This window comes from Pristis pectinata, chromosome 11, assembly GCF_009764475.1.
Source record: "Pristis pectinata isolate sPriPec2 chromosome 11, sPriPec2.1.pri, whole genome shotgun sequence".
Taxonomy (NCBI): Eukaryota; Metazoa; Chordata; class Chondrichthyes; order Rhinopristiformes; family Pristidae; genus Pristis; species Pristis pectinata.
The window spans coordinates 3,782,473-4,070,830 of NC_067415.1; the positions used below are offsets into that span (position 1 = coordinate 3,782,473).

Consider the following 288,358-nt stretch of genomic DNA (forward strand, 5'->3'; position numbering starts at 1 on the left):
TTTCCCATCACAGAGGATGCCTAACCGGATGGGATTTCCAGCATTTCCTTCTTCCTTCCATTAAAGTTCTCTCAAACCAGTCCTTAACTCAGATCTCCCTGCAGGGTAAATGTGATGGTCACCAAACCCGCCATAGAGTCATAGTCAGAGTTCTACAGCATGGATACAGGCCCTTCGGCCCACTGAGTCCATGCCGACCATCAGCAACCCACCAACCGTAACCCTGCACCAATCCCATTTTATTCTCCCCACATTCCCATCAACTCCGCCCAGATTCTACCCCTCACCCACACACTTGGGGGCAATTTACAGCGGCCAGTTAACCCACCGACCCGCACGTTTTGGGATGTGGGAGGAAACCGGAGCACCCGGGGGAGACGTGCAAACTCCACACAGACAGCGCCTGAGATTAGGATCGAACCCGGGTCTCTGGCGCTGTGAGGCAGCAGCTCTGCCCGCTGCACAATCATCCAGTCGGATCTCTAAGTAGGCATCAAATGAAGGATTAAACATGTACAGGGAGCACTGACTGAATCGGACCAAGATAAGTATATACAGGAAGCATTGACAACTGGTTATCACACTGCCAGACTTCTGGAGATGGAGACCTTGTGATTATAGCTCAGTTTTAACCTGCCCGGCTCAGTCATTCTTTCTATCTCTTCCCTCGATGATAATTTCACATCTCATTGGATAAACCAAACCAACTCTGAACAATACAGTTAGCCCAAAGAAAAAAAAACACAAGTTGATAGATCTCTTTGGATTCATTGTTAGGAGAGAAACATTGTCCTCTTGGCCTGCCTTCCGCTTCAAGGTCTGTACCGATGCAGTCCTTGGCAAAGCTGGAAGGTTTTGGGTGTTCTTCCGTACACCACAGGTCTCCCGGAAGGGAAGTTACACTGGCACTGTGTTGCCACGGGTATCTTAGTCCCAGAGGATGGACTGTTGGCCAAGGTGGCATGAAGGTAGGCAAAACGTTTGGTTCATGGTGAGCGGAACAAGCACACCATCCCTCTCTTTTCAGTCAAAAGTGTTGCTCTTGCAGCAAGGGCAGAATCTGCAATAAGGCTCTGTGTGTGTGTGTGTCTGTCTGTCTGTCTGTCTGTGTGTCTCTGTGTCTGTGTGTTTATATTTTTGTCTTTGTATCTGTGTACGCGTGTGTGTGTGTGTGTTTGTTCGTCTCTGGCTGTCTGTGTGTGTATGTGTGTGTGTGTGGCTGTCTGTGTGTGTCTGTGTCTCTGGCTGTCTGTGTGTGTGTCTGTGTGTGTTTGCCTGACTGCATGCAACTGTGTCTGTATCTGCATGTATGTGTGTGTCCGAGTCTGCGTGTGTTATTGTGTGACTGCATCTGTGTGCATCTGCCTGCAACTGTGTCTGTTTCTGCATGTGCTTGTCTGTGCAGGTGCGTGTCCACGTGTGCGTAGTGTCCCTTCTGGCCACTATAAGAGAAAGCTGTGCACTTCTACGGTGCCTATCACAACGCGAGTCCATACTGAAGAAGTGTGTTCACAGTTGATGTAGGAGTTCAGGGGAAATTCCAAGAAGACTTTGAACAGAAGATGAGTGAGCCACAGTCCTGGTTGAATTCTCTTTAAGGTTCTACAAGCAGATTGCCCTTGCAGCCTTCTCTCAGTATCCCAATGTCTCCAAACAAACCCACCACCGTTCCCCTCACATCCGCACACATCAACCTGGCCCGCGAGCGGGTTGACTCCACACACCGGTCGCTCACTCCAGCTTCTGCCTGCCTCTGAGGGCGCGAGCCAGAGAAGGGAGACCACAGGCGAGCAGCGTGATTAGCTTTCCGTGAACCAACAGCAGCGCCGTCTGGTGAAGAGAAGCCCACATGCGGTAGTAGGGTCCATGGAATGGGTCGGACACAGCTGGGCACAACATGTTGTTCAGGTTCACCATCGTCATCTACAGACAATCAGACTCAGGTTAGTTTACTGTCATATACACCAGGGTACAATGAAATTCCTCACCCGTGTGAAGCTCACAGAGCAAACAGTGTCCACGGTGATAATAAATACAACAAATACAGCGTCGAGCATAAAGGAGAAGGATGGTGCAAAGTTTGTAGTGCAAACTGAAGCAGTGCAAAAAGGAAATGCTAGATTGACAATAATGGAAGAGTTGGAATTAAGAGCCCGAGATCATGGCAGCGCCACCGGGAAGGGGATGGGAAAGGGGTGATTGATTCAGGAGTCTGGGAGTCGTGACAGCAATTAATCGAGCGACCCACTTGTGCACTTTAGAAGGAAGATTAGAGAGGGACAAGCCCACTGAAACCTTGGGGTGCAGGAGCTTGTTAACTAAGCACAGGGGATACTAGACGTAGGGTTCAAAAGCAAGGAGACCTTGATAGACCTCTTAATCTCAGTTGCAGTATTCTATCCAAATCTAGGCATCGGACAAGACTCGGGATGTCCAGACTAGAAAATGTGCAGAGGAGATAAAACCTAATACACCTGATAACATGTCAAAGCATGTCACAGTGTGGCGCTCCCTCAGTTCCGCACCTCCCACAGTGTGACCCTCCCTCCGTACTGCCCCTTTTTTTTAATAATAAATGTTTATTCACTAAAAGCACTACAAAAGACAACCAGTGTCAATACACTACAACTAATACAGAAAAGAAGAAACTACACAATGACATACTACGGTAGAGAATGCAAACTAATACTAACGAAACACACACGCAACGCTACACCCGTTAACGCAACACGCGACACTTCAAATAAGAATCGCGTTCGTACCGTCCACGACACACGCGATCACCTGAGGGGCCCACCGAGCGCGGAACTCGGCTAGGGTGCCCGCGGAAACCGTGTGCTCCCTCTCTAGACGCACCCGCGCGCGCACATGAGTGCGGAAGACAGGCAGGCAGGGCGACCTGCCGGTACCCTCGGCCGCCCGCCGCCGCGTCCCGTGGATGGCCAGCTTGGCCAGGCCCAGAAGGAGACCCACCAGGAGATCCGCCGCGCGCCCCTCCCCGCATCGGGTGCCCGTAAACCAACAGTGCCGGGCTGAAGTGCAACCAGAACTTCAGCGGCAGCCCCCGCAGATACTCAAAGAAGGGCTGCAACCTCTCGCACTCCGCGTACGCGTGGTACACCGTCTCCTCCCGGCCGCAGAAGTGACAGGCGGCTGGGGTGTCGGTGAACTGGCTCAAAAATCGGTTGCACGGCACGGCCCGGTGCAACACCCTCCACCCCAGGTCCCCAATGTACAGCGGGAGGACTCCCGCGTAGAGAGACCCCCACCGGGGACCGCCCTCGCCACCCACCGGCAAGACGGACTGCTATGGTGTGTCCGGCCGGCAGGCCAGGGTGAGGAAGTGAAAGGTGTGCAGGAGCAGCCCGTACAAGAACCGCCTCGGCGCCTCGCGGAACGGCACCGTCGGCGTGTCCTCCAGGCGGCTCAGGTTGTGCTGCGCTGCCTCCTGCGAGAGACGCCGGGCCCTGGGCCCGACCAGCAACTCCGGCAGGGCAGGCACCAGCGCGGCCGGAGGGGGAGCGGCCGCGCGCTCGCTGCACGACACCGCGCCCCACACTCGCATCAGATCCCGGTAGAAGCTGGGCAGCCCCCGCACGGCGGCACGGCCGATGCCCGCCGCCGGGAGACACGCCCCCTCCCGGAGGCAGTGTCCCCAGCAGAGGAAGTAGGTGGCCAGCGGGGGCCGCTCCGTGTACAGGTATCTCTGCAGCGCGCGGAGGCGGAGGGCCGCCAGCTGGGTGAGCACGCACACCAGCGACTGACCCCCCTCTGCCAACGGCAGACTCAGGACCGCCGCGGAGACCCAGTGCCTCTGGCCGCCCCAGAAGAAGTCCGTCAACCTCCTCTGGGTGGTGGCGATGAAGACGTTGGGCGGCATCAGCGTGGCCAGCCGGTACCACAGCATGGAGGCCACCAGCTGGTTGATGACCAACACCCTGCCCCAGTACGAGATTGCCTGGAGCAGCCCCGACCAGCGCCCCAGCCGGGCGGAGACTTTCGCCCCCAACCCCTGCCAGTTCGCCGGCCAGGAACCTTCGGCCGGGGACAGGTAGGCCCCCAGGTAGAGGAGGTGCGAGGTGCTCCACTCGAAGGGCTGCAGCTCCTCTGGCAGGGAGTCCGCCCGCCACAGCCCCACCAGCAGTCCCGAACACTTCGCCCAGTTGATCCAGGCGAAGGACGTGGCCGAGTAGACCCGCTGGCACTCGCGCATCCTCCGCAGGTCCGCCGGGTCGGTGACCGCGAGGAGGACGTCGTCGGCGTAAGCCGAGAGGACGACCTCCGTCGCCGGCTCACACAGCACCAGACCCGTCAGATGCTTCCGAAGGAGGCACAGGAACGGTTCCGTGCAGACTGAGTACAACTGCCCCAACATGGGCACCCCTGACGCACCCCCCTCCTGAAGCGAAAGGGCGCCGCCAAGCACCCATTGACCCTGACGAGGCTCTCTGCGGCGGTGTATAGCAGCCGGACGCAGGCCGTGAAGTGCGGCCCGAGCCCGAACGCGTGCAGAGTCCCGAACAGGTACCTGTGATCCACCCTGTCGAACGCCTTCTCCTGATCGAGGGAGAGGAAGGCGGCCGACACCCCGGCCTCCCGACACAGGTACAGCAGGTCCCGGACGAGGTGGATGTTGTCCTGGATGGACCGGCCCGGGACCGTGTACGACTGGTCGGGGTGGATCACCTGGGCTAGCACGGAGCCCAGACGATTGGCCATCGCCCGGGCGAACACCTTGTACTCGGCGCAGAGGAGGGACACCGGGCGCCAGTTCCGCAGACTGCGGAGATCCCCCTTCTTGGGCAGCAGGACCACGACCGCCCTGCGCCAAGAGAGGGGCATCTCGCCCGTCGCCAGGCTCTCCCCCAGCACCCTCGCGTAGTCCTCCCCCAGGACATCCCAGAAGGCGCGGAGGAACTCGACCGGCAGCCCGTCCAGTCCCGGGGCCTTGCCCCGCCACAGCTGGTCCAGGGCGCAGGTCAGCTCCTCCAGACTCAGGGGAGCCTCCAGCCGCTCAACAGCCTCGGGGCTGACTCGCGGCAGACCCTCCCAGAGAGTCACACACGCCTCCTCGCTGGACGGATCCGGCGAGAACAGAGCCACATAAAAAGTGCGGACTGCCCGGATGATTCCCGCCCGATCCGCGACCGAGGACCCGTCCTCCGCCAGCAGCTCCATGAGCCGCCTGCGGACACCACGCCAGCGCTCCAGAGAGTAGAAGAACGGTGAGGCGTGGTCCATATCCTGCAGCATCTGGACCCGCGATTGCACGTACGTGCCTCGGGTCCTTTCGAGTTGCAGGTCCCTCAGCGCTTCCTTCACTCCCTGGTACCTGTGCCAGAGGGGCGAGTCCTCGGCGGTCGGTCCCAGCCGAGACTCCAAGTCGAGCAGCTCCCTCTCGAGCCGCTCGATCTCGGACACCCGCCCCTTGGTCGCCCCCCGCACGTACTCCTGGCAGAAGAGACGGACGTGGGCCTTGCCCACGTCCCACCAGAGCTTCAGGGAGGAGAAGCCCTTCAGCTCCTCCCGCCAAGCCTCCCAAAACAGGCGGAACGAATCCCAGAATCACCGGTCGTCCAGCAGCCGGTTGTTGAAGTGCCAGTATGCGGACCCCGCCCTCGCGGGCTGCGGACTGAGCGCCACCCACACCAGGCGGTGTTCCGAGCACGCCACCGGCCGCATGGAGGCCACCAACACGCAGGAGACGTGCGCCTTGGACACAGATATCCGACCGATCCGGGAACCCCCTCCTCCCCCGGACTTCCGCGAGAAAGCGCAGGAGTCCGGATGAAGGTTCCTCCAGACGTCGACTAGGTCGAAGGAACCCACCAGGTCCCACAACAGCCGCACGGACGCGCGGCTGCATTGGGGCCCGGAGCGATCCCTCTCCCCGAGGGTGCAGTTGAAGTCACCCCCGAGGATGACACACTCGCCCCAATCGAAGGAGCCCACCAGGGCGGACACCTCCCGAAAAAGGCGCGCTTGCGCCGGGCCGAGCTCGGGGGCGTACACGTTGACGAAGTGCATAGGCACGCCGTCCGAGCGCACGGCCAGATGAAGCAGACGGCCCGGCACCAGTTCCCGAACCTGCAATATCTCCGGCTGGAAGGTCGGGGCCAACAAGATCGCCACCCAGCTCGAAGTGGAGCTGAGGTGACTCATGTAGACCCCCCCCACCGCGCCACTCCAGGAGCCAGGCGGACTCGTCTCCCGGAACGGTGCGGGTCTCCTGCAGGAAACTCACTGTGTACCTCCTGTCCCACAGGACCGAGAGGTGGTGGAACCTGCGGAGAGACCCCCTGCCGCCATTGATGTTCAGGCTGGCGACGGTGACCCTCATGACGGCTGCGGTGCGCTCCCCCCACCCACACTGCAGGTGGAAGGAGCGGGGCTCCCCGCCGAGCTCCCCGCACCCTACACCTAGCCGCCAGAACCTTCAGCAGGTTGTTGAACCTGCGCCTCTTTCCAGTCCAACGCTGACCGCCGCCTCCCCCCCCCCGCTCGAGGATGTTGTGGATAGAATGCACGACTCCCAGCAGATCCACCCAGCGGGAGGCAGCCAGCTCGTCCCTGTGCTGCCGGCCCCGGGTTTCCTCTAGGAACTCCCGGATCTCCTCCACGGTGACGGGCTGCGACGTGGCGCCGGGGACGAGGTAGTCCTCCAGCTTGGCATCGAAGGAATCCCCCTCGCTCTCACCGCCGCACCCCAAGCTCTCGTCATCCTCCGGGCAGTCGCCACCGCCGGGCAACATGCCCGCCCCGGGCCAGGCCAGAGCCCCCTCCGACGGTCCCACCCCGGGGGCGACCCCACCCCCAGGTCCGGCGCCCGGAGGAGACTCCACCGCCCCCAGGCCCGGGAGCCCAGCCGGACCTCAGCCCCGAGGCAGGGCGGGACCGGACCCCCGCACACCGTCACTGCCCTCCCGGACGGGCGGCTCACAGGCCTTCGTGGAGCTCGAACGGAGGACGCGGGTCGATGGGGCCTCTCCCGCTGCCACACCCCAGTCTCCCCCCCCCCACCGCCAGCAGTACTAGGAGGGTCCCCACCCTCCCCACTCACTGGGGCACCCTCGCTCCCCGCCACCGAGCGGGCTGGCGACCCGGGGGCAACCCGACCCCCCTCAGACTCAGGGGCGGAGCGCACCCTCTCAGGACTCTTGGCCTTGATGGAAGCCACGAGCCGGGAAACCACCGCCCCGGCCGGCACCCCTCCCTCAGGCGACTCCGGTTCCGCAGGGCCCTCGGCGGGGCCGTCCCTCTCCCCAGCAGGTGTGCACTCCGAGCGCACGGCCTCGACCAAGGGTGGGTCCTCTCCCTCCGACAGCCCCCGCACCACGGCACTGCCCTCCGACTCAGGGGACATGACCCCGACGGGAGCCGAGTCGTCCTCCTCGGCACCCTCCGAGCACACGGCCTTCACCGGGGGTAACTCCCCCCTCTCGGGCGACCCCGGTCCCTCCGACCCCTCGGACATGTTCCGGCGCCGCTTCAATCCGCTGGGGTGCAGAGGCACAGTGACCTCCATCGCAGAGGAAACCTCGGCCCCCGGCACCGCCTCCTCCCCCTCGACCTCCCCTGGCACCCGCTGAACCCCAGAGACCCCAGGGACCCCCGGGTCTGGACCAGAGGAGGCCGTCGGCTCCCGCCCCTCCAGGGGTGAGGCCCGAAGGTGCCCCTTCTTCCGCTGCACCCTCCTACCCACGACAGGAGTCCACCCCTCCCCACCATCCGCACCGCGCTCATCCCCACCCCCCACCCCCACCGACACAGGAGGGGCAGCGGGGTCAGGGACAGCGGAGGCAGGAATGGCGGGGGGAGGGGCCACGGCAGGAGCGTCAGCGGTAGCCCCCAGCGCCGTCGAAGCGGAACCGGCAGCCTGGCGGCCAGGGCAATGCCGACGGACGTGCCCCAACGCCTTGCACGCATGACACTGCGGACGGCCGGTGGCCCAGAACACTCTGTAGTTCTGCCCCTCGTACAGGACCTGGAACTGCCCCTCGGCATCCCCGCCCCGCGCCAACTGCATAAACAGCGAGCGCTTGAAGGAGTACACGTTCTCGAAGCCAGGTACGGCCGGCTTGAGCAACATCGGAGTGATGCTCGACCGCACCTCGCCCAGAGACCGCAGGTGAGGGAGGAGGACCTCGTCAGGGATATGGGGATAAACATCGGAAAGGACGACCTGCTGCACGGGGGCCCCCACCAGCTCCACCGGCATGAAGACCTCCCCCGACGTCAGCCCCGTGCCCAAGGCCAAGGACACCTCCTTCTCAGATCGCAGTACAAACACCAGTCTACCAAATATTCTGGTGACTGCGACGACACCAGCCCTGCCCCCCACTGTCACAGACGTGGCCCATAAGCCATCGCTCAGCCCGACCGAGGGAGGCACAGAGCAGCGAACTGCATTTTTCAAAGTCAACAGTCTGAAGGGCAACGTCTTCTCAGTAGCCACGCCTTCAGGACCAGCGATGGTTGCGTAGGACCGAGGCTGCGTCACTCCCGAAGCACAGGCGGCCATGTTTAGTCCCTACGCAGTTAGAATTTCAAAAACTCACTGCCTGTCCGATAAAGAGCTACACATTAATTAAATCCACAAAGAGCAGTCCAGAGAAAGTAAAGGTGGGAGATGTCTCCTGAGATGCAGTCTGTGAGCTGAAAACTCCAGCGCCGTCCCTCCCACACGCAGCGAAGCGACCACCGGCAGTCGAGTCCGCCGTTCCTTCTGCCGCACAAAAGTCCAGGAGTTGCTGAGAAACTCTTCACCCAGGCACCCTGGGCCAAGTTCTCCGGTGGGAGGAAGCCAATCGATAGCACGAACCAGATGAAATCAGTCCCAGCTCCCACTAAGTTCAAAACAAACCCTGGCAACTCGCCAGCCACTGCCGCTCCCACAGCGCTTGGAAATCAGCTCCCAACACTAGGGAAACACAGTCCTCTCTTGAAGAGAAGCTGTCCCAGCCACCGTTCCAGATGATAGCACACACTCCTCCACCTTGCAAAGTTCTCCGACACCGCTCTTATAGATTTTTACCATTAAATCAGCCGTCCAACGGAGAGCACACTCAGTACTGCCCCTCCCACAGTGTGACGCCCCCTCAGTACCACCCCTCCCACAGTACTGCTGACTCAACACTCTCTATTACATTCTCCAGACCCTTGAACCATCGATCTTTAGACTCAGTGAACCACAGCACTCAAGCTCATGGCTGCAGGAGGAGAGATTCAATTACACACCACACAGAAAGAGGCCATACAGCCCCTCAAGCCTGTTCTAACAATTAGCATGGCCCTTACCTACCAAAATAAATGTCATTCTAGTCATTTCCAACTAATCCACTGCCTGGAACCCTGTGTCTGGGAGTGAGAGAGCGAAGATCGGGGAACACCATTCCAGTGTCTCCTGGGGCTTCCTGATATCCAACCTCTTCGCCCTAACAGAAGAAAACAAGTTCCTCGATCCACATTATCTCCTGCCTTTGATCACTTCTCAACACTTAATCCATCCAATGTCTCCTTATCACCTTTTCAGCCCAGGGTTATATTTGCACCACACCTTCTCCAAAGTCATAGAGTCACAGCACAGAAACAGGCCCTTCGGCCCAACTCGTCCATGCTGACTGTGTTGCCCAGCGAGCTCGTCCCATCTGCCCACATTTGGCCCAGAGCCCTCTAAACATCTCCTATCCATGGACTTATCTAGACGGCTTTTAAACGTTGCTAACGTGCCCTCCTCAACCACTGTTTCTGGCAGCTCATTCCAAATACGCACCACCCTTTGTGTGAAGAAGCTGTGGAAGAGAGTATATTTTTGCAGAAGTACATCTAGGCTTAATGGGTTACACCAGTAGTGTAGAGGGCAGGCAGGGTAGTGTAGCGGTTAGCATAACACTATTACAGTGCCAGCGACCCAGGTTCAATTCCGGCCGCTGTCTGTAAGGAGTTTGTACGTTCTCCCCGTGTGATTGTGTGGGTTTCCTCCGGGTGCTCCAATTTCCTTCCACCTTCCAAAGACGTGCGGGTTAGGAAGTTGTGGGCGTGCTATGTTGGCACTCGTGGACTGCCCCCAGAACATTCGACACAAAGATGCATTTCACTGTGTGTTTCAATGTATGTGTGACTAATAAAGATATCTCTCTCTCAGAGGGGAGAGGGTGAAATTATATCTCCTGACGGTCGAAATCTGACCGGTTAATGCATTTCCTACTGTACGACTTTCTTACTTCTGTTCCGGATTATCATTGGTATTGGTGAATTAGTTTATTATTGTCGCATGTACCAAGGTACAGTGAAAAGCTTTATTTTGCATGCCATCCATACAGATCATTTCATCACATCAGTACATCAAGGTAGTACAAGGGAAAACAATAACAAAATGCAGAATAAAATGTTTCAGTTACAGAGAAAGTGCAGTGCAGGCAGACAATAAGGTGCAAGGGCCATGATGAGGTAGATTGTGAGGTCAAGAGTCCACCTTATCATACAAGAAGTCTGTTCAATAGTCTTATAACAGCGGGATAGAAGCTGTCCTTGAGCCTGGTGGTACGTGCTTTCAGGTTTTTGTATCTTCTGCCCGATGGGAGGGTGGAGAAGAGAGAATGACCGGGGTGGGTGGGGTCTTCGATTACGTTTGCTGCTTTACCGAGGCAGCAGGAAATGTAGACAGAGACCATGGAGGGGAGGCTGGTTTTGTTGATGGACTGAGCTGTGTCCACACCTATCTGCACTTTCTTGCGGTCCCTTGCAGATCACCTTTGTATCCCGGCTGGAAACTAATCCCTCAGCTTCCCAGAGGTGCTTAAATCGTAACAGCCCCTGTAATTAATATTCTATTTTAAGAAGCTTGTGCTAGATTATGGTTTGGCAGCGGTCCCTGGGATTTGGAAGTGATGGTACTCAGAGTGCAGGGGCAAACGTATTTTCTTTTAACTTCATTTAGTTGCTCTTAAAACCATACTCTTTGCAGCATTGAATATTTATATTCTGACTAACAAATAGTGACATTTTCAACCTGAACAATCAGACACTCAGCAAACCCCCACTGCTGAGACACAGACCATCATTGCACATAGAACATACAACACAGAACAGTACAGTACAAGAACAGGCCCTTTGCCCCACGATGTCTGTGCCGAACATGGTCAGATTAAACTAAATCTCTTCTGTCTGCACGTGATCCGTATCCCTCCATTTCCTGCGTATTGATGTGGCTATCTTAACAACCTCTTTAATGCCTCTATCACATTTGCATCCACCATCTCACCCTGGCAGTGTATTCCAGGCACCCACCACTCTTTGTGTAATAAAACTTGCCCCGCACATCTCCCTTAAACATTCCCCCCTCACCTTAATGCTACGTCCTCTAGTATTTGACATTTCTACCCTGGGGAAACAGAGTCTGACTGTCTACCCTATCTCTGCCTCTCATAATTTTATAAACTTCTATCAGGTCTCTCTCCAGCTTCTGCCGCTCCAGAGAAAACAACCAAAGAGAGCTAAAGGTCACTCTCGCCTTGATGATAAGACAAGATAAGATATCTTTATTAGTCATGTGTACATCAAAACATAGTGAAATGCATCTTTACGTAGAGTGTGTGCTAGACACTCTTTGATACAGTTTAAGGTGGTTCATAGGACCCATATGTCTAAGGATAAGTTAGTTCGTTTTTATAACCATATAAATCCTATCTGTGATCGATGTAATTCTGAGGTGGCTTCCCTGACACATATATTCTGGTCCTACCCTCTTTTGGAAAAATATTGGAAAGACACTTTTTATAATATTTCAGTGGTATTGAGTATTGATTTACAACCTCATCCTCTCACTGCAATTTTTGGGTTATCAATGATGGATTCTGGCCATTTATCTGCCTCAGCTTGTCGTATGATTGCATTTGTTACATTAATGGCCAGCAGATCCATTATATTTAAATGGAAAGATCCTAAACCCCCTACATTCCAATGGTTTTCCCAAACTATAACATGTTTAAACTTAGAAAAAATTAGGAGTGGTACTATTGAGCCTTCGGTTAAATTTGAAGAAATTTGGAGTCCGTTTATTCAGCATTTTCATATGATGTAAGCTGACCTTTTCCAAATCCTTTTCAATGATGTTCTATTCAAATATAGAGGAGCTGAGTTAATGACATGATAATGCTTTTCACCGATGAACTACGACAGCCCGGCTTTTGTTTAGTTTTTGCTTATTATTACTATTTGGTTTGTTATTGTTCCTTTTTTTAGTTTGTTTTTTTTCATATAGTCAAATTTCTTTTTAAATCTTTTTTATGCTCAGTTATCAAGAGATTGGGGGGTTCAGATTACACATTTTACTCTTCATGTCTGTATACGTTAACTGTTAGTATAGTAATCCCGATCTCTTTGTATAATGTGTATAATTACTACTGTTATATTTATTAATTTGAAAATTAATGAAAAGATTGGAAAAGAAAGAAATGCATCTTTACGTAGAGTGTTCTGGGGGCAGCCCGCAAACGTCGCCACGTTTCCGGCGCCAACATAGCATGCCCACAACTTCCTAACCCATATGTCTTTGGAATGTGGAGCACCCGGAGGAAACTCACGCAGACACGGGGAGAACATACAAACTCCTTACAGACAGCGGCGGGAATTGAACCTGGATCGCTGGTGCTGTAATAGCGTTATGCTAACCACTACACTACCATGCCTGCCCATGCTTCTGCCTCTGCACTGGAAGGGTTTGAGATTCCAGTGTTGGACCCACAAACTTCTGACCGAGGGGGTTGGAAAGTGGTGGGGGGGAGGAGGAAACCTTGTCTTTACCTCTCGCTGTCTTGGTGAAGCAGCCAGCATAATCAAAGACCCCACCCACCCGGGTCATTCTCTCTTCTCTCCTCTTCCATCGGGTAGAAGATACATGATCCTGAGGGCACGTACCACCAGACTTAAGGTATTGGTATTGGTATTAGTTTATTATTGTCACTTATACCAAGGGACAGTGAAAAGCTTGTCTTACAAACCGATCGTACAAGTCAATTCATCACACAGTGCAGTTACATTGAGTTAGTACAGGGTGCATTGAGGTAGTACAGATAAAAACAATAACAGTACAGAGTAAAGTGTCACAGCTACAGAGAAAGTGCAGTGCAATAAGGTGCAAGGCCGCAACAAGGTAGATTGTGAGGTCAGAGTCCATCTCATTGTATAAGGGAACAGTTCAATAGGCTTATCACAGTGGGGTAGAAGCTGTTCTTAAGTCTGGTGGTACGTGCTCTCAGGCTCCTGTATCTTCTACCCAATGGAAGAGGGGAGAAGAGAGAATGTCCTGGGTGGGTGGGGTCTTTGATTATGCTGGCTGCTTCACCAAGACAACGAGAGGTAAAGACAGAGTCCAGACAGAAGTAAAGGACAGCTTCTATCCCACTGTGATAAGACTATTGAACAGTTCCCTTATACAATGAGATGGACTCTGACCTCACAATCTACCTTGATGTGACCTTGCACCTTATTGCATTGCACTTTCTCTGTAGCTGTGACACTTTACTCTGTACTGTTATTGTTTTTACCTGTACTACATCAATGCACTCTGTACTGACTCAATGTAACTGCACTGTGTAATGAATTGACCTGTATGATCGGTATGCAAGACAAGTTTTTCACCGTACCTCGGTACAAGTGACAATAATAAACAAATACCAAAACCTGGGAAACTGGAGGAGGGATCAGAGGAAGATGAGTTTTAACAACTTAGAGAGTAACGAGAGTCTGGAACCCCCTAGCTGAAATCCTTAGGGGACCACTGGACAGGATGGGGACACTATGATGATTCCTGGTTGGGGTGTCTGGAACCTTGGGGTGAAAATAAGTAGTCAGCCAATCAGGACTGAGATGAGAAGAAATGTCTTCACTCAGAGGGAAGGTGAATCTCAGAGGGTCATGGGGATCAGTCACTGAGCTTATTCAAAACTATCGACAGATGTTAAGATACTAAGTGAATCAGGGAATGGAGATAGTGCAGGGAAGTGGTACTGAGGCAGAAAGGGAGAACAGAACAAGGGGCAAAATGGCCTCTTATTTATTAGAGTCATAGAATCCTACAACATGGAAACAGGCCCTTCGGCCCAACTCATCCATGCCGATCGTTTTGCCCAGTGAGCTAGCCCCATCTGCCTGTGTAACATAGAACAGTACAGCACAGAACAGGCCCTTCTGCCCACAACGTTGTGCCGACATAGCTAATCCCTCCTACCTACAGATTGCCCATATCCCTCCATTTTCCTCTCATTCATGTGCTCATCCAAGCCCCTCTTAAAAGCCCCCAATGAATTTGCCTCCACCACCCTATCAGGCAACACATTCCAGGCATCCACCACTCTCTCAGTAAAAAATGTACCCCTCACGTCTCTTCTGAACCTACCCCCTCTCACCTTAAATGCATGCCCTCTGGTATTGGATTGCTCAATAATGGGAAAAAGACATTGCTTGTCCACCCTATCTATGCCCCTCATCATTTTATACACTTCCAACAGATCACCCCTCAGCCTCCGCCACCCCAGAGAAAAGAGCCCAAGTTTGTCCAGCCTCTCCTGATAGCACATGCTCTCCAATCCAGGCAGCGTCCTGGTAAACCTCCTCTGCACCCTCTCTAAAGCCTCGACGTCCTTCCTATGGTGAGGTGACCAGAACTGCACGCAATACTCTAAATGCGGCCTAACTGAGATGTATCATAACTTCTTGACTCCTGTACTCAATACCTCGATTAATAAATACAAGCATTACATAAGCCTTATTAACCACCTTGTCTACCTGCATAGCCACTTTCAATGAGTCATGGACTTGCACCCCATAGCCCTCTATGTTTGGCCCATAGCCCTGTAAACCTCTCCTATCTAGACGGCTTTTAAACGTTGCTAATGTGCCCTCCTCAGCCACTATTTCTGGCAGCTCATTCCAAATACGTACCGCCCTTTGTGTGAAGAAGCTGCCCCTGATGTCCCTCTTAAATCTCTCGTCTCTGATCTTAAATCTACACCCCCTTGTTTTTAGCTCCCCCTCCCTGGGGAAAAGACTGTGTGCTTTCACCCTGTGTGTGCCCCTCATGGCCTTGAATACCTCTGCCAGACCTCAACTTCTGCTCTGTGCCAGATCCTTGTGACTCTCAATTCCACGCTCTTTCAAACATTTATCTGCTTGCCACATGAACGACTTCTAATGACCCAGCCTGCACAATCCTCTGGTGCAGGAAGTTACACAGATTCACCACCTTCCATGAGGAGAAATTTCAACGTTCCTCAGTCTTAAATGAAAAGGCCCTTAAAATAAAACAACGTCTCCTCGTCTGAGACACAAGAGACTGCAGATGCTGGAAATCTGGAACCACACACAAAGTGCTGGGGGAACTCAGCGGGTCGGGCAGCATCTGTGGAGGGAAATGGAGAGTCGACGTTTCGGGTCGAGACCCTTCATCAGGACTGGAAAGAAAGAGAAAGAGGAGAGATAGCCGGCATAAAAAGGGGGAGGAAGGAGGCGGAGCAAAAGATCCCCCCACCTGCCGACACCCTCTCTCACCTGGATCCACCTATCACCTGCCAGCCCTTGCTCCACCCCTTCTCCCCACCATTTTATACCGGCCATCTCCCCTCTTTCTGACCCGTTGAGTTCCTCCAGCTTTTTGTATGTTGCCTCCTCGTTTGAGACTCTCCCACTTGTCAAACATCTCAACATCTACCCTGCAAGCTCCCTCAGGACCTTATATGTTTCAATAAGATCACCCCCGTACTTCTAAACTCCAAAGAATACAGAACCCATGTGTTTAGCCTCCCTTGATAGGACAATCCTTCCATCCCAGGCATTAGCCTGGTAAACCTCCATAGATAAGATTTCTTTATTTGTCGCATGTACATCGAAACACACAGTGAAATGCATCTTTTGCGTAGAGTGTTCTGGGGGCAGCCCGCAAGTGTCGCCACGCTTCCGGCGCCAACGTAGCACGCCCACAACTTCCTAACCCGTACGTCTTTGGAATGTGGGAGGAAACCGGAGCACCTGGAGGAAACCCACGCAGACACGGGGAGAACGTACAAACTTCCTACAGACAGCGGCCGGAATTGAACCCGGGTCGCTGGTGCTGTTAATAGCGTTACGCTAACCGTTACACTACCGTGCCTGCCCTACACTACCGTGCTTTGGACCAACTCTCTTAGGTAAGGGGACCAAAACCGTGTGCCGTACTCCAGGTGTGGCCTCACCACCACCCTGTCCAACTGTAACAAGACTTCCCTATTTCCCCTTGATACCTCATATTCCTCCTTGGTTGTCCCCGACCTGACGGCATCAACAGCGATTTCTCTAACTTCCAGTAACCCCTCCCCTCTGTTTTCCTCCCCCCACTTTTCCCTCATTCCTGTGGCCCCTTCACCCCTTCTCTTTGCCGTCCCCCCAGCCTCACTACCTGCCCACCTCCTTCCCTTTATTCCATGATCCACCATCTCCTATCAGATTCCTTCTTCTTCAGCCCTTTGTCGCTTCCACCCATCACCTCCCGGCTTCTCACGTCGTTCCCACCCCCCTCCCTCACCCACCTACCTTCCCCCTCCCACTCGGACTCACCTATCACCCCCCCCGCCCCCGGCCCGTGCTCCTCCCCCTCCCCCCACCCTTTTATTCCGGCTTCTTCCAGTCTTGATAAAGGGTCTCGGCCCGAAACGTCGACTGTTCATTTCCCTCCGTGGATGACCCGCTGCATTCCTCCAGCATTCTGTGTTCGTTGCGTCCCTATTTCTAAACTCCAACCCTCTTGCAGGAAAGGCCAACCTGCTGTTTGCTTTCCTAACCACTTGTTGGACCCACCCGCTAATTCTAAGTGATTCATGCACTAGAACACCCAGATCCCTCTGTCCTTCACTCAGTTGTGGTCTCTCTCTCTCTCTCTCTCTTTCTCTCTCTCACTCTCTCTCTCTCACACACTCTTTCTCACTCAATCTCTCTCTCTCTCTCTCTTTCTCTCTCTCTTTCTCTAACTCTCTGTCACTCTCTCTCACACACTCTTTCTCACTCAATCTCTCTCTCTCTCTCTCTTTCTCTCTCTCTTTCTCTAACTCTCTCTCACACACTCTTTCTCACTCAATCTCTCTCTCTCTTTCTCTTTCTCTCTCTCTTTCTCTAACTCTCTCTCACTCTCACTCTCTCACACACTCTTTCTCACTCAATCTCTCTCTCTCTTTCTCTTTCTCCCTCTTTCTCTAACTCTCTCTCACTCTCTCTCTCTCACACACTCTTTCTCACTCAATCTCTCTCTCTCTCTTTCTCTTTCTCTCTCTCTTTCTCTAACTCTCTCTCACTCTCTCACACACTCTTTCTCACTCAATCTCTCTCTTTCTCTTTCTCTCTCTCTTTCTCTAACTTTCTCACTCTCTCTCTCTCACACACTCTTTCTCACTCAATCTCTCTCTCTTTCTCTTTCTCTCTCTCTTTCTCTAACTCTCTCTCACTCTCTCTCACACACTCTTTCTCACTCAATCTCTCTCTCTCTCTTTCTCTAACTCTCTCTCACTCTCTCTCACACACTCTTTCTCACTCAATCTCTCTCTCTCTTTCTCTAACTCTCTCTCACTCTCTCTCCCTCACACACTCTTTCTCACTCAATCTCTCTCTCTCTTTCTCTTTCTCTCTCTCTTTCTCTAACTTTCTCACTCTCTCTCTCTCACACACTCTTTCTCACTCAATCTCTCTCTCTCTTTCTCTTTCTCTCTCTCTTTCTCTAACTCTCTCACTCTCTCTCTCACACACTCTTTCTCACTCAATCTCTCTCTCTTTCTCTTTCTCTCTCTCTTTCTCTAACTCTCTCTCACTCTCTCACACACTCTTTCTCACTCAATCTCTCTCTCTCTCTTTCTCTAACTCTCTCTCACTCTCTCTCACACATTCTTTCTCACTCAATCTCTCTCTCTCTCTCTTTCTCTAACTCTCTCTCACTCTCTCTCACACACTCTTTCTCACTCAATCTCTCTCTCTCTTTCTCTAACTCTCTCTCACTCTCTCTCTCACACACTTTCTCACTCAATCTCTCTCTCTTTCTCTTTCTCTCTCTTTCTCTAACTCTCTCTCACTCTCTCTCACACACTCTTTCTCACTCAATCTCTCTCTCTCTTTCTCTAACTCTCTCTCACTCTCTCTCACACACTCTTTCTCACTCAATCTCTCTCTCTCTTTCTCTAACTCTCTCTCACTCTCACTCTCTCACACACTCTTTCTCACTCAATCTCTCTCTCTTTCTCTTTCTCCCTCTTTCTCTAACTCTCTCTCACTCTCTCTCTCTCACACACTCTTTCTCACTCAATCTCTCTCTCTCTCTTTCTCTTTCTCTCTCTCTTTCTCTAACTCTCTCTCACTCTCTCACACACTCTTTCTCACTCAATCTCTCTCTTTCTCTTTCTCTCTCTCTTTCTCTAACTTTCTCACTCTCTCTCTCTCACACACTCTTTCTCACTCAATCTCTCTCTCTTTCTCTTTCTCTCTCTCTTTCTCTAACTCTCTCTCACTCTCTCTCACACACTCTTTCTCACTCAATCTCTCTCTCTCTCTTTCTCTAACTCTCTCTCACTCTCTCTCACACACTCTTTCTCACTCAATCTCTCTCTCTCTTTCTCTAACTCTCTCTCACTCTCACTCTCTCACACACTCTTTCTCACTCAATCTCTCTCTCTTTCTCTTTCTCCCTCTTTCTCTAACTCTCTCTCACTCTCTCTCTCTCTCACACACTCTTTCTCACTCAATCTCTCTCTCTTTCTCTTTCTCTCTCTCTTTCTCTAACTCTCTCACTCTCTCACACACTCTTTCTCACTCAATCTCTCTCTCTCTCTTTCTCTCTCTCTTTCTCTAACTCTCTCTCACTCTCTCTCCCTCACACACTCTTTCTCACTCAATCTCTCTCTCTCTTTCTCTTTCTCTCTCTCTTTCTCTAACTTTCTCACTCTCTCTCTCTCACACACTCTTTCTCACTCAATCTCTCTCTCTCTTTCTCTTTCTCTCTCTCTTTCTCTAACTCTCTCACTCTCTCTCTCACACACTCTTTCTCACTCAATCTCTCTCTCTTTCTCTTTCTCTCTCTCTTTCTCTAACTCTCTCTCACTCTCTCACACACTCTTTCTCACTCAATCTCTCTCTCTCTCTTTCTCTAACTCTCTCTCACTCTCTCTCACACATTCTTTCTCACTCAATCTCTCTCTCTCTCTCTTTCTCTAACTCTCTCTCACTCTCTCTCACACACTCTTTCTCACTCAATCTCTCTCTCTCTTTCTCTAACTCTCTCTCACTCTCTCTCTCACACACTTTCTCACTCAATCTCTCTCTCTTTCTCTTTCTCTCTCTTTCTCTAACTCTCTCTCACTCTCTCTCACACACTCTTTCTCACTCAATCTCTCTCTCTCTTTCTCTAACTCTCTCTCACTCTCTCTCACACACTCTTTCTCACTCAATCTCTCTCTCTCTTTCTCTAACTCTCTCTCACTCTCACTCTCTCACACACTCTTTCTCACTCAATCTCTCTCTCTTTCTCTTTCTCCCTCTTTCTCTAACTCTCTCTCACTCTCTCTCTCTCACACACTCTTTCTCACTCAATCTCTCTCTCTCTTATTCTAACTCTCTCTCACTCTCTCTCTCACACATTCTTTCTCACTCAATCTCTCTCTCTCTTTCTCTCTCTTTATCTAACTCTCTCTCACTCTCTCTCACACACTCTTTCTCACTCAATCTCTCTCTTTCTCTCTCTTTCTCTAACTCTCTGTCACTCTCTCTCACACACTCTTTCTCACTCAATCTCTCTCTCTCTTTCTCTTTCTCCCTCTCTTTCTCTAACTCTCTCTCACTCTCTCTCACACACTCTTTCTCACTCAATCTCTCTCTCTCTTTCTCTCTCTCTTTCTCTAACTCTCTCTCACTCTCTCTCTCTCACACACTCTTTCTCACTCAATCTCTCTCTCTCTTTCTCTTTCTCTCTCTCTAACTCTCACTCTCTCTCTCACACACACTTTCTCACTCAATCTCTCTCTCTCTCTAACTCTCTCACTCTCTCACACATTCTTTCTCACTCAATCTCTCTCTCTCTTTCTCTTTCTCTAACTCTCTCTCACTCTCTCTCACACACTCTCTCACTCAATCTCTCTCTCTCTTTCTCTCTCTAACTCTCACTCTCTCTCTCTCACACACTCTTTCTCACTCAATCTCTCTCTCTCTTTCTCTAACTCTCTTTCACTCTCTCTCTCTCACACACTCTTTCTCACTCAATCTCTCTCTCTCTTTCTCTCTCTCTTTCTCTAACTCTCACTCTCTCTCTCACACACTCTTTCTCACTCAATCTCTCTCTCTCTCTCTTTCTCTTTCTCTCTCTCTTTCTCTAACTCTCTCTCACTCTCTCTCTCTCTCTCCCCATTTGGATAATAATCTACCCTTTAGATTCCTCTTACCGAAGTGCATGACCTCACACTTCCCCACATTAAACTCCATTGCCGAGCCTTTGCCCACTCACTCAGCTTGGACACCTTACACTCTTCCCCCTTCTCCATCGTAAATCATTCAGGACTGAGCAAACGAAGGTCAAAACAACATTTAGCTACCTGCTATACCTTGTCCTCTAAATTTTTGTGATTCATTCATATCAAAGGCAACCATCCAATTCAAACTTATCGTAACCCTTCCTATCTAAACCTTGGCAGAGAAATGGGGCTCCTCCAACATGAAGGTGTGTACTCACCAGTGCAAGGGCCTGAAGGATGGTGTAATGATAGAGGAAGAGTAGACCTGTAGCCAACACTGCCCACCTGAAATCTCCCAGAGGCTCTGGTTTGTATATACCTAGAAGATGGAGAGAGGAGGTGGAAGTGAGTTGTTTATTGGTATTGGTAAATTGGTTTATTATTGTCACTTGTACCGAGGTCCAGTGAAAAACTTGTCTTGCATACTGTTCATACAGATCAATTCATTACACAGTGCATTGAGGTAGTACAGGGTAAAAGCAATAACACAATACAGAGTAAAGTGTCACAGCTACAGGGAAGTGCATTGCAGGTAGACAATAAGGTGCAAGGTCACAACAAGGTCAAGAGTCCATCTCATCGTATTAGGGAACCGTTCAATAGTCTTATCACTGTGGGATAGAAGCTGTCCTTGAGCCTGATGGTATGTGCCCTTAGGCTCCTGTATCTTTTGCCTGATGGGAGAGGGGAGAAGAGAGAATGTCCAGGGTGGGTGGGGTCTTTGATTATGCTGGCTGCTTCACCAAGGTAGCAAGAAGTGTAGACAGAGTCCATGGAAGGCAGGCTGGTTTCCGTGATGTGCTGGGCTGTGTCCACAGCTCTCTGCAGTTTCCTATGGACAGAGCAGTTGCTGTACCAAGCCGTGATACATCCAGATAGGATGGTTTCTATGGTGCATCGATAAAAGTTGGTGAGTGTCAAATGGGACATGTCCCTCAACCTCACGCTCAGGACTCCCCATCATGTACCTTCCCCAATCCGTGACCTCTGCCGCTATAACCCCAGAGATCTTCGTACATTTCCATTAGTCAAGTCGAGCTTACTGTCATGTGCACAACTTGCTTGCAGCAGCGTCACAGGCACGTAGGTACAGACAACACACAGAACATAAATTATACATAAATTATACAAGACAGTGAAGAGAGAAAGTGTCCTACAAAAAGCCATAATCAGAGACAAGTTGGAGAGGTCAAGTAGGGAGAGGTTGGCCAGGCTGGGTCTTTATTCCTTGGAACGTAGGAGAATGAGGAGCGACCTTATGGAAGTGTTTAAAATTATGAGAGGCATAGATAAGGTGGACGGTGACAGTCTTTTCCCCAGGGTAGGGGAGTCCAAAACTAGGGGGCAGAGGTTTAGGGTGAGAGGGGAAAGATTTAAAAGGGACCTGAGGGACAAGTTTTTCATGCAGAGGGTGGTGAGTATATGGAACGAGCTGCCAGAGGAAGTGGGTGAGGCAGGTACAACAGTATCTTTTAAGAAGCACTTGGATAGGTACATGGAGGGGCGGGGCTTGGAGGGATATGGGCCGAACGCAGGAAATTGGGACTAGCTGGGTGGGCACCGTGGTCGGCATGGACTGGTTGGGCCGAAGGGCCTGAATCCATGCTGTATTGCTCTATGACTCTGTCCACAGCAGTGCAAGAGGTGGTGCGTAGTGTCCCATTGCTGAGGTAGGGTTGGAGTTGTGCAGATTGGTTCAAGGACCTGACGGTTGTCGGAAAGTAGCTGTTCCTGAACCTGGTGGAAATTAATTAAATCTGTCCATCTTCTCTTCCAGGATTCTAATAACCAATCGACTGCATCACTTGTCACTTTGTCCCTCCTTGGTTATATTATTGTGACTGCATTACATCTTTAACAGACAATGTGGCATGTTGTGACACCGGCCAATAGGTGAAGGGTTTTGGGACAAGTGACCAGAAGTCCAGATATGGATGGACAGGTGGAGAGGTTCAGGGAGGGGATTTCAGAGTTCGGGGCCCAGGTGACGGAAGATACAGTCACTTGTGGGAGAACAATAACTACATTAAAGGGTACTATGTAAGTGCAAGGTGTTGTCTCTTCTGTCCTTTGGACACAAATGCCACTGTACAGCTCACTGGAGTGTAGTCCATACTGGAGACTCAAGGCAAGTTTGTGCCCCAGTGAAGAGGTGGTTCAGAAGTGTAGTCGCTCCAGTGCAGGCAGTGGATGGGCGACGCCTCTCGTCCATGTTTACTGGGCACCTCCTCCGAGCCAGGAACATGTAGCTTCAAGCCACATTCTGGGCATTTACACATCATCCGGGCTGCAGTTCCAAGCACTGCTGATTCCAATCCAGGAGCTCTTCTCGCAACACTCATCCTTCAGCCAACATTATCTGGCAATGCTGTGTGTGTGTGTGTGTGTGTGTGTGTGTGTGTGTGTGTGTGTGTGTGTGTGTGTGTGTGTGTGTGTGTGTGTGTGTGTGTGTGTGCGCATTTGCATCTATGTGTTTGTGTCTGTGTGTGCACATGTCTGTCTGGGAGTCTCTTCGTCTGTCATTCTGTGTGTGTGTATGTGTGTGTGTGTGTGTGTGTGTGTGTGTGTGTGTGTGTGTGTGTGTGTGTGTGTGTGTGTGTGTGTGTGTGTGTCTGATCTTCTTGTGTTAATTGGCTGCTACATTTACCACAAGCCAAACAATGACTAATTTCAAAGAATTCTTGGCTCCAGGGCATCACGAAAATACAAGCCCATAAACAGACAACATCCAGAACAGGTCTCTAATCCTTACCCCCTTTATTGAGCAGGTAAAACGGGACGACATACATGAGGATGTGCTGTATGTAATACACCTCCGTCTCAAAGGGAAGCTGCAAGCAAGACACAGAAATTACAACTGTGACACGTAAAGGCCCTCAAGGGAGCACAAAAATATTGCCAAATAAAGAAAATTGCAGATGTAGGGAAGATTCAGTGGTGAGGATTGAAGAAGCTGTTGTTCTCTCAGGGCACAGGAAGTTAAAAAGCTCTCCCTCTCTCTATTAAAAACTCCTTCTTAAATCCTTCCTCTTTGACAGAGTTTTTGATGACCCACAGAACATAGAACCGTACAGCACAGGAACAGGCCCTTCGGCCCACTGTGTTGTACTGAGCTAATTAAGCCAGTGACACCTAATTAAACTAATCCCTTCTGCCTGCACGAGGTCCATATCCCTCCATTCTCTGCATATTCATGTGCCTGTCTAAGAGCCTCTTAAGTACCTTAAGACCCATCCTAACATCAATTATTTAATAATTGATATTGTGCTATGTCTCAGGATGTTCTGACACATTAAAGATGCCAAGTGATTGGAAAATTTTGTGTTGTTGTTGAACCTGCTCCCAGTTTCCTGGATGATCAGAGAGTTGTACAGCATAGAAAGAGGCCCTTCAGCCCACCGTGTCTATGCTAACCATCATGTCTATCTATACTAATCCCCCTTGCCTGCATTAACTCCATATCCTTCTATGCCCTGCTCATTCAAATACCCAAGTATTTCAAGTATTAGGGACATTTAAGAGAGATAGCCACATGAATGATAGAGAAATGGGGGGCTATGTGGGAGGGACGGGTTAGATAGATCTTAGAGCAGGATAAAATGTTGGCACAACATTGTGGGCCGAAGGGCCTGTACTGGGCTGTAGTGTTCTATGTTCTATGTTCTACCCATCCAGATGCCTCTTAAATACTGTTACCGCCTCCTCTGACAGCTCATTCCAGGTACCAACTACACTGTATGTGAAAAATCTACCCCTCAGATCCCCTTTAAACCTCCTCCCTCTCACCTTGAGTCTACACCCGCTAGTTTTAGACACCCCTACCTCGGGAAACAGACTCTGGCTACCTACTCTGTCTACACCTCTCATAATTGTGTCATCTCTCAGCCTCCTTCGCTGCAGGGAAAAGAGACCCAGCCTATCCAATCTCTCCTTTTGACTACAGCCCTCCAATCCAGGCAACATCCTTGTGTGTCTTTTACATAGAACATAGAACATTATAGCACAGTACAGGCCCTTCGGCCCACAATGTTGTGCCGACATTTTATCCTGCTCTAAGATCTATCTAACCAGTCCCTCTCACAGAGCCCTCCATTTCTCTATCATCCATGTGTCTATCTAAAAGTCTCTTAAATGTCCCTAAAATGTATCTGCCCCCACCACCTCTGCCGGCAGTGTGTTCCACGCACCCACCACTCTCTGTGTAAAAAACTTACCCCTGACATCCCCCTTATTCCTTCCTCTAATCATCTTAAAATTATGTCCCCTTGTGTTAGCCATTGTCGCCCAGGGAAGTCTCTGACTGTCCACTCGATCTATGCCTCTTATCATCTTGTACACCTCTATCAAGTCACCTCTCCTCCTCCTTCTCTCCAAAGAGAAAAGCCCTAGCTCACTCAACCTATCCTCATAAGACAACTCTGCACCCTCTCTAGCTTAGTCACGTCCTTCCTGTAGTGTGGTGACCAGAACTGTTCACAATATCTGAGGGCAAACTGACCAACGATTTTTACAACTGTAACATGACGTCCCAACTCTTGTGCTCAGTGCTCTGAATGATGAAGGCTAGCATGCCAAATGCCTTCTTCACTACCCTGTCTACCTGTGTTGCCACTTTCAGGGAAGCATGTACTTGTAGTCCTAGGGGTCTCTGTTCTACAACACTCCTCAGGGCCCTACCATTCACTGTGTACGTCCTGCCCTGGTTTAATTTCATCATAGAACTATAGAGTAATAGAGCACAGAAACAAGTCCTTTGGCCAACTCATCCATGCCGACCAAGATGCCCACCTAAGCTAGTCCCATTTGCCTGCATTTGGCCCACATCCCTCTAAAATGTCCCTGCCCATGTACCTGTCCAAGTGTCTTTTAAATGTCGTTATTGTACCTGCCTCAACCACTTCCTCTGGCAGCTCGTTCCATATACCCACCACCCTCTGCATGACAAAGTTGCCCCTCAGGTCCCTCTTAAATCTTTCCCCTCTCACCCTAAACCTGTGCCCTCTAGTTTTCAATTCCCTTTCCCTGGGAAAGACACTGAGTGCATTCACCCTCTCTATGCCCCTCATGATTATACACCCCTCAGTCTCCTGCACTCCAAGGAATGAAGTCCCAGCCTGGCCAACGTCTCCCTATAACTCAGGCCCTCGAGTCCTGGCAACATTCTTATAAATCCTTGCACTCTTTCCAGCTTAATGGTGTCTTTTCTCAGAGTAACCAAAACTGTGCACAGTACTCCAAATGCAGCCTCACCAACTTCTTGTACAACTGCAACACAACTTCCCAAAATGCAACACCTCACATGTGTCCCAATTAAATTCCATGATAGGTGATGACAACTTCAAGCTTCCTTGCCCTCTAAAATAGGGAGTTCCAAACTTCCCGCTACTCTTTGGCTGGAAAACAAAGGGTTTTTCTCAAATCCCCTGCAATCCATCTGCCGTAAACCCTTTATGCCTTGTTATGGATCTCTTTGCTGAAGTAAATAGACCTTGTTCACTTTATCCAAGCCTCTATTTTTGAATACATAACTCATCTCCCCCTTGCCCACACAAGCAACCACAGCTCAGGCAACCTTCCCTCCCTCCCCACCATTAGTAGTATCTACAGGAGGCAACATCCATTATCAAAGATCCCCACCGTCCGGGCCGTGCCATTTTCTTGCAGCTACCATCGGGCAGGAGGTACAAAAGCCTGAAGTCCCACACCACCAGGTTCAAGAACAGCTACTTCCCTTCAACCATACGGTTCTTGAACCAACCTGCACAACCCTAATCACTACAGTGTAGCAACATGATGACCACTTTGATCACTTTGCACTAAAATTGACCTTTTTTTCTGTAAAAATTGTGTGTAATTTATGTTTAATTGATGTTTTTCTTGTGAATGCTGCTTATCTGATGCTCTGTGCCTGTGATGCTGCTGCAAGTAAGGTTTCATCGCACCTGTGCACACATGGACTTGTGCATCTGACAATAAACTCGACTTTGGCTTTAACTCAGAACTGAAACTCTCCAGCCCCGACAATATCTCTGTAAATCCTCCCTCCTTCAAGTTATGGCGCTGCCTCATCCTTCCCCTGACGTTATCGTACTTGAGAGGAAAAGGTTTCGCTGAGTTCAAAATGATGAAGTGTTTTGAGAAAACACACAAGGATAAGCTGTTCCCAGTGATGGGAGGGCTGAGAACCAGGAAAGGCTAAAGCAACGTGATTGGCTAAAGAGGTGATGAGACATTTTACCCAGTGAGTTGAGATCCAATTCAAGTTCAAGTTTATTGTCGTAGGCATACATACACAGGGTATAAATGCTCTGAATGAAAATGAGCTTTTTTTGCAGCAGCAGCACAGTACATTACAGTGATGACAAACATAAGTTACAAAAACTTAAATTATACTTAACTTACATGACAAAATATACTAAAAATATTTCAGATGTTTGAACAACAGATCAGAACACACTGTCCAAAGGACAGTGGAAGTGATTCAACAGTTGGTTTCAATAGGGCATTGGAGAGATAGTGAGGGGGTCATAGGCTGTGGTGTTGTACAGCACAGAAACAGGCCCTTCAGCCCATCATGTCCATGCCGACCATTGTAAGATAAGATACCTTTATTAGTCGCGTGTACACCGAAACACACAGTGAAATGCATCTTTTTGCGTGGAGTGTTCTGGGGGCAGCCCGCAAGTGTCGCCACGCTTCCGGCGCCAACGTAGTATGCCCACAACTTCCTAACCCGTACGTCTTTAGAATGTGGGAGGAAACCAGAGCACCCTGAGGAAACCCACGCAGACACGGGGAGAACATACAAACTCTTTATCTACACCAGTCCCATTTACCCACATGGGTTCCGCAGCCTCCTCTGCTGTGGCGATTCAAGTACGTGTCTAGATGCTTCCTAAATGCGGTGGGAGTCTCTGCCTCCACCGCCCCTCAGACAGTGCGTTCAGATTCCAACCCTCCCCCTGGGGGAAAGATACCTCCTCAGATCCCTTCTAAACTTCCTGGTTCTCACCTTAAACCCAAGCCCTCTTATCTTAAGATGCCTTGGGAAAAAATTTATACTATCTATGCCTCTAATAAATGTTGCATACCTCCGTCAGGTCCCTCCCCTCCCCCAGCCTCCTCTGCTCAAAGGAAAACAAACTCAGCCTTTCCTCATGACTGAAACCCAAATCCCATACCAATACCAAACCCAAATCCCAGGCAACATCCTGGTGAATCAACTCTGCACTCTCTCCAGCGCAATCCCATCCTTGCTATAGTGTGGTGACTGGAATTGCACGCAGTGCTCCAGCTATGGTCTAACCAGTGCTTTATAAAGTTGCAACATAGTCATAGAACAATACAGCACAGAAACAGACCCTTTGACCCAACTCGTCCATACCAACCTAGTTTGCCTATCTAAGCTAGTCTCATTTGCCTGCATTTGGCCCAGATCCCTCTAAACCTTTCCTCTCCGTGTACCTGTCCGAATGGCTTTTAAATGTTGTAATTGTACCCGCCTCTCCCACTTCCTCTGGCAGCTCGTTCCATATACCCACCATCCCCTGCATGAAAAACTTGCCCCTCAGGTCCCTTTTAAAATCTTTTCCTTGTCACTTTAAAGCTATTCCCTCTAGTTTTGGACTCCCCTACCCTGGAGAAAAGATTGTGGCTCTTCAGCTCCTCTGTGCCCCTCATGATTTTATAAGGTCATGATGTACCAGCTCTTACATTCTGTGGCACAGCTAATGAAGGCCAGCATCCCGTATGCCTTCTTGACCAACCTCTCTATCTGAGCTGCCTCTTGCAGGGATCTATGGACTTATACCCCAAGGTCCCTTTGTTCATCAACACCCCTCGGGCCCTTCAAGGTGGCAGAAAAGGCATTTACCACACTGGCCTTCATCAGTCAGGGCACTGAGTGTAGGAGCTGGGACGTTATGTTGCAGTTGTCGGTGAGGCCGCACTTGGTGTACAGTGTAAGTTTTGGTCACCCTGTTATAGGAAAGACATGGTTAAACTGGAAAGAGCACAGAGAAGATTTACAAGGTTGTTGCCAGGACTCAAGGGCCTGAGTTATAGGGGGAGGTTGGCCAGGCTGGGTCTTTATTCGTGTGAATGTAGGAGAATGTGGGGCGACCTTGTAGAAGTGTTTAAAATTATGAGAGGCACAGATAAGGTGGACGGTAACAGTCTTTTCCCCAGGGTAGGCGAGTCCAAAACTAGGGGGCATAGGTTTAGGGTGGGAGGGGAAAAATTTAAAAGGGACCTGAGGGACAACTTTTTCACACAGAGGGTGGTGAGTATATGGAACGAGCTGCCAGAGGAAGTGGTTGAGGCAGGTACAATAAGCAGCACTTGGATAGGTACATGGAGGGGCGGGGCTTGGAGCAATATGGGCCGAACTCAGGAAATTGGGACTAGCTGGGTGGGCACCGTGGTCGGCGTGGACTGGTTGGGCCGAAGGGCCTGTATCCGAGCCGTATTGATCTATGACTCTACTTACAGAATTACAGGGAGGGAAAGTTGATCAAAAGAGCAGTTACAAGGACACGGAGAACAGTTACAAGCATGGACAAATCAGGGTGAATAAACACCTGCGCCAAAACAACACTCACCAGTCTGGTATTGAGCACAGGGAACAGTAAGGCCAGAAGAGGTCCATTCAACATGTGTACATGTAACCTGAGGAAGAAAGCAGATCAAGGGATTACAAACCAAAAACCAAGACTAACCCGAGGGCACGAACGCTGAATTCTCCGACGTCTGGTAACCGCTCCGCCTCTGCCCCTTTTCTCTCTTCTCCTGATCCCACTGGGCCCCATCACCCGGTCTCTTTCCCGTCCCCCGACCTCTCCATCACCCACTCACCCCTCCCACTGGTAAATTGGTAATTGGTTTATTATTGTCACGTACCAAGCTACAGTAAAAAAAACTTTGTTTTGCATACCGTTCATACAGATCATTTCATCACATCAGTGCATTGAGGCAGTACAAAGGAAAACAATAACAGAATGCAGAATAAAGTGTTACAGTTACAGAGAAAGTTCGGTGCAGGCAGACAGTAAGGTGCAAGGGCAAAATGAGGTTCCCCTCATTCCCCTCCCCACCTCCCTCCCTTTTATTCCAGGCTCTGCCTTCTTCTCCTATCAGATTCCATCTTCTTCAGCCCTTTGTAACTTCACCTCTCACCTTCCAGCTTTTTGCATCACTCCCGCTCTCCCCCCCCCACCCCACCTACCTATCACCCCCCCTCACCTGGATCCACCTATCACCCGCCAGCTCTTGCTCCACCCCTCCCCCTGCGTTTTTTACACTGGCGATCTCCCCTCTTTCTTTCGGGTCAGATGAAGGGTCTCCACCCAAAACACCGACTGTCCATTTCCCTCCACAGACACGCTGCCCGACCCGCTGAGTTCCTCCAGCATCTTGTGTATTGCTCCAGGTTCCAGCAGCTGCAGTCTCTGGTGTCTCGGTCTTCTATGGCAGGCCAGTAGTTTCACAGTGACTGCTACATAGATGGTCAGCATTGACACGATGGGCAGAAAGGCCTGTTTAGCACATAGAACACTACAGCACGGTACAGGCCCTTCAGCCCACAATGTTGTGCCGACATTTTATCCTGCTCTAAGATCTAACTAACCCTTCCCTCCCACATAGCCCCCTATTTCCCTATCATTCATGTGTCTATCTAAGAATCTATTAAATGTCCCTAATGTATCTGCCCCCACAACCTCTGCCGGCAGTGCGTTCCAGGCACCCACCACTCTCTGTGTAAAAAACTTACCCCTGACATCCCCCTTATACCTTCCTCCACCTTAAAATCGTGTCCCCTTGTGTTAGCCATTGTCGCCCTGGGAAAAAGTCTCTGACTGTCCACTCGATCAGTGCCTCTTATCATCTTGTGCACCTCTATCAAGTCTCCTCTCGTCCTCCTTCTCTCCAAAGAGAAAAGACCCAGCTCGCTCAACCTATCCTCATAAGACATGCTGTTTTGGATTGGGTGCTGTGTAATGAACCGGAGGTGATTAGGGAACTAAAGGTAAAGGAATCATTGGGAACCAGTGATCACAATATGATTGAGTTCAGTTTCAAGTTTGAGAAGGAGAAGCTGGTAACTGGTGTATCGATATTTCAGTGGGACAAAGGAAATTACAATGGTATGAGAGAGGAGTTGGCACAAATTGATTGGAAGAGTAAGCTGGCTGGAGGGACGGCAGAGGAGAAATGGAAGGAATTTCTACAGGAAATAAGGAAATTGCAGGATAGATATATTCCAAGAAAAAAGAAGGTTTTGAATGGAAAAAAGGCACAAATGTGGATAACGAGAGAGGTGAAGGCTAAAATAAAAGCAAAAGGGGCGGCGTACAAAGAAGCAAAAATTAGTGGGAAAATGGAAGACTGGGAAGCTTTTAAAAACCTGCAGAGAGAAACTAAGAAGGTCATTAGGAAAGAAAAGATGAATTATGAAAGGAAGTTGGCGGATAACATTCGAAAGGATACTAAGAGTTTTTTTAAATACATAAGGAGTGAAAGAGAGACACGGGTTGATATAGGACAAATTGATAACGGTGCAGGAGCTATTATAATGGACGATAGAGAGATGGCAGAGGAATTGAATGAATATTTTGCATCGGTCTTCACCATGGCGGACATCAGCAATGTGCCGGTTAGTCAGAAGTCTCATGAAATGGAACTGAGTTCAGTTAAGATTACTAGGGAGAAGGTGCTAGGAAAACTAAATGGGCTAAAGACTGATAAGTCTCCCGGACCGGATGAGGTGCATCCCTGGGTTCTGAAGGAGGTGGCTTTAGGGATAGCGGAGGCATTGGTGATAATTTTCCAGAAATCAATAGATTCTGGCATGGTTCCGGAGGACTGGAGGGTCGCAAATGTAGTTCCGTTGTATAAGAAAGGAGGGAGGCAGCATAAAGGAAATTACAGACCTATTAGTCTGACGTCAGTGGTGGGAAAGTTATTGGAATCTATCCTCAAGGATGGGGTTACGGAATACCTAGAGGCGCAAGGCAAGATAGGTCCTAGCCAACATGGTTTTGTGAAGGGAAGATCCTGCCTGACCAACCTATTGGAGTTTTTTGAAGAAATCACAGGTAGGGTGGATAAGGGAGAGGCGGTAGATGTTGTGTATTTAGACTTTCAAAAGGCCTTCGATAAGGTGCCTCACAAGAGACTGATTAATAAGATGAGAGGTCATGGAATTACGGGTAGGATAACAGAATGGGTGGAGCATTGGCTGGTTGGCAGGAAGTAAAGAGTGGAAATAAAAGGATCTAGTTCTGGTTGGTTACCGGTTACTAGTGGTGTGTCGCAGGGGTCGGTGTTGGGACCGCTCCTTTTTACCTTGTACATTAACGATTTGGATGATGGAATAAATGGTTTTGTGGCTAAGTCTGCAGATGACACCAAGATAGGTGGAGGAGTAGGGAGTATTGAGGAGACAGGAAGGTTGCAGAGAGACCTAGATAGTTTAGGAGAATGGGCAAGGAAATGGCAGATAAGATTCAATGTCGAGAAATGTGCAGTTGTACACTTTGGAAGCAGAAATAAGCGGGCAGATTATTATCTAGAAGGAGACAAAATTCAAAGTATGGAAGTACAAAGGGACTTGGGGGTACTCGTGCAGGATACCTTAAAGGTTAACCACCAGGTCGGATCAGTGGTAAAGAAAGCGAATGCTATGTTGGCATTCATTTCGAGAGGTATAGTGTATAAAAGTAAGGAAGTGTTGATGAGGCTCTACGGGGCACTAGTGAGGCCTCATTTGGAAAATTGTGCGCAGTTTTGGGCCCCACATCTTAGGAAGGATGTGCTGACGTTGGAGAGGGTTCAGAGGAGATTTACGAGGATGATTCCAGGAATGAAAGGGCTTACGTATGAGGAGCGTTTGTCGGCTCTTGGACTGTACTCACTGGAGTACAGAAGAATGAGAGGGGACCTCATAGCGACATTTAAAATGTTGATAGGAAAGGACAGAGTAGATGTGGCTAGGCTGTTTCCCTTGGTGGGTGAGTCCAGGACCAGAGGGCACAATCTTAGAATTAGAGGGTACAGTTTCAAAACAGAGATGAGGAGAAATTTCTTTAGCCAGAGGGTGGTGAATTTGTGGAACTCCTTGCCACGTACAGCAGTGAAGGCCAGATCAGTGGGGGCGTTCAAGGAGGAGATAGATAGATATCTAAATAGTCAGGATATCAAGGGATATGGGGATAAGGCCGGAAATTGGGATCAGAATAGGTTTTTTTTTGTTTTTTTTCCACCACCACCACCCCCCCCCCCCAATTCCCCATTTCTCATTTCTTTTTTTCCCTTTTCCTTGGAGAAGACTCGATGGGCCGAATGGCCTGCTTCTGCTCCCTTGTCTTGTGATCTTGTGATGCTCTCCAATCCAGGCAACATCCCGGTAAATCTCCTCTGCACCCTTTCTAAAGCTTCCACATCCTTCCTATAATGAGGCGACCAGAACTGAACACAATACTCCAAGTGTGGTCTGACCAATGTTCAATAGAGCTGCAACATCTCCCCATGCCTCCTGAACTCAAAACCCTGACTAATAAAGGCCAACAGACCATACGACTTCTTAACAACCCTATCAACCTGCGCGGCAACCTTGAGGGATCTCTGTGCTCCACAACTCTATGACTAAACTTTTAGATTTATTTAATTAAATTTAAAGTATTCAACTGTGCTGGTGGGATCTGAACTCTGATCTCTGTATCATCCTTCCAGTATCAGAAGCCTAGTAACATAATTTCAATGCAACTGTAAACCAAAATTCAATCTAAAAAGAAAAACACTGCTGGAAATCCTCAGCAGATCAGGCAGCATCTATGGAGTGAGAAACCAAGTTAACGACGAGCCTTCATCAGAACTGATTCTGCTAAAAAAAAACTCATCGACCTAAGAGGTCTGTTCCTCTGTCCACAGATGGCTGACCTGAGGAGCATTGTTTTATTGGGAGGAATGGGGTGTCCTATTTTGGTCTGGCAACCTGTTACTGGTGGAGTGCTGCATTGATCGGTTATGTCACAATTCCCCAAGCCTCACAGATCGAAGCCTCCACACTCTGTGCCACCCGACACTGGGGAGAACGTGGTTTAATAAACACGACTTGGTTTGCACAGAACTTCATGCAGTTCCAAGGCACCCTGAGGGTTTCAATCCATGCTGCTCATTGTTTGTCACATGCTGACATTAGCTTCCAAATTCCTGTTTAACGCATGTCATTATGTCTCTGTTTTCCATTCAGTTTCATTTATAATATGAGTTTCTGTGGTTTATTGCTTAAATCACAGCACTCAGCAGTCAAAGTCCTGGATCACTTATAATTGGTAATTGGTTTATTATTGTCACATGTACCGAGGTCCAGTGAAAAGCTTTGTTTTGCATGCCATCCATACAGATCATTTCATCACAACAGTGCATCGAGGTAGTACAAGGGAAAACAATAACAGAATGCAGAATAAAGTGTTACAGTTACAGGGAAAGTGCAATGAAGGCAGACAATAAGGTGCAAGGTCATAACAAGGTAGATTGTGAGGTCAAGAGTCCATCTTATCGTACTAGGGGACTATAAAATAGTCGCATAACAGCAGGATAGAAGCTGTCCTTAAGCCTGGTGGTACGTGCTTTCAGGCTTTTGAATCTTCTACCTGATGGGAGGGGGGAAGAAGAGAGAATGTCCGGGGTGGGTGGGGTCTTTGATTATGTTGGCTGCTTTACCGAGGCAGCGAGAAGTGTAGACAGAGTCCATGGAGGGGAGGCTGGTTTCCGTGATGCGCTGAGCTGTGTCCACAACTCTCTGCATTTTCTTGTGGTCTCGAGCAGAGCAGTTGCCAACCAAGCCGTGATGCATAAAAATTGGTGAAGGCCAAAGGAGACATGCCGGATTTCTTTAGGAAGTAGAGGCGCTGGTGAGCTTTCTTGGCCATTGCTTCTTCAAGCTCTCAACCCACTCGACCTCAGCCCTGTTGATGTAAACAGGAGCGTGTGCACTGCCCTACCATGGCAGCTGGAGAATTTCATTTCATTTCATGTAATTAAATAAACTTGGAATATTTTTCTTTTAACAAAGCCTGACTCAGTAATGGTAACCGTGAAAGCACGGATTGTTGTAACAAGCCATCTAGTTCACTGAAGTCATTCAAGGGAAAAAATCTGCCATCTATACCAATAGAACAGTATAACACAAGAACAGGCCCTTCAGCCCACAATATCTGTACTGAACTAATTGACACCTAATCCCTTCTGCCTGCACATGATCTCTATCCCTCCATTCCCCGCATATTCATGCGTCTGTCTGAGACCCTCTTAAACTATCATATCTGCCTCCACCCCCACGCCTGGCAGCGCAGTCCAGGCACCCACTACCCTCTATGTAAAACATTTGCCCTGCACATCTCCTTTGAACTTTCCCCCTCTCACCTTAAATGCATGTCCTCCAGCATTAGACATTTTGACCCTGGGAAAAGGCACCAGCTATGCCTCTCATAATCTTATAAACCTCTATCAGGTCTTCCTTCAGCCTCCACCGCTCCAGAGAAAACAACCCAAGTTTGTCCAACCTCTCCTTGTAGTTTATACCCTCTAATCCAGGCAGCATCCTGGTCAGGTCTACAGAGGAATCCGGACCCACATTCTTAACTGGCTACTCAGCTCAGGGGTAATCGGGAATGGACAAGAAATGCTACGATTGCCAACAACACCTGTACCCATGTGTGAGAACAACTAGTTAGTGTAGAATTTACCATAGAAACTCATCACAGCATCTGCCAGTCTTGACAAACTGGTAAAATCCAAACTGGGTGGAGAAGAATTTGGGGATTATCAAGGACGAGGTACAGGAGCCTGAAGACCCACACTCAATGATTCAGGAACAGCTTCTTCCCCTCCACCATCAGATTTCTGAACAGTCCACGAACCCATGAACACTACCTCGTTATTCCTCTTTTGCACTATTTAGTTTTGTAATTTATAGTCATTTTTAATGTCTTGCACTGTACTGCTGCCGCAAAACAACAAATTTCATGACATATGTCAGTGATAATAAACCTGATTCTGATATTTTCAGGAGTTACAGGTCCCGATAAAATGTTGGTACAACATTGTGGGCTGAAGGGCCTGTACTGTGTTGTAGTGTTCTATGTTCTATGATTACAGGTAAGTCAAATTGGGCCAGAACTAGTGAACCGACTCATCACTGTTATACTGAGGTGGTGCAGCTGAGGAGGGAGATATTGACTTTGCTTGCAGCCAGGACTCCCAAATGAGATCAGGGAGCAAGGCTAAATGAAGAGAAAGGTTTCTACCTGCCTGGGTGAGTGCAGCTTCAATGACACTCAAGAGGCTCGACACCCATTCTCTCTTCTCCCCCCTCCCATCGGGCAGAAGATACAAAAGCCTGAAAGCACGTACCACCAGGCTCAAGGGCAGCTTCTATCCCGCTGTTATAAGACTATTGAACGGTTCCCTAGTACGATAAGATGGACTCTTGACCTCACAATCTACCTTGTTATGACTTGCACCTTATTGTCTGCCTGCACTGCACTTTCTCTGTAACTGTAACACTTTATTCTGCATTCTGTTATTGTTTTACCCTGTACTACCTCAATGCACTGTGTAATGAATTGACCTGTACGATCGGTGTGCAAGACAAGTTTTTCACTGTACCTCAGTACAAGTGACAATAATAAACCAATTTACCATCCAGGACGCAGCAGCCTGCTCAACAGATACACCACCCACAGCCACTCACTCACTCCACCTCTGACACACAGTAGCAGCAGGTTGTCCCATCTACAGGAGGCACTGCAGCAACTCACCGAGGATCCTTAGACAACACCTTCCAAACCCACCACCTATACCAGCTAGAAGGACAAGGCAAACAAAAGCACGGGGAATACCACCCCCTGGAAGTTGCCTCCAAGCCACACTGACGTGGAAATATATTGCCGTTCCTTCATCATCGCTGGGTCAAAATCCTGGAACTTCCTAGACGGAGTACAGGAAGCAGATAGAGAGCCTAGGGGCATGGTGTCAAGGCAACAACCTTTCCTTCAACATCGGCAAAACAAAAGAGCTGATCATTGCCTTCAGGAAGGTGGGGGGGGGGGGGGCAGAGTACACGCCCCTGTCTGTATCAGTGGAGCTGAGGTGGAGATGGTTGAGAGCTTCAACATCATTGTGGGTACACCCACACCTCCAGGACTGCAGCGGTTCAAGAAGGTAGCTCACCACCACCTTCTCAAGGGCATCTAGGTATGGGCAATTAAATGCTGGCTCAGTCTGTGAAGCCCACATCCCCTTGAATGAATAAAAATACACACAGGTGGGGCTTGCATTCTCTCCAGTGATTAATTGAAGTAGTTCAGAGAAACAAAGGACTTGAGTTGGAGAAAAAACTCAGGGCTGGGGATAGAGATCCATTCAAAACAAGAGAGAAAAATAGGGACACAAGAGACTGCAGATGCTGGAACGTGGAGCAGGACACAATCTGTCGAAGGAACTCAGTGGGTCAGGCAGCATCTGTGGTGAGAAATGGACAGTTGACGTTTAGGGCTGAGACCCTTCATCTGGACTTCCTTAAAACTAGAGGCACTAATCTCTTCAGCAAAAATGGTGGAAATCTGTAATAATCTCTCCCCAAAAAAGATTTAGGAGATCAACTGAAAACTTCAAAACTGATTTATAGATTTTTGTTGTAAAGCATAATTAAGGCAGATTGAAGGAGTTCAGGGGTAGGTTAGTCACAATTTTAACTGGAACAGACTAGAGATGAACTCTTGTTCGTAGCTAGTACAGATCACAGCTTAGGTACAGAGTGGAAAAATAAGATAAGATTTCTTTATTAGTCACGTGTACATTGAAACACACAGTGAAATGCATCTTTTGTGTAGAGCGTTCTGGAACGTGGGAGGAAACCGGAGCACCCGGAGGAAACCCACGCAGACACGGGGAGAACGTACAAACTCCTTACAGACAGCGGCCAGAACTGAATCCGGGTCTCTGGCGCTGTAATAGCGTTATGCTAACTGCTAGGCTACCAATGCATTCCTTGCAAGGCGCTTGTTATATTGCAAGTTCCCTGCACTGCTCCTCACATTTGCAGATGATACCACCGCAGTGGACCGGATCTCAAACAACGACGAGATGGAGTACAGGAAGGAGATACAGAGCTTAGTGACATGGTGTCAAGACAACAACCTTTCCCTCAATGTCAGTAAACAAACGAGCTGGTCATTGACCTCAGGAAATGGCGTGGAGTACGACGATGCTGCATCAATGGTGCTGAGGAGGAGATGGTTGAGAGCTTCAAGTTGCTACGTGTAAATATCACCAACAATTTGTCCTGGTCCAGCCACGTGGACGCTATGGCCAAGAGAGCTCACCAGCACTTCTACTTCCTCAGAAGGCTAAGGAAATTCTATATGTCCCCGATGTAGCGGTTAGCATTATGCTATTACAGCACCAGTGACCCGGGTTCAATTCCGGCCACTGTCTGTAAAGAGTTTGTACGTTCTCCCTGTGTCTGCGTGGGTTTCCTCTGGGTGCTCCGGTTTCCTCCCACATTCGAAAGACGTACGGGTTAGGAAGTTGTGGGGGTGCTATGTTGGCGCCGGAAGTGTGGCAACACTTGCGGGCTGACCCCAGAACACTCCACAAAAGATGCATTTCACTGTGAGTTTCAATGTACATGTGAATAATTAATAACTACCTTATCTTATCATCCTCACCAATTTTTACAGATGCAGCATAGACAGCATCCTATCTGGATGTATCATGACAACTGCTCTGCCTGGGACCGCAAGAAATTGCAGAATGTTGTAAACTCAGCTCAGTCCATCAACACAAACCAGCCTCCCCTCCACTGACTCTGTCTACACTTCTCTCTGCCTTGGGAAAGCAGCCAATGTAATGAAAGACCACTCTCACCTTAGTCATTCTCTCTTCTCCCCCCTCCCATCGGGTAGAAGATACAAACACTTGAAAACATGTACCACCAGGCTCAAAAACAGCTTCTATCCCACTGTTATCAGACCCTTGAACGGACCTCTCATATGTTAAAGATGAACTCTTGATCTCCCAATCTACCTCATTATGACCTTGCACCTTATCGTCTCCCTGCACTGCACTTTCTCTGTAACTGTAACACTATATTCTGCATTCTGTTTCATTTTTACTACCTCGATGTACTTCTGTATGGAATGATCTTTCTGGATGGCGCGTAAACAAAAGCTTTTCACTGTATCTCGGTACATATGACAATAATAAAGCAATCCAATCCAAAGCAAGTTAAAATGCCTGGAACACAGGAAAGTAATACAGGGCAGGCACGGTAGTGAGTGGTTAGCATAATGCTATTACAGCGCCAGCGACCTGGATTCAATTCAGGCCATTATCTGTAAGGAGTTTGTACGTTCTTCCCATGTCTGCGTGAATTTCCTCTGGGTGCTCTGGTTTCCTCCCACATTCCAAAGACGTACGGGTTAGGAAGTTGTGGGGGTGCTATGTTGGCGCCGGAAGCGTGGCGACACTTGCGGGCTGCCCCCAGAACACTCTACGCAAAAGATGCATTTCACTGTGTGTTTCGATGTACATGTGACTAATAAAGATATTTTATCTTATCTTATAATGCTCACCTGAAGAGTACGAGGACAGCACGGCAAGGTGGGCAAGTTAGCAGGAATATCTGTAATAGAAGCAGACAGTTAGATCCATCCTTAACTCCCAGGATGTGAAGAGAAATGACCCAGACTTTGATTTTCACATCTGTAGCAGACAGCTACAAAGTCAAAGTCGCGTTTATTGTCATCTGCACAAGTCCATGTGTGCACAGGTGCAATGAAAAACTTACTTGCAGCAGCATCACAGGCACATAGCATCAGATAAGCAGCATTCACAAGAAAAACATAAATTAAACATTTTTTACAAGAAAGAACATAGAACAAAAAAGAACAGTTCATTTTAATGCAAAGTGATGAGGTCATAGTGTTGCTAAACTGTAATGATTAGGGTTGTGCCGGTTGGTTCAAGAACCGAATGGTTGAAGGGAAGTAGCTGTTCCTGAACCTGGTGGTGTGGGACTTCAGGCTTCTGTACCTCCTGCCCGATGGGAGCTGCGAGAAGATGGCATGGCCCGGACGGTGGGGTTCTTTGATGTTGCCTTCTTGAGGCAGCACCTTCTGTAGATACTCCCGATGGTGGGGAGGGATGTGCCCATGATGTATTGGGCAGAGTCCACTACTCTCTGCAGCTTCTTACGTTCCTGCGCATTCGAATTGCCGTACTACACCGTGATGCAACCAGTCAGGATACGTTCAACAGTGCATCTGTAGAAGTTTGTTAGATTGTTCGGTGACAAGCCGAACCTCCCTAACCTCCTAAGAAAGTGAAGGTGCTGGCATGCTTTCCCGATGATTGCATCACCAGGACACGCCATCCGATATGTTAACGCCCAGGAATTCAAAGCTGCTGATTCTTTCAAGGAATGTTAGGCAAGGTAGTTATGTTTAATGGAGTCTGCATGGAGAGAATGGAAAATGGACGTCGTTCTCATTAGAGCGGGCAGGTTGAAGGGAGACAACCGAGGGATCAAAATCAGGAAGGGCTTTGACGGAGCAAAAGGAAGTCCAGAGGTGAGCAGGGAGGCACAGGGTTAATGATGACGAGCAAAGCAAGCTGAGATGAGGAGATGTGTTTTGCAGACAGCCAGTTGTACAGATTCAATAGTAACAGTTGGATAGATTGTTGAAGAGGGAAGAGAAGACAGGTGGTGGGACTCTTAAGGCAACAGTATGACTGTTCTATCGGGCTGTTATTCTCTTCAACAACTCCACAAAACCCCTTCCTCTTTACAATATGGAACATAGAACATACAGCACTGTGAGATTTACCAGGACGTTGCCGGGACTCGAAGGACTGAGTATTGGAGAGAGGTTTGGCAGATTAGGACTTTATTCATTGGAGCGTAGGAGAATGAGCGGTAATCTTATCGAGGTGTATAAAATCATGAGGGATGTAGATCAGTTGAATGCGCACAGTCTTTTTCCCAGGGTTGAGGAATTAAGAACCAAAGGGCACAGGTTTAAGGTGAGAGGCAAGAGATTTAAAAGGGACCTGAGGGGCAACTTCTTCAAACAGAGGGTGGTGGGTGTATGGAATGCACTGCCTGGGGTGGTGGTGGAGGCAGATACATTGAACAGGTTCAAGAGCTTGTTGGATAGGCATATGGAGGAACGTGAGATAGAGGGATATGCGGGAGGAAGGGGTTAGGTAGTGTGAGGGTGGTCTGATGGACGGCACGACACGGTGGGCTGAAGGGCCTGTTTTGTGCTGTATGGTTCTATGGTTCTATGGTTTAAAGGGATATAGGCCAAATGTGGGCAAATGGGACTAGCCTAGATGGGAAACTTGGTCGGCATGGACCAGTTGGGCCGAAGGGCCTGTTTCCGTGCAGTATAACTCTGAGATTCTATGACAGCACAGCACAGGAACAGGCCCTTCAGCCCACCAGGTCTGTGCCGAACACGATGTCAAATTAAATCTCTTCTGCCTGCACATGATCCATATCCCTCCACTCACCGCACATTCATGTGTCTGTCTAACAAACACCACCATCGAATCCGCCTCCACCACCACCTCTGGCAGTCTGTTCCAGGCACCCGCCACTCTCTGTGTAAAAGCCTCTGTAAGTTTGGTAGTTTAACCAGCTACATAGATACAACGACTTGGAACAGGATAAAAAGTCCCTTCGACTTTTACAGATGCATTTTGGGCATGGCTAAGACATAGATAGCAAAATGAAAAATCAAAATTGGTCACTGCAGTTATAAAAGCAGAAACTGGTGGTCTTCATCTGAATTTTTTGCTGCCCTGGAGAACATCAGTGACTGCTCAGAAGAAAGTCCCCACAGTGAGAAGTATGTAGTAAGAGTCAATGGGCTCAAGTCCCACTCCAGATAGAGTTATAGAGACATAGAGCACAGAAACAGGCCCTTCGGCCCAATGGGTCCATGCCAACCAAGATGCCCATCTAAGCTAGTGCCATCTGCCTGTGTTTGGCCCATATCCCTCTAAACCTTTCCAATCCCATGCACCTTTTAAATGTTGCTATTGTACCTGCCTCAACCACTTTCTCTGGCAGCTCACTCCATGTACATATTCTGCGTGAAAAAGTTGTCCCTCAAGTTCCTATTAAATCTCTCCCCTCTCACCTTAAACCTATACCCTCTAGTTCTTGGTTCCCCAAGACTGAGTGCATTCACCCTATCTATACCCCTCATGATTTTATACACCTTTATAAGATCACCCCTCAGTCAACTATGCTCCAGTGAATAAAGTCCTAGCCTGCCCAACCTCTCCCTATAACTCAGGCCCTCGAGTCAAAACAGGATCAGTGTCCCAATCAGCTGGACATTGCTACCTGTCCTTTGTGGAAGAGCTCTTCCAAGTAAACACCTTTGACCACAAGTCCATCAGGCAGTGGTCAGCACGGAACATCCTGCAGATACTGCGGAACAGGAACTCTATGGATTCTGTGGGATGGTTCCTTGAGCAAACTGTCCAAATCATACGGCAGAATGCCCCATCTCCAGAACTCACCAACAAGCATCAAGACCTTGCTTGGCTGGCGGTGAGAGGGCCCCTGACAGTCAGATCCTCCCTGTATAAACGTCATATCATCCCCAATGCACACTTCCCTCGGGACGGCTGTGGGGGGGGGAGGAGACAGTCACCCACCTCTTTGCAGACTGTGGATTTGCTAAGAGGGTGTGCAGACGGATGCAAGAGTCCGTGTCCCAGTTCATCTCCAGCAGCTGCGTAACAGAGGTCCCTCTGATCTATGGGCTGTTCCCAGGGACACACACCGAGACCGACATCAAGGTCATCAACTCGGTTAAGAACGCCCTTTGGTCAGCCTGAAACTTGTTGGTCTCCCAGCACAGTGAGGTGTCCCTAAGGGAATTCCAGGCTGCAGGAGTAGGTGCTGAGGGATGCACTGAAGCTCGGTGCAGCCAATGCAAAGGTTCCGTGGAGAAGGACACAGTCTAGTGTCTCTCCACTACTGGACGTTGAGGGTCTGGGTCTGGTGTCTGGTGGGGAAGTCCCTCAAACAACAAAAGGGTGTATCACCCCAGGGGACCACATAAGAGGCAATGGTGTGATGTTAAAAAAATGTATTAACACTACTGAATGTATTGAAATTAAACAAAATCTGTGCCCTGCTACATTATTAAACAGGCACACCACATGACTGTCCTGTTCAAACAAGATCACAGTAAATCCACACACACACAAAGATAAATAGCGCACACAGATACACTGCAATCACCAAAATTAATCGGGTGCGTGCAAATTTTCTGCAGTGCTTCAACGACAAAGGACAAGTAATTATATTTAAGTGTCCCAAAGCTCTTCACGTTTTCTACATTACGACATTCTGAAGCCAGTAAAGTCTGTTTTGATGACACATTGTCATGAGAAGCATTGCATAAATGGAAGTCATTCTGCTGGGTCACTAGAGGGACATGCTAAATTCCTATTTTATCAACAAAGAGCTTTTCTGTAAAATCTGACTTCCCGCAACTTCCAGGATATTCACAACTGCAAGCTCAGCTTGATCTGAGCAACAGGCGCCAGATGTGGCTGTGCAGATAATGATGCTGGGGTTTCACCCATTAACCGTAGTTTTAGTATCATTGCTTTGTCTACACACCCAATCACCTTCCACAAGCAAATACCGAGTGTTGTTTTGAGCTTGGAGCCATGACATATCGCTGTCATGGCTAACACAGGATTGCATGAATGAGTTGACAGGTTATGGCATCGCAGAGCAGACTTGTTTATTTAATTTACAAAGGATTATCGTTGCTTCCTTTGTGACCTTCAACTCTTTTGTTTCAGGAAACCAAATTCACTGCTGCCTGGAGATCAGGTTGCAGGGAGTGGCTGGACTACTAAAATTAGAGCCATCCTGGGAGTGAAGATTACACAACTCAACTCAGCCTCCAGAATGTAGAACAGAACAGCACAGCACAGGAACAGGCCCTTCAGCCCACGTTGTCTGTGCCGACCATGAGGCCAAGTTAAACTAACCCCACCTACCTGCACACAGTCTGTATCCTTCCATTCCCTGCCTGTTCTTCAAAGTCAAAGTCAAGTTTATTGTCATCTGCTCAAGTCCGTGTGTGCACAGGTGCAATGAAAAACTTACTTGCAGCAGCGTCTCAGGCACATAGAGTCATGTAAGCAGCATTCACAAGAAAAACATAAATTAAACATAAACTATACACAATTTTTACAAGAAAGAACACAATTGGAACAAAAAGACAAAGTGCATTTTACTGCAAGGTGATCAAAGTGGTCCTAGCGTGGCTAAACTGTAGTGATTAGGGTTGTGCTGGTTGGTTGTGCCTGTCTAAATGCCTCTTAAATGTTGCTGTCATATCTGCTTGCACCACCTCCCCCGACAGCCCGTTCCAGGCACCCACCACTCTCTGTGTAAAAAAACTTGTCTCGTCAATCTCCTTTAAATTTTCCCCCTCTCACCTTAAATCTATGCCCTTAGTACTTGACACTTCTACTCTGGGAAAAAGATCTACCCTATCTATGCCTCTCATAATTTTATATACTACTGTTAGGTCACCCCTCAGCCTCCGACGCTCCAGAGAAAAAAATCCAACCCGTCCTTATAGCTAACACTTTCTAATAAGATTTCTTTATTAGTCACACATACATCAAAACACACAGTGAAATGCATCTTTTGCGTAGAGTGTTCTGGGGGCAGCCCACGTGTCGCCACACTTCCGGTGCCAACATAGCATGTCCACAGCTCCCAATCTGTACGTTTTTGGAATGTGGGAGGAAACCGGAGCACCCGGAGGAAACCCGGAGCAACATCCTGGCAAGCCTCTTTTACACCCTGTCTAAAGCCTCCACACCCTTTAATGCGGCAACATATCACTCCAAACGTTTCCTAACAAAGGTTTTATACATCTGCAGCATGGTCCATGCAAAGTCAGTCTCAGCAGGCAACTGGCTGTGGTGAGACACTGCTCTCTATATATTAAGCAGCTCCCCATTTGAGAAGAGGATAGGTTATAGGGAAATAAGCGGGGGTCAGGATTGCTCTGAGATAGACTCAAAGGCCTGAAGGATCTTGTCATAAGGAATTATGAAAATATATGAAATTTCTAAAGAATTTCACACAGTAGAGGGGGACATTCAGCCCATTGACAGCGCCAGCAATCTGGGTTCAAATCCGGCCGCTGTCTGTAAGGAGTTTGTACGTTCTCCCCGTGTCTGTGTGGGTTTCCTCCGGGTGCTCCGGTTTCCTCCCACACTCCAAAGACGTACGGGTTAGGAAGTTGTGGGCATGCTATGTTGACACCGGAAGCATGGCGACACTTGCAGGCTGCCCCCCAAATCACCACGCAAAAGGATGTATTTCACTATGTGTTTCGATGTACATGTGACTCGTAAGGATATCTTATGTCAGCTCACAGCATTCCCATTCAATTACTCATTTCCCCGTAACCTATCCTTTCTTACATGGAACCTACTTTTGAACCAACCAGCACAACCCGAATCACTTCCTCAGTACAGCAACACCATGACCACTTTGCACTAAAATGGATTTTGTTTTGTTCTAGTTGTGCTCTTTCTTATAAAGATTGTGTAGCATTTATGTTTAAGTTATGTTTTTCTTGGGAATGTTGTGTCTCTGATGCTGCTGCAAGTAAGTTTTTCATTGCACCTGTGCATACATGTACTTGTGCAGATGACAATAAACTCAACTTTGACCGCTATCAAATCCCCCCACTCACTTATAAATAGGGGTTATTTACAGCAACTAATTTACCCAGCAACCAGGGGGTGTGGGAGGAAACTGGAGCACCTGGAGGTCACAGGGGGAACGTGCAAACTCCACACAGACAGCATCGGAGGTCAGGATCAAACCCAGGACTCTGGTGCTGTGAGGCAGCAGTTGTATCTCTGTTCTGCCCAGCTTGAGAACAGGAGACACCAGCTCCTACAAACCTGGTGCTACAAAGCAAAACATCGTAACAGCAACACACACAAAACACTGGATGAACTCAGCAGGGCAGGAACAGTTGATGTTTCAGGCCGAGACCCTTCATCGGGAATGTCCCGATGAAGGGTCTCAGCCCGAAACATCGACTGTTCATTTCCCTCCATAGATGCTGCCTGACCTGTTGAGTTCCTCCAGTGTTTTGCCTGTGTTTTTCCAGATTTCCAACATCTGCTGTCTCTCGTGTCTCTGTAAACATCATAAGACAATTCCCGGGAGTACTGCAGCCACCAAATAGGGTTTTACACGGAGCCAAAATAAATATTAAACAGATGAACAAAAAAATTGATCAAAGGGGGTTTAAAGGACTGTCTAAAAGGAAAAAAAGGGGTAAAATGGCAGGGAGATTTTCGGGAGCGAATTTCAACTTTAAGACTTCATGAACTGAAGTCACAATGACCACAGAAGCTGCAGAGAGTTGTGGACACAATGCGTCACGGAAACCAGCCTCCCCTCCTTGGACTCTGTCTTTACCTCTCGCTGCCTTGGCGCAGCAGCTGGCATAATCAAAGACCCCACCCACCCGGGTCATTCTCTCTTCTCCCCTCTCCCATCAGGCAGAAGATACATATCACCAGACTTAAGGACAGCTTCTACCCCACTGTGATAAGACTATTGAACGGTTCCCTTATACGATGAGATGGACTCTTGACCTCACAATCTACCTTGTTGTGACCTCGCACCTTATTGCACTGCACTTTCTCTGTAGCTGTGACACTTTACTCTGTACTGTTATTATTTCTACCTGTACTACCTCAATGCGCTCTGTACTACCTCAATGTAACTGCATTGTTTAATGAATTGACCTGTACGATCGGTATGCAAGACAAGTTTTTCACTGTACCTCGGTACAAGTGACAATAATAAACCAATACCAATACCAATGTAAAAACAGAAAGTGCTGGAAATACTCAGCAAGTCAGGCCACATCTGTGGGATGAGAAACATGAGCCCATAGGTAGGGTGAAAGCGCTCAGTCTTTTCCCCAGGGTTGGCGAATCAAGAACTAGGGGGCACAGGCTTAAGGTGAGAGGGGAAAGATTTAATAGGAACGTGAGGGGTCACTATTTTACACAGGGGGTGTTCCGTATGTGCAATGAGCTACCAGAGGAAATGGTTGAGGCATGTAGAGTAACAACTTTCAAAAGACAGTTGGATAGGAAAGGTTTAGAGGGATATGGGCCAAATGTGGGCAAATGGGACTAGCTTGGATGGTCAGCATGGACCAGTTGGGCCGAAGGGCCTGTTTCCATGCTGTGTGGCTCTATGACCCTATGAATCTTTGGAATTCTCTACCCTGAAGGTCTGTGGTGTCCCAGTCACCAAGTGATCGATAGATTTCTGGATATGGAGAGTGCAGGAACATGGCACTGAGGTAAAAGATCAGCCATGGTCCTGATGAGCGGTGGAGCAGTATCGAAGGGCTTAATGGCCTACTCCTGCTTCTTATTCGTTCTATTACAAAGAGGGATCACAGCCACTGAGGGACTGCCTGCTGTTCCCCTGCAATACTGTTCCCCTGCTCTCCAGAACTCTGGTCAGACCACACTTGGGAGTGTTGTGTTCAGTACTGGTCGCCTCATTATGGGAAGGATGTGGAAGCTTTAGAGACGGTGCAGAGAAGATTTACCAGGATGCTGCCTGGATTGGAGAGCGTGTCTTATGAAGATAGGTTGAGTGAGCACGGGCTTTTCTCTTTGGAGAGAAGGAGGATGAGAGGCGACTTGATAGAGGTGTACAAGATGATAAGAGGCATAGATCGAGTGGACAGTCAGAGACTTTTTCCCAGGGTGACGCAAGGGGACATAATTTTAAGGTGATTGGAGGAAGGTATAAGGGGGATGTCGGGGTAAGTTTTTTTACACAGAGAGTGGTGGGTGCGTGGAACGCACTGCCGGCAGAGGTTGTGGGGGCAGATGCATTAGGGACATTTAAGAGACTCTTAGATAGACACATGAATGATAGAGAAATGGGGGGCTATGTGGGAGGGAAGGGTTAGATAGATCTTAGAGCAGGATAAAATGTCTGCACAACATTGTAGGCCAAAGGGCCTGTACTGTGCTGTAGTGTTCTATGTTCAATGTTTTAATACAAGGCCACCTTTTCAGAGAGTTCAATCCCCTGCAGGGCTCTAGTCCTGGGAACACTGCCAAGACAACCTTGGAAAGAAAAATCAGCAAAACCACCAGCCGAGCATGACTGCAGACCCACCAACCTTCCAAATCAATCATTCCAAACATCCCCTTCCCCACCAAGCACTCGATGGTTCACACAAGCAAGCGCACTGTTCAGGCAGTCATTATTTTCAGACTAAAACACTGTGGCTTCATCACACATAATAAATCCCAGAGTTTTTCCTGATAGAACATCCCTGGAGAGGACACATGCAGCAGACAAGTCTTTGGTCATGCTGCCCTCAAGCCAAGAACACTGGTTCGCTGAATAGTCAAAGCAGCCTCATCAGCTCGGAGCTGAGGTGAAGATTGTTGTACAGTTAATAATGAGCACTGTGAACCTGACGTCGGCAGCAGCTGGTAGTTTGCAGAAGATAGCACATGAAGAGACAGAGAGAAATGGGACACACACAGGCCCAGACAGAGAAGAAACAGAACAGGAGAACAAACAAAAAAAATGTGCCACAGAACATTGAACAGTACAGCACAGCAACTGGCCTTTCAGCCCACGATGTCTGTGCCAAACACGATGCAAAATTAAAATAATCCCATCTGCCTGCACATGATCCATATCCCGGCAATTCAAACGTGTAGGAACGTAAGAAGCTGCAGAGAGGAGTGGACTCTGCCCAATACATCACGGGCACATCCCTCCCCACCATCGGGAGTATCTACAGGAGGCGCTGCCTCAAGAAGGCAACATCCATCATCAGAGATCCCCACCATCTGGGCCGTGCCATCTTCTCACAGCTCCCATCGGGCAGGAGGTACAGAAGCCTGAAGTCCCACACCACCAGGTTCAAGAACAACTACTTCCCTTCAACCATTCGGTTCTTGAATCAACCAGCACAACCCTAATCACTAACTCAGTACAGCAACACTGGGACCACTTTGCACTGAAATTGACTTTTTTTTGTTCTAATTGGGTTATTTTTTGTAAAAATTGTGTATAATTGATGTTTATGTTTTTCTTGTGAATGCTGCTTATCTGATGCTCTGTGCCTGTGATGCTGCTGCAAGTAAGTTTTTCAGTTTTGTTATGGCTTATTTTGTAATTTATAGTAATTTTTAATATCCTTTACACTGTACTGCTGCCGCAAAACCACAGATTTCATGATATATGTCAGTGATAATAAACCTGATTCTGATTGTATTGACTTGGAACTTGTGTGGCCACTTTCAGTGAGCTATGGACTTGGTGAAGAGAAATAAAGGTTTATAAGATTATGAGGAGCAGAGATAGAACAGGCAATCAGACTCTTTTGCCCAGGGCAGGGGAGATTAGAACTAGAGGGCACAGGTTTAAGGTGAGAGGGGATAAATATAAAGAAGGTCTGAGGGGTAAGTTTTTCCACACAGAGGGTGTTGAATATCTGGAACAAGCTGCCAGAGGAAGTGGTGGAAGACACTATTATAATGTTTAAAATGTGCTTGGACAGCTACTTGGATAGGAAAGGTGTAAGCCTAATGTGGGCAAATGGGATTAGCATAGACAGGATGGGCATCACAGTCAGTATGGACAAGGTGGGCAGAAGGGCCTCTTTCTGAGCAGTATGATTCAATGAAACCCACTTGTACTGAAGAGGCAACAATTCGCTGTAAATGGAAGGATCACGGCAAGATCAGCAAGTCCAAGAATTCTGAAAGCGACCAGTGGAAGGTCATTGAAAGGCCTGGACAGAGTGGACGTGGAGAGGATGGTTCCAGTAGTGGGAGAGTCTAGGACCAGAGGGCACGGCCTCAGAATAGAAGGGCATCCCTTTAGAACAGAGATGAGGAGGAATTTCTTTAGCCTGAGGGGGGTGAATGTGTGGAATTCATTGCCGCAGACGGCTGTGGAGGCCAAGGCATTGGGTGTATTTAAAGCAGAGGTTGATAGGTTCTTGATTAGTAAGGGCATCAAAGGTTATGGGGAGAAGGCAGGAGAATGATCAGCCATGATCGAATAGCAGAGCAGATTCAATGGGCCGAATGGCCTAAATTGACTCTTATGTCTAGTGGTCTGATGGAATAAACATCTACCTCTGACTGGGCATAACCAGAGCAGAGGGCAGGACTACAAGACACTGAGATATCCAAACTTCACCAGCTAACCACAGTTATTATCACACATGGTTCTTAGGGAGCAGTATGAACTTTGGGGACAACCCACTGTAATGTCAAAACAGGGAGAGATAAACTTGCGTAGACATTTCCAGTTGTTTAGAGTTATAGGTACTACCTGGAAACAGGCCCTTCACCCCAACTCGTCCATGCCGTTCATGGTGCCCATAGAGCTAGTCCCATTTGCCCAAATTTGGTCCAATCCCTCTAAACCCATCCTATTCATATTCTTGTCTAAATGTTGTTATTGTACCTGCCTCAACCACTTCCTCTGGCAGCTTGCCCCATGTACGCACCCCCCTCTGCGTGAAGAAGTTGCCCCTCAGGTCCCTTTTAAATCTTTGCCCTCTCACTTTAAACCCTTGTTTTTAGTTCCTTCCACCCGGGACATTCTCTCTTCTCCCCTCTCCCATCAGGCAGAAGATACAGGAGACTGAGGGCACGTACCACCAGGCTCAAAGACGGCTTCTATCCCACAGTGATAAGACTATTGAACGGATCCCTCATACGTTGAGATGGACTTTTGACCTCACAATCTACCTTGTTGTGACCTTGCACCTTATTGTCTACCTGCAATGCACTTCCCTGTAGCTGTGACACTTTACTCTGTACTGTTATTGTTTTTACCTGTACTACCTCAATGCACTCTGTACTAACTCAATGTATCTGCACTGTGTAATGAATTGAGCTGTATGGACAGTATGCAAGACAAGTTTTTCACTGTACCTCGGTACAAGTGACAATAATAAACCAATACCAATACCTTTGGGGAAAAAAACCATGTGGGTTCACGCTACCTGTACCTTTCATAGTTTTATACACCTCCATAAGGTCACCTCTCAGTCTCCTACGCTCCAAGGAATAAAGTCGCAGCCTGGCCTACTTCTCCCTATAACTCAGGCCCTCAAGTCCTGGCAACATCCTTGTAAATCTCCTCTGCGCTCTCTCCAGTTTAATGACGTTTTTCTTATAACAGGTTAACCAAAACTGTGCACAATACTCCAGGTGTGGCCTTTACCTTCCAGTGTTTCATTGCATTACTGAATCTTGACTACTAGAGTCTGGGTGATGTTGGTTCTGGAGTGCAGTCACTGTGAGGAAGTAAAGGGTTAAGAAACTGTGACTGTACACATAACTGATGAAAAAAAATACCTCGCAGGCAAGAGCAAGCAAGCCCCTGACTCAGGAATAGGTGGTAATTACTATGACTGGAACTTGGTTGCAAGCCAATTATACTAGACAATAAAGGTTGCATTAAACAGCGAGTGGGAAGCTTGTCCTAAATAATGAGGGTGATACCTGTCTTTGAGTCTCTTGATTGTAAATCAATTATACTGAACAATAAGTGCGATGTCTGTCTTTGGATCTCCGTGGCTTGACCGAAACTTGCGAAGCCGCATTCATTAAGTGTGCATGACAATGTCTGTATAAATTACTGTCTGCTCTTTTGTACGGTGGTGACCTCGGATAGCGACTCTCAACGAGTGCTGATGAGACTTCTCCCTGGTGGTATACTGCTAATAAATGCGTTTCACTGAATCAATCTGTGGCACTGTGTAATTTTGCAGCAGGCAGGAGTGGGACCTTAAAATCGGGATAACAACTGTGGGTTAAATAATTTCCCATTAGTGATGACGATTAGTTCTGCTGCAGCAAAAGGGGCGAGTTGCAACATATGTCATAACGTCTTCTCAGGCATTCCCTCGGGAATGAAGTCGACTTGCTCCCACTCCAGTTCCGTGGCCTCATTCGGCACCTGGGAACCTGACATGGAAACCATAGACTTTTCACAGAATGGGGCAGGAGAGACCCGAGGGGGGAGAGGGGTGGGTTTGTGAGGTGCTGTGTTCTTTCACTGTATACACAGGGCTCCTGTATGTGACGGATTCCCATTGCTTAAGTCTTCAGAATCAGAATCAGGTTTATTGTCACTGACATATGTCGTGAAATTTGTTGTTTTGCAGCAGCAGTACAGTGCAAGACATAAAAATTACCATCGATTACAAAAATAAATAAATGGTGCAAAAGAGGAATAATAGAGTAGTGTTCTTGGGTTCAGGGACTGTTCAGAAATCTGATGGCGGAGGGGAAGAAGCTGTTCCTGAATCATTGCGTGTAGGTCTTCAGGCTCCTGTACCTCCTCCCCGCTGGTAGTAACAAGAAGAGGGCCTGTCCTGGGTGGTGAGGGTTTCTTCTATCTACCCAGTAATCACTTGCATGACAGAGTTCGAGTATCTGTTTCAAGAGCCTGCTATCAGGCACAATTTGACTATTAGCTTGTTACTGGTGTCAAACCAGGCTGCAACTTTGTCCCAACAGGTTTCTCCAATTGTTATCGCTGCATATGTTGCACTTCACCTCTTTTTGCTTCAGTTGAACTAATCCTCATCACGAATGGGAAATTATTTAACCCAAAGGACCTTTGAACATAAAACATTGAACAGTGCAACACGGAACAGGCCCTTCAGCCCACAACATTGTGCCGAACTAATTAAACTAATAATTAAATGCCTAACTAAACTAATCCCTTCTGCCTACATGATGTCCATATCCCTCCATCTCTGCACATTCATATGCCTATGTAAGAGCTTTTTAAATGCCTCTATTGTATCTGCCTCCACCACCACCCCTTCAGAACCAACATCACCCAAACCTCAGTAGTCAAGCTGCTGCATGCGTTGAAGCACTAGAAGATGAACTGGAGTTTGAGGAATTTGGTATGTCACCAAAGTCTCTTACAAATTACTATAGATATGTGGTGGAGAGCATTCTGTCTGGGTGCATCACTGCCTGGTATGGAAGCGCCAATGCACAGGATCGCAAGAGGCTGCAGAGGGTTGTAGACTCAGCCAGCTCCATCACGGGCACAACCCTCCCCACCATCGAGGACATCTTCAAGAGGCGGTGCCTCAAGAAGACGGCATCCATCACTAAGGACGCTCACAACCTGGGACATGCCCTCTTCTCGTTACTACCATCAGAGAGGAGGTACAGGAGCCTGAAGACCCACCCTCAGCGATTCAGGAACAGCTTCTTCCCCTCCGCCATCAGATTTCTGAACGGTCCATGAACCCATCCACCTCATTACTACTTTTTTTTTGCACTATTTATTTATCTTGGTAATTTATAGTCCTTTTTATGTCTTTGCACTGTACTGCTGCCACAAAACAACACATTTCACGACATATAAGTCCGTGATAATAAACCTGATTCTGATTCTGAATGTTGTGTCCCACTGAGAGTGTTCCCGAGCGGGGAGGAAATGTGGGGCGTGGTGGAGGCAGATACTTTTGGTGCCTTCAAGGAAGAGTTGGGTAAAATTGGGTAAATGGGAGGGTTTGGGGTGAACAGGCTGATAATATACCTGATCCTGGTTCTGAAGTGGTCTAGACAAGTTCATCTCTCCCTGTTGATCTTCCAATCTGAATATGAGAATCATTTTCAGCACCCACTAAATAATTCAGGTAACACGGGAGTGAAATGGCTGATATTGCTGACTTGCCATGGAAACTTATATTATTGTTTCGGAAAGCAGGTTCCTTCAGCTACATGGGCTTTGGAAGAAGTGTATCACAAACAGGACAATTTTTAATTTATCACTGGCAATTTTTATTCATCCCAAAGTGTCACCAAGCCATTGCTGAGAGTACATAGAACACTACAGCACAGTACAGGCCCTTCAGCCCACAATGTTGTGCCGACATTTTATCCTGCTCTAAGATCTATCTAACTCTTCCCTCCCACATAGCCCTCCATTTCTCTATCATTCATGTGCCTAAGAGTCCTTAAATGTCCCTAATGTATCTGACCCCACATCTTCTGCTGGCAGTGCGTTCCACGCACCCACCACTCTATGTAAAAACTTACCTCTGACATCCCCCTTATACCTTCCTCCAATCAAAATTATGTCCCCTCGTGTTAGCCATTGCCGCCCTGGGAAAAAGTCTCTGACTGTCCACTCGATCTATGCCTCTTATCATCTTGTACACCTCTATCAAGTCACCTCTCATCCTCCTTCTCTCCAAAGAGAAAAGCCCGAGCTCACTCAACCTATCCTCATAAGACATGCTCTCTAATCCAGGCAGCATCCTGGTAAATCTCCTCTGCACCCTCTCTAAATCTTCCACATTCTTCCTATAATGAGGTGACCAGAACTGAACACAATACTCCAAGTGTAGTCTAACCAGAGTTCTATAGAGCTGCAACATTACCTCGCGGCTCTTGAACTCAGTACCCCAACTAATGAAGGCCAGCATGCCATATGCCTTCTTAACAACCCCATCGACCTGCGTGGCAACCTTGAAGGACCTATGGACGTATGGAGTAGTTAAATATTAACCACATTGACGAGACTGGAGTTAGATACAGGCATGACTTGTTCAGAGTAGCAGGTCTTTCCTTTGTTAATGAGTTTAGTGAACAAGATGGGCTTTCAAAATCACAATTTGCTAGTTTCATGGTCACTATTACTAGTACTATATTTTATTTCTAGATTAAATTGCTTGAAATCAAATCTCCAGCTGCCATTGTGAAACTTGGAAGAATACTGAGCCCAGTAACTAAATGACTGTCATTCTCCAAGGAAACCAGAATTGGAACATCCATCAAGATAATTTTCATCAGTGCAACAAATATCCCTTTATCATTTAGGCCAGATTCACAATACAGAATCATGGATTCAGACAGCACAGAAATAGGCCCTTCAGCCCACCACGTCGATACTGACCATCAAGGACCCATTTACACTAATCCCCTCTCTTCTGCACCTGGTTCCACCTGCCCAGCAGCACCCACCTCGCCTGGTTCCACCCATCACCTACCAGCCCCTGTCTCACCCACCCCTCCCTCTCACCGACTCTCTCCCCTCCACACTCTCAGCCCTGATGCAGGGTCTTGACCAGAAACGTCGACCGTCCCTTTCCCTCCACAGATGCTGCCTGACCCGCTGAGTTCCTCCAGCACTTTTTTTTTACGCTAATCCCATTTTATTCTCCCCGCATTCATATCAATTCCCCACCCCCCAAGATTCTACCACTAATCCTATTTACCACCACTTGGTCTGTAGTCTTCAATACTTTGGTGATTCACGTTCATCAAGATACCTCTTGAATATTGCAAGAATACCCGTCCCCATCCCCTACTCAATCTCTGTGTGTTCTGGATTCCAATTGCCACCTAGATGAAAAATATCATCCCACAGTTCCCCTTAAAACCGTAGCCCCTTACCCTTACCCACGGTTTGGTGGTGTAGCAGTTAGCGTAATGTTATTACTGCGCCAGAGATCCGGGTTCAATTCCGGCCACTGTCTGTAAGGAGTTTGTACATTCTCCCTGTGTCTGCGTGGGTTTCCTCCAGGTGCTCAGGTTTCCTCCCACATTCCAAAGACGTACGGGTTAGGAAGTTGTGGGCACGCTATGTTGGCGCCGGAAGTGTGTTGACACTTGTGGGCTGCTCCCAGAACACCCTACGCAAAAGGTGCATTTCACTGTGTGTTTCGATCTACATGTGACTCATAAAGATCCTATCCTCTGGTTCTTTGATGCCTGTTATAGGGAAGGTGCTCCGCGTTATACTGGCTTAGTTGGTGAATCTCTCACTCAGGATATAGGTCCAAGGTCCCATTCCAAAAATCTCATCATCTGTGCAACTTGCCTCCTCTGAGCCTTGCTTTTGTATATCCTTGGGTCACTGAGTCATGAGAACAGGTTCTTTGACCCTTCTCAGCCAAGTTGTCTACCTGAGCTAGCCCCACTTGCAGTGGATGTTGTCTACATGGACTTTAAGGTGTTTGACAAGGTCCCTCATGGTAGGTTGATCAGGAAGATGGGATCCATGGTGAATTGGTAGCTTGGATTCAGAATTGGTTTGCCGATAGAAGGCAGGGTTTAGTGAAGGGAGGGTATTATTCTGGCTGGAGATCTGTGACCAGTGGTTTTCCACTGGGATCAGTGCTGGAACCTCAGTTGTTTGTATATATAAATGACTTGGATGAAAATGTAGATGGGTTGGTTAGTAGGTTTGCAGACGACACAAAAATTGGTGGGATTGTGGGCAGTGACGAAGGTCGTCACAGGATACAGCAGGATGTAGATCAGTTAGTTATGGGTGGAGAAATGGCAGATAGTTTAATCTGGCCTCGTATGAAGTGTTGCACTTTTGGAGGTCAAATGTAAGGGGAAAGTGTACAGTTAATGGCAGGATCCTTCACAGCACTGATGTACAGAAGGATCTTGGGGTCCTTTTTTACACAGAGGGTGGTGGGTGCCTGGAACGGGCTGCCAGGGGCGGTGGTGGAGGCAGATACAATCATGGTGTTCGAGAGACTTTTAGACAGACACATGAACATGCGGAGAATGGAGGGATCTGGATCACGTGCATGCAGAAGGGATCAGTTTAATTTGGCATCGTGTTCAGCTCAGACATCGTGGGCCGAAGGGCCTATTCCTGAGCTGTACTATGTAAAGTTCTATGTTCTTTTTGTCTGCGCTTGGTCCATATCCCTCCAAACATGTCCTATCCATAAATATGGATACATGGGAGGTTATTCCAGCCTATGCCAACTCAGAGAACAATCCATTCCTCCAATAATTTTCTCTGTAACCTATTCTCCCCACATTCCCATTACAGCATAGTTATATGCTTTACTTCAACGGAAGGACAGAGATTTCTTTCCCTAGAGAGCAATAGTGAACTGAATGTGATAATAGAAGGATCCCAGAATCACTTCTAGTTTTTTTGTTCCAGATTTTGAAGTCCATATTTCCATTATTCCAGAGTCTTGAATCCCCTACGGAACTTATTAGTGACTGTCTTGTTAAAATGGACAACCTGGTCTTTTCCAAAAAAGGGAAACACCTTCTCAAGGTAAATAACTGCAGAAAGACCATTGGAGACTCAAGAGACCACAGATGCTGGAATCTGGAGCAACACAAAATGAGCTGCTGGAGGAACTCAGTGGGTCAGGCAGCTCCTGTGGAGGGAAATGGACAGTCAAGGTTTCAGACCAGATGAAGGGTCTTGGCCCAAAACATTGACTGTTCATTTCCCTCCACGGGAGCTGCCTGACCCACTGAGTTCCTGCAGTAGGTCTTATAGAACATAGAACATCACAGCACAGTATAGGCCCTTTGGCCCACGAGGTTGTGCTGACTTTTCAGCCTACTCTATGATCAATCCAACCCTTCCCTCCCACATAGCCCTCCATTTTTCTATCATCCATGTGTCTATGTAAGAGTCTCTTAAATGTCCCTAATGTATCTGCCTCCACCAGCACCCCTGGCAGTGCGTTCCACACACCCTGTGTAAAAACTTACCTCTGACATCCCCCCGTACTTTGCTCCAATCATCTTAAAGTTATGCCGCCTCATGTTAAGCCATTTCCGCCCTGGGATAAAGTCTCTGACTGTCCACTCGATCTATGCCTCTTATCATCTTGTACACCTCTGTCAACTCACCTCTCATCCTCCTCCTCTCCAAAGAGAAAAGCCCAAGCTCACTCAACCTATCCTCATAAGATATGTTTTCCAATCCGGGCAGCATCCTGGTAAATCTCCTCTGCACCCTCTCTAAAGCTTCCACATCCTTCCGATAATGAGGCGACCAGAACTGAACACAGTACTCCAAGTGTGGTCTAACCAGGGTTTTATAGAGCTGCAACATTACCTCACGGCTCTTGAACTCAATACCCCAACTAATGAAGGCTAACATGCCATATGCATTCTTAACAACCATATCAACCTGTGTGGCAACCTTGAGGGATCTGTGGACATGGACCCCAAGATCCCTCTGTTCCTCCACACTAAGAATTCTGCCATTAACCCCGTATTCTGCCTTCAAATCTGATCTCCAAAGTGAATCACTTCACACTTATCCAGGTTGAACTCCATCTGCCGCTTCTCAGCCCAGCTCTACATCCTATCAATATCCTGTTGTAATCCTCGTCAACCTTCTACACTATCCACAACACCACCAACTTTTGTGTCATCTGCAAACTTACTAACCCACCCTTCCACATCCTCATTGAAGTCATTTATAAAAATCACAAAGAGCAGGGGTCCCAGAACAGATCCCTGCGGAACACCACTGGTCACCAACCTCCAGGCAGAATATGCTCCATCTACCACCACCCTCTGTCTTCTATGGGTGAGCCAGTTCTGAACCCACACAGCCAAGTTTCCCTGGATCCCATGCCTCCTGACCTTCTGAATGAGCCAATCATGGGGAACCTTATCAAATGCCTTACTAAACTCCATATACACCACATCCATTGCTCTACCTTCATCAATGTGCTTTGTCACATCCTCAAAGAATTCAATCAGGCTCCTGAGGAACGACCTGCCCCTCACAAAGCCATGCTGACTATCCCTAATATGACTATGCTTCTCCAAATGCTCATAAATCCTGAAACTTTTCCAATAATTTGCCCACCACTGAAGTAAGACTCACTGGTATATAATTCCCAGGATTATCCCTACTCCCTTTCTTGAACAAAGGAATAACATTTGCTCTCCAATCATCTGGTACTACTCCTGTGGCCAGTGAGGATGCAAAGATCATCACCAAGGGCTGAGAAATCTCTTCCCTCATTTCCCATAGTATCCTGGGATATATCCTGTCTGGCCCCGGGGACTTATTTATCCTAATGTTTTTCAAAAGTTCCAGCTCATCCTCCTTCTTAATATTGATATGTTCTGGCTTATCAGCCTGTTTTATGCTGTCTGCACAGACATCAAGTTCTCTCACAGGTGAATACCGAAACACAGTATTCACTAAGGACCTCCCCTACCTCCTCCAACTCCAGGCACATATTTCCTCCTCTATCCCTGATCACTCCTACCCTCACTCTAGTCATCCTCCTGTTCTTCACATACGTGTAGAATGCCTTGGGGTTTTCCTTAATCCTACTCGCCAAGGACTTCTCATGCCCCCTTCTAGCTCTACTAAGTCCATTCTTAAGCTCCCTCCTGGCTACTTTGTAATTCTCTAGAGCCATGTCTAATCCTTGCTTCCTGAACCTTACATCTCTTGTCAACCATGGTTCCTTCACTCTACCATCCTTTTCCTGCCTCAATGGAACATACCTATCCAGAACCCCCTGCAAGTGATCTCTAACCAACCTCCACATTTCCATTGTGCATTTCCTTGAGTACATCTGTTCCCAATTTACACTCCCAAATTCCTGCCTAATAGCATCATAATTCCCCCTCCCCAATTAAATACATTCCCATACCATCTGCTCCTACCCCTCTCCAAGACAAGGGTAAATGTCAGGGAGTTGTGGTCACTGTCTCTGAAATGCTCACCCACCGAGAGATCTGAACCAGACCAGGTTCATTGCCTAGTACCAGATCCAGAATGGCCTCTCCTCTAGTCGGCCTGTCTACCTACTGTGTCAGGAATCCTTCCTGGACACACCTAACAAATTCTGCCCCATCTAAACCTTTTGCACCAAGGACGTGCCAATCAATATTAGGGAAGTTGTCCCATGACAACGACCCTGTTGTATTTGCACCTTTCCAAAGTCTGCCTCCCAATCTGCTCCTCAGTGTCTCTGTTGCTATTGGGGGATTTATAGAATACTTTCAATAGAGTGATTGCTCTTTTCCTCTTTCTGACCTCCACTCACACTGACTCAACAGACAATCCCTCCAGGAAATTTTCCCTTTCTGCAGCTGTGACACTGTCCCTGATCAGCAAAGCCACTCCGCCACCTCTTACCTCCATCCCAGTCCCTTTTGAAACATCTAAACCCCGGAACATCCAACAGCCATTCCTGCCCTTGTGACAGCCAAGTCTCTGTAATGGCCACAACATCGTAGTTCCCATGAACTTAGAGCATATACTGACCCATGCTCTAAGTTCATCACCCTTGTTCCTGATACTTCTCGCATTAAAATAGACACACCTCAACCCATCCAACTGCAATTTTGCCCAATCAAATTTCTATCCTTCCTCAGTCTCTCCATACGCTGCATCAACCTGTACACCAACTGCCCCGTCCTCTGACCTATCACTTGGGTTCCCATCACCGGGCCAAATTAGTTTAAACCCTCCCCAACAGCTCGAGCAAACCTGCCCGCAAGGATATTGGTCCCACTCCAGTTCAGGTGTAACCCGTCCCTTTCGTACAGGTCGTACCTTCCCCAGAAGAGATCCCAGTGATCCACAAATCTGAAACACTGCCCCCTGCACCAACTCCTCAGCCACGCATTCACCTGCCAAATCATCCTACTCTTACCCTCACTGGCACATGGCACAGGCAGCAATCCAGAGATTACTACCCTTGAGGTCCTGCTTTTCAGCTTCCTACTGAGCTCCCTATATTCCCTCTTCAGGACCTCATCTCTTTTCCTACTTATGCCATTGGTACCAATATGTACCACAACCTCTGGCTGTTCGTCCTCCCCCTTCAGAATGCTGTGGACCTGATCAGAGACGTCCCTGACCCTGGCACCTGGGAGGCAACAAACCATCCGGGAGTCCCTTTCACGTCCGCAGAATCTCCTGTCTGCTCCCCTAACTATAGAGTCCCCTAACACTACCGCTCTCCTCTTCTCCCCCCTTCCCTTCTGAGCCACAGAGCCAGACAGTGCCAGAGACTTGACCACTGCAGCTTTCCCCTGGTGGGTCATTTTCCCCCCAACAGTATCCAAAGCAGCATACTTGTTATTGAGGGGAACAGCCACAGGGGAACTCTGCACTACCTGCCTATTCTCCATCCTTCTCCTCACAGTCACCCAGCTACCTGCCTCCTGCAACCTAGTTGTGGCTACCTCCCTGTAGCTTTTAGCTATCACCTCCTCATTATCCTGTAGGAGCCGAAGGTCATCCAGCAGCAGCTCCAGTTCCCTAACACGGTCTGTAAGGAGCTGCAGCTGGATGCACCTCCCACAGATGTAGCTATCAGGGAGACTTGAGATCTCCCAGATCTCCCACATCTGGCAGGAAGAACACACCACTGATCCATTATCACTACTTTAGCTGGGCACTAGAGACCGAGAGTCCTGCTTCTCGCTCCAAGTCACAGCCCTCGCTACCTGGAAAAAGAACTGGGTCCCGACACTCACCTCTTTATATGGCTCCCACTTCGCTTATTTTGCATAAAAATCATTCTCTTTTAGTATAAAAAGCTTTGATTTATTCAGCCTTTGAAAGGAAATTCTGCCTGATGATTTGAGTAGATGGTTACCCACTTGCTCTACTCTCTCTACACTCATGACTGTGTGGCTAAACACAGCTCAAGTGCCATCCATAAATTTGCCGATGACACCACTGTTGTTGGTAGAATCTCAGATGATGAGAAGGTGTACGGGAGTGAGATAGATCAGCTGGTTGTGTGGTGTCACCACAACAATCTCACAGTCAACATCAGCAAGGCCAAGGAAATGATTGTGGGCTTCAGAGAGGGGAAACTCACACTCAGAGATACAGGAACAGCTTCTTCCCCTCCGCCATCAGATTTCTGAACCTCATGAACACTACCTCGTTATTTCTTTTCTCTGTTAATAAATAAATAGGATTTTGTAATTAATATTAATTTTACATTTTGCACTGTACTGCTGCCGCAAAACAACAAATTTCATGACATATAAGTCAGTGATAATAAACCTGATTCTGACCCAGTGATTCAATATCACTGAAGCAGATTATCTGATTATTGCTGTCTGGGAGAGTTTGTATGCATACCACAATGCCACCTGCCCTTTAGATGGACTTCATTGGTTGCAAAATACTTTTGAACATCTTGCTGTTGTGAATAGTATTTTAGAATCATATTTTATTATTTGTGTAATAGTATTTTAGAAATTTTTTTTTACTCTAAGAGATTAAATGCTTCCTTTGCAGTCATGATGTAATATCTGACTGAGCTCTTCCATGCGAAAGTGCAACCGCTCTGGTTCAGAGATGGAGGCTCACAGGGTCAGTCAGTGGGTGTGGGAGCTGATGATGTTGTTACTGCAGTAACAACCCACAACCCACTGGCCTGAAGAAATGATCCAGAGACAAGGATTCCACTCCCACTGTGGGAGCTGGGGAACTGAAATTCAAGTAACAAATACATTCAGGATCAGAAACTCAGTGCAGTAATGGTAGCCGAGAAACTACCAGAGGGCATAGATCCTGACCTGGTCTGGGCTAAATTGGTGAATTGGTCTATTATTGTCACGTGTACCAAGGTACAGTGAAAAACTTTGTTTTGCATGCCGTCCATTCAGATCATTTCATCACATCAGTGCATTGAGGTAGTACAGGGGAAAACAATAACAGAATGCAGAATAAAGTGTTACAGTTACAGAAAAAGTGCAGTGCAGGCAGACAATAAGGTGCAAGGTCATAACGAGGTAGATTGTGAGGTCAAAAGTCCATTTTATCATACAAGAGGTCTGTTCAATAGTCTTATAACAGCAGGATAGAAGCTGTCCTTGAGTCCGGTGGTACACGCATTCAGGCTTTTGTACCTTCAGCTGATAGAAGAGAGGAGAATGTCCGGGGTGGGAGGGGTCTTTGATTACGTTGGCCACTTTCCTGAAGAAGTGGGAAGTGTAGACGGAGTCAATGGAGGGGAGGCTGGTTTGTGTGATGGGACTGGGCTGTGTCCACAACTCTCTGGAATCAGGCGGGACTTATGCCCTCTAGTAGTTACTTGCCTATCATTACTGTCACTTCTGATCCTGGATTTATTTGTTAGTTGAATTTCAATTCCCCAACTACCATGGTTGGATTGGAAACACTCATTCAGGCCTCCAGGGCGGCACAGTAGTGTAGCGGTTAGTGTAACGCTATTACAGCGCCAGTGACCCGGGTTCAATTCCCGCCGCTGTCTGTAAGGTGTCTGTACGTTCTCCCTGTGTCTGCGTGGGTTTCCTCCGGGTGCTCCGGTTTCCTCCCACATTCCAAAGACGTGCGGGTTAGGAAGTTGTGGGCATGCTATGTTGGCGCCGGAAGCGTGGCGACACTTGCGGGCTGCCCCCAGAACACTCTACGCAAAAGATGCATTTCACTGTGTGTTTCAATGTACATGTGACTAATAAAGAAATCTTATCAGTAACAACATCTGCTCCCTCACCCAGTGCTTGACTCTGTGAATTACCATTTCTGAAGCTCAGTGGCTACATTTTTATGCATGAATGTGCTCAGTTATTTAAGATAAGATATCTTTATTAGTCACATGTACATCGGAACACACAGTGAAATGCGTCTTTTGCGTAGAGTGTTCTGGGGGCAGCCCGCAAGTGTCACCACGCTTCCGGCGCCAACATAGCATGCCCACATAATTGCATTAACTACTCCAGAAACTTTGTCCCAACTCAAGACTTCTCCAGTTAACCACACATGCAGAAAGCACATCGATTAGCATAGTTACTGCAGCAAGTAGTGGTTTTATTTTTAGAAGTTATAATCTTTGCCCAGGAACTGGGTGGAATACAGCTTGGTACACCTTAGAACCAGGACCTAACTTCACCCCAAGACATTTTCCCCAAGTTAACATCCCTTCGTAGACATTACAAACAAATCAGACATTGATTAACCATCCTTAATCTTTCTAGTGGATTGAAAGGCAGAGACAAACTTATGTAGCACCCTTCAGATCTTCTTACAGGATACCTCAATTGCTTCATAACCAATAAAGTGCGGTTTTGGTTGCCCTGTTATTGGAAAGACATCATTAAACTGGAAAGAATGCAGAGAAGATTTAACAAGGATGTTGCCAGGACTCAAGGGCCTGAGTTATAGGGAGAGGTTGGGCAGGCTGGGACTTTATTCCTTGGAACGTAGGAGACTGAGGGGTGACTTTATGGATGTGTATAAAATTGTGATGGGCAGAGGCAGGGTGAATGCACACAGTCTTTCTTCCAGAGAAGGGGAACTAAAAATTAGAGGGCATGGGCTTAAGGTGAGAGGTGAAAGATTTAAAAGGGATCTGAGGGGCAACCTTCATGCAGAGGGTGGGGTTTATATGAAACGAGCTGCCAGAGAAAGTGGTTGAGGCAGGTACAACAATAACTAAAAGACATTTGGAACAGCAGAGGGATGTGGGCAAATATGGCCAAATGGAACTATTTTAAGTGGGCGCCATGGTCAGCATGGATAAGTTGGTCCAAAGGGCCTGCTTCCGTACTCTATGACTCTACTCTCTGACACTAAGTGCTGAACTATGGTCACCACTGGAATATGAGAAACTTCAGAAGGCACCCGAATCAAGAAAGATGTGGGATTAGAGTTACGGCTTACCTGAGAGCAGCAAATAACACTGAAAAATGACAATACCACAGCTTCAATAAGACTAGCGCTTTACTTCCAGATTTATCAAACAAACTGCTGTGGAGGGTCACTGTTTAAAGACACTTAAGACAGAGTGGGTAATTATTTGTATCCTGACTGGCTGCATCAAGGTCTGGTATGACAATTCCAGTGCACAGGAACTTAACAAGCTGCAGAGAGTAGTGGACCCAACCCAATACATCACGGGCACATCCCTCTCCACCATCAGGAGTATCTACAGGAGGCGCTGCCTCAAGAAGGCAACATCCATCATCAAAGATCCCCACCATCCGGGCCATGCCATCTTCTTGCAGCTACCATCGGGCAGGAGGTACAGAAGCCTGAAGTCCCACACCACCAGGTTCAGGAACAGCTACTTCCCTTCAGTCAAGGCTGGTCATGGCACATATTAACTCCAGCCTCCAGGAAAACCTTGACCCACTGCAATCTGCTGAAACAGGTCTACAGTGGACGCCATCTCCCTGGCCCTACACTCATCTCTGGAGCATCTGGACAGTAAAGACACCAACATTAGATGATTGTTTATTGACTACAGCTCTGCCTTCAATACTATAATTCCAAGCAAATTCATCATCAAACTCCGAGACCTAGGACTCAACACCTCCCTCTGTAACTGGATCCTTGACTTTCTGACCAACAGACTGCAATCAGTGAGGATAGGCAGCAATACCTCCGGCACGATTACCCTCAACACTGGTGCCCCACAAGGCTGCGTCGTCAGCCCTCTACTCCACTCCCTATACACTCATGTGGCCAGATTCTGCTCTAACTCCACCTACATTTGCAGATGATACCACCATAGTGGGCCATATCTCAAATAACGATGAGTCGGGGTACAGGAAGGAGATAGAGAGCTTAGTGACATGGTGTCATGACAACAACCTTTCCCTCAATGTCAACAAAACAGGAGAGTTGGTCATTGACTTCACGAAAGGGGGCAGTGCACATGCCCCTGTCTATATCAACGGTGCTGAGGTTGAGAGGGTTGAGAGCTTCAAGTCCCTAGGAGTGAACATCACCAATAGCCTGACCTGGTCCAACCACATAGATGCCACAGCCAAGAAAGCTCACCAGTGCCTCTACTTCCTCAGGAGGCCAAAGAAATTTGGCATGTCCCCTTTGACACTCACCAACTTTTATCAATGCACAGCAGAAAGCATCTTATCTGGATGCATCACAGCTTGGTGTAGCAACTGCTCTGCCCGTGACCGCAAGAAACTGCAGAGAGTTGTGGACACAGCCCAGCACATCACAGAAACCAGCCTCCCCTCCAATAGACTCTTGTCTATACTTCTCACTGCCTCAGTGAAGCAGCCAGCATAATCAAAGGCCCCACCCACCCGGGTCATTCTCTCTCCTCCTCTCTCCCATCAGGCAAAAGATACAAAAGCCTGAAAGCACGTACCACCAGGCTCAGGGACAGCTTCTATCCCACTGTTATAAGACTATTGAATGGTTCCCTTATATGATAAGATGGACTCTTGACCTCATAATCCACCTTGATATGACCTTGCACCTTATTGTCTACCTGCACTGCACTTCCTCTATAGCTGTGACACTTTACTCTGTATTCTGTTATTGTTTTTACCCTGTACTACCTCAATGCACTGTGTAATGAATTGATCTGTATAAACAGTATGTAAGACAAGGTTTTCACTGTACCTCGGTACAAGTGACAATAATAAACCAATACCAAATTCATTCAATTCTTGAACTTACCGGCACAACCCTAATTACTACAGTTTAGCAACACTATGACCGTTATGCACTACAATAAACTTCAGATTTTTTGTTCTAATTATGTTCTTTCTTGTAAAAATTGTGTATAACATGTTAAATTGATGTTTTTCTTGTGAATGCTGCTTATCTGATGCTCTGTGCCTGTGATGCTGCTGCAAAAGTAAGTTTATCATTGCACCTGTGCACACATGGACTTGTGTATATGACAATAAACTCAGCTTTACTTTGATTTGTCTTTCAGACGGTCGAGTGTCTCTGGAACTCTCTTCCTCACAGACAAGTGGAAACAGGGTGCTTGAAATATTTTTAACGCGGAGGTAGATGGATTCTCAATTAGGGGTTTACAGGGATAGGCGGGGATGGAGATTTAGATCAGGGTTAATTGTATTAAATGGCTGAGCGCACTTGAGGGGCTGAGTGTTTTGAAACATATGTACATTCATTGGTCTAGCCGCTAGTTCAGGCCTCTGGAAGGTTCATTTAGTTAGTTTAGAGCAACGTCATATACACTAGGGTGCAATGAGATTCCTTGTTTGCATGAAGCTCACAGAGTAAACAGTGTACATGGTAATAGCAAATACAGTGATGGGTGCAAAACAGCAGAATGGTGCAAAGACTGTAGTGCAAACTGAAGTAGCGCAAAAAGAAATGCTAAAGTGACAATGAACAGAATAACCAAGAGAGGTAGAATTTGGGCAGGCACTGCAGTGTTACGGTTAGCGTAACGCTATTACAGTGCTAGCGACCCGGGTTCAATTCCGGCCACTGCCTGTAGGGAGTTTGTACGTTCTCCCCGTGTCTGCATGGGTTTCCTCCGGGTGCTCCGGTTTCCTCCCACATTCCAAAGACGTACGGGTTAGGAAGTTGTGGGCATGCTATGTTGGCGCCGGAAGCGTGGCGACACTTGCGGGCTGCCCCCAGAACACTCTACGCAAAAGATGCATTTCACTGTGTGTTTTGATGTACATGTGACTAATAAAGATATCTTATCTTATACCTTAATTAAGAGTCCGAGAATGTGGCAGCGCCACCGGGGAGGGGATGTGAAAGAGGGGATTGGTTCAGGAGTCTGACAGCAGTGGGGAAGAAGCTGATCTTGAGTCTGGCCAGTCCAGTGCATTTAAGAAGCAGTGTAAAAGGCAGGAAGGGAACACAAGGATGGACAGGGTCAGAGGAACGGTGGAGAGGCTGGCGAGTTAAGTTGGCAGCCAGTGCAGCAAAACTTGCAACTGGAATGTTTGCAGAAGGGAGAATGTCAAATACTTGACACAGTGTGAAGATGCCGGTGGACACGAATTTACCAAACAGTCATTAAAAACTCACTCATTCACTAATGTCCACAGGGAAGGAAATCTGCCAGAATTTACCAGGTTTGCTCAATAGACGACTCCAGAGCTATCAATGTAGTCGACTCTTAATTGTCCCCTGGACAACAACTGTTACATGGAGAGTAACTGGGGGCAGACAAAATACATTGGCCCCTGCAGAGACTTCCGCAAGCCAGGAATGTATGTAAAAAAATGAATAGCTCTTTTGCTTCAAGCAAAATAGTGACTTGTTTGTGATATGACTTAAGGCGCCATTACAGAGAATGCAGTGATTTGGGGATTCAAATTTGGCTCAGTAGGAAATAGTTGGAAGAACAGAACCTACAATAGCTGATGCAACGGCCGATCGTACACAGAAATGTCTTTCCAAGTATACTTTATAGTTAAAGGCGTAAAACTTCCAAAAGAAACCCTTTGAACATAGAACAGTACAGCACGATACAGGCCCTTTGGCCCACAATGTTGTGCCGACCTTTAAACCTCGCCTAAGACTATCTAACCCCTTCCTCCCACATATCCCTCTATTTTAAATTCCTCCATATGCTTATCTAGTAATCTCTTGAATCTGACCAATGTACCTGCCTCCACCACCACCCCAGGCAGCGCATTCCATGCCCCAACCACTCTCTGGGTAAAAAACCTTCCTCTGATATCTCCCTTGAACTTCCCACCCATTACTTTAAAGCCACTTCACACTTCTCCAGATTGAACTCCATCTGCCACTTCTCAGCCCAGCTCTGCATCCTATCAATGTCCCCCTGCAACCTTCAACAATCCCCTTGTTACGGACTCAGTGAAAGTCCCTTTAAGATAGAGAGTGTGTGTGTTTGTGTGTGTGGGGCGTGCTTACGTCAATAGAAGATAAAGGACGTAATGACGTGGTTGAAGAAGGCAGAAGAAGGAGAGAGAGAGAGAAGGGAGAGAGACACCAGCCTGCTTGTTTTCTCTACCGATGGATGAGAAACAATAACTGTGTTTGCCACTGAAATCCATGTATGGAAGTTGGAAGTAATCCGGTGGAGTTCACTTTGTTGCTGACCTGTAGAAGGAAACAGGTATTTGTGTGTGGACGACCACGGTTCGGATGCTTTTCGGGGTGAGGAAGTCACTACCGAGTAAACACTGAAGTGTCGTTTGGGTTCCATCGTGGAACATTTGGATTTCGTATGTACTCTCTCTCTATGTTTCTCTACGTCTACGTCTTATCTTCAGACAACGGTGGTTGTTGAAGAAGCCCTTGCTCATGTTTCACCTTATGGTTTGCGGAACTGAACTTTAAGAACCATTCCGGAACTGGGAGTTTTGGACTTTGTCACACACACACACACACACACACACACACACAAAGAGTTTAGTTTTGGGGTTAACGTTCAAGGTTTAACATTTTTTGAATTCTAACATACTAACATTTTTACTTTTATTTTACGTATTATCATAAGTAGTAATTAATAAAATAGTTTTTAACACTAAATCATGCTCATTGTGTTTCTTTTGTTGCTGGTTCGTGACAAAATTGGGGGCTCGTCCGGGATAGTTCCCAAGGTTAACGAGATTCGTCCGGGATCCAATCCAAACATTAACGAGTGTCGTCTGGGATCGTTCCCCAGATTGACGAGATTCGTCCGGGATTCAATCCAAAGATTTTTGAGGGAGGTCTGATAGATTCTTTTTAATTGGCTTGTGTGTGTGGAAACCAGCAGCAATGGATATTAAGGCATTTTTGGAGTCACCAACCCAAAAGGGATTGGAGGTGGCGAAAAAGGATGATCTGATAAAGATTGCTACAAGGTTAAACCTTACAGAAGTAAAGCAGTCTATGAGAAAGGCAGATATTCAGAGACTGATAGCTGGCCATTATGTGGAAAAGAAGGTGTTTGAGAAGGAAGTGTTAAAACAGTTTCCTGGCAGTGAAATAGCAATTTCTGAGGCACAGGTGCAGCTGGCAAAGATAGAGGCTGAACGAGAGCAAACCCAGTTAAAGATAGAGGCTGAACGAGAACAAAGGAAATTAGAGGCCGAACAAAAGCTAACTCAGATGAAGTTAGAGGCTGAACGGGAACGGGAACTAATTCGGTTAAAGTTTGAGGCAGAGGAGAAGGAAAAACAGAGGCAGCATGAGTTACAAATGAAGTGTAGGAGTTCAGAATCTGATTCTGATGATGGTTTTTTCAGCCAGCAGGGAGGTTCGATTAGTCCCTCCTTTTGAAGAAGATCAGGTTGATCAGTATTTCCAACATTTTGAAAAGGTTGCTGTGAGTTCAAACTGGCCAAGGAAAGGATGGGCTCTTATGGTACAGAGTGTGATTAAAGATAAAGCTCAAAAAGCTTATTTGGCTTTGTCTGCTGAGGATGCAGCTGATTATACCAAGGTAAAACAAGCTATATTGAAGGCCTATGAATTGGTACCTGAAGCTTATAGACAAAAATTGAAAGACTTGAGGAAATCTGCAGATCAGACTTATATGGAATTTGCCAATGGAAAGAGAATATGTTTTGAACGATGGTACATGGCTAAAAATGTAGATGGGGATTTTGATAAATTGAAAGAATTGATATTGGTGGAAGACTTTAAAAGATGTGTTCCAGCTGAATTAACAACATATTTAAATGAAAAGGCAGTGGAAACTTTACAAGAAACTGCTAGGTTGGCAGATGATTATGCTTTAACCCATAAATCCAAATGGGGACAACCTAAAACCTTTCAAAAGAGTTACAAGGACAATCCAGGTAAACCGGAGATTAAATTGGGAGGTAATCAAAAAGGAAAGGATGAAAAGAAGCCCGTGCTGGAGAAACCTGTTGAGCGTACTTGTTATTACTGTAAGAAACCTGGCCATGTGATATCCAATTGTGCCCTTTTGAAGAAAAGGAAGGAAGGTGTGCCCAATGCTTGCTTTCAGGCAATTAAAAATCAAAAAAGGTTTAGGAGATGCTGTTAAAGATCAGTCCTTGCAAGAAGTAAAAGCGGAAAAGTTGGAGGAGGTGAGAAAGGAATTCCGTTCTTATGTGTCAGAGGGTTTTGTTTCACTGAATGATGAGTCACCCCAGGTGCCAGTGAAAATTCTTAGAAATACTGGGGCTAGTCAATCTCTCTTGCTGGACAGTGTTTTAAATTTTGGTGAAGAAAGTGACACTGGTGAGGTAAATCTAATACGAGGCGTTACAGGTGACACCATGTCTGTCCCTTTTCACAGGGTGATTTTAAAGTCAAAGTTCATAGAAGGACCAGTCGAGATAGGGATAAGACCTAGTTTGCCAGTGGAAGGAGTTTCTTTGTTATTGGGAAATGACCTTGCAGATGGAGAAAGTGATCCTGTGGTACGGTTAACGACCAAACCAAGGATTGATGAGTCTGAGGATGATCCAGATGTTTACCCATCATGTGCGGTGACTCGAGCTAGAGCTAGAGAATTAGCCAAGACAGACAGTCCGATGCAGTCTGATGTAGTTCCTTGTGACAGTCCTAAACAGGAAGAAAATTATGATGCCTTATCTGAGACTTTTCTACCTTCACTGGAGGATCAACATCCTTACAGTGAGCCTGAATTTAAAGATTTGTCTTTGTTGAGGAAGGATTTTATGGTGGAACAGACAAAGGACCCTGAGTTGACAGAATTGAAAGAAAAAGCTCTCTCATGTGAGGAGATTGAGAAAGTGCCAACTGGATACTATGTCAAAAATGGAGTGTTAATGAGGAAATGGAGACCTCCTCATGTTCCTGTTACTGAGGAATGGGAAGTTATTCATCAGGTTGTTGTTCCAAAAGTTTATAGGGATGAGATTTTAAACCTGGCCCATAGTATGCCTTTGGGTGGTCATTTTGGTGTGAATAAAACTGTAGGGAAGATCTTGAAACAATTCTATTGGCCTGGTTTGAGAAAAGATGTGGTGATGTTTTGTCGAACCTGCCACACATGTCAGATGGTAGGTAAACCAAATCAAAAACCCCCTGTGGCTCCGTTGAAACCAATTCCTGCTTTTGGGGAGCCCTTTTCGAAGGTGATTGTGGACTGTGTTGGCCCATTACCAAAGTCTAAGACTGGAAATCAGTATTTGTTAACCATCATGTGTGCCACTTCTAGATTTCCAGAGGCAATACCCCTTAGAAATATTAAGGCCAAGACGGTGTCAAAGGCTCTTTTAAAATTTTTTACCTTGTTTGGTTTGCCAAAAGAAATCCAATCTGATCAAGGTAGTAATTTTATGTCAAATTTTTTTCAAGAAATAGTCTATGAGCTGGGAGCAAAGCAAATTGTATCATCTGCATATCACCCAGAATCTCAAGGAGCTCTGGAGAGATTTCATTCTACTCTCAAAAATATGCTGAAGACTTATTGCTTTGAAAACACCAAGGATTGGGACGAAGGTATCCATTTACTTTTGTTTGCCGTTAGAGAATCGATCCAGGAGTCAATAGGATTTAGTCCGTTTGAGCTTGTATTTGGACATAGGGTGAGAGGACCTTTGGAATTGTTAAAAGAGCAATGGGTTAATGAGGAAGTGCACTTGAGTCTGTTGGACTATGTCCAAAAATTTAAAACTCGGTTGGAGAGAGTCTGCCAGCTAGCGAGAGAGAATTTGAAAACCAGCCAGATAAGAATGAAGACATATTTTGCTAGACGTGCTCGGCCCAGGACATTCGCAGTGGGGCAAAAGGTGTTGGTATTTTTCCCTAGCCAAAATAATCCCTTGCAATCTCGTTTTTCTGGACCCTATGTTATTGAATCTCGAGTGACTGATCTAACATATATAATCAAAACACCAGATAGATGCAAGAAAACACAACTCTGTCATGTAAACATGCTAAAACCTTATTATGAGAGGGATTCTGTTGTGGCCTTGGTGGATGATGTAAAGGTTGTTTCTAGAATGCCTGATGTTGATGTTGAGGAAGGCCAATTTAGACCAAATATTGTTCCATCGAAACTAAAAACCAAAATATCATGGAGAACCTTGAAACAAAGTTGGACCATTTACAAGTTTCACAAAAACAACAGATGAGAGAATTAATTTTAAAATTTAAAAATCTGTTCCCAGATGTTCCAAACAGAACATCGATAATTACCCATGATGTTGATGTTGGGGATGCAAAACCAATCAAACAACACCCATATCGAATGAATGTGGAAAAAAGTAAACTTGTTGATCAGGAAATAAAATACATGTTGGAAAATGATATTATTAGACATTCTACTTCAAATTGGAGTTCGCCCTGTGTTATTGTACCTAAACCTGATGGAACTGTTAGATTTTGCACAGATTACAGGAAAGTGAATGCTGTAACAAAGTCAGATGCTTACCCTATTCCTAGGGTGGATGATTGCATAGATAGAGTGGGAAAGGCAAAATTTCTTACAAAGATTGACCTATTAAAAGGGTACTGGTGTGTTCCATTAACAGATAGAGGAAGGGAGATTTCAGCCTTTGTAACCCCTTCTGGATTGTATGAATACAATGTTTTGCCATTTGGAATGAAAAATGCTCCGGCAACATTTCAAAGAATGATTAATTCAGTGATTCATGGGTTAAAACATACAGATGCCTACATTGACGACTTAGTGACTGGGAATGATACTTGGGAAGATCACATCTCTACGTTAGAAAGGTTGTTTGAAAGACTTTCCAAGGCTAACCTTACAGTTAACTTGGCTAAAAGTGAATTTGGCCATGCCACTGTGACGTATCTTGGTTATGTTGTAGGTCAAGGCAAGCAAGCTCCTGTTCAGGCAAAAGTTCAAGCAATGTCTGAGTTCCCTATTCCCACAGGTACGAGGACTGTTAGAAGATTTTTGGGAATGGTTGGATATTACCGAAAATTTTGTAAAAATTTTGCTGATATTGCTCTTCCCCTAACTAATCTTCTGAAGAAGGGAGTAAAGTTTGTTTGGACAGATTCTTGTCAAGAAGCATTTGAGAAACTGAAAGCCATTTTATGCTACCATCCTGTGCTCAAAACACCTGACTTTGAAAAGCCATTTTCATTAGCAGTAGATGCCAGCGATGAAGCTGCAGGAGCTGTGTTGTTGCAGAAGGGTGACCTTGATGATATTGACCATCCTGTAGCTTACTTTTCAAAGAAATTTAATGAGCATCAAAAGAATTATTCCACCATAGAGAAAGAATTACTGTTGCTTGTTTTAGCCTTGCAACATTTCAGTGTATATGTTTGCACCGCTCAGAAACCATTGACTGTATATACAGATCATAACCCATTGGTGTTTCTGAGCCGAGTCAAAAACAAGAACAGAAGGCTGTTAAACTGGAGTTTAATTTTGCAAGAGTTTGATCTCATGATAACTCACATTAAAGGCAAAGATAATGTGATTGCTGATTGTCTTTCCCGATGTTAAATGGGAAACATGTATCTGTACTAATCTGATAGTCTGTAGTTGTGTAGCATGATAATTATTAACATTACTAACTGTATGCGCGGTTAAATTTTTCTTGGGAAAAATTTATTTTTAGGTGGGAGGTGTTACGGACTCAGTGAAAGTCCCTTTAAGATAGAGAGTGTGTGTGTATGTGTGTGTGGGGCGTGCTTACGTCAATAGAAGATAAAGGACGTAATAATGTGTTTGAAGAAGGCAGAAGAAGGAGAGAGAGAGAGAGAAGGGAGAGAGACACCAGCCTGCTTGTTTTCTCTACCGATGGATGAGAAACAATAACTGTGTTTGCCACTGAAACCCATGTATGGAAGTTGGAAGTAATCCGGTGGAGTTCACTTTGTTGCTGACCTGTAGAGGGAAACAGGTATTTGTGTGTGGACGACCACGGTTCGGATGCTTTTCAGGGTGAGGAAGTCACTACCGAGTAAACACTGAAGTGTCGTTTGGGTTCCATCGTGGAACATTTGGATTTCGTATGTACTCTCTCTATGTTTCTCTACGTCTACGTCTTATCTTCAGACAACGGTGGTTGTTGAAGAAGCCCTTGCTCATGTTTCACCTTATGGCTTGCGGAACTGAACTTTAAGAACCATTCCGGAACTGGGAGTTTTGGACTTTGTCACACAGACACACGAAGAGTTTAGTTTTGGGGTTAACGTTCAAGGTTTAACATTTTTTGAATTCTAACATACTAACATTTTTACTTTTATTTTACATATTATCATAAGTAGTAATTAATAAAATAGTTTTTAACACTAAATCATGCTCAGTGTGTTTCTTTTGTTGCTGGTTCGTGACACCCTACACTATCCACAACACCACCAACCTTTCTGTCATCTGCAAACTTGCCAACCCACCCTTTTACCCCCTCATCCAAGTCATTAATAAAAATCACGAAAATGGTAGGTTGTAACAAAAACCTAGAAAGATGAGATTAAAATAAACTTTGGGAAGTTCTACGACTTCCTGAAAGGGAGTAACAGTCCTTAAGAGAAGTATTTAATGCACCATGAGATAGACTGTGTTAACGAGCTGGGAGAGGCAATCTTTATTTGGTGTCGTTCACATCCAAGACACTTAACAGAAGTGTCAACAAACAATGCTGAGCAATGCAAGATGTCAAGGTAGGTGATCAACAGCTTGGTCAGAGGTCAGGTTTTAATGAACACCTTAAAAAAAAGGTGGAAGGATTTCAGGAGGGAAATTCAGAGATGGTGCCTGCTGGTAACGGAGCCAAAAAAAAAAGCCAATGGGTTTTGTAAGGGGCCAGAAATGGAGGAGCAGGTATCTCAAAAGGTGGTAGATTGCTCACCAGCACCTCTACTTCCTCAGGAGGCTAAAGAAATTCGGTTTGTCTCCTTTGACTCTCACCAACTTTTACCGATGCACCATAGAAAGCATCCTATCTGGATGTATCATGGCTTGGTATGGCAACTGCTCTGCCCAGGACCACAAGAAACTGCAAGGAGTAGTGGACACAGCTCACCACGTCACAGAGACCAGCCTCCCCTCCTTCGACTCTGTCTTTACCTCCCACTGTCTTGGTGAAGCAGCCAGCATAATCAAAGACCCCTCCCACCCAGGACATTCTCTCTTCTCTCCTCTTCCATCGGGTAGAAGATACAGGAGCCTGAGGGCACGTACCACCAGACTTAAGGACAGCTCCTTCCCCACTGTGATAAGACTATTGAACGGTTCCCTTATACAATGAGATGGACTCTGACCTCACGATCTACCTTGTTGTGACCTTGCACCTTATTGCACTGCACTTTCTCCGTAACTGTGACACTTTACTCTGTACTATTATTGTTTTTACCCTGTACTACATCAATGCACTCTGTACTAACTCAATGTAACTGCACTGTGTAATGAATTGACCTGTACGATCGGTTTGTAAGACAAACTTTTCACTGTACCTCGGTACAAGTGACAATAATAAACCAATATGGAAAAGAATCGAGGCTATAGAAATGCATCAAGATGAAAATTCCAAATGGCCTCCTTCGCCAGTGGAAGCTTAAAATAAATTGGTCTCCTGGGCTACGGAGAAAATACCAGCTGGAGTTTCCACTCTACATTGTTAACTAGTCATCTTTGTTGTGAAGAGACTGTATAACCTAGAGAATGCCAATTCAAAAGCAGGCTCTGGATAAATTCAGATTCTTAAAATTTGGTAAATAAGGTGCTCAAAGTTTGGAAACAGTAAAATGGCAGGTTCTTAGAACAAATTAATTGATTCAGTCGTGTGATGGAAAACTTATATGTTTACCTAGTATGGTCTTTTATATATCTTCAGTTCCATACCACTAAGGAAAACCATTGGATGAGGGGTGATCTTACAGAGGTTTATAAAATCATGAGGGGCATAGATAGGGTGATTGCAGTCAGTATTTTGTGGAAATCAAGAACTAGAGGGCATAGGTTTAAGGTGAGAGGGGAGAGATTTAATAGGAAGCTGAGGGGCAATGTTTTCACCCAGAGGGTGGTGGGTATATGGAACGAGCTGCCAGAGGAAGTGATTGAGGCAGGTACAATAACGGTATTTAAAAGACAATTGGACAGGTACATGGAAAGGAAAGGTTTAGAGGGATATGGGCCAAATGCGGGCAAATGGGACTAGCTTAGATGGGTGTCTTGGTCGTAATGGACCAGCTGGGCCGAAGGGCCTGCTTCCATACTGTTAACCCAATGCTGTAATCCGGAGCAAAGATTGAACTGCTGGAGGAACTCAGCGGGTCAGGCAGCATCTGTGGAAGCAGAGGGATGGTCGATGTTTCGGGTCAATCATCCCTCTCAGATGCTGCCTGACCCGCTAAGGTAGAGCAGTAAGATTAGCCTAGCCAGTGACACTCACGTCACAGGTAGAGGCAGAGACTCTCACAACATCTAAGAAGCATCTAGACAAGCACTTGAATCTCAAGGACAGCTTCTACCTCACTGTGAAAAGACTATTGACCGGTTCCTTTATATGATGAGATGGACTCTTGACCTCATAATCTACCTTATGACTTTCCACCTTATTGTCTGCCTGCACTGCACTTTCTCTGTAGCTGTGACATTTTACTCTGTATTCTGTTATTGTTTTTACCCTGTACTACCTCAATGCACTGTGTAATGAATTGACCTGTACGATCGGTATGCAAGACAAGTTTTTCACCGTACCTCGGTACAAGTGACAATAATAAACAAATATCAATCTCCAAGGCATAGAAAGCTACAAACCAAAGGCTGGTAAATAGGATTAGTACAGATAAAAACAACTGTTGGCATGGACATTGTGGGCTAGAGGGCCTGTTGCCTGTTTCTGTGCTGTACAACACAATAAAAATCAATATAAAAAGTTTTATCAAATTTGTACACTGTGCTCAACTTTGGAATCCATTGTTAATCATTATTCCATCACATGAACAGGTAACGACACTGGATGCAAGCTGATAATTGTTTCCAATTTTAAATATTAATGTAAAATATTAACCAGCCAGCTGGTTTAAACTCTCCTCAAGGACATTATTGGAGAGCCAAGACATCATTGCAAAAGTTCCTTGGGGCAAAGTATCCTCAGCTGCTACAATGATCTTAAGTCCAACACAAGGTTTAAAGCACAAATGCTTGGGGATAATCGCGTAATGTTCGATTCCATTCATGATTTCTCAGGTAATGAAATCAAAAATACAAACTTGGTCTGATGGAGCCCCATCCCACCATGGTCAGGAACAGTTACTTCTCTTCAACTATACTGTTCTTGAACCAACCGGCACAGTGCCAGTGACCTGGGTTCAATTCCACCGCTGTCTGTAAGGAGTTTGTATTGTCTCCCCGTGTCTGCGTGGGTTTCCTCCGGGTGCTCCGGTTTCCTCCCACATTCCAAAGACATACGGGTTAGGAAGTTGTGGGCATGCTATGTTGGTGCCGGAAGCGTGGCGACACTTGCAACCTGCCCCCCAGCACATTCTCAGTAACGCAAAATGGCGCATTTCACTGTGTTTCGATGTACATGTGACTAATAAATAAATATCTTTAAAAATATATCTTAACCCTAGGCACTGCCCAAACCCTAACCACAGCCCAGATAACCTTCCCTCCCTCCCCACCATTGGGAGTATCTACAGGAGGCGCTGCCTCAAGAAGGTAGCTTCCATCAACAAAGATCCCCACCATCCGGGCCGTGCCATCTTCTCGCAGCTCCCATTGGGCAGGAGGTACAGAAGCCTGAAGTCCCACACCACCAGGTTCAGGGACAACTACTTCCCTTCAACCATTCGGATTTTGAACCAACCGGCACAACCCTAAACCCTACAGTTTAGCAACACTACATCCACTTTGATCACTTTGCACTGAAATGGACTTTGTTTTTTTGTCCTTTTGTGTTCTTTCCCATAAAAATTGTGTATAATTTATGTTTAATTGATGCTTTTCTTGTGAATGTTGTGTATCTGATGCTCTGTGCCTGTGATGCTGCTGCAAGTAAGTTTTTCATTGCACCTGTGCACACATGGACTTGTGCATCTGACAATAAGCTCAACTTTGACTTTGATGAAGGGCAAGTAACGTCCATCCTTCATAAATTCAGACGATAACTATCGCCAGCCAGAGAGTCTAACTCTCTCAACTTGACATCAACAGCATTACCATCACCAAATTCCTCACAAACTGGGTCACTTGAAACCTGAACAGGGTGACACGGTGGTGTAGCTGACAGAGCCGCTGCCTCACAGTGCCAGAGGCCCGGGTTCAATCTTGACCTCAGGTGCTGTCTGTGTGGAGTTTGTACGTCCTCCCCGTGACCGTGTAAGTTACCTCCCACATCCCAAAGGCGTGCAGGTTGGTAGGATATTTGGACGCAGTAAATTGCCCCAGGTGTGTAGTGAGGAGTAGTATCTGTGGGGTGGGGGGGGTGGGGGTAGTAGATGAGAATGTGAGGAGAATAAAAAAATGGGGATTAGTGTAAATGGTTGGTCGATGGTTGGCACAGAGGGGGTGTGTCAAAGGACCTGTTCCCATGCTGTATCACTCTATGAGACCATAAGATATAGGAGCAGAATTAGGCCATTCAGCCCATTGAGTCTGCTCCACTATTCAGTCATGGCTGATTTTTCTCAACCCCGTTCTCCTGCCTTCTCCCCGTAAACCTTAACCCCCTTACTGATCAAGAAGCTATCAATCTCTGCCTTAAATACACACAATGACTCACTTGCCTCATAATAGGAAGGATGTGGAAGCTTTAGAGAGGGTGCAGAGGAGATTTACCAGGATGCTGCCTGGATTGGAGAGCATGTCTTATGAGGATAGGTTGAGTGAGCTGGAGCTTTTCTCTTTGGAGAGAAGGAGGATGAGAGGTGACTTAATAGAGGTGTACAAGATGATAAGAGGCATAGATCGAGTGGACAGTCAGAGACTTTTCCCAGGGTGACAATGGCTAACATGAGGGGACATAATTTTAAGGTAATTGGAGGAAGGTATAAGGGGGATGTCAGGGGTAAGTTTTTTTATCCCCACATAGAGTGGTGGGTGCGTGGAACGCACTGCCGGCAGAGGTTGTGGGGGCAGATACATTAGGGACATTTAAGAGGCTCTTAGATATACACATGAATGATAGAGAAATGGGGGGCTATGTGGGAGGGAAGGGTTAGATAGATGTTAGAGCAGGATAAAATGTCGGCACAACATTGTGGGCCGAAGGGCCTGTACTGTGTTGTAGTGTTCTATGTTCTATGACTTGGCCTCCACAGCCCTCTGTGGCAACAAATTCCACATATTCACCACCCTCTGGCTGAAGAAATTCCTCCTCATCTCTGTTCTAAAGGGACGTCCTGTTATTCTGAGGCTGTGACGAATGGAAAAAAAGAAAAAAAGATGAAAACCAGAATTTCCCCACCTCCCTCCCTTGATACCAGGTCCCACCTTCCTCTCCTATCAGAATCCATCATCTTCAGCCCTTTGTCCCTTCCACCTGTCACCTCCCAGCTTCTATCACTCTTCCCCCTCCCTTATCTGCCTATCACCCCTCCTCACCTGGATCCATCAGTACCTGCCAGCTCCCGCTCCATCCCTTTATGCATAGTCCTGAGGAAGGGTCCTGACCCGAAACGTTGACTGCCTGCTTTTCTCCACAGATGCTGCCTGGCCTGCTGAGTTCCTCCAGCATCGTCATGTTTTTTCATCTAGATTCCAGCCTCTGCAGTCCTTTGTTTCTCTTTTATACCGGCCATCTTCCCTCTATCTTTTAGTCCAGATGAAGGGTCTCGACCCAGAACGTCGACTGTCCATTTCCCTCAACAGATGCTGCCCGACCCGCTGAGTTCATCCAGTATCTCTTGTGCTGACTTCCTTCAATTGTCATGAGAGCTTCTCTACCAAACAACACTGTGGGAGTATACCATAGCTTTCTCAAGAGCATTTAGGAATTGCCAATTTGTGCCCATCAATGATACCCACTCCACTAAATTACAAAGTCACTAACCCGTGCCAAAACCATCATAATTTGCTTCAAAGTGCATTTCCAATTTAATTGAAGATGTGATATGCAAAACAGTCAGTGAACCATTAAATAACAATCAATTCAGTCATGGTCCTCTACAATAACTCCAAAGTACAATTTGAAAACTGTTAATGATGGTTCTCCAGAACTGAAATTAGGTTCAAACAGTTCATACCTCTAATTCCACTTCACAAGAATGAAAACAGAATTATCTTCAGGATGTTAGGGTCTGGTTCAACAGAGGAACTAAAAACATGGGGAAGTAACACAAGCCAGGCCTGGAGGTAAATTGGTAAATTGGGCAGTATGGTAGCATAGTGGTTAGCGTAACGTATTACAGCGCCAGCGACCTGGGTTCAACTCCCGCTGCTGCCTGTAAGGAGTTTGTATGTTCTCCCTGTGTCTGTGAGAGTTTCCTCCAGGTGCTCCGGTTTCCTCCCACATCCCAAAGACGTATGGGTTAGGAAGTTGTGGGCATGCTACGTTGGCGCCAGAAGAGTGGCGACACTTGCGGGCTGCCCCCAGCACATTCTTAGCAATGCAAAAAGACATATTTCACTGTATGTTTTGATGTACATGTGACTAATAAATATCTTATCTTATATCTTATCTATAGCCACATGTACCGAGGTACAGTGAAAAACTTTGTTTTGCATGCCATCCATACAGATCATTTCATCACATCAGTACATCAAGGTAGTACAAGGGTAAAGCAATAACAGAATGCAGAATAAAGTGTTACAGTTACAGAGAAAGTGCAGTGCAGGCAGACAATAAGGTGCAAGGGCCATGATGAGGTAGATTGTGAGGTCAAGAGTCCATCTTATCGTACTAGGGAACTGTTCAATAGTCTTATAACAGTGGGATAGAAGCTGTCCTTGAGCCTGGTGGTACGTGCTTTCAGGCTTTTGCATCTTCTGCCCGATGGGAGGGGGGAGAAGAGAGAATGGCCAGGGTAGGTGGGGTCTTTGATTATGTTGACTGCTTTACCGAGGCAGCGAGAATTGTAGACAGAGTCCATGGAGGGGAGGCAAGTCATAGCATCAGACAACATGGAAACAGGTCCTTCACACCACTGTGTCCATGCATTTATCTACACCAATCCCATTTCCCTGCATAGAACACAGAACAGTAGGGCACAGGACCAGGCACAATGTTTGTGCCGAACACGATGCCAAATTAAACTCAACCTATCTGCCTGCACATAGTCCATATCCCTCCATTCCCTGCATGGTCAAGTGTTTCAAGTGCTCATCTAAATACTTCTCATGGGTATCCCCCTCCACCACTACCTCAGGTAGTGTGCTCCAGATTTCAAACACTCTGTGAAAAAAAAATCCTCTTCCAGTCCCTTCTAAACCTCCTCCCTTAAACCCATGCTCTCTAAGCAGGAAGTTTTCTGAATATCTGCCCTACCTACACCCTCCATAATTTTATGTACCTCTGTCAGGTCTTTCCTCTAGTCTGAAGCAAACAAATCCAACCTCTCCTCATAACTGGATCACTCCATCCCAGGCACCACCCAGGGAAATCCCTTCTGCTCCCTCTCCAATGCAACCACATCCTTCCTGTAGTGTGGTGATCAAAATTACACATGGCACTCCATCTGTGGCTGAACCAATGTCTTATAAAGTTGTACCACATCCTCATTGCTCTCAAGTTCCATGGTCCAGATAATGAAGTATCCCATATGCCTTCTGAACCACATTATCTATTTGTGTGGTTGCTTTTAGAGATCTGTGGACTTGTACACCAAGGCCGTTCTGTTCCCGAGTACTTTCTAAGCTCTTCCATTCATTCTATGTATCCTAGCATTATTGGTCTTCACAAAATCATCACCTCACATGTTTCAGGATTTAGTTCTATCTGCCACTTTGCTGCCCATTTTATCAACTCATCAATATCATAAACTACTCCCCTCACTATCAACTATACCAATCTGCAAACTTACTGATCCAATTTCCGACAATCACATCCATATTGTTGATGTATAAAACACTACCTGCAATGCACTTCCCTGTAGCTGTGACACTTTATTCTGCATTCTGTTATTGTTTTACCTTGTACTACCTCAATGCACTGTGTAATGAATTGATCTGTACGATCGGTATACAAGACAAATTTTTCCACTGTACCTCGGTACAAGTGACAATAATAAACCAATACCAATACCAATAAAACAAACAGCAAGGCTGCCAGCACTAATCTTGGTGGTACATCATTGGTGACAGGCTTCTAAATGCTAAAAGAACCCTCCACTATAAAAGAACCCTACACTTTGGAAGATCGAATTTGAAGGCAGAATACAAGGTTGATGGCAGGATTCTTAGCAGTGTGGAGGAACAGAGGGATCTTGGGGTCCAAGTCCATAGATCCCTCAAGGTTGCCGCGCAAGTTGATAGAGTTATTAAGAAGGCGTATGGAGTGTTGTCCTTCATTAGTCGGGGGATTAAATTCAAGAGCCATGAGGTAATGTTGCAGCTCTATAGAACTCTGGTTAGACCACACTTAGAATATCTGGTCACCTCACTATAGGAAGGATGTGGAAGCTTCAGAGAGGGTGCAGAGGAGATTTACCAGGATGCTACCTAGTATGGAGAACATGTCTTGTGAGGATAGGTTGAGTGAGCTAGGGCTTTTCTCTTTGGTGAGGAGGATGGGAGGTGACCTGACAGAGGTGTACAAGATGCTAAGAGGCATAGATCGAGTGGACAATCAGAGACTTTTTCCCAGGGCGGAAATGGCTAACACAAGGGGGCATAATTTTAAGGTGATTGGAGGAAAATATAAGGGGAATGTCAGAGGTAAGTTGTTGTTTTTTTTTTTTACACAGAGAGTGGTGGGTGTGTGGAACGCACTGCCGGCAGAGATGGTGGAGGCAGATACATTAGGGACATTTAAGAGACTCTCAGATAGGCAAATGAATGATAGAGAAATAGAGGGCTATGTGGGAGGGAAGTGTTTAGCTAGATCTTAGAGCAGGATCAAATGTTGGCACAACATCGTGGGCTGAAGAACCTGCACTGTGCTGTGATGTTCTATGTTCTATATTCTATCACCGTCTGTCTCCTAGTACCAAGCCAACTTTGGATCCAATTTGCTTTGGATGCCATTGGCTCAAAGTGGACCAGTATTCCCTATGGACCTTGCCAAACGCCTTACTGAATCCATGCACACTTCATCGACTGCACTAGACCCAATGACAGAAAAAATTCTGTCAAATTAACCAGACACGATCTTCCTTTACCAAAGCCGTAGTCAGTACCCGTCATTCCACACGCAGGTAAATCTGTCCGTCAGAACTTTTTCCTGTAACTTCAATACCATCAGACCCTTCTTCATGACATCGCAAGACACACCAAACTGCAGTCTTAATCCAACAACTGTGGGAGCTACATTGTACACAGTAAACCCTCACGGAACAGAACTAGGAGAACAACTAGATGTTGATCTGTCCCTTTTCTCTCTCCTCTCAATCTACCCAGTTCCTCCTACATCCACCCAGCACCGTTTCTTTCCCACACACCCCTCCCACTGGGTCCCCCACTCCCCCCATCTGCCCTCCCCACCCTCCCTCCCTTCACTCCAGGCTCCACCTTCTTCTCCTATCAGATTCCATCATCTTCAGCCCTTTGTTGCCTCCACCTGTCGCCTCCCAGCCTATCTCTTGCCTTGTAACTGGCCACATCGAACAAAGAACAGTATAGCACAGGAACAGGCCCTTCGGCCCACAATGTTGTGTTGAACTAATTATATGTAATTAAACACCTAACTAAAACTAATCACTTCTGCCTACACAATGTCCGTTATCCCTCCATTCTCCGCACATTCATGCGTCTATCTTAAAAGCTCTTAAATGCCTCTGTAATATTTGCCTCCACCACCATCCCAGGCACCCACCACTCTCTGTGTAAAATAAACTTGCCCCACACATCTCCTTTAAACTTTCACCCCCCCCCCCCACCTTAAATGCATGTCCTCTAGTATTAGACATTTTGACCTTGGGAAAACGACACTGGCTGTCTACCCTATCTACGCCTCTCAATCTTATAAACATCTATCAGGTCTCCCCTCAGCCTCCGACACTCTAGAGAAAACAACCCGAGTTTGTCCAACCTCTCCTTATAGCTCGTACCCTCTAATCCAGGCAGCATCCTGGTGAACCTCTCCTGCACCCTCTCCAAAGCCTCCACATCCTTCCTATAATGGGATGATCAGAATTGAATGCAATATTGGCTCCCCTTATATTCACTCCCCTTCACAAAGTGTGCTAAAGCTCTCCCCTTTACACTGCGACCCTGGCTGGGATTGGCTAAACGAGTTCAGATGCAGGCAACGTGGCACTTGGATGGGCCAATATGACACTCAATGGAAAATTCACCCATCCAGTCTCTGAAGAGGTTCTGTTCTGGTAGATTACAAAGCTGTTACCCAAGGTCAGGTAACAATGGGTGAATGAACTGAGGGAAGCCTCTGGGACTTTTATATTAGCCTAATAGAAAGCCAGCCCATAATATACAGGAGCTGGTTGTCAGGAGCAGCAAAATACTTTGGACCATTCTCCCCCGTGAGTTTCCCGCTGGGAGCTCTGGATTCCTCCCTCATCCCAAACACATGCAAGATGGTAGGTCAATTGGCCGCTGTAAATTGCCCCTACTGTGGACGGGAGTGGTAGAATCTGGGGGGATTAATGAGAATGTAGGGAGACATAAAAAAAAGGGATTAGTGTAGGATTGGTGTAAAGGAGTACTTGGTGGATAGCACTGACTGGGTGGACCGATGAGCCTGTTTCCACGCTGCATGGTCTGGGATGTTGGAATTAGTTGAAGCTGGTGGTAACAAAGGAAAGGACAAGGGGCAGCCAGTCCATCGTGTAAACCCAGCCTCCCCTCCATGGACTCTGTCTATACTTCCCGCCGCCTCAGGAAAGCAGCCAGCATAATCAAAGACCCCACCACCCTGGACATTCAACATGTAACACTATATTCTGCATCTGTTTTCCTTTTCACTACCTTGATGTTCTTGTGTATGGCATGATCTGTCTGGATGGCACGCACCCAAAACCTATGCCCTCTGGCTTTTGATTCACTTTCACTGGGAAAAAGACAATGTGCATTCACCCTATCTATGGGCCTCATGATTTTTATACACCTCATCACCCCCCAGTCTCCTACATTCCAAGGAATAACGTCTTAGCCTGGTCCAACCTCTCTCTATAACTCAGGCCCTCGAGTCCTGGCAACATCCTTGTAAATCTTCTTTGCGCTCCTTCCAGCTTAATGATGTCTTTCCTATAACAGGGTGACCAAAACTGTGCACAACACTCCAGGTGCAGCCTCACCAACATCATAGAGTCATACAGCATGGAAGAAGACCCTTCGGCCCAACTGGTCCATGCCAACCGAGATTCCCATCTAAATTGGTCCCATTTGCCCATATTCCTCTAAACCTTTCATATCCATGTACCTGTCCAAGAGTCTTTTAACATCTGTACAACTGCTACGTAATGTCCCAACTCCTGTACTCAGTGGCCTGGGTGATGAAGGCCAGCGTGCCAACACCTTCTTCACCACCCTGCCTACCTGTGATGCCACTTTCAGGGAACCATGTACTTGTACTCCTGAGTCCCTCTGTTCTACAACACTCCCCAGGGGCCCTACCGTTCACTGTGAAAGTCCTACCCTGGTTTAACTTTCCAAAATGCAACACCTCTCACTTATCTGAATGAAAGTCATTTGCCATTCCTGGGCCCCACTTACCCAGCTGATCAAGATCCCTCTGTAATTCTTGATAACCAGCTGGGGCCTTGACCAACATCTTCGTGTCCTCTCTTACCCACAGGCGAGGTCCCAGAGGACTGGTGAGTAGGGAAAGAAGGGAAACAGGGATATTCCTGGTATAGACCGGTGAGTCTCATGTCAGTGGTAGGGAAGTTACTGGAGAGGATTCTTAGGGATAGGATTTATGAGCATTTGGAAAACCATAGGCTAATTAGAGACAGTCAGCATGGCTTTGTGCAGGGCAAGTCGTGCCTTACCAACCTGATTGCGTTTTTTTTGGAGAGGTGACGAGGGTGATTGATGAAGGTGGAGCTGTGGATGTTGTCTACATGGATTTTAGTAAGGCATTTGACAAGGTCCCTCATGGGAGGCTCACCCAGATTAAGATGCATGGGATCCACGGTGATCTGGCCATTTGGATTCAGAACTGGCTTGCCCATAGAAGACAGAGGGTGGTGGTTGTTGGGACTCATTCTAGCTGGAGGTCTGTGACTAGTGGTGTTCCTCAGGGATCTGTACTGGGACCTCTGCTGTTTGTGATGTATAGAAATGACCTGGATGAAAATGTACATGGGTGAGTTAGTAGATTTGCAGATGATACAAAGATTGGTGTTGTGGATAGTGTAGAAGACTGGCAAAGAATACAGCAGGATATAGATCAGTTGTAGATCTGGGCAGAGAAATGGCAGATGGAGTTTAACCCGGCCAAATGTGAAGTGTTGCACCTTGGGAGATCAATATGTAAAGAGACAGCACACTGTCAATGGCAGGACCCTTAACTGTGTTGATGAGCAGAGGGATCTTGGATTCCAAGTTCATAACACCCTGAAAGTGGCTACACAGGTTAATAGGGCAGTAAAGGTGGCATATGGCATGGTTGCCTTCATTAGTCGAGGCACTGAGTTAAGAGTCAGTAAGTTATGTTGCAGCTTTATAAACTTTAGTTGGGCCACATCAGGAGTATTGCATTCAGTTCTGGTCGCCCCATTATAGGAAGAATGTGGAGGCTTTTGGAGAGGGTGTAGAAGATGTTCACCAGGATGCTGCCTGGATTAGAGGGCAGGAGCTATAAGGAGAGGTTTGAACAAACTTGGGTTGTTCTCTCTGGAGCGGCAGAGGCTGAGGGGAGATCTGATAGAGGTTTATAAGATTATGAGAGGCATACATAGAGTAGACAGCCGGTGTCTTTTCCCCCAGGGTTGAAATGTCTAATACCAGAGGGCATGCATTTAAGGTGAGAAGGTTTAAAGGAGATATGTGGGGCAAGTTTTGTTTTACACAGAGAGTGGTGGGTGCCTGGAATGTGCTGCCTGGGGGGGGGGGGGGGGGGGTGGAGGCAGATACGATAGAGGCATTTAAGAGGCTCTTAGATAGGCACATGGATGTGAGGGTAGGATCCGGACATTGTGCAGGCAGAAGGTATTAGTTTTAGTTGGGCATTTTATTACCAATGTAATTGGTTCAGCACAACGTTGTGGGCCAAAGGGCCCGTTCCTGTACTGCACTGTTCTATGTAATAATGTGATAGAACAGGCAGCACAGGAGCAGGCCCTTCGGTCCACAACGTCGTGCCGAACTAAATAAATTAGTAATTAAATAAACTAATCCCCTTCTGCCCTGCACAATGTCCATACCCCTCCATTCTCTGCACATCCATGTGCCTATCTAAGAGCCTCTCGAATGCCCACTGCCTTCACCACCACCCCTGGCGGCACATTCCAGGCACCCACCGCTCCCTGTGTTAAAAAACTTGCCCCGCACACCTCCTTTAAACTTACCCCCTCTCATCCTAAATGCATGCCCTCTGGGATTGGACATTCCTACCATGACACCTATTTTAGTGTCATCTGAAAATTTACTAACCATGCCCTGGACATTCTCATCCACTTTAAAAGGTACGCATGATAAACAGGAGGAATAAAGGGGACTTACCTGTTAGAACGGTGACTACATGGCAAGGGTTCAGTATAAAGATGAGGGTTTTCGAGGCACATTTGAACCCAATTTCTGAACCAAAGGTCAAACACAGAGCAGCCTGCAGAAGGTTCCTGCCCATAGTGTCCTGATGCTCCGCCGCTGAGCCGCCCGAGGTTCCAATGCTCCCGGAATCCATCTCCTATCTTCTCGCAGGCCACCACGATCTGAAGCAAGGACACGGCGATCACGATGACGGTCTCCAGTAGCCGCTGTCTGGTCGAGAGGAAAGCGACCGCACTCCGGACCGCCGTTGCCCGTGATGTTCGGGTCTACCCCGCCGTACAGAGCGTCCAACAAGTGAGCCATTTCCATTCTGGACATCTTCAGAAGGTGAGGCAGCTGGGGCTGTGGCTCAGGGAGACTTCCAACCCTTCACCACCAACTGCAGAGAAAAGAGAATTTTTTTTTAAATCTATTGTTTTAAATGTTGCTCTTCTGACAGTGGGCAACTTCCATCTACGGAAAGGATCTCTCCCGGAAATTAGACTGGGACTCAAACCGCAAAATAATCCCCTCGAAAATAAATAACTTGTATTAATATAAAACAACTTCCTTCAGAAAAAGATCTCTCCCAGAAATTAAACTGGGATTCAAACCATAAAATAAGCCTCTTCCCTTAAAAAAGATTAATAATTTGAATTAATATATCTTTCCCTGAATCCCATGATTAATCCCTCCGTCCCAAAAGTTGTAAATGCTTTTGCCTCCCTATTCCACAAAGTTTAGGTTACCCCTCTCAGTCCTCCAGTCAGAAATTAAGAGGCTTGACGCTTTTAAAAGTTACTGCTTGAAACAAAAAGGGAGCCTCCGGGCCATGTTAGAGCGAGCTTGCCTTCTGCAGTACAGGCGCTGGTAAAAGCAAACGCGCCGCCCTGTCCTGAGAGATAACCTGCTTCCTCCCACACCTGGACCGGCCCGAGTGATCCAGTCACAATCGCTGCCCCGCCAACGCGAGGTGAGGTGAGGTGAGGTGAGGGGCAGCGCACCCTTTGCCCAGACAACAGGTCCGCTCTCCGCTCAAGTTACCATCACCCACCCCTCCCTTCCTTAGAGCCTGTGGGGAGCTCCTCCTCTTAAACTGGCTCCGTCTCTTCGCAGCTGTTCAACGTGGTTCTTTGATTTGATTTCCTGCTACATACGAGCTGATTTCTCTCTCTCTTCTAGAGCAGGGCTTTGTCTTCATCGCCGGCGCTGCATTCAACGAGTTCCCAGGGGCTCAGAGCAACAGGCTAGGCTAGGCTGCTTTTTTTTCCTCTCTCTGTGACTTTTGCTGTAAATATACATTCCAAAAACTATTTGTTTAACGACGCTACCATTTCCTGTTTCCCTAATAGAAACCTGTCTCCCTCTGCCAAGGGAGCCGCGTTTATTTTGTTGTGTACTAAACCGCTTCCTTTCCACATACTGGGAGGAGATCTTATAATTTTTTTTCATATATTTCTTGTTAGCACAGATCTCCTGCCTATTCCTGACATTTCCATTATTTCCTAATAGATGTTTTTAAAATTACTAGAGGCACAGGCATGAATGAAAGAGAAATGGAGGGGCTATGTGGGAGGGAAGGGTTAGATGGATCTTAGAGCAGGATAAAATGTCAGCACAATATTGTGAGCCGAAGGGCCTGTATTGTGCTGTAATGTTCTATGGTAGACAGCCAGAATCTTTTCCCCAGGGTAGAAATGTGAAATACTAGAGGGCACAGCTTTAAGGTGAGAGGGGGAAAGTTTAAAGGAGATGTGTGGGGCAGGTTTTTTACCCAGAGGGTGGTGGGTGCCTGGAACAGGCTGCCAGAGGTGGTGGTGGAGGCAGATACCATAGTGGTGTCCAAGAGACTTTTAAATTGACAGGCAGGGAATGGAGGGATATGGATCATGTGCAGGCAGAAAGGATTAGTTTAATTTGGCTTCATGTTTGGCACAGACATGGTGGGCCGAAGGGCCTGTTCCTGTGCTGTACTGTGTTCTATTCTTTTCCCTGCCTTCCTACCTGTAACATCCTTTGATGATTTCTAAAATATTCCACCCATAAAAACTGTCAACATGATAAAACTCCAATCTAAATTAATCTTTAGAACATAGAACATTACAGCACAGTACAGGCCCTTCGGCCTACAATGTTGTGCCGACATTTTATCCTGCTCTAAAACCTATCTAATCCTTCCCTCCCACAAAGCTCTTCATTTCTCTGTCAATCATGTGTCTATCTAAGAGTCTCTTAAATGTCCCTAATGTAGCTGCCCCCACAACCTCTGCCAGCAACGCGTTCCACACACCCACCACTCTCTGTGTAAAAAAAAAACTTACCTCTGACATCCCCCTTATACCTTCCTCCAATCACCTTAAAATTATGTCCCCTCGTGTTAGTCATTGTCACCCTGGGAAAAAGTCTCTGACTGTCCACTCGATCTATGCCTCTTATCATCTTGTACACCTCTATCAAGTCATCTCTCATCCGCCTTCACTCCAAAGAGAAAAGCCCCAGCTCGCTCAACCTATCCTCATAAGACAATCTTTGGTTGCCAAGATTAATCTAAATTCCTTGTGTCCAAACTACCTTAGCCAAACCAGATGCAATTTTGGTGGCTCAGTGGCACAGTTGGTAGAGAACCAGAGACCCGGGTTCAATCCTGACCTCAGGTGCTGTCTGTGTGGAGCTTGCATGTTCTCCCTGTGGCAAGGTGGGTTTCCTCTTGGGTGCTCTGGTTTCGTCCCACTTCCCAAAGGTGTGCGGGTTGATAGGTTAATTGGCCACTGTAAATTACGCTGATGTGCAGACGAGTGGTAGAATCTGGGAGGAGTTGATGGGAATTGGGGGGAGGGGTGGGGTAAGGAATAAAATGGGATTAATGTAGGATTAGTGTAAATGGAGGGGGTGGTCAGCACAGATTCAATGGGTTGAAGGGCTTGTTTCCGTCCTGCATTGCTCTATGACTCAATTGTTTAAATTTAAAACCCTAGTTCCAGAAATTAGTGCATCACTCTCAAACTCAGTTAGAAATTCTACCATATTATGGTCATTCTTTGCTTGAGGATTCTCTACTAATTAATGCTGTCGTATTACATCATTGTAGATATAAAAGGGGCTGTTCCCTAGTTGGTTCCATGATGTAATCTTCCAGGAAGTTTTAAATTAAGAAAAAGAAGATTTTTGTGTGCTACCATCCTGGCATCATTTTTCCATAATAACTCCGTATTCTTGGATTCCCTTAATATCTATACATCTAGTGATCTCTGTCTTGAATGTACAATGTGCAAGGTTAAGAGGGTTTAGAGCTTCAAGTTCCTAGGAGTGAACATCACCAATAGCTTGACCTGGTCCAACCACGTAGATGCCACGGCCAAGAAAGCTCACCAGTGCCTCTACTTCCTCAGGAGGCCAAAGAAATTTGGCATGTCCCCTTTGACACTCACCAACTTTTATCAATACACCACAGAAAGCACCCTATCTGGATGCATCACAGCTTGGTACGGCAACTGCTCTGCCTGGGACCCCAAGAAACTGCAGAGAGTTATGGACACAGCCCAGCACATCACGGAAACCAGACTCCCCTCCGTGGACTCTGTCTATACTTCTCGCTGTCTCCGTAAAGCAGCCAGCATAATCAAAGACCCCACCCACACAGGACATTCTCTCTTCTCTGCCTTTCCATCAGGCAGAAGATACAAAAGCCTGAAAACATGTACCACCAGGCTCAGGGACAGTTTCTATCCCACTGTTATAAGACTATCCTAGTATGATAAAGTGGACTTTTGACCTCACAATCTACCTCATGAGAAGCTTGCACCGTATTGTCTGCCTGCACTGCACTTTCTCTGTAACTTGATTCTGCTTTCTGTATTGTTTTACCCTGTACTACTTCAATGCACTGAGTAATGAATTGACCCGTACGATCGGTTTGCAAGACAAGTTTTTCACTGGACCTCGGTACGTGACAATAATAAACCTATTTCAATTCAAATTCCAATTCCAACACAATGGTGTAATCATTGAATTTTCCAGTTTCGGGTAACCCCCCCCCCCCCCACCTCCAGTGATTCCCCCCTCCCTCTCCTTCTGATCCAACCTACTCCCCCTCCATCCCCTTCTCTCTCCTTCTGATCCATCCAGGCCCTCTCCCACACACTGATCTCTTCCCCAAACCGCCCCCCTCCCCACCCACTGTCACCCTGTTTCTTTCCCCTCCCCCACCCACTCCATCTAGCCGTCACCAACACCTCCCTCCCACCGGGTCCCCCCCCCCCCCCCACTGTTCCCATCTGCCCTCCCCACCTCCCTTATTTGGTTCCAGGCTCCACCTTCCTCTCCTATCAGATCCCACCATCTGCAGCCCTGTGTCACCTCCACCCCTCACCTCCCAGCCTCTGTCACTATCTCCAGTCCCCCCTCCCCCATCTGCCCATCGCCTCTCCTCACCTGGATCCACCTATCACCTGCCAGCTCTTGCTCCCCCTCTTCCCCTCGGCCATCTCCCCCTGCTCTTTCAGTCCTGATGAAGGGTCTCGGCCCAATACGTCGACTGTCCGTTTCCCTCCACAGATGCTGCCCGACCCTCTGAACTCCTCCAGCGTTTTGTGAGTTGCTCCAGATTCCTGCATCTGCCGTCTCTTGCATCTCCTCTCTTCAGAGACATACTTTGTTTGCCCAATTCCACAGCAGCAGCACAGGAAGAGGCCATTTGGCCCAACACACTCACTCCACAGGAGCCACCTTCTCCCCTCTGTCATTTCACCCCATCAGCATTTTGTTCTCTCTCGGGGAAGTATCAAGCTTCCCCATGGATGCAGTTTGAACGTAGAACAGTACAGCACAGGAACAGGCCCTTCGGCCCACCATGTCTGTGCTGAACACGTTGCCAAATTAAATTAAATCTCTTCTTCCCGTACATGATCCATACCCCTCCATTCCCTGCGTATTCATGTGTCTATCTAAAAGATTCTTAAATGCCTATATCATATCTGCCTCCACCACCACCCCTGGCAGCCCATTCCAGCTACCCACCACTCCCTGTGTTAAAAAACTTGCCCCGCACGTCTCCTTTAAACTTACCCCCTCTCACCTTAAATGCATGTCCTCTGGTATTGGACATTCCTACCATGACACCTATTTTAGTGTCATGTGCAAATTTACTAACCATGCCCTGGACATTCTCATCCACTTTAAAAGGTACGCATGATAAACAGGAGGAATAAAGTGGACTTACCTGTAGAGCTGTGACTAGATGGCAAGGGTTCAGTAGATAGATGAGGGTTTTCGAGGCACACTTGAACCCAATTTCTAAACCAAAGGTCAAACACAGGCCAGCTGTTGTTGAACATTGAGGTGTGGGTCTTCAGGCTCCTGTACCTCCTGCCTGATGGCAGCATCGAGAAGAGGGCAGGGCCTGGATGGTGGGGATCCCTGATGATGTATGTCGCCTTCCTGAGACATCGCCTCTTGTAGATGTTCCTCGATGGTGGGGAGAGCTGTACCTGTGATGTATCTGGTTGTATCCAGCGCAACCACATCCTTCCTATACTCCTTCCTATACACAATACTCCAAGTGCAGTCAAACCAGTGTTTTGTAAAGTTGTGACATATTCTATGTCCTGACCTATGAAGGAAAACATGCCATACACCTTCTTCACCGCCCTATTGATCTGTGCTGCCACTTTCAGGGAACAATGGACTTGAAACCCAAGGTATTGGTATTGGTTTATTATTGTCACTTATACCGAGGTACAGTGAAAAGCTTGTCTTGCATACCAATCGTACAGGTCAATTCATTACACAGTGCAGTTACATTGAGTTAGTACAGAGTGCATTGAGGTAGTACAGGTAAAAACAATAACAGTACAGAGTAAAGTGTCACAGCTACAGAGAAAGTGCAGTGCAATAAGGTGCAAGGTCACAACAAGGTAGATCGTGAGGTCAGAGTCCATCTCATTGTATAAGGGAACCGTTTAATAGTCTTATCACAGTGGGGTAGAAGCTGTCCTTAAGACTGGTGGTACGTGCCCTCAGGCTCCTGTATCTTCTACCTGATGGAACAGGACAGAAGGGTGAATGTCCCAGGTGGGTGGGGTCTTTGATTATGCTGGCTGCTTCACCAAGGCAGAGAGAGGTATATAACAGAGTCCAAGGAGGGGAGACTGGTTTCCGTGATGTGCTGGGCTGTGTCCTAACTCTCTGCAGTTTCTCGTGGTCCTGGGCAGAGCAGTTGCCGTACCGAGCCGTGATGCTTCCAATCAGAAAAGCATCCTTCTGCCAATACCCTATCACCGAGCCAATTTTGGATCCAATTAGCCAGCTCGCCCTGGATCCCATGTGCCTTAACTTTCTGGGGCAGCCTACTGTGCAGGACCTTGTCAACTACCTTGCTAAAGTCCATATACACAAGGTCTACCACCTTGCCTTCATTAATCTTATATCTTCAAAAAACTCAAGCAAATTAATGAGGCAGGATTTCCCCTCCACAAAGCCATGCTGACTATCCCTGATCAGCTCCTGCCTTTCCAAATCGACGTAAGTCGTATCCCTCGGGATATTCTCCAGTAATTTCCCTCTCACTGATGTAAGGCTCATTGGCCTGTGGGCAGCTGGTTTATTCCTGCCGCCATTCTTAAATAAAGGAACAACATCAGCATTAACTAATAAAGTGAACATAGTCTTCTGGCCCCTCACCTGTTGCTAATGGAGATGCAAATGTCTCCATCAGGGCACTGGCTCTCTCCTCCCTCGCTTTCCATAGCAACCTGGGATACATCTCATTTGATCCTGGGGATTTATCAACCTGAGGTTCCCATAACATCATAGCAAGACGGCGCCGGAGTGTGGCGACTCATTGCAAGCTGCTCTCTGCAGATCTGCTCATTACTTTTACTATAATCGTTCCACTCTTTTAAATTTAAATTCTATGTCACTAAATATTACTAATGATGTTCTTTCAAATCTTCTTACAGGGCTGGCGATCTCCTGACCTCCAGGAATGACTGTGAAACGGACCTGACTCCTGGTACCCAGGCGGAAACGACCAGTGAGGCCTAGGACGGGCCCGTCCACGTGGAAACCTTCGCAGGGTGAAGAGCCAACCCTACGGAGCCCCCCATCGCCAAGACCCGACTGGAGATCCCAATACTGAGACCCAAGGACCTGGAGTGAAGACCCAACTAATGGGAGCGTCCAATGCCGACTCCCGTGTCCCGACCTGTCTGGAGGCCCGAGCAGTGAAGGCCGAGTCCCGAGGCCCGACCTGACATGAGGCCCAATACCAATACCTTCACCTCTCTAATACTGATCTGCTTCAGATTATCCACACATCTCCACTCCCCCCCCCCCCCCCCCCCCCGAACTCACTCTCTCCATGTCCTTCTCCTTGGCAAATACAGATGAGAAATATTCTTTTAGGGCCTGGCCCATATGTAGATTACTCCACTGGTCCCTAAGGGGACTCACTTTCTCTCTGGCTTCCCTCTCGCTTTTAATATACTTCACATGAACTGAGGTAGAGTGAAAAACTTGTCTTGGGATTCTCCCCAATCTTACCTGCCAAGGAAATTGGATGGCCTCTTTTTGCCTTCTTATGTTCTCTCCTACACACTCTACACTCCTCAAGAGACTCTCTCGGTCCCAGTTGCCTATTCCTGCCATAGGTTTACGATATTTTCCTGATCAAATCTGCACTATCCTTTGTCATCCAAGGTTCCCCAATCCTGCCATCTTTGCCTTACAACCTTAGTGCAGTATACTTGCCTTGAACTTTTACTACCATTCCTTTAAAGACTCCGACTTATTAGTTGTTGTTTTACCCACTCCTGACCTGCTTTTGCCAGGTCCTCTCTTACTCTATTGAAATCAGCCTTCCCTAATTTAGAACCTTATCTTAAGGACCAACCTTATCCCTTCCCCTAACTGCCTTGAAACTTCCTGAATTATGGTCACTGTTCTCAAAGTGCTCCCCCACTGACTCTTCCCTCACCCGCCTAGTTTTAATCCCCAAGAGCACTAGCCCATTCTTAGTAGGGCTCTTTACATACTGTTTCAAAGAACTTTCTTGTACACACTTAACAAATACGGTCCCACATAAGCCCCTTTCTCTAAGGTAATTCCAGCTGATATTGGGAAGGTTAAAATCCCACATTACTATACCCTATTATTTTTTTAATTTGCTGCAATTTCCTTACTTTTGTGTTCCCTGCTGACTATTGGTAGGTCTACAGTATAATCCCAGTGAAGTGATCACACCTTAAATTCTATACATACATCCTCAAGAGAGTTGTGGACACGGCTCAACGCATCACGGAAACCAGCCTCCCCTCCATGGACTCTGTCTACACTTCTCGCTGCCTCGGCAAAGCAGCCAACATAATCAAAGACCACACCCACCCTGGACATTCTCTCATCTCCCCCCTCCCATCCGGCAGAAGGTGAAAAAGCCTGAAGGCACGTACCACCAGGCTCAAGGACAGCTTCTATCCCGCTGTTATAAGACTACTTTATAGCCCCCTAGTATGATAAGATGGACTATTGACCTTACAATCTACCTCATTATGGCCTCGCACCTTATTGTCTGCCTGCACTGCACTTTCTCTGTAACTGTAACACGTTATTCTGTGACACAAGAAATTCTGCGGATGCTGGAATCTGGAGCAATACACAAAAAGTGCTGGAGGAACTCTGCGGGTCGGGCAGCATCCGTGGAGGGAAATAAACAGTCGACGTTTCGGGCCGAGACCCTTCATCAGGACTGGAAAGGAAGAGGGCAGAAGCCAGAATAAGAAGGTGGGGGGAGGGGGGAGGAGCGCACGCAGGCAGGTGATAGACGAGTCCAGGGGAGAGGGGGATGGTAGGTTGGTGGGTGGGGGGGGGGGGGAAGAAGATTGTATTAAGCTGAGACGGTGATGGGTAGAAGAGGCAAAGGGCTGAAGGAGGAGGGAATCCAGTTAGGAGAGGGCAGTGGACCATGGAATAAAGGATGGGGGAGGGGAGGGGAGGGGAGGAGATGGGCAGGTCATCAAGATGGGGGAAGGGAAGCCCCAGGAATAAGGGAAGACAAAGGAGTTGGGAAGACAAGAAGGGGAGGGGTTACCAGATGTTAACGGCCAGGAATTTGAAGCTGCTTATTCTCTCCATGTCTGACCCACCAATGAGAACCGGCACATTTGTCTCTCCACTTCCCCTTAACCTCCTCGCCCTTTCGCTAAGACAATTCTTAGAAGCTATCTCATGGATGCTTATGTGGCCTGGAGTCAAATTTTGTCTAATGAACAGTCCTGTGAAGTGCCTTGAGAGGTTTCACCAGACTAATGATGCTTAGGCATGGAAGTTGTATTATTATCTCAAATCATGATGCTAATTGTGAAGGAGGCACTGATAATTGAGAGCACTGTGCCAGTACATCTCAGCGTAATTCTACATCATTGCTTTCAGAATCTTACACTACTTGAAAAAAAATTAGACTTTCCCAATGCCATTGTACTGAATTGACTTTGACACAGACAATTAATGAACATAGTCTCCTAGGCAAATCAATTTTTCATGCTGGTTTGCTGTTAGTTATAATTCCTGTGTTTTGGTACATCCATACAAAACACAAATAAAAGTTGGAAGTTCATGGTGCGGTTTCACAGGATGCTGGTGAGGCCGCACTTGGAGTACTGTGTTCAGTTTTGGTCGCCCTGCTAGAGGAAAGGTGTTATTAAACTGGAAAGAGTGCAGAAAAATTTACAAGCATGTTGCCAAGATTTGAGTTACTGAGTTATAGGGAGAGGTTGGACAGGCTAGGACTTTATTCCTTAGAGCGTAGGAGACCTTATAGGGGTGCATAAAATCATGAGGGACATAGATAGGGTGAATGCACACAGTCTTTTTTCTGGGGTTGGGGAATCAAGAACTAAAGGGCATCGGATTGAGGTGAGAGGGGAGAGATTTAATAGGAACTTGAGAGGAAACATTTTTTACACAAAGGGTGTATGTGGAACGAGCTGCCAGAGGAAGTGGTGGAGGCAGGTACAATAATAGCATTTAAGAGACAGGTGGACAGGTACATGGATAGGAAAGGTTCAGAGGGACATGGGCCAAATGCAGGCAAATGGGACTAACTTGGATGGGGCATCTTTTTCGGCATGCACCAGGTGGGCCGAAGAGCCTGTTTCCATGCTGTATGACTCTATATCTATTATATGTGAATGACATTCCATATCAGCAAGAGGGGCATTTCAATACCTCAGGATATTTCATGCATTAGTTACAAGAAACTGCTATGAAGATATGCTAATCATGCAATCTGTTTTACCAACTATTGATTCTTCAATGGAAGGCAAAAGAGCAAAGTAACGCAGAAATAAAAACTGAAGAGGTCAGGCAGCATCTGTGAAGAGGAACATAAAGCTAACACCTCTGGCTGATGATCCTGCCGAATTGTAAAAGTCCTAATGTAACTAAGAAACCGCTGGAGGAACTCAGCGGGTCGGGCAGCATCTGTGGACGGAAATGGACAGTCGACATTTTGGGTCGAGACCCTTCATCTGGACTGAAAGAGGGGAGGTAGCCGGTATAAAGAGGTGAGGGGAAGGGGTGGAGCAAGAGCTGGCAGGTGATGGGTGGATCCAGGTGAGGAGGGGTGACGGGCAGATGGAGGAGGGGGGAGTGGGAGTAGCGACAGAGGCCGGGAGGTGAGGGGTGGAGGTGACACAGGGCTGCAGATGGTGGGATCTGATAGGAGAGGAAGGTGGAGCATGGAACCAAATATTGGAGGTGGGGAGGGCAGATGGGAACAGTGGGGGGGGGAGGGGACCCAGTGGGAGGGGGGTGTGGGTGATGGGCAGATAGAGTGGGTGGAGGAGGGGAAAGAAACAGGGTGATGGGGGGGGGTGAGAGGAGAGGGGAGCTTGGGTGTCTGTGGAAGCCTACCCAGTTCCACCTACGCATACCCAACCTCCCTTATTTAGTTTGCTCCTCCAGCTGCCCATCACCCCTCACCTGGATCCACCTATCACCTGCCTGCTCTTTCTGCAACCCTTCCCCTCACCTCCTTATACTTGCCATCTCCCCTCTAGTTTTTCAGTCCAGATGAAGGGTCTCGACCCGAAACGCCGACTGTCCATTTCCCTCCACAGATGCTGCCCGACCCGCTGAGTTCCTCCAGCAGTTTGCTTTTCGCTCCAGATTCTGGCACTTGCAACCTCATGTGTCTCCAAGTCCCAGTATAATCTTCTACAAATTTGGAAGAGCCACTTTTGCAATAGGTTGTAAGAAAAATATTTCAGTCATTGTCTCTTCTGTTTGGAATTTCCCCCTTCTTTATGCAACTGCTCAAGCGGTGGTACAGTTTAATCAAGGCAACAGGCCTCCTTTGACCTAGAATGTAGAACATAGAACATAAAACATGGAACGGTACAGCTTTGCACGGGCCATTCGGCCCACAATGTTGTGCCAATCTTGATGCCAATTTATACATGTTCTCCTCCTGTGTACCATCCAGATCCCTCCATTCCCTTCATATTCTTGTGTCTATCTAAAAAACTCCACTTACTAGGTTACTAGTTAAGCATATGGAGGAATTTAAAATAGAGCGATATGTGGGAGAACGGGGTTAGATGGTCTTAGGCAAGGTTTAAAGGTCGGCACAACATTGTGGGCCGAAGGGCCTGTTTTGTGCTGTACTGTTCTATGTTCTATGTTCAAACTGCCTGCTTCCACTACTACCCCTGGTAACCCATTTCAGGAATCTACCCCTCTCTGCATCAAAACACTTGCCCCTCACGTTCGCCTTTAAGCTCCGACCCCGCCCCCCCCACCCCCCACCAACCTTAAAAGCATGTCCTCTGGTGTTTGACATCTCTATGCTGGGGAAAAGATTCTGACGGCCTACCCTATAATTTTAAAAACCTCTTTCAGATCTCCCTCAGCCTCCGACATTCTAGGGAGAACAACCCAAGTTTGGGTTGGTTTAACCTGTCCACCTATTGTCAATATCTGGGAGCTATTTAGGAATCATGGCTGCCAAGTCATAGACTGGTATGAGGTTCACAAAACAGGATGCCATTTGGTTCATTGTATCTGCACCAATCAGGAAAGGGCTTTGCAGCCTAATTCCACCTCCCAAAACCTCCTGCAGGACACAGGACTTCAAGTACACATCCAAATACTGCTTCAACTTTTTTTCTTTCAAAAATAAACATTCATAATAACGAATATATACAAAGGAAGAAACAGTGTAAAACTTTTACATTCATGGTCATTACATTCAATGATGTTAACTTATGGCCGCCGCTGTCCGTAAGGAGTTTGTACGTTCTCCCCGTGTCTGCGTGGGTTTCCTCCGGGTGCTCCGGTTTCCTCCCACATTCCAAAGACGTACGGGTTAGGAAGTTGTGGGCGTGCTATGTTGGCGCCGGAAGCGTGGCGACACTTGCGGGCTGCCCCCAGAACACTCTACGCAAAAGATGCATTTCACTGTGTGTTTCGATGTACATGTGACTAATAAAGATATCTTATCTTGTTTTTCTTAAACCCTGGAGATAGTTTCAGACAAATGCTGCGTCAAAAGCCCTGGTTTGCACAACGGCGTATAAGAACTTTGGCTGCTGAACATGTTTATACAACTAGTGCAACACACTGAGTTCTGTAGTTTCTTCCTCTAACTCGGTTTTACACTAACCCTGCACTAATTTTGTATTCTGTATACACCGTTTTTTGCACTATTTATACTTGCACAATTTTTTTGTCTGCGTTTATTGTAAGTCCTCTGTGCTATGTATGTCCTCTGTTGTGTAAGTCTGGGGGAGATGACATTTCATTCCTCCATGTGTTTTTATAGCACGTGGGTGAATGACAATAAAGTAACTTGAACTTGAACTTGAAAAAAACCATAGCACCATTGCCACTCCTGTGGCTTCCTGGGGTGAGACACCCTTTCAATGTTCCCCATCTGACTCAGCCCCTCCAGGTGTGGTAGTGGAAGGAGCCTGGACTGTGGTGCTCCCCTGCACAGCCTTGCCATGGGCTGCACCGAGCTTCTGTACTCCTGCAGCTTCGAATGTGCCAGCCGGCAGCATTCCCTTACGGACATTTTGCTGTGCCGGGAGACCAACAAGTTTCGGGCAGACCAAAGGGCATCTTTCACCAAGTTAATGACCTTCCAGCAGCACTTGATGTCTGTCTCGGTGTATGTCCCGGGGAACAGCCTGGAGATCAGAGAGTCCTATGTTAAGCAGCTGTTGGACACAGAGTCTTGCATCCATCCCCACACCCTCTTAGCAAATCCACAATCTGAAAAGAGGTGGGTGACTGTCTCTTCCCCACCGCAGTCATCCTGAGGGCAGCGTGCATGGGGGTGATATGTAGTTTGTACAGGAAGGACCTGTCAGATCTGGTTATTTTCGAATCCACAGGTTCTTTCAGGAGTCCAGGAATGAGTTGAAAACAACTTGGTGCTTCACAAAGTTTTATTGGAAAAGTTTAAAACAAAGAAACAGTCACAGAGCACATGGCACTAGCTTTGATGAGCGAGACAAAGGAACAAAAGATGAGCTCGGGCCAGAGGGGAGGAGACCAAGAGAGAGATTAACAAAAAACGACGCCTTTTATACCTGAGATAAGAAGTACTCCTTAGCTAACAATAGTCCAATCAGGAAACCTATTAGATACCTGTGGCCAAACCAACCAATGAAAAACCACATATTCATCTGATGGACAAACCAATGAACTAGTAAGCGGCCATTCCTTTGCAGCCACTTGAGGTGTATTAAACACTATACATGTTAAAAAAAACTAATTAAAACAGTCGAATCCAACAGACCTAATTGACTATTTCTGCCCCTACCACTCTTTCACACTCCTACAACCCTCTGGAAGAAGAAAAGCCTCTGCCCTCTAATCCTTTCAGTAATTACTTCAAATTGATGGCACTGTTTTTTAACCTCCCTGCCAAGGAAAATAACTCTTCCTATTTACTCTGACCAGCTCTGTCTTAATTTTATACACATCAATAAGTCCCTCCTCAGTTTCCTCTGTTCCAAAGAAAATAAGCTTAGTATATGCAGTCTTTCTTCCCAACACCGTCATTGCAAATCCGCTCTGCACCCTTTCCAGTGCAACGTGGCGACCAGAACTGTACGCAGTATTCAAGCTGCGCTTAACTGGTGGTGTGTACAATTGTAGCATAGCCTTCCTGCTTTTGTAATCTATGCCTGAGCTAATAAAGGAAAAGCATCCTGTATGCCTTTATAACCACAATCACATCCTCCATGGTGTTCCTACACATACAATTCTCAGCAGAGATCATTGGCCTCTCTTAATTGGATCAGGCAAACACTCTGCTTGATGGGCATGTCATTCAGTAACCCAAACATTCATTTCTTATACCACTGCACTACAGTTTCCATGGAGCATGCTGGTTAAGTTACTGGATTGGTAACCATTGCTCCAGATACTTAGAATTCATAGAAGATACAGCAGAAAAACAGGCCCTTCAGCCCATTGAGTCCATACAGACTATCAACCACCCATTTACACTAATCCTACATCAATCTCTTCTTTTTATTATTGGTAAATTGGTTTACTATTGTCACATGTCCTGAGGTTCAGTGAAAAACTTTGTTCTGCATGCCATCCATACAGATCATCTCATCACATCAGTGCATCGAGGTAGTACAAGGGAAAACAGTAACAGAATGTAGAATAAAGTGTTACAGTTACAGAGAAAGCACAGTGCAGGCAGGCAATAAGGTGCAAGGGCCATGACGAGGTACATCATGAGGTCAAGAGACCTCAGCACTGTTGATGTAGACAGGAGCATGTGCACCGCCTGCCTTCCTGAAGTCAATGACCTCATCTTTTGTTTTGCTGACATTGAGGGAAAAGTTGTTGTCATGACACCATGTCACTAAGCTCTCTATCTCCTTCCTGTACTCTGACTCATCATTATTTAAGATATGGCCCACTATGGTAGTATCATCTGCAAAACTTGCAGATGGAGTTAGAGCAGGATCTGGCCATGCAGTCGTGAGTGTATAGGGAGTAGAGTAGGGGGCTGAGGATTCAGCCTTGTGGGGCACCGGTGTTGAGAATAATTGTGCCAGAGGTGTTGCTGGCTATCCTCACTGATTGCGATCTGTTGGTCAGGAAGTCAAGGATCCAGTTGCAAAGGGAAATGTTGAGTCCCAGGTCTAGGAGTTTGGAGATGAGTTTGTTTATAGTATCCACACATTGTCATCAACTTACCCTGATTCTACCACTCACCTGCACACTAGGGGCCAATTAACCTACCGACTCACACGTCTCTGCAATATAGGAGGAAACCGGAACACCCAGAGGAAGCCCACACAGTCACAGGAAGAATGTGCAAACTCCACGCAGACAGCATCTGAGGTCGGGATTGAATCTGGCCCTCTGGATTGCTACATTGCAGGAAAAGTGTGATTGCGCTAACAAGGGTGCAGAGGAGATTTATAGTGATGTTGTTGGGACTGGAAAATTGTAGCAGAGAAGAGAGATTGGATAAACTGGTCACGTTCACTAATGTTCCTCAGATGAGATTATTTTATTGTCATATACACCGGGGATTCACCACCCTCTGGCTGAAGAAATTCCTCCTCATCTCAGTTCTAAAGGGACGTCCCTTTATTCTGAGGCTGTGCCCTTGGATCCTAGACTACCCTCTCCATGTCCACTCTATCCAGGCCTTTTGTTATTCGGGAGGGTTCGATGAGACTCCCCCCCATCCTTCTGAATTCCATTGAGTACAGGCCCAGAGCCATCAAATGCTCCTCATACGTTAAGCCTTTCATCTGGACTGCTTTGAGATCTTTCAGCAGTCCTGAAATGTCAACTGCCCATTTCCCTCCATAGATGCTGCCTGACTCAGAGTTTCTCCAACATTTTGTGTGTTGCTTCTGCTATTCTTTCATTGGTACTGGGTGAAAGAAGACGACCCCCACCATCCGGGCTATGCCCTCTTTTCAATGCTGCCATCAGGCAGGAGGTACAGGAGCCTGAAGACCCACACCTCAAGGTTCAACTACAGCTCCTTCCCCACTGCCATCAGGTTCTTGGACAGATCTGAAAAACCCAAACACTACCCCAGACTATATTTTTTCTCTCTCTCAACTTGCACTAGTGTTGTTCTGTTTATTTTGTCATGTTATGTATAATTTATTTTTAAATTAAGTTTATGTTAACATGTTTGTCATGTCAACACATTGATGCAATCATGAAGAAGGCACACCAGCGGTTCTACTTTGTTTGAGGAGATTCAGTCATCACAGACTCTTACAAATTTCTATAGATGTACGGTGGAGAGCATTCTGACTGGTTGCATCACTGCCTGGTATGGATCCTCCAATGCACAGGATCGCAAGGGCCTGCAGAGGGTTGTAGACTCAGCCAGCTCCATCACGGGCACAAACCTTTTCACCATCAAGAACATCTTCAAGAGGAGGTGCCTCAAGAAGGCGGCATCCATCACTAAGGACCCTCACCATCCGAGATATGCCCTCTTCTCGTTACTACCATCGGGGAGGAGGTACAGGAGCCTCAAGACTCAAATGTTTCAGGAACAGCTTCTTCCCCTCCACCATCAGATTTCAGAACAGTCCATGAACCCATGAACACTACCTCGTTATTTCTTTTTTTTGCACTATTTATTTTTGTAATTTATTGTAATTTTTATGTCTTTGCACTGTACAGCTGCCGCAAAACAACACATTTCATGTCACATAAGTCAGTGATAATACATCTGATTCGGATTTGTAATGTACTGCTGCTTTGAAAAGCTAATTTTCATGGCACTTATACCCTGGGTATTTATGCCTCTGACAATAAACTTGAAAATCTTGAAGCTCTTTGGACATGGAGGCACCTTGAGGTTGGATGGATTGTGGGAGAATGCTGGAGGTGTAGTTTGAGACAAGGGTGTGGTGCAATGGAACGTCCAGGGATACACCCAACTAGAAATCACAATCCACTGTCTCATAGCAATGGGAAAAGAGCCAAAGAGATTAAGGGAACATTGAAATGTGCAATAATTGCCTTTATTGCAGTTATATGACAACTTAAGTACATTTTCACTTCTTCTCAGCCACAAAGCATTGTTAACAATAGTTCCCATGTTCCTGTACACTCTACTTTTGATGATGTCTCTAAGAGATTGAACTGCTTCGTAATTGCAAATCAAAAACTATGAACTCTAAAATAAAAACAGAAAATGGTGGAAACACTGAACAGGTCAGGCAGCATTGTGGGAAGAGGAACAGAGCTCATACTTCAGACCAACTATTTAAAAAGATTGATTGCGCCTCATTAGGTGGGCAGTCTGTGCTCTTATTTCTGGTTTCTTGACCATACCAAAATTAAGTCACTGAACCACTGGAACTCTTTCCCCAATCTACCCTGCCTCTTCCTCCACTAAGGTGGCTCTTAAAAGCACTTCTTTGTCCTAAGTCTTTTATCCATTGAACCTTATTTAGCCTGGAGTCAAATTTTGTTTGGAGCACTTTGCAAGATTAAAGGTGCTGTATTAACGACCAGTTGTGTTGTAGTAAACACTCTCTTGTTATGGGGGATATTGGGAGCCCAAATTCAGATCTTTGTAAAATACCACAAGTCAAACCCTCCAACACGTCAATATCTTTATTCTCCTGCCACTCAGCCAATCTCCTAAGCATGTCAATACTTGTCTTCAGTTTCACCATCTCCAATTTTAGCTAATTGCCTCTTATTAAGGATATTGTCAAATGGTTTGGGGAGTCTATATAAATAACATTCATAGAAACATCCATTATTTTAGTTGTCTGAAGTTCAAACAAGTCCGCCAGGCACAAACCTATCCCTCTACAAGGATGTACTTACTCCCTCTCATCAAATGAATGGTTTCAGTGTGTTCAGTTAGTCTGTTGTTAATTACAGACTTTAGTAAATTCCCAACAGCAGATGTTAAGTAACTGGCATTCCGCATATTCAGAACAACAAAGTGCCATGCGTGGTTTTAACATAGAACAGTACAGCACGCACAGGCCATTTGGCCCACAATGTTGTGCCGATCTCGATTCCATTTTATACTAAATTATGTCCTCCTCCTGTGTATCATCCAGATCCCTCCATTCCCTTCATATTCATGCGTCTGTCTAAAAGCCTCTTAAACTCCACCGAAACTGCCTGCTTCCACCGCTACCCCTGGTAACTCATTCCAGGCACCTACCCATCTCTGCGTAAAAAACTTGCCCCTGATGTCACCTTTAAACATTCCCCCCGTACTTAAAAGCATGTCCTTTGGTGTTTGACATTTCTACCCAGAGGAAAAAACTCTGTCTACCCTATCTATGCCTCTTATAGTTTTAAAGACCTCCATCAGGTCTCCCCTTAGCCTCTGACTCTCTAGGGAGAACAACCCAAGTATGTCCAACTTCTCCTTATAATTAATAGTCTCTAATCCAAGCAGCATCCTGGTAAATCTCTTCTGCACCCTCTCTGCTGTCTCACATCCTTTTTTTTTTCCAGTCTAACAGAATTGTTCCTGAATCAAGAGAGCTTTGAAATATATACAGTAAACACAGTATTTTCAAATACTTCTCTTAAACATGGGATAGAAACCTTCTGAATCTCCTGTTATTTGTTTAATTACCGATAATCTGGTGAATTTTGGTACCTGATTCAAAAATAGCTTCCTTGGGACGTCCACCAGGTGATTACTTTGCCACCGCAGCTTTTCAAGATGGACCTCACATTATGATTCCTCACTTTCATGAAGATGAGTGAGACTGTCAGCAGTACAGACAGAGACAGAGGTTCCATGCACCAATGTAATCAAGGACCCCTCCCATTTGGTCATTCTCTCTTCTTCTCCCTCTCCCATTGGGCATTAGATACAAAAGCTTGAGAGCACGTACCAGCAGGCTCAAGGGCAGCTTCCACCCCCACTGTTATCAGACTCTTGAACGGACCTCTCATATGCTAAAAGTTGAACTCCTGATCTCCCAATCTACCTCGTCGTAGCCCCTGGCATTTTATTTGTTTACCTGTTCTGCACTTTCTCTGCAACTGTAACACTATATTCTGCATTCTGGTTTCTTTTTACTATCTTGATGTACTTACGTATGGAATGATCCATCTGGATGGCACGCAGACAAAAATTTTTCACTGTATCTCAGTACATGTGGCTATAATAAACCATTTCCAATTCCAGTTAAGAACACAAGTGAAGACAAAGACCCCATTGGTTTAGGAACAGCTGTGGAGATAGGGACACAGGAGCAGACAAAAAGGCCCATGAATTTATTGTCAGTGGGAGGGACAGAGGCCCTGTGGATTTAAAGGCAGCCTAGGGGATAGAGGACCCCAGAGTTTAGAGTCACCGTAAATGCTGAGTAATGAGAGATACTGCTGCTGTGAGGTCATTCCACCTCCATTGGCCCTGACCTACCAAGCCATCCACAGAGCACCAGGGGACCATAAACTGCTGGCGCTGGGCAGTGCAGGGCGGTGGCTGAAAATGCTCTCAGGGGATCTTCAGTGGTTCTGGGGTGGCCTGCAGCTTCAGGCAGTGCTTGGACAGGGTGGTGGGGATGACAATCAGCAGTCCGGCAGCAGCCTTGGGGAGGGGGAGAGGCCTCACTTGGGAGTGAGTGAGCAGCATCAGCTCAGAGTGGGGGCGCAGCGAGATGGAGGAGAACACCGTGGGAGGAAGAAAGGGGAAGGGGATACGTGATGGGGGAAGGAGCTTAGAGTGAGGAGAAGGAGAGGATTTGGAATGAGGGTGGGGCAAAGGCTGAGGAACACAGTGAGGGGTTTTGGGGAGTGCGGAGGAGCAGGGATGAGGGAGGGGTCCAAGAAGAGGCAGTGATTGTGCGGATGCATTGATGCAATCACGAAGAAGGCACACCAAAGGCTCTAGTTTGTTAGGAGTTTGAGGAGATTTGGTATGTCACCAAAGACTCTTGCAAATTTCTATAGATGAACGGTGGAGAGCATTCTGACTGTTGCATCACTGCCTGGTATTGAGCCTCCAATGCGCAGGATCGCAAGAGGTTGCAGAGCGTTGTAGGACTCAGCCAGCTCCATCACGGGCACAACCCTCCCCACCATTGAGGACATCTTCAAGAGGCGGTGCCTCAAGAAGGCAGCATCCATCACTGAGGACCCTCACTATCTGGGACATGCCCTCTTTACGTTACTGCCATTGGGGAGGAGGTACAGGTGCCTGAAGACCCACACTCAATGATTCAGGAACAGCTTCTTCCCCTCCGCCATTAGATTTCTGAACAGTCCATGAACCCATGAGCACTACCTCATTATTACGTTTTTTGCACTATTTATTTATTTTTTTGTAATTTATAGATTTTATGTCTTTGCACTGTATCGCTGCTGCAAAACAATGAATTTCACATCATATGTCAGTGATAATAAATCTGATTCTGACTGCGCACATGTTAGGTCTGTTTAGCAGGTTCTAGTCTCCACCTTAGATCCCTTGCCAATGCACTTAGACCTGCCTCTGAAAAATCTGTATGATAGCTGGTATATAACAGCCAGAATAAAAGAATTCACACAGTGGCATCTTCCAATCATCAGAGCTGAAGAGCACGCAAGTCATCCTCGACCTGAGGGACTGCCTGAGATGAGTAGACACTGACACGTGTAAAAACAAAGCCATGAGCCTGTGATAAAGCCATGAGCCTGTGATAAAGCCATGAGCCTGTGACAAGGTTCTGTCTTGAAAGAAGTAAAATAATGTTGAAACGATGGGGTGATTACTAGGAAAATCAAAAAAAAGTTTTGTGCAGCACCTTTCAAACCCTTAGGACCTTACTAGTCACTTCACGGCCCATTAAATTTGTTGTTGTAGAGAGTCAGCGCATTCGATCACATGGTCTCTTTGATCATTGTCAGAGGCAAGCCTCTGTTAACAGAACACCATCCCAAAGGTAAAAGGGAAACGGTTTCCTCACACTGTAATAGATGAACTCTTTATTCTCAGTTTTTTTATCAGTGTGAAAAGAGAAATGAGATTCCTCAGGAATTTTCACTGGCTTTAGAGTGATAAGCTTGAGCAAAGCTCACTCCTAAAGGTCAGCAAGTGAAAACTGAATGAATAAAAATATTAGTGACCAATGTTAAAACCAGATAACATGGTTTGAAATGACTGACATGATTGCCTGCATGTAATGTAATATGCCGGTAATTCAAATTGCGCATAATACCAACAGCATAATAGAAGCAAGGCTTTGCTTTGCATTTTGAAACCAAAGGAAGCAACTGAACTTAAAGTTGCTGCTGAATGTGTGGCTGCCTTAGCAAGTGGAATGGAAGACCCCTCCTACTCGGGCACCTCTGCTGGCCAACGAGTTATATTCTCGCACGGCTGCCTCTGTTTGAAGGGACTTTCACATCAACACCCTTTGTTCTTAACGTAAGCTATAGTTCTGGAGGGAACCTGTGAAAGAAGGAAAGTAAACAAAGAGAGAGTGTCAGCAGCAAGAATTACCCTTGGTGCAATTGATGTTGTTTAGCTCCTTATTTTATAAATAAAAGCGCATTGGCCATGTCTAACCAAGGGGCCTTCAGTGCTTTTGGAAACACAAGAGACTGCAGATGCACGGAACGTGCAGCAACAAGCAAGGTGCTGGAGGAACTCAGCGGGTCCATACATCCATAACCATATAGGAGCAGAATTAGGCCATTCGGCCCATCGAGTCTGCTCCACCATTCAATCACGGCTGATTTTCATCCCTGATTTTTTTTCAGCTCCATTCTCCCACTTTCTCCCCGTAACCCTTAACCCCTTTACCAATCAAGAGAACCTATCAATCTCCACCTTCAATTCACCCAATGACTTGGCCTCCACAGCCGTTTGTGGCAACAAATTCCACAGATTTCCCACCCTCTGCCTGAAGAAATTCCTTCTCATCTCAGTTCTAAAGGGGCATCCCTTTTTTCTGAGGCTGCACCCTCGGATCCTAGATCTTCCTGCTAATGGAAACATCCTCTCCACGTCCACTCTGTCTAGGCCTTTCAGTGCCCGGTAGGTTTCAATGCGATCCCCCCTCATAAGGAATGAACTCCATCAAGTACAGGCCCAGAGACTTCAAACGCTCCTCATATGTTAAGCCTTTCATTCCTGGGATCATCCTTGTCAGGCAGCATCTGTGGAGGGAACTGAACAGTCACTATTTTTGGGTCAAGACCCTTTAACTGGACGTTTTGAGTCCAGATGAAGGGTCTTGATTCAAAACATCGACTGTTCATTTCCCTCCATAGCTGCTGCCTGACCCGCTGAGTTCCTCCTGCCTCTTGTTTTGTTTCCTCAGTGCCTTAACTGATATCACTTGTAGAAAGAAAAACTTGCATCCATGTACTTCTACATTACTCCAGAGACCACGCAAAAATCTTGGTTGAAATCCTCATGTAGCCATGAAGGAATGCTGCACAATTAGTGTGCCATCTTTTGTGATGAAATGTTAACCCCAGGCACTCTCAAAGCAGAAAGTACCCAATCGATTTACTCTCTTGTTCCCTGCAAACAATATGCATCCCCCAATGACATCACCAAAAACACATTCATCAGGTCATTGTTACTCTGGTGTTTGTGGGAGTTTGCTGTGTGCAAATTGGTTGCTATGTTTCCTACAATAGTAACCACATTTCAAAAGTAGCCACATCTTTTCCTCAGGGTGGAAATGCCAAACACCAGAGGACATGCTTTTAAGGTTAGAGGGGGGAAGTTTAAAGGCGATGTGAGGGGCAAATTTTTTTTACACAGAGAGTGGTAGGTGCCTGGAATGGGTTGCTAGGGGTGGCAGTGGAAGCAGGCAGTTTGGTGGAGTTTAAGAAGCTTTTAGATAGACACATGAATATGAAAGGAATGGAGGGATCTGGATCATACACAGGAGGAGGATATTTAGTATAAACTGGCATGAAGATCAGCATAACATTGTGGGCTGAATGGCCTGTCCAGTGCTGTACTATTCTATGCTCTACTATAAAATGCTTTGAATATCCTGAAAGGTACTGTAGAAAGGAAAATCTTATTTCTGAGAAGATCTTTTGTGCAGATTACCCCATGGATCTGCTTTCCATTAGTGGAAGACGGAAATAAAGATAGACGACCTTCCAACAAGATCTAATTATGAAAGATATTTTGCAATCAACTGGATAAATGTCAATTTACTGCTGCTTCAATATCCAGACTGTTTGGAAGGACTGAGTCTTGCAGTAAAAGGGAACCAGCATCATTGTCAGCACTAGATCATTGTAAAGCAATGGTCATCTGTCCTGCTTAACTTAAAGCCATAGTTAAAACCAGGCTCAGAACAGGCCTCCAGATTCTTAAGGATGAATACTTGGGTCATCAGCAGTTAAGAGGAGAAAAGTCAAGCAGAACTCCTTTGTAACAAGATGTTGGGCAAGAACAGTGTGAGTTATAAGGAGAGGCTAGGTAGGCTAGGACTGTTTTCCTTGGAGCATAGGAGGCTTGGGGGGGGGGGGGGGGTGTGGTGTGACCTTATATAAGTATATAAAATCTTGGATGGTCACAGTATTTTCCCCAGGGTTGGGGAGGGCACAGGTTTATGGGGGAAGGGGAAAGATTTAAAAGGGACCTGAGGGGAAACTTTTTCACACAGAGGGTATTGAGTAGGTGGAACGAGCTGCAAGAGGAAGTGGTAGAGGTGGGTACAATTACAACATTTAAAAGACAGGTACACAGAGAGGAAAGGTTTAGAGGGATATGGGCCAAACGCAGGCAAATGGGACTGGCTCAGGTTAGGCTGGACGAGTTGGGCTGAAGGGCCTGTTTTCTGAGCTGTATGACTCTCTGACACTAACAGCTTCAGATCTGTCTGTGATGATATTCCATTTGCAATCACCACTTGAGTCCACGCTATGAGCACTTCGGCCAGAGCACTGGAGTGGAGCCAGTGCTTGACCTCTAACAGTACAAGTACACGTGGCCTCTTAAAGGGAAACAATTTAAGGATCCGAGACATCCCAAAACATTTCACAGCCAATGAAGTACCTCCTGCGATGTGTGACCAGATTCCCACAAACAGCAGTTGTTGGTTGAAGGATAAATATTGTCCAGGGCAACTCCAACAACATCCCTATTCTTTTCCAAAAACCAATGTGGGATCTTTTTCCTGCTTATCCAACAGATAGTGGCCCACCCCAACAGTGCAGTGCTCCCTCAAAGCTGCATTTCTAACAGTGCAGTGCTCTCTCCACTATAGCCCACCAACAGTGTTGTTACTTCCTCAGTACTGCCCCATGACATTGTAATGCTCAGTACCTCCCCCTCCCACAGTGTGATGCTCCCTCAGTACTGTCCCTCTGACAGTTGCAGCACTCCCTCAGTACCGCCCCTCTTGACAGTGGCAGCACTCCCTCAGTTACCGTCCCTCTGACAGTTGCAGCACTCCCTCAGTACCGCCCCTCTGACAGTGCAGCACTCCCTCAGTACCGCCCCTCTGACAGTGCAGCACTCCCTCAGTACCGTCCCTCTGACAGTGCAGCACTCCCTCAGTACCGTCCCTCTGACAGTGCAGCACTCCCTCAGTACCGTCCCTCTGACAGTGCAGCACTCCCTCAGTACCGTCCCTCTGACAGTGCAGCACTCCCTCAGTACCGTCCCTCTGACAGTGCAGGACTCCCTCAGTACCGTCCCTCTGACAGTGCAGCACTCCCTCAGTACCGTCCCTCTGACAGTGCAGCACTCCCTCAGTACCGCCCCTGACAGTGCAGCACTCCTTCAGTACCGTCCCTCTGACAGTGCAGGACTCCCTCAGTACCGCCCCTGACAGTGCAGCACTCCTTCAGTACCGTCCCTCTGACAGTGCAGGACTCCCTCAGTACCGTCCCTCTGACAGTGCAGCACTCCTTCAGTACTGCCCCTCTGACAGTGCAGCACTCCCTCAGTACTGCCCCTCTGACAGTGCAGCACTCCCTCAGTACTGCCTCTCTGACAGTGCAGCACTCCCTCAGTACTGCCTCTCTGACAGTACAGCATTCCCTCAGTACTGCCCTTCTGACAGTACAGTGCTTCCTCCGTACTGCCCCTTCAATTGTGCAGGAAGCCCATCAACTAGTTGAAGGATGTGTTTGTCCAGGTAAAGATTTGTTCTCACTGACCATCATAAAAAAGAAAATATGGAGAAAGGAAGGAAGATTCCTCATGTGAATAACCGAACCACAGGATGGAAAGAATCAGAGATATTTATGGAAAACTTTCTCAGTGAAGGAGTGATGCGGAATCTGCCTTCGGGTCCATGATGAAATATCACAGCATGTTAATTGTCAATGACGTGAGCCTTCCCCAAAAACTGCAAAGTGCTCCTAAGGATAAATGAATATCACACTTGAAGAAATCAATATATCTGTGACTCACTTCTCCCTTCCCCCAGTGCATATCCCTCCTCATCTGAGTTTCTCTGAAATATTTTCTCTTGCTGCTCTTCAAAGGGTGAGGGCTGTTAGTGTTTGCTCGATGTGTCAGCCAGATTGATGGAAGCCTACTTAACTGGAGGACGAAAGGCTCCTCCAGTGTTATGTGTCTGACGTGAAATCAGTAACCACAGACAGTGAGGGATATGAGAAAAATGGTCCTGTCTGTGGTCAGCATATAGGTGGAAGGTGACCCAGTGTTTCTCAACAGTGTTGTTGAGAAGCAGCTGGAGTGCGGAACTGTGCACAGAACCTTGGGGAATGGTGCAGGGACGTGAAAAGAAGCCATGGCTCCAGTTATGATGAGACAGGTCAAAGGAAGAATCATCACTAGCTGAGGTGAAAAATGGTTGGGCAGGTGGTACAGAAACCTTAAGTCCCACACAGCAGGTTCAGGAAGAGCTACTTTCCTACAACCATTAGGAGCCTAATCCTACCTCAACCCTAATTCTACCTCAGAAACAGAACACTATGGACAAGACGCCGGAGGAACTTAGCGGGTCAGGCAGCACCTATGGAGGGAAATGGACAGTTGACTCTTCGGGTCGAGACCCTTCATCTGGACTGGTCTCCACCCAAGAAGTTGAATGTCTATTTCCTTCCATAGATGCTGCCTGACCTGCTGAGTTCCTCCAGTGTTTTATGTGTTGCTCCAGATCCCAGCATCGGCCGTCTCTTGTGTCTCTGGAACATATGGACCACCTCTTGCGCTACCAATACGTGTCATTGATTGTGTTTTTTGGCAATATTGTCTTGTTTTGCAGAGTCTTCCTCTTCACTCTCTTGTATAATTAATGTATCATTTATGTTCTGTGTGTTGTCTGAATCTAAATGCCTGTGATGCTGCTGCAAGCAAGTTTTTCATTGTACCTGTACCTCAACGTACTTGTGCATGTGACAATAAACTCAACTTGACTTGGAATGGAGGCAGAGGATGTTGACATCAACCATGTTAAAGGCTGAAGTTGAGGAGGGTAAGGATGTATAGCACAAGGGTGGTCACAGTCACAAAGGATGCAACGTAATTAAGGTAATTTTAATGATTCAAACAATGTCAGGAAGAATGGTGGTTTTGGTTGATGACACTTGAAGCCTCCAAAGGAAAGGAAAGCTTATGATGGGCCCGTTGTTTGTAAGGACAGAGCAGTCGAGAGTTAGGGAGCAACAATCTGCTGGAGGAACTCAGTGGGTCAAGCAGCATCTGTGGGAGGGAAGGGAATTGTCTATGTTTAGACAACCCTGCATCAGGACAGGTTGTTCCAGAATCCGGCATCTGTAGTCTCCTGTGTCTCCAGTCGAGTGTTGGACGTTGTTTTGGCCATGTTGAAAGGAAGGGGAATTGTTCCAGAGGAGAGAGGGACATCTTGAACAACTGCCTGCAAAATGAAGGCATTCTGTGGCATCTTTCATAATCACAGCATGTCCTACAGCATCTACAGCCAATGAAATGTCACACAGTCACTGTTGTACTATAACAAATACAGCAGCCAATCGGCACACAGTAAGATCCCAGGTACCCTGTGTGCAAATGCTCAAGTAGTCAGGTTCTGAGTGAGTGAAGAATAAAAATTGGTTCCAAGTCACAGAGGAGAACACACATCCCTTGAAACTGTGACGTGGGCAGTTTTGTTGGGTATTAAAACTTGGTGAAGTCAGGGAAACATTGTTGGGTCATGAGATTATAAGGGGAAGGTTTGGGGTGAAGGGTGGGGGGGGAGGGTGCAAATGGAGAACTCTTTGCTCATGGGTTGGCCATTAAGATCTGTGCTTGATGACATGGTGTCAAGGTCTTCTTGATTAAATCACATCTTGTAGAGGGTTCACTTTTGGTTACCATGAGTCTGCCTTCTGCTTTCATTATGTAACAGATTAGGAATTTAACACAGGGTCAAAGAGATTTAATTTAAAATGTTAACACAGGAACAAGTGGGTCGATGAGAGGAAAACCCCAACACTTCAGCTCTGAAGCAGAACCAACACTGAACTGATGGTGGGTGGCTAATGCTGCCACCATGTGATGGAGCTGTGAACTTGCAATTCCCTTCACTGATGAGATGCCACATTTTCACTCAAACTTCACTCCCAGAGCTGGAACTTATTACAACTAAGGAAGTTCAGTTTGACTGATAACTATATTCCGGACTTCACTGTATCTTCTACTGTATAATCCCAACTTGACTAAACAATGCTTTATCTGGAGTATTGCATTCAATGCTGATTGCCCCCATTACAGGAAGGATGTGGAGGCTTTGGAGAGGGTGCAGAAGAGGTTCACCAGGATGCTGCCTGGTTTAGAGGGTATGAGCTATAAGGAGAGGTTGGACAAACTTGGGCTGTTTTCTCAGAGACTGGGGGAGACTGGATAGACTGGATAGAAGTTTATAAAATTATGAGAGGCATAGACAGAGTAGACAGCCGGTATCTTTTAACCAGGGTCAAAATGTCTAATACTAGAGGGCATGCATTTAAGGTGAAATGCAGAGTTCAAAGGAGATGTGCGGGGCAAGTTCTTTTACACAGAGAGTGATGGGTGCCTGGAATGCATTTCCAGGGGTGGGGTGGAGGCAGATATGGTAGAGGCACTTAAGAGACTCTTAGATAGGCATATGCAGAGGATACAGGTAGATGGACCATGTGCAGGCAGACAGGATTAGAGTAATTAGGCATCATTAGCTTAATTAGTTTGGAAAACATCGTGGTTGAAGGGCCTGTTCCTGTGCTATACTGTTCTATGTTCTAATGTTAAATGATGTAAACTGGCAAACCAAATTAGCAATAACAACTTTGAGACACCTCTTATAATGCACTATTATAACTAAGCGTTTGGTCATCTGACTTAATTTCCAAAACATGGTAGTGTAGCAATTAGCATAACACGATTACAGTGCCAGAGATCTGAGTTCAATTCCAGCCGCTGTCTGTAAGGAGTTTGTACATTCTCTCCGTGTCTGCGTGGGTTTCCTCCGGGTGCTCCGGTTTCCTCCCACATTCTAAGGACGTACAGGTTAGGAACTGTGGGTGTGCTATGTTGGCGCCGGAAGCGTGGCGACACTTGCGGGCTGCCCCCAGCACATTCTCAGTAACGCAAAAAAAATGCACTTCACTGTGTGTTTCGATGTACATGTGACTAATAAATAAATATCTTATCATTCACAGGATGTAGAGATTGGAAAACAACAGGGCATTTCCTTCCTTCCCTGAAAGAAATTCTTCAACCAGTACAGAGCCAAGCTTTTTATTTTAAAATCCCAGATTTAGTTAACTACTTAAATTTAAATTCCCCTGTTGCCAGGTTGAGATTTTAACAGGGTCTTTGGATCAATTGCCTAGACCTCTGGTAGCGAGTCCAATAACCACTAGAATCACTGTTGAGAAGATATATTTTTGACATCATTGATTTCTTAACGATCCATGAACCCATGAACATTATCTCATTATTCCTTTTTGTTTGCACTACTTATTTATTTTTGTAAGTTATAGATTTTTATGCTTTTGCACTGTACTGCTGCCGCAAAACACATTTCATGTCATATGTCAGTGATAATAAATGTGATTCTGATCATTGAAGGTGCTATATAAATGGTAGTTGTGTTGTTATATTCAAGTGCCTGCTGAAAGTTCATCTTCGTACACCACTCCAGGAACAGTTTGTTACCGCCCACCACCTTTTGGGTAAATACATTGCTGTGTATTAACATTGGTCAGCTGCTGTCCCTCTCTCCATATCTCTGCCCAGGTCACAGTGTACCTCATTCACCCACACCCCTCCCTTGTACCGACATCCAGGATCTTCTGCCACACCTTCCTGACTCCAGGACATCCTTATTTTCTACACCTAATTAAGCTGTTCCTCAGTGCCCTGAGCTGCAGTCATTACCATTGCTCTACAGAGCACCTCCAATGTCCTCATTTGATTGAACAGAAACAGTCTAAGTGCAGTCAACCTTTTCAACAAAACACTAACCTGCAAAGCCTCGCTCATTCCACAGCCAATAACTAGCGTCTGAATCCCTTTGTTAATGATTTCCTCCAGGTCAGCTGCCTGGACTCCAGGGTGGTGCTAAATGGGAGAGAGAACAGCCAATAAGGCACTTATCAAAACTTTTCTTTTTGCTTTCACTTGTCAGCTGTGGCTCATTGGAAAGCAATCCTGACAGAAGGTTCAGGACCTTTCTGGAGAACTGAACACAAAGACTGGGCCTACACTGCAGTTCAGTGAGAAAATGTTACATTGCTAAATTGAAGCTATATCTGCTCCCTCAGGTGAAAGTGAAAGGCCTCACTGAAGCATTTCAAGTCGTGGTTTTGAAACTGGGTGTTGCTAGTGTTATGTGCAGGATATATACTGGAAATGCCTAGCTGGTCAGGCAATAGCTGAGGAAGGAGAAACAGAGTTAATGTTTCAGGTTAATGGCCTTCCATCAGAAAATTGCAGAGAGTTGTAAATGCAGCCCAGATCATCACGAAAACCAGCCTCCCCTCCACTGACTCTGTCTACACTTCCTGCTGCCTTGGGAAAACAGCCAACAAATGAAGGAACCCTCCTACTACAGTTATTCTCTCTTCTCCCCTCTTCCATCGGGCAGAAGATGCAACAGCTTGAGAACACTTACCACCAGGTTCAAGGACAGTTTCTATCCCACTGTTATAAGACTATTGAATGGACCTCCTGTACGATAAAGATGAACTCTTGATCTATCATGGCCCTTGCACCTTATTTGTCTACCTGCTCTACACTATCTCTGTAACTGTAACACTATACGTTCTGTTATTGCTTTTCCTTTTGTACTACCTTGATGCATGTATTTTTGGAATGATCTGTTTGGACGGAATGCTAAACAAGGTTTTTCACTGTATCTCTTTAAATGTAACAGCAATAAACCAATTACCAACAAACCAATAGTGAATTTAGGACAAAACCCATTATCTGAGGGTGGTGAGAAGATGGAATTTGCAACCAATAGCATCAATTGCAGCAGTTTTTTTAAAATCCATTATTGCCTAGCCCGTGGTGATGAGCCACCTTCTCGATCTGCTGCTGTCCAAGTGGTCACAGCACTCCCTTGTTATAGAGTCATGCAGCACAGAAACAGACCCTTTGGCCCAACTGGACCATGCTGACCAAGATTCCCATCTAAGCTAGCCCTGTTTGCCCGTGTTTGGCCCACCTTTTCTATCCATGTACCTATCAAAATGGCTTTTAAACATTGTCGAGGAACCTGCCTCAACCACTTCCTTCGGCGGCTCATTCCATATAATGACCACCCTCTGGGTGAAAAAGTTGCCTCTCAGGTTACTATTAAATCTGTCCCCTCTCACCTTAAACCTATGCCCTCTAGTTCTTGGTTCCCCAACCATGGGAAAAAGACTGTGCACATTCACCTTATCTATGCCCCTCAAGATTTTATACACCTCTGTAAGATCACCTCTCATTCTACGCTCCAGTGAAAAAAGCCCTAACCTGTTCAGCATCTTGTACGATAGTTAGGACAGTGTGTGACTAGGAAAGGAACCTGCAGTTAATGGTGTTCCCAAGCACCTGCTTTTCATGTTTTTCTAGTGGTAAAGTTGTGTTGGTGCTGGTGATGTTGGTGGGAATGAAGGATTGGTTCAAGGACTGTTAGGGATGTGCAATGAATGCTGATGCCCATACCTCATGTAGCTCCAATGCTGGTGTCTATGTTCCACAGGAACCTACCAGATTCATCAATACAAATAGTCAAACACTTGTAGCCTGTGGTTTGTGTTCTTAAGCCTAAGTGGAGTTTGTTTTAATGTTCAAGACTTGAATAAAATTGACTGGAAATAATCGCTTCTCAAAAATAGATGAATAAAAAGTCTGTAACATACTTCAGCAGGGATGATGTGCGGCCAGGAAGGATAGATGATGTAGTTAAGGGGAAACTGGATATTTTCATGAAGAAGATGCTGACACTGTTAGATGAAGTAGAGTGGAAGGAGGCTTGTATATGGTGCATATACTCCAGCCTTGACCCTGTGGATAAATGGTTACGTCTGTGCTGTACATTCTAATCAATTTCATCTCATTTTCACTGCTGGATTATGGAATGAGCTGCCAGAGGAAGTGGTTGAGGCAGGTAAAAAACATTTAAAAGATACTTGGACAGGTATATGAATAGGAAAGGTTTAGAGGGATAGGGGTCAAACGTGGGCAACTGGTATTATTTTAGATGGGCATCTTTTTCGGCATGGACGAATTGGACAGAAGGGCCTGCTTCCATTCTGTATGACTCTCTCTCTCTATTGATTCACAGTACAAGAGGGTGACCCACTGTGCTTTTTTAATTCCTTCCTCTTTCAAGCTGCACCCGCTCTAACTCACATCAGTACCCGTCTCTCTCCAGTCCCAGGGCCGACTTCCTCCTGGCCAGACCTTGCAGTCCTTGTAAGTGGTGGGACAGTCCTGGACCTTCATCCGACCCCAAGACAGCGAAGCTATCTGTGGAGACTCCATAGTGGTAAGGGAGCAGAACCTGGAAGAGATTCTCAATCTGACATTAAAACGGCATACAGTGGAAAAAATGGCACGATTTTGCTTGGACAGTAAGTTGCGTGATCAGTTTATATGATGTGGTTGACTTTTAACTGCCCTTTGATACAATCTAGAAAACTGCTTTCAAGAAGCACTGAAGGATAAACCACAAAAGCCTAACTTGATGGTGACGTCTACATCCTGTGACCTAATAAATAATAAAATAAAATCCACAGCAAGACACAGGATAGGAGGTCGTGCATCCTCAAGCCTGTGCTGGCACTGATTGAGATCATGGCTGATCAGTGTCCTAATGTGCATCTATCCATCTTTTCCCCGTATAGGTTCTCCCCAGGTTACGACAGGGTACCCTTCCTGAGAACTGTTCATAACCCAGAACAGTTTGCAAGTTGGAAATGCAGCTGCCTGACAATATACTTAAACAAAAATGTGGGTCAACCACGGGCAATGTGTAGTTATACCAGGCTGTTTAACTCAACCATACAGATATTGCCGTGAACCAAGTTCCTACATGGCAGAAGATGCCTGCAGCCATGCAGCAGCCAGCAAATCCATCCCACTGGTCTCCCAAATGCTCGTTCGTATGTATGGGCTGTATCTAAGTCAAGGCATTCATAACCTGGGGAGGACCTGTATTCTTTAGTGCTTTTGTTTATCAAACTCAAATTTAAAATTAATGAACAATACACTATTGATTTTATAAAGATTTCCAAATCTTTATCACCGGTCTCTATCTATAAGTGCTTCCTAACTTTGCACTTGAAAGACCTGGCTCTAATTTTAAGGCTCATTATAAAAAATCTTACCTCATTCAGTAAATGTGGTTGTTCAGTCTACAGAATCATTCAAAGAATTCTACAACATTGCCTTTCAATGACTCCTACTTCTTGCGTTATTTTTTTCCCACCACACTTTCATCAATACTAAACCAAGATTTTGTGGATACAGGACATCTAAGACATCAGGGGCAGGCACGATAGTGTAGCGGTTAGCGTAACACTATCACAGTGCCAGCGACCCGGGTTCAATTCCGGCCACTGTCTGCAAGGAGCTTGTACGTTCTCCCCATCTATGCGTGGGTTTCTTCCGGATGCTCCGGTTTCTTCCCACATTCCAAAGACGTACGGGTTAGGAAGTTGTGGGCGTGCTATGATGGCGCCGGAAGCGTGGCGACACTTGCGAGCTGCCCCAGAACACTCTATGCAAAAAGGTGCATTTGTATTTCGATGTACATGTGACTAAAGAATTCTTATCTTATTTTATCTTATCTGAAATCAAAACAGAAAATGTTAGAAATAGAGAAAGAAGAGATTGCAGGATCTGGATCAACAAACAATCTGCTGGAGGAACTCAGCAGGTTGAGCAGCATCATTGGGGGGGGGGGTGGAAAGGATTTTTTGACATTTTGGGTCAAAACACTGCATCAGGATTTAGGATCAGGTTCCAATCCAAAACGATGTCAGCTCCTTTCCTCCCACTCATGCTGCTCAACCTTCTGAGTTCCTCCCTCAGATTAAATGTTTCTATGGAGACAGCAACAGAGATAACATTTCAAGTCTACGATCTTTTATCTGAAAAGTTGGTTCTGCTGTGGTTCTCCCTTCACAGATGCTTCTTCTCTTTTCAGATGTTTGCAGCCTTCAGTTTTCACCATTAGTTAAATCAGCCTCAATATTGAGCTACCTTCAGTAAAAGATAATAAGTAGAAACTTAGGAAGTTTCTTTATATAGAATCACATCATTCAGAACATTGTAAAGTGCTTCATTTCCACTGAAGAAACAACCATAATGACAATATTAATTCTGCAACTTGTCTGAAAATATCAACAAGAAGAATCTGGGTAAGGGAATGAAGTGGTTTTTATATTTGACCTCCACACAAATAAAGATACAGAATGGTGGTCAATAAATCTGGCCAGAATGTCTCAAACAAGTTGTCAAGTTCTAATAAAACCCATGTGGTTCATTGATCATAAAATCATAGAAAATCATGGAGTCTTACAGCACAGAAAGAGGCCATTTGACCCATCTCATCCATGCCAACCGTGATGCCCATCTACACGAATCTCATTTGACTGCATTAGGCCTGTATCCTTCTACTCCCTTCATATCCAAGTACCTGTCCAAATGTCTTATAAACATTGGAAGAATCTGTGGAAAGGTCCCTGAGGAAAACCCCGTCTCAAAACATTAACTGGTTTATCTTGCTGCTTGGGAAACAAAGGACTGCAGATGCTGGAATCTAGTTGGAAAACACGATGATGCTGGAGGAACTAATTTCACCACTAATTTTCACCCTGCTGTCCAATTCACTTGGACTATCTCTGACACCTCTCTCTCCTTCCTCGATCTTTCCATCTCCAGCTCAGGAGATTCCTTATCCACCGACATCTTCTACAAACCCACTGATGCCCACAGCTACCTCGTTTACAGCTCCTCCCACCCTGCCTCTTGCAAGGATCCTATCCCTTTTTCTCAATTTCTCCACCTTTGCCGCATCTGCTCCCTTGATGAGGCTTTCCACTCCAGGACATCCGAGATGTCCAACTTCTTTTCTAACTGGGGCTTCCCCCCGACTGTGGTTGAGCGAGCTCACAGCCGCATCTCTGCCACTTCCAACCCCTCCCAGACCCAACAGGGATAGGGTCCCCTTTTGTCCTCACATTTCATCCCACCAGCCTACGTTTCCAACACATCATTCTCCACCACTTCTGCCATCTCCAACGGGACCCCACCACCAAGTATATCTTCCCCTCCCTACCCCTTTCTACCTTTCGCAGGGACCACTCTCTCTGCGATTCCCTAGTTCACTCCCCCCTTCCGCATCCCCCCCCCCACCCATCCTGCTCCCACCCTGGGAACTTTCCACTGTCCCCGCCATGGGTGCAACACCTGCCCCTACACCACGTCTATCACCTTTATCCAGGGACCCAAACAATCCTTTTAGGTGAAACAGAGATTCACCAGCACGTCCCTTAATATCATCTACTGCATTCGGTGCTCCAAGTGTGGCCTCCTCTACATCGGTGAGACCAAACGCAGACTAGGTGTCCGTTTTGCGGATCACCTGCGCTCCGTCCGTAACCGCGATCTGCATCTCCCCGTTGCCGGTCACTTCAACTCCCCCTCCCACACTGTCACTGATATGTCAGTCCTCGGCCTCCTCCACTGCCAGGAGAATTCCAAGCGCAAACTGGAGGAACAGCCCCTCATTTTCCGTCTTGGAATCCTGCAGCCTAATGGCATGAATATTGAATTCTCCCACTTTAGGTTATTCCCACCCCCCTTCCCCACAAACCCCCCCCCCCCCCCCCAACCATGCTTCTTCTCTTCTTCCCTTTCCTAGCTTCATTTTCTCTGCCCTTTTTCTCTCTCTCTCCTTACCTGTGACCCATCCCCCGGTGGATCTGCTCTCCCCTCCTCCCCCACACCTGCCCATCACCCTATCTTTCCTGCATCTACCTATCACCACCCTGTGCCCACCACACCTCCCCTCTTTTATCCACCTACCACTGCTCTGCTTCTCCCCACCCCCCCCCCCCCCCCCCCATATATTGGGCTTCCCCTTTTCCTATCTTCAGTCCTGAAGAAGGGTCCTGAACCGAAACTTTGACTGCTTGCTTTTCTACAAGGATGCTGCCTGGCTTGCTGAGTTCCTCCAGCATCATCGTGTTTTTATCTTGCTGCTTAACTGGCTGAGATCTTCCCACATTTTCTGTTTACATTTCAGATTCCGGCATCCACGGTTTTATTAGTTTTCCTTCTAAATCCCATCTGGTCTTTATTGCAAAAGTGATTGGAGTTTAAGAATAGGGAGGTTTTGTTGGGTTAGTGACAGTTGTAGAGGGGTTGGTGAGGCTGCAACCTGGAGTACTGCGCACAGTTTGTTCTCTTACCTAAAAAAAGGGATATGGTAGCATGGGAGGCAGGCCAAAGGAACTTCATCAGGCTAATTCTTCGGATGAGAGGATTGTTCTGTCAAGAGAGACTAGATGCTTTTGGTTTGTGTTCCTTGGAGTCTAGAAGAATTAAGGGTGACCTTATCCAAGCATTCAAGACCCCTAAGGGCACTTGACTTAGGATGTTGAGATGTTCCACCAGTGGGAGGGTCACAAACCAGGGGACATAACTAAAAATAAGGGGCTAGTCATTTAAAATTGAAAATTTCTTCTCTCAGAGGGTAGTGAATCTCCAGAATTCTCTACGCCCCAGGGTTGGTGGAGGCAGGTCATAGAGATATACTTAAGGTGGAGCTAGGTAATATTTGAAGGATTGAGGAATTGAGGGTTATTTGGGAACTGGCACAGAAGAGATGGGAGGCCCGTCTAGATCAGCCATGATCATATTGAACGGCAGGGCAGGCTTGAGGGACAGAATGGCCTTGACTTTCTCTTATTTTCTTGCATTCTTGTCATCAATTTCCCAGCTTTATACTATATAGCTGACACTTGGTGGCTGCTAAACACTCCCAGCACATCATTTCAGTTGTAAAAACATGCAGCTGTGCCACAATACACTACAGCAGGAAACTAAGTTGACATCAATAGCAGCTTCTTCCTCTGTAAGAAATCCATTTGCAGCGGTGTCTAGGGAAGATAGAACCATAGAACATACAGCACAGAAAACAGGCCATTCAGCCCTTCTAGTCTGTGCCGAAACTTTATTCCGCTAGTCCCATTGACCTGCACTCGTCCATACCCCTCCAGACCTCTCCATCCATGTACCTATCCAATTTATTCTTAAAACTTCAGAGTGAGCCCAAATTTACCACGTCAGATGGCAGCTCGTTCCACACTCCTACCACTCTCTGAGTGATGAAGTTCCCTTAATGTTCCCCCAAACCTTTCCCCTTTCACCCTAAAGCCATGTCCTCTCCTACTTATCTCAAAGGGGTAACATCATCACCCCCAAGGCACCCATACCGCTTGTCTTGGACGTGTATCTCACTGTCAATATTCAAGAAACCTCCACTAAACAATAACATTGGGAGGACTATCACCACCATTAAAAGACAGTCTGCCATCATCTGCAGAAAATAAATGGCAGCTTTACTCATGTCCTGCGAGTAAAACAAAACATAAGCAGGAATTTCCACCTGCTCGATTGCTCTGCAGACATCCCTGTTGAAAGATGTCTATATGCAGGAGTGACAGTGGGGCAAGATCAGGTTGTTATCAGCTGAACACTCTGCCAACACTCAGCACTTTTATCAAACAAAGGGAAAATGATTGGTCAACCACCTATTAAAATTTGTTGTCTGTCAGATCCAGCCTTTGGTGTCTACTGATATCTTCTTTAAAACCACTGGCAAGAACCTACCAAACAAATGCTAAACATTTTGCTTTCAAATTCAATTGTGTACAATGATGTTGGCCACAGCTCTGCTGCTAGCACACACACCTCTAAGTCAAAGGGTTGTGTGTTCCAAATCCCACCGCAGAGCATAAAATCTAGGCAAGTGCTCCAATGCAGCACTGAGGATATGCTGTACAAAGGAGGTGCCAACTGTTGGAAAATAGGTTAAACTAAAGTCCTATCCTGTCTCCCATGTGGACATAAAAATCAGCACTACTTTGAATATATCCTTCAACCATCATCTGAATATTATCACTACTGTATGCAAGAACTCGTGTACAAATTGGCTGCCAAATTTCCTACATTATTCTTTAAAAGCACTCGGCTGGCTGCAGTGTGCTTTAGGATGTCATGACCCCATGACAGGCTTCTGGAAGTGCACAGCCTTAGTTAGGAATTCACTAAAATAACATTCCCTGAGATAGATAAGCTTAAATAGTGATTTCAGAAGAATGACAAATAAACTGTGTAAAACAAAAGTCATACCAATTCCTTAAACAAGATTTGCGTATTGCTAGATACAAAAGCAGCTGAAATGCAGTGGGGATTTACCTGTTCAGAACCCTGGTGGTCTGCTTTCCTCAAATTCTACACGAGTCCTCACTTCTTAATGTCACTACTGGAATATTCTTTCTATTTCAGGAGTACGAATCTAAATCGGTTGTGGTTGGGCTTCAGCCAACATCTGTTAGCTGGCTATAAGTAGAATGCAGTGCAATGTTCAAAATGAACCTTGCTTTAAAAACTACTTATCACATTATTCTTCCTAATGCTGCAAAAAGAATAAATTTCAATAAAATGAAACATGAGGGGATATTTTTCCCCACCCTCATTCCTTTCTCTTTCCTGCTGAAGGTAGTATCGTTGGCTGTGGCACAGATAAGTCAAGGGAACACAAGAATGATAAGATATCGAACATTCACTGCTTCCTGATAGTAATCATGCAAGTAGATATGTTAGCTAAAAAGGGTATACAGCAAAGTTGTCTTAATTGGCTGAGCCATAGAAAATAAAGGCAGGAAGGTCATGCTGAAAATGTATAAAGATTATGTTAGGGTACAGTGAGAGAAATTCATACAGGTCTGGTCAATACAGGAACAAGTGATAATGTGACAGGGTACCAAGGCAATGTTGTCAGGGTTGGAGAAATTCATGAGGAAAAATTAAGAAACTAGGGATCTGAGACTCTCTCCCTGAAAGGGTGATGGAAGTGGAAACACTCTACAATAGTTAAGAAGTACTTGAAAGAGTTCCTGATGTTGTGTTTGCTACAAGGTTATGAACGAAAAAGTGATATCCTATATTGTAAGCTTTGTTGATTTCTCCTGATGAGGAAATCTACTATTTACAACAAAGATCTGGCAATATTTCTCTACTTGAAACTGTGAAATCTTTATAATTCTCTAACCCAAAGACTGACAAGATTGAGGTGTGGAAGGAATGTCATCTGCCCTAAACTAACAGTCTTAAAAAGGACCATCCCAATAGTCCTAGCACTTAACATGTAAACACAAAATATCTGTTAGAGTCTGTTAGAGGCTATAGTGCAGGGTAACAAAATGGGTAATGATAACCAGGGTGTGTCAGGATGGGACAGTCCATATAAAGTTAAACGTTCAAAAGTCAGAGTTGGGAAGAATAGTATAAAAAAACAAAATTAAAGCCCTTTATCTGAATCCATACAACAGCTAGCAGAGCTGCTTTCTCTCAGCGCAAGAGAGATCTGGGTTCAATCTTGACCTCTGGTGCTGTCTGTGTGATTGTATGTTCTCCCTGTGATCGTGTGGGTTTCCCCCAGGTGTTCCACTTTTCCCAAAGATGTGTGAGATGGTAGGCTAATTGGCCACTGTAAATTGTTCCTAGTGTGTGGTTGAATGGGAGGATTTGGGGGGAGTCGAGGGGAAAATGGGGAAAATAAAAAGTGGGGTTAATGTAGGATTAGAGTAAATGGATGGGTGGTAGTCAGCACGGACTCGGTGGGCCGAAGGGCCTGTTTCCTTGCTGTACCTTTATAAGACTCTAAGCCAGATGAACTGAGAGAATGTGGTTTTGATCTGATAGTAAATACAGCAATAGAGTTTCAAGGTGACCAAGGCTGGAAACTGAATATTCCAGGATACCTGACATTCTGGAAGGCATCAAGGAAGATGTAGAGTTGTAGCTCTGCTGATAAAGGCGTAGTTCAGTGGTGAGAAAGTATCTTTAGAGTCATAGAGTAATACAGTACGGAAACAGGCCCTTTTGCCCAACTCGTCCAAGTCCGCTTGACCAAGATGTCTACCTGAGCTAGTCTCATTTGCCTAATTTGGCCCATATCCCTCTAAGCCTTTCCTATTCATGTACCTGTCTAAATGTCTTCTAAATGTTGTAATTGTACCCACTTCCTCTGGAGCTTGTTCCATATACTCTGCGTGAAAAAACTGGCCCTTCAGGAACAGCTTGTTCTCCTCCAACATCAGATTTCTGAATGGTCCATGAAACCCTCATTATTACTTTTTTTTTGCACTATTTATCTATTTTTGTAATTTATAGTAATTTTATATCTTTGCACTGTACTGCTGCCGCAAAACAACAAATTTCACGACATGTAAGTCAGTGATAATAAATCTGATTCTGATTCCCCTTTAAATCTTTCCCCTCTCACCTTATGCCTACGTCCTTTAGTTTTAGACTCCCCTACCCTGGGCAAAAGACTGTGACCATCCACTTTATCTACACCCCACATGATTTTATATACCTTTATCATGTCACCTCTTAGCTTCCTACACTCCAGGGAAAACAGTCCCAGCCTATCCAGCCTTATAACTCAAGCCCTCCAGTCCTGGTAAAACCGTTGGGAATCTTTGCTGCACCCTTTCTAGCTTAATGACATCCTTCCTATAGCTGGGCAACCAGAACTGCACACAAGTTACCTCTGGAGATCAAGATGTAGAATTCATTTGGGCAGAAAGAAGAAATTTATAAGGGAAAGAAGTTTATAATTTATAAGCCTCCATGTCCTGGCTAAACTATAGGAGAGTATAAATCAAGAAATAATAAGCGGTTGTAAGAAAGTTACTGAAACAATTGCGAGCAGCTTAATCATCGTCCATGAGGATGGAGTTCATAGAGACCATCTGGGACAGTTTCTTAGAACAATAGTTGTGGAACCAAGCAGGGAACAGACTACCTTAGATCAGATCATGTTTATTGATAAGGATAAATTAATGATATCATAATACAGGACCCTCTGGGGAAGAGTGATCATAACATGACAAATTTCATGTTAACTAATAAACTTAGGTCTAAAACTAGTATCTTAAACTTACATAAAGGGAAATGCAAAAATACCAATGCAAAATTAGCTAAAATAGACCTGGAAAATAGATTAAGAGGTAATGGAAAACAAATAAAGCTACAGATGCCAGAATCTGAAACAAAAAATGAAATGCTGGAAGAACTCCGCCACTCAAGCGACATCTGTCAAAACAGACACCAGAAGGGTGAATAAGCAGTGGCAGACGTTATAAAGGATTTCATAATTCTCAACCAAGGTATATTCCATTGGATAGTAAAATACTGGGTCATTTTATAGAAAAATAACAATACAGTTATAACTGAAGAGTTATAACTTCAGGAGAGGGGGCAGTGTACATGCACCTGTCTACATCAATGGTGCTGAGGTCAAGAGGGTTGACAGTTTCAAGTTCCTGGGAGTGAACATCACCAACAGCCTGTCCTGCTCAAGTCACATAGATGCCACAGCCAAGAAAGCTCACCAGCGCCTCTACTTCCTCAGGAGGCTGAAGAAATTTGGTTTGTCCCCTTTGACTCTCACCAACTTTTACCGAAGCACCAGAGGAAGCATCCTATCTGGATGTATCAAGGCTTGGTATAGCAACTGCTCTGCCCAGGACCACAAGAAACTGCAGAGAGTTGTGGACACAGCCCAGTGCATCACAGACACTAGCCTCCCCTCCTTGGACTCTGTCTTTACCTCTCATTGTCTTGGTGAAAGCAGCCAGCATAATCAAAGACCCCTCCCACCTGAGACATTCTCTCTTCTCTCCACTTCCATCAGGTAGAAGATACAGGAGCCTGAGGGCACGTACCACCAGACTTAAGGACAGCTTCTACCCCACTGTGATAAGACTATTGAACGGTTCCCTTATACAATGAATGGACTATGACCTCATGATCTACCTTGTTGTGACCTTGCACCTTATTGCACTGCACTTTCTCTGTAGCTGTGACACTTTACTCTGTACTGTTATTGTTTTTACCTGAACTACATCTATGCACTCTGTACTAACTCAATGTAACTGCACTGTGTAATGAATTGACCTGTATGATCGGTATGCAAGACAAGTTTTTCACTGTACCTCAGAACAAGTGACAATAATAAAACAATACCAATACCAATTAAGGATGGTATCAAATTGAAAGAATTACATAATCACGGAAGGAGGTCATAAAACCACAAGAACAGGAGAAGACCATTCAGCCCCTTGAGCCTGCCCCACCATTCAATAGATGATGGCTGATCCAACATTTCTCGTCCACTTTTGTGCTCTTTCCCTGACCCCCCTTACTGATTAGAAATCTATCTGCTCTATCTTGGCTATACACAATGTTTCTACCCCCACAGGTTTATGTGGCAAAAAGCTCAAAAAATTTCGCAACCCTGTGAGAGAAGAAATTCTTCCTGACCTGTCTTAAATGGGCGCACACTTAGTCTGAGACCATGCTCTCTGGTTCTGGCCTCTTCCAGGATTCAAAACCCCTCTCTCTTGCAATATCTCTCCAGCCCCACGCATTATGTAGCTCCGGAGGTGATCTGTAGGTCACTATCCTATAAATCCTGCCTCTTAATTTCTTGTCTATCTCCTTTAAATCTGCAGGACATCATCCCTTCCCCTACCTACGCTATTGATGAATGGTCAAAGAGCTCTGCATCTTCACTCTCCCCCTCAATTTCCTGCAGACACCAGTGATAACTTTAGTTCTGGTCCCATTTCTGTAACCACAGGAAAAAAAATTATTTGTTCCCTTAACTATAGATTTCCCCACAACCGTTGGTCTCTTAATCCTTCTTCTCCCTTCCTGTACAGCTGAGCCATTAATGGTGTTATGGCCTTGACTCTGGCTGCACTTCCCAGCAGAAATGTTTCCACTATGAATACAACCGAATACCAGCTGAAATAAGTTGATCTTGGGAGTCTCCTGAACTACCTGCCAGCTCTTTATTTGCTCTGTCTGGCAATCACCCATTTCCCCTTGCCTGCACTCTCTGGAGCTGAGTGACCATCTCCCCTGTCTTGGTGAAGCAGCCAGCATAATCGAAGACCCCACCTACCCGGGTCATTCTCTCTTCTCTCCTCTTCCATCAGGTAGAAGGTACAAGAGCCTGAGGGCACATACCACCAGACTTAAGGACAGCTTCTACCCCACTGTGACAGGACTATTGAATGGTTCCCTTATATGATGAGATTGACTATGACCTCACGATCTACCTTGTTGTGACCTTGCACCTTATTGCACTGCACCTTCTCTGTAGCTGTGACACTTTACTCTGTGCTGTTACTGTTTTTACCTGTACTACATCAATGCACTCTGTACTAACCCAATGTAACTGCACTGTGTAATTAATTGATCTGTACAATCGGTATGCAAGACAAGATTTTCACTGTACCTCAGTACAAGTGACAATAATAAACCAATACCAATACCAATACCAAAATATCTTATCCATGAAGCACTCGGCCTCACAGATGGGACAACGTCATGAGAGCGGCTGATCAAGCTCCAAAGCTCAGAGCTTGAGCTCCTGGAACTGATGACACTTCTTGTAACCTTGGACGTCTAGGACACTGAATTGGTTTCCTGCCACAGAATTAACCATCTTTGGCATCAAGTGCTCAACTGGTACAGGCGAAACCTGCATTACGGCTGTCATGGAAATTTGCCTTTACAAAATTCACAAATTACTACCTAAAAATTTGAGACAAGGAATAAAATTTGCTCTCATTAAACTTATGTGAGAAAAAATAAGTAAACACCATTTTTTATCCAACTTGCACTTCTTGAAGTATGCACAGATGACGCAGTTTCATGTTAAGTAAAATCATGATACAGTTTTCAAGGAGCACAATCCCCCTGTAACGTGGGAGTGACCTGTACATGCCCTGCTCTCCCTTTTTCCCTCTTACTTTACTGCAACTATATTTTTTGCTGGCCATCCAATAATTCGAGCCCAGTTTTGGATTGTTGAATGATTGATGGAGCTTTCAATGTCCGCGTCGCTCATAGCGGCTGTTACCACAGGCAGGATTCTTGATTCTATAGGGTATTGTACTGCTGCTGCAAAACAACAAATTTAACGTCATATAAGTCAGTGATAATAAATCAGATTCTGATTCTACTGGTGATGCCACATGTGGAATATTGTGCAAGGTATTGGATGAAGAATGCAAATACATCAGAAGTTCAGAAAAGGTTTATTAGACTGAAATTCTAAAATTTAGATGAATGAGAGATATCAATAGGGTGAATGCCAGGAGGATGTTTCCACTGGCTGAGGAATCTAGAGCCCAGGGTAGGTCTCAGAATAGGGGATAGGCCATCTAGGACTGAGACAAGGAGATAGCAAGATGACGCCGGAGTGTGGTGACACGTTGCAAGCTGCTCTCTACAGATCTACTCATTACCTTTACTATAATTGTTCTGCACTTTTAAATTTAAACTCTATGTCTCTAACTATCACTAATAATGCTCTTTTAAATCTTCTTACAGGGCTGGCGATCTTCTGATGTATGACCTCATGACCTCACGATCTACCTTGTTGTGACCTTGCACCTTATTGCACTGCACTTTCTCTGTAGCTGAGACACTTTACTCTGTACTGTTATTGTTTTTACCTGTACTACATCAATGCACTCTGTACTAACTCAATGTAACTGCACTGTGTAATGAATTGCCCTGTAAGATCGGTTTGTAAGACAAGTTTTTTCACTGTACCTCGGTACAAGTGACAATAATAAACCAATACCAATACCAATATTTTTTCACTCAGAGAATGGAGAATCTTTGAAATTCTCTACACCTGAGGGCTGTTGAGTTCATTCAAAGTTAAGATCAATAGAGTTCTGGTTATTAAGGGAATTGGCGTAGTGCAGGAATGTGGCACTAAGGCAGATGATTAGCCATGATCATGATAAATGGTGGAGCAGATTCTACAATGCCCAGTTCCACAATGAACTGTTTGTTACATCACAGTATGTCACATGTTATGGTTCTAAAAGTGATTCCTCAACCAACACTAAAGCATTGCCAGTGAGAGTGTCTAGTCATTATCACACTGTTGTTGGGAGCTTGCTATGTTTCCTCCTTTACAACAGTCACTACATGGCAAAAGTAAACCCGTTCTTTCTGCCTTCTGTCTCACATTTCACTGAATGTACATTCTTCTGCTGACCGGCCAATGTTTCTAGCCTGGCTCTAAACCACCAGGGGTTTAATGACCATCTCCTCTTTCCCTGTTCCTAAGTAATCAGACTACAATGCTATAGCTCTCGTACCTGACTGCAGATAATATGCCCAGTGATTTATCTGCATCTCCTTGATGGTATGTAGTACGAAAAGCGTCAGGCTTGGGATCATTTAACATAGCTAACCTTGAAATAATATGGAGGAGAGTGAAGAGAGGCAACTGGGTTAGGCCCTTGTTAGTTGAACTATTTCAAAATACTTTGGAGACACAAGAGACTGCAGATGCTGGAATATGGAGACAAACTATCTCTGGAGGAACTCAGTGTGTCAAACAGCGGGGTGGAGGAGAAGGAATTGTCAAATTCAAAATATTTTGCTGTTTTTTTGATCAGCATAGGAACTATTAAACAAGCTTAATCAATTTCATAGAACATTACAGCACAGTACAGGCCCTTCAGCCCACAATGTTGTGCCAACATTTTATCCTCTAATTTCTCCAACAGATCCCAGAGACAATATCTAAATTACGCTGATGTGGCGGTAACAACACTATACAATTGACCTCAGTATACAAAGGGAGGCAAATGAACCAAAACACCAGATGTAGTTCAGTGAGAAGCATTCCTGCCGCATCAGGTAGCTTGGGGTTTAAATCCCAGTCCAGATACCTGAGCATAAGATCCAGGCTGATCCTTCCTGTACCTATGGAGGGAGTGCTGCACTGGTATCATCAGTCTCCCTCAACCAGGAGCAAGGGAGTGTTTCCCACTGACCTAGCCAAAGTTTATTTAATCCCATCACTGCAACAGAATATCATGCAGTGCATAATTTTGCTGTTGCATTATATTTAAAGTTATTTAATTGTTTAATTGTTTAATTATTTGTTTTGCTATTTTAGGAACTATGATGGAAATTCATTTGATTATAAGTATAGAACTGAGGTTAGAATATGACAGTCCCCACTGCTGAGAAGTCTTGTACCTGCCTTGTCAGCTCATGAATAATTAGCTGCTTCAGAATGTTAGGGCAACCAGCCAGCATGGAGATACTGTCCAACAAGGAGCCAACAACTTAGAAAAAGAATGCGATATCTCTGGAGAGGATGGAAAGTTTTATGAGGATGTTGTCAAGACGGGAGAATTTTAGCTATAAAGGGAAATTGGCTTGGGATGGCTTCCAGGGAAAAAGGCTGAGTGTAGGTTTAATGAAGGTGTATAAAATTATGAAGAGTGAATAGGATAGAACTCATTTCAGTTGAAGGAGAATCAATAATTTAAAGATTACGGTCCTAATGCATGTATATGCAAAACAAGGTCACGTGCCTTAATGACAACTGACCAGTGGCTCTGACATCCACCACCATGAAGTGCTTCAAGAGCCTGGTCATGGCACACATTAACTCCAGCCTACCAGAAAACCTCGACCCACTGCAATTCGCCTACCATCGAAACAGGTCTACGGTGGACACCATCTACCTGTCCCTACACTCATCTCTGGAGCATCTGGACAGTAAAGACACCTATGTCAGACTATTGCTTATTTACTACAGCTCCACCTTCAATACCATAATTCCAAGCAAACTCATCACCAAACTCCAAAACCTGGGACTTAACACCTCCCTCTGCAACTGGATCCTTGACTTCCTGACCAACAGACCACAATCAGTAAGGTTAGGGAGCAACACCTCAGGCACGATTATTTTCAACACTGGTTCCCCACAAGGCTGCATCCTCAGCTCCCTACTCTACTTCCGAAACATTCATGACTGAGTGGCCAGATTCTGCTCTCATCCTATCTACAAGTTTGCAGATGACACCACCGTAGTGGGCCGTATCTCAAATAACGATGAGTTGGAGTACAAGAAGGAGATAGAGAGCTTAGTGACATGGCGTCATGACAACAAACTTTTCCTCAATGTCAGCAAAACAAAAGAGCTGGTCATTAACTTCAGGAAAGGGGGCGGTGTACATGCACCTGTCTATATCAATGGTGCTGAGGTTGAGAGGGTTGAGAGCTTCAGTTCCTGGAGTGAACATCATCAATAGCCTGTCCTGGTCCAACCATGTAGACGCCACGGCCAAGAACGATCACCAGTGCCTCTACTTCCTCAGTATGTAAAAGTAATTTGACATGTCCCCCTTGACACTCACTAACTTTTATTGATGCACCATAGAAAGCATCCTATCTGGATGCATCATGGCTTGGTATGGCAACTCCTCTGCCCTGGACTGCAGAGAGTTGTGGACACAGCTCAGCACATCATGGAAACCAGCCTCCCCTCTATGGACTCTGTCTATACTTCTTGCTGCCTCAGTAAAGCAGCCAGCATAATCAAAGACCTTACCCACCCAGGATATTCTCTCTTCTCCTCTCTCCCACCAGGCAGAAGATACAAAAGCCTGAAAGCACGTACCTCCAGGCTTAAGGACAGCTTCTACCCCGTTGTTATAAGACTATTGAATAGTTCCCTAGTATGATAAGACAGATTCTTGACCTCACAATCTACCTTGTTATGACTTTGCACCTTATTGTCTACCTGCACTGCACTTTCTCTGTAGCTGTGACACTTTAGTCTGCATTCTGTATTGTTTTCCCTTGTACTACCTCAATGCACTGTTGTAATGAATTAATCTGTATGAATGGTAAGCAGGACAAGTTTTTCACTGTACCTCGATACAAGTGACGATAATAAACCAATTCCACTTCCAATATATGGAATTAGTTTGATGGGTGCAATGATCAGCATGGACGTAGTGGGCCAAAGGGCCTGCCTCTATGCTGTACAACTCCATTACTCTAAGTAGGAGAAGTAGATTTAAACTAATGGGTAGATGGGAAGACTTATTTTTAAACCAAACAGTTGGAGGGGGTGGTTGGGAGAAAGGTGGTCTGCAGCTCAATGCCTGAAAGCCTAAATTAAATGTAACCTTTATTACATTTAAAAAAAGCACTCTAAGAACGTGAAAATAGACTAAATAGGATTTTTTTTTGAAGATACAAAAGCCTGAAAGCACATCTTGGCATAACGCTATTACAGCGCCAGCGACCCGGGTTCAATTCCTGCTGCTGTCTGTAAGGAGTTTGTACGTTCTCCCTGTGTGTCTGCGTGGGTTTCCTCCGGGTGCTCCGGTTTCCTCCCACATTCCAAAGACGTACAGGTTAGGAGCTGTGGGCATGCTGTGTTGGCGCCGGAAGAATGGCAACACTTGTGGGCTGCCCCCAGAACATCCTCAGTAACGCAACAGGACAACTTCACTGTGTTTCGATGTACACGTGACTAATAAATAAATATCTTCTATTAAGGACAGCTTCTATCCTGCTGTTATAAGACTATTGAATGGTTCCCTAGTACGATAAAATGGACTCTTGACCTCACAATCTACCTCATTATGACCTTGCACCTTATTGTCTGCCTGCACTGCACTTTCTCTGTAACTGTAACACGTTATTCTGGATTCTGTTAACCCTTTACTACCACAATGCACTGTTGTAATGAATTGATCTGTATGACCGGTATGCAAGACAAGTTTTTCACTGTACCTCGGTATAAGTGACAATAATAAACCAACTTACCGATTTACCAAATGGCCACCCTGTGAATTCTTTTCGTTCTATAAAGAAAACAAAGTGTTTGTGAAAAAAAACCAAAACATTTCTCCCATGTTAAAACATTACTGCTAACCAGTAGTGAGTGAATCATCTGAAAGTTCTTTTGGCTTACAATGTAGTGAAAATCTGGCAGAACTAAATGTCTCCTTCTTTCTCTCTCCCTCTCTACTATATGTATCTGAAGGTGAGGAGACATCTCCAGTTAAGTTTAGGCATAAAGCTCCATTATAAACAAGCATGTATGGCAACACTGATGGAGAGATGCATTTTTGGAAGTCCCATCATACAAATGAGACATTAACCCTTATCTTCCCTCTCAGGTGGATATGAATTGTAAAATATCCCATGGGCACATTTTCAAGAAGCAGAGGCCTTTTTCCCTAGAGTCAATATTTATGTCTCAACTGACGTCACCAAAAGAGATTATCCATTAGTGGGATCTTACTGTGCAAACACTGGCTACTTCATTTCTATCAGTAGAATATTAAGCACTTAAAAACTATTTAATTGGAGTATTGTGTAGTTTTGGTCATCCTGTTGTAGGAAAGATGTCACTAAGCTGGAAAGAGTGCAAAGAGGACTTACGAGAATGCTGCCAGGACTTGAGCGACTGAGTTATAGGGAGAGGTTGGGCAGGCGAGGACTTTATTCCTTGGAGCATAGGAGAGGGGTGACCTTATAGTGGTGTATAACATCATGAGGAGCATAGATAGCGTTAGGGATTCAGAAGTTATGGAATTATGTGAATATAACAGATATTAATTCGAACGAGAACCAGTCTTCAGTCCTTAAATGTAAATTGCAAGCAGTAATCAGTTTGAATTAAAAGGACAGCTTGCAAACAAACAGCACTGTCTAGAGAGCACAGGCTGCTGGCCCACAGCAGGGGCTGGCTGCTCAAGAGATATGGTTTGCAAAGTGAAGTGACCATGAGACGCTTTTGTATTCATCAGCCAAAGGTAAGACAACAGGGTTATGTTAATTGGCTTACATCAAACCAGGCAACTATGGCTAAGTTATTTCAGAACATAGAACATAGAACACTACAGCACCGTACAGGCCCTTCGGCCCACAATGTTGTGCCGACATTTTATCCTGCTCTAAGATCTATCTAACCCTTCCCTCCGACATAGCCCTCCATTTTTCTGTCATTCATGTATCACCTAAGAGTCTCTTAAATGTCCCTTATGTATCTGCCTCCACAACCTTTGCTGGCAGTGCATTCCACGCACCCACCACTCTCTGTGTAAAAAACTTACCTCTGACATCCCCCTTATACCTTCCTCCAATCACCTTACAATTATGCCCCCTTGTGTTAGCCATTGTTGCCCTGGGAAAAAGTCTCTGACTGTCCACTCGATCTATGCCTCTTATCATCTTGTACACCTTTATCAAGTCACCTCTCATTCTCCTTCTCTCCAAAGAATAAAGCCCTAGCTCCCTTAGTCTCTCCTCATAATGCATGCTCTCTAAACCAGGCAGCATCCTGGTAAATCTCCTCTGCACCCTTTCTAAAGCTTCCACATCCTTCCTATAATGAGGCAACCAGAACGGAACAATACTCCAAGTTTGAACCATTGTGACTAAGTTCCAAGAAGCTTGCAAACCACATTGATGTTGTCACCTAGCACATTAAATATAGTCACAGGCATATTTGATCAATCAATAGTTGGGATATCTGTGTACTCAGAGAGTCAGCCCTCACAGCCTTAACTTTGGATGTCTGGGTTCTCTGTCCTCAGAAGTTTTTAGATCATCCATATGAATTACTTTGTCCCATCAAAGGTGTTTGAACATTCAGAGGTGTCTCCCATTGTAGATATGTAACTCAAATAAAGTATTGTCAGACTCAAAATTTTGAAGTGAACAATTATGGTTATTGAAATTATATTGAATCACCTGCTGTTACCTTTGATCTTAATAGTATAAAAATGTGGTGTACTTTGAGTTTAGGAGGCTCAACCGAAAGGGTGCCCAGGAGAATGCCTGCTTGTCATGATGAATAAAGACTTCTATATCACCATCTTCGGTGTCTTTCCAGTGACTCAGATCACAGTCACAACAGATAGGGTGAATGCACATAGTCTTTTCAGGGAAAGTGAATAAAAACTAGAGTTTAAGGTAAGAAGTCATAAAGCACTACAGCACAGAACCAGGCCCTTTGGCCCATCTAGTCCATGCCATCCTGGTTTTCTGCCCAGTCCCATCTACCTGCACCCAGCCCATCGCCCTCCATACCCCTCCCATCCACGTACCTATCCAAACTTCTCTTGAATGTTACAATTGAACCCACATCCACCACTTCCGCTGGCAGCTCGTTCCCCACTTGCACCACCCTCTGAGTGAAGAAGATCCCCCTCAGATTCCCCTTAAATATTTCATTTTTACCCTAAACCTCTAGTTCTAGTCTCACCCAATCTGAGGGGAAAAAGCCTGCATACATTCTATACCACTCATAATTTTGTAAACTTGTATAAGATCTCCCCTCATTCTCCTGAGCTCCAGGGAATAAGGTCCTAACCTATTCAACCTATCCCTGTAACTCAGGTCCTCAAATCCCGTCAACATCTGTGTAAATTTTCTCTGCACTCTTTCACGATAGTGCAGCAGTTAGCGTAACACTATTACCTGGGGATTTATCCACCCTAATTTGCCTCAAGACAGCAAGCACCTCCTCTTCCGTAATCCAGATACGGTCCATGACCTCACTACTCTCAGTTCTATTGTCTGTGTCTGTCTCCTGAGTAAACACAGATGCAAAAAAATCCACTTAAGATCTCCCCCATCTCTTCCGGCTCCACGCATATATGACCACACTGATCTTCAAGAGGATGTGAGTGAAAGATTTAAAAGGGAACCTTCTCGCAGAGGGTGGTGCATATATGAAATGAGCTGCCAGAGACAGTAGTTGAGGCAGGTACAATAACAACCTTTAAAAGACATCCGGACAGGTAAGTAGAGAGGAAATGGGCTAAGTGTAGGCAAATGGGATGACCTTAGGTGGGTACCTTGTTCAGCATGGACGAGTTGGGCTGAAGGGCCTCTTTCTGGCATGCTGTATTACTCCATGACTCTAATTGACCATGTGGAGTTTTGGAAGTGGTTTGGAAAGGAGATTTGCATTGCTGATTTTTTGTTACCAAATACAGATTTCAATCCTGAAGACCATCCTTTGTGTCAAGGCTCACAAGAATGATCCTGGGAATGAAAGACTTAACGCATGAGGAGTGTTTGATGTCTCTGGGCCTGCACTCGATGGAGTTCAGAAGGGTGTGGGGAGATCTCATTAAACCTTACCGAATACTAAAAAGCCTGGATGGAGTGGACGTAGAGAGGATGCTTCCATTAGTAGGAGAGTCTACGATCCAAGGGCACATCCTCAGAAAGGGACGTCTCCTGAGAACTGAAATGAGGAAAAATTTTTTCAACCAGAGGGTGGTGAATCTGTGGAATTCGTCACCACAGAAGGCTGTGGAGGCCAAGTCATTGGGTATATTTAAGGCAGAGATTGATAGGTTCTTGATTGGTAAGGGGGTTAACAGTTACAGGGAGAAGGCAGGAGAATGGGGTGGAGGGAAAAAAAACAGCCATGATTGAATGGCAGAGCAGACTCAATAGGCCAAATTACCTAATTCTGCTCCTATATCTTATGGTTTTATGGGAGAAAGAAAGGACTGCAGATGCTGGAATCTAGATGAAAAAACAGCAAGATGCTGGACGAACTCAGCAGCATCTGTGGAGAAAAGCAAACGGTCAACGTTTTGGGTCAAAGAAGGGTATTGACCCAAAATGTTTACAGTCTGCTTTTCTCCACAGATGCTGCCTGGCCCGCTGAGTTCCTCCAGCATCTTGTTGTTTTCTCATTATGGTTTTATGGTCCTGAAACGCCGACCGTCCATTTCCCTCCACAGATGCTGCCTGACCCTCTCCTCCAGCAGTTTGTTTGTTGCTCCAGATTCCAATCAATGGTGGCACTGGAGCATGGTGAATCATTGCAAGCTGCTCTCTGCAGATCTACGCATTACTCCCATTACAATTGTTCTATTCTTATAAATCTAAGTTCTATGACTCTAAGAATTACATTTTAAATGCATTCTGTTACTGCTTTCTCTTGCACAGTAGCGTAACGGTTAGCGTAACACTTTACAGCACCAGTGACCCGGGTTCAATTCCTGCCGCTGTATGTAAGGAGTTTGTACGTTCTCCCCGTGTCTGCGTGGGTTTCCTCCGGGTGCTCCGGTTTCCTCCCACATTCCAAAGACGTACGGGTTAGGAAGATGTGGGCATGCTATGTTGGCGCCGGAAGCGTGGCGACACTTGCGGGCTGCCCTCAGAACACTCTACGCAAAAGATGCATCTCACTGTGCGTTTCGATGTACATGTGACTAATATAGAAATCTTTATCTTATCCCAAATGCGCTGTTGTAACGAAATGATCTGTATGGATGGCATGCAAAAGAAAGTTTTTCCACTGTACCTCAGTTCATGTAACAATAGTAAACCAACTTTTTTAAAGCTTTCTTTAGCTCATATTTTTTTTAAGCTCTTCTGTCTCCTTTGGCCCTATCTTGAATTAGTTAGGCCTCAGCAGTGCCAAATCTCTCCATTTGTTCAACACACTCACCTATTTGGTGCCTCAATGGCTAAAAACAAAACACAATCAATCCCTCTCTGCTTCAGGTTGCAGCTTTACGCCACTTTTGTGAAGGGTTTTTGGGGGAGGGTTTTCTCTGCTAACTTTCAGGGAGGAGATTTTACCAACGGTTGCCCCTGGCAACGGCCGCCCGGATCGATTCCATTGCTCACGCCTGGCTGGTCCCCGCGCTGCAGGACGGGCTGCTGGCGGACTCCTTCCCGCCCGCCCAGTCCTCCCACCCTCGCCCGTGAGGGCTCGGCAGCGTTGCACGTTGGGATAGCGGAGGACGTCGGCGAGTCCTCCGACATTAAGATGGCGGCGGTCGCCTCCAAGCCCAATTTCGCCGTTGTCTGCTCGTTCCTAGAGCGCTATGGCGCCTCGCTGGAACTGCCCGAGTTCACCTTCCCCGAGCTGGAAGAAGCGCTGGAAAATAAAAAATCGGGTAAGGGTAAAATAAATCTCCTCAGGAAAGACGCCGCAAGATGGTCATTGTGAGGTAAATAGACGGTTCACCAGCATCCCCCCCCCCCCCATTATGTGTGGTAACCGGGCATTGTTTGCACAGCCGTCAGAATAAAAACCCCTCTCCCCGATTTACCCCCACTCAAACTCATCCAAAACTTCTTTTATAAACCGATTACAGATGAATCGAAAACCAATTGCCTTTTTTTCAGGCGCCTTTTAACATCACGCATGCGCATGCACCACTTGAGACTTCCTGTAAAAAGTAATGCAAAAAAAAATAAAAATATAATGTTATTTTATTTCTTTTTTTCTCTCTCTGATCGCCATCTTGCGTTGTCTTGTTGTTTTGCCTCACACCCCCCCCTCCCCCCGCCCTCTGGATGTTGTTCTCTTTCATTCATCTATTTTGTTTACCGCCTCTTTAAAATATGCATAACTTGAGTTGGTGCTACAGTAATGGTTTTGTGCATTCTTTGCTTTTACTCCACATGACCTCTTCAAACCCCGCCCCCTTCTCTCTCTCCCCTCCCTTCCCTTCCCTCTCTCTCCCCTCCCTTCCCTTCCCTCTCTCTCCCCTCCCTTCCCTCTCTCTCTCTCTCCCCTCCCTTCCCTTCCCTCTCTCTCCCCTCCCTTCCCTTCCCTCTCTCTCCCCTCCCTTCCCCCTCTCTCTCTCTCCCCTCCCTTCCCTCTCTCTCTCCCCTCCCTTCCCTCTCTCTCTCCCCTCCCTTCCCTCTCTCTCTCTCTCTCTCCCCTCCCTCTCTCTCTCTCTCTCTCCCCTCCCTTCCCTCTCTCTCTCTCCCCTCCCTTCCCTCTCTCTCTCTCCCCTCCCTTCCCTCTCTCTCTCTCTCCCCTCCCTTCCCTCTCTCTCTCTCCCCTCCCTTCCCTCTCTCTCTCTCCCCTCCCTTCCCTCTCTCTCTCTCCCCTCCCTTCCCTCTCTCTCTCTCTCCCCTCCCTTCCCTCTCTCTCTCTCCCCTCCCTTCCCTCTCTCTCTCTCTCCCCTCCCTTCCCTCTCTCTCTCTCCCCTCCCTTCCCTCTCTCTCTCTCTCTCCCTCGCTTCCCTTCCCTCTCTCTCTCTCTCTCCCTCGCTTCCCTTCCCTCTCTCTCTCTCTCCACTCCCTTCCCTCTCTCTCTCTCCCCTCCCTTCCCTCTCTCTCTCTCCCCTCCCTTCCCTTCCCTCTCTCTCTCCCCTCCCTTCCCTTCCCTCTCTCTCTCTCCCCTCCCTTCCCTTCCCTCTCTCTCTCTCCCCTCCCTTCCCTCTCTCTCCCCTCCCTCTCTCTCCCCTCCCTTCCCTCTCTCTCCCCTCCCTTCCCTCTCTCTCTCCCCTCCCTTCCCTCTCTCTCTCTCCCCTCCCTTCCCTCTCTCTCTCTCCCCTCCCTTCCCTCTCTCTCTCTCCCCTCCCTTCCCTCTCTCTCTCTCCCCTCCCTTCCCTCTCTCTCTCTCCCCTCCCTTCCCTCTCTCTCTCTCCCCTCCCTTCCCTCTCTCTCTCTCCCCTCCCTTCCCTTCCCTCTCTCTCTCTCTCTCTCCCCTCCCTTCCCTTCCCTCTCTCTCTCTCTCCCCTCCCTTCCCTTCCCTCTCTCTCTCTCTCCCCTCCCTTCCCCCTCTCTCTCTCTCTCCCCTCCCTTCCCTCTCTCTCTCCCCTCCCTTCCCTCTCTCTCTCTCTCTCCCCTCCCTTCCCTCTCTCTCTCTCCCCTCCCTTCCCTCTCTCTCTCTCTCTCCCTCGCTTCCCCTCTCTCTCTCTCTCCCTCGCTTCCCTTCTCTCTCTCTCTCTCTCTCCCTCGCTTCCCCTCTCTCTCTCTCTCTCCCTCGCGTCCCCTCTCTCTCTCTCTCTCCCCTCTCTCTCTCTCTCTCTCTCCCCCCCATCAAGCACTTCTCAATCAAATCTAGGTTCTACAAAATGTCATTCTTACTGCTGAAAACAAGCTGCTTAATCAGTGTGTTCTGTTTTGTGCTATTTATATAAACAAGATGCTCTGGTTCAATCTGTTGTGACATCACCTTTACTAAATTGATGATGGAAACCTGTTGATGCTCTTTCAGTCACTTTGAGGTGATAATGACTGTGCTGCTGTTGCGTGTTAGCAGTTCCACTTGAATCAGAATACTGCAAGGAATATGTTATTGAGTACTGTGTGCATGGTGTGTGATTATTATAAAATGAGTATTCCATGTAACATTAAATAGAAGTGGGAGTAAGCCATATGGATCCTATTCCTTGATTCACAAGTGTCTAAAAAAAATCTGTCCATCACTGCCACTAAGCATCCACAGGCTGCTATGTTAGGGAATAACAAAGATTCACAACCATGTGAGTGAAGAAAACTTGCCTCATCTCAGTACAAAATGGCTGACCTCTTAGACTAGGCCCTCCTGGTTCTGGAATGAGTTCCATAGTGTGTTACTAAGGAAAGCTGGCAGGATAAATGTTTTGTTCCTAGTCTGGATTGTGTTAACTGAGCTTAGCTAGGGTAAGAATAGAAAAGAAAATCAGCCAGTATTCTGTAAAGTGTGCTTAAGAATAGGATCGTGGTACGTAGTGGTCAGGGACATATGGAAATAACACAGCTTGTGAATGAGTTACTGGAAATTATTGGTACTTGGAGTGTTTGTAACTAAGTCTGAGGAATCCACGTTGGTAGAAGGAACAGTAGATGGAAATGTATTAAAGGTGGGGGAACAAAAATAGTGTGGCAGTGGGGCACAAATGGACAGAGCACTTCAAGGTTTCAGTTACGTGGGGTGAAAGGCTATTTTACAGATGCAAAGAAAAATCAATATACTATGGATCGATGGGTTTTCTTACAGGTTTAGGAAATATTAAAGCAAGGAAATGTCGCTACTTTTTTTTACGGGAAATTATCAGACCTCTTCTTGACCAGGGAAAAGGTGAAAGGTGACTGGTCAATCGGCAGCTAATCACCAGCAAAGGCAAATTACTTGGAATTGTGCATTATTTTCTGTCTTTATTTCGGATTGGCTATAATCATGTGATTTAGAAGTATTGTCTTGTGTTATAATAGTCCATTATATGAATTTAATACTACCTCTGAAGGAAAATAAATATGTAGAGTGTTTGATTAGACTTGGGTGTTTTTTGTAGAGTTATAAGGGAAAACATCAAAAAATGCTATAGAATAATGGGTTACATCATATTTTGGATGGGTTTGTTTTTCTGCGTGTAAGATGCAGGGGCTCCTGGGTTACGAATGACCTGACTTACAGAAATCTGACTTTATGCAAATTCTCCCATTCATTTTTAAAGCTAGTAATAATAGAATCTTTCATGGTGTTCATTTAATGGCTGGATACTGTACACCATTAGTTTAATTATGGGTAGTGTTAGGGTGGTTATTCAATGAAATGAAAGAGTATGTAGAGCAAATATACAGAGAGCAATACAACATGGGTAGCTAGAGAAAATGGACGTTTCTGACTTGCGGAGAAATCAGCTTGTGGACAGTTCTCATGAATTCTTACGTAATCTAGAGACTGCCTCCTCTGTTCAATGGAAAACAATGAAGTGAATTGGTAGGCTAATGTTGAACAACATCCCTCCTAATGGGGAAATCTAGAATATGGAGATCTCAAGTATAAGCATCAGGGTAAATCATTTAAAAGTGATTGCAAGAAAATTTTCTTCACCTTGCATTCCCTAAGGAAATGTGTTGTCCCACACTTATAGATTCAAAGTCTATCAATAGGGATGATGCTTGAGGAAAATTGGGTAATGACAAACGTGAAAAGACAGAATATGAAGCTATTGTCATTTACAACTATGAGGGAGCATCAGTGCTTTAATTGTAATGTAGTAAAATGTTTAATACACTTAATGGAAAAACAGAAGTTTGATCTCTGGGGCTGCGGGTATGAAGTATTTTATCAAGTGTTTGCACAGTGGACCTATAATGGAAGTGCTTTGATTGTAACATTCCATTCCTCCTTATTGTTTCAGAAGCTCTAAAACTTTATAGTGGACTGTCAGTTTCATTAATTCTAAAGTTCCAGCCAGATCACTTTTCAACTAGTCGTATTTAATTATGCAAAAGAGGTGTGATCATGTCACTTTGCAGGTACTGTAACACGTGGATGTTGTGTGAAGGAAAAATGCTGGAACTGTGGTGCTATTTTCTTCATGATAGTTCTGAAGACAGATTTCAGACTTGGCATACAAGTTTAAGATTTTATTAATTTTTTTAAAATGAACTTGTGTGTGCTCATCCATGTGAAAATTAATTTTGGCTTTAATAGTATGTTTCTTAAATCAGCAAATTTTGTCTTGCTCCAAGTAATAAAGTTTAAGTGCAGATCAACCTTGATCCAGTGGGTTAACTGAACAAGCCGAGGGGGCTGAATGGCCTGTTTGTTAATGTAGTTGCCATGATAGGCTGTGTATTTTTTTGAATCACCCAATCCTCCCCATCCAATTGTTTTTCCATTTCTGCCTGCTTCTTGTGGAAGGTGAGATTATAAAGGTACCTTATGATTTGGTATGTTATCTCTAGACTGGGATAGGCATCACAGTTCAATTATCTTCTTGTGTGGCACTCGGAGATACAGCATTGGGGGCAGGGACGCTTCATTGGACAGTAAGAGGAAGGACTTTTGTTTATCTGAGACCAGAGGTAATGTTGAGTTTACTGCTACTTCAATAGAAATTCACTCAAGATATTCGGGAGATCAATTTTGATCAATCACCCAGCAAACTCTAGCCATACAACTGAATTATTGACAAGTTCAGCCATTGGTGCTTGCCACTTATGTGGGAATTGATACATTCTGTGGGAATTAATTAATATCTTGATCATCCCATGGTGAAAACTTCCTGGTAGTATATAGTGCAACCGTGCTTAAAATTAATTTTAAGAATTGAATGTTTTTAATTGGTCATTGAATTCAAATATTTCTTCCCTTAGCAAGAATTAAGGGGTGCCAGATTCTTAATTAATTGAAAATATAAAAAAAACCTGAAGATGCTGGAAATCTGAAATTAAAATAGCAAATTCTGGAAACTCCAGCAGGTTAGGCAGCAGGTTGGAGCCAGATGTTGCCTGAGTTGCTGAGTGCTTCCAGCAAGTTCTGTTTTTATACCACATCCTTCAGGTTTGACATGACCAATTTACTCACTTATATGTTTGGGACTCAACCTGAAATTCATTTGGAACATTATTTGTAATTGTTTGAGAATCTGACAGTTTTAAATAACCACAAGTTCCATTTATAAAGCTGCTTTATCATAGCCACAATAAAACCATAAGACACAGGAGCAGAATTAGGCAATTCAAGCCTTTGAGTCTGCTCCTGTCAATCATGGCTGATTTATTTTTCCCTCTCAACCCCAATTCTCCTGCCTTCTCCCCATACTCTTTGACACCCTTACTAATTAAGAACCTATCAACCTCCGCATTAAATATACTGAATGACTTGGCCTTCACAGATGTCGGTGGCGATTCCACAGATTCATCGCCCTCTGGCTAAAGAAATTCCTCTTCATCTCTGTTCTAAAGGGACGTCCTTCTATTCTGAGGCTGTGCCCTCTGGTTCTAGACTCTCCCACTACTGGAAACATCCTCTCCATGTCCACTCTATCCAGGCCTTTCAATATTTGGTAGGTTATAGCTGAATGCCCCATAGTGCTTCACTGGAGTGCTGACAGACAAATGTGATACAGACAAGTAAGGCACAAGACAACAAAAAGTTTGGTTACAGTAAATTTTTGAAACATCTTGCAAAAGGGGGAGGAGTAGGGAGGGAGACAGTTCTAGAGCTGGGAGCCTGCACTGGGATTGGAGGGTTGCAAGAGGGCAGATTCTAAGAAATGAAGAGTTCTTGCACGTGTTTATGGAGCTATGGAAAAGATGGTCATGGGGAGAATCAAACAAAGGTGCTCCTTCAAATGGAGGCTGTTTTGGACTGGGGACCAATGTAGATCAACTGAAGAAAGACTCAAAGGAGGCGTAAATCACTAGATCAATATGTGCTTTTGTTTCAGAGTTTTTTGTTTGTAACTTTAGATTGATGTTGGAGGTATGGTTGAAGAGATAATGGGTGGGAAAAGGCTATAAAAAAGAAAATATCTTGGCTATGTTTATGATCCTCAAAGTAATATCTGTCAGTGTCCCTCATTTCAAGTCCACCTTATTCCCACTTTATTTTTGTTTCTTAGCGATGATGTTTAATTTTTAATTTTTAATTTTTGTCTTTTAACAGTGCAAGCATTCACACTGCCTCTCCTTAGTGATGCATTTCTTTCATTAAAATGAATGAAAAAATATACCTCAGTGATAATACTTTTGAGTAGAATTCACAAAACTCCTAGTAACCCATCTGACTGAATTGAATATGTTAATAGTCCGTGCTGACTGGTGACAAGAAATGCAGGAGATTCAGTGCAATGGGATGAAGCATGATCAAAAGTTGAGTGATTTGTTTAGAAGGCTCTGTTGTCTGTGTAAAGCCAAACTGATGTATGCTGGTTTAGTTCATGAGTTAGTTTAGTTCATGAGCAAACTTTGTTTAATCAAACAAGAATTTAAGTTACCTGAACAATTCCTATGCCTGCAACTTTATGTTAGTAGAAGCACTTGCAGTAAACAAAATATTGCCAATGTTTTAGGAAGCTTCACAGAATTTTTAAAATCACAAGTAAAGCAAATGGTTAGAAACCTTTATGCATCATCTGACTGTGATTTTACTTTGATCTAAAGCTAGCATCGTAGCATATATGTTTTGGTTTTATTTATCAAATGTGAGGGGTATGGCATATGTTTTATTTATCAAATGTGAGGGGTATGGCATATGTCCCATGTCCAAAAATTGTACCAGTGTTGCTTTGATTTTTATCTTTTTATTCCTCCCTTTCCTAACGTGACAACCAATGGTTACCATTAAGATTTAATTTTATCTGAGCCAAGTCAAGCAATAGTTAAGTGTTGATCTGATGAATTGCTTATCTGTAGAGTGCAGAATAAGTGAGGATCGAGAAAAGTGCTAGCATGTGCTTGGTAGTTGCAACGACTGCTTCATTTGTTTAAGAAACACCTCTTTAAGCAACCCTGTCCCTCCCAAGGCCCTCTACCATCCCCCAGTTTTCCTGGAGGCAGTGATTAATGTTCTCATTCTGTCAGAGTGTAGATTTGAGCTATGTCACTCTTGTTTACGACAAAGGACATTGTTTGATGATGTGAAGTTCCTTCAGCTCAAATTTCACCTAAAGAGGAGCTTGGGTTTTTAAATTACAACAGAAGTTTGAATTTTTATAGTATCCTGAATGAATAAAGTAACATTGAAGATTTTGAGGTCTGCCTTCCTTTTTAAAATGTGCAAAATGTACCTTCCTTTTCGAATGTAAACCTTCCTTTTAAATTGGAAAGAGTGCAGAAAAGATTTACGAGGATGTTGCTAGGACTAGAGAGCCTGAGTTATGGTTATAGGCCAGGCTGGGTCTTTATTCCTTGGAACATAGAATGAGAGATGACCTTATAGAAGTGTGCAAAATTATGAGAGGTATAGATAAGATGGATGGTAAGTCTTTTCCCCAGGGTAGGGGTGTCCAGGACTAGGGGGCATAGGTTTAGGGTGAGATGGGAAAAATTTAAAAGGGACCTGAGGGGCAACTTTTTCACGTAGAGGGTGGTGAATATATGGAATGAGCTGCCAGAGGAAGTGGTTGAGGCAGGTACAATAGTTTCATTTAAGAGGCACTTGGATAGGTACATGGAGGGGCGGGTTTAGAGGGATATGGGCTGAATGTAGGAAATCGGGACTAGCTGGGTGGACAATGTGGTCTGCATGGACTAGTTTTGCCGACAGGCCTTTATCCATGTTGTATTGCTCTATGACTCTGACTTTATGTATTGACCTTTATATTATTGTACTCAAGATGTTGTATTTTACTCTAGAATATTTTACCTTTTTTGGTATTCTGCAGGAAGCACATTAACTCATCAGAATATGTGTGGTTCAGAGCTGAGAAATAGCTTTCTCATCACATTCTCGTCTAATGTATGGTGAATGAGATAGTGATGGCAAACACTGCCTCAGCACAAGGCAAATACTGGGATTGACATGATGTGCTTTACACAGGTCACACAGACCACTGCTGCTTTTAATTAGAAGAATGGATAAGTGTTTAAAGTGGAGGCAGATAAAGAGCATGGATGGTGTGTAGTAGAATCAGTGTTTTGATTACTGTATTAAAAATCCACTACAGGTGTGATGGCCCAACAGTCACCTCCATTGCTGTAAATCTTGTCTATTTGGTTTCCAAGGTGTTAACACCATTTTCTTTTTAATTCTTTCATGTACTGTGTGACTGTGAAAAAAGTTGTGCCTAAAAGAGGACATTGAGTTATCTGTACTTCACAGCAGAATGGTACTCAAGCTTGCATCAGTGCTTGCTCTTCAGTTGGAAATAACCAATGTGTCTCATTTTCCCAACCCTTTTCATGTATCCTTTTGATATTCTTCCCATTAAAACAGTTCCTTCCCTTTCAACTTATGTAAAGGCCTCTGCCTCAGAAGCTACTTTTAATGGATTCCATATACTAATAACCATCTGAGAAAATGCTAGTGTCAGCTTGGCTCACTGGTAACATATTTGCCTCTAGGACAGCAAGGGCATTGGCTTCAAACCCTGTCTCTAGATTGAGTGGCATAATCAGGCATATAGTACTGCTGTGATCAGAAGTACTATCATTTGGTTGAGACATTAGTATTTAGAACATAGAGCATAGAAAACCTACAGCACAATTCAGGCCCCTTGGCCCACAATGCTGTGCCGAACATGTCCCTACCTTAGAAATTACTGGGCTTACCCATAGCCCTCTATTTTTCTAAGCTCCATGTACCTATCCAAAAGTCTCTTAAAAGACCCTATCGTATCCACCTCCACCACTGTTGCCGGCAGCCCATTCCACGCACTCACCACTCTCTGAGTAAAAAACTTACCCCTGACATCTCCTCTATACCTACTCCACAGCACCTTAAACCTTTGCCCTCTTGCAGCAACCATTTCAGCTCTGGGGAAAAGCCTCTGACTATCCACACGATCAATGCCTCTCATCATCTTCTACACCTCTATCAGGTCACCCCTTCATCCTTTGTCGCTCCAAGGAGAAAAGTCTGAGTTCACTCAACCTGTTTTCATAAGGCATGCTCCCCAATCCAGGCAACATCCTTGTAAATCTCCTCTGCACCCTTTCTATGGCTTTCACATCCTTTCTGTAGTGAGGCGACCAGAACTGAGCACGGTACTCCAAGTGGGGTCTGACCAGGGTCCTATATATATTTCTCGATACAAGCCCCAGATTTCAGATGTTTTGCTGAAAGCAAGCAATTCTCTTCTGATGGAGGTCGTGCATTTCCAAATAAGATTGAAAGAGAGTGCAGTGAAATTATAAGATTGATAGATTTACCCTATTTTCCCCCCCCCCCCCCCCCCCCCCCCCGACTGCAGAGCAAGAAAGAGGATGACAAACCCAAACCAAGCAAGAAGGGGGATGAAGAAAAAGCATTCCAAAGGGATGATGATGTAACTGTGGCTGACAAGGGAAGACAAAGACAGCATAAAAGCAAAAGAGAGGGCATACAATATTGCAAAAATTGGTGGGAAGCTGGAGGATTGGAAAGCTCTTAGAAAGTAACTAAAAAAGCAACAAGGGGAGAAAAGATGAAATATGAATGTAAGCTAGCCAATAATATAGAAGAGGACACCAAAAGTTCTTTCAGATATATGAAAAGTGAAAGAGAGGCAAGAGTGGACATCAGACTGCTGGAAAATGACGCTGGAGAGGTAGTAATGGGGAACAAAGAAATAGCAGATAAACTGAATAAGTATTTTGCACCAGTCTTCACTGTGGAAGACACCAGCAACGTTCCACAAATTCGAGAGAGTTGGGGCAGAAGTGAGTGTACTTGCTATTACTAAGAAGGTACTTGGGAAGCTGAAAGGTCTGAAGGTTGATTAGTCACCTGGACTGGATGGACTACACCCCAGAGTTCTGAAAGAGGTAGCTGAAGAGATTGTGGAGGCATTAGTAGTGATCTTTCAAGACTCACTAGATTCAGGAATGGTTCCAGAGGACTGGAAAATCGCAAATGTCATTCCACTCTTTAAAAAGGGAGGGAGGCAGAAGACAGGAAATTATAGGCCAGTTAGCCTGACTTCAGTGGTTGGTAAGATGTTATTAAGGATAAGACTTTGGGGTACTTGGAAACACATGATAAAATAGGCCGAAGTCAGTATGGTTTCCTTAGGGGGAGATCTTGCCTGACAAATCTGTTGGAATTCTTTGAGGAAGTAACAGGCAGGATAAACAAAGGAGAGTCAGTGGATGTTGTTTACTTAGATTTTCAGAAGGCCTTTGACAAGGTACTGCACATGAGGCTTCTAAACAAGATGGGAGCCCATGGTATTACAGGAAAGGTACTAGCATGGATAGAAGATTGGCTGTCTGGCAGAAGGCAAAGAGTGAGAATAAAGGGGGCCTTTTCTGGTTGGCTGCCAGTGACTAGTGGTGTTCCGCAGGGGTCAGTGTTGGGTCCGCTACTTTTCATGTTTTATGTTAATGATCTGGATGACGGAATTGATGGGTTTGTGGCCAAGTTTGCAGATGATACAAAGATAGGTGGAGGGGCAGGTAGTGTTGAGGAAACAGGAAGTCTGCAGAAGGACTTGGACAGTTTTGGGAGAATGGGCAAAGAAGTGGCAGATGGAATACAGTGTAGGGAAGTGTACGGTCATGCATTTTGACAGAAGGAATAAAGACATAGACTGTTTCCTAAATGGGGAGCGAATTCGGAAATCTCAGGTGCAAAGGTTCTTGAGAGTCCTAGTGCAGGATTCCCTAAAGGTTAACTTGCAGGTTGAGTCGGTATTAGGAAAGGCAAATGCAATGTTAGCATTCATTTCGAGAGGACTAGAATATAAAAGCAAAGATGTAATGCTGAAGCTTTATAAGGTGTTGGTTAGACCACATTTGGAGTATTGTGAGCAGTTTTGAGCCCCATATCTAAGGAAGGATGTGCTGGCATTGGAGAGAGTCCAGAGGAGGTTTATGAGAATGTTCCCAGGAATGAAAGGGTTAATGTATGAGAAACGTTTGGTTCTGGGCCTGTAGGTGCTGAAGTTTAGAAGGATGAGGAGGGATCTCATTGAAATCTACCAAATATTGAAAGGGCTGGACAGAGTGGACATGGAGAGAATGTTTCCAGTAGTGGGAGAGTCTAGGCCCAGAGCCTCAGAATAGAAGGACATCCATTTAGAACAGATGAGGAGGAATTTCTTTAGCCAGAGGGTGGTGAATCTGTGGAATTCATTGCCACAGATGGCTCTGGAGGCCAAGTCATTGGGTATATTTAAAGCAGAGGTTGATAGGTTCTTGATTAGTGTCAAAGGTTACGGGGAGAAGGCAGGAGAATGGGGTTGAGAGGGAAAAATAAATCAGCCACGATTGAATGGTGGAGCAGACCCGATGGGCTGAATGGCCTAATTCAGCTCCCATGTCTTATGGTCCTTGATCAGCGACAGCTGGACAGGTGATGAATGAAAGCCCCCGGTTACTTTGGATGGCACATCTGCTAAGTGTGAAAAGGAAATAAGCTTGAATCACTCATGCAGTGTAGCTTGCAGCATTCTTTGGAGGTTTGTGTATGTTACTGGTGACTAAGTGTGGATGTTACCCATTTATAGAACCATGATGACAGTAGTTTGATTTTAAATGCTGAAAGAAACGTGGGTAGATCTATGGTTTTGAAGCCTAAAGGAAGAAGATGGCTTCCATAAGTTACGTGGGAGAATTAATAAAGCATTGTGATTTCAAATTTATGGAGAAAATCAGATGATTTCTAATAGATGTAACACATACAGGGAGGAAAAGAACTAAAGCCTTGGGTCAATGACCTTTCATCCTATCCCCTCTTGTTTTTGATACCCCTACCATGGGGAAAAACTATTTTGACTATTTACCCCGTGTATGTCTCTCGTAATCTTGTACTTCCATTAGGTCACACCTCAGACTCCTTGGCTCCAGGGAAAATAAGCCCAACCTATCCAATCACTCTCCCATAACTGATGTCCTCCAATCCAGGCAATGTCCTGGTGAATCCCATTTGCACTCTCTCCAGAGCTATTGCATCCTTCCTAGAGTGCGGAGACTAGAACTGCACACAATACTCCAAGTGCGGCCTAACCAATGTTTGGTAAAGTTGCAACACAGTATCCCAACTCTTATATTCTGTGCCCCAAACTATGAAAGCAAGCATGCCATATGCCTTCTGCGACACTTTATCGATCTATTGTCTGTTCATCAACTTTCCCTTGTGCCCTACCGTTTACAGTACATGTCCATCCCTATTTGACTTAACAAAAATATATCACATCACACTTTCATAGAACAGTGCAGACCTTTCGGCCCACGATATTGTGCTAACCTGTATAAACGTTCCAATTCAATCTTTCCCTCTCTCTATTTCACCTCCCATAGTACCCTTTATTTTTCTTTTGTCCATGTGCCTATCTAATAGTCTCTTAAATGACCCTGTTGTATCGGCCCCTACCGCCACCCCCGGCAGTGAATTCTAGGCACTAACCACTCTGTGTAAAAACAAAACCATACCCCTACCTCTGACATCTCCCCTGAACTTTCCTCCACGCACCTTCAACGGGTGACTTCTAGTATTGGCCATGGCCACCTTGGGGAAAAGATGCTGGCTGTCCATTCTGTTTATGCCTCTCATAATCTTGTATACTTCTATCAAGTCTCCTCTCATACTCCATTGCTCCAAAGAGAAAAGCCCTAACTCAGCCTCTCCTCATAAGACATGTGCTCCAACCCAGGTAGCATCCTTGCAAACCTCCTCTGCATCCTCCAAAGGTTCTATATCCTTACTATAATGTGGTGACCAGAACTGAAAATAATATTCCAAATGTGGTCTAACCAGAGTCATAGAGAGCTGCAACATTGCCTCTTGGCTTTTGAACTCAATTCCCCCGCTAGTGAGGCCAGCACACCATACGCCTTCTTAACAGCCCTATCCACTTGTGTGGCAACTTTGAGGGATCTATGTATTTGGACCCCAAGGTCCCTCTGTTCCTCCACACTGCTAAGAATCCTGCCATTAACCATGTACTCTGCCTTCAAGTTTGTCCTTCCTAAGTGTATCGCTTCACACTTCTCTGGATTGAACTCAGTCTGCTACTCCTCCGCCTAGCTCTGCATCCTTTCCAAATCCTGTTGCAACTTACGACAACCTTCTTCACTATCTACTACACCGCCAATCTTTGTGTCATCTGCAAACTTACCAACCCATCCTTCCACTTCCTCATCCAAATCATTTATAAAAATCACAAAGAACAGGGGTCCCAGAACAGATCCCTGCGGAATACCACCAGTTACCGACATCCAGGTTAAATACTCCCCTTCTACAACTACCCTCTGCCTTCTGAGGGCAAGCCAATTTCGAATCCACACAGCCAATTTTCCATGTATCCTATCTATACCTCATAGCTTTCTGAATGAGCCTACCATGGGGAACTTCATCAAATGCCTTGCTGAGATCCATATATACCACACCCACTGCACTACTTTCATCAATTTGTCTTGTCACTTCCTCAAAAAGCTTGTGAGGCATGACCTGCTCTTCATAAAGCTATGTTGACTATCCCCAATAAGACTATGCTTCTCGAGTGCTCATAAATTCTGTCCCTGAGAATCCTCTCCAATAGTTTGCCCACCACTGATGTAAGACTCACTGGTCTATAATTCCCTGGATTATCCCTCTTACCTTTCTTGAACAATGGAACAACGTTTGCCATCCTTTAATCCTCCAGTACCACTCATGTGGCCGGGGAGGTCTCAAAGATTATCGTTAACGCTCCAGCAATCTCTTCCCTCACTTCCCATAGTAACCTGGGGTATATCCTGTCTGACCCTGTGGAGTTATCTATCCTAATGCTTTTTAGTAGCTCCAACACTGCTTTCTTAACCTTGATGTGCTCCAACACATTTGCCTGTTCTACACTAACCTCACATTTGTCTCAGTCCCTCTCTCTGGTGAACACTGAAACAAAATATTCATTTAGGACCTCTCCTCTTTGCCTCTAGATACATTTCCCCTCCTTATCCCTGAGCAGTCCTACCCTCACCCTAGTCATCCTCTTGTTCCTCATATATGTGCAGAATGCTTTAGGATTTTTCTTAACCCTACTTGCCAGCCAAGTCCTTCTCATGTCCCCTTCTAGCTCTCCTAAGTCCCTTGTTAAGCTCCTTCCTGGCTACCTTATAACTCCCTTGTTAACCATGGTTCCTTCACCCTACTGTCCTTTCCTTGCCTCAGTGGGACAAACCTACCTAGAACCCCATGTAAGTGGTCTCTAAGCAACCTTCACATTTCTGCGGTGCATTTACCAGAGAAGATCTGTTCCCAGTTTACGTTCCCAAGTTCTTGCCTAAGGCCATTGTAATTTGCCCTCCCCCTATTAAAGACTTTCCCATTATGTCTGGTCGTATGGCTATGCTAAAGGTCAAGGAATTGTGGTCACTATCCCCGAAATGCTCACCCACCGAGAGGTCTTTCACCTGACCACGTTCGTTGCCTAATACCAGATCCAGCATGGCCTCTCCTCTAGTCGGCCTATCCACATACTATGTCAGGAATCCTTCCTGTACACACCTAACAAATTCTGCCCCATCTCAACCTTTTGCACTAAGGAGGTGCCAATCAATATTAGGGAAGATGAAGTCACCCATGACAACAACCCTGTTATTTTTGCACCTTTCTAAAATCTGCCTCCTGATCTGCTCCTCAGTGTCTTGATGGCTATTTGGGGGCCTATAGAATACTCCCAATAGAGTGACTGCTCCCTTCCTGTTTCTGACTTCCACCCGCACTGACTCAATAGATGATCCTTCTCTGATGTCCTCTCTTCCTACAGCTGTGATATTATCCCTGATTAGCAATGCCACCCCTTCTACCCCCTTCCCTATCCCTTTGGAAACGTTTAAACCCCAGAACCTCAACCAGCCACTCCTGCCCTTGCGACCGCCTAGTCTCTAATGACTCCAACATCATAATTTCATGTACTGATCCATGATCTAAATTCGTCACCCTTATTCTTAACACTTCTCGCATTAAGGTAAACACATTTCAACCCATTTAACTAATTGCATTTATACTCCATCCCCATCCTTCCTCACCTTCTCTGTACACATCGCACCTGCTTCTACACCAACTGATCCATCTTCTAATCTAACACTCTGGCTCCCATCCCCCTGCCAACCCTCCCAACAGCTCTAGCAAACCTGACCACAAGGACATTTGTCCCTCCCCAGTTCAGGTAAGCTGTCTCTTTTGTACAGGTTATACCTACCCCCAGAAGAGATCCCAATGATCCACAAATCTGAACCCTTGTCCCCTGCACCAACTGTTCGGCCACTCATTAGTCTGCCGTATCTTCCTATTCTTTCCCTCCCTGGCACGTGGCACAGGCAGCAATCTAGAGATTACCACCCTTGAGGTCCTGCTTTTTAGCTTCCTTCCTAACTCCCAATATTTGGTCTTTAGGACCTCATCCCTTATCTTACCTATGTTGTTAGTGTCATTGTGCACCACGACTTCTGGCTCTTCACCATCCTCCTTAGGGATGCTGTGCACTCAATCTGAGATGTCCCTGGCACCTGGGAGGTAACATACCATCCCGGAATCTCGTTCTTGTCCAAGTCTGTCCCCCTAACCAATAAGTCCCCTATTACTATCTCACTCCTCTTCTACTCCCCCCTCCCCCCCCCCTCCCCCCACGCCCCCTTCTGAGCCACAGAGCCAGAGACCCGATTGCTGTGGCTCTCCACTGGTGATTCATCCTCTTAACAGCATCCAACGATATACTTGTTATCAAGGGAAACAATCACCGCGGTATACTGTACTGATTGGCCTATTCCTTTTCCTTCCCCTAATAGAACATAGAACAATTACAGCACAATTCAGGCCCTTCGGCCCACAAAGCTGTGCCGAACATGTCCCTACCCTAGAAATTACTAGGCTTACCCATAGCCCTCTATTTTACTCAGCTCCATATACAGATCTAACAGTCTCTTGAAAGACCCTATCGTATCCGCCTCCACCACCATTTCTGGCAGCCCATTCCACGCACTCACCACTCTCTGAGTAAAAAAAAACTTACCCCCGACATCTCCTCTATCTACTCCCCAGCACCTTAAACCTATGTCCTCTTGTGGCACCAATTCAGCCCTGGGGAAAAGCCTCTGACTATCTACCCTATCAATACCTCTCATCATCTTATACACCTCTATCAGGTCCCCCTTCATCCTCCGTCTCTCCAAGGAGAAAAGGCTGAGTTCCCTCAACCTGCTTTCATAAGGCATGCTCCGCATCCCAGGCAGCATCACCCAACTACCTACATCCTGCACCCTAGATGGAATTGCCTCCTGGTAACTCCTATCTATCGTCTCCTCAGCTTACAGAATGATCCGGAGTTCAACCAGCTGCAGCTCCAGCTCCCTAACGTGGTCTATAAGGAGCTGCAGCTGGACGCACTTCCTGCAGGTGTAGTCATCAGGGACACTGGAAATTAAATTCCATCTGCCAATGCTCCACCCAACTTTACATCTGATCTATACCCTGTGCTAGCCTTGGGCAGCAAAGGTACCAGCACTGACACCTGCGGTACACCACTGGTCATAGACTTCCAATCAGAAAAGCATCCTTCCACTACTGTCCCCCTGCCTGCTTTCACAAAGCCAATTTTGGTTAGCTAGCTTGCTGTGGATCCCATGGGCCTTTTGGACCAGCCTACCATGCAGGACCTTTTCAAATACCTTACTAAAGTCCACATAAACAAAATCTATCAGCTTGCTTTCATCAACCCCCTTTGTGACCTTCTCAAAAATCCAATAAGGTTAGTAGGACAGAATTTCCCTCACATGAAGCCGTGCTATCCCTGATTATTTCCGGCCTTTCCAAATACACACAAATCCTGTCCCTTAGAATCTTCTCCAATAATTTCCTACTACTGAATAAGGCTCATTAGCCTGCAGTTACTTTATTTATACAGCACAGTGATAGGCCCAATAAGCCCACATCACCTGATTACCCCCATGATTACCTGGCTTAACCCTGCTGCCCTTCTTAAATAAGGAAACAAGTTAGCTATCTTTCAGTCTTTTGGTACTTCCCCTGTGACTAACAAAAATGTAAAAGTCTCTGGGGGACCCCAGCTAGCTATCCCATAGCATTCTACGATAGATCTCATCTGGCCCCAGCAATTTATTCAACATAGAATATAGAACATTACAGCACAGTACAGGCCCTTTGGCCCACACTGTGTCGACATTTTATTCTGTCTATCTAACACTTCCCTCCCACTTAACCCTCCATTTCTCTATCATTCATGTGTCTATCTAAGAGTCTCTTAAATGTCCCTAATGTATCTGCCTCCACAACCTCTGCTGGCAGTGCGTTCCACGCACCAACCATTCTTGATGTTTTTTAAAAAAAAACTTACCCCTGACATCCCCCTTATAGCTTCCTCCAGTCACCTTAAATTATGCCCCCTCATGTTAGCCATTGTCACCCTGGGAAAAATTCTCTTGACTGTCCACTCAATCTATGCCTCTTATCATCTTGTACACCTCTATCAAATGTCACCTCTCATCCTCCTCTCCAAAGAGAAAAGCCTGAGCTCACTCAACCTATCCTCATAAGACATGCTCTCCAATCCAGGTAGCATCCTGGTAAATCTCCTCTGCACCCTCTCTAAAGCTTTCACATCCTTCCTATAATGGGGTGACCAGAACTGAACACAGTACTCCCAAGTGTGGTCTAACCAGAGTTTTATAGAGCTGCAGCATTACCTTGCGGCTCTTAAATTCAATCCCATGACTAATGAAGGCCAACACACTATTCGCCTTCTTAAAAACCCTATCAACCTGCGTGGCAACCTTGAGGGATCTATGGACATGGACCCCAAGATCCCTCTGTTCCTCCACACTGCTAAGAATCCTGCCATTAACCTTGTATTCTGCCTTCAAATTTCAATCTACCAAAGAGTATCACTTCACACTTTCCGGGTTGAACTCCATCTGCCACTTCTCAGCCCAGCTCTGCATCCTATCAATGTCCTGTTGTAACCTAGTAGCAACCTTCTACATTATCCACAACACCACCAATCTTCATGTCATCAGCAAACTTGTATGGTTCAAGACATCTAACACCTCCATGTTCTTAAATGTTCCACACTATCAACATATCCCTCCTTCCTTCGGGTAGTTTCCTGGGCCCAGCTATCTTCAGCTGCTTCATCAATGACCTTCCTTCAATCATGTCATAATCATCCTACACCATACAGGACACAGGCAGCCCACTTGATGGCACCACACCCACAACCATTCACTCATACCACCACTAATGCATAGTTGCAGCAGTTTTGTACAATCTACACTACAGCAATTTGCCAAGCCACTATAGGCAGCACCTTCTTCAAACGACACCACTTCTACCAGCTAGAATGACAAGGGCAGAAAAAGCATTGGAATACCACCACCAGGAAGTTGCCTTCCAAGCTACACACATCCTGACTTGGAATTGTCATTCTTCCACCATTGCTGGGTCAAAATCCTGGAACTCCCTCCAAACAGCAGTTTGAGTATACCAAAACCTCAAAGACTGCAGTGGTTCTAGAAGGCACCTCACCACCATCTTTTCAAGTGCACTTATGGATGGAAAATTAGATGGTGGCTCAGTCTGTGAAGCCTACATCCCTTGAATGAATAAAAAGAACTCTCTATTCTCCACGTCCTTCTCCTTGGTGAATACAGACGAAGAATATTCATTTAGGACTTCGCCCACGTCCCCTAGTTCCACACATTGATTATCCCTTTGGTCCCTTGGCAAACCCACTCTTTCCTAACTAACCTCTTGCTGCTGATGTACTATTGGAACCACTTGGGTTCCTCTTTAATCTTACCTGACAAAGATATTTTATGGCCCCTTTCACCCCCCCCCCCCAATTTCTTGTACTTTTTCTTCAGTCCTTCCTTCCTTCAGTGGGAGGGAAATTGTTGGAGAAGATTCTTGAGGACAGGACTTACTCTCATTTGGAAAAGCATTGGGGATAGTCAGCATGGTTTTGTGCGGGGAGGTTCTGTCTCTTCAAATTTGATCATTTTTGAGGAGTTGACGAAGATGATTGAGGGTAGGGCAGTATACATGGACTTTAGTAAGGCACTTAACATGGTTCCTCATGGTAGGGTGATCCAAAAGATGGGACCCATGGTGATTTGGTAGATTGGATTCAAAATTGGCTTGGCTGTAGAAGGTAGAGGGTAGTAGTTGGAAGGGTGTTATTTTGACTGGAGACCTGTGACCAGTGGTAGTACGTTGGCAGATGACACAAAAATTGGTGGAGCTGTGGATAGTGAAGGTTGTCAAAGGATTCATTAAGGTTTAGGCTAGTTGGAAATACGGGCAGAGAAATGGCAGATGTAGTTTAATCTGAATAAGTGTGAGGTGATGCACGTTGTGAGGTCAAATGTAAGGGGAAAGTATCGAGTAAATGGCAGGACCCTTAACAGCACTGATGTACAGAGGGATCTTGCGGTCCATACCTACCTGAAAGTGGCAACAGACATACATAGGGTGGTACTTGGCTTCGTTGGTTGGGGTGTTGGAGTATAAAAGTTGGGATGCCATGTTGCAGCTGTATAAAATTTAGGCCACATTTGGAGTATTGTGCACAGTTCTGTTTGCCTCATTCCACGAAAGAATGTGGAGGCTTTGGAGAAGGTGCAGAAGAGGTTCACCAAGATGTTGCCTGGATTAGAGAATATTAGCTATAAGGTGAGGTTGGACAAATTTTGATTGTTTTCTTTGGAAAGCCAGGGGCTGAGTGGTGACCTGATAGAAGTATATAAAATTATGAGCATCGTAGATATGCTAGATAGTCAGAGTCTTTTTCCCCAGGGTGGAAATCTCAATATTAAAGGACATAGCTTTAAGGTGAGACGGGAAAAGTTTAAAGGAGATTTACGAGGTACGTTTGTTTTTACAGAATGGTGCATGCCTGGAACGCGCTGCTTGGGTGGTGGTGGAAGCAGATATGTTATCAACGTTTAAGAAGCATTCAGACAGGCACATGAACAGGCAGGGAATGGAGGGATATAGATTATGTGCAGGCAGATGGGATTGGTTTCATTTGGCATCATGGTTGGCACAGCCATCGTGGGTTGATGGCCTTTTCCTGTGCTGTACTGTTCTAGGTACTCTCCTACACTCTATTCTTCAAGGGATTCGTTTGATTATAGTTACCTATAACTGTCATATGTTTCCATTTTCCTGATGAAATCTTCAATAAACTTTGTCAACCAATGTTTCCTAATCTTGCCATGTCTTTCACCCTCATTGGACTATGCCATCCGTGAACAATTGGTAATTCTCTTTTAAAAGACTCCCATTTGTCAGATATTGTTTACCTCCAAGTATCTGCTTCCAATCTAATTTCACCAGGTCCTCCCTTGCACTATTGAAATCAGTCTGCCCCCAATTTAGGACTTCAATTTGAGGACCAACCTTATCTCTTTCCATAACTACCTTGAAAATTACATAATTATGATCACTGTTCCCAAAGTGTTCACCAACCAGCAGTTTTGCTACTTGCCCAGTTTCATTTACTAAGAAATGGTCAAGTACAGCTCCTTCTCTGATATATTGTTTCCAAAAGAAATCTGTAGATAGTCCTATCTTGGATGCACTTAACAAATTCTGCACTATCTAAGCCCCTTGCACTAAGGCAATCCCAGTTAATACTGGGAAAGTTAAGATCCTGCACTACTATAACCTTATTGCTTTTCTGGCTTTCTCTAATGTGCATATCTATCTGTGTCTAAGATTGATGACCCTTCATCTGACATTACCTCTTTTTTTTCTCCGCAGATGTTGACCTGAGTATTTCAAGCATTTTGTTTTCATTTCAGAATTACAGTGACTACAATTTTTAAATCTACTCTGGTTGGTGTTGAGATAGTAGATCATATAATGGTTTGCAAAGTTGGTTTGTGCATTCAATGACAAAATTGGGGGAGGGTGATGGAAATGTAATTCTCTTCATTTTCAATTGCTATATCCTAAATTCACTTCCCTTGCCGTGTGAGCAGGAGCACGGTAGAGTAACGGTTAGCATAACAGTGCCAGCGACCCGGGTTCAATTCTGGCCGCTGTCTGTAAGGAGTTTATGTTCTCCTCGTGACTGTGTAGGTTTCCTTTGGGTGCTCCAGTTTCTTCCCACAATCCAAAGATGTACAGGTTAGGAAGTTGTGGGCGTAGTGACGATGCTTGCGGACTGCCCCCAGAACACTGTGCAAAGATGCATTTCACTGTGTGTTTCGATATACATGTGACTAATAAAGAAATCTTATCTTGTGTGATGTGTGAGCTCAGGAAAAACGCAATGCACCTTTTTTTTGTGAGAGTGGGGAAAGGAGAGGATATGGGATTAGGATATCGGCCTCAAAAGTCTTTTGTATGATCACAGGCCCAAAGTGAGAGGGTTATAGTTTCTAACCCAACATGAAATCCCGCTAACCCATTCCTGCATGGCTCATTGCACTGATGGAGAAAGTCTTTCTGGATGACACATCAAAACAGGGTCCCATCTGCCTTTCAGATTGTTGTAAAAGGCCCATGGCATTTCTTGAAGTGTAGGGGCTTTTTTTTTGTAGTGTCTTTAGCCAACATAAATCTCTCGCTGAAAGAATAATAACATTGCTCTTGATCCATGGTAACCAGAGCATTTTATTTAAAGAAAAATCTTTCACATGGAATCTTAACAAATTGAAAATGTACAGGAGAAAAACAGCCATCTGTACTGGCCAGTTCTATATGAGCACTTATATTTACTGATGGATGGGAGAATCAGACATCACATCTGATGGTTGGGACTTCCACATCAGGTTAATAAAGCTCCCCTTTTAACAGGGAACTATATGGATTTTCTTTTGAAGTAAAGTTAGTCAGTGGGTAAAACATGCAGTTGGGTTTTAATGGTTTGTCTAATGGTATGTCTTGAGACCCCAAGAAAAAGATTCCTTCTGTCAGCTGGATGTACATGACAAAGAACCCTGGAACAAGAATTGGAGAAGTGCATCTTTTGGTGGTGTGACAATATATAGTAATTCTGTAGCATTATGTTTGGCTAGTGAACTGTTTTCTTAAATCAGAGATCATAGGATTTATAAGGTGGGAGTTTGTAAATTAAGAGCTGTAGATATTACTAGTATACATTACTGGTTTATATTTTGTGCAGGAAGAATCTGTATAATTCGGGCAGTACATATAATGCCAGAGTGATATGGGTGTAAATATAGAGTGCTAAGAATTTACATACAGTTAATTAGATTAAACATAAGTGTGTAAAAAAAAAAACTTGAATTTCTGTAACATTTCTAGAACAAAGCTCTTCACCCAAAGAAATGCTGTGTGGTGTTGGCATCTTGTAAATATTGCAAAGAAATTCAGAATTTTCTTTGATATTGGGCATATCTTTTGTAAATCCCACTCTAGGGGGGTGAGTGTAGTAATACTGAAGGCAATCACTGCATTTAATATTATTGCTGCATACAGAAGCAATTCAGAATTGAAACAGTGGCCATCTGTATGCTTCCACTGAGCTTTTCCAGCCTTCTTCCCCATGTGTCCATGCAATTCCAACAATTGATCTGCCAGGACTCCTTGCAGACATGCCATCTACTTCTGAGTGTGATTTTTTTTTTACATATGTACCCCCATAATTTTACCATGCAGCCAGTGTTACCAGTGCTTAGTTGCCACAGATATTCAGTGAGGTGTTCTGCTATTCAGTAAACTGAAGGGTGGTCTGATGGGGGAACTTGTTGCAGGACCCTCACCAAGTAGTATCTTTTACAGCAGATCATCTAAAAAAAAATATAAGTTGACCAGCTGTTGACAAAACTTATTTATATTAGTTTCTCAATTTTACAGAAGGCATTGACTCTTACTGTCACACCAATCTTCTCCACTGACAGAATAAGGCCCAACGCAAACTAGAGGAACAACACCTTGTACACCACCTGGGTAATCTACAACTCAACGGCATGACCATTGTGTTTTCCAATGTTAGGTAACCCTCCCCTCTGCTGTGTTTTCTTGTCTGCCTCCAGCTATTATCCAACTGCTTGTCTCCCAACTTTGCTCCTCCCCCACACCTCCTTGGCTTAACCTGCCATCATCCTTCACCCCTCCTCAGTCCACCAATCACCTTGGGCTCCTGTCTCACTACTCCCCCTCTTTATACTGGATATCTTCCCTCTGCACTCTCAGTTTTGACCCGAAATAGCAACAATTCCTTTGCCCCTCACCTCCCCCCCCCCCCCCACCACAACACACAGATGCTGCTCGACCTGTTGAGTTCCTTCAGCAGATTGTTGTTCCTCCAGGTTCCAGCATCTGCAGTCTCTGGGGTCTCCATTAACTATTACTGCTTTCCATAGAGTTTTCTCTGCCAACTTATGTTAGGTATTGTGCATGCACATGCTATTGAACCAGATTCTCATCACAGCCAAATCTGATCCAGTGTTTATCTGTACTTTCAATACTGGACTGATGAGGAATGTGGCATATTGTTACCATGTGGATTAGACGAGGCTGAAGGAATAGAAGTACATGCAAATGGTGAAGTGAAATAACGTTACAAGGGCTTGTGAGGTGCATAAATATTAGCTTTATCAGGTAACTCCAAAACCCTGTCTCTGTCCTGTAAAATTCTATGGCAAATTGGTAGGCAATCTAAAGTGGTTACCTCAGCAGATGCACCTTCTTTCCCCTGCATCCCAAAGCATTGTACCCAATAATTTGACTTCTGTCAAACTGAGATCATAACTTGGTACAGGTTCATGTTATATCTTGATTATTGAGGGCCAGTGATTCCCTCCTCTGCCAAGTATCAATTATGAGCCTAAGAATGTGAAACCTGTGTTTTAGTCTGTGCCATCAGTAAGTTGTCGCCATCAGTAAGTTGTACAGACAGGGCGAGTCTTTGTTTATATCTGACCATACCTGAGGTAACTGTAAGGTTTCAGCAGTTTGCTTCAGCAGCTCTGAATGGGATAGTGAATTAAAAAAAAGTCACATGGGGACCCTGCCCCTTTCATGTGATTTAGTGACTATTGCTGGACAGCAATAGAATATTGGAGCACAAATTACCTTGGAAGGTACAATATGGATGTTTCTTCCAAACGTTTTTCAAAAGGTAACTGGATGAGCATTTGGATCACCAGGGCATAGAAGGCTACAGGCCAGTTCTGGAAGATGGGATTAATACAGATGGTGCCCACTGGTTGGCACAGACATGATGGACCAAATGTCCTGTTTCCATGCTGTATGACTCTATGATTCCATGTACAACTGTTTGATAGATAGTATAACAGATTCTTTGGAAACCTCAACCATAAGAACCAGACCTAGCAAGAGTAAGTATACAGCATACATACAAGCACCTCTATTTCCTCAGGAGGCGTCCCGTTGACCCTCACTAATTTTTATAGATGCATCATAGAAATCAGGATGCGTCACAGCTTGGTATGGCAAATGCTCTGCCTGAGACTGCAAGAAACTGCAGAGAGCTGTGGACGCAGCTCAACCCATCACAAAAATCAGGCTCCCCTCCATGGACTCTGTCCATACTTCTCGCTGTCTTGGAAAAGCAGCTAACATAATCAAAGACCCCACCCATCCCAGACATTCTCTCTTCTCCCCCCCCCTCCCTCCAATCAGGCAGAAGATACTAAAGCCTGAAAACACATACCACCAGGCTTAAGGACAGCTTCTATCCTACTGAACAGTTCCCTAGTATGTTAAGATGGACATTTGGCCTTACAATCTACCTTGTTATGGCCTTGCACCTTATTGTCTGCCTGTACTGCACTCTCTCTGTAACTGTAACAATTTATTCTGTATTCTGTTATAGTTTTCCCTTGTACTACCTCAATGTACTGATGTGATGAAATTAGCTGTATGGATGGCATGCAAAACAAAGTTTTTTTTTTCTACTGTAGCTCAGTACATGTCAATAATAAACCAATTTACAGATACAGTCTACATGACAACATTATTGATCACAAGGCACAACTTTTAACATAAGGTTTGGTGTGAACATCTTGGAGAAGTTTAGATTAGTAAAGTTGTAATCAGGAAGGGATCAGTTGTCAAGTAAAAGCTGAATCTGGAAAGTAGAGGATAGGAACATTCTATGTGTGAATCATTTAAGATAAGATAGATATCTTTATTAGTCACATGTACATCGAAACACACAGTGAACTGCATCTTTTGCATAGGGTGTTCCGGGGGCAGCCCGCAAGTGTCACCACACTTCCGGCGCCAACATAGCATGCCCACAACTTCCTAACCCGTACGTCTTTGGAATGTGGGAGGAAACTGGAGCACCCGGAGGAAACCCACGCAGACACGGGGAGAACGTACAAACTCCTTACAGACAGTGGCAGGAACTGAACCAAGGTCGCTGGCGCTGTAATAGTGTTACACCAACCGTTACACTACTGTACCTGCCCAAATAACACACCACTCCTCAAATATTTTCTTTTATGGAATATCCTTTGTTTTAAAAAAAAATTAACATAGGAACTCTAATGGAATTGGGATTTTTTTTGCGTGAATGAAGTACTGGCTGTGTTGTGGGGACGGCAAAAATGATTCCTTGCAGGAAGCAAGTTGAAAATAACTTTTTAGTTGCACACTGAAACAGGCCTTATCGACCTCTATGCCCGTGTGGCCATCAAATATCCGTCTGTACTAGTCCAGTTTTCCAGCACATGGCATAGAAGACCATGAGCCAGAAATCAGAAATCTTCATGCTAACAAAGCACCTGCCCTCTTGACTGGTCTCTGGTGTTTGGTGTCTGTTGGGTGGTGAAGTGAAAGGACTGAATGAAATATAGATGGAAGTCATACTCTGCTGTTCTGAGGAAATAGTTGAGCTTCTACATGGCTGCTTTGAATCGGTAAGCTGGTCCTTTTTCAAGGACTCAGCAGCCAATCTGAATGAGTATGACATTGCTGTTACAGACTTCATCGGCAAGTGTGTAGAGGACTATGTACCAAAGAGGTTGTTCCAGTTCCCCAAATGGAAATCATGGATGACCGAGAAATCCACTTCCTACTCAAGTCTAGGTCTGTGATGTTCAAATTGGGTGGCCATGATCAATAAAAGAAATCGGGGTACTACCTTTGTAAAGCTATCAGGGATGTCCAGAGACAATGCCAGACCAGAATAGAATCCCAGATCAGCTGTCAGTTGTGGCAAGGTTTGCATGCTATAGCGGGTTACAAACTGAAGTTGGGCAACATTGCTGACAATGCATTCCTCCCTAATGAGCTCAATGCATTCTATGCACGCTTTGAACAGAAGGGCAATGAAGTGACACCATTCACCCTGACAGTCTCTGATGTACTGTACCCACAGTCACTGTTGCAGACATCAGCCTTCCTGAGAGTGAACGTGTGGAAAGTAACTGGCTTGGATGGAGTCCCCAGCTGTGTCTTCAGATCCTGCATGGATCAGCTGGCAGGAGTATCTGCAGACATTTTCAATTTCTCCATACTCCAATCTGAGGTTTCCACCTGCTTTAAAAGACCTCTATCATCCTGGTGCTAAAGAAAATGAGGTTATATGCCTAAACAAGAACCACCCAGTGGCTCTGACATCCACCATCATGAAGTGCTTCAAGAGGGTGGTCATGGCACACATCAACTCCAGCCTCCCAGACAACTTCAACCACTGCAATTCGTCTACTGCCGAAACAGTTCCACGGTAGATACCATCTCCCTGGCCCAACACTCATCTCTGGAACATCTAGATAACAAAAACACCTACATCAGACTCCTAATTATTGCTTATAGCTCCCCCTTCAATACCATAATTCCAAACAAATTCATCTCCAAACTCCTGGACCAAGGACTCAGCACCTCCCTTTGCAACTGGATCCGTGACTTCCTGACCAACAGACCGCAATCAGTAAGGACAGGCAGCAACACCTCCACCATGAGTATCCTCAATGCTAGTGTCCTGCACAGATGCATCCTCAGCCCTCCCAATATACTCACGACTGCGTGGCCAAATTCTGCTCTAATTCCATCTAAAAGTTCACAGATAACTGCACAATAATGGGCTGGATCTCAAGCAAAGACAACACGCAGTACAGGAAGGAGATAGAGTGCCTAGTGGCATGGTGTTAAGACAACAACCTTTCCCTTAATGTCAGCAAAACAAAAGAGCTGGTCATTGACTTCAGGAAGCAGGGCAGAGTACAAGCCCCTGTATGTATCAGTGGTCCTGAGATGGTTCCTAGGTGTAAATATCGACAATAGCTTTTCCTGGTCCAACCTTGTAGACGCTTATGGCCAAGAGAGCTCACAGGCACCTCTGCTTCCTTAGAAGGCTAAGGAAATTCAGCATGTCATCATTGACCCTCACCAATTTTTATTGACGCACCATAGAAAGCATCCTATCCGTGTGTATCATGGCTTGGTATGGCAACTGCTCTGCCCAAGACCGTAAGAAACTGCAGAGAGTTGTAGATGCAGCTCAACACATTACAAAAGCCAGCCTCCCATCTATTCACTTCCTCTACACTTCTCACTGCTTCAGATAAGCAGCCAGCGCAATCAAAGACCCCTACCACCCCAGTCATTCTCTCTTCTCTTCCCCACCACCCCCCCCCACCAAGCAAAAGATACAGAAGCTTGAAAACACGCACCACCCGACTCCAGAACAGCTTCTATCCCCGATGTTATAAGATTCTTGAAGGGAACCTGCACTACACTTTCTCTGTAACTGTAATACAGTATTCTGCATTCTGTTATTGCTTTTCCCTTGTGTTACCTTGATATACTTGTGTTTTGGAATGATCTGTCTGGATGGCATGTACAACAAAGTTTTTCACTGTATGTCAGTATATGTGACAACAATAAACCAATTACCAATTACCTAAGTAGCAGGTGAGATTAATGTTCCAGAGTATTTCAGGTGAGTTTTGCCGTGTTAATTTTCAGAATACTGATTAAATATGTTAAATTCAATTTCTGCTTTATGGAACATGGCTCTTAAACCTTCAAGCTTGTTTTACCATTTGATTATGCTGCAGCTGATCTATATCTCAAGCCTATGAATGCAGGCTGTACATTTAATGTTGAAGTTGTTTTATATATTTAAAAAAATTAAAATGTCGATCCTGGCTACATACTTATCCCCTTTCCTGGTCTGACAATGCACCTGGCCAATGCTCGTGGCCCACAACTTCACCCACCTATTTAGCCCCAACTTTGGCCTCGTACCTGGTCAGTGTTCCCTTGGCCTCAGCTGCTTACCTGATCTATGTTCCTGGTCCCTACTGTACACCTGACCCATGTTTCTGGCCCTGGCTCCTACCGCATATGTGGTCCACATGTTTGGCCTTCTGGTAACTGCACCTGTTGCCCACCTATGTATGAGCTTGAATAACCGTCAGAGTCTGGTCTCCAGTCATTTTTGCCCCTTTGCTACTGGATTAAGCTTTTCCCTATGAAGTTAGTGTAGTAGCTGTTGTACAATGGCTACCCTACATTAAAATAAACTACACATGCCTTGCACTCTACAATATGCAGTCTGGGACCCAGAATGTTGGGATGGCCTTGTTGTAACAAATACATTATTTTGTCAGAGAGAGAAGCACATGGCAACACTCCTGGTCCTAGTACTGGTACTTCTTATCACTTGAGTGAGGTTCTGCAAGGATACCTATTATCAACCATGCTATGACGGGTACCCCTGAAATGACCATCAAGTCCACTCTATTATCTTCAACCTGGTTCCAAAACATCAGCATCAACAGAAACACTGCTGCAAGAGCAACATCAAAGTTCTCAAGGAACATGCATAGGTAGCTCTTCTCTGATAGCACAGCTCAGCCAGTAGGAGTCGCTGAATGTCCACAGCTCATGGACTGCCTTGAAGTCATCTTTGCAAAGACTCTTGGCTTCTCTACCAAGAAGACCAATCCTGATTTTATGAGAATGGCCAAGAGATATTTGAGCTAATTAACTGTAAATGAATTGGAAGCTCTAGCATTCAAGGGGAAAATCAGCTTTACAGGCACCTGAAGGGAAGTTTAGCAGAAACCATGACCTCAAGAGCACAGGAGGCTTAGCAACTCTCTGAAAACAATGACAGAGGTAGGTTCTTCAGTGCTATCAGGGCCACTTGAGACCCACCCAAGGCCCCATCCTAATCAAAGCAAAGAACAGAGTCAACTTACCAAGGACAGAGGCAGTCAACCCTCAATGGAAGGAGCACTTTGAAGACCTTAATTGTGATCTTGACTTTGATGTGAGATGCCTGGAATCCATCAAATACCAGTCTATTTTGTCCAGCCTTACACGACTCCTAACCAACATGAAGAAGACATAAAAGGGCCAAGTTAACTATTTGGTTTAAAAACAAGCCCTTAGACCTGACACAATACTCAAGGACCATCAGGCAGTAGTACTCCTGCTTCTGAGACCTGGATTACCTACAGTAGGCAGCTGAAGGTGGTGGAAAAATACCAAACCCTTTGGTTTCCTTGTAGTAAATTTACAATGTCAATGTCCTCTCCATGCATCGGGAACACATCTAAGTCTTGGACAAATGGCAGAAGGAGTGCACACCTCATAATGTGCCCAAATATCCTGTCAGGCTCCTCCTGTCCCATTTGTGGAATGGTCCATGGTTTTCATATTGGTGTAATCAACCTGGATAGGCTGGGTTTGTTTTGTTATGTACCAGCAACAACAGAAACACACCGTCATGTATGAGTGTTAGAAACTATTTTATTAATAACTACTTGTGATAATAAGAAAAGTAAAAATGTTAGATATCAAATATAATCCCCAAAACTAAACTCAAAGTGTGTGCGTGGCATATTCCCAAACCCCAAGTCTAGGAATAGTTCTCAAAGTTCAGTTCAGCAAGTCATAAAGTGAAATGTGAGCAAAGGCTTTTGCAAAACCAGCCTTGACTGAAGAGAAAATGTAGAGAGAATTTATGAAATCCACATGTTCCACGATGGAACCCATACGACACTCCAATCTCTGATCTCCATTGCTTTGTTACAAAGTATCTGCCACCCCGAAGGCATTCGATATGTGGCCGCCCACACAAGTACCTGTTTCCTACTACAGGTTAACGACAAAGTGGACTCCACTTGTTTGCTCCAAAAATCCATACATGAATTGTAGTGACAGATACAGCTATTGTTCTTCATCCATCGATGCAGAGACAAAGACAGTCAGTCTCTCCCCCTCCCCATCTCTCTCAGCTCACTGAGCAAAACAGCCAACACGTTGTATAGTCTTGATAACACCACACACACACACACACACACACACACACACACACACACACACACACACACACACACACACACACACACACACCCACCCCCTACTACTCTACGTCCAGGTGCCTTAAAGGGACATTCACCAAATAGCAACCTGTCTCGTAACAGTTTTCACTGGAGTGAAGGAGGCTGAGGTATGGCCTGATAGAGGTACATAAAATTCCAAGAGGCATAGATAGGGAAGATGGTCTTTTCCCCATTGTATTGGTATAATTTTAATGATGGACCTAATGCAAGCAAATGGGATTAGTCTAGATGGGCAAAAAGGTTGGCATGGATGTGGCAGGCCGAAGGGCCAGTTTCTGTGCTGCACAATTCTTTGACTCTATGATTCCTCAGAATCCACAAAAGTCATCCTCAATCCTGAGGGACTGCCCCTAAGAAGGTTGAAACGCCACCGTAGATTTGAAAATAATTGTCATTGCAGTGCTACACTAAGGAACTGTAATGATGTTTGGAGAAATTTACAACGGAGACTTGAAACCAAGGTCTCATCTGCTTTTCCAGCAAAATAATCTTTTAGAGTAATGAAGCATTCTCCTGTTGCCTTGGCCAATGTCCTTTTAAACAAAATTGAAAATTTATCTTTTCATAATGCATATTTTTATCGTGAAATGATGTTATTTATGTGATTTTTTTTTTAAAAAACCAGATGACTAACTCAGCTCACTTGCAAAGTACGATCTGGATATTTCTTTCAAATCTTTTTTTAAAGGTATCTGGATGAGCACTTGAATTGCCAAGGCATAGAAGGCTACAGACCAACTACTGGTAAATGGGATTAGTATAGATGAGTATGATGTTCCGAAAGGATGTGGAGGGCTAAAGGGCCTTTTTCTGCACTGGCCAATATTCTTGGCCCACAGCTTCATCCACCTATTTAGCCCTGGCTCTGAACTTACACCTGGCCAGTGTTCCTGGCCCTTGGCCCCAGCTGCCCACCTGACCTAAGTTCCCAGTCCCGACTGCACACCTGACCCACATTTCTGGCCCTGGCTCCTGCCACATACGTGGTCCACATTTCTGCCCTGCCTGGTGGTAACTATGCCTGTTACCTACCTCTCAATGAGCAATAGACATAGTTACCACCTGGCAGGGGCAATTATTTTAGATTCCTTTCCCTATAAGTTCATGAGCATGACAAGTGGACCTACGGCTAGTCCTGATGAAGGGTCTCGACCCGAAACGTTGACTGTTTCTTTCCTTCCATAGATGTTGCCTGACCTGCTGAGTTCCTCCAGCATTTTGAGTGTATTGCTCCAGATTCCAGCATCTGCAGAATCTATTGTGTCTCCTAATTGCACCCCTTAATTGATTTGTGACTAGCTACAATCTAGTTGTGCCTTTACAGCAAGCCACACAGTTCAAGTTAGTGATGGCATCTGAATGCGGGACATCCTGTGAATGATCAGTAAAACTAATCAGCTCCACTTGAGTTTAATTTTGACTACAATTTAATTTTGGTTTCATGTTGGGCTGGAAGCTACGAGGGAACCAATTATCAAATGTAAAGATATTCAGCAGGTCAGGCATTATTTATGGAGAGAGAAACAGATAACGTTTGGGGTTGATGACCCTTCATCAGAACATCTCCCACATTATCAAATATCTTATTCTCAGTCCTGTTCCCTGCTGGTGATTGCGTCATTGGATGATTGTGCTCTGTTGGTTGCCTTTTTTTAAAATCACACATAGTTAGTTTATCAGTTTGTTCCTGCATTTTCATTGAGAAAGGAGAAGGTTTAATCCCATGCTCTTTAATAGGTCTCAAGCTATTTTAAAATGCTGTTTGCATCCCCCCAACCGTTTCAAACAATCTCTCTATATTTGTATATGGGGGGGGGGGCGGGTGGTGGTGAGAAATCAACTTTTGCTTTAGTAACAAGCCAATACAAATACAAACATCCTGCTTTGGCACTTCTATTTGTATCAGTTAATCTGAAATTCCCTTGTGTCAATATGTGTTGCCAACAGTTGAGTCTTTTTTTAAAAGCCAAATAACTTGCTATTGACTAATTAAAAATCATTAATAGAGGATTTGGTTCAAAGCTTTCATGTTCTGCTGCATGTCTGAATTTTAAACCTGGCTCAAAGTCAAACAATCTACTTGTGTTCTATTTATCTTTGTCAGTGATTCAGTCTCGGGAATATTGTAGCTGGCTCTGTTTATATTGCTCTATCTCAGGCGTCAGACTGTCCTGTTGCCAGAAAGGGTTTCATTCATTATTATAATTTTGCGCGAGCATATTGTTACTACACTGTTTACAATTAAAACACGTGGGCGGCATGGGTTGATCAACCTGCCAGGCAATTTCCGGGAAACATAATGGGTTCTTTCCAGGATAACTTTTTAGAAAGTGGATGATTACTAAACTGCTGGAATCCTAATAGTTTAATATACATTTCAGAGTTGTTACTTGTGTAGATTATTTTAAAGAAAATCTTTACAGTATATACATAAAACGTAGTAAATACTGATGCCAAGTCAAGTTTATTGTCATATGCACAAGTACACGTATGCACAGGTGCAATGAAAAACTTGCTTGCAGCAGCATCACAGGCACATAGCATCATATAAGCAGCACTCACAAGAAAAACATAAATTAAACATAAATCACACACGTATAATTTATAATGTAGAAGCACGATTCATTTCTGAGATTTGCCACTAATGCTTTTTGAACACATTTTGATATAGTTTCGAATTGGTTGAAAATATGGGTTGGAGGAAGGATGAGAGATGTTTGTCTGCAAACCAGTAGGGTTTGTTCACAAGTCTCACTGGCCACAATTTGATGTTGTGTATTTCTCTCCACTGTAGCCATTGTAAATTGCTGTGCTGGTATTTGCCGGTTCATCTTGCAGTTATGCCCCTGACCTCAAAGTTGCACTCAGGAATCATTTCTAAATTCTCCACATGGTAAATGGAAGCATTGGGTGGACCAGAAGTGGTGAAAATTAAGCTGCGATGCCAAAAAGCATTTGAGCATATTGTATTTTGGCACTTCAGTATCTAATTTATAATTTAAGGATTCATTATGTACAACTATGTTTGAATAAGATGTTGGTTAATTTCATCTAGGTATGTTAAGTTAAGGTTTTTTTTAATGCTTTTTGATTGGATCAATTTTTTTTAACCCATGAATTTATAATTTTTAAAGTCAAACCAGTTCTTTTGTTTGAGCATTGTTGTAAATGTCACAAAAGCCTTTGGGTGAAGGGGCTTCATTCTGAAATGTTAACTCGGTTTCTCTTGCCACAGATTTTGTCCAACCTGCCGAAAGTTTCCAATATTTGTTTGTTTTTATGCCAAAAGTGGTTATTTGTAGAAGAGCACTGAATATATTGCAAAGCTGGCAAACTAGTTTGACGTGGTAATTCTCTGGTGTTTTGAGTCCACTGGTTCAGCGCAGTAGTTGAATATTTTGAAGATTAGTCTCTCCCTAAATCCACAAGACATTTGTAACTGAAGGACTGGATGGGAAGACTTTGGGCTGTTTAGTTGCAAGCTGTCGTCAATGAATAATGCAAAGATTTTTTCTTCTCTGTGGAAGGTAACATGACATCTACCTCACCACAGAGAGCCACTTGGATTATGTCATATTGGACTGTGTCACAAAGGATATGTAGATACCAATGCTTGCATGTGGTCAAACTTTAATTTTTTTTAACCTAAATAAAGGATGCACTTACCTACAAAGGAACATAAAACAGTACAGCACAGTACAGGCCCTCCAGCCCATGATGTTGTGCCGGCCTATATAAACATTATCTACACTCTACTCTATCTCCCTCTCTACTTCACCTCCCATAACCCTCTAACCATCCATGTGCTTATCTAAGAGTCTCTTAAATGACCCTATCGTATCAGCCCCTACCACACCCCCAGCAGTGCATTGCAGGCACCCACCACTCTCTGTGTTTTAAAAAAACCTGCCTCTGACATCTCCCATGAACTTTCCTCCACGCATCTTAAACGGGTGACGTCTAGTATTGGCCATTACCACCCTGGGGAAAAGATGCTGGCTGTCCACTCTGTCTATGCCTCTCATAATCTTGTATACCTCTATCAAATCTCCTCTCATCCTCCCTCTGTCCAAGGAGAAAAGCCCTAATTTGTTCAGCTTTTCTTCATAAGACGAGTTCTCCAATTCAGGCAGCATCTTGGTAAATCTCCTCTGCACTCAGTCCAAAGCTTCCACATTCTTCCAATAGTGTGGTGACCAGAACTGAACACAATATTCCAGATGTGGTCTAACCAGGGTCTTATAGAGCTGCAACTTTACCTCTCTGGTCTTGAACTCAATCCCCTGGCTAATGAAGGCCAGCACACCATACGCCTTTTTAACCACCCTATCAATTTGCATGGCAAATTTGAGGGATCTATGTACTAGAACCCCAAGATCTCTCTATACCTCCACACTGCTAAGAATCCTGTCATTCTCTGCGCCCTCTCCAAAGCCTCCACATCCTTCCTGTAATGAGGCGACCAGAACTGCATGTAGTACTCCAAGTGCGGTCTGACTAAAGTTCTATATAGCTGCAGCATGACTTCCTGACTTTTATACTCTATGCCCCTGGCGATAAGGCAAGCATGCCATATGCTGCCTTTACCACTACATCTACTTGTGCTGCTACTTTCAGGGAGATATGGACTTGGACCTCAAGATCCCTCTGTACATTAATGCTGTGAAGGGTCCTGCCATATACTTTCCCCTTACATTTGACCTCCCTAAGTGCAACTCTTGCCTGAACTAAACTCCATCTGCCATTTCTCATCCCATAACTGTAACAGATGTATATCCTGCTGTATCCTTTGACGATCACCTTCACTGTCTGCAAATACCATGTTCACCTGTGAGAGCAGGTGGGGTCTCGGAGTGATGCCAGGTCTGAGGTGCAGCTTTTCAGATGAAACATCAAACTGTCAGTTTATCACACTAGATTTTTGTGCTCACTTTTCAGGTATGAGACTTGAATCCACATCCTTTTCCTTCGGATGAGTGTGCTATCCACACTGAGCCAGATTGATACTTGGAAAACTAAGTGTTACGTACCAGCAACAATAGAAACACACCGAGTCATGTATAAGTGTTAGAAACCATTTTATTAATAACTACTTGTAATAATAAGAAAAGTAAAAACGTTAGATATCAAACATAATCCCCAAAACTAAACTCAAAGTGTGTGTGTGTGGCAAATTCCCAAACCCCAAGTCTGGGAATAGTTCTCAAAGTTCAGTTCAGCAAGTCATAAGGTGAAATGTGAGCAAAGGCTTTTGCAAAACCACCTTGACTGAAGAGAAAATGTAGAGAGAATGTAGAGAGAAATTACGAAATCCACACGTTCCACGATGGAACCCATACGACACCTCAATCTCCGATGATCTCCATTGCTTTGTTCCAAAGTATCTGCCACCCCAAAGGCATTCAATACATGGCCGCCCACAGAAATACCTGTTTCCCACTACAGGTTAACGACAAAGTGATCTCCACTTGATTTCTCCAAAAATCCATACATGGATTGTAGTGACAGACACAGCTATTGTTCTTCATCCATTGTTACGGAGACCAGCAGTTGGTGTCGCTCTCGATTTCCGACTGTCTCTCTCCGACTCTCTTCAATTCACTGAGCAAAACAGCCAGCATGTTGTTATAATCATGCTGTTTTGATGACACCACACACACTACTACTCTACTGTCCAGGTGCCTTAAAGGGATATTCACCAAATAGCAACCTGACTCGTAACATAAGGAAGTTTCTTGTTTTATTACACTGTTTATAGACATTTTATGCCCGGTTCCCTATATTAGTGCCTAAACCTGAGCACTTTGCGAAGAGATGGGGTCTGGTAAGGCATTTTGTAAACGCAAAAATTGCACCCTGTTGAAATCCAGTTTGGCAGCACCATGTATACGCCAGGTTGTTCTTTCCCAGGTCATAATGATTAAAACTGCTTATCTGTTCGTAATAAAAAAATCATGCATCATAACACATTTCCTGCCTGTGCAGTTTGACTCCATGTTTATCAACTTTTCTCATAAATTCCTGTGGTTCATACTTAATGGGTTTTCATAAATGGGTTTTTGCTTTGCAATCTTGTCACGTTGTAATAATGCAGTCTGTGGACCGAATGGTTAAGTTTGCAGGCTTTGAAATGTTTCCTGAGAATGAATTTCAGAAATATTAAAAACTTGTAACTTAATTTTCCACTTCAGATTAAGGCACTTAAAAGAAGCATATTTTTAAAGTTCAGTTAAGCTTCTAATTATTTTTAGTATTGGTATTGGTTTATTATTGTCACTTGTACAGAGGTACAGTGAAAAACTTGTCTTGCATACTGATCATACATGTCAATTCATTACACAGTGCAGTTACATTGAGTTAGTACAGAGTGCATTGATGTAGTACAGGTAAAAGCGATACAGTACAGAGTAAAGTGTCACAGCTACAGAGAAAGTGCAGTGTAATAAGGTGCAAGGTCACAACAAGGTAGATCGTGAGGTCATAGTCCATCTCATTGTATAAGGGAACCGTTCAATAGTCTTATCACAGTGGGGTAGAAGCTGTCCTTAAGTCTGATGGTACATGCCCTCAGGCTCCTGTATCTTCTACCCGATGGAAGAGGAGAGAAGAGAGGATGGGGGTCTTTGATTATGCTGGCTGCTTCACCAAGACAACGAGAGGTAAAGACAGAGTCCAAGGAGGGGAGGCTGGTATCCGTGATGCGCTGGGCTGTGTCCACAACTGTGCAGTTTCTTGTGGTCCTGGGCAGAGCAGTTGCTGTACCAAGCTGTGATACATCCAGATGTGATGCTTTCTATGGTGCATCGGTAAAAGTTGGTGAGAGTCAAAGGGGACAAACCAAATTTCTTTAGCCTCCTGAGGAAGTAAAATAGCATGAATAGATATTTCAAAACTATAATTTCAAATAAAATTGTCTTGACTTTGAATTTCTTTGTTTTGCAAGCCTTGTCCATTTGATTTTTTTCACATGATCTTCACTTTATATCCCATGTTGCCAGTTGTAATTTTTAAGTCTTCAGGCTGATCTGTTTCTTCCCATTCTGGATTCTTCAGTATTCCATTTAATGCCATTTATTTTCTGGGATCCTGTTCTTTCTTCTGGCTTTTCCATCTTTTATTTTTGACTGCCCTCGGGCCAACGCCTCTACTTTCTTTAGAAGCTGAAGGAGGTTTGGCATGTCACCAACTACCCTAACAAATTTCTGCAGATGCATTGTTGAAAGTATTCTGACTAGGTGCATCATGGTCTGGTACGGCAATTTCAATGCACAGGGATGCAAGAGGCTTCAGAGAGTAGTGGACACAGCCCGGTCCATCAGGGGCACAGCTCTCCCCACCATTAAAAGCATCTACATGAGATGTTGCCTCAAGAAGGCGGCATCTATCATTAAGGATCTCCACCGTGCTGCCTTCTCACTGCTGCTGTTGTGCAGGAGGTACAGAAGCTTGAAGTCTCACACCACCAGGTTCAGGAACAGCTAACTTCCTACTGTCATCAGATTCTTGAACTGACCTGCGCAACCCTAATCCTACCTCAGCAACAGAACACTACAGACTACCTCTTGTACTACCATTGACTTGTCTATTATTGTTTTTTTGCACTAATATCTTGTTTAGCGCAGTCGTTTTCTTCACAGTTTTATACAATTTATGTTCTATGTGTTGTTTGAATCTACGTGCCTGTGAAGCTGCTGCAGCAAGTTTTTCGTTGTACCCGTACCTCACTGTACTTGTGCACATGACAATAAACTCAACGATTTGAATCAGAGTGATTTTGGGGAATTGGAGAGTTAAGCAATTTCTCAGTGCATAGGAGAAGGTCACATGTTTGGGGATCGTTGGGGGAGAGGGTTGGATGGTGGAAAAGAAATGAAAAAGATATTGGAATAGGGTTAGATTTTCATCTAAAATCTAATCAATCTGTGGGGGGAGGGGGGGAGGAGGAGGAGGAATTGTCAAGGTTTTGGGTCCAGACCACCTGGAGATGCTGATTGACCTGCTGTGTTCCTCTAGCAGATTGGGTTCCAGCATCTGGAGTCTCATGTGTCTCCATCTTAAGATCTTCATGATTTGCCTGCTTCTCTGGTTCCTGCACAAACCCATCCAAAACAAAGAAAAATTGTAACTCTACTTCAAGTCCTATTTGTGCGGTTTATAGTTTCATAAACAAACCTGTTTACTGAACCATGCATAAATTCATACAAGGCATGTTCCATATTCTCAGTTAATTTATTCATTGGCTGGTGAGCATGGACTATTGATGATTTGTTAATTTACTGCTGCTTGCTGCAAAAATTATTGATTTTATCCCTCCTACTACTTACGCGAATTTAATTTGCTGGTATCTACTTCCAGCACCTGCTGTTATTTGAATTTATTCATTCAGTTGTAATTGCCCTTTTAATTAATTGACTGATGGTTGACTTTTGTAGCTATACTTTAGTCATCATTGCCAAGAGTAATTTTTATGTAGTTTTATTGGTTTGTCTATATTTTTATTTCTTGCTGTGTTTGTATGGCATCTAGAACACACTAATTCCCTAACCTAATCCATTTGTTTTGCTTTCTGTTGTAAGTTTTAGTTGTCTGAGAGTGTATTGTCATTGCGTTGGAGAATCCAGCTAAAGCTTGCCTAGATTTGGCACACTGGCCTTCATCAGTCAGAGCATTGAGTATAAAAGTTTGGAGGTCATGGTGTGGTTGTACAGGACCCTGGTGAGGCCACACTTGGAGTATTGTGTTCAGTTTTGGTCGCCCTGCTGTAGGAGAGATGTTATTAAACTGGAAAGAGTACAGAAAAGATTTACGAGGATATTGCCAGGACTTGAGGGACTGAGTTATAGGGAGAGGTTGAACAGGCTAGGACTTTATTCCTTGGGGCTTAGAAGACTTAGAGGTGTTTAAAATCATGAGGGACATAGAAAGAGTGAATGCAGTCAGTCTTTTCCCCAGGATTAAGGAATCAAGATCTAGAGGGCATAGGTTTAAGGTGAGAGAGGAAAAATTTAATAGGAACTTGAGAGGCAACTCTTTTATACAGTTCTATGTATGTGGAATGAGCTGCCAAGAAGTAGTGGTTGAGGCAGGTACAATAACAACTTTTAAAAGAGAGTTAGACAGGTATGTGGATTGGAAGGGTCTAGAGGGATGTGGGCCAAACACTGGCAATTGGGACTGGCTTGGATGGGGCATCTTGGTCAGCATGAACCAATTGGCCAAAGTGCCAGTTTCAGTGCTGTATAACTATGAACTCTATTTAAGACTCTGTGTGCCGCAGCAGTGGAAATTGACTGGTGATTTGTTAGAGTTGTTTTGATTGCGCTCATCCGCATCACTGATTTTGATTTAAATATGTCTCCATCCTTGTTAACATAGGTAGTGTATATAATGTCAAGCTGCAATTACACAATCCTGCCACTGGAAGTGCTGCATTACCACTAAGGGCAGCTGAGTGTAATTGACCTGAAGACAGATATCCTAATTTTCTTATGAGTGTGGTTATGAGAGTCTTAATGTAAATATATGAAGAGTTTCAAATTTGAGACTGGATTAACCGTACAGGCAATCTCCAGTTTATGACAGGACTCTGTTCCTGAGAACTGTTCATAACCCAAATTGTTCACATCAGAAATGAACAAAAACAATGTGTGGGAGAGGATCAGTGAAACAGCTGTGAAGAGAGAGTGAGCAGGCAAGGGAGGAGCTGCCACCAGCCGGCCTCACTGACTCAGTGAGTGAGCAAATGAGTCTGCTCAGCGCTCCCGGCTCTGCTCGGCTTGACCCAGCCCCTGATTGTTGTGCTTCAGGGTTGAGGGGCTGGGGAGAGAAGGCACATGGAAATGCCCCGTTCACATCTGACAGAAGATGCCTGCAGCCACCCGGTAAATCTATCCCCATTCATCCCACCCGTCTCAGAAACACTCGTTCATAGGTACAGGGTGTCTAGAAGTCAGGCATTCATAACCTGGAGAGAACCCTTAGTTCAATTATCCCTAGTCATTTACTCTTCATCATATGATGCTTAGGCTTGGTCTTGGCTCTCCGTCTAAAGTTTTGAAAGGGTGGAGGTATTAGATATGATTGCGGCCTGAAAGGTGTTTAAATTCCTAGGGACTGATGAGATGTATCCCCAGGGAGGAGTCTGCTGGGGTTCTGACAGAAATGTTCAAATCTCCCCTGGCCACAGAAGAGGTTCCAGATGACTGGAGGCAGTAAATGTGATACCATTTATTCAAGAACAGCAGCAGGGACAAGCTAGGTAATTGCAGACCAGCGAGTCTATCTTCAGTTGCCGGAAAATTATTAGAAAAAAATTCTGAGGCTCAGGATTATTCTGCACTTGGACAGACAGGGAAGATTTCTTTATTGTTATTAATGTGGCTCTAAAGAGAGATTCTGTCTGACTAATTTGATTGAATTATTTGAGGAGGTGCGATTTGGCAAGTTGGATCTGAAATTGGTTTGGTGATAGGCGCAAGAACATGATGGTCAAGGGTTGTCTTGAAATCAAAAGCCTCTTGACTGGTGGTGTACCACAGGGATTGGTGCTGGGTCTCCAAATGTTTGTTATTTACATTAACAATTGGGTGCATATGTAGGAGATACAATTAGTAGATCATTGAAAATTGGTGATGTTGATAGTGAAGAGTGTGGGTACAGAATGATGATGAGTTGGTAAGATGGTAGAGAAAGGGCAGATGGAATTTAATTCTGAAAATATGAAGTGCATTTTGAGAGGACTGATTTGATTAGGATTTACACAGTGAAAATTAGAACCCTAGAAAGTACTGAGGGACCTTGTCGTACACATCCAAGGGATCCCTGAAGGCAGCAGCACAGATAGATAAGGTAATGAAGAACACCTGCAGGATACTTGCCTTTATTACCCGGGCCATAGAAAAGAACAGGGAGGTTATGACACAGTTGCATAAGACATTGGTCAGGTCACAGATAGTCTATTCAGTCTGGTTACCACACCATAAGGAGGATGTGATTGCACTGGAGAGTGCAAAGGCAATTCACTAGGATGTTGCCTGGGATAGAGCATTTGAGTAGAGAATAAATGTGCTGTGTTTTATTTTGGAATGGAGAGGGTATGCAACATTATGAGGAACATGTATAGCAGAAGTAAGGGGAAATGTTTATCACCATCTACACTTATTTGGTTTAAAGTAAATTCCAGAAGATTTAGACACAATTTAAGCAATAATTTTTTTTCACCCAGATGATGGTTGAATTCTGAAATACGTTGACTGTGATAGTGACAGTGAATACTCTCGTGACATTTAAGTTTCACCATGGCACAGAAAGCCACAGACTGACTGCTAGAAAATAGATTTGGATACTTGATGGTCAGCATGGTCAGGGTGGGCCAAAGGACCAGTTTCCATACTGTATGACTCTGTAAGGTAATAGGAGACTGTTAGAACATTAATAAATATGGTTTCCAGAGATTTTTGTGAAAATTGTAACTGAATTTGTTTATTAATGTAAAACATCCCTGAACTCATTATGTTCTTGTTCCCTACAGTTCCCCAGCCATTGGTTGATCTTCATTTGAAGTTGATGAGGAAGATTGGGAAGTCTGTCAGCTTTGATCGATGGGAAAAGTACCTTCTCAGGGTAAATTTCTTTCACATTGGATCTGATGAGAAAAATGTCTTGGTGCTTTTGGTCACCCAACCTCTACATTACTCTGGACTGTCCAGTGCCCATAGACCAGTACAACAAAAAGCAGCTTCTTTGGTAATGCATGTTACAAAACAAAGTTGCCTGATGCGCAACTTTCACAAGGTCACTGGCTAGTAATAGGACTGGCACATCCTTATTCTCCCAAATGACGTAGTTGGTGGGGCAGCTATATACACCAGCTACAGCCTTCTTGTGCGACAGCATAGGTTGGAAATTTATCCCATTATCTCATTTGCATGCATTGAATACTTAGTCTTTACCAACATTAAAAGTTTAATTTTAAGAGCTTTTAATTTTAATTATTGGTTTTCCCTGTTTTTACTTTAGAACTTAACTATAAACAGAATACTTTAAATTGATTTGCTTTTCAATAGATATGCCTGGAATACAACAATACTTGGGCCTGGGAGATGGAAAAAATTGGATACACCGAGATGGATGCTGAATGCAAACTTGGCCTCTTGAAGGTAATTTCTTAGAGCTTGTGTGCATGAACCTCCTGATATTAACTCGAGGTACAGTATGTAGCAGTTGCAAAGCTGTAAAAATGAAGGTGGCATCAACTGGAATTAGTTTTCAGCACTCTGATCTAGAAGAGTATCTCCACAAGCTTCCAAAATTCCTTCACCAATATCCTTGCATTGCACCCTTAATTCTTTTACCTGCAGTCTTTTGAAGCAAAACTTTTATCCATTCAACTAACAAGTATTCTCCCGATTTCTATCCATCCTAAACTTCCCAGCCATCTTTCTCCTACCTGAAACTTTTCTTGCAAGTGCACAGTTCACCAGTGACACAGTATCTGATCATTAATCATATCGGAATTATGGAGTGAGTATCTTTAGGCTATTGAACAATGGACAGAATTACAGTTCAGCCTAATCTGGCTCTAAACTAGGTGCAGTAGTTTATGTGCACCTACTGTTCAGCAAGGATTACGGGGCAGGAATCTGGTGTGGCCAATCTAGTTTTGCCCTTTATCCTCAGTCTGGTGAATTTATTTGTATGCTCAATGATTTTTCTGATACAGGAGCAGAATTAGGCCATTCGGCCCATCAAGTCTGCTCCACCATTCAATCATGGCATCCCCATTATCCCACCTTCTCTCTGTAACCCTTACCAATCAAGAACCTATCAATCTCTGCCTTAAATACACCCTATGACTTGACCTTCACAGCCCTCTGTGTCAACGTAGTCCACAGATTCATCACCCTCAGGCTGAAGAAATTCCTCCTCATCTCAATTTTAAGTGGATGGCCCTTTATTCTGAGGCTGTGCCCTTGGATCCTAGACTCTCCCACTGATGGAAACATCCTCTCTGTGTCCACCTTATCCACTTTCAGTATTCGGTAGGTTTCAATGAGATCCCCTCCCATCCTTCTGAACTCCATTGAGTACAGGCCCAGAGCCATCAAGCAGTCCTCATACATTACCCCCTTTCATTCCCGGGATCATACTTGTGAACCTTCTCTGGGCCCTCTCCAGGCCAGCACATCTTTCCTTCCCTTAGATATGGGGCCCAAAATTGCTCACAATAAGCTTTGTCAAGCTTCATGTTTGCAACAAGTCCTTTCATAGAACATAGAACAGTACAGCACAATACAGGCCCTTTGGCCCACAATGTTGTGCCAACCTTTAAACCTCACCTAAGACTATCTAACCCCTTCCTCCCACAAATCCTTCTATTTTAAATTCCTGCGTATGCTTATCTAGTAATCTCTTGAATTTGACCAACGTACCTGCCTCCACCACCGCCCCAGGCAGCGCATTCCATGCCCCAACCACTCTCTGGGTAAAAAAAACCTTCCTCTGATATCTCCCTTGAACTTCCCACCCATTACTTTAAAACCATGCCCTCTTGTATTGAGCATTGATGCCCTGGGAAAGAGGCGCTGGCTGTCCACTCTATCTATTCTTCTCAATATTTTGTACCCCTCTATCATGTCTCCTCTCATCATCCTCCTCTCCAAAGAGTAAAGCCCTAGCTCCCTGAGTCTCTCCTCATAATGCATACTCTCTAAACCAGGCAGCATCCTGGTAAATCTCCTCTGCACCCTTTCCAACACTTCCACATCCTTCCCATAATGCGGCAACCAGAACTGGGCACAGTACTCCAAGTGTGTTTTTCATAGCACACATTTAGAGTCACAGTACTTCCACTTCATCCTTCCACGTCTTGACCTCCCTGACCCTCCTGTTTACCCTATCTAGACCCTTCCTGATTTTAAGCATCTTGAGTAATTCACTCCTAAGCCAGTTCTTTTCTAAATAAAAGAACCCCAGTTTCATAACATCCTGAGAAACTTTCTCTTTAATTGCATTCTTCCTCTAACTTGACTAGAAGGCAGTGTTCCAGCTTTGGCCAGACTTGGTGACTAATGTCATTTGAGCATGACCTTCCTGCTCTTATACTCTGCTCTTCAGGGATCTAGAGACTTGCTCTCCAAGCCCCCACTTTTGGTATCCTCTGATTTATTTACATGTGTGATTGTTCTTTCTATTACCCTTTTTTTTGACATTTCTTGTACTATTTCAGTCTGTGCTGTTTGTAATTAACATTGACGTAACAAACACCGGAAGAGATGGAGCATAAACTGGGGGGGGAGAGAGATAAAAAAATCTCTAATGAGTTTCCTGTAGTGGTCATTGTGACCTCTTAAATATTCACATTAAGCTGCTGCATTGTAATTTTTGACTCCCATTTGCACTCATTCAGCTTAATTTGTATACTGTTTGAAATACAAACAATGTTAAAATTTTGAGTGCAACAATATTGGTGGGGGGGGGGAGGAATGCTGTACTGTTAATTACTATGTGAAAATAAAATTAATAATTTCTGGTTATAATGAATCAGAAATGCCCATGTAAAGAACGTGCTTTTAGTTATGCTACGAATAGTGGGAATCATTTTACCCTTTCGTATGGAAACAACAATGTAGTGTGGGGATGTACCCTGCTTCCCCTTTTCTGAAACTTGTCTCTCTTCCTGAAAACTGATCATAGTCTGTTGAAGACCTCAGCTGACCAGTTAGATTTCCCATTCTTCCTAGGTCAGCAAGCTTTTCAGCTGGTGGTAGTGGTGAGGGGAGGTATTTTATCTGAGTTTGATCTTAGCTGGTCATGCCAAGCCAAGCTCCCTAATTGGGAATAGCCCCCTACGAGCCACCATAGTGCACATTTAGACTCACACAGCACAGAGACAGGCCCTTCGGTCTAACTCATCCATGCCGACCAAGATGCCCACCTAAGCCAGTCCTATTTGTCTATGTTTGGCCCATATTCTTCTAAACCTTTCCCATCCATGTACTTATCCAAATGTCTTTTAAATGTTGCTATTGAAGAGTGCTTTTTGTACTCGTGACGGGACTCCCTGTCTTTAGCTCTCTATACCTGCCACATGCTTGCTTGCTTTTCTTTTTATCTTCCCTCGATATCCAGGGTTCCCTGTACTTGTTCCTGTTAGGGTTCTGCTGTTCTTTTTAATGGCACAGTTCACCACAGACCACTCATCATGGTACATGCCTTTGACACCATTGCGAGCAACTTTTTCATTGTACCTGTACCTCGCCGTACCTGTGCCTTGCCTTACCTGTGCACATGACAATAGACTTGACTTGGAGGAGGCAGCTATGAACAATTGCCCAGCTTTTGGTGTTCTTATCATCGGTTGAGCTGAGCCAACCGTAGGCAATTCAGTGCTCGTCTCCATTTCTACTTTTGAGTTCACTAAGACAGACAAATGCCTATTAAAGTCTCCCTTTCCATCTCCCCCGATATAAAACATTGTGCTTAATTCTGCCCATACTGACAACATCACTCCTCCACTCCCAGTCATTCTCTCTTCTCCCTCTCCCTTCAGGCAGAAAATGGAAAAGCTGGAAGGTGCACACCACCAGGCTCAAGGACAGCTTCTGTCCCACTGTTATCGCATGTCACCTTTAAACTTCCTCCCTCTAACCCTAATAGTATGTCCCACTTGTTACAGCACAGTCTGAACAGTTAACTATGCTTAGAAAATGATGACCGTGAATGTGTACGTTTTAAAAAAAAGCAACTGGTTAATCAAGTAGAACTAGCTTTGATTAATTGGTCTGGCTTCCTTTGACATCAGCTCCAAAATGGCCTTTGTCCAACAAGTCAATCTTGTGGCAACTAGGCAACAATAAATGCCAGTCTCGCAAGGAGCTGCTATAACTTGAGAATAAATAATTGAAGAGGAGTAGATAGCTCCGACTATGGGGCTGAGTGAATACATTTGTATTCCCATACCTCACTGTAACACCAGTTTGAGTCTAGGTGAGTATTGGCAGGCTACCATTACAGCTTATTCTGATTTAATCCTTGCCCTATTATAAGTCCCTGGTTTGGATAAGAACAGGAACCTGTAATTTCCTAGAGTTATGTTTCTAAGAGGTCCTTTTTGTTTCAGTACCTTTGTGAATGTCAGTTTGATGACAACTTAAAGTTCAAGAATGTGCTGAATGAAGAGGAACCTGACGCTATGCGTATCCATCCAATTGGCTGTGATAAGGATGGCCTAATGTACTGGTACCAGTTGGACCAAGAATTGAATGTTCGACTGTACACGGAGGAACAAGATGATCAAGATGGCACTTCGTGGAAGCTCATTGTAAGGTACACTGAGCATTAGGATGATATGGGGGAAAGAGTGAATTTTCTGTTTCAAGTTTCTTGTTAATTTAGGTTATTAGAAAACAAAGGGATTATTAAACAAAATTAACACTAGGTCATAAACAAGTTAGATTTTTAGGAGCTCTTTAAAGGAAGAGATGGGGAGAGGTTTAGAGCTGCTGAAGACCAGACTCCAGTGGTGGAAATGAAGATTGGACAGAGTTCTCAGTAGTTGTGATGCAGGCATGGAAGTGGTTATGGAGTTGGGAGGAAAAAGCCATGAGGGGATTTAAAAGCAAGGATGGGAATTGCTGGACCTGGAGTCATTTTGTATTAACGCAGAATTGTAGTTGAATGGTGTTTGGTATGAGTTAGGACATGGGCGGAAGATTTATGGATGAGCTCCAGTTTATGATGATTAGAAGATGTAGCTGGGTGAAGAGAGTATTAGAATCAATTGCATCCAGAGCTAGCAGTGGCATTGATGAGCACCAGCTCAAATGTTGGACAAGTCTTGATGCATGTTGGCAGAAGCTATTGAATCATCTGAGGAACTGAGTGAGTTGGATATGCAGTTATTTGAGAATAGCCCCACTTTTAACCTTGTGATGGAATCGGTATGTACATTTCCCACATGGGCAAATGAGAAAGATCAAGAGCAGGAATAGTAGCTGATCTTGCCTCCACTAATCTCAACCCCCTGGCTGCTTTATGGATTATATTTGAATGACTATCAGACTATCTTACACAAAGACGGTCATGGCATACACCCAGTAATTTTTCTCTGTCTCTCAGAGACCGCAATGAATTGGCTGAAACCTTGCAGCTGCTGAAGGCCCAGATAGATCCAGCATTGCTGAGCAAATTCATCCAGGAAGATGGGTCCTCTCGTACTAGTCCTACACCAGAAGATGAAGAGAGCAAGAAAGAGCTTGAAGAGCACCTGGAAGGTACCTCTTCTGCACTGCAGGTGTTGACCGATGGTGACTATTTGTGTGTGCACTTGGAACTCACTTTTCAATATCTAATGGGATAAACTATTTCCTTTCTAAAATCCACATGCACAAATTTTTCACTGGGAAACATTATGGTCCGCTTAGGAGGAGAAGCCTTAGCCTGTAAGATTCCTGTGCATTCCACAGTGGTTGGTTGTGGCTTAACTTCATCACACCTGGCTGGCAGCACTTAGTCAGCAAAGGTTGGTTGGAGAAAGGGGGTTTGAACTTTGCTGTTTTTCATCTGTTTAGCTCCATAGGAATGAATTGGAGATCTGCCCAGGTATAAAATTAAAAGCTGACGTGAACCCAAGTACTTATTTTTTTCCATACACTGCTGCCCTTGTCCTCCTTGGTGGTAAAGGTTGTGGGTTTGGGAGCTGCTGTCGGAGTAGCCTAGGTGAGTAACTGTATTTTGAAGGTGATGCACATTGCAGCCATTGTATACAGATGCTGGAGGCAATGAATGGAGTGAGCCAATGCAGCTCTCTCTGGGCATAGCATTTCAAAAGTAATTTGCTTTAAGTGTACCACTTTTGAGATATTACACAAAAGTGATGAGTTTGAGAGCTGGAAGTTTTATTCTCTAATTAACGTTGGGTATAATTTAATTTTTGAACAGAAGAAATGAAAATAGACAAGCTGTTGGAAGAGCAGCAGAAAGACCCAGAAATGACTGGAAAATCAAACCCAGCATCATCCCTTGCATCTACCTCTCCAGAAGAAGACGAGAAAGTACAGCCAGTCAAAAAGCAGCGAGACGAAGATGGGATAAAGCTAGAGCAGACGCTCAATGTTGAGGAACCTGCATCAGAACATAACGATGAGAAAGCTGATGGTACGAAGCTAACCAAAGAGAGCAATCCTGAGAAAATGAGTGCTGAAGGAGAAGGCAGACCCAGCAAAGTAGAACTCGTGAACCTGAAAAGCTCAGGTGAGGGGAAGGCTTGCACTGGTAGGTTGACGTCTGTGGAGTGTGAAAAGCTCGAAATCAGCATTAAGGTAGAGCCAACTGACGACATCAAAGAAAAATCCTCGGAAGAGCTCGAAAGGGCTCTGAGGAATGTCAAGCAGGCAAAGCTTCCCGTGAAAAAGCGTGAAATAAAACTAGCCGAGGATTATGACAGCACGGTCAGGGGCCCTGTCAGCAAACCTGTAACCCCGGTCAAAGAGCTGCTGAAAGGAGGTGTGAAAGCAGAGTGTGAGGGACTGAAGCAAGCTCCTGTGGAGGAGGACGGAAAGCAACTAGTAAATGGCGAGGTGACCACTGGACCCCAGGTGAACCAGCACAAAATTGAGGAGGGAATCACAGAGGCTTCTGCTCCAGGGAAGACTGAGGAACCCAAGAGCAAACAGGAGCCTGAAGCCACACACCCAGTGAAGGAGGAGGAAAATGGGATCGACGGGCCTAGCACAAAAGGCTCGGAGTTGCCAGTAAGCATTACTGTGGAGAATCACACAAGTGTAATAAAAGTTGAGGTTAACCAGAACTGCGTGGCAAAGGAGAAGTGTGCAGACCCTGGCCTCCTAGGACTTGGGAAATCTACCGAGGAAGCAAGATCTAAATGTGAGGATGAAGATTCTTCAAAATGCTCCGTTGACACCAATCTCTCTGAAAAGACGCTACCTGACAAAAAACAGGCAGATTGTACCAAAGGTGTGGAGGAGGAATGCAAAGAGAAGGTTCCATTGAGAAGAACAAGGTCGTCCATGAGACAGGCACCAGAGAAGGCTCTGGCAGAAGAAACTCCACAGAAAGTAGAACAAATCGAGGAGAAAAAGCAGGAGACTGAACAGAGTGAAGCCAGATGCTTAAGGAGGTCTCTGAGAATATCCAAACCCACCATGAAAGTGACTGAGAATCAAGAGAAGAGAGCAAGCAAGAAGGAAGAAGTGCCTGCACCCCAGAGTCCAAGTAAGGAGGAGAACCAGAGGAAAGTGGAGAAAGATTCCTCTCTATCAAAAGGAACAAAGGTACCGTGGTATCTTTTCAAAAATCCCAGTAGCATTGTTTTGTTGTGTTGAGAAGCGAACTTAAATCTTTCTTAATAGATCTTAGAAAGGTGCTGCCAGACTAGGAGGCAAAAATGTTCAATGGAGTTGTACAGCACAGAAACCGGCCCTTCAGCTCACCATGTCAACACAACCATCAAGTACCTTCTATACAAATCCTATTTAGGGGTACTTGGTCCATAGCCATCTTTCTCTTTATAATTCAAGTGCTTGTCTAGATCCTTCTTGAATGCCATGAGAATATCTGCCTCCATCACTCCATAAGGCAGCGCGTCCAGATTCTAACCACCCTCTCGGATCCATATAAATCTCCTACCTCTTACCTTAAACCTAAATTCTTTAGTTTTAGATACCTTTCCTATTGGGATGTTTCTTACTTTCCATCATGTCTATGCCCTCAAAATTTTGTACACCTCTATTGTCGTTCCCTCCACCAGCCTCCTCTGCTCCAAGTAAAACAAACCCATCCTATCCTCGTAATTGACACCCTTCATCCCAGGCAACATTCTGGTAGATCTCTTCACCCCCTCCAGTGCAACCACATCTATTCTGTGACCACCAGAATTGTACAGTACTACAGCTGTGGCCTAACCAATATGGCATAACTTTTGTAAAGCTCTTCACAGCTTCTTCCCAGCTCTTATGATCTTCCCAGCTCTTATGATCCGTGTCCCAGCTAAGGAAGCTAATTATCCCGTATGCTGCCTCCTCCACCTTATCTACCTGTGCTGCCAGCATCAGAGGTCCTTGGATTTGTACATTAAGGTCCTTATGTTTCTCGTATGCCCTACCATACATTGTGTGTGTAGTCCCCCTCATTATTCCTCTCAATGAGCATCACCTTACACTTATCAGGATTAAATTCCAATTGCCATTGCTCTGCCCATTTTACCAAATGATCAATATAATCTGTAGCCACACTTTAGGAAATATGCTATGGTCCTTGAGAGGCCTTGGAGGAGAGACAAGAAAGGTAGTCACTGTAATTCTGGGTATACTTTAGTTTTGTGTTTCTTCTGGGCTGCTATGTTGATTGTGATGATTTGTGGCCTGGTGCATTACAAAGGGAATTTCTTTTACTTCTGTTGTTCGTTGTTAATCTTGCAGCGCAAGGCTAAAGCCAGCAGAAGAGCCCGATGGACCAAATCAAGGGGCAGGCGTAGACAGGAGGAATCAAGTGAAGAGAGTGAGAGTGACCAGGATGATGACGACGCTGATGAAGCAGATGAGGAAGGGCCAGCGGAAGATGACGAGCCCTGTAAAAAATGTGGCTTATCCAATCACCCTGAACTGGTAGGTCCCACTTGTTAACCACTGAATTACTTTCCTGCTGATTTTTGTATTGTTTCTTTCCAGATTGACCTTTCAAGAAGATGTTTCCCAACACGACATAGTAAACATTTGTAATTCATAGGGAGATTAGAGACAATCTTCAGTTACGCAGGTTTAATAGTTGAGTAGACTTGGGATGAGCTGTTATAAATACCTTGCTAACTTATCTGTGAATTGTAAAAGGAATGTAATGAAAAGCCAAAAGATAAGATATTTATTAGTCACATGTACATCGAAACACACAGTGAAATGCATCTTTTGCGTTGAGTGTTCTGGGGGCAGCCCGCAAGCATCGCCACTCTTCTGGCACCAACGTAGCAAACCCATAGCTTCCTAACCCGTATGTCTTTGGAATGTGGGAGGAAACTGGAGCACCCAGAGGAAACCCACGCAGACACGGGGAGAACATACAGACTCCTTACAGGCGGCAGTGGGAATTGAACCCAGGTCGCTGGCACTGATGCTGGAATCTGAAATAGAGAAAATGCTGGAAACACACAGGAAGTCAGGCAGCATATGTGGAAAGAGAAACTGGTAATGTTTCTGATGAAAGATGACTGACATGAAATGAACTTAATGATGCTGGTACGTGGTTATAGCAAGTAATTAGAAAATCAAATGGAGTGTTTTCATTTCTTGCAAGGGGAATTAAATATAAAAGTAAAGAGGTTATGCGTTTCTTTGGGGCATTGACAAGATCACATCCAGAGTACTGTGTACAATTGGTTTCCTTGTTTAGGAAAAAATATTAGTGTGTTAAAAGCAGTTGGGATGTTTACTACACTAATATCTGGTATGGATGGGTTGTCTTGTAACGAAAGGTTCAGGCGAGGCTTGTATCATTTGGAATTGAGAAGAGCAAGAAGGGATTTGATTGAAACGGACAATCATGGGGTTTTGACAGAGGGATGTGAAGAGAGTGCTTTTTTTTGGGAGAATCTAGAACTAGTGGTCACTGTTTAAAAATAAGGGGTTTTCCATTTAGGACAGATGATCGTCATAAGTCTTTAGAACATTTTCTTCAATGAATGTTGAAAGCAGGGTCTTTTGAATGAGTCAGAGGTAGATAGAACCTCAATAAGCAAAGAGATGAAAGATTATCAAGGGATGTAGCAATGTGGAGTTGAGGTTAAATTCATGGCGGGGCATACTGGAAGGGCTGAGTGGTTCACCCCTGCTTCAAATTTATACGTTCATATGTAATCATATGAATGGGATGCGACAGTGCATCTGTAACCACCTAAATCTCAACCTCGAGTGTTCTTGCAAGAAGTGGGTGTCTTTGTTTGGTCTGCCCTCAATTCTGGGCACAACCTGCAAAGTTTGCTTAACAAATTTCCAGTGTATTGAGGTAAAATGGAAATTTCCAAGAGTTGTTTGCTGTCTAGTTTTCTTCAGGTAATAATCATCACTGAGTGATATCACGATCAGTTTCCTTGACGTCTAGAACTCAGTCTGTACTTGTGTACCAAGTTGGGATGTGTGTGACTTAGAGGAGAACCTGCAGGTGATGGTATTACCATGTGTCTGCTGCCCGTGGAGGTTGTGGGTTTGGGAAGGGCTGTGAGTAGCCTGAGAAAGTGACTGTAGTGATGCTGATTAATAGTATAAAATTCTTCTTTTCCCAAGATTTTGTTGTGCGACTCTTGCGACAGTGGTTATCACACTGCGTGCCTACGACCTCCGTTGATGACGATCCCAGATGGTGAATGGTTCTGCCCTCCTTGCCAACATGTAAGCACCTCCCATTCCATCTGGAACAAGAGTTAAAATTGGGTGATGCGTCCATAGCTGCCCATTCTCTCTCATCCCCTTGCACTTGTTCCCTGAATGTGGGTAATTCTGTCAATGCTGTATTTATTGCTCGTTCCCGAGGTATCCCAGCAAATTGACTGTATTCAGCTTGAGTGGCTTGCCAGGGCATTGAGCAATTCCACGTGCTGGGTGACTGGCTTCAGGTACCTTAAGGATAGTGAATCAGGAGTTTTAATCAGAATCAGATTTATCGCTGACTTGTATGACATGAAATTTGTTGTTTTGCAGCAGCAGTACAGTACAAAGACATAAAATTACTATGAATTACAAAACTAAATAGTGCAAAACAAAAGGAAAAACGAGGTAGTGTTTTTGGGTTCATAGACCGTTCAGAAATCTGATGGCGGAGGGGAAGAAGCTGCTCCTGGATCGTTGAGTGTGGGTCTTCAGATTCTTGTATCCTCCCCAATGGTAGTAACGAGAAGAGGGCATGTCCCGGATGGTGAGGGTCCTGAATGATGGATGCTTTCTTGAGGCACCGCCTCTTGAAGATGTCCTGGATGGTGGGGAGGGTTGTGGCCGTGATGGAGCTGGCTGAGTCTATAACCCTCTGCAGCCTCTTGCGATCCTGTGCATTGGGGCCTCCATCCCAGGCTGTGATGCAGCCAGTCCGAATGTTCTCCACCATACATCTGTAGAAATACGTAAGAGTCTTTGGTGACGTACTGAATCTCTTCAAAACTCCAATCGGCATCCTTTGTGGCATCTTTGTCACAAGCTGATAAATATTGCAGATTTCTTAAGTTCAGTTTCACAGCATGCCTCAGTTAGATTTGTAAGTGTGGAGGCAATGTTGAGGCTACTTCACTGCATGAATACTCCAGAGGCCTTGAGTAACCATCCAGGAGAGGAGTTCAAATATTTTGAATTTAGTTGACTTAGATTGTGGACACCCAATTCACCCAACCTACCCTAGAGGCACCTCCATTTATGAAGCTGATTCCCTATAGCAAGATGACATATTACAGTATATAACATGGGAGAAATGTCATTCTTGGCCTTGAAAAGGAAGGGATCTTGGAGAACGGGTAGGAAATTCTAACACTGTTTGAGATTAGTCACAAAAGTGAAGTAGCTGTTCTGCAGATTGATGTAAGCATGGAATAGAAATGCAAGAAATGTTTGAGAAATTCTTACTGGGTTTTTGGTGTGGTTGGATGGTAGCCACCAGAGGATGGTTTGTATAACCTTTTCCCTCAGACAAAAATAATTCTCTTGTTATAAACTTAATATTGATGGGCAACTGTGTGTTCATTTCTAAATGCAGTGAATGTGTGTTTGCATTTAAAATTAATCCTTTTTTTCTGCAGAAATTTCTGTGTGAGAAACTAGAAGAACAGTTGCAGAACATAGACGTGATGATAAAAAAGAAGGAAAGGGCTGAGAGAAGGTAATAAAACAAAATCTGGCCTCTAGTAGCCACTTCTTGTGACTTGGCTACAATTTTACTTTTGATGTTGGTGCAATCAAAATTGGGTGTACAATACTGAAGTCTGTTTTGAATTTCCTTTCTTGCTACTTCTCCCATTTTGTTCAATCTTACCTTTTTGCTATTTTATTAAAACTGTTGTGGCTCTTTGCTGTTTGGATCATAAGTTGCATCTGAATTTGTCTGTTGCCAGCGTGGTCTCCCTGTTGCTTGCAAGGCTCCAGAATAATTCCTGTCCCCTTTGTTCTTCCTTTCCACCTAAAATCAATGGGCAAATTTTCGGTTGCTTCAAAATTGTGGCTGTCTGTACCACCCTATTTGTTCTCGTGTAGCCTCCATCGCAGTCATTTACTGGCAGCCTGTCACCCATCATTCAGTCTGGCCCGGTGTAGCTAGAGACTATATCAACACAGCCAGTTTCAGATGATGAGATCCCCCACACCCAGAAGCTGTTAGAGCCATCGTTTGTGGAGGTCGCTGATATTCAAAAACATGCAGTAACATTCAGATCATCTTCACTAAGTCCCCGATATCAAAGGATCTACTATCCATGAATCCTCATACTTAGCATGTTAGGAATGTTGGTTAAATACAGCGCATTCCTCCACTCTGATGTCCGGTGAATACTGTTTGTCATGAGATGGGTCGCATTGAATATCTTGTGCGGGCAAGTGGTGAAATATCCATAATCGATGTGCAGCTGGAGCTGGGGTCAGGGCCACGAAGTCAAGAACGTGGGTTGATTTATAATTGGAGCTTAGGGTCTGGAGTGCTTGTACATTTCAGCTTGTTTTCTATCTCATTGGTTTATTACTCACTGGAAGTCTACCCCTCTTGCTCACTAATAACAAGGATTTAGTGTAAAAGAGTAAAAATATTGTTTAAGATTATATTTTCTTAGAATTTTGAAGTCTAAACCAACACATTAAAAATCAAATAAAACTAACAAATACAGAAAACACAATGACTTGGCTTTCTCCAGGGAGCTAATGTCTCCGATTCATTGGAAGGGGGACTCTCTCGCATTAGATTTAACTTGGCACAGGTTTCCCAGTCTGAGAGCTGGGAAATCTGCAGGAGATTGTGCTACTATGTATGCAGCACTGAAGTTGGGGTGTCTGCGGTGAAATATGAGTAAGTCCTGGCATCTGTGCTGGCATGGGGCAGAAGATCTGCCCTAATGTGCTTACAAGTAGCATTTTTAATCTCCTGCTATTATAAGAGTCTGAAAAGGTCGTGGAGAACATCCAATATTGCTTTCCACTATGAAAACTTTGTAGAACTGTGTGGGATTAAACAGAAGTTATTCCCTGGTTATGGGACTGATTGGGTCACGTTTTCAAAGAGCTAGCACAGGGAACATGAGCCACATACCTTTATAAACAGGTAACACTGCACAGTTATAATTATTGCACTCCTTCTGTACTGTGGAAAAATAGAAGTACTGTAACTCCAAAGAGTGCTGGGAGCAAGTAAGCATGCAAGTAACTTTGAGGCCTCAAAGTAAAATACTGGCAGTTCTTGCAGTGATTCTGTCTACCTTTTGAAATGCTAAACATTCCATCCTTTATTGTCCTTTAGTAATTCAGTGGTTTCTTAAACATGGTTGATGAAACATTGATTTGAAGTGGTTTCTAACTGAAAAGAATAGTAAAACTGGTGCACTTTCCTTTCCAGGAAAGAGAGGTTGGCGTTTGTGGGAATAAATGTTGAAAATATCATCACCCCAAAAGTAAGTACATTTTAAGTATGGAAGGGTTTGAGGATTAAAGGCAATTCCTGGGGTTATTTTCAAACTGAAGACTTTGGATTTGGGAAAAAACACACGTGTTTATCACATTTGCTTGCAGAGTCAAAGATTACAGAACAGTACAGCACAGGAACAGGCCCTTCAGCCCACGACATCTGTGCTGACCATGATGCCAAATTAAACTAAACCTGCCTGCCTGCACGAGATCTATATCCCTCCATTACCTGCCTGTTCACGTGTCTGTCTAAATGCCTCTCAAACGCCACTATTGTATCTGCTTCCACCACCACCACCACCACCCCGGCAGCCTGTTCCAGCCACCTACCACTCAATGTGTACAAAAAAAAACTTACCCTGCACATCTCCTTTAAACTTTCCCCCTCTCACCTTAAAGCTATTATTTGACATTTCTACCCTGGGAGAAAGACTCTGACCATCTCTGGCTCTCATAATTTTACAAACCTCTATCAGGTCTCTCCTCAGCCTCCATCGCTCCAGAGAAATCAACCCAGGTTTGTCCAACCTCTCCATATAGCTAATATTCTCTAATTCAGGCAACATCTGGTTAAACCTCTTCTGTACCCTCTCCAAAGCCTCCACATCCTTCCTTGTAATGGGGCGCTCAGAAACGCACACAATACTCCAAATCTTGAGTTTCAAGATTTTAAAGCTTTGTGTCTGAATTCTGAAGTGGAAATATTTAAGTGTTGCTGAAAATGCACAAATGGTCAGATAATATCTGACAGAAAGGGAAGAGTTTTTGGTGGGATTTTGCCCTAGCCTGAACAACTCACAAGGACAAGGGATTCTTCTAGATGCTGTCTGGTAAATCTCTGTATGTTCTCAGTTTGTCCAAAATGGTTGGGTGGTGGTTACAGCTTTGTTAAAAGGTTTATTAGCTCCCAGAGGAACATAGATTTTTTTAAGAAAGAGTCTCATCCCAAAAGAATGGTGCAGTGATGCAGCTAGTAGAACTGATGATGTGCAGCACCAGAGGCCCAGGTTCAATTCTGACCTCTGGTCTTGTCTGTGTGGAGTTTGCACGTTCACCCTGTGACACTGTGGGTTTCTCCCTGGATGCTCCAGTTTCCTCCCACATCCCGAAAGCGCACAGGTTGGTAGGTTAATTGGCCTCTGTAAATTGCTCCTTGTGTGTAGTGAGAGGTAGAATCTCGGGGGTGTCGGATCCGGTTATTTTCGAATCCACAGGTTCTTTCAGGAGTCCAGGAATGAGTTGAAGACAACTTGGTCCTTCACAAAGTTTTATTGGAAAAGTTTAAAACAAAGAAACAGTCACAGAGCATATGGCACTAGCTTTGATGAGCTGAGACAAAGGGAACTAAAGATGAGCTTGGGCCAGGGGGGAGGAGAGCAAGAGAGAGATTAACAAAAATCGACACCTTTTATACCTGAGATAAGAGATATTCCTTAGCTAACAATCAGGAAACCTATTAGATACTTGTGGCCAAACCAACCAATGAAAAAACACCTATTCACCTGATGGATGAACCAATAAGCTAGTAAGCGGCCATTCCTTTGCAGCCACTTGGGCTGTATTAAACACTATACATGTTTAAAAAAAACCTAATTAAAACAGTTGAATCCAACAGGGGAGTTGCTGAGAATGCGATTAATGTAGGATTAGTGTAAGTGGCTGGTTGATGGTCGGCGCACACTCAGTGGACCGAAGTGCCTATCCTCATGCTGTACGCCTTCGGAAATAAATGTATGGTCTGGACAAGTTTCAGGCTTGGCTGGGATGCTAGGCTTATTGATGCTCATTATCCAGACTGATTGAGGGAGGGGAAGAAGGAGAGCTCCAAAAAAAAATTTCTGGTTTATGTCCTTGCAGTAGAGGAAGATGCAGCAATACCGTGCTGGCAAGAACTATAAATCTTGTGAACTGATGTAATGAATTTCTATGCTAGTCACGTCTTGTGTTACTAACGTAAACCTCACTATTATTTAATGCATTTACTTCTCTCAGGACTTGGTACCAGAGGAGCCAGAAATAAAAGACTTCAAATCCTTGGAAAGACGATCTGGGAGGACACGGAGATCCATCAATTATAGGTATGGTTTTCGGTGCTTGTTCAGAAGTCATTTAACATTGCTTGAAAGAGCAAATGGCTGCCTCTCTCCCACCTGGTTGGGAACCTCACTCTATAACCATGGTCTTTATTTATAAAGATGAGTGATCCCAGACTCTGATAATAAAGTGAATTCAAAGACTTGGAGAATTAATTTGGGAGGGGACTCCTTTGTCATTTTTAGTTGCTGAGTGATAGTGTTGCTGTGAACACCTTGAGGTACTTCACTATGCAGAGTTGTGATAGAAAGATCTCTGCCTCTAGTTTTTACCATTGCAGTGGTCAAACTTATGAGCTTCCTGTCTTCTGAGTGGGTACGTTAAATAAATAAGATATCTTTATGAGTCACATGTACATCAAAACACACAGTGAAATGCATCTTTCGCATAGTGTGTTCTGGGGGCAGCCCGCAAGTGTCGCCACGCTTCTGGCGCCAACATAGCATGCCCACAACTTCTTAACCTGTACATCTTTGGAATGTGGGAGGAAACCCACGCAGACAGGGAGAACATACAAACTCCTTACAGACAGCAGCCGGAATTGAACCCAGGTCACTGGTGCTGTAATAGTGTTATGATAACCGCTACACTACTGTGCCTGTGCCCTTAGCACTGAGAAGCTTGCTCCTTGCAGTGAATTCTGGCAATTATGAATATAAATGGTGGTTTAAGAAGTTCGTTTTGACAATCAAGACTACTGCATCAACAGTCTAGCCTGGAGTAATGAGCTTGATCTCCTTGTCTTAAAATGTGACTTAGCGGTCTTTTTGAAAATATTTCTTTTTAATGAGTGCATGGTGGCTGATGGCATTTAGTTTCTCTGTTTAACAAGCTTTAATGTGAGTCTTTCTTCTGCAGGTTTGATGAGTTTGATGATGCAATCGATGAAGCAATACATGAAGACATACAGGAGGCAGAGGGTAAAGGTCAGAACTGAGTCCACTTTCAAAAAAAAGTCTTTTCACATTTGAAGTTACTGTGCAGGTACAGCAGGCAATTAGGAAGGCAAATGCTACATTGGCTTTTATTGTGAGAAGATTGGAAAACAAGAAAACAGATTTGGTAATTGGTTCATTATTGTCAGATGTACCGAGGTACAGTGAAAAACTTTGTTTTGCATGCCATCCATACAGATCATTTCATCACATCAGTGCATTGAGGTAGTACAAGGGAAAACTATGACAGAATAAAGTGTTACAGAGAAAGTGCAGGCAGACAATAAGGTGCAAGGCCATAACGAGGTAGATTGTGAGGTCAAGAGTCTATCTTATTGTACAAGAGGTCTGTTCAGTAGTCTTATAACAGTGGGATAGAAGCTGTCCTTGAGCCTGGTGATATGTTCTTTCAGGCTTTTGTATCCTCTGCCCGATAGGAGGGGGTAGAGAAGAGAACGTCCAGGGTGGGAGTATTGTATATACCTTTTGCAATATTGATTCATTGGTTGATCAAGGGGACTTCCTAAGAGCAGATATTGAGTAGAATGGTTCCATGTTCATCAGAGTTTGGGGGAAAAAAAAAGACATGAAGCATATAATATTTTGAAAGGAATTGACAGATTAGATGCTGAAAGGCTTCATCTAACTGGGCAATTTAGAATTAACCCTCATGATTTCAGGATAAGGGTCAGATATTTAGACCTAGATAACAAAAAGATTTGTTTATTCCCAGAATTTTGAATCTGGAATTATTGGTCTTGGAGGGTTCAGGTTGAGTATATTCAAAGTCGAGTTTACTGTCAGATGCACAAGTCCATGTATGCACAGGTGCAATGAAAAATTTAATTGCAACAGCATCACAGATGTACAACATCATTTAAGCAGCATTCACAAGAAAAACAAAAAAGTCCATTTTAGTGCAAAGTTAATAAAGTGGTTATAGTGTTACTAAACTAGTGATTAGGGTTGTGGCAGTTGGTTCAAGAACTGAATGCTTGAAGGGAAGTAGCTGTCCTTGAACCTGGTGGTCTGGGACTTCAGGCTTCTGTACCTCTTGGCCAATGGTAGGTCCAAAAAGATGGCATGGCAAATCTGAGAAGGTATATATTTTTTGGCAGCAAGATGAAGCTAGGAAAGCAGAAAAGAGGCAAACGAGCAGTTGAAATCACTTTCTCTGTAACCGTAACAGTGTTCTGCATTCTGTTACTGCTCTTCCCTTGAATTACCTCAATGTACTGATGTGATGAAGTGATCTGTATGGATGGCATGCAAAACAAAGTTTTTTCACTGTACCTCAGTACATGTGACAATAATAAACCAATTTTAATTTAGAACATTGAGTGTTTTCAGGCAAAATTGGGTATTTATGGTTGTTTTAAAAAGTACTGAGCAAGAGTTATCAGCTTTCAGCTTCTACCACTAAAGTTGTCTGTTGCTATTCAGTTTTATGCCACCCTGGACACTCAGACATGTCACTAACTAGTATGTTTTATTACTTGTCCACAAGCAAGAGCAAATGTTTGAACAATTCTGCAATTTGTAAACCTCAAAGCAAAAATACCTGGTTGATAATACAAAATGTTATATTGCAATGACCACTTTTTCAAAACATTAAAATCAGGGAAGCTTTTATTGTTAACTAGTTAAAGCATTCAAGTCCTAAGATCTTAATGAAGGGTAGAGGAAGTTGGAAGGGTTGTATTGCTGCTCTTCACTGGTATCTCCTTCCCTATGTTCTCTAGGACCACACAAACCTTTGTGTCCTTTGGGTTTCCTCTCCATCTTATGATTAGCTAAATCAAGCTTGGTACTGTCTGACCATGAATATTTGATAGCTCATCATCTCTTTGAACATCAGTGAAACTGTGGGAATTGGCTCTTCAGACCAAACAAATCAAAATAGCTGTATTTAATCTAATTTGAATTTATTTCTTTTAGTATGTCCAAAGAAAATCTACCAAAGCTATGCAAGAAGAAAAAATGTTCTACCTTCATTTAGAGACACGTTACCAATCATAGAACAGCACAGGAACAGACCCTTTGGCCCACAATGTCTGTACCAAATTAAACTAAATCTCTTCCTGCACGTGATCCATATTCACTCCATTCTCTGCAGATGTGTCTTTCTAGCAGCCTCTTGGATGCCACTATAACACATTCTTCTGCCACTTTGCTTGGCAGCCAGTTCCAGGCACCTACCACTCTATGCAAAAAAAAACTTGCCTTGCACTTTTTTTTAAACCTTCTCATCTTAAATGCATGTCCTCTAGTATTCAACATTTTTACCTGGGGTGGGGAGACAAGGGTGGAGTGAAGGGAAAGGAAAGCGAGACTGGCTGTCTACTCCATCTATACACCTCGATTTTATTGGTATTGGTTCATTATTGTCACTTGTACCAAGGTACACTGAAAAGCTTGGCTTACAAACTAATCACACAGGTCAATTCATTACACAGTGCAGTTACATTGGGTTAGTACAGAGTGCATTGACATAGTACAGGTCAAAACAGTACAAAGTGTCACAGCTGCAGAGAAGGTGCAGTGCAATAAGGTGCAAGGTAGATCATGAGGTCAGAGTCCATCTCATTGTATAAGGGAACCATTCAATGGTCTTATCACAATGGGGTAGAAGCTGTCCTTGAGCCTGGTGGTACATGCCCTCAGCCTCCTGTATCTTCTACCTGATGGGAGAGGAGAGAGAATGACCTGGGTGGGTGGGGTCTTTGATTATGCTGGCTGCTTCACCAAGATAATGAGAGGTAAAGACAGAGTCCAAGGAGGGGAGGCTGGTGTCCGTAATGCACTGGGCTGTGTCCACGACTCTGTAGTTTCTTGCGGTCCTGGGCAGAGCAGTTGCCGTACCAAGCTGTGATACATCCAGATAGGATGCTTTCTATGGTGCATCTGTAAAAGTTGGTGCAAATTTCTATCATGTCTCACCTTGGCCTCTGATGTTCTGCAGAAAACAATCCAAGTTTGTCCAACCTCTCCTTATAGCTCGTACCCTCTAGTACAAGCAGCATCCTGGGAAACCTCTTCTGTACCCTCTCCAAAGCCTCCACATCCTTCCTATAATGTGGGCAACCAGAACTGCACACAATCCTGATGGTTTTTTTTGTTACCCTTTTTCATTAGGTTCTGGGAGAGGCAAAGACATGGCAAACATCACTGGACAATCCCTTGGGAAAGACATCTCCACTATACTTGCAGAGTCTAAAGAGAATAAGCGACCATCACGAGAAGCTTCCTGCAGACGCAAAAAAAGGCGAAGACTGAATGACCTTGACAGCGATAGCACACTTGAAGATGAAGAGAGTGAGGAGGAGTTCAAAATAAGTGAAAGGTGAAGTATAATTCTCTTAAGCATCCCCTCCTGGCTCTAGATAGAATACTACCTCTGGAAATGCTTTCAAAAGGAAACATCTTGGTCATCTAAGAGAAAGGAAGGGAGATCAAAGTATGTTCTGAAAATTTAAGATAGAGATGCATTTGGAGTTTAAATCCTGACCTAGACACACTGACAGGCCTGCTTCTGTGATATTGTTCCACCTTGCATTTGAAGACAGATCCACAGTCACTGGTATCCCCCATTGCACGCTCCAAGTGAGGATTATAGAGTCATACTGCACAGAAGTGGGCCCTTCATCCCAACTTTATCCATGGGAACAAAGATTCCCATCCAAGCTAGTCCTATTTGCCTGCTTTTGGCCCACATCCCTCTAAACCTTCCCTACCTGTGTACCTGTGCAAATGTCTCTTTAATTGTTGTTAATATATCTGCCTCAACCACTTCCTCTGGCAGCTCATTCCATATACAGACCACCCTCTGGGTGAAACAGTTGCCCCTCAGGTTTCTATCAAATCTCTCCACTCTCACCTTAAACCTATGCCCTCTAGTTCTTGACTCCCCAACCCTGGGGTAAAGACTGCATTCACCCTATCTATACACCACAATAAAGATCCCCCTCATTCTCCTACACTGTAAAGTCCCAACCTGCTCAACCTCTCTCCATAACTCAGTCCCTCGAGTCCCAGCAACATCCTTGTAAATCTCTTCTGTACTCTGGCCAGATTAATGGCATCTTCCCTATAGCAGGGTGACCAAGTCTGAACACAATATTCCAAGTGCAACCTCAATGTCTTGGTCTTCAGGATCTAACATCATTGCAGAAAGGATACAAGAGTTCATGCTGAAGGGTTATCCTTGTGATACAAGAGTAAATTTAGAAAGGAGGTAAATGCATCTCTGGAACATTGCCTGTAATGTAAAAGCAGGTGTAGGCCATCATTGAAGTTGGTTTATTATTGTCACAAGTACAGTACAATGAAAAATTTGCCTTGAATGCTGTTCATACAGATCAATTCATTACACAGTGCATTGAGGTAGTACAAGGTAAAACAATAGCAGAATAAAGTACAACAGCTACAGCAAATGTGTAGTGCAGGGTCACAATGAGGTAGATTGAGGTCAAGAGTCCATCTTATACCAGGGAACAGTCTTATAACAGCCCTTGAGCCTGGTAGTACATGCTTTCAAGCTTTTATCTTCTGCTGGATGGCAGGGGGGAAGAAGAGAGAATGTCTGGAGTGGGAGGGGTCTTTGATTATGCTGGCTGTTCTACTGAGGCAAGATGTGTAGACAGTCCACAGAGGGGAGGCTGGTTTCTCTGACATGCTGGGCTGTGTCCACATCTCTGCAGATTCTTGCTGTCACAGGCAGAGCAGCTGCTATAGCAAGCCATACTTGGCTGTGGCATCTACATGGTTGGAGCAGGATAGGGTATTGGTGATGTTCACTCCCAGGAACTTGAAGCTCTCAACCCTCTTGGCACTCCTCAGCTGAGCCACACACGACCACCCCATAAGAGCACAAGAAAATAGGAGCAAGAGTAGGTCCCCAGGCCCCTCAAGCTTGTCCTACCATTCAGTAGGATCATGGCTGATCTGTGCTGGCCTCAACTCCTCATAGCCCTCAATTCCCTTATCTTTCAAATAGTTATCTCCAGCTTAATTACTTTTGACAACCTGGCCTCCTACTCTTGGGGGCAGAGAACGTAGAACAGTATAGCATAGGACAGGCCTTCGGCCCACAATGTCTGTACTGAACAATGCCAAATCAAACTAATTCTCTTCTGCCTGTACATGATCAATTCCCTGCAATATTAATGTGTCTATAAGTGCCACTATTGTATCTTCTTCAACCACTCCACTCAGCAGCCTGTTCCAGGCACCTACCATTCTGTAAATAAAAAAAATTGCCCTGCACATCTCCTTTAAACTTTTCCCCTCACGTTAAATGCATATCCTCTAGTACTTGACATTTCTTCCTGGGAAAAAGTCCAGAGATTCATTGCCCTCCACTGCACTAAATAGATTTGTCTAATAGTGATTTTATTACTTAATTCTGATTGTTATCAGTAGAATTTCTTTAATCTGTGAATGCCAGATGAAATACACATCCTTGGGGGACTTGAACCCAGACAGTAGAGGTGAATGATCAAGATCCAAGATTAATGTGAGAGTGACTTATCTTTAAATACTTCTGCATTCAGCAGCGAAGAAGAGTTTGAGATCTCCGACCGAGACAGCGAGGCAGACCCTGCCTCAAATGACGACGATGGTTTTGACTTCGCCCGGCGAGGAAGACATCAGAAATACGTGGAGCCAATGAGGAGGAGTCGGAGGTTAAGAGGAAGAGAAGTTAAACGATATTCAGATGAGGATGAAGAGGATGAAGATGAACAAGCAGGTGCAAAATGTTCCATTGATTTTAGTCTTTTTCCCCTCCCCTTTCAATTTCCAATTCCTTACCTAAAGCTGCTGACTGCTGTCAGATTTATGTCCCACAGGTAGCAAGTGGGAGGCCAGATTAAAAGAAAGAGCTGCATTCACATAGCACCTTTCATGACATTAGGGCATCTCAAAATTAATTATTTTTGAAGTGTTCTGTTACATAGAACAGCACAGTTCAGGCCCTTCAGCCCACAATGTTGTGCTGACATATTATCCTGCTCTAAGATCAGCTAACCCTTCCCTCCCACAGACACATGAATGAGAGAAATGGAGTGCTATCTAAGAGTCTCTTAAATGGCCCTAATGTATCCGCCCCACAACCTCTGCTGGCAGTGCATTCCATGCACCTAGTCTTAAAAAAACTTGCCCCTGACATCCCCCTTATATCTTCTTCCAATCACCTTAAAATTATGCCCCCTCGTGTTAGCCATTGTCACCCTGGACTGTCAACTTGATCTATGTACACCTTATCTTGTACACCTCTATCAAGTCACCTCTCATCCTCCTCCTCTCCAAAGAGAAAAGCCCTAGCTCACTCAACCTATCCTCATAAGACATGCTCTCCAATCCAGGCAACATCCTGGTAAGTCTCCTCTGCACCCTCTAAAGCTTCCACATCCTTCCTATAATGAGGTGACCAGAACTGAACACAATACTCTAAGTGTGGAGTAAGTGTTTTATAGAGCTGCAACGTTACCTTGTGGCTCTTGAACTCAATCCCCTGACTAATGAAGGGCAACACACCATACACCTTATGAACCCTATCAACCTGCACAGCAACCTTGAGGGATCTATGGACATAGACCCCAAAATCTCTGTTCCTACACACTAAGAGTCCTGCCATTAACCTTGTATTTTGCCTTCAAATTCAATCTCCTGAAAGGTATCACTTCACACTTTTCCAGGTTGAACTCCATCTGCCACTTTTCAGCCCAGCTCTGCATTGTATCAATATCCTGTTGTAATCTACAGCAACCTTCTACACTATCCACAACACCACCAACCTTTGTATCATCAGCAAACTTAGTAACCCACCCTTCCACATCCTCATCCAAGTCATTTATATATATAAAAAAAATCAGAGCAGAAGTCCCAGAACAGATCCCTGCAGAACACCACTGGTCACCAACCTCCAGGCAGAATATACTCTATCTACCACTACCCTCTATGAGCAAGCCAATTCTGAATCCACACAGCCAAGTTTCCCTGGATCCCATGCCTTCTGACTTTGAATGAGCCTTCCATGAGGAACCTTATCAAATGCCTTGTCTACCACAATCCACTGCTCTATCTTCAGTGTGCTGTGTCACATCCTCAAACACAATCAGCCTCATGAGGCATGACCTGCCCCTCACAATGCTGACTGTCCCTAATCAGCCTATGCTTCTCCAAATGCTCAAATCCTGCCTCTAAGAATCTTCTCCAGTAATTTGCCCACCACTGAAGACTCACTGGTCTGTAATTCCCAGGATTATCCTTACTCCCTTTCTTAGAGGAAGGAGAATTTGCCACCCTCCAATCATCTGGCATTACTCCTATAGCAAAGGTCATTGTGAAAGGCACAGAAATCTCTTCCCTTGCTTCCCGTAATAACCTTGGATCAGCCTGTAGTGTTTCAGCCTGTCGTATGCCATCCCAAACATCAAGGTCTCTTTAGTGAATACTGAAGCAAAGTATTCATTAAGGACCTCCTCTACCTCTTCCAACTCCAGGCACATTTCCTCTTATCCCTGATACTCTCACTCTAGTTATCCTCCTATTCTTCACATAGATGAAGAACACCTTTGGTTTTTTTTATATTTACAGCATGGTAACAGGGCCTTCCAGCCCAACAAGTCTGCACTGTCCATTTAAACCCCAATTTAACCTACCCATACATCTTTAGAACATGGGAGGAAACCAGAGCACCCAACAGAAACCCACACAGACACCAGAGAATGTACAAACTCATTACAGACAGCAATGGAAATCGAACACTGAGTGCTGGTGCTGTAATAGCATCATGCTAACCACTATGCTACCATGCCACCCCTTTTTCCTTGATCCTCCTTGCCAAGGACTTCTCATGCCCCCTTCTAGCTCTCCTAAGTCCATTCTTAAGCTTCCTCCTGGCTGCCTTGTAACTCCAGAGCCCTGCCTGATCAGTGCTTTCTAAACCTTAAGCAAGCTTCTTTCTTCCTCTTGACGAGATATTCTACATCTCCTGTCAACCAGTTCCTTCACTATACCATCCTTACCCGCCTAAATGGAGCAAACCTATCCAGAACCCCATGCAAATACACCCTAAACAACCTCCACATTTCCACTGTGCACTTCCAAGAACATGTGTTCCCAATTTACACTTCCAAGTTCCTGTCTAATAGCATCATTATTCCCCCTCCCCCAGTTATATACATCCATATCTTCTGCTCCCATCCCTCTCCAAGGCTATGGTAAAGCTCAAGCTGTTATGGTCACTGTCTCCAAAATGCTCTCCCACCAAGAGATCTGAAACCTGATCAGGCTCATTGCCTTGTACCAGGTCCAGAATGGCCTCTAGTCAGCCTGTCCACATACTGTGTCAAGAATCCTTCCTGGACACACCTAACAAACTCTGCCCCATCTATCCCCTTTACACTAAGGAGGTGCCAATCGATATTAGGGAAGTTGAAATCACCCATGACAACACTTATTTTTGCACCTCTCCAAAATCTGCCTCCCAATCTGCTCCTCAGCATCTCTGCTGCTTTGGTGGGGGGGGGGGGGGGGGGGGGGGGGGGGGGGGGGGGGGGGGGGGGGGGGGGGGGGAGGAAGGGTGGTGGTGGTCTGTAGAATACTCCAAATAGTGTGATTGCCCCTTCCTGTTTCTGACTTCCACCCACACTAACTCAGTAGATTGACCCTCCAGGACATCCCTTTCTACAGCTGTGACACTGTCCCTGATCAGCAAAGCCACTCCCCCACCTCTTACCTCCATCTTTGTCCCTTTTGAAACATCTAAACCCCAGAATATCCAGCAGCCATTCCTGCCCTTACGACAGCCAAGTCTCTGTAATGGCCACCACATAATAGTTTCATGTACTGACCTATGCTCTAAATTCATCATCCTTGTTCCTGATACTTCTCACATTAAAGTAGACACTTCCACCCATCCAACTGACTGCAATTTTGCCCTTTCAAATGCCTATTTTTCCTCAGTCTTTCTACACTCTGCATTTACTTGTACACTAAATGAACCAACCTCTGACCTATCACTTGGGTTCCCATCCCCCTGCCAAATTAGTTTAACCCCCCCCCCCCCCCCAAAAACAGTTTTAGCAAGCCTGCCCACAAGAATATTGGTCCCACTCCAGTTCAGGTGTAACCCATCCCTTTTGTACAGGTTGTACCTTCTCCGGAAGAGATCCCAATGATCCACAAGTCTGAAACATTGCCCCCTGCACCAACTCAGCTATGCATTCATCTGCCAAATCATCCTACTCTTACCCTCACTGGCACAGGCAGCAATCCAGAGATTACTACCCTTGAGGTCCTGCTTTTCAGCTTCCTACCTAGCTCCCTATATTCCCTTTTCAGGACCTCATCTCTTTTCTTACCCATGTCATTGGTACCAATACGTACTACGACATCTGGCTGTTCACCCACCCCAATCAGAATGCTGTGGACCTGATCCGAGACAACCCTGACACCGGTACCAGGAAGGCAACGTACCATCTGGGAGTCTCTTACAAAATCTGCTGTCTACCCCCCCCTTACTATGGAATCCACTATCACTACAGCCCTCTTCTTCTCCCCTCTTCCCTTCTGCACCACACAACTAGGCTCAGTGCCAGAGATCTGGTCAGTGCAGCTTTCCCCTGGTAGGTCATCCCCCAGCAGTATCCAAAGCAGTATACCTGTTATCTGAGGGAAACAGCCACAGGGGAACTCTGCACTACCTGCCTATTCTGTCCTTCTCCTGACAGTCACCCAGCTACCTGCCTCCTGCAGCTTAGGAGTGATTGCCTTCCTGTAGCTCTTACTTATGTACACCTCATTATCCCATAGGAGGCAAAGGTCATCCAGCAGCAGCTCCAGTTCCCTAACACTGTCTGTAAGGAGCTGCAGCTGGATGTACCTCATGCAGATATAGTTAGCAGGGAGACTGAATGCCTCCCAGAACTCCCACATCTCACAAGCCAAACACACCACTGACCCTGGAGCCATTCTAACTACTCTAGCCTGGCACTAAAGGAAACACCAAAGCAAAGAAAGAAAGGAACTTACCAGAGACTCACCTTTTCAGCCAAAGCCTCAATCCCCCATTCTAACACTAGCCCACTCACACAATAGCCAGTCCCAAAATGGCCACTCTACTTATACCTGCCTTCCCTTTATTTGCTGCTGTTAATAAGCCAATAAACTGGTAACAATTTGCAAATGTGCCTCGTTTAGACTCTTGCAAGGTGAAACTCACAAGCACAGGGACTCGCATCTTTTCAAAGGTCCCACTCCAAATCTAGCTCCAACTCCTGATTCTGCAAGGTGAAACTCACAAGCTACGCTGAATGAGACTCAGCCATTTTTCTTGCAATGTCCTTGCCAGTACTGCATCTCTGGAGTCTCTTAAATCATCACACTCTGTGTATTTTGTCCAGTAAGACAGATAGAAATCTTAGTTGCACTCAGTTTTAATTTTCTAACTCTCAGGTGCCAAGGCCACTGCCTTTCTCAGCAGACATTAGCCAACTCCTGAGAAATTGAATTTCTGCCATATAGGGCTGTTCTGTTATAACATTTAAGCAGTGTCTAGTTGTAGCATCTTGTGAGAAGTTTTTAATTGTAAGAAAAATTCATAAGTGTTTTGAAAAATTGAGTATGTAACAAAATAAATTTTCAGTTTGGAATGCTGGAATATTGTGATCTGACACCATTCCAATAGAAAAGCTCTTTTCATTTCCCTGTCTCCGGAGGTTTGGTAGGCTGATCTCTTAAATCATGATGTGGCTGTGTTGCTTGAAGCAGACAGCTCCGGGGACAAAGCTTGAAGCAGTTTTTGCATGGGTGTGTTTCAGTTTAATGGGTAACCAATTAGCTTACTAGCACTTTGGAACTCGGAGGGAAACTGACTTGATCACGGAGGATGTGTCGACTCCATGATGACAGTATGTGAGGTTAGGATCAATTTGTGTCCCTGATTGAATGCCACCATGGCAGGTGGGATAATGAAAGAAACCTGGAGCTTAAATGACAAGTTAGTCTCAGTAACAATAACCATGAAGCTACTACAGGCACAGTAGTGTAGCGGTTAACGTAACGCTTTACAGCGCCAGCGACCTGGGTTCAAATCTGGCCACTGTCCGTAGGGAGTTTGTACGTTCTCCCTGTGTCTGTGTGGGTTTCCTCTGGGTGCTCCGGTTTCCTCCCACATTTCAAAGATATACAGGTTAGGAAGTTGTGGGCGTGCTATGTTGGCGCCGGAAGCGTGGCGACACTTGCGGGTTGCCCCCCAAATCACTATGCAAAAAGATGTATTTCACTGTGTGTTTTGATGTACATGTGACTAATAAAGGTATCTTAGATTGTCATAAAAAAATCCATCTGGCTCCCATTGTAATTCAGGAAAGGAAATCTGCCATCCTTCACATATCTGGCCCATGTGTGACTGCAGATCCACCAAGTGTGGCTGTATAGTAGCGGTTGTCTCACATTGGGGGAAATTGGGGATAGAAAAATGCCAGCATTGCTATTGATGTCCACATCCCTTGAACAAATGAAACCAAAATCAAGTCCCACTTCCTCATACTTGAGCACATTGTCTGGGTGCAATACAGAGCATGTTTCAAATGTTGTCCAACGCACCAGTTATCTCCTCTTCAAATAGTGACATAGGACCTCAGCAGTGCACCTGTGCTGCACCATTCAAGAATGAAATAATAATAAAAACAATATCTTTATCAGTGACATGTACATCGAAACACACAGGGAAATGCATCTTTGCATAGAACGTTCTGGGGGCAGCCCGCAAGTGTCGCCACACTTCCGGCGCCAACATAGCATGCCCACAACTTCCTAACCCTTACGTCTTTGGAATGTGGGAGGAAACTGGAGCACTCGGAGGAAACCCACACAGACACGGGGAGAACGTACAAACTCCTTACAGACAGCAGCGGGAATTGAACCTGGGTCGCTGGCGTTGTAATAGTGTTGCACCAACCGCTACACTACTGTGCCTGTCCCCACAGTCCACTCAGGTGCCTTGTAAACATCTGATGAAAAGGAGACAACTGTCCAAAACAGCAGTTACTCTTTTGCTCTCACCTATTATCATTAGAAATCAAAAGCCAAAGCATGTAGATGCTGAAATTCTGAAGTAACACAAAAGTGCTCAAAGTGAAGCAAAGCAGGGTCAATGTTGCACGTCAATGACTTTTCATCAGAAAAGTGGCATTTCCAGGGCTTTTGCTCCTATCACCAGAAACCATTTATCTGTTCTTTTTTCATGAAATCTTGTGCACAAATTAGCTGCTACATGATCAGCTATAAAATGTTCTGGGATGTGAAAGATGTTTTATGGATATAGTGTCTGCCTGTCCGTTCTTCATCAAACTCTGAGGCAAATTTTGAGCTGTTCTTTTCCTACAACTTTGATGTAAATTTAAGCTGAAGTAGTTATTGATGTTAAAGTTATCTATGACAGGCTTTGATCGCTATAGAAGATATAGAAGCTTCACAGTTACCAGTCCAAATATCATCCTGCCAAGTAAACAGTGGATACAAGTGTTATTTATCAGCAAGTAGAAACTTCAACATTGATTTAATACAATTTAAAACTTTACACCCTGTGTAGACTGACTATAAACCAAGTTTTAAAAACTTCAAGTCATGTGGAAAAACTTTAAAACTTGCTCTTTTGATGCATGTAAAACTAGAACACAGACTATCATGGCTGTTGTCAATGTTGAAGTTTCTACTTGCTGATAAATAACACTTGTACCCAGTGTTTACTTGGCAGGATGATATTTGGACTGGTAACTGTGAAGCTTCTATATCTTCTATAGCAATCAAAGCCTGTCATAGATAACTTTAACATCAATAACTACTTCAGCTTAAGTTTACATCAAAGTTGTAGGAAAAGAACAGCTGCAGTACAGTTTTGTTTAGAGGGCACTAGTTTGAAAGATATTTTCAGTGATGTTGTGTGATGACTGTAGACCTTGTTGGTTCTTTAGTGTTTTGGGATTACTAAAGTACCCCTCTCATTCTACAGAGAGTGACGGTTCAAGTTGTTACAGTGACCTGCTGGACATGAGGAGGAGGCGATCGAAACGGAACCAGGCCAAAAAAGTCAATTACAGAGAAGATTCTGAGTCGGAGAAATCTATGAAAAGTGGTGCAAGTAGAAAGGAAAGACTTAGAGGGCACAAACGTAGACTGTACATTACCATGAGCGACGGTAAGATGATCAGTCACTGGATCTCGAAACTGATTTACGTAGGACCGCGTTGGTTATAACTGGAGCATCTGCAGTAGAATCGGTGTTTGAGAAAATTCATTAAAAATAGTCAAAGTCGAGTTTCAAAGTCCAGTTTATTGTCATGTACACAAGTACTTGTATACACAGGTTTAATGAAAAACTTACTTGCGACACTTCTTTCTCGGTAAAGCAGCCAACATAATTAAAGACCCCACCCACCCCGGACATTCTCTCTTGTCCCCCACCCCCCATCTGGCAGAAGATACAAAAGCCTGAAAGCACGTACCAACAGCTTCTATCCCACTGTTATAAGGCAATTGAATAGTTCCCTAGGACAATAAGATGGGACTCTTGACCTCACAATTTACCTCGTATGGCCGTGCACTTTATTGTCTACCTGTACTGCATTTTCTCTAACTGGATGAGTTTGTTTTCAATCCATTCTTCTGCCTTCTCCCTGTAACTCCTAACCCCGTTACTGATCAAGAACCTATCAATCTCTGCCTTAAGTACACCCATGGAGAGAGAGGAACAGGACTCATCGCTGCCTGGGGTGGTGGTGGAGGCTGATATGTTGGTCAAGTACAAGAGATTGTTAGATAAGCATATGGAGGAATTTAAAATAGAGGGATATGTGGGAGGAAGGGGTTAGATAGTCTTAGGTGTGGTTAGAAGGTCGGCACAACATGGTGGGCCGAAGGGCCTGTATTGTGCTGTATTTTTCTATGGTTCTATGGTTCTAGAACATAACAGTTTCTCTCTCCACAGCCGCTACCTGACCTGAGTGTCTCCAACATATCTGTTTTTATTTCAGATTTCCAGCATCTGCAACCATTTGATTTTCCTTCCCTGACTGCAGTTTGCATGAATCAGCGGTTTCCTTCTGACCAGCGCCTTAACTCGACTGGTGAAAAGTTTCCTCATTTTCCACAGAACAATGTCAAATGAATCAACACACAAAACGCTGCAGGAACTCAGTGGGTCAGGCAGCATCTATGGAGAGATATGGACAGGTGACGTTTCAGGTCGAGTTCCTTCATCTGGGCTGACAGGTCTGGACAATCCAGGTGAAGGGTCTCGACCCGAAACGTCGACTGTCTGTTTCTCCCCACAGATGCTGCCTGACCCGCTGAGTTCCTCCATTATTCCGTGTTGCTCCAGATTCCAGCATCTCCACCCTCTTGTGTCTCCAAAGTCAAATGAATCTTTGTGTTTCCAGAGAGCTCTGGGAGCAGAAGTTCTGAGGAAGAGGATGGTGAGCGACCTCAACGGAAGCGCCCGAACAGGATCGAGGACGAGGAAGACGAAGACGAGCCTGCGCTGGTGAGCAGACTGTCCTCCAGACCGTGCCGGGATTACAGCAAGAAGCCTGCCTACCGGCTGATGAGTGACGAGGAGGAGGAAGAGCTGCAGGAGGCAGAGAAGGACGCCAGCTCTTTGGACTGTAGCCTGGTGGAGCTGCCCCCCTCCAATGGACAGAACCTGATCAGCAGAACCAGCGAGAAGAACCAAATGGCCAAGGACACTACCGCCACTCCCAGCCCGGCACTGAACGGAGCTTGCGACGGGGAAGCAGGCGCTCCTCCGGGAGAGGGAGCAGCCGAAGGAGGGGAGGAAGAGGAAGATGACCTCTTGGGAGTAACTGACCTTGTAGAATATGTTTGTAATAATGAACAAGTATAAAAACTCTTTTTACACTAGTTTAAATAATTTATTCCATAGTAGCTGTACATCAGACCAGTTATTGTGTCTATTTTTTTTTGGGTTGTATTCCCCCAGCCTCACTACACCAGAGAGCAAGATCCTCTTGCATCCATTTCCTCTTAGCCCTTCATTCTGGCTTGCTCCTCCTGCTCTCATAAAGTGACCAATTTTGAGGTTATTAACACGGTAGGTTCCTTTTAACTTGTTTTTGTTTTGCCTTAGATGCATTTTTATTTGTCCTGTATAATTTCAATTGACAATAGCTCCACTGTATGAGATTCTTTTTAAACAGAAAAAACTTTGACAATTAATTCACTGCTCAAACTTTTCCCAAAGGGGGTGGGGTGGGTTGGAGAGGGGCCTGTGGAAAGAAATTTTTCCTCATTCCAGAAATATTGTTTTGACCCTCTAATGTCTTTGTCTTTTTTAAGAAAAAAAATATATATATCTATACATAAAAAAAAGACTTTTTAAGTATGTTGTGTAGCATCCTGACACCACTTAGTCTGTCACATACTTGGATCTGAGCACCAGATTTAAGCTGTAGACTATGTTTAGCGCTTCAGGCTAAAAGAGCGCTGGTAGTCGCATGTGCAGTGGGTACCTAGTAGGCAGTGAGCATTTTGTAAACCTATCTCCAACCAACTCTACTGTGGTGTTCGCTAGATCTCTTTCGTACTCGTCAGCACTGTCGTTGATTGCAATGACACTGTTTCCTGGTGTAATGACCATATAATTGGCTGTCACTGTGCTGTAAAATCCCTGATATGCTCAAATCATTGCTTTTTAGATTTAATTTCTTTTTATATACATATATATATATACATATATATATACAAGACTGTTTCTTCCTTGGTGCCTCTGTATGAACTTTATGCTTTAGCACTGGTGCATTTTACCTGCTGGCAGTTTTGGATTGCAGACCTCTCGTGAAAGCTGTTTAACCCACCTGATGCATGGGAACTTGCAAAGGAATGGCGGCAGGGGTGGGGGGGAATCCACTGGACTGCAGAAGTCTGCCCACAAGTTGAAGGAATCATCAAAGAAAGTTTTAATTCAGCACTTCTCTCTGCCTTGTACCAAAGCATCACTTGATCTTTTCCTCCCCATCTCAACGTAGAAGGTGAGTGTCGACAGGATATTCAACTATGGGTGGCATCATATACCTTAAGTGGATAAAGCTGGAAGATTTCTTCCTGGTTTTGCTTTCTCTTGCATGATATCTGCCCGTTATCTGAATGGAGGACCAAACTTTATATTATATATAATTATATAATATAAAACAGCATTTTCAGATAGCATCAAACTCTTGATACAAACCATCTTACAACCAATCTGCTCAGAGCGAGTTTGTTTGTCTCAGCACCTGAGCTCTTTGAGAAAACATTTGTCTAACCTGGGTACTGACAGGAGTATGATGAATGTTTAATTATATTTGTTGTTAACAGTTGACTTTTTATATATAGTGATAGTAAATCTGTTGTCCTGTAAACAGGCTTCTTTAATCCATCTTTGTACTCAATGAAATTATTATCCCTGCTTTTAAGAAAAAAAAAGTGCAAGTTGATTTTTGGTGTCAGACCGTGGAAGTTGTTCTCATGTTATTTGTCCCCCAGTCCCATTTGTTTATTAGCTGTGGCTTTTTGGTTGACTCATGTTCACTGGCCCTACAACATTGGAAGCTTGATATTACAATGCAGTCTCCGCAGCAGAGGACCTGGGTATCACAAGATCACAAGACAAAGGAGCAGAAGTAGGCCATTCGGCCCATCGAGTCTGCTTCGCTACCTCACCATGAGCTAAACTATTCCCATCTCGCCCCAATTCCCGGCCTTTTCCCCATATCCCTTGATACCTTGACTAATTAGATACCTATCTATCTCCTCCTTAAACACCCCCAACGATCAGGCCTCCACAGCTGTATGTGGCAACGAGTTCCATAGATCCACGACCCTCTGGCTAAAGAAATTTCTTTTCATTTCTGTTCTGAATGGGTACCCTCTAATACTAAGACTGTGCCCTCTAGTCCTGGATTCACCCATTAAGGGAAACAACCTAGCCACATCTACTCTGTCCAGTCCTTTCAACATTTGAGATGTTTCTGTGAGGTCCTCTCTGATTCTTCTGTACTCCAATGAATACAGTCCAAGAGCCGACAATCGCTCGTCATATGTAAGCCCTTTCATCCCTGGAATCATCCTCGTAGATCTTCTCTGAACCCTCTCCAACATCAGTACGTCCTTCCTAAGATAAGGGGCCCAAAACTGCACACAGTATTCCAAATGAGGTCTCACCAGTGCCTCAAAATCCATCGGGTAAATGCATTTTAGACTTCACAACATGAGTGTTTCCAGCAGGTTGATTTTGCAGCACAGCAACTGGATTAAGGTCATTCAGCCCCTCTAGATGATTCAGATCACTCGCTCCTGACTTGCATAAGAACGTATGAAATAAGGGCAGCAGTATGCCAGCCAGATCCTCCATTCAGTAAAATCATAGGCCAAGCCAAACCGGCCAAGTCATTGGGTGTATTTAAGGCAGAGATTGATAGGTTCTTGATTGGTAAGGAGGTTAAGAATTACGGGGAGAAGGCGTGAGAACGGGGTTGAAAAAAACAAATCAGCCATGATCAAATGGTGGAGCAGACTCGCTGGGCCGAATGGCCTTATTCTGCTCCTCTGGTCTCCACTTTCTTGTCGTTTCCCCATATCCATTACCTGTCTCGACCCAAAAAGTCGACTGTCCATTTCCCTCCACCGATGCTGCTCAGCCCACTGAGTTCCTCCAGCAGTTTGTTTCTTGCTCCAGATTCCAGCATCTGCAGTCTCTTGTGTCTCCATTAACTTCCTCAGTCCAACCGGCTACCCAACAAGAGCAGGAGCACACAAATCTGATTCTCCATTCAGTAAAATAATGGCTGATCTCATCTTGGTCTCCACTTTCCTGTCAGTTCCTCATAACCCTCAGTTTCAAACACCTTCCCCTTCAACCTTGAACACTCTCAATGACTGATGTCTTGCAGCAGTGGAAAAATGTATCCTTGCATTTCAAAGTGAAAGGGGTTTCAAATTCCAGTTGGGTTAAAACATAGAAAAAATTGGCATGGGTCTCTAAAGATAATTTTAGAAAACCGAGAAGGCAAAAACTAGGAGAAGGGAATAAGATAAGATCTTTATTAGTCACATGTACATCGAAACACACAGTGAAATACATCTTTTGCATAGTGATTTTCGGGGGGCAGCCCGCAAGTGTCGCCACGCTTCCGGCGCCAACATAGCACGCCCACAACTTCCTAACCCGTACGTCTTTGGAATGTGGGAGGAAACCAGAACACCCGGAGGAAACCCACGCAGACACGGGGAGAACGTACAAACTCCTCACAGACAGCGGCCGGATTTGAACCCGGGTCGCTGGCGCTGTAAAGCGTTATGCTAACCCCTATGCTACTGTGCCTGCATAATGAGAAACTTAAGAGAGATGGAAGAACCAGTGGGCCGATATTTAAAAAGAACATTCAAGGGATCTGTCTGTTGTTGGCCATGCAATAATTTATTGTCTCTCCCCGGTTGCCCTTGAACTGAATGTGTTGCTGTAATACTTCAGTGGGCAACTGAGACTTGACCACATTGCTGTCTGGAGTCACATAGAACAGTACAGCACAGGAACAAGCCCTTCAGCCCACCATACCTGTGCCAACCGTGATGCCAAATGACCTGCACGTGGTCCATATCCATTCCCTTTGCATTCGTGTGTCTCTTAAACAACACTATCATGACTGTCTCTACCACACCACCCCTGGCAGCGCGTTCCAGGCACCTACCACTCCCTGTGCTTTTAAAAAAAAGCCCCGCACATCCCCCTTAAACTTCCCCCCCCCCCCCCTCACCTTAAAGCTATGCCCTCTAGCACTTGACATTTCTACCAGGAAAAAGACTTTACCTACCCTATCTCTGCCTCTCATAATTTTATAAACCTCTATCAGGTCTTCCCTCAGTCTCCGACACTTCAGAGAAAATATTTCAAGTTTGTCCAACCTCTCCTGTAGCTGGTACTCTCTAATCCAAGCAGCATCCTGGTGAACCTCTGCACCCTCTCCAAAGCTCCACATCCTTCCTGTAATGGGGCGACCAGAACTGAATACACAATACTACCAATGTGGCCGAACCAAAGACCTATACAGGTCCTGAGATCCAGATAAAGTGGACACTGCAGTCTCCATTACTGATACTAGCATTTTGCTCCAAATTTGTTTAATTTCATTAATTTAAATTCTCCAGCTGAATTGTTGGACTTTGAGCACTTCTAGATCAGTGGTCCAAGATGTTATATTAGTTCAGTAACTTAATGACTGGTCTGTCATAATGGACACCTGATGGTCTTTTTTAGTCTTGTGCTTAGGTGAAATATCTTCCCCAACTGGCATTACTGATCATGCACATTAAATCTTAACACATAAGGGAGACAGTGCTGTGACCCCAGGTTCCAAAATGTTCCAACCACTGCAGTGCTGAAATGGTGATCATAAGGAAAACATTGTGAATGTGATCATCTACGAATGTGGGGTTATTAATGGGTGAATAGGTTTTGAGAGGTGCATATATTCATGCTGTCCAAGGCTGCAGATAGAGTCATAGAGTTAAACAGCATAGAAACAAGCCCTTTGGCCCAACCCATCCACGCTGACCAAGACGCCTATCCAGACTAATCCCATTTGGCCCATATCCCTCTAAACCTTTCCTATCCATGTACCTGTCCAAATGTTTTTTGCATGTTGTAATTGTACCTGCCTCAACCACTTCCTCTGGCAGCTCTTTCGACATACACACCATCCTATGTGTGAAAAACCTATCCTGCAGATCCCCTTTAAATCTTTCCCCTCTCACATTAAACCTATGTTCTCTCTTTTTAGGCTCCCATGTGCTGGCAAGAGGACTCCTATGTATGCCCCTCATAATTTTGTAAAACCTCTATGAAGTCACACCTCAGCTTCTGCTCCAGGGAAAACAGCCCCAGCCTATCCAGTCTCTCCTTGTAACTCAATCCCTCCATTCCCAGAAACGTCCTTGTGAATCTTTCCTGCACCCTCTCTAGCTTAGTCACATCCTTCCTATAGCAGGGTGACCAGACCTGCACAGAGGCTCATTGGACCTATGTGGTCCCTGAGGGAGGAATGGGACTAGTTTTGCTCCTGACTGCTATTATTTGATCTGGAGTCATAAAATAGTAGCCACAGGATGAGTCAAATTGGCCCATTGAACCTCTTTGAAGAGCATTCCTTTCCCCCCCCCCCCACCCCATTACCCCTCATTCTTTTTTCCTTCAAATATTTTTCCAATTTGCCCATCAGTCCCTGCATTCCAAATCCTAGCCATTCATTTCATAAGAGAAGGTTCTTGGTACCACCTCTGGGAGTTCTTTGGTCAGTTGCCTTTAACTGTTTCTCTAGTGATTGATCTTTCAGTCCTGTGCCAGGTTCTGTGATGAAATAAGAATTTGCCTAGATCTGTGATGGAGGACAGGGCAGAGTATTGCTCCTGTGCTCACCGTCCAAGGCTGCAGATAGTCATAGAGTAATACAGCATGGGAACGGGCCCACCAAGCTACTCCCATTTGGCCAAAGATGAATGCAGACCGCAGAAGGGCTGGCACAATGGTCCAGCAGGTGTTGCAAGGGCAAAAATAGTTGATGCGGTGGGATACATCATTAAGGGGTTGCAGGTGTCTCATGCTTGTATGCAATTCTCTGGTTGTTACCTAGCGTGCAAGCTTTATATGGGTTCATCCTGATGATATAGTAGTGTTCTACAGCGTGCTTATTATCTCAAGGTGATCGCTGACCATTCCCACATTTGTAATTCAGTAGTAATTCACCTGTGTTTCAGATACTGAACAGTAACCATTAATTCCCTCAATAAGTCTCAACAACTGGAACTGTATGGGGTCTGCTTTGTGGACTCTGTTTTGCTGCAACTTAGTCTTTAACCTCCTGTTAATGTCCTCTGCTCTCATCTCTTTACGCCAAGGCACTACTTTGGTCACTGAATCATTTTTGTAAGCAGTCAATAAAGCTTACTGTCACTGGGAGGTTCAATAAAAGTTCCAGCAACCTGAGTCGGGTCTGGACCTCCAGTCTCATTGCGTGAAGTTTGCATATTCTCTCTGTTACTGTAAGAGTTACCTCAAGTGCTCCAGTTTTCTTCCACCTCAGGTAGGTTAAATGGCTTCTGTGAATTACCCCTTGGGTCAGAAAATCGGGGCGAATTGATGAGCAGGAGAGAATCAGTAACAAGGAAAATAAATGATGGGAAATGGGATTGATAGAACTGCTCAGAGAGCTGGCATAGATTTGATGGGCCAAATGGCAGCCTGTATTATGAGGAAACATGAAATGTGAACATGAATAACTATCAACCGTAAAGCATTTTTTCCTGAACTTGGAAATTATCCAGCAATACAGTTATAGATCTTACAGAGTACAAAAATATGTGGGTGACGTTTGATGATTATAGCCTTGAATTGTCCAAATGATTGCAGTAAAGTTGAGTCTGGTGAGTTGAGACTCCCACAACATGAAGCATATTCGTTATTTTCCCACGCCCCTCTGCACTAATGTACAGAGACCAATTGCTGAATAACTCAATTGGCTATACTCCATAAATACCATTCAGCTGAGTATTAACACTGTTAACATACTGTATAGGTGGCTCTTTTCATGGAGATGATGCATCCAGTCCTGACTAAGTTCCTCATAGTTTCTGAGGTTACTACAACATGTAGTCGATACTTCTGAGTCCTGCTTGGATCCTTCACTTAAACATTTTGTTCTCCCCATCTCCCCCTTTTCTATCCCAGACTCTCATCTTTGGCTGTTTTCAATCAGTGACAGAGAAGTGATCTGTTGGCCATCACAGTCGGACAACAATACTAATCAATGAGAGGAAAGGCATTTGTTTAATGAGCTTACTTTCCAGCAAAACCTGCCAAAATGAATTACTTTTGTGCCTAAAAGATGTATGCTATTTTGTACATTTGTAGAACATTTTTAAAATTGAAATTGAATACTGTCTGCACCCAAATCCTTTTTACCTCAAGAAAAATTTTCCCCAAGCATTGATATTTCTTGCTTCATCCATTTACATTGTGCCTGTTCACATTTTAAAACTGCTGCATTGCCACCATCCAACATACTCACTGTGTGCACTCTGCACTCGTGAACTTTAGCTGCTGTACCTCTTCACGTGTTCTGTATGAAAATATGAACTTGCTAGTTCCTGCACAGACTATATTTCAGCTTAGCGTTGCATAGCTTGGGAAATTCTGGCACCTGTTCTTCATTTACCAACATCCTCTGTAGTGGATTTAATGCATCTGGCTGAATTAAGCAGAGAACCTATGGTTGTGTTAATGTCCTGAAATCTAGACTATCTTGAAGACCTCATTTACTGCAAGCCTCGCAGGATAATGTTGTCATCAGTTGCATGGTTCTGAGGTGTAGTAGCCTAGTAGTTACTAGACTAGTACCCAGGTGAATGAACTTTTGATTTGGAGCCCTGAATTTATCATCTGGGGAGTCTAACTAAAGCTGGAATTAAAAAGGTGGCCATGAAGATACCAAACATTTGCAAAACAAGAACTCACCTGGTTCACTGGTTTCCTTCAGAGAAAGATAACCGCCATCATAAGAACATAAGAAATAGGAGCAGGAGTCGGCCCGTCGAGCCTACTCCGCCATTCAATAAGATCATGGCTGATCTGGCTGTGGACTCAGCTCCACCTCCCCGCCTTTTCCCCATAACCCTTAATTCCCCTACTATGCAAAAATCTATCTGACTGTGTCTTATATGTATTTAATGAGGTCACCTCTACCTCTTCCCTGGGCAGAGAGTTCCGCAGATTCACTACTCTGGGAAAAGCAGTTCTTGTGATCTTATTTAAGGAAAGATGTTGCACTCAAAGTTTTACCAGATTGATACCTGCAATGCGCTGGTTGCCTTGTGGGGAAAGTTTAGACAGGGTAAGCTTGAGCTTGCATCATCTGAAGAGTTTAGAGAGTGTGGACTCGATTGAAATATGTCAGGTCCTGAATGGGAGAGCCTAGGACCATGGGTCACTGTCCAAAAGTAAGGGGTCACACATTTAAGGCAGATGAAGCTGCATTTTCTCAGAGGGTTATGAGCCTCCAGGGAAATCTTCAAAGGCTGGTGGGAGCAAGGTCTCTGAATATTTTTTTAAGGCAGAGGTATATAGATTCTGGATAGGCAAGGAAGTTGAAAGGTTATGGGGGGGGGGGGAGTAGACAGGAATCTGGGGTTGAGGTTACAATTAGATCAACCATTATCTTACAAAAGAGTTTGGCACGCCAGCCTTCAGTCAGGACATTGAGTATAAAAGTTGGGAGGTCATGGTGAGATTATGCAGGATACTGGTAAGGCTGCAAAAGAGTATTGTGCAGTTTTGGTTGTTGTGCTATAGGAAAGATGTTATTAAACTGGAAAGAGTGTAGCAAAGATTTACAAGGATGTTGCCAGGACTTTGAGGGATTGAGTTATAGGGAGAGGTTGGACAGGCTGGGACTTTATTTCTTGGAGCATAGGTGACTGAGAGGTGACCTTATAGAGATGTCGAGGGGCATGGATAGGGTGAATGTACTCAGTCTTTTTCCCAGGGTTGGAGAATCAAGAACTAGAGGGCATAGGTTTAAGGTGAGAGAGGCCACTTTTTCACACGGAGTGATGTGTTTATGGAATGAGCTACCAGAGGAAGTGGTTGAGGCAGGTACAATAACAACTTTTAAAAGACAGTTGGACAGGTACATGGATTGGAAAGTTTTAGAGGGATGTGGGCCAAATGCTGGCAATTGGGACTACCTTGGATGGGACATCTTGGTTGGCATGGACCAGTTGGGCCAAAGGGCCTGTTTCTGTGCTGTATAACTATGAAAATGGAGTAGACTTGAGGTGCTCAGTCTCCTGTTCCTACTCCTAATTTGTACGTACTGTCTAATCTGATATTATTCTGACACTATTCCACCTCTCACCTCCCAGCGTCTGTCGCTATCTCCACTCTCCCCTCCTTCATCTGCCTATTACCCCTCCTCACCTGGACCCACCTATCACCCGCCAGCTCTTGCTCCACCCCTACCCTTCACTTCTTTATACTGACTATCTCTCCTGTAACTTCTAGTCCAGATGAAGGGTCTCAACCTGAAACATCAACTGTCCATTTCCCTCCACAGATGCTGCCTGACTTGCTGAGTTCCTCCAGTAGTTTGTTGCTCCAGATTCAAGCATCTGCAGTCTCTTGCATCTCCATCACTATTCTGTGAGAGTCGAGTTTAATGCCTTATTAAGTACACGAGGAGTCGACAGTCCAGTCACTTGAGCCTGCTCTACCATTTATTAATATGACTGATCCCATGTCTTAAATATACTTTTAAATTCTGGACCCTGTCTCACCCCTCTCCACTCACAAGTCCTGATGCAAGGACTCAACCCAAAATGTCGATAATCCTTTCTCCCCCCACAGATGCTGCTCGACCCGCTGAGTTCCTCCAGCAGATTATTGTTTTTTGCTCTTAGAAACACTTCTTCTCTCGGATCACGGCATCTTCAGTTCAGTGCCAAAGATCTAGCAACCGGCTTAAATGTATCTGGTGACTGAGCATCTAAACCCTTTTGAGATGGACATTTCCAATGATTGACTACCCTTGTGAGTGAAGAAGTTTCTCCCCAAAGTCCTAAATGTCCAGCCCCTTGCCTTGAGACTATGACCACAACTTCTCCAACCAAACCTCTCAGCATTTGCCCTGTAAATCCCTCTCAAAGACTTCAGAGGAATTTCACCAACATGTCCACCTATTGTATTAGAATTTAAATGGAAGCAGTTGAGGGTAAGTACATGAGGGAGACGGCATGCTATGTTGGCACCGGAAGTGTGGCGACACTTGCGGGCTGCCCCAAGAGCACTCTACGCAAAAGGTGTGTTTCACTGTGTGTATCAGTGTACATGTGATTAATAAAGATACCTTATCCTATGTTACTGAGGTGAGATGCAGAGGCAGAAAGAGGCTTGTGTGAGGCACGAACACAAGCACGGGCCAGCTCGGCTGAAAGGCTCCTGTTGTAAATACTGGCGCTGCCCTATGTTAATGTATTACCACCAAGTGAAAATCAACTCATAGAAGAATTTACACGGCTTGGAAAGTGGCCTTTTCACCATCCCGTAGGGTTGGTAAGAGACCTTGTAGCCCCTTTTCTCTATGTCCATTTTGATGCAGTGCAACATATCAGAAACAGTTGGGGAGGGGTCCCAAGGACCGAATTTCACAATGAGGTCTTTGCTGCTGCCAAGCCTGCTGATGGTCTGCAGGTACTCTGCATTATCCTCCCTGCTTTTGACGACACAAACCATCACTATGGATTGGCGGGCGGCCACCGTGTCGGCCCTGGCTAGTTGGATAATGACTTCTATATTCTCCCTGTAATTCGCCACCTGTGCCAAAAAATTCTGCCTCCCAACCAGCTCTCCATATATTTCTGGCAAGTCCTCGAGGTGCTTCACCAGGGGCTCAATGCCGTAGAAGAGTGCCTCCTGGTAGACTTCCTCTACAAACTGGCTTGGTGGCTCTTGAGTCCGCAGAAATTCCAGGATGTACTTGAAGTATGTGCCTTTCCTGTCGATGAAGTGTCTGCCCTTGGAGTCAACGGGCAATCTGGTGTGGCCACGGAACATTTCGGCCAGCTTGGACCCAGGGAACCTTGTCAGAGTGCTCAGTGTTGTGGTGTAGATCTGGCCTCCAACGTTAAGGTTTAAGACTGTGGCAATCTACAGTAAAAAACAGAGGAGAAAGATGCACAGTTTTGTTACCTTCATTATAATTGGCTTCAAGTTGCTCTGATTAGAGCCACAGACTGGAAAGTTTATATATAGAACCACATCAGCATAGCAAATAAAGAGACCAACGAGCGATTTGCGGGAGGAACTCGGCAGGTCGGGCAGCATCTGTGGGGTTAGGGAAGGAATTGTCAACATTTCAGGTCAAATCCTGCAAACGTCGACACTCCTTCCCCTCCGCCATCAGATTTCTGAATGGTCCATGAACACTACCTTATTATTCCTTTTATTTTTGCACTACTTATTTAGAACATAGAACACTACAGCACAGTACAGGCCCTTTGACCCACGATGTGCTGACATTTTATCCTGCTCTAAGATCTATCTAACCCTTCCCTCCCACATAGTCCTCCATTTCTCTATCATTCATGTGGCTATCTAAGAGTCCCTTAGATGTCCCTAATGTATCTGCCTCCACCACTTCTGCCATCAGTATGTTCCACGCACCCACCACTCTCTGTGTAAAAAAACCTACCCCTGACATCTCCCCTATACCTTCCTCCAATCACCTTAAAATTATGCTCCCTCATGTTAGCCATTGTTGCCCTGGGAAAAAGTTTCTGACTGTCCACTCGATCTATGCCTCTTATCATCTTGTGCACCTCTATCAAATCACCTCTCATCCTCCTTCTCTCCAAAGAGAAAAGCCCCAGCTCGCTCAACCTATCCTCATAAGACATGCTCTCCAATCCAGGCAACATCCCGGTAAATCTCCTCTGCACCCTCTCTAAAGCTTCCACATCCTTCCTATAATGAGGTGACCAGAACTGAATACATTTGGCCCATATCCCTCTGAACCTTTCCTATCCATCCTGTCCAAGTGTCTTTAAAACATTGTAATTGTCCCCGCCTCTACCACTTCCTCTGGCAGCTCGTTCCATATACCCACCACCCTCTGTGTGAAAAACTTACCCCTCAGGTCCCCTTTAACTCTTCCCCCTCTCACCTTAAACCTATACCCTCTAGTTTTAGACTCCTCTACGCTGGGAAAAAGACTGAACACCCACCTTATCTATGCCCCTCATGGTTTAATAAACCTCTATAAGGTCACCCCTCAGCCTTCTTTACTCGAGGGGAAACATTCTCAGCCTGTCAAGTCTCTCCTTGTAACTCAAGCCCTCCAGTCCTGGCAACATCCTCGTGACTCCTCTGCACCCTCTCCAGCTTAATAAGATCCTTCCTATAGCTGGGCGACCAGAACTGCACACAATACTCCAATTGCAGTCCCAGCAACGTCTTGTACAGTTGAAACATGACGTCCCAACTCTTGTACGCAGTGCCCTGACCGATGAAGGCAAGCGTGCCGTACGCCTTCTCCACCCTGTCACATGACTGATCCAACCTTTGCCTCAACAACCATCTCCCCCCCTCCCCTGTCACCCTTTCCACTCTTCCCTCCTCCATCTGCCCATCACCCCTCCTCACCTGGATCCACCCACCCACCCAGGACATTCTCTCTTCTCCCCCCTCCCATCGGGCAGAAGATACAAAAACCTGACAGCACGTACCACCAGGCTCAAGGACAGCTTCTATCCCGCTGTTATATGACTATTGAATGATCCCTGGTATGATAAGGTGGACTCTTGACCTCACAATCTACCTCGTTATGACCTTACATCTTATTGTCTGCCTGCACTGCACTTTCTCTGTAACTGTAACACTTTACTCTGCATTCTGTTATTGTTTTCCCTTGTACTACCTCAATGTACCGATGTGATGAAATTATCTGTATGGGTGGCATGCAAAACAAAGTTTTTCACTGTACCTCAGTACATGTGACAATAATAAACCAATTTACCAATTTATTTATTGTTAGTTATTCAGAGGATGCGAAGCCTGCTGGTAATTTATTGCCAGACCCAATTGCCTCTGAGTGGGGAACAGTTAAGAATTCATCTCATTCATATCCCCCCATATATTAAACCCTATCCCCAGTATATGGCATTGGAGTATCCCAGGACATAAATAGATACAGGTTTCCAGTGGATTGTTCTGTCAGTTTATGGAGTCAGTCACTCTAACTCATAGAGTCATAGAGCAATACAGCATGGATGCAGGCCCTTCGGCCCAACCAGTCGACGCCAACCATGGTGCCCACCCAGCTAGTCCCAATTTCCTGCATTCGACCCATATCCCTCCAAGACCCACACCTCCATGTACCTACGCAAGTGTTTCTTCAATGATAATATTGTACCTGCCTCAACCACTTCCTCTGGCAGCTCGTTCCATATACAGACCACCCTCTGTGTGAAGAAGTTGCCCCTCAGGTCTCTTTCAAATCCTTTTCCTCTCACTCTAAACCTCGGCCCCCTAGTTTTGGACTTCCCCTATCCTGGGGAAAAGTACCTGTGCTGTTGTACAGAGAATGATCCCACAGGCAGCAAGGTGACGAGCAGGCAATCTCATCACGTTGTCAGCTGAAGGTTAGATACTGGTCCTGAAACACCGGGGATCTTTCTTCACCCACCTCAGGGAGATTGGATGGTGCCTCAGTTTTAACACCCCTTCCCAGGACCACCTCTGAAGGTGTATGACACTCACTAAATACATTGGAAGATTAAGACAGATTATGGAAGGGAAAGATAAGACAGAGTCAGGAAGGTTGTTTCCACTGGTGGGTGAGACTAGAACTAGGGGACATAGCCTCAAGATTCGGGGGAGTAGATTTAGGATGGAGATGAGGAGAAACTGCTTTTCCCAGAGAGCAGTGAATCTGTGGAGTTCTCTGCCCAGGGAAGCAGTGGAGGCTGCCTCATTAAGTATATTTAAAGCACAGTTAGATAGATTTTTGCATAGTAGGGGAATTAAGGGTTATGGGGAGAAGGCAGGTAGGTGGAGCTGAGTCCACGGCCACATCAGCCATGATCTTATTGAATGGCGGAGCAGGCTCGATGGGCCAAATAGCCGACTCCTGCTCCTATTTCTTATGTTCTTGTGTTCTTATGTGACTATGGAACCAGTGTGATTCACAACAGCAATTGGAATTGGTTTATTATTGTCACTTATACCGAGGGGCAGTGATAAACTTGTCTTGCATACCGATCGTACAGGTCAATTCATTGCATTGAGGTAGTACAAGATAAAACAATAACAGAATGCAGAATAAAGTGTCACAGTTACAGAGAAAGTGCAGCGCAGGCAGACAATAAGGTGCAAGGTCATAACAGAGAATGGCCGGGGTGGGAGGGGCCTTCGATTATGCTGGCTGCTTTACCGAGGCAGCGAGAAGTATAGACAGAGTAAGCTTGTGTTTGCTGTCTCTTTCTGTGGCCTTGACCATTCAGTGTTATCCTGAATTCCTGAAACACCGCAAATTCAAACTGTTCCGTCAAACCTGCACTGCCGTCCTGTATTGGCTCTTGTTGCAGACCTACCATGTTCTCACCCCTCCACATCTGTGATTTCCTGCAACACCCCAAGATCTCCTTTCCTGCTCTCCTGATCTTCCCCAGTTTTAATCCACCCATCATTGGCATATGAATGGAGGAATATGGACATTGTGTAGGCAGAAGGGATTAGTTTAGTTAGGGGTTTAATTAGTTCGGCACAACATGGTGTGTTGTTCCTGTGCTGTACTGTTCTATGCTCAAAATCAGGTTTATTATCACTGACTTATGTGATGTGAAATGTGTTGTTTTGTGGCAGCAGTACAGTGCAAGGACAGAAATTACTGTAAGTTACAAAATAAATAGCACATACAAAGGAATAACGAGGTCATCTTCATGGGTTCATGGACCGTTCAGAAATCTGACGGCGGAGGGGAAGAAGCTGTTCCTGAATCGTTGAGTGTGGGTCTTCAGGCTCCTGTACCTCCTCCCCGATGGTAGTAACAAGAAGAGGGCATGTCCCGGGTGGTGACGGTCCTCAGTGATGGGTGCCACCTTCTTGAGGCATAGTTCTATGTTCAAGGTGTGAATCTCTTCTCAAAACAAAATTGCTAAAATGTTCATATTTCCTCCTTTTAAGATGCCAGTAAAAGGTAATAGACAGGGAAAGTACTGTAGTTGATTGAAACTGAAATGAGAAAGTAATGCAAGAAATATCAGGTCAGACATCTGTTGAGAGGGAAAACAGTAAAGGTTTTGGGTCGTTGACCTTAAAACATTACTCGGTCTATGTGACTGGGTCTAAGATGTTTGGTAATGGTTCTGTAAGCACCTCGATCTTTCACTATGTAACACAAGTACAACCTGTTGATGCAGTTGGTGACGAAACGTCGACAATTCCTTTCCTCCCACAGGTGCTGCTCGACCTGCTGGGTTCCTCCAGCAGATTGCTTGTTGCTCCAGATTCCAACATCTGCAGTCCCCTGTGTCTTCTCTGTTGGTGCAGCCAATGGTCTTTGCTTGCCTTCTTTCCCTTCTGCGGCTAAGATCGCCCGCTCACTAATCCTTCTGACTGGTTGTACAGTGCCACGTGTGCTCTGGGTTAAATTCCTTCTCGCACTGTAGGTTCTTCCAGTTGTAAGCAAATTGGAGCACTGGAGATGTCGTCAAAATCTGGAGTCACAGAGTTGTCGTGGTCGTGGCTATCCCTCGAGGTCGAGGATGATGGTCTTTGTTCCGTTGATCTAAAGGCCCTTCCGCCCATATGTGTCCATGCTGACCAAGATGTTTGTTCAAGCTATTCCCATTTCCCAGCACTTGGGCTGTAACCCTCTAAACTCTTGTCATCCATACACCTGTCCACATCTTAAAGGTATCTAATGTACCTGCCTCACCCACTTCCTCTGGCAGATGGTTCCGTACATCTACCACCCACTGTGTAGAAAAACATCTCACTTAAAATTCTCCAACTTGAGTGAGAGGGATGTGTCAAGCAAGGTTAACGAAGTTAAAGCACATGAAATTGGAGGTAATATAGTCCTGACGCAGGGTTTGGACCCGAAACATCGACAATTCTTTTACCTCACCCCCCCCCACCACACACATGCTGCTCGACCCACTGAGTTCCTCCAGCAGGTTATTTGTTGTAATGCAGTAAAACTCTGTCAATCCAGCATGCTTGACTGGTGCCAACTTGGCAGATTTTCCAGACTAGAACATAGAACAGCACAGCACAGGAACAGGCTCTACGGCCCACGATGTTGTGCCAAATAAATTAAGCTAATGACGTCTAATCCTTTCTGCCTGCACATGGTCCATCTCCCTCCATTCTCTGCACATCCATGTGCCTGTCTAAAAGCCTCTTAAACTCTTCTATTGTATCTGCCTCCCACCACCACCCCTGGTAGCCCGTTCCAGGCACCCACCACCCTCTGTGTAAACAAAAAACTTGCCCCACACATCTCCTTTGAACTTTCCCCCTCTCACCTTAAATGCATTTTGTGAGAGGGGGAAAGTTTTGACCCTGGGAAAAAGATATCGACTATCTATCTATGCCTCTCATAATTTTATAAACCTCTATCAGGTCTCCCCTCAGCCTCCACCGCTCCAGAGAAAACAACCCAAGTTTGTCCAACCTCTCCTTATAGCTCATGCCCTCTAATCCAGGCAGCATCCTGGTGAACCTCTTCTGCACCCTCTCCAAAGCCTCCACATCCTTCCTGTAAGGGGGCGACCAGAACTGAATGCAATACTCCAGATGTGGCCTAACCAGGGTTTTATAAAGCTGCAACACAACTTCCTGACTCTTGAACTCAGTGCCTCGACTAATAAAGGCAAGCATGTCATACGCCGTCTTTACTACCCTGTCAACTTGTGCGGCCGCTTTCAGGGACCATTGGATGTTACTTCAATTAACGCTTCAACCTACCTTTATTGTGTTTTTTTTTTCTGATGCTAAAATAATAAAATTTGTACTGAGGGTACAAGGTTTCAAGGGAGCGTGAGGAACAGAGATGGGTGAGCTTAAGGGAAGGATGGGATCAGCGTTCCCTGACATGCCAGATGCTGCTCAGAAATCCTGATGGTTCAGTTGGAAAGTGGATTGTCAGAGTCATGGAGTTGTACAGCACACAAAGAGGCCCTTCGGCCCACCATGTCCATGCTGATCATTGTGCCCACCTATACTAACACCGTTTACCAGCATTTGGTCTGCAGCCTTCTCTGCCTTGGTGATCCAAGTGCTTGTCCAGATGCTTCTTAAATGTTGTGAGAGTCTCTGCCTCCACCACCCCCTCAGGGAGTGCCTTCCAGATTCCACCCCCGACTCCCCCGGAGTGAAAAAATTCTTTTCTGTTTCCCCTCTGAACCTCTTACTCCTTAAACTCTACCTACTGATTAGAGACATCTCTGCTACAGGGAAAAGTTGTCCTGATGCAGGGTTTCGACCCAAAATGTCGATAATTCCTTTCTCCCCCCACAGATGCTGCTCGACCCACTGAGTTCCTCCAGCAGATTGTGTGTTGCTCCAGATTCCAGCGTCTGCAGTCTCTTGTGTCTACAGGGAAAAGTTTGCTGCTGTCTGCACTATCTACACCCCTCAGTTTTGCAAACCTCTGTCAGGTCCCTCTCTTGCCCTCTGCTCTGAGGTAAAGAAACACAGCCTCTTCTGTCTCTCCTTATAACTGAGACACTCCATCCCAGGCAGATCTCCTCTGCACCCTCTCCAGTGCGATCACCTCCTTTCTACACTGAGGTGACCAAAACTGCAAAGGTTTACTGTATCTATGGAGGGAAATGGACAGTCCATTTTCCTTCATAGACGCTGCCTGACCTGCAGAGTTCCTACAGCGTTTTGTGTGTTGCTCCAGATTCCAGCGTCTGCAGAATCTCATGTCCCCAAAGGTTTGCTGTATAGCAAACTTTCGGAGGTGCAAGAGACTGCAGATGCTGGAATCTGGAGGGTGGGAGGGGTCTTTGATTATGTCGGCTGCTTTACCGAGGCAGCGAGAAGTGTAGACGGAGTCCGTGGAGGGGAGGCTGGTCTGTTGTGGTTTGCAGGCTGTGCCTGATATGGTACCACAGAGATTGCTGCTTGGGATCCTGCTATTCACATGTACCGATGATTTGGCTGAGGGCACCAATGTAATTGTTCATATTGCTGATGGAACCACGTGGACACCACAGCCAAGAAAGCTTATCGGGACCTCTACGTCCTCAGGTGGCTAAAGAAATTTGGCATGTCTTCTTGCATACTCACCAACTTTTATCGAAGCATCCTGTCCGGATGCATCACGGCTTGGTACGGCAACTGCTCTGTCCGAGACTGCAAGAAACCGCAGAGAGTTGTGGACACAGCTCAGCGCATCATGGAAACCAGCCTCCCCTCTGTAGACTCTGTCTACACTTCCCACTGCCTCGGTAAAGCAGCCAGCATAATCAAAGACCCCACCCACCCCGGACATTCTATCTTCTCCCCCCTCCCATCGGGCAGAAGATACAAAAGCCTGAAAGCACGTACCACCAGGCTCAGGGACAGCTTCTATCCCACTGTTATAAGACTGTTGAACGGTTCGCTAGTAACCTCACAATCTACCTCGTTACGGCCTTGCAGTACAGCCAGACAAAAAGGTGCACTTTCTCTGTAACCGTAACACTCTATTCTGCATTTTTACCTTGTACTACCTCAATGCATTGATCTGTATGCAAGACAAGTTTTTCACTGTACCTCGGTACGTGTGACAATAATAAACTGGTTTACCAATGACATAAAACTAGGTGGGGTTGAGAGCACGGAGGATGATGGAAGGAGGCTTCAAGGGGATGAGTGAGTGGGTGAGACCATAGTGGATGGAATATAATGTGTAAAAGTAAGGTCATCCACTTTATACAAGGGGGCAAAGCAGAGTTTTGTTTAAATGATGGGAGGGTGGGTAGTGTTTAAGGGGACTTGGGTGTGCTTGTACACAATGCACTGAGAACCAACATGAAAGTGTCACAATCAATTAAAAAGGCAAGTAGTATAAGGGCCTTTATTTCCAAAGAATTTGAGTGCAGGAATAAAGAGAGAGAGAGAGATAGAGAGAGAGAGAGATATCTTTATTAGTCACATGTACATCGAAACACACAGTGAAGTACATTTTTACGTAGAGTGTTCTGGGGGCAGCCCGCAAGTGTCGCCATGCTTCCGGCGCCAACTTCCTAACCTGTACGTCTTTGGAATGTGGGAGGAAACCGGAGCACCCGGAGGAAACCCACACAGACATGGGGAGACCGTACAAACTCCTTACAGACAGTGGGATGAATGATATACTTGGTGAGGCAGCACCAGGAGTATTGTATCCAGTTCTGGATATACATTGCCATGCAGGGAGTACAACAAAGGTTTATTAGCAATGTGCAAGATGCTGGAGGAATTCAGTGGGTCGGGCAGCATCTGTGGAGGGAAATGGACAGTCGACATTTCGGGTTGAGACCCTTCATCTAGACTAGTCCCTCCATAGATGCTGCCTGACCCACTGAGTTCCTCCAGTATCCTGTGTGTTGCTCTAGATTCCAGCATCTGCTGTCTCTTGTGTCTCCAAAGATTCATCAGACTGGTTCCTGGGATGGCAAGTCAAGGCGAGTTTATTGTCATGTGCACAAGTACGGTGAGGTACAGGTACAATGAGAAACTTGCAGCAGCACCACAGGCACATAGGTACAGACAACACACGGAACATAAAGTATGCATAAATTTATAGCTTTGTAATGGGGTTTGTCCTTTGAAGTCTGTATCTCTCTAGATTTTCAAGATCTCATTGAAACAGACACACACAACTTGCAGGGTTCAACGGAATGGAGGGTGTTTCTCCCGACTGAGCAGTTCAGGACCAGGGAGTTACAGTCTCAGAGGAAACGATTTGGACCCAGAATGAGGAAAAATCTCTTCACTGAGAGTAGTGAATCTGCTCTAGTCAAGCTTATTCTCATATGTGCAAGCACACTGAGGTACAGGTTCAATGAAAATCTTGCTTGCAGCAGCATCACAGGCAGGTCGATTTGGACAACAACACAGAACATAAGTTATACAAGGCAATGAAGGAAGAAAAAGATTTTTGTTTTGCACACATAGATATTAGAGGAATTAAGCAATATGGGAACAGGGTAGGAAACTAGTGTTGATGTTGAAGATCGTCTATGCTTTTAACAAATGAAGCAGGCTTGAAGTGCTAGATGAGGAACGTTTGATGGCTCTTGGGCTGTACTCCTTGGAATTCAGAAGAATCGGGGGGACCTCACAGAAACATTTCGAATGTTAAAAGGCCTGGACACAGTAGATGTGGCAAAGTTGCTTTCCGTGGTAGGGGAGTCTAGTACAAGAGGGCACGACTTCAGGATTGAAGGGCGCCCATTCAGAACAGAGATGCGGAGAAATTTCTTTAGCCAGAGTGTGGTGAATCTGTGGAATTTGTTGCCACGGGCGGCTGTGGAGGCAAAGTCATTGGGTGTATTTAAGGCAGAGATTGATAGGTATCTGAGTAGCCAGGGCACCAAAGGTTATGGTGAGAAGGCGGGGGAGTGGGGCTAAATGGGAGAATGCATCAGCTCATGATAGAATGGCAGAGCAGACTCGATGGGCCGAATGGACGACTTCTGCTCCTTTGTCTTATGGTCTTATGACCGACACTTCCCTTACTAATGTTTTGTTATGTTTACGCCTCTGTGACTCCCCTTACCCCTCAGCTGTCTTAGTGCTCACATAGATACTCCAGCTCGTCCAGCAGACCCCTCATTTTCCCTCTTCCCCCGCCACTGGACCATTGTCTGGTGACCGCCATTTCTGTTCCGTGTTTTGCCGCCTACATCTCAGATCCAGCAGTGACAGACTTTCCTCCTTTTCGACCAGCTAATTTGCTCACGTCTCCTGCACGTCTACTTAGAACCATAGAACAGTACAGCACAATACAGGCCCTTCGGCCCACAATGTGGTGCCGACCTTTAAACCTCGCCTAAGACTATCTAACCCCTTCCTCCCACATATCCCTCTGTTTTAAATTCCTCCATATGCTTATCTAGTAATCTCTTGAATTTGACCAATGTACCTGCCTCCACCACCGCCCCAGGCAGCACATTCCAGGCCCCAATCACTCTCTGGGTGAAAAACCTTCCTCTGATATCTCCCTTGAACTTCCCACCCATTACTTTAAAGCCATGCCCTCTTGTATTGAGCATTGGTGCCCTGGGAAAGAGGCGCTGGCTGTCCACTCTATCTATTCCTCTTAATATTTTGTACACCTTTATCATGTCTCCTCTCATCCTCCTTCTCTCCAACGAGCAAAGCCCCAGCTCCCTTAGTCTCTCCTCATATGCATACTCTCTAAACCAGGCAGCATCCTGGTAAATCTCCTCTGCACCCTTTCCAACGCCTCCACATCCTTCCTATAATGCGGCGACCAGAACTGTAATTTAAACATTGAATGCTCACCTTCTGCGAGGGACTGGGCATATTCCTGGCGGCAGGGATTCTCCGACCTCGGAAGCTCATCCCCACTTGTCTCCTGTGCAGGTTGGAGGAGCAGATAGCTGCTGTTAACATGGGAACCTGTGCTCGAACCACTGCCAGATGCAAATGAAGGTGTTACCTGCCGATTGCTGATTCAAATGTTTCGTAGAATCCGGTTACAGCAGAACTTATCAACATGGGAGGGCCCTTGCAGATTATGGCGAATTCTCCATAAGCAGTAGTGTGGAGAGGAGCAGAATTCTTAAGTGCAGAGAATTATTGCAATCTCGTTATGACCTTGCACCTTATTGTCTGCCTGCACTGCACTTTCTCTGTAACTGTAACACTATATTCTGCATTCAGTTACTGTTTTACCTTGTACTACCTCAATGCACTGTTGTAATGAATTGACCTGAATGAACAGTACAGAAAACAAAGTTTTTCACTGTACCTCGGTACATGGGACAATAATGGTCCAATTCCAATGATTGTAATTTGCAATCTTCCTGAAGCTTCAAAAGGAACTTCCAAAGGAAAATTGGATAGATACTTGAAAATGCAAAGCATTTGCAGAATTGGATATGGTGGAAGTGGTGGAGAATGATGTATTGCAGCAAGTCCTATAGAGTGCAACGTAGTAATGACCAGATAATTGGCCGATTTGAAGGATAAGTAGTGGATAAATCTAGGAAAGGAAATATCAATGCAAAACCATAGAAAAGACCAGGGGAATGGGGATAATTGAATGATTACAGAGTTGTCTCTGATGCAGGTCTTGTCCTCTTTAGATGCTGTATTAGTCTGGCTATTGGAAAATCCCACTGCAGTTCCATGAAGGCACCAGCAGGCGGGGACCTCCTTAGGAGTTGGATCTACACCGAGCAGAATAACAGGCAAGAATCTGATTAAATGGTTCTTGGCAGCACAGAAACACGCCCTTTGGCCCAACATGTCCATGCCAGCCAAGATTTCTCTCTATGCTAATCCTATTTGCCTGCATTTAGTCCATATTCCTCTAAACCTTTCCTACCCATGTACCCAATATTGTCTCCAATATTTATTTTGTTTGAAGTGTTTCCTAATACATTACTATATTAAAGCTGCTGTATAAATTCCTTGTTAACCAAAGCATTGCAGATGCCAGAAACTTGAAATAAAAACAGAAAATGCTGGGAACCATTAGGGGAGAGGTACAGGTCAGGCAGCGTCTGGGGAGAGGGAAAAACAAGTCGACCTTTGGATTCCAAAGGTGACTTGTGTCAAATGCTGGAAGTTCTTAGCTGATTATCGGTGGAGGGAAGGGCAGTAGTCATGTTTTAGATCAATGTCTTTCCAAGTGTGATCTGAAATGTTAACTCCACAGAGTTAACCTCCCTGTTCCATCCACCCATAACACTTCACCCACTGACTCTCTCTCCCCCACACTCCCCACCTCCCCACCTCCCCCCTCCCCATCTTGTTCTATTTCCACCTGCCCTGCACCTCTCCCCTACTGGTTACCATTACCACCTTCCTTATTTATCAGTTTCCAGCTCTGGTAGCCTTTGTGCTCCCATTTGTCACCCTCCCACCTGTCTCCCCCTTCACCCACCCCTCCCGCTTCTGGCTCCATCTGCCTCTCCTTGTCTCTCTCCATCTATCATGTCTCCCAACTCCACCCCTCCCACTCCCCTACCTGGCTCGATCTGCTCATCATCCTCCAAACCCACCCCCCCCCTCCTCAAGTCCACCAATCACCTCGGGGCCCCTGTCCCACCCCCTCCCCCTCTCCTCTTCGGGTTGAGACCCTCATGCAGGGTCTCAACCCAAAACGTTGACAATTCCTTCTCTCCCCACAGATGCTGCTCAACCCGCTGAGTTCTTCCAGCAGATTGTTTGTATCTCTGCGGACGCCATCTGAATTTTTGAGCAGTCCGATTATTTGTTATGGGTTTCCAGCATCTGTTGTTTAAATACTGTGGGCGATGAAAATGTGAGATAAGATCCAAAAAAAACTAGGTTCCAACCAACAATTTTTTCAGTTTTTATATCTTCAGGACTATAGCTACTTTTTTAAAAAAAGAATCCTCCTTTATTTTGCTCGATAACTACTTACAGCCAGGGGAAATCATGTCTGATATAAGAAGAGGATGTTTTATTAGTGGCACCACCGCACAGTATTGATCTGTTCATTTGGCCTGGTGTCTCATTGCATTGATGAGGCTGAGGGATTCAAGCAGTTCATCTTAGAAACATAGAAAACCTGCAGCACATACAGGCCCTTCGGCCCACAAAGCTGTGCTAAACATGTCCCTACCTTAGAAGTTACTAGGCTTACCCATAGCCCTCTATCTTTCTCATCCCCGTGTACCTATCCAAAAGTCTCTTAAAAGACCCTATCGTATCCGCCTCCACCACCGTTGCCGGCAGCCCGTTCCACGCACTCACCACTCTCTGAGTAAAAAACTTACCCCTGACATCTCCTCTGTACCTACACCCCAGCACCTTAAACCTGTGTCCTCTTGTGGCAACCATTTCAGCCCTGGGGAAAAGCCTCTGACTATCCACACGATCAATGCCTCTTATCATCTTATACACCCCTATCAGGTCACCCCTCATCCTCCGTCGCTCCAAGGAGAAAAGGCTGAGTTCACTCAACCTGTTTTCATAAGGCACGCTCCCCAATCTTGGTGCTGTAACTACACAGTAATTGGATTATATTGTCTCATGTACTGAGATACAGTGAAAAACTTCTGTTTGCGCGCCATCCAGACAGATCATTCCACACACAAGTATATTGAGGTAGAACAAAAGGAAAAACAGCATGCAGAATATAGTGTTAGAGTTACAGAGGAAGTGCAGTGCAGGTAGACAAGTGCAAGGGCCACGATGAGGTAGATTGAGAGATCAAGAGTTCACCTTTATCCTATAAGAGCTTCACAAAGGTTGGAGTCGAAACAATTCCCCAGGTTGTTCACCTTGGAACTTCAGCTCCGTGCGGAGATGGCCAGCTCAGTCCCTCATTACTCACAGGACTACGTAGAGTTAGGATTCTTTTCAGGCTTAAAGCTCCTGTTTCTTTCCAACCATTTCTCTCGTACACTGGAAAGGTTTAGAGGGATACGGGCCAAACGCAGGCCAATGGGGCTGGCTCAGTTAGGTACCTTCAGATTCAGAATCAGATATATTATCACTGACTCAGATGACATAAAATGTGTTGTTTTGCGGCAGCAGTACAGCACAAAGACATAAAATTACTATAAATTACAAAAATAAATTAATAGTGCAAATAAGAAAAAGAAATGATAGAGAAATGGAGGGCTATGTGGGAGGGAAGGGTTAGGTAGATCTTAGAGCAGGATAAAATGTCGGCACAACATTGTGGGCCGAAGGGCCTGTACTGTGCTGTAATGTTCTATGATTAACAAGGTAGTGTTCACAGGTTCATGGACCGTTCAGAAATCTGATGGTGGAGGGGCAGAAGCTGTTCCTGAATCGTTGAGTGCGGGTCTTCAGGCTCCTGTACCTCCTCGCCGATGGTAGTAACAAGAAGAGGGCATGTCCTCTTGTCACATGTACTGAGGGACAGTGAGAAACTTTTGTCTGCGTGCCATCCAGACAGATCATTCCATACACAAGTACATCGAGGTAGAATGAGGGTGGTGAGGATCCTTAGTGATGGATGCAGCCTTGAGGCACCGCCTTTTGAAGATGTCCTCGATGATGAGGAGGGTGGTGCCCATGATGGAGCTGGCTGAGTCTACATGAATGTCTACCGAGCCTCTTGCATGGACAGGTTGGGCCAAAGTGCCTGTTTTCTGGCTGTACAATTAACTATGTTTAAAAGGCAGTTAGCGAGAGACTGAAGTAGACAAGGTGTAGAAGGATATGGTGGACAATGCAGGCTTGTGGGATTAGTATAGGTGGGCAAAACCGTTGGCATGGATGTGGTGACTGAGCCAAAGGGCCCGTTTCTGAGCTGTAAGACTCGTTGATTCCATGACCCTGATTTGTCGCTGCGTTTCAAAGTGGGTGAGCACGGTAGTGTAGCAGTTAACGTAACTCTATTACAGCGCCAGCGATCCAGGTTCAATTCCGGCCGCTGTCTGTAAGGAGTTTGTACGTTCTCCCCGTGTCTGCATGGGTTTCCTCCGGGTGCTCTGGTTTCCTCCCATGTTCCAAAGACGTACGGGTTAGGAAGTTGTGGGCGTGCTGTGATGGTGCCGGAAGCGTGGCGACACTTGCGGGCTGCCCCCAGAACACTCTACGCAAAAGATGCATTTCACTGTGTGTTTCGATGTACATGTGACTAATACAGATATCTTATCTTATCTTATCTGGTTGAGCCCAATTTATCTGAGTTTTACTCTACTTGCTTAACCTTTTGTACTTCTGCTTCTGACGGGACAGCTTGCAGTTCTTCCTAGCTGTGTGCCATCGCCAGACTTGGCTCTGTATCGTCCTGTTAAATATGGTGAAGAGTTGAGGGTGCAGAGGCAGGTCCCTGAGGAAGACCACACCCTGACCATTCACTGCACCAGGACTCGGCTCCCTCTATTTAATCTGTGTGAATAAATGTATTGAGACCAGACTGGAAAAGAAAACTAATAGCTTGACCAAGGCTTTTTGGAATCCATAGTGGGGTTGTTGAGAGGAATGTGAAACTAAGTCATCAGATTACTAGAATCGATACCTCAAGAATCTTACATTTTTAACAAGACCGTCCTTGAGGAGCTCAGTGGGTGAAGTGGAGTGCTCCTTCCTTGGTACAGAAACTACAGCCCAGACAATGAGTTAACAAAGAAGAACAGAAAGTGAGCCAAAAAAGCAGAAAGAACAAATTAGTTCTGTCAGCAGTTGTCCGGAACTTTCTGAACAAAACAAGTCATAAAGTATTTTTCGTTTTAAAATCAGACTGTTGGTGGACGGACTTCACAGCTGTGCGCTCTCTCAGAAAGCAAGCAGGTAAATTTGTTTTCATAGATAAATGTACGAGAGATATTTTCTTCAAGTTTGTGGCATCGGTAACCACAGGTTTAAAGGTGTTGGGCTTTGTAGGGGGAAGGGCAACTTTGATCCAGGGTGCATTTGAGGCAGAGTTCAAGGGAAAAAGTTGACAAATCTATAAAAGAGGAAAGCAACACACAATCTGCTGGAGGAACTCAGCAGGTCAGGCAGCATCTGCAGGAGGGAGGACAGTTTTAAAACCTAGCAAATTTTTAAAAGACAGTTGGACAGGTACATGGATGGGAAGGGTTTATAAGGTTATGGACCAAACGTGGGCAACTGGGACTAGCTTGGATGGGACATCTTGGTCGGCATGGACCAGTTGGGCCGAAGGGCTAGTTTCCGTGCTGTATGAATCTGTGACTCTATGAAAGGAATTGTTGGCGTTTCAGATCGAAACCTTGGATCAGGACTGATTGTATGTTGCTCCGGACTCCATCAGCTGCAGTCTCCTGTGTCTCTGTAAAACATAAGAGTTGGATAAACCTATAAAGGGGCATATAATGGAAATGAGAGTAGCAAAGGAAAACTTACAGAAGAATTATTGGCGGGTAAAAACAAAAGTCATGTTAACAAAAATTAATTGGTGAAAGCAGCCTTAAATTGCAAGAGATCCTGGAAGGTAAAGAGGAATCAGAATCAGGTTTATTACCACTGATTTAGATGACATGAAACTTGTTGTTTTGCAGCAGCAGTACAGTGCAAAGGCATAAAATTACAAAAGTAAACAGGAATAACGAGGTAGTGTTCGTGGGTTCATGGACCGTTCAGAAATCTGATGGCGGAGGAGAAGAAGCTGTTCCTGAATCGTTGAGTGTGGGTTTTCAAGCTCCTGTACCTCCTCTCCAATGGTAGTAACGAGAAGAGGGCATGTCCTGGGTGGTGAGGGTCCTTGTGATGGATACTATCTTTCTGAGGCACCACCTCTTGAAGATGTCCTCGATAGTGGGGAGGATTGTGCCCGTGATGGAGCTGGCTGAGTCTACAACCCTCTTGCGATTGGAGCCTCCATACCAGGCAGTGATGCAACCAGTCAGAATGCTCTCCACCGTACATCTGTAGAAATTTGTAAGTCTTTGGTAACATACAGAATCTCCTCAAACTCCTAATGAAGCAGAGTACGGGCTAGGATCAGGAGAAACAGGCAGGTTTACGTCAAGTAATGAGAGCTTCATAGTGCAGCAGGAGACTGGGGTGAATTAGAAAAGCAAAGGGAAGGCTCATGAAAATGTTGGCAAATAAAATGAAGGGAAGGTTTGAAAATACTAAAGACCTGTAGCTATATTTTGGGTATCAGTATTTAATGTACAACTTTTTAGAATGTACAAAGTAAATTTAAACAGTTTAATTTACAAGACTAATAATTTAGAGGGTTTGCAACAATAAACTTGGAGTGTTGTGACCAGCTCCGGTCACCCAGCTATAAGAAAGATGTGATTAAGCTGGAGAGGGCCCAGGAAAGATTTGCAAGGATCTTGCCGGGTCTGGAGGGCTTGAATTGTAAGGAGAGACTGGATAGGCTGGGACTTTATTCCCTGGAGCATGGGAGGCTGAGGGGTGACCTTACAGAGGTTTATAAAACCATGAGGGGCATCGATAAGGTGAATGCACACAGTTTTTGTCCCAGAGTAGGGGATTCTAAACTCGAGGGCATAAGTCTAAGGTGAGGGGAAGGGGACCTGAGGGGCAAGTTTTTTTTACAGAGGGTGGTGGGTATACGGAATGAGCTGCTAGAGGAAGTGTAGAGTCGGGTAAAATTGGAACCTTTATTTGGACAGGTAAATGGAAAGGAAAGATTTAGAGCGATATGGGCCAAATGCAGGCAAATGGGACTGGCTCAGGAAAGCATGGATGAGTAGGGCTGAAGGTCCTGTTTCCATGCTGTATGAATATACACGGATAACAGAGGAAAGAGTGCGGCCTTATTGCAGATCTGGAAGCAGAGGACATGGGTGTGACTCCAAATGAATAATTTGCATCTTTTTACAAGCGATAATGATAGAGACATTGTAGGTGAGGAGGAGGAGTGTGAAATACTGGAAAGGAGAGAGGAAATATCGAGGGTTTATCATCTTTGGTAAAAGATAACAACATTTAAAAGACACTTGGGCAGGTACGTGGACAGGAAAGGTTTAGAGGGATACGGGCCAAATGTGGGCAGATGGGGACTAGCTTAGAGGGGTATCTTGGTCGGCATGGATGAGGTGGGCCGAAGGGCCTGCTTCCCTGCTGTAGGACTCTTATAAATTGTTGATTTTGAATGAAATGGACAGCACAAGGGTGCAGTTAGTACAGCCGCTGCTTCATGGCTCCAGAGACCCAGGTTCGATCCCGACCTCCAGCGCTCTCTGTGTGTGGAGTCTGCACATTCTCCCTGCGACCGCATGGGTTTCCCCCGGGTGCTCCGGTTTCCTCCCACATCCCACAGATGAGGGGATCGGTAGATTAATGGGCCGCTGTAAATTGGCCCTATTGTGTGGGTGAGGGGTGGAATTTGATGGGAATGTGAGAGAGGATGAGTTACAAGGAAAAACTAAGGACCGTGTGGATATCAGAGGAAAGTGCGTGGCTCATTGCCGACAGCCAGTATCGTTTTCCCAGGATTGAAATGTGAGGTGTGACAGGGGAAATGTACAAAGGAGATGTGTGGGTCAATTTTCTATACACACAGGGTGACGGGGGCCTGGAATGCACTGCCAGGGATGGTGGTGGAGGCTTTAAAGATAGGCACATGAATATGCAGGGAAGGGAGGGATATGGTCAACGAGGAATTAGATTAATTAGGAGTTATTGGTTTAATTAGTTCAGCAAACATCATCAACCAAGGGGCCTGTCCTGTGCTATACTGTGTTTGTTTGAAATATGGGGGTGAGTAGAATTGATTGAATTGTTTTGAGAGCTAGCAGAGACTTGATGGGCCAACTGGATGAAATAGTTATGTCATGTTTTCTATGATATTAAAAGAAACAAGGAAGAAAACATCATTACCCAATACTTTATGTCTCCAGGCACGATGCCAAAGCACTGGAATATTTCTCACATGGTTCTGTTATTTTAGAAAGATAGAAAAGCACTGGCTGACTGTCTTAAGTTTCCTCAGTCTAACGTTGGCAATGGGTAAATTATTGGGGAAAAATTTCCAATAAATCTTCAAGGGCTGTCAAAATGGTATTGTTAAGGGGAGGTCACATCTGACTAACATTTAGAAGCAGTTGGTGAATGGGGGTTGTGCGTTTGACAACATTCTTCATTGATTTCAAGGGAACCAAGGGATATAAAGAGCTACTAAGATAAAAGATCTTACTGAAGGTCAAAGCATGTGCGAGGGGCAAAATTGCCCACAATTATGCGTTTAGCAAGGCTTTAGATCCTGTATCAAGGGAATGCTGTGAGATCCAAATGAAGTGGCGTTTTATCAGTTGGAGGTCAACAGGTGGTTTAGGACAGGAAGGGTGCTTGCAATTGGATTCCACAAGGATCTACATCCCTCACTTTCTATGGTACATGTAAGTGATTTAAACAATAGATGAGTGGCTGTGTGGTTGGTAATGGGAAAGGAAGCTGTCGATTGCACCATTGTCTGGTTGGCTTGGTGAGTGAGATTCAAGATAAGATATATCTGTTAGTCACACGTACATCGAAACACACAGTGAAATGCATCTTTTGCATAGAGTGTTCTGGGGGCAGCCCGCAAGTGTCGCCACGCTTCTGGCGCCAAAATAGCATGCCCACAACTTCCTAACCCGTACGTCTTTGGAATGTGGGAACAGTCTGGACAATCATGAGGGAATGCGCGACTGCAAACAGCAAGAGATGATGCAGGAGGGAGACACAAGAGCCTGAAGATACTGGATTAGCAGAGTTTTACAGTATTGCAACAAACAATCTGCTGGTGGAACTCGGCGGGTCAAGCAGCATCTGTGAGGGGGGGGGTGGTGGCAGGGACGGAATTGTTGATGTTTTGAGTCAAAACCCTGCATCAGAGACATTGCAATATGGGAATGTGATATGGGATGAGCATTTGGTGTCTCTGTGCCTGCACTCAATGGAGGGGGATCTCATTGAAACCTACCGGATACTGAAAGGCCTGGATACAGCGGACGTGGAGAGGATGTTTCCATGAGTCCAGTATCCGAGGGCACAGCCTCAGAATAAAGGGACGTCCCTTTAGAATGGAGATGAGGGGGAATTTCTTCAGCCGGAGAGTGATGAATCTGTGGAATTCATTGCCACAGACGGCTGTGGAGACCAAGTCATTGGGTGTATTTAAGGCAAGAGATCGATAGGTTCTTGACTGGTGAGGGGTTTAGGGGTTACAGGGAGAAGGCAGGAGAATTGGGTTAAAAATATCAGCCATGATCGAATGGCAGAGCAGACCCAATGGGCCGAATGGCCTAATTCTGCTCCTATATCTTATGGGATACTGTGAATAGTGAACCTTAATGTACTTGTCCACCGACACCTGATTATTATCCATAAAAGCTCCAATAGCCCCCACAGCAGTTTTGGGGAGGTTGGGGTTAGTGGGAAGAGAATTAAAATTTCCGCCACTCTCTGGGTGGGACAACTGGCCCCGATTCCCTCCTCGGAGGTCAAACTTGTATTTCTGGTTCTTCTGTCTGCTCATCAAAGCAAATAGCAGAACTGGAGTCCCCAGTGAAGACCATTTGTTTAAGATGGCCAACCCTAAGTGGTTGGTAGAGCAAAGTCATACCACGTAATTTTTCCCATTACTGAGTGATCCAATACCAGAGGGCATGCATCTAAGGTGAGAGGGGGTATGTTCAGAACAGACGTGAGGGGTGCGTTTTTTACTGAGAAAGTGGTGGATGCCTGGAATGTGTTGCCTGATAGGGTGGTGGAGGCAAATTCATTGGGGACTTTTAAGAGGGGCTTGAATGGGCACATGAATGAGAGGAAAATGGAGGGATATGGACATTCTGCCGGTAGGAGAGATTAGCTATATCGGCACAACATTGTGGGCCGAAGGGCCTGTTCTGTGTTGTACTGGTCTATGTTCTATGCTGCACTCAATACTTAAAGATACACTAACACTCATATACAGTGAACGCAGTGTTTTCTGGCACATTCACATTAACTTCCAGCACCTCCACTTCCTCAAAGGCTAAGGAAATTTGGCACTTCCCCAATGAATCTCAGCGATTTTTATAGATGCGCCACAGGGAGCATCCTATCTGGATGCATCACGGCTTGGTACGGCAACTGCTCTGCCCATGACTGTAAGAAATTGCAGAGAGCTGTGGACACAGCTCAGTCCGTCAGGCAAACCAGCCTCCCCTCCACGGACTCTGTCTACACTTCTCGCTGCCTCGGTAAAGCAGCCAACATAATCAAAGTCCCCTCCCTCCCCAGACATTCTCTCTTCTGCCCCCCTCCCCTCGGGCAGAAGATACAAAAGCTTGAAAACACACACCACCAGGCTCAAGGACAGCTTCTATCCCACTGTTATTAGACTCTCGAACGGACCTCTTGTACAATAAAGATCTTTTGTTCTCTCCGTCTACATCGTCATGGCCCTTGCACCTTATTGTCTGCCTGCACTGCACTTTCTCTGTAACTGTAACACCATATTCTGTATTCTGCTTTCTTTTAACTACTTCAATGAACTTACACACACAAAATGCTGGAGGAACTCAGCAGGTCAGGCAGCATCTATGGAGGGAAATAAACAGTCGACCTTTCGAGTTGAGACCCTTCATTGGGACTGATGAAGACTCTTGACCCAAACATCAACTGTTTATTTCTCTCCATAGATGCTGCCTGACCCGCTGAGTTCCTCCAGCATTTTGTGTGTGTTGCTCCAGATTCCAGCATCTGCAGAAATCTCTTGTGTCTCGATGTACTTATGTTTGAAATGATCTGTATGGATGGCATGCAAAACAAAGTTTTTCACTGTATCTTAGTACATGTGACAATAATAAACCAATTACCAGTGATTTGTGCATAAAGACGCTTGGGTCCCTCTGAACACCAAGGCCTTTACCATCTCATCATTTGAAAAATGTTCCATTGTTCCATTTTTTTTCTATTGGTATTGGAATTGGTTTATTATTGTCACTTGTACCGAGGTACAGTGAAAAACTTGTCTTGCATACCGATCGTACAGGTCAATTCATTACACAGTGCAGTTACATTGACTTAGTACAGAGTGCATTGATGTACTAGACAACAATACAGCACAGAAACAGGCCCTTCAGCCCACCATGTCCATGCTGACCCTCTTGGCCATCTACAATAATCCCATTTACTCACATTAGCTCCATATCCTTCTATGCCTTGCCTATTTAAGTGCCTGTCTTATACACAGTGACTGTATCTGATCCCACCACCTCTTCTGGCAGCATGTTCCAGATATCAACCCCTCGTGCATTAGGTGATTTTGCAGTCTGAGAGTGGAAGTTAACCCTTGGTTTTCCCTAGATCACTCTCCTGACGAGCGCAAGACTTTAAAAACTTTATTTATACAGAACGGTAACAGGCCCTTCCGGCCCAATGAGTCCACGGCGCCCATTTTAAACCCATGTTAACCTACCCATACATCTTTAGAATGTGGGAGGAAACTGGAGCACCTGGAGGAAACCCACGCAGACACGGGGAGAATGTACGAGCTCCTTACAGACAGCGATGGGAATCGAACCCTGATTGCTGGCGCTGTAACAGTGTCGTGCTAACCGCTACACTACCGTGCCTGCCCACAAGTTACACAAGTACAGTATAGACCCAGTTTTCCAGCTTTCACTCACTGATGCTTGAGCCTACATATGGTTAACTGGTGTGTTTGATTAATAGGCACCCAGTGGGTGGTGAAGTTTTGGAAGTCTCTGCCTAAAAGGGATGTAGAAGCACAGCTGCCGAGTACATTCAGGACATTTTGATAGAGTTTTGATTATTAGGGGAATTGAGGGGTATGGGATTAGTGTAGAAACGCAACACGGAGATGAAGGCTCAGGTGGAATGGAGGAGCAGGCGAGGGGGAATCATTGGCCTCTTCCTACTTTCTGTTTCTTATGTTCGTTAAAACTGAAAAATTAGGGAGGTGGAGAAAATGCAAGAGGAGTTTGTTTTTAAAAAGTCAATAAATTCTCTTGTGTAAGAGCAGTCTTCTGTTGTGTGGGACCTGTGTGTGGCCAATCTACACTGCTGGGGGTCTTCACAGTAACTAACCTACAACATAGAACAGTACAGCACAGGAACAGGCCCTTCGGCCCACCATGTCTGTGCTGAACACGATGCCAAATTAAATTAATCCCTTCTGCCTGCACATGATCCACATCTCTCCGTTCCCTGCATGTCCATGTGTCGGTCTAACAGCCTCTTCAACCCCACTATTGCATCTGCTTCCACCACCACCCCTGGCAGCCCGTTCCAGGCACCCAGCACTCTCTGTATAAAAAAACTTGCCCCGCACATCTCCTTTAAACTTTCCCCCTCTCTCCTTAAATGCATGTCCTCTAATATTTGACATTTTTACCTTGGGGGAGAAAGATTCTGACTGCCTACCCTATCTGTGCCTCTCATCATTTTATAAACCTCTATCAGGTCTCCACTCAGCCTCCGACACTCCAGAGAAAATAACCCAAGTTTGTCCAACCTCTCCTTATAGCTCATACCCTCTAATCCAGGCAGCGTCCTGGGGAACCTCTTCTGTACCCTTTCCAAAGCTTCCACACCCTTCCTGTATTGAGGTGACCAGAACTGCCAACTTACATTCAGCAAGGTCACATCGTTAACATCAGACTCCTGAACTGGGTCCACTGACTTGACTGCCGGGGATTACCAAGGGTCAGAGGAAACCATTCAGCAATATTCTCAAGACAGCCTTGAAATGATGCAACGTCCCAACTGACTTATGTTATTCTTGGCTCGTAATGGGGAAGGGACATCTGGGATAGGCAGCGAGAACAACCCAAGTTTGTCCAACCTCTCCTTTTAGCTCATACCCTCTAATCCAGGCAGCATCCTGGGGAACCTCTTCTGCACCCTTTCCAGAGTTTCTTCATCAGCATTGTGAAAGCATTGGAAAAACAGCACAGTGGCACACCCAGTAAAGCCGCTGCCTCACGGCAACAGAGACCCGAGTTCGATCCTGACCTCGCGTGCTGTTTGCGTGGAGTTTGAACGTTCTCCCTGTGACCACGTGGGTCTCCTCTGGGTGCTCTGGTTTCCTCCCACTCCCCAAAGACGTGCGGTTTCGTAGGTTAATTGCCTGCTGTAAATAGCCCCCAGTGTGTTTCTGCTTCCACCACCACCCCTGGCAGCCTGTTCCAGGCACCCGCCACTCTCTGTGTAAATAAACTTGCCCCACACATCTCTTTCCCCTCTCACTTTAAATTTGACATTTCTACCCTGGGGAAGAAAGACTCCTACTGTCTGCCTTGTCTATGCCTTGTAAACTTTTGTCCCCCCCTTCTGTCTCCCCCTCAGCCTCCAATGCTCCAGAGAAAACATCACGTTTGTCCAACTCCCTTTAAAGCTCGTACCCTGTAATCCAGGCAGCATCCTGGTAAACCTCACTGCACCGTCTCCAAATCCTCCGCATCCTTTCTGTAATGGGGCGACCAGAACTGCACACAATACCCTAAGTGTGGTCGAGCCAAAACTTTATACAGCTGCATCATGTCTCAGTGCCCCGACCAATGAAGTCAAGCATGCCATATGCTGCCTTTACCACCCTATTTACTTGCGCTGCCACTTTTAGTAAGCTATGGACTTGGACCCCTGTCTATATCAATGCTTGTTAAGGGTCCTGCCATTAACTGTCCACTTCCCCCTTACATTTGACCTCCCAAAGCGCAACACCTCACACTTGCCCGGATTAAACTCCTAGACTGTTCTAACACTCTCAAACCTGAGTGATTATCTATGAAGAAGGAGGTGACAGTCTGACTACGAGAACACCACATCTCCACCGAAGAGACTATTAAACAGTCCAACTAACTAACGGACTTAACCTATTGTTCACTTCTTTCCCCACCCCCACTGGAAAGATGAGGTTAACCAACTGCATCTCAAATTACACAGAACTGAAGCTAGTTGCTTCCCCTTTCCCAGAAAATGAAAGCTCAGTCCTTATAACCTGTGATTGCAAACCAACCACAGAAGCCACTCAGAAGGACCCACAGAGGCTGAACTTTGATATATTGGAAAAACTCCCCAGCAAAGTACAAATTGCATGTTTGCAATGTCTTGTCACCGTTCCTGCATCTTTGATGGCTTTTCAGAACATTGTAATTCTGGTTGCAGCCAACAACTCCCTTTCAAACTGGAGCCTCCATCACGGTGCAGCTGAAGGTCAGTGCACAGCAAGATCTCACAGCCAGCACTGACCAATCAATGCCAACGGCCTCCTGTGTCTGGGTTGGCTCCCAGTCAAGTAGTCCAGTCAGCCACATTTCCTTGCTCCTTGCCTTGCAAATGCTTCCCAGGCAAACATCTCTCCCGATTCCCTGCCCGATCCCCGTTTCCACTGCCATTGTGGGGAATTGCAGAACATAACTAATCTTGAGTTTTTTTTAAAAAAGCTTTTTTTTCCCCTTGTTTTCCCTTGAGGCTTTTTCCCCAAACCATAAATCTGTGCTGCTTGATCATTGGGTCACAGTTTTACAGGATGTAAATATGCCAATCTATGCTAATCCCATTTTCCAGCGTTTGGCCCATTTCCCTTTAAACCTTTCCTAACCAGGTACCCATCCAAATGTCATTGGAGGCAGCGATTCAGCCCACAGTGTTAGTGCCAGGACACAAAACAATCCCAGTGCACCCACTAATTTTCCCTGTAGACCATTCTCCCTACGTTCCCGCCAATTCTTCTACCCACCCACACACTTGGGGGTAATTTACAGCGGCAAATTAACCTACCAACCTGCACACCTTAGGGACGCGGGGGGGAAACCGGAGCACCCGGGGTAAGACCACGCGGTCACAGGGAGAACGTGCAAACTCCACGCACAGTGTCCCAAGGTCAGGATCGAACCCGGGTCTCTGGAGCTGTGAGGAAGGAAAGGCGATCTCATCTGAGAGCTGGGTACAAAGCACAAAATGTATAAGTTCCAGGGAATATTAGTTGGTGCACTGGGATCTATTTGTGTCCTGGTGCAAACACAGTAGGCTGAATCGCTGCCTCCGATGACAGAGGTAAGGGCAGGCATGGTGTTGTAGCGGTTAGCACAACACTATTACAGTGCCAGCGACCCGGGTTCAATTCCTGCCGCTATCTGTAAGGAGTTTGTACGTTCTCCCCGTGTCTGCGTGGGTTTCCTCCGGGTGCTCCAGTTTCCTCCCACATTCCAAAGGCATACGGGTTAGGAAGTTGTGGGCATGCTATGTTGGCGCTGGAAGTGTGGCAACGCTTGCGGGCTGCCCCCAGAACACTTTACGCAAAAAGGTGCATTTCACTGTGTGTTTCGATGTACACATGACTAATAAATGTATCTATCTATCTATCTATCTACCTGGTTAGGAAAGGTTTAGAGGGATATAGGGCAAATGCTGGAAAATGGGAATAGCGTAGATTGGCATATTTACATCCTGTACAACTATGACCCAATGATCAAGCAGCACAGATTTATAGTTTGGGGCAAACGTTACAAGGGAAAATAAAAACTTTAAAAAAAACCCAAGATATAAACAGGATTCACCAGGATGGTGCCTGGGATTGGAAGGCTTTATTTACAAGGAGAGACTGGGTAGGCTGCGACAGTTTTCCCTGGAGCGAAGGAGGCTGAGGGGTGACCTTATAGAGGTTTATAAAACCATGAGGGGCATTGATAAGGTGAATGGTCACGGTCTTTTCCCCAGGGTAGAGGAGTCTAAAACTAGAGGGCATAGATTTAAGGTGAGAGGGGAAAGATTTGAAGGGGACCTGAGGGGCAAGTTTTTCCACACAGAGGGTGGTGGGTGTGTGGAACAAGCTGCCAGTGGAAGTGGTTGAGGCAGGTACAATAATATCATTGATGGTAGTGTGGGGAGAATTAAAAAAATGGGATTAATATAAGATTAGTGGAGACACAGGAGACGACAGATGCTGGAATCTGGAGCAACAAACAATCTGCCGGAAGAACTCAGCGGGTCGAGCAGCATCTGTGGAGGGAAAGGAATTGTTGACGTTTCGGGTCGAAACCCTGAATTAAGTTCCATGCAAACTTTTTTACTGTACCTCAGTACATGTGACAATAATAAACCAATTTACCAATTTATCCATATTTCCTTATGACATCAGGACCGGGAGATGCCTGTATAAAGAGGGGAAGGAAGAGGGGCGAGGAAGGAGTCCGAGGTGATTGGTGGACTGAGGAGGAGGGGTGAGATGACGGGCAGGTAGTGGCAGGCATGGGAGGGGAGCAGGGCTGGAGTGGGACACAGAGGCAGGTGGGTGATAGATGGGGGCAGACAGAGAGAGGGGGAAGAAGAAAAGGGGAAAAACAGTTGGAACGAGGTGGGGGAGGGTTGCTGGAGGGAAATAAGGAGGATCACAAAGGGCTCCCAGTGCTGGACTCTGAGAAGTAAAGGAGGTGAGAATGGGAACCATCAGGGGAGAGGCGTATGGCAGGTGGTACCAGAACCAGATAGGGGAGGGGAAGGGAGGGGGGACCCAGTGGGTGAACTCTGTGTGTAGTGGGTGGATGGAACCAGGAGGGGGAAGGGATACGAAGATAGGGAAGGATGCTGGGGGTGGGGTATGAGGGAAAGGGGACAAAGATGGAAGGGCTGGAGGAGGATTGGGTGGGAGGGGGGCTGTGGTGAGAGTTACCTAAAACTGGGCAACTCAATACCAGGCTCAAGGACAGCTTCTACCCAGCTGTTAAGACTATTGAACGGTCCCTTAGTGCGATAAGATGGACTCTTGACCTCACAATCTACCTCGTTGTGACCTTGCACCTTATTGTCTGCCTGCACTGCACTTTCTCTGTAACAGTAACACTATATTCTGCATTCTGTTATTGTTTTACCGTGGACTACCTCAATGCACTGCGTAAAGAATTGATCTGTACGAACGGTATGCAAGATAAGTTTTTCACTGTACCTTGGTACATGTGACAATCATAAACCAATTTACTCGGATTAATGCAATGGTTGATGTTCAGCACGGACTTGGTGGTCTCTTTATGACTCTAAGAGATTCAAGGATGTGCTCAAAGCCTTCTTGAAGAAGTGCTGCATCCTCACCGACCCTGGGAAACCCTGGCTCATGGCCCATGGGGATGGGGTGGAGAACCTCGACACCGTGCATTGGGAGCACACACAGAGGCCAGGTGTAAATAGTGGAAGGAGTGCGCCACACAAACTACCGAGCCACCCACTCCATCCACTACTTCCTACCCCGACTGCGGAAGAGTCTGCAGTTCCCACATCGGCCTCACCAGTCACCTCAGGACCAACAAAACTGGAGTGGAAGGAAGCCACCCTCGATCCCAAGCCACTGCCCAAGAACAGAAGAACTTAGGTCCTGCAGGTGAGCTTGAATCTTTCGAGAAGACTCCCAAGGTAAGGCATCTAAGCCTAGCTGATACCAAGAGTGATGATGTCCTCTAAACCCACCTTCCCACTCCAAAGTCAATTCCCTTGCTCTGGATTTACTTATCTCTGTATCAGAGAAGAAATGACAAGCTTATTAATAACCTTTGTCTTTTGTAAGGAAAAGACAGCCTAAAGTAATGCACAAAGCCTGGACTGTTTACTCTGTGAGATCGTAGCTTCCTGTTTTCCAATAACCAGGCCATTAAGATAAACCCCACGTTGTATAAAGCATCGAATCAAACCCAGAGTCATCTGTTCCATTATTTATTGCAGCTGCTGAAAGCTCATCAAAGGCAAGTAGTTCTGTGCACGAACAGCAAAGAACTTTGTGGATTTCTTGGAAAGGAATCGACTGTAAGGCAAGGTAGAATTGGTTTACTGTAGATATTCTGTGATGGGGAGAGAGTCCTGAAATATTAGTACTGGTATTGGTATTGGTATTGGTTTATTATTGTCACTTGTACCGAGGTACAGTGAAAAACTTGTCTTACATACCGATCGTACAGGTCAATTCATTACACAGTGCAGTTACATTGAGTTAATACAGAGTGCATTGATGTAGTACAGGTAAAAACAATAACAGTACAGAGTAAAGTGTCACAGCTACAGAGAAAGTGCAATAAGGTGCAAGGTCACAACAAGGTAGATTGTGAGTTCAGAGTCCATCTTATCGTATAAGTGAACCGTTCAATAGTCTTATCACAGTGGGGTAGAAGCTGTCCTTAAGTCTGGTGGTACGTGCTCTCAGGCTCCTGTATCTTCTACCCGATGGAAGAGGAGAGAAGAGAGAATGACCCGGGTGGGTGGGGTCTTTGATTATGCCGGCTGCTTCACCAAGACAGCGAGAGGTAAAGACAGAGTCCAAGGAGGGGAGGCTGGTGTCTGTGATGTGCTGGGCTGTGTCCACCACTCTCTGCAGTTTCTTGCAGTCCTGGGCAGAGCAGTTGCTATACCAAGCCGTGATGCATCCAGATGTGATGCTTTCTATGGTGCGTCAATATAAGTTGGTGAGAGTCAGAGGGGAGAAACCAAATTTCTTTAGCCTCCTGAGGAAGTAGAGGTGCCGGTGAGCTTTCTTGGCCGTGGCATCTACGTGATTCGACAAGGACAGGCTGTTGGTGATGTCTGGGACCTGCTTTTCTCCTGTGCTTGTCTCATTATGAGGAGGTTGGTTCTGTTGGTAATGTAGCAAGAAAGTTCCACTGGCACAACACATAAAGTGCTGGAGGAACTCAGCAGGTCAGGCAGCATCTATGGAGGGAAACGGACAGTCGACATTTCGGGTCGAGACCCTTCACCTGGACCCTGGCAGGTGGGTGGGAGCCAGCAAACGCTTGTAAGGTAATTGGAAAAAGAGGCAGAGAGGGCAGGAGGAAGTTATTCTTTTCTGGGACGATTTATTGTGATTTGGCATGAAAGAGTGTGGATGGCATTTTGGGAAGTCAAATGCAAGAAGAAAGTTGGTGAGAACCCACCTGGAATATTGTGTGTAGTTTTGGTCGCCAGATTATAGAAGGATGTGATTAAGCTGGAGAGGATGCAGAAAAGATTCCCAAGGATGTTGCCGGGACTGGAGGGCTTGAGTTATCAGGAGAGACCGGACAGGCCGGGACTGTTTTCTCTGGAGCGAAGGAGGCTGAGGGGTGACCTTGGAGACGTTTATAAAATCATGAACAGCATAGAAATGGTAGATAGTGTGTTTCCACAGAAGGTTTAGAGGGATATGGGCCAAACGCAGGAAAATGGGATTAGCATAGATAGGCATCTTGGTTAGCATGGATGAGTTGGGCTAAAGGTCCTGTCTTGGTGCTGTATAACTCTATGAATTTATGAACCTCCATCACATGCCTGCCAGTGTGGCTCAGAGGGTGGTGCTCTCAACTCTGAATCTGGAGGTTTCCAAAGTCCCACTCCAATGAGTTGGGCGTGAAATTCTAGGTTGTGTTGCAAGGTCTTTCGTTTGGGAGGTTAAATAAACCAAGATACTTTCTTTTCTCTGCAAAAATCTGCAAAAGGATCTGTAATACTATTTTGGGGAAAACTTCCCCAAATCCATCAGCTGGTCATTATCATTTGGATCTTTCTATGCACAAAGTAGCTGCTGTATTAACAAGGGTGACTGCACATCAAAAGCCCTTCATTGCCTTCTGAGCACTCTTGAGGCATTCTGAGAGAGGGTTGACAGGTATTAAAGGAATGCAAGATAACGTTTCCTGTTTCGCCTTGAGCAATATTTAATTCTCCAGTTTTGCTTCACTAATAATGGTTTGGGTTCGAAGAAAATGCAGTCCACACGGTTCCTGGAGTGGTTCAATGATTTTCTCAGGACAGCATGCTAGTGTCAAACTGCAAGTCTCCATAGATAGAGAGAAACAGATATTGGTATTGGTTTATTATTGTCACTTGTACCAAGGTACAGTGAAAAACTTGTCTTGCATACCGATCGTACAGGTCAATTCATTACACAGTGCAGTTACATTGGGTTAGTACAGAGTGCATTGATGTAGTACAGGTAAAAACAATAACAGTACAGAGTAAAGTGTCACAGCTACAGAGAAAGTGCAGTGCAATAAGGTGCAAGGTCACAACAACCGAGTCCTTCACCCACCAAGTTCGAACTGACCATCTAATGACCCATGACCATCAATTTACCTCAACCCTGCATTAATCCCATTTTTTTTATATTCTCCCCACTTTCCCATGAATTCCCCCCAAGATTATGCCACTCACGTATATGCCAGGGGCAACTTACAGCAACCAGTTAACCTACCAACCTTCACGTCTTTGGGATGTGGGAGGAAACTGGAGCACCCGGGGGAAACCACGTGGTCACAGGGAGAACGTGCAAACTCCACACACAGACGCCGTCCGAGGTCAGGGTTGAAACCGGGTCTCCTGTGCTGCGAGATTCCAGCTTGATCTCAGGAACCCTACCAGTCTCTCAACCATCCAGCAGAAAGCTGCCCCTGACCTTGCTGGGAAGTTATATTCTTCAGTGTAATGGATACTTCCATCACCAAAACACAGCATCAGACTGATTAGCTCAAAGCCTGAGCATCACACCACTGCTTTCAATACCTTTGCTTGTTTGGTGAGTTTTTTTGCTGGGTAAATATTCTGGTACGTTCCTACTGCCTCGTGGATTGAGGTCTGGTCTCTGCTAGTTTGTATTCTCCTTGTTCAGGAGAAGTTTTAAAGATGATAAACTTATGCGAGGCACAGATAGAGTGAAAAGTCGGTCTTTCTCCCAGGGTGGAAATGTCAAATACTAGAGGCATAGAGAGGCAAAGTTGAAGGGAGATTTGCGAGAAATTTATTTTGACACAGAGAGTGGTGGGTGCCTGGAATGGGCTGTCAGGGGAAGTGGTGGGAGCAGATATGATCGTGGCATTTAGGAAGAATTTAGACAGGTACATGGACAAGCAGGGAATGGGATACAGACCATGTGGAGGCAGATGGGATTTGTAGGATTGGCGTCATGGTCGGCACAGACATTGTGGGCCAAAGGGCCTGTTCCTGTGCTGTACTGTTCTATGTTCTATGTCCAGGAGCATGGTAGGACAGGGGTTGGCCATCCAGCCCGTCAAGCTTGCTCTGCCGCTTGACGAGGTCACGTTGGGTCACCTACCTTCCACACAGTCCCCACATCCCTTGAATGCCTTAATATCCAGAAATCTATCGATCTCTGTCTCGAATATACTCAGTGACTCCACAGCCCTCTAGGGTGGAGAATTCCAAAGGTTTGCCACCCTCTGAGGGAAGAACATTCTTCCCATCTCAGCCTCTTCTCCATGGACTCTGTCTACATTTTTCGTTGCATTGGTGAAGCAGCCAAAGTAATCAAGGACCCCCACCCACCCCGAACATTCTCTCTTCTCCCCCCTCCCATCAGGCAGAAATTGGTAAATTGGTTTATTATTGTCACTTGTACGGAGGTCCAGTGAAAAACTTGTCTTGCATACCATTCATACAGATCAATTCATTACATGGTGCATTGAGGTAGTACAAGGTAAATCACAGGGGTCCCAGAACAGATCCCTGCGGAACACCACTGCTCACCGACCTCCAGGCAGAATACACTCCGTCTACCACCACCCTCTGTCTTCTATGAGCGAGCCAATTCTGAATCCACAAAGCCGAGTTTCCCTGGATCCCATGCCTCCTGACTTTCTGAATAAGCCTTCCATGAGGAACCTTATCAAATGCCTTACTAAGATCCATGTACACCACATCCACTGCTCTACCTTCAATGTGCTTTGTCACACCTCAAAGAATTCAATCAGGCTCGTGAGGCACGACCTGCCCCTCACAAAGCCATGCTGACTTCCCTAATCACCCTCTGCTTCTCCAAATGCCCATAAATCCTGTCCCTAAGAATCTTCTCCAGTAATTTGCCCACCACTGAAGTAAGACTCACTGGTCTGTAATTCCCAGGGTTATCCCTACTCCCTTTCTTGAACAAAGGAACAACATTTGCCACCCTCTAATCATCTGGCACTACTCCTGTGGCCATTGGGGACACAAAGATTATCGCTAAAGGCGCAGCAATCTCTTCCCTCGCTTCCTGTAATAATCCCATCTGGCCCCGGTGACTTATCTATCCTAATGTTTTTCAAAAGTTCCAGCACACCCTCTTTCCTCATGTCGACATGCCCTAGCTTATCAGCCTGTTGTACGCCATCCTCACAAAAGTCAAGGTCTCTCTCACTGGTGAATACCAAAGCAAAGTATTCATTAAGGACCTCCCCTACCTCTTCCGACTCCAGGCACATGTTCCCTCTTTTATCCCTGATCGGTCCTACACTAAATGCACCAACCTCTGACCTATCACTCGGGTTCCCATCCCCCTGCCAAACTAGTTTAAACCCTCCCCAACAGTTCTAGCAAACCTGCCCGCAAGAATATTAGTCCCCCTACAGTTCAGGTGCAGCCCATCCCTTTTGTACAGGTAGTACCTGCCCCAGAAAAGATCCCAATGATCCACAAATCTGAAACCCTGTCCCCTACACCAATTCTTGAGTCATACATTCATCTGCCAAATCAACCTATTCTTACCCTCACTGGCAGGTGGCACAGGCAGCAATCCAGAGATTACTGCCCTTGAGGTCCTGCTTTTCAGCTTCCTACCTAACTCCCTATATTCCCTCTTCAGGACCTCATCTCTTTTCCTACCTATGTCATTGGTACTAATATGTACCATGACCTCTGGCTGTTCACCCTCTACCTGCGGAATGCTGTGGACCCGATCAGAGACGTCCCTGACCCTGGCACCAGGGAGGCAAGTTACCATCCGGGAGTGTCTTTCACATCCACAGAATCTCCTGTCTGCCCCCTTACTATGGAATCCCCTATCACTACCGCTCTCCTCTTCTCCCCCCTTCCTTTCTGCGCCACACAACCAGGCTCAGTGCCAGAGACCTGGTCACTGCAGCTTTCCCCTGGTAGGTTGTCCCCTTCAACAGTATCCAAAGCAGTATACCTGTTATTGAGGGAAACAGCCACAGGGGAAGTCTGCACTACCTGCCTATTCTCCGTCCTTCTCCTGACAGTCACCCAGCTACCTGCCTCCTGCAGCTTAGGAGTGACTGCCTCCCTGTAGCTCTTATCCATGAACTCCTCGTTATCCCGTAGGAGCCGAAGGTCATCCAGCTGCAGCTCCAGTTCCCTAACCCGGTCTGTAAGGAGCTGCAGCCGGATGCACCTCGTGCAGATGTAGCTATCAGGGAGACTGGAGGTCTCCCAGAACTCCCACATCTCACAAGCTGAACACACCACTGACCCCGGAGCCATCCTCACTGCTCTGGCCTGGCACTAAAGGAAGAATCAAAGAAAGGAAGAAAGAAACTTACCAGAGACTCACCTTAATCTCCACCTCTTCGCCAAAGCCTCAAGTGCTCCACTCTAACCCTGGTCCATTCCCACAGTGGCTTCTCAGTTTATACCTACCTTCCTTTTATTTGCTGCTGTTAATTGGACAATCAACTATTAACAAGTTGCAAACGTTTAGACTCCTGCAAGGTGAAACTAGTTGATGGGATCTGAGCAAGGTGGAGCATGACGTCAAGGGAGGAAAGTGGGAGGGTAGACGGGAACATTGAGGGGGAGGACCCAGTGGGAGGGGTGTGTGGGTGATGGACAGATGGGGTGGGTGGAGGAGGGGGATGAAACAGGGTGATGGGGGCTGGGGTGGGTGTGGGAGGAACTGGGTCGATCAGGAGGAGAGAGGAAAGGGACAGAGGGGGAGCAGGTTACCGGCAGTTGGAGAATTCAATGTTCTCGAATCGAAGGATCTGGGGATGGGGCAGAGAAATGGTGTTGAGGTAGAGGACAAAGTCTCACTGAATGACAGAGCAGGCTCAAAGTATCAATGCCCACGCTTGTTCCTGTTCTGACATTATGTTCATATCTTCTTACGTTTGTGCACAGTCCAAAGACACAGCCTCTGGTCCTGAGGACCCGGATATGTGAATGCAATCAACATGAGAGCCTTCTATAAGTTTCACACAGGACCACAGACTATTGTGTTCTTACCCAAGATAAAGGGAAAGAACATCTGTAAGCAATTAACCATCACAGGCATATGGTTTTTCATTTGAATTTTGTAATTCTTGGAAGGGGCCAGTTTAAAAAGGGATGGAATTTTTGGTTCAATTGCTTTGAACCCTTGTCAGATAGGATCTGCTGTCACTGAGTCCAGCTCTGCAGTCTGTGTGCCAGTAAGCAGGGATTAGGGTTGGACAGTGTGCAGAGCCAGATCTCTGCTGAAAAAGTCAAGTCGAGTTTATTGTCACATGCACAAGTACGGTGAGGTACAGGTACAGTGAAAAACTTGCTTGCAGCAGCATCACAGGCACATAGGTACAGATAACACACAGGATATAAATTATACGAGAAAGTAAAGAGATAGACTGTGCAAGACGACATTAGATTGCAAAACACAGAGACAAGTCCACAGTAGTGCAAGAGGTGGTCTGTAGTGTCCTGCTGCTGAGGTAGGGTTGGGGTTGTGCAGGTTGGTTCAAGAACTTGACGGTTGTGGGAAAGTAGCTGTTCCTGAACCTGGTGGTGTGGGACTTCTAGGCTTCTGTACCTCCTGCCCGATGGTAGCAGTGAGAAGAGGACATGGCCTGGATGGTGGGGATCCTTGATGATATATGCCACCTTCTTGAGGCAGCACCTCCTGTAGATGCTGTCAGCGGTGGGGAGGGCTGTGCCTGTGATGGAGTGGGCTGTGTCCACTACTCTCTGCAGCCTCGTGCATTCTGGTGCGTTGGAGATGCTGTAAAGGTTAAAGTACTTAGAGAGGTCATAAAGATTAAGCCTGCATTGATCACAGAGAGATGGAGTGCAGAATCGGACTCACCGCTCATCACCATCCACTTACCCTACTGGTCCCTCCTGATGTATGGGCACCCTGTACATAAGAACAAGTGTTCGGAAGACCGGTGAGATGGATGGGGATGAATATGCCGGCTGCTGCAGGGCTGTAGGCATCTACTGCCGGGTGGGGAGGGGCATTTCCCTGGTCCTTCTCTCCACCCCCCACCCACCGAGCCACCACAATTGGGGGCTGGGTGGAGCCAAGCAGAGCCGGGAGCACTGAGCAGACTTGCTCGCTCGCTGGGTCAGTGAGGACGGCTGGCGGCCGCTCTTCCTGTGCCTGCTTGCTCCCCCGTCACCGCTGTTGCTGTGACCCCCCCCCCCCCCCCCCCCCCACACACACTGTTGTTGTTCACTTCCAACTTATGAACAGTTCGGGTTAGAACACAGAACATAGAACAGTACAGCACAATATGGGCCCTTCAGCCCACGATGTTGTGCCGACCTATATAAACCTACTCCATGATCAATCCAACCCTTCTACACAGCCCAGAACCCTCCATTTTTCTTACATCTATGTGCCTATCTAAGAGTCTCTTAAACTTTCCTATTGTATCAGCCTCTACCACCACCGCTGGTAGTGCATTCCAGGTACCCACTACTCGCTGTGTAAAGAACCTACTCTGACATCTCCCCTGAACTTTCCTCCACTCATCTTAAACAGATGTCCTCTGGTATTGGCCATTGCTGCCCTGGGCTGTCCACTCTGTCTATGCCCCTCATAATCTTATACACCTCTATCAAGTTGCTTCTCATCCTTTGTCACTCTACAGAGTAAAGCCCCAGCTTGCTCAACCTTTCCTCATAAGACATGTTCTCTAATCGGCAGCATCCTGGTAAATCTCCTCTGCACCCTCTCTAAAGCTTCCACATCCTTCCTATAATGAGATGACCAGAACTGAACACAACACTCCAAGTGTGGTCTAACCAGAGTACTATAGAGCTGCAACATTACCTCATGGCTCTTGAACTCAATCCTCCGACTAATGAAGGCCAGCACACCATGTGCCTTCTTAACCACCTTATCAATTTGCGCAGCAACTTTGAGGGATCTATGTACTTGGACCCCGAGATCCCTCTGTTCCTCCACACTGCTAAGAGTCCTGCCATTAACCCTGCATTCTGCCTTCAAATTCCACTTGAAGTATCACTTCACACTTTTCCAGATTGAACTCCATCAGCCTGTTTACGTTGACCTCACATTTGTCAAAGTCTCTCTCCCTAGTGAACACTGAAGCAAAGTATTCATTAAGGACCTCCCCTACCTCCTCCGCCTCCAGGCACGTTTCCCCCTTTATCCCTGAGCAGTCCTACCCTCACTCTGACTAATCCTCCAGTTCTTCACGTATTAGTAGAACGCCTTGGGGTTTTCCTTAATCCTACTCGCCAAAGACTTCTCATGTACCCTTCTAGCTCTCCTAAGTCCCTTCTTAAGCTCCTTCCTGGCTACCTTATAACTCTCAAGAGCCCCGTCTGATTTGCTTCCTAAACCTTAAGTATGCTTCCTCCTTCCCCTTGACTAAATGTTTCACCTCTCGTTCCTTCACCCGACTATCCTTTCCCAGTCTCAGTGGGACAAACCTATCTAGAACCCCATGCAAGTGTTCCCTAAACAGCCTCCACATTCCTACTGTGCATTTCTCTGAGAACATCTGTTCCCAATTTACGGTCCCAAGTTCCTGCCTAATACCATCGTAATTAACCCTCCTTCAATTAAATACTTTCCCATAACGTCTGCTCCTGTCCTTCTCCATGACTATGCTAAAGGTCAGGGAGTTATGGTCACTGTCTTACTAGTTGGGGTTATGAACAGTTCTCAGGAATGGAACCCTGTTGTAACCCGGGGACTATCTGCAATCCTAAACAAATCCCATTTGTGCTGGGTTGAGTTACAGGGAGATACAGCACAGAAACAGGCCCTTCGGCCCAACTGAATCCATGCTAACCATCAACCAACCATTTACATAAACCCTACATTAATCCCAGTTTTCATTCTCCCCACATTCCCATCAACTCCCCTCAGATTCTACCCCTCACCCATGCACTTGAAGCAATTTACAGTAATCGATTAACCTACCAACTTGCACGTCTTTGGGATGTGGGGGGAAACTGGAGCACCCAGGGGAAACCCATGCAGTCACAGGGAGAATGTGCAAACTCCACACACACACACACACACACACACACACACACGCACAGTGCCGGAGGTCAGGATCGAACCTGAGTCTCTGGAGCTGTGAGACAGCAGCTCTACCAGCTGCGCCGCTGAGCCATCCCAAACACAAGACATAAATATAGGGTTGAGGAGCAGACCAACTGATCTAATTGAATGCCTGAGCTGAGGTTGAGCTTCCAGAAGCTGCCTGTCTTGTCCATTCCCGACTTTAACCCTGAGTGCGAGCTTCATTACGTGCCAACTCAAGAGCCCGTTCTCCACCTCCCCCACCACCACCGACATCATTCTACTAACACATGGAATTAGGACCTCGGAGAGGCAGCCTCATCCTTTCCTGAGCCTCTCACCAGCCTTCAAGCCATTGCCTCATTCCAAGGCTGAGTTCCAAGTCTGAGATCCATAGCAAGTTCAAGAGGGAGTGAAGAAATGCATCCAAGAATCTCTGGGACATTTGGGCAGATTCCCAGAAATGCTGATCTCAGTTAAACATTGAGAACTTCTACATCATCTTTCAAGAGCTTGACAAGACCTTTCTAATGGGGCTAGGGCCACAAAGCCTCTCAGCTGTTTGCACAGTAGATTTGAGAGTCCCTCTGATGAATTAAAACAGTGCTTATAGAATCAGAGTCATAGAGCACAGAAACAAGCCTTTTGGCCCAACTGGTCCATGCCAACCGAGACTCAAATCTAACTGCCCAACTTGTCCATGGTGACCAAGATGCCCATCTGAGCTGGTCCCATTTGCCTATGTTTGGCCCATATCCCTCTAAATCTTTCCTATCCATGTACCTGTCCAAGTGTCTTTTAAATGTTCATGTACCTGCCTCAACCACTTCCTCTGGCAGCTCGTTCCGTATATGGACCATCCTTTGTGTAAAAAATGTTGCCCCCTCAAGTTTCTCTTAAATCTTTCCCCTCTCAACTTAAACCCATGCCGTCTAGTTCTTGATTCCCCAACCCTGGGAAAAAGACTGTGTGTATTCACCCTGTCTATGCCCCTCATGATTTTATACACCTCTTTGATATCACCCCTCATTCTTCTACGCTCCAAGGAATAAAGTTCCAGTCTAAATAATCGCCAAGGTTTTTATTGCCATCTAGACCAACTACTCTTATCTATAAATGGGGGGGGGGGGCGCATTCACCCCGTTGTACCCCTGCTGACTCTTACTAGAGCTCTCCATTTTGTCTCAGTATTTTGGTTCCCCCATCTATCTCTTTCCACTATTTTCCTTTTGAAGGTGGTTTTGAAACTCTTTGCCCTGCCTACTTCACATCTGCCAATAACTTGGATTGCTATTCAAAAGTTTAAAGACTTAAGTAGGTATTTCATGGCAAACAAACAGACCTTTAAGAAAGTCACAAGAAAATTGGAGTGGCAGTAGGCCATTCGACTCCTCAATACTGACCCGCCATTCAATATCATCATGGCTGACCTATGCTGGCCTCAATTTCTTTTCCGTGCCATTCCTGCACGCCCCTCTACTCCTCACTCTATCAAATATTTACCCACCTCCACTTTAAGTACCAATGATCCAGCTTCCACCACCCCGGGGGCAGAGAGTTCCAGAGATTCACCACCCTCTCTGTGAGAAGAAATTTGTACGTACCTCAGTTTTAAGTGACCGTCCCCTTATCTTGTAGTTAGGTCCCCATATTTGAGAATCTCCCACTCGTGAAAATGTTCCAACTTCTACCCTGTCAAGCCCCCTTACAATCTTATAGGTTTGAATAAGGTCACCCCTCATTCTTCTAAACTCTAAACAGACAAAAGCTATTTAAGATAAGATAAGATAAGATATCTTTATGAGTCACATGTACAGTGAAACACACAGTGAAATGCTTCTTTTGCGTAGAGTGTTCTGGGGGCAGCCCGCAAATGTCACCACGTTTCCGGCGCCAACATAGCATGCCCACAACTTCCTAACCTGTACGTCTTTGGAATGTGGGAGGGAACCGGAGCACCCGGAGGAAACCCACGCAGACATGGGGAGAATGTACAAACTCCTTACAGACAGCGGCCGGAATTGAACCAGGGTCGCTGGCGCTGTAATAGCGTTATGCTAACCGCTACACTACCGTGCCTAGTTTGCTGGGACCAACCCTCTCACCCCAGGAATTAGCCTGACGGATCTTCTTTGTACTACCTCCAATATTACTCCTTTTTCCTTAGGTAAGGGGACCAAAACTGTACGTAGTATTCATGGTAAGATCTCACCAACACCCTGTACAATTGCAACAAAACCTCCCTATTTTTAAAACTCCAGCCCCTTTTGCAATGAAGACAAAATACCATTTGCCTTCTTAGAACATAGAACATAGAACACTACAGCACAATACAGGACCTTCGGCCCACGATGTTGTGCCGATATTTTATCCTGCTCTAAGATCTATCTAACCCTTCCCTCCCACATAGCTCCCCATTTCTCTATCATTCATGTGGCGATCTAAGAGTCTCTTAAATGTCCCTAACGTACCTGCCCCCACAACCTCTGCCAGCAGTGCGTTCCACGCACCCACCACTCTCTGTGTAAAAAACTTACCCCTGACATCCCCCTTATACCTTCCTCCAATCACCTTAAAATTATGTCCCCTCGTGTTAGCCATTGTCGCCCTGGGAAAAAGTCTCTGACTGTCCACTCGATCTATGCCTCTTATCATCTTGTACACCTCTATCAAGTCACCTCTCATCCTCCTTCTCTCCAAAGAGAAAAGCCCGAGCTCGCTCAACCTATCTTACCTATTCTTACCAACTTGTTGGACCTGCCTGCTATCTTTTTTGTGATTCATGCACTGGAACACCTCAGTCCTCTATAGTTCACTCAGTTTCAGTCTCTCTCCATTTAGAAGATAGCCTTACCGAAGTGTAGGACCTCACACTTCCCCACATTAAACTCCATTTGTCAGTATTTTGCCCACTAACTCAATCTATCTATGTCCTGTTGCAGAATCACGGTATCCTGATCACATTGTGCCTTCCTCCTATTTTCATATCATGTGTAAGTTTGGAAACCTTACATATGGTTCCTCCTTGGACATTAATGTAAATAATGAACATCACAGATCAAGAGCTCCATCAATGACGTCCTTCCAGTCTGAAAATGACCCATTAATCATAAATCTCTGTCTTCTCTCAGACAGCCACTTTTCAATCCATTCCAATACACTTCCTCTGAGATCATGGGCTTTTAAGTTATGTACCGACATTTTATGTGGCTCCTTGTCAAATGCCTTTTGGAAATCTAAAACACTGCATGGTTAGTAAGTTTGCAGATGACACTAGAGTAGGTGGTGCTGTTGACAGTGAAGATGGTTTTCAGGATTTACTGAGGGATCTTGATCAGCTGGGCAAGTGGGCTCAGGAATGGCAAATGGACTCTAACTCGGATAAGTGCGAGGTGTTATATTTTGGGAAGACAAATGAGGGTAGGACTTTCACAGTAGGGCCCTGGGGAGTGTTGTAGAACAGAGGGACCTTGGAATACAGGTACATGGTTCCCTGAAAGTGGCGTCAGGGTGGTGAAGAAGGCTTTTGGCACGGTGGCCTTATCAGTCAGGGCAATGAGTATGGAAGTTGGGATGTTGTGTTGCAGTTGTACAAGATGCTGGTGAGGCCGCATTTGGAATATTGTGTTCAGTTTTGGTCACCCTGCTATAGGAACAATGCCATTAAGCTGGAAAGAGTGCAGAGGAGATTTACGAGGATGTTGCCCCGACTCAAGGAACTCAGTTATAGAGAGAGGTTGGGCAAGTTGGGACTTTTTTCATTGGAGCGTAGGAGAGTGAGGGGTGATCTTCTTGAGGTGTATAAAATCATGAGGGGTATTTATAGGGTGAATGCACTCAGTTTTTTTCCCAAGGTTAGGGAATGAAGAACTAGAGGGCATGGGTTTAAGGTGAGAGGGGAGAGATTTAATTGGAACCTGATGGGCAACCTTTTCACCCAGAGGGTGGTCAGTGTATGGAATGAACTGCCAGAGGAAGTGGTTGAGGCAGGTATGTGAACAACATTTAAAAGTCACTTCGATAGGTACATGGATAGGAAAGGTTTAGAGGGATGTGGGCCAAACACGGGCAAATGGGATTAGCTTGGAAGGGGATTTTGGTCGGCATGGACCAGTTGGGCCAAAGGTCCTGTTTCCGTACTGTATGACTCTATGAGGTGTTGCCTGACCTGCTGAGTTTTCCCAGCCTTCTCTGTTTTAATCTCCATCCCGAGGGCCTACCTAAGAGGAAGGAATGGCAGAGAAGTTGGGAGAGAGAGATACTCGCTTGTGTTCTCCCTGTCTCATCGTACTCATTGCCAAGGGGATAACTCTTCAGTGAAGAAGTACCCCCTTGTCAGCTCAAGCCCCCCACCCCGCCACAGGCTGGTTGGCTGACTTTCCCCCTTCCAATTTTGGGAATGCTTTTCTCAACAGGGACACCTCTCTCCTAGAAACAAAATAGGAAAATCAATGCTTAGTCCAGCACCATAACAATCATAACAGACTCACCCACAGAGCTCCCTGGTCCTCAATTTTGAAAACAACAACGCTCAGTAATAATTCCACACAGGTCCATCAACACTAGTTTGAGGAAGGATTCAGAAATGAAACTGGCTCCAAGCAATTACTTGATTCAGATGTTACGAGCCAGGTTGCTATTTGGTGAATGTCCCTTTAAGGCACCTGGACAGTAGACTAGTAGCGTGTGTGTGGTGTTATCTACAAGACGGCAAGACTATAATTGGAGTGGACTGGCTGTTTTGCGCAGAGTTAGAGAGAGAGAGAGAGAGAGAGAGAGACACTGACTGCTGGATGAAGAACAATAGCTGTGACTGTCACCGAAATCCATGTATGGATTTTTGGAGCAATCAAGTGGAATCCACTTTGTCGTTAACCTGTAGTGGAAAGCAGGTATTTCTGTGGGTGGCCACGTATCGAATACCTTTGGGGTGGCAGATACTTCGGAACAAAGCAGTGGAAATCTTCAGAGATTGAGGTGTTGTATGGGTTCCATCGTGGAACGTGTGGATTTCGTAAATTCTCTCTACATTTGTTCTACATTTTCTCTTCAGTCAAGGGTGGTTTTGCAAAAGCCTTTGCTCATCGATCTACCTTATGACTTGCTGAACTGAACTTTGAGAACTATTCCTAGACTTGGGATTTGGGAATTTGCCACACACGCACTTCGAGTTTAGTTTTGGGGTTAATGTTTAATATTTAATGTTTTTACTTTTCTTATTATTACAAGTAGTTATTAATAATAGGTGGGAGGCAGCATAAAGGAAGTTACAGACCTATTAGTCTGACGTCAGTGGTGGGAAAATTATTGGAATCTATCCTCAAGGATGGGGTTACGGAATACCTAGAGGCGCAAGGCAAGATAGGTCCTAGCCAACATGGTTTTGTGAAGGGAAGATCCTGCCTGACCAACCTATTGGAGTTTTTTGAAGAAATCACAGGTAGGGTGGATAAGGGAGAGGCGGTAGATGTTGTGTATTTAGACTTTCAAAAGGCCTTCGATAAGGTGCCTCACAAGAGACTGATTAATAAGATGAGAGGTCATGGAATTACAGGTAGGATAACAGAATGGGTGGAGCATTGGCTGGTTGGCAGGAAGCAAAGAGTGGAAATAAAAGGATCTCGTTCTGGTTGGTTACCGGTTACTAGTGGTGTGCCGCAGGTGTCGGTGTTGGGACCGCTCCTTTTTACATTGTACATTAACGATTTGGATAATGAAATAAATGGTTTCGTGGCTAAGTCTGCAGATGACACCAAGGTAGGTGGAGGAGTAGGGAGTATTGAAGAGATAGGAAGGTTGCAGAGGGACCTAGACAGTTTAGGAGAATGGGCAAGGAAATGGCAGATGAGATTCAATGTTGAGAAATGTGCAGTTGTACACTTTGGAAACAGAAATAAACGGGCAGATTATTATCTAGAAGGAGAAAAAATTCAAAGTACGGAAGTACAAAAGGACTTGGGGGTACTCGTGCAGGATACCTTAAAGGTTAACCACCAGGTCGGATCGGTGGTAAGGAAAGCGAATGCTATGTTGGCATTCATTTCGAGAGGTATAGTATATAAAAGTAAGGAAGTGTTGATGAGGCTCTACGGGGCACTAGTGAGGCCTCATGTGGAATATTGTGCGCAGCTTTGGGCCCCACATCTTAGGAAGGATGTGCTGACGTTGGAGAGGGTTCAGAGGAGATTTACGAGGATGATTCCAGGAATGAAAGGGCTTACGTATGAGGAGCGTTTGTTGGCTCTTGGACTGTACTCACTGGAGTACAGAAGAATGAGAGGGGACCTCATAGCGACATTTAAAATATTGATAGGAAAGTATAGAGTAGATGTGGCTAGGCTGTTTCCCTTGGTGGGTGAGTCCAGGACCAGAGGGCACAATCTTAGAATTAGAGGGTACAGTTTCAAACCAGAGATGAAGAGAAATTTCTTTAGCCAGAGGGTGGTGAATTTGTGGAACTCCTTGCCACATACAGCAGTGGAGGCCAGATCAGTGGGGGCGTTCAAGGAGGAGATAGATAGATATCTAAATAGTCAGGGTATCAAGGGATATGGGGATAAGGCTGGAAATTGGGATTAGAATAGGTTTTTTTTCCCATTCCCCATTTCTCATTTCTTTTTTCCCTTTTCCTTGGAGCAGACTCGATGGGCCGAATGGCCTGCTTCTGCTCCCTTGTCTTGTGATCTTGTGATCTTGTGAATAAAATAGTTCCTAACACTTATACATGACTTGTTGTGTTTCTATTGTTGCTGGTACATAACACAGATTTTTATTTTATCTGTAACCAAAGCTTCTCAGAATGGAGGGAACTACAAAGGCAGTGATTGATATCCAGAGTCAATACCCAGGCGGGTGATTCTGTCCCTGAATCCTTTCCCAAAACAGCGACTAAATCAGGATTGGGTGCTGAATTTTACTCTGCCAATCCCTGCAACCATTAACCGCGTTTGTTTACCTTTTGGTTTTTACTTTAGCACCTCAGACATTAAGAAGAAAGACTGATCCCAAGACAAGACGCTGAAATACAAGTGAGTCCTTGTTGAACTTTATTTTTAAGACTCAGTGCTAGTTTTATTGGAACCTGGGATGGTTTAAGATGTTAATTTCTTCATCAGTACATGTTTGGTCTGAGTTTCCTTTTAATTTTAACTGTTTTAGTTTTAGGGAGGGATTAGCTAGTCTGTGGTACAGAGGTGTGGACTGATAGAACTTCCCTCAGCCCATCTATTCCAGTTCACGCTATTTGGCCAACAAAGGACAAAATTTTCCTCCTCTTACAACACATAAGGTGCTGGAGGAACTCAGCGGGTCAGGCAGCGTCTGTGGAGGGAAATGGACAGTCGGCTGACCAGTCAGCTGTGCTCCTCTGGCATTTTGTGCATGTTACTCCAGATTCCAGCAACTGCAGTCTTGTTGTCTCCATCCACCTCCTCTTCTCAGGTCATCTCTTTAGACTGAGAATGTCTTGCTGCTAGTCCGGTTCTGAGGGGACTGATCATTGCCAGTGTGGGACTGGTAGAGATGTCACCAATACCTGGAGGGTGTGTATGGGACATGATGTGACTCCTTACATTGGACTGTTTGCTCTCGATGAATGGCCTTGAGGTTTTCAGTGCCCTTGTGAATAGTCACCACCACCTCAACCGGTCAAGACGCCCAGGGTTCACACGACTCAGAATGGGGGCATGTTATGTTTTTCTTGAGGAGGCTTTGAGAACCTCCTTGAATCGATGCCCAGACCAGCTGGGTATTGGGAACTGGGTCTTCCATCGGGCAGAAGATACAAAAGCCTGAAAATACGTACCACCAGGCTCAAGGACAGCTTGAATTATAAGACTATTGAATGGTCCCCTAGTACAATAAGATGGACACTTGACCTCACAATCTACCTCGTTATGGCCTTGCACCTTATTGTCTGCCTGCACTGCACTTTCTCTGTAACTGTAACACTTTATTCTGCATTCTGTTATTGTTTTCCCCTGTACTACCTCAATGTACTGATGTGGTGAAATGATCTGTATGGATGGCATGCAAAACAAAGTTTTTCACTGTACCTCGGTACGTGTGACAATAATAAACCAATTCACCAATTTACCATCAGGACTCAAAACCTTGTTTCGACCCGAAACGTCAACAATTCCTTCTGCCTTAATAGATGCTGCTCAACTTGCTGAACTCTGCAGATTGTTTGTTGCTCCAGATTCCAGAATCTGCTGTCTCTTGTGTCTCCATCATTGAGAAGACCATAAGATATAGGAACTGAATTAGGCCATTCAGCCCACCGAGTCTGGTCCACCATTCAATCATGGCTGATTTTCCTTTCTCAATCCCATTCTCCTGCCTTCTCCCCGTAACCCTTAACCCCCTTACCGATCAAAAACCTATCAATCTCTGCCTTAAACACACCCAATGACTTGGCCTCCACAGCCCTCTGTGGCAACAAATTCCACAGATTCACCACCCTCTGGCTGAAGAAGTTCCTCCTCATCTCAGTTCTAAAAGGACGTCCCTTTATTCTGAGGCTGTGCCCTCAGATCCTAGACTCTCCCACTGATGGAAACATCCTCTCCACGTCCACTCTATCCAGGCCTTTCAGTATTTGGTAAGTTTCAATGAGATTCCCCTCTCATCCTTCTGAACTCCATCGACTACAGGCCCAGAGACATCAAACGCTCCTCAATGGTTAAGCCTTTCATTCCCGAGATCGTTCTTGTGAACCTCGTCCGGACCCTCTCTAGGGCCAGCACATCCTTCCTTAGATACGGGGCCCAAAATTGCTCACAATATTCCAAATGTGTCCAGATAGATTCTTGATAAGTAAGGGGAGAGGGAGGGGTGATATGTTTCTTGGGGGGACTGCTGGGACTGCAGAATTGAAGTTACAGTCACAGCAGCCATGATCTTATTGAATAGTGGAGCAGGTTTGAAGGGCCGAATGGTCTCCTCCTTCTCCTTGCTCAACCAATAAATATGTGCTGTCTATTATGCCCAGCTCCCATAAATAATTTTAATAAATAACAATTTTGAAGCGCCACACTGTCCATCACTCCCCAGCCTCCTCATTGACAGAGTCTCGTCCCATGGTGAAACTTTTCTTCCCATAACCTTGCAAATGAGAGACTGTGACCAACTCTCCAGTCCGTCAATAAAGGGCAGCTGGGGATTTTAAGATATTTTAAGAAACCAACAAAAAAAAGGCGTAGGTGTGAGAGGAGGGGAAGATATCTTGAGCTGTTGTGGTGCGTACAGTAGGACAGGGGAAATATGTATGATTGAGATTGAAAGGGGGACGTGTAATTGAAAAGCAGTTTTAAAGGGCCAGAATGAGAATCAGTCAGAATCACATTTATTATCACTGAGTTGTATGAAGTGTAATTTGTTGTTTTGTGGCAGCAGTACCGTGCAAAGATTGGTATTGGCTTATTATTGTCACTTGTACCGAGGTACAGTGAAAAACTTGTCTTGCACACCGTTCGTACAGATCAATTCATTACACAGTGCATTGAGGTAGTACAGGGAAAAAACAATAACAGAATACAGAGTAAAGTGTCACAGCTACAGAGAAGTGCAGTGCAGGTAGACAATAAGGTGCAAGGTCGCAACAAGGTAGATTGTGAGGTCAAGAATCCATCTCATCATATAAGGGAACCATTCAATAGTCTTATCACAGTGGGATAGAAACTGTCCTTGAGCCTGGTGGTATGTGCCCTCAGGCTCATGTATCTTCTGCCTGATGGAAGAGGAGAGAAGAGAGAATGACCCGGGTGGGTGGGGTCTTTGATTATGCTGTTGCTTCACCAAGGCAGTGAGAGGTATAGACAGAGTCCATGGAAGGGAGGCTGGTTTCCGTGATGCGCTGAGTTGTGTCCACAACTCTCTGTAATTCCTTGTGGTCCTGGGCAGAGCAGTTGCCATACCAAGCCGTGAATTACATAAAATTACTATAAATTACAAAAGTAAATAAATAGTGCCAAAAAAAGGAATAATGAGGTAGTGTTCATGGGTTCATGGACCGTTCAGAAATTGATGGTGGAGGGGAAGAAGCTGTTCCTGAATCATTGAGTGTGGGTCTTCAGGTTTCTGTACCTCCTCCCTGATGGTAGTAACGAGAAGAGGGCATTTCCCGGATAGTGAGGGTCCTTAGCGATGGATACTGCCTTGTTGAGGCACCACCTCTTGAAGATGTCCTCGATGGTGGGGAGGGTTGTGCCCGTGATGGAGCTGGCTGAGTCTACAACCCTCTGCAGCCTCTTGCGATCCTGTGCACTGGAGCCTCCATACCAGGCTGTGATGCAGCCAGTCAGAATGCTCTCCACCGTACCTCTATAGAAGATTGTAAGGCATACCGAATCTCCCCAAACTCCTAACAAAGCAGAGCCGCTGGCGTGCCTTTTTGTGATTGTATCAATGTGTTGGGCCCAGGATGGATCCCCTGAGATGTTGACTCCCAGGAATTGAAGCTGCTCACCCTTTCCACTGCTGACCCCTCAATGAGGACTGGTGTGTGTTCTCCTGACTTCTCCTTCCTGAAGTCCGCAATTTATTCCTTGATCTCGCTGACGTTGAGTGGGGAAGTTGTTGTTGTGACACCACTCAACCAGCCGATCTATCTCACTCTTCTACGCCTCCTCGTCGCTATCTGAGATTCTGCCAACAACAGCATCACAAACCTGCTCCATCATTCATTCAGATTCATTTGGTCATTGGTAATGGGTTAATTATTGTCACCAGTAATTTGAAAGAGAAGCCTGAAATCCCACACCACCAAGTTCAAGATAACCATTAGCGTAATGCTATTACAGCGCCAGCGACTTGGGTTCAAATCCAGTCACTGTCTGTGAGGAGTTTGTACGTTCTCCCCATGTCTGCGTGGGTTTCCTCCGGGTGCTCCGGTTTCCTCCCACGTTCCAAAGACGTACGGGTTAGGAAGTTGTGGGTGTGCTATGTTGGCACCGGAAGCGTGGTGACACTTGCGGGCTGCCCCCCAGAACACTCTATGCAAAAGATGCATTTCACTGTGTGTTTCGATGTACATGTGACTAATAAAGGTATCTTATCTACTTCCCTTCAACCATTTAGTTCTTGAACCAACCAGCTAAACCCAAATCATTACAACACTATGACCACTCTGATCACCTTGCATTAAAATGGACTTTGTTTTTTTGGTTCTAATTGTGTTCTTTATTGTAAGAATTGTGTATCATTTGTGTTTTATTTATGTTTTTCTTGTGAGTGCTGCTTATCTGATGCTATGTGCAAGTAAGTTTTTTCATTGCACCTGTGCACACATGTACTTATGCATATGACAATAGACTTTGAGGTACCGACATACAGTGAAAAGCTTTTGCTTGCATGCCATTCAGATGGATCATTGCATACATAAGCACATCTATTTCTCCATATCAACCAATACTTGAGCCAGTTGAACATTTCCAACAAGCTTTCAAAGGCATGAGTGGGTTCCAGAATTCTTCTCCCCACTGGGTGAAGACGTCTTTCACCCAGATGCAAGTCTAAGACACTGTCCCGTCAGTCTGAACTCCCTCCACAGGGGCAGCTAGTTTCTCCCACTTTGGTTCTCCCATATTGAATTTGAAGACAGAATACAAGGCTAATGGCAGGACCCTTAACAGTGTGGAGGAACAGGGATCTTGGAGTCCACATCCATAGATCCCTCAAGGTTGCCACGCAGGTCGATAGGGTTGTTAATAAGGTGTATGGTGTGTTGGCCTTCATTAGTCGGGGTATTGAGCTCAAGAGCTGCCAGGTAATGTTGCCGCTATATAAAACTCTGGTTAGACCACACTATTGTGTTGTGTTCAGTTCTGGTCGCCTCATTATAGGAAGGATGTGGAAGCTTCAGAGATGGTGCAAAGGATACTTACCAGGATGCTGCCTGGATTGGAGAGCATGTCTTATGAGGATAGGTTGAGTGAGCTAGGGCTTTTCTCTTTGGAGCAAAGGAGGATGAGAGGTGACTTGATAGAGATGTGCAAGATGATCAAAGGCATAGATCGAGTGGACAGTCAGAGACTTTTTCCCAGGGTGAAAATGGTTAACAGGAGGGGGCATAATTTTAAGGTGATAGGAGGAAGGTATAAGGCGGATGTCAGGGGTAAGTTTTTCACACAGAGAGTGGTGGGTGTGTGGAACGCACTGCCAGCAGAGGTTGTGGGTGCAGATACATTAGGGACATTTAAGAGACTCTTAGATAGACACATGGATAATGGAAAAATGGAGGGCTCTGTGGGAGGGAAGGGTTAGATAGATATTAGAGCAGGATGAAATGTTGGCACAACATAGTGGGCCGAAGGGCCTGTGCTCTGTATATGCCTCTTATCATCTTGTACTGTGCTGTAATGTTCTATGTTCTATGTTCTCAAACATTTCCTTTTTTAGCTCCCCAAGCTCTGCTCAGATGGTGTTCTGATTTATTATATTTGTACTTTCTGCAGGGATATTGCATATGCTAAGCTGAGGAGAATTTAATAGCTCTTTTAGCGCTAGGTGCCCCAGGATGGTATTGCTTGCCTTTCCATTTTAATGGCAGAGACTTGTACCATCGCCTCAAATAACTGGTAATTCCTGTGTGTGTGTGTGGGCACATGCCTGTGTTTATATATTTTCTCATTTATCAAAGTTTGAAGTCAAGTTTATTGTCATCTGCACAAGTCCATGTGTGCACAGGTGCAATGAAAAACTTACTTGCAGCAGCATCACAGGCACAGAGCATCAGATAAGCAGCATTCACAAGAAAAACATAAACATATATCATACACAATTTTAACAAGAAAGAACACAGTTAGAACAAAAAAAAACAAAGTCCATTGTAGTGCAAAGTGATCAAAATGGTCCCAGTGTTGCTGTACTGAGGCAGTGAACCGAATGGTTGAAGGGAAGTAACTGTTCCTGAACCTGGTGGTGTGGGACTTCAGGCTTCTGTACCTCCTGCCCGATGGGAGCTGCGAGAAGATGGCACGGCCCGGATGGTGGGGATCTTTGATGATGGATGTTGCTTTCTTGAGGCAGCTCCTCCTGTAGATACTCCCGATGGTGGGGAGGGATGTGCCCGTGATGTATTGGGCAGAGTCCACTACTCTCTGCAGCTTCTTACATTCCTGCACAATTAAATTGCTGTACCAGACCGTGATGCAACCTGTCAGTGTGTGTGCGTGGGTGCGTGCGTGTGTGTGTGTGTGTGTTTGTGTGTGTGTGTGTGTGTGTGTGTATTTTGTCCCCACATTCCCATCAACTCTCCACAGATTCTACCCCTCACCCACACACTGGGGGCAATTTACAGCAGTCAATTCACCCACCGACCTGTGCGTCTTTGGGACGTGGGAGGAAACCAGAGCACCTGGGCTGAAACCGAAATGGTCACACGGAGAACGGGCAAACTCCACACAGACAGCACCCAAGGTCAGGATTGAACCTGGGTCTCTGGAGCTGTGAGGCCGCGGATCTACCAGCTGCGTCACAGTGCTGTCCATCTATACAAGTCTGCAGAGAGGGCACTTTCATATCGGTATATCAGACTGTTTTCAGGCTCTTGAACACTAAAGGTGAACTCCTGATCTCCCAATCCATCTCATCGTGGCCCTTGCACCTTATTGTCTGCCTGCACTGCACCTTCTCTGTAACTGTAACACTATTTTCTGCATTCTGTTTTTCTTTTTACTTTCTCATTGGAATGATCTGTCTGGATGGCACACAAACAAAAGGTTTTCACTGTATCTCGGTACATGTGAGAAGAATAAACTAATTACTGAGGCATAAACATGCGTTTCTGTGGAGAAGTATCATAGATGGATGTGAGAAATGAGGCAACTCGCTGCCTGGAGGGATAACAGAAAGAGAGTCACAGAGAGCTTTCAGGAGGGGATTGCACAGACACCAGGGAAAATAATTTGAAGGGCTCTGGGAAAAGAGCAGAGGAATGGGTTGTAATAAAAATAGAAAAACTGGAAAAAATGTTGGTGAAAGTTCAAACTAGTTTGGCAGGGGAATGGGGCATAGAGCAAATGTACAGTTAGTGGTGGGGAGAGAGGTGCAGTCAAATACCAAAGGAAAACTCGGTCAGCAGAGCAGAGGTGGGCATGGTAAGGTACATGAGAAGATAGCCAGGAGCCTGACTAGTAAGGCAGATGAACTTTGAGCGTTGAACAGCTCATGGGCATGTGATATTGTTGCAATCACAGAGACGTGGAGGGGATGTTTCCATCAGGAGAGTCTAGGATCTGAGGGCACAGCCTCAGAATAAAGGGACGTCCCTTTAAAACTGAGGTGAAGCGGAATTTCTTCAGCCAGAGGATGGTGAATCTGTGGAATTTGTTGCCATGGATGGCTGTGGAGGCCAAGTCATTGGGTGTGTTTAAGGCAGAGATCGATAGGTTCTTGATCGGTAAGGGGGTTAAGGGTTACAGGGAGAAGGTGGGAAAATGGGGTTGAGAAAAAAAAATCAGCCATGATTGAATGGCGGAGCAGACTCGATGGGCCGAATGGCCTAATTCTGCTCCTATATCTTATGGTCTTATGGACAAGGTTTGAAAGAAGGGCAGGACTAGCAGCTCAACACTCCAGGGTGTAGAACCATCAGGCGTGACAGAAAGGGACGTAAAAGCAGAGGTGGTATTGCAATATTGATGAAGGAGTCCATTACTGCAGTAAGGGGGGAGGACATCCTAGAAGGCTCCACAAATATGGGTAAAGTTTAGACACAAGAAAGAGTTGAGCACATCAAAAATTACAGGGGGATCTTGATCAGCTCAGTGGGTGAGCCCTCCATTATGTCCCCTCTGAGTGCAGCCGTGATATTGTCCCTGATTAATAGTGCAATTCTTTTATCGAAACACCGGAACATTAAGCATCCAGTCCTGTTCCTCTCTCAACCAAGTCTCTGTAACGGCAACAACGTCATAGTTCCAAGTACTGATCCGTGCTCTAAGTTCATCAGCCTGACCCAGAATACTCCCAGCATTAAAATAAGCACACTATAACCTGTCCGTCCCATCGTCTCTATTACCTTGCTCCTGCCTATCCTTCCTTACAGACTTACTGGTCATTACAGCTGTGATGTTGGAGGAACTCAGCAGGCCAGGCAGCATCCGTGGAGAACCTGCCGTTACATGGTCCTCCGGACCTCCTTCCCCCTGCCCCTCCCGCCCGGACACCCCTGCCCTCCTCCCACCCCCCTTCCTCCTCGGGGTCTCCCTCTCTCCACCTTCTGTCGCCTCTGCTCTGTTTCTTGCCCCCATCCGCTTCTAATTCCTCATCCCACCTTGCACCTCCACCAGCCCACTCCCAGCCCCCCTTATCCCCTCCCCCCACCCTGACCTCTCCTCCTCCCCCCCCTTGTTCCCGCCCCCACATCCACCTCCTATCCTACATCTCTCTCTTCACCCCTTTACCGCTCCCAACCCCTCTCACTCCCTTCCTCCCACCAGCCCAGCGCCCCCAATCCCCTTCCCCCCACGCTTCTAGCCCCAACTCTTAACCCCTGAACCATAGAACCATACAGCACAAAACAGGCCCTTCAGCCCACCATGTTGTGCCGTCCATCAAACCACCCTCACACTACCTAACCCCTTCCTCCCGCATATCCCTCTATCTCACACTCCTCCATATGCCTATCCAACAAGCTCTTGAACCTGTCCAATGTATCTGCCTCCACCACCACCCCAGGCAGTGCATTCCATGCACCAACTACTCTCTGGGTGAAAAACCTCCCTCTGACATCTCCCTTGAACCTCCCACCCATAACCTTAAAGCCATGCCCTCTCGTCTTGAGCATTGGTGCCCTGGGAAGGAGGCGCTGACTGTCTATCTATTCCTCTCAATATTTTATATACCTCTATCATGTCTCCTCTCATCCTCCTTCTTTCCAGTGAATAAAGCCCTAGCTCCTTAAGCCTCTCCTCATATTCAATACCCTCCAATCCAGGCAGCATCCTGGTAAATCTCCTCTGCACCCTCTCCAACGCCTCCACATCCTTCCTATAATGAGGTGACCAGAACTGAACACAGTACTCTAAGTGTGGCCTAACTAGAGTTTTGTAAAGCTGCATCATCACCTCGCGGCTCTTAAACTCAATCCCATGACTTATGAAAGCCAACATCCCATTGGCCTTCTTAACTGCTCTTTCCACCTGTGAGGCAACTTTCAATGAACTGTGAATATGAACCCCCAGATCCCTCTGCTCCTCCACACTGCCAAGTACCTTGCCATTTACCCTGTACTCTGCCCTGGAGTTTGTCCTTCCAAAGTGTACCACCTCACACTTCTCCGGATTGAACGCCATCTGCCACTTGTCAGCCCAGCTCTGCATCCTATCAATATCCCTCTGTAAGCTCCGACAGCCCCCCACACTATCCACAACACTGCCAATCTTAGTGTCGTCCGCAAACTTACTAACCCAGCCTTCCACCCCCTCATCTATAAATATCACAAAAAGTAGAGGTCCCAGAACCGATCCCTACGGGACACCACTAGCCACTGCCCTCCAATCCGAGGGCACTCCTTCCACCAGAACCCTCTGCTTTCTACATGCAAGCCAATTCCTAATCCACACAGCCAAGCTTCCTTGGATCCCTCGGCCTCTGACCTTCTGAAGAAGCCTACCATGTGGAACCTTATCAAACGCCTTACTAAAATCCATGTAAACCACATCCACCGCACTGCCCTCATCAATCTTCCTGGTCACCTCCTCAAAGAACTCTATCAGGCTTGTGAGGCAAGGTCTTCCCTTCACAAAGCCATGCTGGCTGTCCCTAATCAGTCCATGATTCTCTAGGTGTTCATCAATCCTATCCCTTAGAATCCTTTCTAACAGCTTACCCACCACAGACGTGAGACTCACCGGTCTATAATTCCCTGGACTATCCCTATTACCTTTTTTGAACAAGAGGACAACATTCGCAACCCTCCAATCCTCCGGCACCATCCCCGTGGACAACGAGGACTCAAAGATCCTTACCAGCGGTTCAACAATCTCCTCCCTAGCCTCTCGAAGCAGCCTGGGGAAAATCCCGTCAGGCCCCGGTGATTTACCTGTCTTAATATTATTTAACAACTTCAACACATCCTCTCTCTTGATATCAACAACCTCGAGAACATTACCCCTACCAGCACTGCCTTCCGCATCATCAAGACCCCTCTCCCTGGTGAATACCGAAGAGAAGTACTCATTCAGAACTTCTCCCACTTCCGCCGCCTCCAGGCAAATTCTCCCACCTTTGTCCTTAATCGGACCTACCTTCACCCTAGCCATCCTCCTACCCTTCACATACTTGAAAAAGGCCTTGGGATTTTCCTTAACCCTACTAACCAAAGCCTTTTCATGTCCCCTTCTAGCTCTCCTCAGCCCTTTCTTAAGTTCCTTCCTTGCTACCCTATATTCCTCACGGGCCCTGTCTGAACCTTGCTGCTTATACCTCACGTATGCTACCTTCTTCTCCCTAACAAGTCGTTCCACCTCTCTCGTCACCCACGGTTCCTTCACCCTGCCATTCCTTCTCTGCCTCACCGGGACATATTTATCCCTAACATCCTGCATAAGATCCCTGAACATCGACCACATCTCCATGGTACATTTTCCTTCAAAAAGGACATCCCAATTTACACTCCCAAGTTCTCTCCTTATAGCCTCATAGTTCGCCCTTCCCCAATTAAAAATCCTCTTGTCCTCTCTGCACCTGTCCCTGTACATGACAATTTTAAAGGTTATGGAGCAATGGTCACTGTCCCCCAAATGCTCACCCACCAATAGATCCTTCACCTGTCCCGGTTCATTTCCTAAAACTAGATCTAACATGGCATTCCCTCTAGTCGGCCTGTCAACATACTGCGTCAGGAATCCCTCCTGGACACATTTAACAAACTCTATCCCATCTAAACCTTTGGCACTAAGCAGGTTCCAGTCTATATTTGGGAAGTTGAAGTCTCCCATTATAACAACCCTGTTATTTTTGCTTCTCTCCAAACACGGCCTGCCAATCTGCTCCTCTATATCTCTACTGCTACCGGGGGGTCTATAGAATACTCCTAGTAGAGTAACTGCTCCTTTCTTGTTCCTTAATTCCACCCATATGGACTCTAGAGATGATCCTTCTACAACATCCATCTTTTCCACAGCCGTAACAGTGTCCCTGACCAGTATCGCCACCCCTCCTCCTCTTCTCCCCCCTTCCCAATCCCTCTTAAAACACCGAAAACCAGGAATATTCAATATCCACTCCTCTCCTGACATCGGCCACGTCTCAGTAATAGCCACGATATCATAGTCCCCCATACTTATCCAAGCCCTCAGTTCATCCCCCTTATTCCTGACACTTCTTGCATTTAAGTAAACACACTTCGGTCCATCTACCTTACTACTTTTATAGCCTGTATTCTGCTTCTCCTTCCCCAAAGCCTCTCTACCTGTTTGATCTAACTTTTCCTCATTCCCTTCTTCCTCTGACCTACTCCTCCGGTTCCCTTCCCCCTCACAAACTAGTTTAAACCCTCCCGAACCACCCTAGCAAATCTCGCCGCAAGGATATTGGTCCCCTTCTGGTTCGGGTGTAACCCGTCCTCTCTGTACAGGTCCCACCTTCCCGAGAAGAGATCCCAATGATCCAGAAATCTAAAACCCTCCCTCCTGCACCGGCTTCTCAGCAACGCATTTATCTGCCACCTCCTCCTATTCCTGCCTTCACTATCGCGTGGCACCGGCAGCAATCCCGAGATTGCTACCCTTGAGGTCCTGTTCCTCAATTTTCTGCCTAGCTCCCTGAACTCGCTCTTCAGGACCTCATCCCCCTTCCTACCTACATCGTTGGTGCCAACATGGACTACAACTTCTGGCTGCTCTCCCTCCCGCTCAAGAATCCTGTGGACCCGATCAGTGACATCCCGGACCCTGGCACCCGGGAGGCAACATACCATCCGGGATTCATGCTCACTGACAAGTCTTTACCATCCCCCCTGATCTCCCCGTCTCTCAGGCTGAGCGGTCTGTTCTCAGCAAAGGGCTCACCTTCGTACCTCTGTGCCCCGACCTCAACAAATTCCAAGCCCAGCACGATGCCGAGCTCTTTTTTCCACCTCGTCTGCTGGGTTCCTCCAGCATCATCGTGTTTTTCATCTAGATTCCAGAGTCTGCAGTCCTTTGTTTCTCTGGTCATGACAGCGACCTTCCTCTCAGTCCCTCCGCTTACTGACCTGGTTCTCTGGTTCCCATCTACTGCCAAGCTACATTAAACCCTCCCAAGTAGCACAAGTGAACCTCCCATCCAGGATATTGATTCCCCCGCAATAAAGGTGCAACCCGTCCCTCAACTTGTCCATGCTTACCAAGATGTCTGTCCAAGCTAGTCCCACCTGCCTGCATTTGGCCCATATCCCTCTAAAACTTTCCTACCCACTTACCTGTCCAAATGTCTTTTAAATGTTGTTATTGTACCTGCCTCAACCACTTTCTCTGGCAGCTCGTTCCATATACCCACCACCCGCAGTGTGAAGAATTTGCCCCTCAGGTCCCCTTTAAACCTTTCCCCTCTCACCTTAAACCTGTGCCCTTTAGTTTTAGACTCCCCTACCCTGGGAAAAAGACTGTCACCATCCACCTTATCTATGCCTCATTTTCCAGCTCATCCCTCTCTTAAATGGGTTTTTATCTTTAAACAGTGACCTCTAGTTCAACACAACATTCTCTCTCTTAAAGAGCATTGGAGCAGGACAAGGCCATTCAGGCTTCTGGCCTATTCTGCCATCCCTCGAGTCTTTTCCAATTTCCTTCTCGAAGTTCTGGTTTACGTGTTGGGAGACGTAATGGCTCCTGGACTCACCTGTCAGTACAACTTTCTCTGGATAGAGTGGACATGGAGACGGCTGTGGAGGCCAAGTCATTGGGTGTGTTTAAGGCAGAGATTGATAGGTTCTTGATTGGTAAGGGGGTTAAGGGTCACGGGGAGAAGGCAGGAGAATGGGGTTGAAAAAAATCAGCCATGATACGATGACAGAGCAGACTCGATGGGCCGAATGGTCCAATTCTGCTGCTGTGTCTTATGGTCTTATCATCCACAGACGCACTCTTACCCAAAACATACTGATTTATGACAAAATTCCAAAGCTAAATGTTTCCACAATCACTGCCAGGAAACTTGTTAGCAAAGCTGATTTAAATTCCATCTTGGTGACAGCTACAGGGAGATCAGAAGATACAGTGTATTATAACATTCAAAGATTCGAATGCCATCAAAACCTGACAATGCATAAGAGATGTCACAGTCTAATAACTGGCTGGGTGTACAGGACTCCTGCAAATCCTGTGGCTTGGGCTAATATTTCATCGCCATCTGAGATTCTGCCAACAACAGTAGTGCGATCAGCAAATTTATAGATAAGGTTTGAGCTGTGCCTAGCCACACAGTTATGAGTGTAGAGAGAGTAGAGCAGTGGGCTAAGCATGCATCCTTGAGGTGCGCCTGTGTTGATTGTCAGCAAGGAGATGTTACTACCGATCTGCACAGACTGTGGTTTCCCGATGAGGAAGTCAAGGATCCAGTTGTAGAGGGAGGTACAGAGGCCAAGGGGTTTTAAGCTTGTTGATTAGTACTGAGGGGATGATGGTTCCATCTACAAGTTTGCAGACGATACCACTGTAGCGGGCCGTATCTCAAATAACGATGAGTTGGAGTACAGGAAGGAGATAGAGAGCTTAGTGACATGGTGTCATGACAACAACCTTTCCCTCAGTGTCAGCAAATAACAGAGCTGGTTATTGACTTCAGGAAAGGGGATGGTGTACATGCACCTGTCTACATCAGTGATGCTGAGGCTGAGAGGGTTGAGAGTTTCAAGTTCCCAGGAATGAACATCACCAATAGCCTGTCCTGGTCCAACCATGTAGATGCCACGGCCAAGAAAGCTCACCAGCTCCTCTACTTCCTCAGGAGGCTAAAGAAATTTGGCATGTCCCCTTTGACACCCAACAACTTTTACTGATGCACCATAGAAAGCATCCTATCTGGATGCATCACAGCTTGGTACGGCAACTGCTCTGCCCGGGACCACAAGAAATTGCAGAGAGTTGTGGACACAGCCCAACGCATCACGGACACCAGCCTCCCCTCCACGGACTCTGTCTACACCTCTCGCTGTCTTGGTGAAGCAGCCAGCATAATCAAAGACCCCATCCACCCGGGACATTCTCTCTTCTCTTCCACCGGGTTAAAGACACAGGAGCCTGAGGGCACGTACCACCAGGCTCAAGGACAGCTTCTATCCCACGGTGATAAGACTATTGAATGGTTCCCTTACATGATGAGGACTCTTGACCTCACAATCGACCTTGTTTGACCTTTTACCTTATTGTCTACCTGCAATGCACTTCCCTGTAACTGTGACACTTTACTCTGTACTCTGTTATTGTTTTTACCTTGTACTACCTCAATGCACTGTGCAATGAATTGACCTGTACGATCGGTATGCAAGACAAGTTTTTAACTGTACCGTGGTACATGTGACAATAATAAACCAAATACCAATACCCTCCAAGATTCCAATCTAAGCTCATCCCATTTGGCCGCAGTTGGCCCACATCTCCATGAACTTTTCCTATCCAGGTACCTGTCCAAGTGCTTCTTAAATGTTGTTAATGTCCCTGCCTCAACCACTTCCTCTGGCAGCTCGTTCCATATACGGACCACCCTCTGTGTGAAGAAGTTGCCCCTCAGGTTCCTACTAAATCTCTCCCCTCTCACCTTAAACCCATGCCCTCTAGTTCTTGATTCCCCAACACTGGGAGAAAGACTGTGCGCATTCACCCTATCGATGCCCCTCATGATTTTATACACCTCTATAAGATCACTCCCTCATTCTCCTACACTCCAATGAATAAAGCATTCGTATTGGTATTGGAATTGTTTTATTATTGTCATGTGTACAGTGAAAAACTTGTCTTGCATACAGTTTGTACAGATCAATTCATTACACAGTGCATTGAGGTAGTGCACAGTGCACTGGGGTAGTGCAGAGTGCATTGAGGTAGTCCATAGTAAAAACAATAACAGAATACAGAATAAAGTGTCACAGTTACAGGGAAGTGCATTGCAGATAGACGATAAGGTGCAAGGTCAAACAAGGTAGATTGTGAGGTTAGGAGTCCATCTCATCGTATAAGGGAACGATTCAATAGTCCCAACCTGCTCAACCTCTCTCCATAACTCAGTGGTAACATCCTCAAAAATCTCCTCTGCACTTTTTCCAACTTAATGGCATCTTCCCTAAAGCAGGGCGACCAAAACTGAACACAATATTCCAAACACCGTCTCACCAGCGTCTTGTACAATCTTCGAGTATTTTTAGGATAGAAAAAGAGAGATTCATGTTAAGAAAGGTGAAAGGTTTCGATGGGAATGCAAAGTTATCATCATATCAGCCATGATCTTATTGAAAGGAGGAGACACAGGAGACTGCAGACACTGGAATCTGGAGCATCACACAATCTGCTGGTGGAACTCAGTGGGTCGAGCAGCATTGGTGTGAGCCAGACCCGAACTTTCCACAATTCCTTTCCTCCCACAGATGCCACTTGATCTGCTGAGTTTCTCCAGCAGATTGTTATTGAAAGGTGGAGCAGGCTTGTGATAAGATAAGATAAAGATAAGATAAGATAAGATAAGATAAGATAAGATAAGATGAGATAAGATAAGATAAGATAAGATAAGATAAGATAAGATCTTTATTAGTCACATGTACATCGAAACACACAGTGAAATGCATCTTTTGCGTAGAGAGTTCTGGGGACAGCCCACAAGTGTCGCCACACTTCCGGCGCCAACATAACATGCCCACAACTTCCTAACCTGTATGTCTTTGGAATGTGGGAGGAAACCGGAACACCCGGAGGAAACCCACGCAGACACGGGGAGAATGTACAAACTCCTTACAGACAGTGGCTGGAATTGAACCCAGGTCTCTGGCGCTGTAAAGCGTTACGCTAACTGCTAAACTACCATACCTGCCCCGGTGCCTGGGCTGAGTGGTCCACTCCTTCTGATTTATATGCTTGTGCTTCTCCAAAGATTTGATCTCAAATGGTTGGTTGATTTCCTCTTGTTAGGCCGTCCAATGGCGAACTTGCTTCCACTCTTATTCTATGGGTTCTGAGATCAATGTATTAGGATAACACTCCGGTGTCTAACACCCCAGCGTTGGCCATTTAGCTCATAATGCTCATGTTACTGCTTTGACATTCTCCGGTATAACTCAGACTTGAAAGAGTTTCCTTCCCCAATGTAAGGACATTAGTGAGGCCTTTGACAAAGTCCCTCATGGGAGACTGATTCAAAAAGTTCGGGATCCAGGGCAAGTTGGCAAGCCGTATTGAAAATTGGGTGCTGGTGGTAGGTTGTTTGTGTGGTTGGATGTTTTCACTGGTAGGATCGGTGCCGGGACCCTTGCTGTTTGTAATGTATGTGAATGACTTGGATGTGGATGTGGGAGACAAGAGCAAGTTACACAGTGACAGGGGTTGTGGATAGCGTGGAAGGCAGTGTCAGGCTGCAGAGAGATATCAATGTGATGGTCTAGGGGGCTGAAGAATGGCAGATGGAGTTCAGTCGAGACAAGTGTGAGGTGATGCATTTTGTGAGCACTCATGAGGCTAGGACATACACCATGAATGGCTGGGTCTTGGGCAGTATTGAGGAACAGCAGGACCTTGGAGTACATGTCCACAGGTCCTGGTGGCAATGGAGGTGGACAATGTGTTTAGGAAGGTGTATGGGATACTGGCCTTCGTTAGTCGCTGCATTGAATACAGATAACACTGTAACGTTACAAAACCTCGGTCAGGCCTCAGCTCGAGTACCGCGTGCAGAATTTTGCAGTGTTAGAGAAGTTACATGGATTGGAATTGGAATTAGAATTGGTTTATTATTGTCACATGTACCAAGGTACAGTGAAAATTTGTCCACACAGATCAATTCATTACACAGTGCATTGAGGTAGTACAGGGTAAAACAATACAAAATGCAGAATAAAGTGATATAGGAACGATGTGGGTGAGGGTGCAGAGGAGACTCACCAGGATGTTGCCTGGAACGGAGCAGTTCAGTATTGAGGAGAGACTGGGTCTGTTCTCCCTGGAGTGGAGGGGGTTAAGAGGGAACATGATTGAGGTATAGAAAATGATGAGGTATCGTTGAGGTAGACTTCAGGATACTTTCCCCCATATCAGAGGTAGGTAAAACCAAAGGATATGGATTTAGGGTAAGGGGGAGAAGAGATTCAGAGGGGAGCCTTCTTCACCCAGAGAGTGGTGAGTACCTGGGATGCACTGTTGGGGAGAGAGGTTGAAGCTAAGTCACGACAGCATTTAAGAAGTGTGTAGATGAACACTCGAATCACCTAGCCATAGAGGGCTATAGGCCAAGTGCTGGGTAATGGGGTTAATACAGGAGGGTGCCCACTTGTTGGTATGGATGAGTTGGGCTGAATGGCCTGTTTCCATGCTGTACAATTCTATGACTCTAAGACTCTATTTATTCAATTCCCTTTTGAATATTGCTTTTGACTCAGACTCTGATTTATACATGGGCCACATACACTATTAATGGCAGGACCCTTAACAGCATTGATGTACAGAGGGATCTTGGGGTCCAAGTTCATAGCTCACTGAAAGTGGCAG

General features: G+C 45.5%; 4 protein-coding genes across 9 annotated transcripts; 1 reads left to right on the forward strand and 3 right to left on the reverse strand.

Moving 5' to 3' along the window:
* Positions 1–1,577: 1,577 nt before the first annotated feature.
* On the reverse strand, positions 1,578–88,218 carry LOC127575719 (transmembrane protein 164-like). The gene is given in 8 exon segments (XM_052025718.1): positions 1,578–1,923; positions 20,732–20,832; positions 23,266–23,344; positions 29,114–29,180; positions 39,152–39,204; positions 87,813–87,993; positions 87,995–88,086; positions 88,088–88,218. Coding segments are annotated over 8 exon segments (852 nt in total). The 5' UTR covers positions 88,175–88,218; the 3' UTR covers positions 1,578–1,731.
* Positions 88,219–109,081: 20,863 nt separating this feature from the next.
* LOC127575723 (mth938 domain-containing protein-like) lies at positions 109,082–141,132 on the reverse strand. Of its 2 annotated transcripts, none has more exons than XR_007957119.1 (6): positions 140,964–141,004; positions 139,503–139,608; positions 136,170–136,207; positions 119,604–119,754; positions 117,225–117,320; positions 109,082–109,259 (listed from the first exon to the last, which is right to left on the reverse strand). XR_007957119.1 is itself a non-coding variant. In XM_052025723.1 (6 exons), the coding sequence occupies exons 3-6, from the start codon at positions 131,345–131,347 to the stop codon at positions 114,505–114,507; spliced, it is 375 nt and encodes a 124-aa protein (XP_051881683.1). In that variant the 5' UTR covers positions 131,348–131,468; positions 136,170–136,207; positions 140,830–141,132; the 3' UTR covers positions 114,337–114,504. The 2 variants fall into 2 exon arrangements, 1 of the variants encoding a protein (XP_051881683.1); XM_052025723.1 differs by lacking the exons at positions 109,082–109,259; positions 139,503–139,608 and adding exons at positions 114,337–114,636; positions 131,318–131,468 and having other exon boundaries at positions 119,604–119,720; positions 140,830–141,132.
* Positions 141,133–141,138: 6 nt separating this feature from the next.
* On the forward strand, positions 141,139–215,383 carry rsf1a (remodeling and spacing factor 1a). Of its 5 annotated transcripts, none has more exons than XM_052025675.1 (16): positions 141,139–141,283; positions 183,316–183,407; positions 183,851–183,943; positions 187,906–188,111; positions 188,904–189,058; positions 189,726–191,077; positions 192,224–192,409; positions 194,078–194,182; positions 195,574–195,653; positions 197,370–197,424; positions 199,430–199,515; positions 200,390–200,457; positions 203,602–203,809; positions 206,019–206,215; positions 213,488–213,673; positions 214,914–215,383. In XM_052025675.1, exons 1-16 carry the CDS (start codon positions 141,154–141,156, stop codon positions 215,375–215,377), a joined length of 3,663 nt encoding a protein of 1,220 aa, XP_051881635.1. In that variant the 5' UTR covers positions 141,139–141,153; the 3' UTR covers positions 215,378–215,383. The 5 variants fall into 5 exon arrangements, with proteins under 5 accessions (XP_051881635.1, XP_051881637.1, XP_051881636.1 ...); XM_052025677.1 differs by having other exon boundaries at positions 200,390–200,451; XM_052025676.1 differs by having other exon boundaries at positions 189,729–191,077.
* A 10,167-nt stretch (positions 215,384–225,550) lies between these two features.
* LOC127576117 (BTB/POZ domain-containing protein KCTD14-like) lies at positions 225,551–236,692 on the reverse strand. The gene is made up of 2 exons (XM_052026502.1): positions 236,582–236,692; positions 225,551–226,222 (listed from the first exon to the last, which is right to left on the reverse strand). The coding sequence occupies exons 1-2, from the start codon at positions 236,690–236,692 to the stop codon at positions 225,551–225,553; spliced, it is 783 nt and encodes a 260-aa protein (XP_051882462.1).
* Between the last annotated feature and the right edge of the window lie 51,666 nt (positions 236,693–288,358).

What these genes read in the sequence shown, in the direction of transcription:
- LOC127575723 (XM_052025723.1), bottom strand. Translation starts at nt 131,347, where the DNA reads ATGGCCAGCAAAAAATATAGTTGCAGTAAA. An exon ending in AAAAATATAGTTGCAGTAAA is followed by an intron (nt 119,721 to 131,317) that starts GTAAGAGGGAAA and finishes GAGTCTCCACAG; the next exon opens with ATAGCTTCGCTGTCTTGGGG. An exon ending in GGAGAGAGACGGGTACTGAT is followed by an intron (nt 117,321 to 119,603) that starts GTGAGTTAGAGC and finishes TCTCCCATTTAG; the next exon opens with CACCACCCTGGAGTCCAGGC.
- rsf1a (XM_052025675.1), top strand. Translation starts at nt 141,154, where the DNA reads ATGGCGGCGGTCGCCTCCAAGCCCAATTTCGCCGTTGTCTGCTCGTTC. An exon ending in GGGAAAAGTACCTTCTCAGG is followed by an intron (nt 183,408 to 183,850) that starts GTAAATTTCTTT and finishes GCTTTTCAATAG; the next exon opens with ATATGCCTGGAATACAACAA. An exon ending in AAGGAAAGGGCTGAGAGAAG is followed by an intron (nt 195,654 to 197,369) that starts GTAATAAAACAA and finishes TTTCCTTTCCAG; the next exon opens with GAAAGAGAGGTTGGCGTTTG.
- LOC127576117 (XM_052026502.1), bottom strand. Translation starts at nt 236,692, where the DNA reads ATGTTAACAGCAGCTATCTGCTCCTCCAACCTGCACAGGAGACAAGTG. An exon ending in TGCCCAGTCCCTCGCAGAAG is followed by an intron (nt 226,223 to 236,581) that starts GTGAGCATTCAA and finishes TTTTTACTGTAG; the next exon opens with ATTGCCACAGTCTTAAACCT.